This window comes from Cucumis melo, chromosome 2, assembly GCF_025177605.1.
Source record: "Cucumis melo cultivar AY chromosome 2, USDA_Cmelo_AY_1.0, whole genome shotgun sequence".
Classification (NCBI taxonomy): domain Eukaryota; kingdom Viridiplantae; phylum Streptophyta; class Magnoliopsida; order Cucurbitales; family Cucurbitaceae; genus Cucumis; species Cucumis melo.
The window spans coordinates 25963802-26182845 of NC_066858.1; the positions used below are offsets into that span (position 1 = coordinate 25963802).

The 219044-nt window shown below is 36.4% G+C and overlaps 28 protein-coding genes, 1 long non-coding RNA gene and 1 pseudogene across 75 annotated transcripts in view; 15 read left to right on the forward strand and 15 right to left on the reverse strand.

The window, feature by feature from the left end:
* Nucleotides 1-4935: 4935 nt before the first annotated feature.
* Nucleotides 4936-6699, reverse strand: LOC103502295 (bidirectional sugar transporter SWEET12-like). Its single transcript, XM_008466170.3, has 5 exons — nucleotides 6562-6699; nucleotides 6377-6413; nucleotides 6054-6264; nucleotides 5674-5955; nucleotides 4936-5575 (listed from the first exon to the last, which is right to left on the reverse strand). The coding sequence occupies exons 1-5, from the start codon at nucleotides 6614-6616 to the stop codon at nucleotides 5267-5269; spliced, it is 894 nt and encodes a 297-aa protein (XP_008464392.1). The 5' UTR covers nucleotides 6617-6699; the 3' UTR covers nucleotides 4936-5266.
* A 2197-nt stretch (nucleotides 6700-8896) lies between these two features.
* On the reverse strand, nucleotides 8897-10684 carry LOC103502294 (mitochondrial import inner membrane translocase subunit TIM8). The gene is made up of 2 exons (XM_008466169.3): nucleotides 10385-10684; nucleotides 8897-9336 (listed from the first exon to the last, which is right to left on the reverse strand). The coding sequence occupies exons 1-2, from the start codon at nucleotides 10430-10432 to the stop codon at nucleotides 9151-9153; spliced, it is 234 nt and encodes a 77-aa protein (XP_008464391.1). The 5' UTR covers nucleotides 10433-10684; the 3' UTR covers nucleotides 8897-9150.
* Nucleotides 10685-10851: 167 nt separating this feature from the next.
* On the forward strand, nucleotides 10852-14304 carry LOC103502293 (exosome complex component RRP4 homolog). Of its 2 annotated transcripts, none has more exons than XM_051081484.1 (8): nucleotides 10852-11187; nucleotides 12087-12243; nucleotides 12344-12448; nucleotides 12560-12605; nucleotides 12797-12886; nucleotides 13094-13159; nucleotides 13385-13450; nucleotides 13672-14304. In XM_051081484.1, the coding sequence occupies exons 2-8, from the start codon at nucleotides 12089-12091 to the stop codon at nucleotides 14128-14130; spliced, it is 987 nt and encodes a 328-aa protein (XP_050937441.1). In that variant the 5' UTR covers nucleotides 10852-11187; nucleotides 12087-12088; the 3' UTR covers nucleotides 14131-14304. The 2 variants fall into 2 exon arrangements, with proteins under 2 accessions (XP_050937441.1, XP_008464390.2); XM_008466168.3 differs by having other exon boundaries at nucleotides 12344-12445.
* A 1119-nt stretch (nucleotides 14305-15423) lies between these two features.
* On the forward strand, nucleotides 15424-16492 carry LOC103502292 (NAC domain-containing protein 83-like). The gene is made up of 2 exons (XM_008466167.3): nucleotides 15424-15800; nucleotides 15899-16492. Exons 1-2 carry the CDS (start codon nucleotides 15638-15640, stop codon nucleotides 16465-16467), a joined length of 732 nt encoding a protein of 243 aa, XP_008464389.2. The 5' UTR covers nucleotides 15424-15637; the 3' UTR covers nucleotides 16468-16492.
* Nucleotides 16493-18041: 1549 nt separating this feature from the next.
* LOC103502290 (uncharacterized) lies at nucleotides 18042-19650 on the forward strand. The gene is made up of 4 exons (XM_008466165.3): nucleotides 18042-18172; nucleotides 18418-19019; nucleotides 19113-19210; nucleotides 19281-19650. Exons 1-4 carry the CDS (start codon nucleotides 18159-18161, stop codon nucleotides 19458-19460), a joined length of 894 nt encoding a protein of 297 aa, XP_008464387.1. The 5' UTR covers nucleotides 18042-18158; the 3' UTR covers nucleotides 19461-19650.
* LOC103502291 (uncharacterized) lies at nucleotides 19597-26379 on the reverse strand. 2 transcript variants are annotated; one of them, XM_008466166.3, is made up of 3 exons: nucleotides 26067-26379; nucleotides 25775-25985; nucleotides 19597-24571 (listed from the first exon to the last, which is right to left on the reverse strand). In XM_008466166.3, the coding sequence occupies exons 1-3, from the start codon at nucleotides 26229-26231 to the stop codon at nucleotides 19827-19829; spliced, it is 5121 nt and encodes a 1706-aa protein (XP_008464388.2). In that variant the 5' UTR covers nucleotides 26232-26379; the 3' UTR covers nucleotides 19597-19826. The 2 variants fall into 2 exon arrangements, with proteins under 2 accessions (XP_008464388.2, XP_050937443.1); XM_051081486.1 differs by lacking the exons at nucleotides 25775-25985; nucleotides 26067-26379 and adding an exon at nucleotides 24661-24775.
* Nucleotides 26380-28043: 1664 nt separating this feature from the next.
* Nucleotides 28044-31503, reverse strand: LOC103502281 (ubiquitin-conjugating enzyme E2 27). The gene is made up of 5 exons (XM_008466156.3): nucleotides 30987-31503; nucleotides 29171-29219; nucleotides 28750-28909; nucleotides 28540-28629; nucleotides 28044-28399 (listed from the first exon to the last, which is right to left on the reverse strand). The coding sequence occupies exons 1-5, from the start codon at nucleotides 31162-31164 to the stop codon at nucleotides 28292-28294; spliced, it is 585 nt and encodes a 194-aa protein (XP_008464378.1). The 5' UTR covers nucleotides 31165-31503; the 3' UTR covers nucleotides 28044-28291.
* A 5791-nt stretch (nucleotides 31504-37294) lies between these two features.
* On the forward strand, nucleotides 37295-44054 carry LOC103502283 (long chain base biosynthesis protein 2a). The gene is made up of 13 exons (XM_008466158.3): nucleotides 37295-37619; nucleotides 37855-38059; nucleotides 38154-38219; nucleotides 38588-38676; nucleotides 38846-38991; nucleotides 39068-39192; nucleotides 39278-39371; nucleotides 39471-39634; nucleotides 41509-41670; nucleotides 42418-42544; nucleotides 42635-42801; nucleotides 42903-43010; nucleotides 43698-44054. Exons 2-13 carry the CDS (start codon nucleotides 37934-37936, stop codon nucleotides 43794-43796), a joined length of 1473 nt encoding a protein of 490 aa, XP_008464380.1. The 5' UTR covers nucleotides 37295-37619; nucleotides 37855-37933; the 3' UTR covers nucleotides 43797-44054.
* A 330-nt stretch (nucleotides 44055-44384) lies between these two features.
* Nucleotides 44385-46544, reverse strand: LOC103502284 (uncharacterized). The gene has a single exon (XM_008466159.2). It carries the CDS (start codon nucleotides 46272-46274, stop codon nucleotides 45360-45362), a length of 915 nt encoding a protein of 304 aa, XP_008464381.1. The 5' UTR covers nucleotides 46275-46544; the 3' UTR covers nucleotides 44385-45359.
* A 3382-nt stretch (nucleotides 46545-49926) lies between these two features.
* Nucleotides 49927-51770, reverse strand: LOC103502285 (transcription factor bHLH137-like). The gene is made up of 6 exons (XM_008466160.3): nucleotides 51452-51770; nucleotides 51103-51291; nucleotides 50884-50949; nucleotides 50685-50753; nucleotides 50445-50540; nucleotides 49927-50304 (listed from the first exon to the last, which is right to left on the reverse strand). The coding sequence occupies exons 1-6, from the start codon at nucleotides 51656-51658 to the stop codon at nucleotides 50101-50103; spliced, it is 831 nt and encodes a 276-aa protein (XP_008464382.2). The 5' UTR covers nucleotides 51659-51770; the 3' UTR covers nucleotides 49927-50100.
* A 227-nt stretch (nucleotides 51771-51997) lies between these two features.
* Nucleotides 51998-59388, forward strand: LOC103502286 (uncharacterized). 4 transcript variants are annotated; one of them, XR_007819031.1, is made up of 16 exons: nucleotides 51998-52166; nucleotides 52262-52313; nucleotides 52403-52525; nucleotides 52614-52711; nucleotides 53294-53377; nucleotides 53507-53643; nucleotides 53838-53910; nucleotides 54010-54055; nucleotides 54199-54308; nucleotides 54409-54516; nucleotides 54601-54660; nucleotides 55801-55862; nucleotides 56377-56689; nucleotides 56945-58578; nucleotides 58670-58773; nucleotides 58903-59388. XR_007819031.1 is itself a non-coding variant. In XM_051081487.1 (14 exons), exons 1-14 carry the CDS (start codon nucleotides 52077-52079, stop codon nucleotides 57128-57130), a joined length of 1542 nt encoding a protein of 513 aa, XP_050937444.1. In that variant the 5' UTR covers nucleotides 51998-52076; the 3' UTR covers nucleotides 57131-58833. The 4 variants fall into 4 exon arrangements, 1 of the variants encoding a protein (XP_050937444.1); XR_007819032.1 differs by having other exon boundaries at nucleotides 56945-57251; nucleotides 57644-58578; nucleotides 58670-59388; XR_007819030.1 differs by lacking the exon at nucleotides 58670-58773.
* LOC103502287 (mitochondrial phosphate carrier protein 3, mitochondrial-like) lies at nucleotides 57369-59208 on the reverse strand. The gene is made up of 6 exons (XM_008466163.3): nucleotides 58981-59208; nucleotides 58430-58791; nucleotides 58298-58341; nucleotides 57972-58186; nucleotides 57772-57896; nucleotides 57369-57672 (listed from the first exon to the last, which is right to left on the reverse strand). The coding sequence occupies exons 1-6, from the start codon at nucleotides 59206-59208 to the stop codon at nucleotides 57627-57629; spliced, it is 1020 nt and encodes a 339-aa protein (XP_008464385.1). The 3' UTR covers nucleotides 57369-57626.
* A 1180-nt stretch (nucleotides 59389-60568) lies between the features above and the next one.
* LOC127148214 (acyl carrier protein 4, chloroplastic-like) lies at nucleotides 60569-61548 on the forward strand. The gene is made up of 4 exons (XM_051081496.1): nucleotides 60569-60718; nucleotides 60833-60907; nucleotides 60978-61100; nucleotides 61195-61548. The coding sequence occupies exons 1-4, from the start codon at nucleotides 60644-60646 to the stop codon at nucleotides 61321-61323; spliced, it is 402 nt and encodes a 133-aa protein (XP_050937453.1). The 5' UTR covers nucleotides 60569-60643; the 3' UTR covers nucleotides 61324-61548.
* Nucleotides 61549-63033: 1485 nt separating this feature from the next.
* Nucleotides 63034-65673, forward strand: LOC127148213 (serine carboxypeptidase-like 45; annotated as a pseudogene).
* A 284-nt stretch (nucleotides 65674-65957) lies between these two features.
* Nucleotides 65958-77903, reverse strand: LOC103502280 (uncharacterized). 6 transcript variants are annotated; one of them, XM_051081493.1, is made up of 5 exons: nucleotides 77558-77762; nucleotides 66955-67148; nucleotides 66808-66866; nucleotides 66315-66432; nucleotides 65958-66220 (listed from the first exon to the last, which is right to left on the reverse strand). In XM_051081493.1, exons 1-5 carry the CDS (start codon nucleotides 77624-77626, stop codon nucleotides 66142-66144), a joined length of 519 nt encoding a protein of 172 aa, XP_050937450.1. In that variant the 5' UTR covers nucleotides 77627-77762; the 3' UTR covers nucleotides 65958-66141. The 6 variants fall into 6 exon arrangements, with proteins under 6 accessions (XP_050937450.1, XP_050937451.1, XP_008464376.1 ...); XM_051081494.1 differs by having other exon boundaries at nucleotides 66955-67144; nucleotides 77558-77724; XM_008466154.3 differs by lacking the exon at nucleotides 77558-77762 and adding an exon at nucleotides 67267-67612.
* LOC103502279 (uncharacterized) lies at nucleotides 68081-86443 on the reverse strand. Of its 8 annotated transcripts, none has more exons than XR_007819038.1 (4): nucleotides 85991-86440; nucleotides 79264-79452; nucleotides 78723-78910; nucleotides 68081-68321 (listed from the first exon to the last, which is right to left on the reverse strand). XR_007819038.1 is itself a non-coding variant. In XM_051081489.1 (3 exons), exons 1-3 carry the CDS (start codon nucleotides 86240-86242, stop codon nucleotides 68530-68532), a joined length of 531 nt encoding a protein of 176 aa, XP_050937446.1. In that variant the 5' UTR covers nucleotides 86243-86402; the 3' UTR covers nucleotides 68081-68529. The 8 variants fall into 8 exon arrangements, 3 of the variants coding, with proteins under 3 accessions (XP_050937446.1, XP_008464374.2, XP_008464375.2); XR_007819037.1 differs by having other exon boundaries at nucleotides 68081-68325; XR_007819036.1 differs by having other exon boundaries at nucleotides 68081-68369.
* LOC103502288 (acyl carrier protein 4, chloroplastic) lies at nucleotides 70602-71839 on the forward strand. Its single transcript, XM_008466164.3, has 4 exons — nucleotides 70602-71009; nucleotides 71124-71198; nucleotides 71269-71391; nucleotides 71486-71839. Exons 1-4 carry the CDS (start codon nucleotides 70935-70937, stop codon nucleotides 71612-71614), a joined length of 402 nt encoding a protein of 133 aa, XP_008464386.2. The 5' UTR covers nucleotides 70602-70934; the 3' UTR covers nucleotides 71615-71839.
* On the forward strand, nucleotides 73325-75980 carry LOC103502289 (serine carboxypeptidase-like 45). 3 transcript variants are annotated; one of them, XR_007819033.1, is made up of 10 exons: nucleotides 73325-74002; nucleotides 74081-74182; nucleotides 74280-74375; nucleotides 74489-74581; nucleotides 74675-74754; nucleotides 74835-75122; nucleotides 75196-75320; nucleotides 75405-75497; nucleotides 75575-75692; nucleotides 75767-75980. XR_007819033.1 is itself a non-coding variant. In XM_051081488.1 (9 exons), exons 1-8 carry the CDS (start codon nucleotides 73750-73752, stop codon nucleotides 75481-75483), a joined length of 1116 nt encoding a protein of 371 aa, XP_050937445.1. In that variant the 5' UTR covers nucleotides 73325-73749; the 3' UTR covers nucleotides 75484-75497; nucleotides 75629-75964. The 3 variants fall into 3 exon arrangements, 1 of the variants encoding a protein (XP_050937445.1); XR_007819034.1 differs by having other exon boundaries at nucleotides 75629-75692; nucleotides 75767-75964; XM_051081488.1 differs by having other exon boundaries at nucleotides 75629-75964.
* Nucleotides 86444-87581: 1138 nt separating the features above from the next.
* Nucleotides 87582-122146, forward strand: LOC103502276 (dual specificity protein phosphatase PHS1). Of its 19 annotated transcripts, none has more exons than XM_051081504.1 (13): nucleotides 87582-87757; nucleotides 87848-87958; nucleotides 88129-88229; nucleotides 92923-93000; nucleotides 93075-93214; nucleotides 93400-93604; nucleotides 105380-105556; nucleotides 106008-106168; nucleotides 110518-111589; nucleotides 111983-112129; nucleotides 112223-112450; nucleotides 121429-121586; nucleotides 121700-122146. In XM_051081504.1, the coding sequence occupies exons 3-13, from the start codon at nucleotides 88200-88202 to the stop codon at nucleotides 122058-122060; spliced, it is 2757 nt and encodes a 918-aa protein (XP_050937461.1). In that variant the 5' UTR covers nucleotides 87582-87757; nucleotides 87848-87958; nucleotides 88129-88199; the 3' UTR covers nucleotides 122061-122146. The 19 variants fall into 19 exon arrangements, with proteins under 19 accessions (XP_050937461.1, XP_008464368.2, XP_050937459.1 ...); XM_008466146.3 differs by lacking the exons at nucleotides 92923-93000; nucleotides 93075-93214 and adding exons at nucleotides 88307-88384; nucleotides 88459-88598 and having other exon boundaries at nucleotides 88132-88229; XM_051081502.1 differs by lacking the exon at nucleotides 88129-88229 and adding an exon at nucleotides 92745-92845.
* Nucleotides 122147-122463: 317 nt separating this feature from the next.
* LOC103502278 (ATP-dependent Clp protease ATP-binding subunit ClpA homolog CD4B, chloroplastic) lies at nucleotides 122464-132525 on the reverse strand. The gene is made up of 10 exons (XM_008466150.3): nucleotides 132324-132525; nucleotides 131264-131843; nucleotides 130486-130601; nucleotides 130273-130395; nucleotides 129998-130183; nucleotides 128776-128991; nucleotides 126682-126899; nucleotides 124054-124129; nucleotides 123881-123970; nucleotides 122464-123741 (listed from the first exon to the last, which is right to left on the reverse strand). The coding sequence occupies exons 2-10, from the start codon at nucleotides 131829-131831 to the stop codon at nucleotides 122563-122565; spliced, it is 2772 nt and encodes a 923-aa protein (XP_008464372.1). The 5' UTR covers nucleotides 131832-131843; nucleotides 132324-132525; the 3' UTR covers nucleotides 122464-122562.
* Nucleotides 132526-134528: 2003 nt separating this feature from the next.
* Nucleotides 134529-139493, reverse strand: LOC103502275 (auxin response factor 2B). Of its 2 annotated transcripts, none has more exons than XM_008466144.3 (14): nucleotides 139024-139493; nucleotides 138827-138939; nucleotides 138418-138513; nucleotides 138195-138251; nucleotides 137954-138109; nucleotides 137787-137871; nucleotides 137401-137491; nucleotides 137147-137311; nucleotides 136950-137069; nucleotides 136732-136807; nucleotides 135559-136650; nucleotides 135241-135431; nucleotides 134936-135153; nucleotides 134529-134846 (listed from the first exon to the last, which is right to left on the reverse strand). In XM_008466144.3, the coding sequence occupies exons 1-13, from the start codon at nucleotides 139127-139129 to the stop codon at nucleotides 134979-134981; spliced, it is 2523 nt and encodes an 840-aa protein (XP_008464366.2). In that variant the 5' UTR covers nucleotides 139130-139493; the 3' UTR covers nucleotides 134529-134846; nucleotides 134936-134978. The 2 variants fall into 2 exon arrangements, with proteins under 2 accessions (XP_008464366.2, XP_008464365.2); XM_008466143.3 differs by having other exon boundaries at nucleotides 134956-135153; nucleotides 139024-139488.
* A 12341-nt stretch (nucleotides 139494-151834) lies between these two features.
* LOC103502274 (magnesium protoporphyrin IX methyltransferase, chloroplastic) lies at nucleotides 151835-153400 on the forward strand. The gene is made up of 2 exons (XM_008466142.3): nucleotides 151835-152726; nucleotides 152827-153400. The coding sequence occupies exons 1-2, from the start codon at nucleotides 152160-152162 to the stop codon at nucleotides 153208-153210; spliced, it is 951 nt and encodes a 316-aa protein (XP_008464364.2). The 5' UTR covers nucleotides 151835-152159; the 3' UTR covers nucleotides 153211-153400.
* Nucleotides 153401-153712: 312 nt separating this feature from the next.
* On the forward strand, nucleotides 153713-159656 carry LOC103502273 (uncharacterized). 2 transcript variants are annotated; one of them, XM_051081515.1, is made up of 8 exons: nucleotides 153713-154343; nucleotides 154695-154851; nucleotides 154943-155095; nucleotides 155225-155381; nucleotides 155682-155726; nucleotides 157636-157801; nucleotides 157951-158318; nucleotides 158614-159656. In XM_051081515.1, the coding sequence occupies exons 1-8, from the start codon at nucleotides 154146-154148 to the stop codon at nucleotides 158930-158932; spliced, it is 1563 nt and encodes a 520-aa protein (XP_050937472.1). In that variant the 5' UTR covers nucleotides 153713-154145; the 3' UTR covers nucleotides 158933-159656. The 2 variants fall into 2 exon arrangements, with proteins under 2 accessions (XP_050937472.1, XP_008464363.2); XM_008466141.3 differs by having other exon boundaries at nucleotides 153897-154343; nucleotides 157948-158318.
* Nucleotides 159657-161752: 2096 nt separating this feature from the next.
* On the forward strand, nucleotides 161753-162526 carry LOC103502272 (ethylene-responsive transcription factor ERF115). Its single transcript, XM_008466140.3, has one exon. The coding sequence runs from the start codon at nucleotides 161901-161903 to the stop codon at nucleotides 162288-162290; it is 390 nt and encodes a 129-aa protein (XP_008464362.1). The 5' UTR covers nucleotides 161753-161900; the 3' UTR covers nucleotides 162291-162526.
* Nucleotides 162527-165614: 3088 nt separating this feature from the next.
* Nucleotides 165615-168175, reverse strand: LOC103502270 (floricaula/leafy homolog). Its single transcript, XM_008466139.3, has 3 exons — nucleotides 167088-168175; nucleotides 166583-166950; nucleotides 165615-166076 (listed from the first exon to the last, which is right to left on the reverse strand). Exons 1-3 carry the CDS (start codon nucleotides 167518-167520, stop codon nucleotides 165720-165722), a joined length of 1158 nt encoding a protein of 385 aa, XP_008464361.1. The 5' UTR covers nucleotides 167521-168175; the 3' UTR covers nucleotides 165615-165719.
* A 5471-nt stretch (nucleotides 168176-173646) lies between these two features.
* On the forward strand, nucleotides 173647-178813 carry LOC103502269 (probable beta-1,4-xylosyltransferase IRX10L). Of its 7 annotated transcripts, none has more exons than XM_051081472.1 (5): nucleotides 173741-174082; nucleotides 175325-175786; nucleotides 176247-176631; nucleotides 176763-177004; nucleotides 178086-178813. In XM_051081472.1, exons 2-5 carry the CDS (start codon nucleotides 175743-175745, stop codon nucleotides 178597-178599), a joined length of 1185 nt encoding a protein of 394 aa, XP_050937429.1. In that variant the 5' UTR covers nucleotides 173741-174082; nucleotides 175325-175742; the 3' UTR covers nucleotides 178600-178813. The 7 variants fall into 7 exon arrangements, with proteins under 7 accessions (XP_008464358.2, XP_050937429.1, XP_050937430.1 ...); XM_051081473.1 differs by having other exon boundaries at nucleotides 175406-175786; XM_008466136.3 differs by lacking the exon at nucleotides 175325-175786 and having other exon boundaries at nucleotides 173647-174082; nucleotides 176243-176631.
* Nucleotides 178814-180174: 1361 nt separating this feature from the next.
* Nucleotides 180175-183152, reverse strand: LOC103502267 (uncharacterized). Its single transcript, XM_008466135.2, has 4 exons — nucleotides 182755-183152; nucleotides 181861-182119; nucleotides 181427-181621; nucleotides 180175-180860 (listed from the first exon to the last, which is right to left on the reverse strand). The coding sequence occupies exons 1-4, from the start codon at nucleotides 182844-182846 to the stop codon at nucleotides 180465-180467; spliced, it is 942 nt and encodes a 313-aa protein (XP_008464357.2). The 5' UTR covers nucleotides 182847-183152; the 3' UTR covers nucleotides 180175-180464.
* Nucleotides 183153-188887: 5735 nt separating this feature from the next.
* LOC103502266 (ribonuclease TUDOR 1) lies at nucleotides 188888-197539 on the forward strand. Its single transcript, XM_008466134.3, has 17 exons — nucleotides 188888-189142; nucleotides 189656-189836; nucleotides 190176-190250; nucleotides 190373-190486; nucleotides 190573-190677; nucleotides 191769-191975; nucleotides 192084-192299; nucleotides 192366-192473; nucleotides 192848-193018; nucleotides 193158-193355; nucleotides 193432-193782; nucleotides 193893-194126; nucleotides 194198-194386; nucleotides 194453-194530; nucleotides 194610-194804; nucleotides 196297-196674; nucleotides 197082-197539. The coding sequence occupies exons 2-17, from the start codon at nucleotides 189675-189677 to the stop codon at nucleotides 197265-197267; spliced, it is 2967 nt and encodes a 988-aa protein (XP_008464356.2). The 5' UTR covers nucleotides 188888-189142; nucleotides 189656-189674; the 3' UTR covers nucleotides 197268-197539.
* A 6108-nt stretch (nucleotides 197540-203647) lies between these two features.
* Nucleotides 203648-205726, reverse strand: LOC127148315 (uncharacterized). The gene has a single exon (XM_051081803.1). The coding sequence runs from the start codon at nucleotides 205724-205726 to the stop codon at nucleotides 203648-203650; it is 2079 nt and encodes a 692-aa protein (XP_050937760.1).
* An 8689-nt stretch (nucleotides 205727-214415) lies between these two features.
* LOC103502265 (uncharacterized) overlaps nucleotides 214416-219044 on the reverse strand; it is a 6122-nt gene continuing 1493 nt past the window's right edge. Inside the window, exons 2-3 of one of the 2 annotated variants that reach the window (XR_007818910.1) lie at nucleotides 214939-219044; nucleotides 214416-214856 (exon numbers count right to left, since the gene is read on the reverse strand). The exon at nucleotides 214939-219044 is cut by the window's right edge and continues 53 nt beyond it. This is a non-coding gene — a long non-coding RNA (uncharacterized LOC103502265). The other variant, XR_007818909.1, reaches the window with a different exon arrangement.

Consider the following 219044-nt stretch of genomic DNA (forward strand, 5'->3'; position numbering starts at 1 on the left):
GAAAATGACCAACTCCTCTACAAATTTAGGTTCGCATGTCATCTTACAATAATTAGTTAACAAGAAAATTATATTTAATTAATAAAGTATATCAAATTAATTATTCTAGGTAGGTGTTAATATCGATTGGACCCATTCTCTCTAAATTTTTATTTATTTATTTCATATTATACCTATGAAAAGCTTATATATTGTTAACTAAACCAACAAGAATGGTCTATAGATCATAAGTATTGAGTTAATTATTAATTTTAGTGGAATGTGTTAATGAGTTAGGCTCATTTTGACCAAATCACTACAAGAAATCTGGCCTTTAATGTCGGTTTAAAACCGACATTAAAGGCCTTTAATGTCACTTGGCGACCGACATCTTTGCGAGCGTTATTAAAGGGCTTTAATGTCGGTTGGGCTTTAATGTCGGTTTATAACCGACATTAAAGACATCTTTAATGTCGGTTATAAACCGACATTAAAGGCCTTCAATGTCGGTTATAAACCGACATCTTTGAAGGTGTTATTAAAGGCCTTTAATGTCGGTTCATCTTTAATGTCGGTGGATAACCGACATTAAATATATCTTTAATGTCGCTTATGATACATCTTTAATGTCGCTTTTCCACCGACATTAAAGATGTCTTTAATTTTTTTTAACCGACATTAAAGCTGTCTTTAATGTCGTTTTGAAACCGACATTAACGATGTCTTTAATGTCGTTTTTTTCAAATTTATTTTTATTAAATCCTTGCATTATTGTCCATTTTGTATGACACCAAATAGTTAAAAATGAAATCTTTTACTTGTACATATACAAAATGAAATCTTAATAATGTGTACATTTATATACAACTTGGATCCAAACACAGAAATTATGAAGCTTAATTATTACACTGATCATCTTTTGAAAAAAAAGAAAGAAAAAGAATATATTGAGAGAGCAATAACTAAAACTGCAACTAATAGCAAACTAGAACGCTTCACAAATGACTAACTTCAAGATCTTGTCACAAAGATGAGGGTCTGGCTAATTGTACTCACTTGCAACCATTTCTTCTATTGCAGTCATTTGTTTAGTGATAACTCCCTGTAAAAGACATCAAGATGGTTGAATTGATAACTAACAATGTTAAGACCTAGTTGTTAGTAGAAATATCAAAATATCAAAATGAGGATGATATGATAGTTCCAAACAAAGGCAAGATTTTGTTAACTTCCCATGAACAAATTGTTATCAACTTTCTATTCATGCCTGATCGACGATTGACCTCCATTGACCTTTTTGCCCCTTCTTTGATATGTAACTTGAATTGGTAGCCAAACATATTCTACCCGTGGTATATGAATTAATGTAACTATCAAGTAACTACAACTCTACAAGTAACTACAACTCTACAAGAAACTATAATTGGGAATTGAACTCAGACTCAACAACTTCATTGACTTAGAATAAAACATAACAGTAGCAGAAAAATGGGGCCAAGAACCTAAGAAAAGTTCTTGAGAGGTTCTGAACTAAAACTCAGCAAACACGGGCAAAAGCGGTGTTCATGGAAAGTGCTCGTGTATATTAAAAATATTGACATACACATCTATAAACATTATATATATTGAAAATATTAAAATATCACTGGAGGCTACAATCAAAGGTTTTTTATAAGATAAAGGAATAGCTCCAACCAATTCATGACAAAATATACAGAGAATTCAAACGCAGATGTAAATAACTTACTTGAGGATAAAGATCACAAGTTCCCATCTCCTTAACAGCTAAAGGCAATCTCTCTCCATCAGTAACCTATGAAGCAAAAAAAGCACACAACTAAGGCCACACCAGAAACAATTTAATGATCAATAAAAGGTTACAAATAAAACCAGAATGCATAATTCATGAAATCTAAATACCAAGGTATATAAATTTAAAATGAAATAGCAACTTGTCAAAATTGCTACTTTATGGCAGAGCTTGTCGATTTTTAAACAGTGCATGCTTATTTACCTCTCAACCTCTTCTTTATTATTTATAAAATGTGCTATTTATTATTTATATCTTTTCTTGTGCAATCGAGAAGCTAACCAAACAACATAGAGGAAGTACATTCATATCACTGAGTTGTAATTTTCCACAGCCTGCCTGATCGATTCCACCATTGATTTCTTGTGGTCCCTTCCTTTCTTCTTTGTTTTTGATAAAGTAACTGCATTTATCCCACTAACAATTAGTTAAAAGACTCAAAACACTAATCTGCATCGGACTAAGTCTCATATTTTTCCTCTTTCTTTTCAAGTTAAAAACCACACGAGTTTGACACTGAATACTACCACCACAAGTCATTTAACTTCTTCAACTGCCTCATACTTTTCACAAGAAACTGCCTCATACAAATTAACCCATAATATAACTAACTCTTTAACCCATAATCAACAAGAACCTTGAATGAAAAGAACAAAATTTTAGCATCTTCCTACAGCTAAAGCAAGTCATCAAGTTCTCCTAGGTTCACTGCTATTTGGTTTCTGTTTAACAACATTAACCAGCCTACTAAGTATATTTTTTTAGAAATTAATCACAGGAAACAAACACTATAACTTTAGACATGTCCCGTGTGTTGTAAGCAACTCTATATTTGCACATAGATAGAAACTTTCAACTCACCCACCTCCTGGCAACACCTATACTAAAAAGTAAAATTATTCTTCCCTCATATTTGATAACATAAACTATCTTCTAGAGCACACTAAAGCCTCTCCTACCATCAAGGGAAGCAAGCTTGACGCTCACAAAATGTCATATTTGTAATAAGTATTAGTTCAAGAAGTGGATAGCAAATGACCTACTGGCTACTCCTTATCAGGATGCCTCTACAAATTCCTCACTCTTAAAGTATTTGCACATAGCGCAAGGTGAAATCTAAATTCCACTAGCAACAATAAACAAAATTCCGAATCAGATCATCGATGCAAACAAACATATTCAATTTTCAAAAACAAAATACAAAAGAAAATGACCCTAGTCAAACGTGTCCCAAAGTCATAAAAAGCATACTCAAAGTTCTATGTTCACAAGCAACTATCCACTTGTTTAGTTAGAGTATTAAGAAATGAAATAAGAAATGAAATATAATGTATACATAGAATTCTTCAAAAAGTATTCCAAGAGCCTATTACACACACAAATGTATGTCAAAGGAAAGCATTTTAAAATACCTTCAAATTATAAGACATCAATTTTTTTAAATCCATGTTGAACTGTTATATATAAAGAATCCTACTTATTTCTTACTGTACCCCCCAACCAACTTATTTCTTACTGTACCCCCCAACCAACAACTGGAATCTAATAAAAAAAATTTGAAGTTCTAGAACTGTTTAATTTAAGTAACAAATCATTATTTTTTTTGTCAACTCATCCATCATTCAATTGTTTTCTAGTTTTCTAGTGTCTTTTGTACATACCACATATAATATTTTCTTACACTTTAGAAGAAAGAAAGTCAAGAGATACCCACTTGGTGAAAAAAAAAAGAAAAAAAAAAAAAGAACTGAATTCGATCAATGAAAATTATTCAAACACTTACAAAGGAATGAAGTAAAATTTTAGAAAACAAATTTAGTCGTAAATCAAAGAGTATAGTTTAGAACTCCTATCTATATCGACTACATTTCTTAAGCTAAACACCTAAGAAATCATGGAGTTCATAGATCAAACAACTATTCATATATATACAGTCAAATAATCCAACCGTTTTTGTGTTTGAAGATGATCAAAAACTCATGGATATGTTCGGAGAATTACGATTATCATGAAAATTAATAAAAAATAATTAATCTAAATATTGAATTTAGTAGTAGAACCTATTGAGCGGCTTAGAATGGAGGTAATGCTTTGCTCACGGTGTTGAGATTTGCCCAGAATCCGACGAGGTCTTGCCGGTATGGAAGGTACGAACGTCTCCTATCTCCTTCCTTCAACATTCTGTTCCTCATGAAAAACAATTCATGCGCCGATGATGCTTTTTCCAATAGGAAAGTTGGAAAAACAATCGTAAAACGTTGGAAAAACGTTCGTAAAACAATCCATACGAACGTCTCCAATAGGAAAGCTCAGCAGTTGCGTTCAGTTCCATAAAAGAATAAACCTAAAAGAAAGCTCAGCAATTTCCAGAGTTAAGGGAACATATGTATATATTAAACCTAAAAGGATAAAACCACACTCAAGTGCTTTAACATAAAAGAAAATCCCTAACCTCGGATGAAACTATGTTCTCCAATTTTGTACGGAAGAAAAAAAGGGATTGAAGTATTGAAAATGAGATTTCACAGCAAGAACGAGAAGAAAGAACATCGATGAAGTCGTGAAAGAGTGGGAAAAGCTTTTTAGCAGCTAGTGGTCGACGAAAGGGCTAGGAACGGTGGTAGCGAGGGCTGGGCACGAACGCGCAAACGTGAGGAATGAGGACTGTGAACAGACAACGAACGAGCACAATAGTAACAGACGTGGCGATGGCTGGACACAAGGGACGACGATTGTGTGCGCGGTGACTATTCGTCGGAGAAGAGGTTGAAAATGAGATTGAGAAGAGATGGAAGAAATTGATAAGGAGAGGGAAGAAATCGTGTGGCGAGGGATCGTGAGAAATAAAAGAGTAAAGTAAGAGAGAAGGTATTTAAGTTTTTTAAAAATAAAAAAAAATTAACTATACCTTTAATGTCGGTTTTAAACCGACATTAAAGCTCTCTCTTTAATGTCGGTTTTAAACCGACATTAAACATCCGCATTTCAAAAAGCGACATTAAAGCTCCATTTTCATTTTTTCCAACCGACATTAAAGGGCATATTTCTTCTAGTGAATATATACAACAATAACGCAATTAAATATATTATTGAGACAATTATATATTGAATTAGATTAAATATGAAATGAAAGTAATAGAAAATCGATATATATATGATGTGTGGAACATAAATAAATTTTTGTTGGTTTATGATTAAAAAGCATATGTATAATAGTATTATAGAAAACACACAAAGTTAGGTTTAGGTACATTTTATATATAAATATATAAATTGTACATGGATATGGATATGGATATGGATATGGATATGGATATGGATATGGAACCTCTCTCCCCAGTTTAGAAATACATAAATTAAAGTTACTGCAATAACAACAACAACAAGAAGAAGAAGAAGAAGAAAGGAAGACATTATACAATAACACAAGTGATTGCAGGGAGGAGATTGGTGGATGATGATATATGCATGAAAAACTCAAGCCCCACATTTGACCATGGGCGGGGCCATGTTATTGTCCATGCAATATTTGTCATTATTGTTGCATACTGGCGATGCATGGTTGGCGTTGGATTGAGGAGGTGGAGGAACATTAATAACTTGATCTTGATTTTGATGCTCATCGCCCTGATCAGGATTAGTAGTGGTGGTTATTACAATTTGAGTTTCGATATCGGCTTTGTGCTGCGGGAGCTTTTCCTCGTTAGGCAACGGCTTGGCGTTTCGATAGATGGCGTACAGAATCATCTGAGCCATCCCGAATGTGAATCCCAATGTGTTTGGAAGCTGTAATTAATAATCAATATGAAAGGTTATAGGTAGGTAAAGGTATATATATAGATGTAATAATTGAGAATTTAGATTATTATTATTAGTAGTATTACCGCAACGTATAAATCCTTGAGGAACAAACCATAGCAGAGCCACATGACGGCGCTTAGAGTGAGGAAAAAAGAGAGAGAGAAAGGCATGTACTCGACGCTTCTCGTACGGATAACTTTCTTCATGATGCTGAGAGGAGCTGCAAAAACGCTGACGGAAAGACCTCCACAAATGAAACCAATCACGCGGGCTCTGTAAGCCCTCTTCACTAAAAATTGGGTCACTACCAGAATAGAACAAAACCCAACAACGTCCAACAGCAGAACAAACCTCACAGTGAATATCTGCATATATATATATATATATACATGCACTTATAATATTAATATATAAATATATATATAGCGATCAAAGAAATTAAAATTAAAGAAAAAAAACTGACCCGAGCCTTCTTGGGAGCATAGGCAATGTATAAAGCAATGTAAACGGTCTCAATGAAACAGCCAACAGAGTTGATAGTCATAAGAAAGAACTCATCCGCGTTCAGTGTAGAATAGTATATCAATAGCAGAGCACTGAACAACGCAACCACGTACGGAATTGATTGAAATCCTTCCGTTGATTTCTTTCTACACACCCTTATAAATGTAGGCCTGCATCCAATAATAATATATAATATTATTTTTATCTCATCAAAAATCAAACTAATGCCTATTCACTTCCTATACCTAGATATATAATTAGTATATTAATGATTCAACTTACACTGGGGCCAGAAATACGATGAACGAGAAAATGTTACCTACAAAGTTATTCCAATTGAACAATATATTAGTTTTGTACGAACACACACACATAAATATATATATATATATATATGAGAAATCAAAGGGGCAATTAATTAAATTTGAAAGGAGAAAAAATGAAAATATATATATATATATGTATACCTAGAAGACCAAAAGCAAAAATCCAAGGGTTGTGATTCATAAAACTAAGAGCCATTATTGTTATGTTAGTAATTTAAAAGGAGCAAGAAGAGAGAGGTAGAAGGCAGAGGAGTTGAGTTATCTCTCTGTATGCAACCTCAAATCTTGCTGCCATATGAATATGGAGGACGCTTATTTATACTACTCAATGTGATCATATGTGTTATTATGTGCTTTTGCATGAACAACCATTATAATTATGAATAATTAATAATTATTCAAAACCATCGTTACTTTATTATCTTTTAAAAGTGCTTAAACTCCACCTTTTCCATACTACATTTTTATGATATCCTCCGCATTAAAGCCTTCCTACCCAAAATCCACTTCACCTCCCCCCCCCCCCCCCCCTCCAACTTTTTATGTATATTTACATGACAGTACACACACAAATATATATATGTATATATGTTTAGTTTATTCATTTTACAAAAGGAGCCCTTGAAAGGCCCAAAAGCCGGCCCAACTTCGACCACAAAAATGTTCCATGTGCCGTACAATTAAGGTCTTCCAACTTTAATTCATGCAGATGCAGCAATGCAGAAATTTTAAAGATTAAAACATACATGAAATGAAATCCACCCAAGGTTCGTTTTAGATATAATATTAATAGGATATTGAATGGAAAGAAAGAAGAAGGAGGCTTAATTGTTTTTTGGTTTCAGTTATTGCGTTCTATCTTAGAAAGCTTTTGGAACTCACGCGTGTGATACAAAGAATTCAAAGTCTTCTCTGTGCAAGGTGTCACCATGTAAACTGATGAAAACTATATGCATCCAACCTCCACAAACATTAGAATACTACTACTAATAATATGTATAAAAAATGATTCTTTACTTTAATAATTATTTAATAACCTTCTTTCATTAAAAGGAAGAAAGAGAAGAGATATTAATTATAAGTTGATGAGGTTTTGATTAGTCTTGGTTAGCAGGTAAAGAGGGGCTTATTAGTTGGGTTTGCCAGGTGTACAGTTCGGGAACGATTACACCTTTAAAAGATAAGATTTACAATTTGTTTTCTTATGAGATTCGATTTTATAAACATTTAGGCATTATAAAATAATCACCACTAATCACTCAAAATGTTTATAATATAAACAACACCCAGAGATATTCATCAGGTGATTTCGTATGCAACTTTAATGTGGGAGTAGTCCAAATACAGGTAGCTATTAGTGTGTTTTTTTTTTTTTCTTCCAGTAATGGAGTTATTATTATGTTGAAGGTGTAGAAAATAATACCCAACATATTCGCACAAGAACACAACTTGACTCGTTCCTTATTTTCTGTTATGATTCATTTTGATTTGATTTATTCATGTTACATCTAAAAGGTGACACTCCACTCATAAGGTTATCCCAAAAGAAATTAACCACAATAGATAGATATAGTATATATGACTTCCTACTTATAATTAAATGTTGTTATTAATTGTTGGCTTGTGAACACAAAAATGGCTATATTCGGTTTCCGTGTGTGACTAGATAAGAAAGCCCAACATTTAGAATGCTACACAGAAGAGACTCCAAATGGCAGATATGCTCTTGCAAGTAACTCCTTACGCAATTCCTTTAAACTCTTCACATCTAAATGCTAATATCTCTCTTTATTACTTTATATTCATCTCTACTCTTTTCTAACCCCTTCCCCTTTTAGTTTATATTATTTAAACCTCGTCGTGGGTTGGTCTGCTTCTACTAATCAAATTTCAATCTGTCATTATCAGATCAATTGGAAGCTGATATTATAGTGGGGAATTGAGGTAAATTGGAAACGAAGTGGAAAGGCCAATGAAAGATAACTTTTACGGCAAAGAAAATAATATAACGTTTTATCCTTTAATTTTTTTTTTTTTATTATTTAAAAAATTTTAATCAAGCTACAATAATTACACTGTTGACATAACTCATGAATTGTAAAAAGTATGCTCAAACATCGAAAGCTACTTCAATATTCACAGCCCTTCAATTTTATTGGTCTTAAACTATAGCAGCCTTTAAAGAGATAAAGATGGCTGAAAGTCGATGATATTGGTTTTTTAGGCTGTAAGCAAATCTAGGCGTTAAAATGATTCACTTTGTGCAATCGTGACATGTCATCTTATTAAGATTCACGAAGGGAAAAACTATTACATGTAGCCACTTGCATGGAAATTGGAACGCCTGCCGCCTATCTTCAACCACAGATAAGAGAAGTGCTCCACGTTGAGCGACTTCCTCTTGGGATGACAAAGAAGCAGGCCCAGTTTGCGCGAACGAAAGCACATTCCAATTATTCCAAACAACAAATTGATATGCCAAAAGAAACAGAATACCCCTTTTTTTCTCTTTATCCTCCTTAAAAAACAGAATACCCTACTTCGGTTCGTTACTCTTCTCATCAAGATGTAATGTAAAATAATCTGATTTAGGGAATGCAACAACTTCAAAAAAATGAACAGTATTTCCAGAAATTCATAACCTTTTGCCTATCGGTTAGAATTGAACAATAGACCCAAGAAAATACATTGTCTTGTAACTGGAAAAGCAAGCCTCGCGTTGAGATCCTTTTAACTATTTTGAAATCGTTTCATAATGATGATGCTCATGTCCATATAGCGCTGGGCACAGTTGGATAGACAGTTGGATTCACTGGAGCTGAACTTACTCCCTGGTGTTCCAGTGATGCACTTGTCCCAACAGACACTGGTAAGCTTTGCCACCATCTCAGCAACCATAGCTCTTTGCTTCTCTTCCTGTTTAACAAATGACCAAATAATTGACCAATAGCATTAAATTTGTCACACTGCAACAAATAGAAGTCACAAAACAAAGCATCTTCTGTCTAAACTCGACAGGGTGGAAGGTTCAAATCCAAGCAATGAAAAACGACGGAGCGTATGTGATTGAAGAGTAGACAACACACAATGAGTAGTCAACTGATTGCCACCAATGGTTGGTTGGCAAATAAAATTAAACATCTTACATAAACAAAATCATACTTAAAGACATATAACTGTAACCCCCAAGTTCAGACAAACTCTGATATTTTTAAGTGATATGAACCCATGGAATTCCATAGCCTATTATTACTTGCATGGCTGATAAACTCATTGAATACGCTTATCGGAAAAAAATGTTTGTTTCTGTTTTCAAGAAAAAGAAACAGAAAAAAGTCGGAGCATGTATTGTTTCCAGATTTGTATTAATTGATATTCCACACAGCAGTACAATCATCAAGTGACATCTCTGAAGATTTCGGACCAAATTCGAACGGTGATAGAAATATACTTCTCCCATGCACAGGTTGTAGAAAGATGGAGAGCAAATATAATTCATTTCCGATTTAGAGACAAACTCAAATCTGCTGTAGACATAATATTCTATTTTCAAGAGCGCACTATCTGGTGAGCAATGAGTTGTGATGACAGCAAAGCATTTCTTAAGACTTGTCTTTCGACAGGGTCGGTGTGAGCCTCTGTTTCAAGGGCTCTGCTCATAGCTTCTAAAAAATAGTTTTTTGCAAACGGATTAGGTCCTATTAGACACTAAGTAGCAGAGTGGAAAATAATCATGACTGATATCAATTTCACCATCGTCGAATATCCTACAAACTAAATAGGTGATGTATAAAGGCGATAAAAAGCAACCCAATAGCATCTTCATGGGAAAGGAAATTAAAGGTCTGTTTTTTTTCCTAGTTCAAATACCATAAATGACTACCGTCATTTCCTTTTTTTATATTTGTTCCAGCATGAATCATAGCCAAGAAGTGACAATTAAAAATCACGAAAATGGACTCACATTGATAAAATTCATCAGCTCCGGGGAGTTAAGAGACGAGGAATCCATGGGAACTTAGAAAGGTTGATGAGACGTTAAAGCCCGTGAATCTGACCAGCTGTAAGTAGAGACCGACTGCAAAACCCTTACAAAATTTTAACAGAAAAAGTGTAGCTCCGTATGATGGGCGACAAAAGGCAGGCTAAACGAGCTCTTAACAAATGAAGTTCCGTGAAGAGATCAAAGAGTGGCAACGAAGAAGAAACCCAAGGGAGGCAGGGAAGCAATGGGTCAAAGAAAGAAGCGAGGAAAATCTGAAATTGAGTGGGAAGGAAAACCCTAACCCTAATCACGTGACATCAGAAGGAAAGAGGTGTGACCATGGGGGCGCGAGTTAACCTTTAGTGGGCCAAATTGCTTGCATGAGGCCCATTTTTCTTCAAAGGCTGAAAAAGAGGCAGGTGGGATTTGGGCTGGGCTGGGCTGGGCTGGTCCATAATTCGAAATAAGAAAAAGAAAAATCGGGCTAGGTTTGTCTGTGCACTTTAGTTTCAACTTTCAACTTTCAACTTACAACATCACCGAGCGTGGCAATAAGGGAAGAAATTTAATCCTAGCCGCCACCCTAAAATTCTGTTAATTCGACGATACCGTTGGGCCACCACGAATGTCAGCCGCCAACCGCCACTTTCATTGGCAGATATAACGCCATTGACTCCGGGGAGTTACAACACGACAAATTCATCTTTCTTTTGTTTCTTTTTCTTTCAGACATTCTATTGTAGCTCGGTTTCATTCTTTGGTTGAGTAGTTGGAGCCTGGAGGTATGCAGATTCTTGCATTGTTGTTTTAACTTAAATTTTCATTATGAGAATATTTGTATTATTAAAATGCGATTTTGACGCTGATTGAATTTTTTCTCTGGGACTAATTGTTTGATTAAATTTTGTTTTTAAGTTTATTGTGCGTCCAAAATGTGATTTTTTAGTTTTATTATGAGCCTATTGCGTGATTCGATGTTTGTTAATGAACTTTTGAAGTTATAGAATATAATTCTTTTTCTTTGGCTTATTGAAGATTTGAACTTCCTAATCAAATCTTTTAAGTTAAAAGTTTTCTCGAGTTTAGTATGTGTAATGTAACTTGGAGACTTAACTAATTGTGATTTCGACTTTGGAAGCTATTATGTGATTAAAGTACTTTTTAGATGGTTTTTGTGTTAAAGTATGATATTTATGCTATTGAGCCGGTTGAACATTTAAATGTGATTAGAAGATTGATTTTTAGAATTTGATATTGTTCTCTTAGTTGTATTTTATTATTTTCTTAGTCGGAGTTTATGATTACTCAAATGTTTGTTGATGATTCTAGTGATCATCGAATGTTGGAAATTGGATATATATACATCAGCAACACATTATTGTTTAAGCTAATGGTTTCAAATAAATTCATGATAAGTTGCCGTTTGACAAAATTCAAAGTAGATTATGCATAGAATATAAAGATGGAATAAGATCAGTGAAGGAGCATAATCATTCCTTATAAACATGTATGCATTTGTAACCTAAACTCAACAAACGATTATGATACATTGTCCACCACTATTTTATTTTATTTTATCAGATGTCATGTCATTGCAAATATCTTGTTATAGTACTTCTATTTTGGTGTTGTGTATCCTTCAGCACCCGTATATCCTAACCTAGAAATTACCTAAATGCAGATATGAGAGGTCTACAGATTTTCTTGAATCATACCCAACAGACTCGCCTTAAGAATGCCCAAAAAACGCTCGAGTCTCTCTCATCAAAGGCTAATTATGATGCTTCAGTTGCAGTTGGTGATACTGTTCCTTTCAGTTACGAGGATGGCGTTCTCAAGTATATAATTTCTGACTATCCTTATATAATAAAAGTTTGGATTGTTGTGTACTTGCCGGGGGATTATATGCATTGAAGTATAACTGAAATTTGTATGCAGGGGACATGGGACCCTTGACTTGAATGGAGAAGTAGTTACCACTATTTGTGGAGTAGTTGAGCGAGTCAATAAGCTTATCTATGTACGTTCCCTACGTGCCAGGTTGTCCGTGAAATCTTGTAATTTGGTTTATCTGGATGATAGCTTAATGTTTTCCTTTCTTTTTTGTATTGTTATTATATCTTTTCTGATGTAATTGTCTATACTGGATATTAGATATAAACCAGAGATTGGTGATATCGTGGTGGGACGTGTTACAGAGGTAAAGCTAAACGCTTTTTATTAGTTTTTTTAGTTTTATGAAAATATAATATATAGACAATGGTGAGTAAAATAGGCAGGATAATTTTATTTGGGAGTCACGGTTAAGATGTGGTATATAGGAAAAATGTGTTAAGAGTGCTCCCCACCATCCCTTTTTTTTTTCTTATCATTTGATGGGATCTTATTCAGGTTGCTCCAAAACGTTGGAGATTGGATATACATTACAGCCAAGATGCTGTTTTGATGCTTTCTTCGATGAACTTGCCTGATGGTATTCAGGTATTAGAGAATTCCCTTTCGTTATGGAAATAATGGTGCATACCATTGCACAGAGCGTGAATTATTGATGCCTTCTGTTTAACTTTACAGAAAATTTAGCTGAAAAATTGATTCAACTGATCCTCCTCCTCTTCTTCCTTTTTTCTTTTCTAAAGAGTGGTTGCATTTGTTGTAACTATGGATTAATTGTATTATTTTTATTTCTAGAGGAGGCGAACTGCAGTTGATGAACTCAACATGCGGAGTATTTTTGAAGAAAATGATGTTATTTGTGTAAGTTTTATAGTTTTCAATTTTTGAAGAATTAGACTTTTGAACTTCTGAAGCGTTGCCTGAAGATATTTGCCTATTGATCTCTCAATCTCTGTACAATGATTAAAGCCTAAATTTACCCTGCACTAGTCTATAATAAATAAACACCACTCTCAACTCTCATCAGTAATTGTTCCTGCATAATTTTCCATTTTAAAAAAATAACATCACCACGTCCTTTCTCAGGCAGAAGTACGTGGTTTTCAGCATGATGGACTACACCTTCAAGCAAGAAGCCAGAAGTATGGGAAGGTAGAAAATCTCGTTTTTAAGCTCCTACATGTTGATGTAAAGACAGCATCAGTTTTTAAATCAATTTTTTGTGTGACGCACAATATTAGAGGGTACCTATACTGATAGGATACCTTTGATGCACTGGTTATTGGTTATCATGTGTTCCTAACAACTTTTCTGGCATCATCTCATCTTGTTTCTTTATGACTTGTGAATAAAATTTGTGTATTTGTATCCAGCTTGAACGTGGTCAACTTCTAACAGTTTCACCATATCTAGTAAAGAGACGCAAACAACACTTCCATCATTTGGAGCAGTATGGTATTGACTTAATACTCGGATGCAATGGGTTTATCTGGATCGGGAAGCATGTTGATTCTACACAGGACACGATGATAGAAGATCAAGTTAATAAAATTGAACAAAAGGGTTCAAAATTTGAAGGAAACTTTGGCAACCAAATGCACGAAAGAGTACATACTCCATTAGAGACACGACAGAATATATGCAGAACTGCAAATGCTATTCGAGTGTTGTCTATCTTAGGTTTTATAATAACAGTAGAAGTCATAATGGAGACAGTTAGTCTAAGTATTTCTCTGAACATCAATGTACATGAAATGCTCGGTTTGGAGTTCTTTGTCCTTGTGGCAGAAAAAGAGGTTGAACGACGAAGTTGCAGAAAGAAGAGAGGGTGATTTGGTTTTCTGTCAATAATGTGTGTAATTTGAACCACTCCTAATGAAAATTTTGCTACGAACCGTTTGATTTGCAGAGGAATTTAGTACTAGAATATTTTGTAGAATTTTAGATTACGACCACTTGGTCTGTGTACACATCAGTGAAGAATGCAACATTTACTTAATTATTCTGTCTGTAGTATGTGTTTCACAAATGTCTTTGAATTACTTTAGGATTTTTACATATATATATATATATAGATTTATATAGATTAGTACTTCACGTAACATAACTTTATCAAACGTGGTAATGCTGGTAACGGTATCTTGTGATCTTGAGGTGGCCAAAAGAGGACCATCTTCTGATAGTGTTATGGAAAAAAGAAAATGAAGAGAAATCGCTTGCTATTGTCCCCGAAGGGCTGCAAAAAAGTTCACCGGATCAATCTCGAGAATCTGATATTCCTCTAGATTTATATGACATTGCATACAAGAAATTTTGGCACACAAATTCCATGAAAAATGGGCGTAGAAGGTATATATGGAGGTAAAAGTGGGAAATAGACGCTCATTTTTGTGCTGCTGCTCTTGTTCAACTAATAGACATCCTATTTTAAAATGTGTGTTTGATTTTAGTCAAATTTCTGTATTTGATTGAGAGTTGAAAGATATAGAAGACTAAGTACTCTGTTTAGTTAAGTTACTACCACTGTACTTGTATATTGTATTATAGAAATTGGTACAGGAGGAAAAGGCAACATCTTCATGGCGAAGAAAAGTAGAAATGAAAATTGACTTTTATAGGAACCTTTCAATGAAGTATTTTATTTCATTTAATTTGTTTTGTTTTGCTGCTTTTTTCTGTCTGGAAAATTTAAAATAGATGAGGGAAGAAAAGAAACGAAAACTTTGAAGGTGTATCTTACTTTGTGACCTGACTTTTGGGATTGAAAATGCATAATTCATTGTGAAAGAAAGGGAAGGGGGCTGTGTTTGATTTTCTTGCTCATTCACCAAAGTCCCACTCCCACTTAAGAAGAGCTTTATGTGTCATCTTTCCACTCAACCAAATTAGCTTCCCTTCTTCCTTAATTACAATTACAACACCCAACCCCACTCACATCCATTTCTCCAAAAATCCAAAACCAAACCCAACCTTCGAAGAAAACTTACACTAAAAAAAACAACAAAAATGAAAAATTTTGAAGCATAACATCGAGTTGAGTAAAATTCCATTAAGACACTAAGTAGTAATGTTAAAAGATAATAATACTAATAACAATAAAAAGAAGAAGAAGAAGAAGAAACTATGGGTGGTAGTAGTAATTATTAAAGTAAAAGAATGGCGTCCCGTCGACCACCATTTTGGTTATTAAAATGAAAGGGAGAAAGAAAAAGTGTGCTTTATCTCTTTACTCACAATCCTAGTGTTAGTGTTATATGTGTATGTGTATATATATGTGTGTGTGTGTGTGTGTGTGTGAAGAAGAAGTAAGAAATAGGAAATAGGAAATAGGAAATAGGAATGATGAGAAGATTGCCACCTGGGTTTCGGTTTGAGCCAACAGAAGAAGAGCTTGTGTTTGAGTATCTAAAATGCAAGGTCTTTTCCTCGGCCTTGCCTGCTTCTATCATTCCAGAGATCAATGGCGTTTGGAATTTGGATCCTTGGGATATTCCTGCTGCAGGTAAAATTAATTTATGATTTATGAATACTTGAATTTGTATATGGCTTTAATTAATATAATTAAAATTAAAAGATGTATGTTATTGGAATTGGTTGTAGGTGGTGGGGACGAAGAGAAATACTTATTCAGCAAGAAGGAGGCAGGGGAATATAACAATAACAATAATGGAGAAGGAGGAATAATTGGATGGAGTAAGAGTGGATACTGGAAGGCAAGAGGAAGGGAGAAGGAAATAGTAAGCAGTGAGAATGGAGTGGCATTAATGGGTATGAAGAGCACTCTGGATTTCTACACCAACAACATCAGGAAGATGAAGAAGACAGGTTGGGTGATGCATCAGTATCGTCTCATAATACCACATTCTCACTCTTCAACTAACAAATGGGTTCTTTGCCACATCCTTTCTCCTACTAATAAATTATTCGATCATATTATTCACCCCCACCGCCACCGCCGCCGCCTCCGTTATTCTATTTCTTCTACAAAGGATGAGAATGGGGATGATCAGGATGAGCATGATGAGCATGTAAATCACATCACTACTTCCACCGCCTTCTCCGACGACGAACATGATTCTGTTTCCTCCACCGCCTCATCCTCTTCCACTTCCGCCACCTTCACCGATTTCACATCTACAACTACTGCTACTACTACGTTCCACTTATAATTAATTATTCATTATTGTTCCCATATTTCGTCTCTTCTTATAATTATATCATATGCATGCTCAGATATATATATATATATATATATATATATATATATATATATATATATATATATATATATATATATATATATATATATATTCCTTTCCTTTTTCCCATCTTTTCTTTTCTTTCTTCATTTTTAATATCATGTATGTTATTCCTACTACTACATTTAGATTATTATTCAACCCAATACGCATCATTCATTACTAGCGACATGCATATCTTCCACTATACAAATTTCAATCGTCCTCTTAAACGCAATATTATAATTAATACATGTAATACCATACTCATATTAAGTACTACTTCCAATATAGCAATATTTTAGTGGCAACTCTTTGAGATGCAGTGGAGAAGCACCAAATATTTTTCTGTAATTAATAGGGTTGGTCGAACAATATGGAAAATACTCAAATTTTGAGAAAAAATGAAATTTGTCACACACTTTAACTTGTAAAATAAAATAAGGTTTCTCACTCTTTGCACACACTTTCTCCTAGTTTTATCGCTCGAAAATGAATCTCTTCTCTCTCTTTCTTTCATGAGCTTAATTACTCGACCTCTTTGGTCTTGCTTTGCAATGCAAACTAATTAAATAGCAGCAGAAAATAAGAAGAAGAAGAAGAAAAAGAAGAAGAAGAAGAAGAAGAGCGTAGTTGCTTAATTGTGTTGACTCACTAGAGCTAATGCATGGTCTTATCCATGTTGGTCGCATCAAAAGAAATACAAAATTAGGATAATTCTGTAAAAGTGCTTAATGACGAAGTATCAAATTTCTATAATTTTATAAAGGGAGCCAAAAATCATTTTATGCCTTTCATAATGGATCTCTTAAACAATTTGTTCATTGACGTATGAAAAATACTCAAATGCATTCTTAACATCATCTACAAATTATTTAATTAAATTTTGTCATATGGTTAATTTTTTTTTAAATATTTTAACTATTTATTTGATGTAAGATGAAAGGAGATTCACAAAAATAATGCACCTAATTATTAGCGTATGATTTTCAGATATAAACTAAATATTTACATTTCTACTTTATTAGACCTCAAACTCCCTCACATACATAAGTGTTGCAATATCTATCTTTTTTAACTTTCAATAATTATAAATAAATATGGTTCTTGGACCTTTCATTTAAAACACGTCACAATAATAAAATGTTTAGGCGCATTTAATGAATGTGTGTATATATATAGAAATTATTTTAAATCAAGTGTTTATCACTTGGTTTATCATAGTCCATTATTAAGGAAATTGTGATGTTTTACCATATTTTTTAAATATTTTATTTCATTTAAAAATAACTCATATACATATATAAGGACATAAGTCATTTGTAAGAACAGGCGTGAGACAGTTGGAATTTTTGTTTGATATTAGGATGAGAGTTGATGTTGAGAATATGGATACAGGCCGTATGTTTAGGATAAAAATTGGTGGTAAATATTAGGCTATACGTACAATAAATAAATAAATAAATGAACTGTAAGAACAGGTGTGGACAGTTTGGAAATGTTGTATGGCATCTAATTTTGGGATATTGGAATTGAAAAAGGGGAAATGTTGTTGGAATTTCGAGACAGAATGAAAAGATAACAAAGTATGAAGAAGGGAACAGGTCACAGGAGAAGGAGCAATGGAAGAAGAGAGGTGGAGTTTCAAGCCTTTTAGGACTTAGCAAGAGTTTCATACCTTCATTTTCTTTTCATTTTAACTATTCTTAGTGCATCTAAATTTCTACCAATAGAACAGACTGTCACAATACCACATGTCCTTTTCTTGTTTCCAAATCGGTTATGAATTCTCTCTTTCAAATTCTCTGTTTTTTCTCCAACCTTTTTCCGTATCTCATCCTTCAATTTCTTTCTTGTTTTCGTCTGTGGTGTGTAACAAAGGCAAATGGGGTGTGGAAACTCCAAGCTTAATCCAGAAGGAGAGTTGGTTCCTCCAAGGATTCGCCCACTTCTTGTACGAAATAAATTTTTGGAGTTGAGGAAACGTAAAAATGGAACCCATCTTAGAGATGGGGCGTTGTCAAAGAAAGTGCTTCTGAAAGAAGGAGAATCAGAAGAAGAGAACGCTATGTTTGTCGATAACAGACATGAGTGTGGCAGCACAAAATGTTTGGCCTCACAGCAACACACCATCAATAATGCAACCAAGGATGAACATAATTCAGCTTCAACCATTCCCCCATCCAACAACGATGCTAATGCAACAAAAAATGGTGAACAAAGCAACCGCATCTTGGAGGAGGAGCCTCGACCACACATACAATTGAAAACTACCCACCCTGATGACACTCCTGTTCTTGAACTCAAACAAGACAAAACAATGAATGAACATAAATGTATCCAAGAAGGAGATGAAAACAACAAGAAAGAAGGAGAAGATGGGAGGCCTGACAACGAGGAGAATCGAGGAAGCATCATTTGTCCTGGATCTCCCAGCTTCAGATTTTATTTTGTTGAAGAAACACAAGATGACAAAGAAAAAGGTAAGCATGCAGTAACAAAACAAAACTTTCAAGTTAAACTTCGAAATCATCCTATATTATGACCAACACAGTAGCATAGTACATTGTGTGCAGTTGAAATGAAAGATGCAGGTGGTATGGGAGATGTCTCACACAAGAAGTCGCCAAGTCATGACAGCGTTGAGAGCACCACTAGTGCAAAATCTGGCGAGGTCAGTCACCACATCCCCAACTTTAGAAGATTTGATGTTTTGGATATTTGATTTGTTTTCACTTGAACAGGGCCAGGAGAACAAGGTAATAAAGAAAGGGAAAAAAGGAACGACTTTCAATAGAGTCATCAGTAAAAGAAGACCAGTTAGCGTTGGTGTCAAGAATTTGTTGAATGTTAAATCTTGCTATCATTTGAGTTGTTCCGGCAATGACAGAGCAAATCTTCTAGCTAGAAAAGCCGAAGCTTAAGATTTTCCCAGCAATGGAAGGGATAGTTTGTACCCCTCCTATCTCCATCTCAAGGGGTTGGGGAATGGAGGTTTCATGCTGATTTTTTAGGTCATTAGTCCCTCAATGTGATCAAACTCATCATAAATAGCTAGAATTTGTACCTATAATGTAACGATTAATTCATTCATTTCAATACCTTGTTATTCAACTACCATCTCTAACATTGTTATACATCCACTATATATACTCCTATTTAACCATTTTCATTCACCACAAATATTCACAATAAAAAATACACACAAATTCTTCATTTTCTTACCTTCAAAAAACTTCCACACAAAAACACAAGAAAATAAATATATGCAAAATTAAAAGTTCACCTAATTACTTGGATTGCTCACAGAAAGCAGAAGAGAGGAAGTCCTCATCCTCCTCCAAGATTTCGAGATTCTTGGATTTCAGTATGAAACTAACAGCTCCATCATCAAAATTCAACACAAATGCCAACTTGATGAGCTCAGATAATGCACATATATAATCGCCGTACTCCCAAAGAACACCTTCAGATATGACCTCAGAAAAATAAGTCGCATACTCGATCATCTCCTTGTGTCCACCTGACATTACCATTTTCTGAGTGAACAGCTTTGAACTCTCCCTTTCCCAACGTATCAATTGGGTTGCTTTAACGCTGATGACCTTCCCAGAAGTTAGGGATAAACTATAGTTTATCATGACTGGTTCTCCAGTCTCAAGAACTGTAAGATTGAGGAGACATCGAACAATTTCATGCCTCTTCGTTGCTTCAATTTTTTTGCCAGGGTCTGCTAAGAACCCAAGAATGATCCGAATCAGTTCTTTTCCAATTGAAATGTCAATTGGATTCACTGGCTTGAGATTTATTCCATGAACTATTGCTGACTCCACCTTCTGAACAGACTCAGAGATATTTCGAACCCCAATCTTCTTGTAAACTTCCAACAACCTTGTCCGAGACAAGGAATGTGAGCTTGGCTGAGGATACCATACAAATATCGGAAGAGGAGACTTCTGTTCAAATAAATCCTTCAGTTGTAGATCATCGCCAATAAAAACATCGCGCTTATCAAACAAAGAAATTCCATCTGAGCCAGAAATTACAGGCACCTTGACAATGGCATCCTTAAAAGCTTGCTCGGTTTTTGAATTGAAGTGCTTGGTAACATATTTCCAGAACTTACAGCACTTGTCATGGGAAAGTCCATCATGATTGCTTTCCCAACTTTTCCATAGTTTGCAGTAATCGTCAGTGGATGGATTAGATCTTACTTTAAAGGCTTTGGAAAAGAACAAAATTAGATCTTGTTTATAGTATCTCTCAAGAACTGTCAACTGCAAGCCAAAAAGATCCTCCTTGTCAAAAAGTACACATTTTTCTGGGTTGATCCACCGTCCATTAGAATCTTCAACAGGCACCCAAATCCTTGCAGCAGCTTCAGTGTCTGGGTACCAATTGAATGCATTCAAATACGTATATATCCGTACCATAGTGGAGAACTGGTCCTGAGAGTTTAGAAAACTTGAAACTAGTTGACATCCACGTTCCAATTCAACTGTAACCCCTATTTCTTTGAGCTCCCTTTTATACAACTTGATGTCGAATGTGTAGAATTGTTCATCGATGAAAGGCACATCGGTCGGCTTCAGATAAGAATCCCACTCACGAATGAAGAGCAAACTCTCTTTTGGAGACCTGTAACCATTAGAGGTCTTCAACCATTTCCGAGATACCTTTCCAGAGAAATCGTCTGGCAAGGAAGGATTCTTCTCCAGCAAAGTTCGGATGCAGTTCAAAAGTGAATGGATATTTTCAGAAGTAATTTTGGTAGGATCTTGTGGAAGATAAAGCCTGGCAGCAACCATATGAGCACCATCTTTAAAGTCAGTAATAACTCCCATACTCTTCAACTCTTTTTTGTATTCATGAATTTGGCTTCCGTAGTAGTTATTACTATCATCAATAAAAGGTAGAAGAGTAATTGCAGATATGGATTCCCAACTTGGACCATACAATATGCAATCTTTAGGAGACCTATAATCACCGAGTCGAGTCCGCAACCACTTCAACTCATGAATGCACTTCTTAAGATCTGAAGGTAACTTTTTGGTTGAATCTTTAAGCTGTTTGTAGCTTGACAGCAACGATATTGCATTTTCCTTTGTTAGGGACCTCGCAGCCGCTCTTTGCCTGAACACTTCAGAAAATGCCTTGACTGCTTCTTCAAAATCAACCACCACTCCCATGTTTTTCAACTCCTTCTGGAAATCCAAAATGTGGCTTCCATAGAAATCACAATCAACTACTGGAAAACCACTGAAAACCTCTAGAATGCAACCCCATGAAGGATTGGACAAGTAACATTCACCAGGAGCTTTGTAGCCTTGATTTGTCTTGACGCATTTCACCCTTTTGAATGTCTTAACAAGAATATCACCTGATTTGGGTTCCAACATAAGGGAAAGAATCAACAAAAATGTGTCGGCTCCAAGACAAGCTAATTGAGAAGATGGCTTCAAATTGTTCGCAACAAATTGAGAAACTTGGTAGAAGTCAACCACCACACCAAGCAATTTAAGTTCTTCCCTGAACAAAATTATCTCATCGCCATAGTAGACCTGGTCTATAAAAGGGATGTTGCTCAGAAGTGAAGCCGTCGACCATTTCTTAGTGTACAATACTGATCCAACTGGAGAAGTATAACCACGACATGTCTTGAGCCATCTCCCTTCTCTTATGCTTGCAATAAAGCCTTCAACAGGAAATTTATCTTTCAAAAACCGGATGAATTTTAACATGCAGAAGACATTTTCTCTTGTCAAACTTGATAAAGTCGCCACTGACATGAGGTGATTCCCAATATATTTTAAGACTTCATCATACTCAAACATAACACCAACAGTTTTCAGCTCCTGAGAGTAGCCTTTTAACTCATTACCATAGAATCCGTGATCAATCTGGGGGATGTCCACCAGGACTGACCCACTTTGCAAAACAGTTGACCATGACGAGGAGATGTCAAAAGACTGAGATGGTGGTCTATAACTAGAAGATCCGTTCAAAGTAGTTCTTAGCCAGCAACCTTCCTTTATGCATTTCAAAAACATGGGGGGAATAGTAGTTTTCAAGCTACGAATCCAACGCAATAGCAAAACCACATTCTGGACGGTAAGCGGTGAAGAGAAAACAGAAATTTCTATATTAGGTGGAGAAATAGAAGGAATATCTGATGCACGAATATGGATCTTGAGAAAACGTATCAACTGTTCTTCAGTCATTGTTTCACCTGAAAAATAGGCTGGGTAAACGTAAGCAGCTCCCAACTCCACATAACCAAAATTTTGCCAAGGATTTGAATCAAGCAATTGTGCCCATTTGCTACCATCTGCTGGGATGAGAAGCCTCTGCCAAGTCTTTATAACACTACCGTATTTGTCTACTACTGGCATAGCACTAGACAGAGACTGAATCTCCGCATCAGTCAGATAACGCTTTGACGATGAGTGATATAGGAAGTGAAAATAAGTAATTATATCTTTTGGGTTATTCCCAAGAGAATCGACAAGGAGCTTTGCAAATTGAAATGTGGTGATGGTATCAACCTTAACCTGGTCCCGAAGCCATTGCAATAACATGTCTTTATTCCTAGGACATGATCTGATGGATTTATGTGTGCTCTCTGGCATAAAATAACAGTTGGAAACAGATTTGAATTCCATGTTCGACTTACAAAGCCAAGATAGATGAGGGCCATGATGAGCAAGGTACACCCTTCTTCCACCATTCTGCGTGGACGCATTTAAACTGCATAGGGAAACATTCCCATCAAGATTAACATATCTTATAAGTGGCACGTTCTTCATGCTTGAAACATGAAATCTTGAACTCCAATTTTCTGCAACAAATTGTAGGAGCTCTAAATAAAGATCATCTGACACACCCTCCACAATGTTGGTACCCTGCAGGCATTTTGCATACCATTCCTCAACAACTAGTTTCACGTCAAGGAAACTGAGAGCCTGATCGTATTCCTTCGAGTCTAACGAGTAACTTAAGACGTGCTTTCCATGGGATGATAGATTGCGCAAACTCACCCCTTGAGTGTGTGCCTTCATTAAGATATTCCAGAAGGCGGGCATAAGTCTACCCACTTCACGAGGTTTATGGAAGAACCTCTGTTTCAAAAATGAATGACTTGGAACAATATTTTGTTGGAGCAAGTTTTCCTTGATTAAGTCTCTCACCACATTCAACTTATCATAGGAAGAAGAAATGGTGGGCAAGAAGTTGAACATAGGGGCCAAAGAAGACAAAGGAGCTTCATCCGTATTTTTCACCAATGAGACGAAAGCATTGACAAAAGCAGAGGGAACACAGTCGAGAATACCTTGATTCCATTTGTTATCAAGGAGAATAGTTTCTCTGGATGATGATAAAACAAAATCAGACTGAATTATAAAGGGAAAGTTGGTAATCATCTCCGTGGGAAGGAAAGCGTAGACTCCAGGGGACTTAACTCCTCTGTTTAGACGTTGTCCATTTGGAAAAGCTAATATGATAACCAATTCCCCCACTCCCATCCTCCGCTCCACTTTGTTTTCTGGCTTGACTGGAAACTTCTGCTTCCACATGTAATAGGAGCATTGGCTTCCTCCAACACTTTCCTCGGAAGAGAGATGGAGAGTGTAGGACTCAGCATCAATGTTCTTCCTCGAAACAAAGTTTGTCTCACTTGAAATGGAAATTGCATTTACGGTATTGGATTTGGGATCCTCGTTGACTTCCCTCACTGAAAGTTGCTTGATTTTGGAGAGAAATAATAAAACTTCAGGGTGAATGTTTGAAAGCTGCTGCTTCACAGGTTTGATCTTATCAGCCTTCAACGGTAAAACTATAGTGGTAGTTGGGAGTACAGATTGCCGGCCGTAAATTTCCTTGATATTAGAAAGAATTGGATTCTCTTCAACCCACTCAGGAACAACAAACCCAACCCCACAATGTGGACAGGGCTGTTCATTGAACCGTATCTGATATCCATTGCTGAATATGTATGGCTGGGAAGTAATCAGAAAAACACTTTTGAAACCAATTCCTACACACAAAACCAACGAAACCATAATTAATTTCGAAGAATTAAAAGACCAAATGCAATTTGGGAAATAACATCTCAAATTTGTGTACTTCAGGGGAGTTGTAAATTGTTAACACGCCAAACAGGTTTAACTTAGCAATATCAACACATTGAAATATTGAAACTGATGAAGATGTTGAGATCGGAGTTTTACATATATATCGGTAGATAATCAAATAATGAAAGAATTTATAATTTTAAAAAAAAAATCACTTTTTTCTGTTAAATCTCAGGTTCAACCAAGAACTTTCCCTTTAGAGAAAACATCAAATTTCAGGTTTGTGGCTGGTAAGTTAAGTTCTAGTCTAAAAGGTAATTAAAAGTTCTAGTCTAAAAGGTAATTAAAAGTTGCTTGAACTCCTAATAGTCTAATTCTATACATGAACTTAAGAAAATGTCTAATAAGTAGAAATGTTCATGGAATTGAGATACTATTTTAGACCAAATCCAATTATTGAAGTGCTACATCTCTTAAACCTAATACAAACCACGAATCCACTGGGTTTCGAGTTCTTTTAAGTCATTCATTTATTTATTTGAGAAAAAGTAAAATATTAATATCTAAAAACTTAAAAATTATACCAAAACGTAGGTTTCAATTATATTCCTCGTCTTCCAAGTTCCAAACAAATTTCAAAATTAAAGGATAAATAAACAAATAAACAAACAAAATCTAAGGAATAATTGAATTTGGTATGATTTAACCTATCTAAAATAAGTATGGTTTATTATAAAACAAGAAACTGGGATTAAAGTCAATTTAGATTTATAATATATAATATAAAAAAATATTGTAGTAGATATTTATAAAATACAGTAAATTTTCAAATTGAATTATAAATGTTCATCATCGATGCTATACAATCTGAAATTTTTTGATATATTTTAGATATTGTTTTTCAAATGTATTGGAATTAGTGCTAATTTATAAAAAGTAAATACAAACGGAGACGAAGAGTAAAAATATAATATATATAATTAATATTTGAAATGTTAAAAAGTTTATAATCCAAAAAGGGTAAGATTTGGATATATTATTTGTTTTTTTTTCAATGGAAAGTTAGTCATTGGGGTTGAAACAAGATTGAAGCAAAGCATATAATATAATAATATAATAATATAATAATATAATATGGATATAGGGTGTGGAGGCGAGGTATGCACCTTTCTCGCCAATATAACCCCGTTCCCTGTTATTCTTTTTTGTGGAGCGACCGACGCTACAAATGGAGTCGATGTTTTTAGAAGAGAAGCCAATCTCGTTGTTGAAAATCAAAAGTGTGGTACCAGCTCCACTTCCAGTGACGTCTCTAGATGTTATGATGAACTCTAACGACGGTTTTACGGAGGTAGAATACTCGTTATCTTCCGCATTCTGAACACACAAAAAGGGAAAGAAAATCAGATCCAAGTTCTGAATTAATAATGACCATGGAAATTAATTATTTGTAGGCACCTGAATAAGCTCCATGAGAAAGTGAACATCCTTGGTGTAAAGCTCCGCAGAAAGGTTCCTCACAGCCTGATGGAGATCCTCTGTTAAGGGATTTGGAGGTCCTCCTATCGAAAACTTGCTTCGCCTTATTTCTTGAATGTGCTGCTTAGGGGAAAGGGAATCCATCTCAGTATCAATGATGGAACACAGAGCAGAAAACCAGAAGTAGTAGTGCTACTTATAAAACAAAACTACAAAAGCATGTTATGGAAAACTTCGTCGCCAAGTTTATTTTCTTTTTAAATAAATCGTACGGGTTGACGCTGATTGGACCCAAGTGTTGGAAATTAGCGAGAAGATGAATCGCCAAAAAGCAAAAAAAAAAAACAACATTTAAATCTTCTTTTCAAAAATATAATCTAATTAGAAACTGTATCGTACTTAAAAGTCCCCCCACCGCGATTTCCTAATATATATTTAGATTAGATTTTACTGTGTTTTCTTATTAATTTAAAATACTTAAATTTATCTTCTCGAACTTATATTTAAATAACAATTATTGATTGATATTTTATCGCATACACAAATATTTCTACTTGAAAAAACTTTATAAAAAATCACAAATTTAAATTTATTCGGTTGAATAGTAACTCATTTCCACTACTTCCAAGGAAAATTAAGGCCTTCCAATGCTCGAGCAAACGAAAGGGATAACAATAACTCAGTTTTTAAGGGAAAATTTTGGGGAGATAAGATTTACCTTAAAATTTAAAAATATTACATAAAATATTAGCAAGTCTCGATAGCTAACGTGGTAGATATCGATCTCATTCGAAATGAACCCATAAAAAATGAACGACTCTTAAAAAAAGTGCTAGTGTTTTTAGGGCGAAACTAATGTGCACTTTTTCTAACAATTTCCCCCCGCAATTACCCTCTGTTTTCGTGGAGAATACGGTCAAAGCACATGGTAGAAATTTCACAATTTTCTTGCTCTTCCACTAAAATGGGTCAATTATATATTGTAATAAAATGGCCATTTTACCCCATAGATTCATATATTTAGGGCCATTTAAGTGCAATAATTAATCCATTTCTCAAGAGCTAAGCTAAAATTCAAAGGAAAGTATAAATATCGCGTGTACATAATGTTCATCAAACACTATAACCCCAACAAAATCATCCAAAAAACCAACGAAATTAGGTGCAAAGAGACTCGTTAATGATGGTCAGAGGATAGCTCGAGTTCCACCATGAAAGCTTCATTCTAAATAAATAATGAAATCTAGCGACAAGGCAGTGCGTGGACTGCTCTACAACATCGATGACAATGTAAAGAAGGAACTCCAAAAAATACAAACTTGATCATCTGTTCAATAACAAAATGAGAAATCTTGGCAGGTCCACGCAACTTTGTTCAACCTTTTTAATAATTATATATATATATATATATATATATATATATATATATATATATATATATCACAAAATATCAAATTCCCTTGGTATACTTTGTCACAACCCCACTCGTGCCACATTGCGAGGTGAATTCAGAAACTTGGTTTCTTTCTGCTCCATTTTTTCCAACTCCATATTTGTATTTTCACATCCATTCGTACACACCATTCCTTTTTAAGTTTTTCTCAACAATATTTTGTCTACACCATTCCAAAAGGATATAATTATTTCAAAGACCAATTTAAATCTTATAGATCAATTTCTATGTTTTCTTAATTCAACAAATGGATGATTGAAACTTTGAACATCTACTTCAAGGAAGAAAAAACAACTGTCCTAGGTCACTCAAACTAAACTACATTGCGACGGAAGAACAGTTCTCAGTACTATCTGGATGTGTGATTTTCCTGAAAATGGAAGATAATAAATCCAAAAGAAACCCATTACTGCTGAAAATGTCTCACCATCTTTTTTTTTTCAATGATAATATCTTCTGTCTTGAAGCTTAGGGTGCAACTATCATCCATGTACTTCTTCAAATTAAGAAAAGAGTTATGAATTAAAATAAGTGATGTAAACCAAAACTCAACAGAAGACCAGAATTTGAAGCCATATCAGTGAAGAGAAATGGTAGGGGGAATTGATGGGGGCATTAAAAATGGAACATAGCTCCTAGAAACATAAATTAAAATTTTTAAAAAAAAATTAAAAAGGGGCTATAATATAGATACGACCCTTTGGATCAAATATATACTCCTATGTTTGGCGGGTGGCAGAGGAGTGAGACTCTAACCGGAGCAGAGTTTTTCCAAAGCCAAATTTTCATCCCAACCCACAGCTTCCAAACTGCTCCTTACTTGAGCCTCGGGGAATCCCATCTCCATGAGTTTCTGAACCTGCACCATTTCCTTCACATCAATCTTCAGTTAACACACAAACCACAAACGCACGCTTTCATTCGAACTACTCCTCAAACTCGAAACTATATATAATTTATCATGCACACAACATGCAAAACCAAAGTTAAGGCTTTAACCTTTTCTTCCACCCCAAGAGATGACGTCTTGGCAAAAGTTTCTGTCCAATATCGAGCTGTGCCAGCAAAAGTCTGGTAGTCTCTAAGATACTGCAGCAATACATATTGTTAAAATCTTTTTTGATACAATCTAAAGTTGACGTCTTCAATACCAACATCCAAAGACAAAAAGAACGAACATCCATGCATTCAAGATAGAGCTGACAATACCTGTTGTGCCACGACAGCATCTTGAGGATCATCAGGTTGAGGAGCAGACAACAGTGCCTGCACAGAGAGCAGGGCTGTCTTCAACGTAAGTGCGGGGCTCCACTGATCCTTCAAAATGTCCAGGCAAATTGCACCACTTTGACTACTAATATTAGGGTGCCTTCAAAACATAATAGACCAAACTCCATAGTTACACATAACCATATTCACATATGTTGAACTAGGCCAATAACATGAAGTTCCCTTACGGTTAAAATTAATATATATATAAATTATTTGATGGCATCAAAATATACATACACATATGCATCGTAAACACACATGTTCTCTGTAAAGCAACTCCATCAAGTAAACACGAAAGCACTTCATGCACACGTAAGAGATATCAAGATTGTGTAGAAAAAAAGGAGGTCGTCATTACCAGACTTTTGTAGCAAACTGCATTTTGGGAGGCTCAAATGGATACCCATCTGCAAGGGAAAAAGAAAAAAAATCATGTCTAAGATACATGTTAAGGGTTAGACAAGGCAGTGTTTTGAAACTGTGTTTTCGCATGTGGGACTTCAGCAAGTTTCTCACGGTCTTTATATTGATATCTCATGGGTTTACTCAGTCTAAAGCTAACTAATCATTATTCACAAAGGTCATGGTCAAGTTTTGTTGCTATATTAGTACATGTAGATGATATACTACTCACTGAACCATCACCATGAAATTGCTTCAGTCAAAAGTTTCTAGCGCTCTCATTTTCTTCTTAAAGATTTGGGTGATGCTCAATCTTTCTTTAAGCTTGGAATTGTCAAGATCTTCACAAGGATTATTCCTATCTCAACAAAAATATTGCTTGCAGATTGTTGAAGATTCTGATCTTTTGCCTCTAAACCAGTAAGTTCTCCTATAATACCTAATCTAAAATTGACTGCTCAATCGGGTACTCTGTTTCTTCAGACATCTCGCCCAAACATTTCTTCTGCAGTCAATTAACTAAGTCAAATCATTTCCAAGCCTCATACAGATCATTTGATGCCTACACATCACCTTATTTGGTACCCAAACTGAACTACTGGGCGAGGGATCCTCATTAAACCAACAACTAAATTTTGGTTAAAAGCTTTTGTTGACTCTGATTGGAGATCATGTCCTGATACTCAAAGATCTATCACTGATTTTTGCATCTTTTTAGGCAACACAATGGTTGCATGGGAAATACAAAAAACAAGCTACTATTCCGCGCTCTTCAGATGAAGCTGAATAACAAGCATTGGCAAGTGTTTCCCAAAAGCTAACATGGATTGGTAGTCTATTTTCTGATTTGAAGGTCTCTTTTTTAGCTCCAGCTTTGGTGTTTTGTGATAATCAAGTGGTGATAGTCATTGCTTCCAATCCAACGTTTCACGATCAAACAAACCATATCAAAATTGATTGCTACATGGTTCTTTGAAGCTTTTACCGGTTAAATCTTCATCTAAACTCACCGACATTTTCACCGGGGATCTGTCGTCCCTGTTCTTCAAGGTTTTTTGGTCAAGATAAGAGTTTTTAATCTCCATAGTCCATCGAGGATATTATGATAATAAATGTAATTTGTCAATTAATTTTATTTCTTCTACAATTGTTATTTGATTTTTAATTCAGAGCTGTAAGCTTTCTGTTGTATTCAGTTACGCATTATATTACTTAAAGAGGAACTTCCCTTGCCATCAATATAGAAATATTTTCCTCTTTAAACCTTGATAAAACAGGTAAGGATATGTTATACATACTCGAGGAGCATGATAAAATGTCTTGGAAAAGACATGGAGAAATTACAATCTTTTACCATAAAATTTCAACAAAGCAAGGAATGGTTCTTTCCACAAAGCTCTTATTGGAAAATGGTTTTATTCATGCCGTAAATGTGTAACAGGATTGTTAAATAAACAGGTTCAATAAAACTTAAAAAAACTCTCAATCATTAATTGGAAGTTAAGAAATAATGCTCAAGGGCTTGGTTCTACTCAGTTTTTAACAAAACAAAAATTGAGAAAGGATAGGAGAAACTTCAAAGAAAAAAAAGGCTTCTAGCGTGGGCTGTTAACAATTTAAAAGATGTCATGTCATGAAATTATGAATGGAATTTTCAAATGAAAATCCCTCATCCACCGAATCATAGATTGTGTAGCTCTAATGGTTGAAGAAAAGAAGGCAGATATATTAATGATGAGGTAGAAGAAAAGTAAGGAGCAATAGAAGGGGACCTGGCAATGTAATGTCAATTTGGAAAGTGCCACCTTCGTAAGGAGTAGAGATAGGACCAGGAATGGTACCGAGCAAATGGGAAAGACTATCGGATTTGGGGGTGACTCTAATACCAGAAGCCTCAATGTCTTTAGTGCATTCTTGGAGCTCCTTTTGCACCCGAGCGAAGTCTATCATCTTGGTGGATGGTGAGTCAGTGATGATGATCGGATAAATGGGAAGAAGAGAAGGAACCCTAATAGTATGCGTACGAAGGAAGAGGAATACAAAGAAAAACTATGGTAAGGTTGGAGATAGGAGAAGCGAAAACCCTTTCGCTTTCACTCTCTCCCTTCTTTCTTTCTTTCTTGCTTTCTTTCTTTCTGTCTCACAGAATTATGCCTTTCCTACCGACCCCACTACCTCTACCTCTACCTCTACCTCTAACGCTGCTCTCTCTCTCTCTCTCTCTCTCCCAATATTCTCTACATTTATTTTATTTTATTTATTATCTTAATTGTAAAAATAAAAATAATAATAACCCTAAGGAGATGATTAGTAGAAGATTTGTAACAAATATTATTAAAATACAATAATCATCCTATATCTTTAGAGGTGGGCTATTAGTTCCGCCCAAACACCACCTCAAATTTTGTAAAAATTACACCTATCAATTTCTAAAACTGGACCATTTAAACCTCCAAATATTAAAATCAAACCATCCAACTTTTGTTATAGATGTAAAAATCAAATCTAATGCTTGATTTCCATTATTTTTCTTTTTTACATGTTTATGATTTTCCTTTTCTCTACCTCAATATTGACTCTTTTTTTCTTTTGACCTTCTTCCCTTTTTTTGCAATAGAATGTTAATTCGTTAAAATTGAATTTATAAATATGTTTTGAATTGTTGTTTTAAATGATATAATTTAAGTTTGTATATTTTCTAATTGCAAAATCTATTTCATTGTGATTCTAAGAGCTTTTGTGGAAGAAGGGAATAGCTAAGGGTAGAGTCGGAAAGTAGAGCGGAGGCGTTGAGATCCATGTTTTTAACTCCTAAATTTAAATTTTAAAAAAAATTAGGCATTAATAGGATGTAAATTGATTAAAGGATCTCAAGAAGTCCTTGACAAAACGTCTAGAACTTTTATAATCACTTCACAGTTAGCAATTTAACATAGAGTAGCAAGACAAACATGTATAAGATTATCCTAAATTGTCCAAAATGGTTTAAATTTATAAATTTTTAGAGATTGAACATTCATCGTAGTTCGAGAACTTTATTTCTACATTTGAAAGTTTAAAGACACAATTTACCATTCTAAAAGTTAAGTTTGAGAATTTAACTTTTAAAGCATAATATTGAAAGGTGCAATTGTTATTTCCACCCCGTGTTTATGTCGATCGGCCACTTTATTAAAATATTATTACTCGAATACATATCCGCGTTAAAAGAAAATGAAGATACCTAAAGACCCAAAACACCGTAGGGTCTCATACTTGTTTTTTTAGGTTGTAATGTCATATATATATATATATATATATATATATATATATATATATATATATATATATATATATATTGGGAATTTTGAACAAATCCTCTCTATCTATCCATCATCTTCAAGAGTCACGTGATGTGTTTTTGGACATATAATTAAAGAGGTTATCAACTTAATTAATTAGGCATGGGATTAGTAATTGGTGAAAGCCTAATTTCATATGTCATTTGCTACTTCCCAACTAAAATTGGAAACCAATAATTTTCTCGGTTTATATCTCCCCATCACAATGCCCATGTTATGTTGCTGCCTAAATGTGAGTAAGTAGCCAACAAATTTAGATACAACTAAAATTACGATATTATTTTCGCTATTCATTTAGGGTTTTTTTCATCTTCCTTTCACCCGTCATACCTACATTTTCTTTTCTCATATTCCCACGGTCTTATTATTCTCTGACATTTTCTTCTTATTCCCTACTGCATTTTTCTTGGTTCTTCTCCAAGCGACACCAACAGAGATGGGCGAGAGTGACACCAATTGAAATAGACAAGAGCGACTCCGAGAAAGGAGTAAAAATGAATGAAACCAACGAGACTAAACAAGATGGACGAGAACGACAATAATGATACTAAATGAGAGCGATACTAACCAAGCGAGAGTAGCACTAAATGTGTGAGACCGAGAGAGATCAAGGTAGACAAACGAGACGGGAGAGAGTTAGACGAGACTACTTCCCTACATGTATGCGAGTGTATTTTGATAATTCCACTTGAATTTGACATCAACAAATGGTTATTCGTGTTTTTTTTCCCAAATTTTGGGTCATCTTTTTGCAAACTCCTCAATCGACGTTTGTAATATCAACATTTAAGTTAAATGTTAGATTTTCTACTCACATATTGTCAAAAAAAAAAAAAAAAAAAAAAAGAGACACAATTGAAATTCACCAATTAAAAGTTTAGGAAATTTACATATTGTATTGGATCAATTACCGTTTACGACGGTTCCTATTTATTTATCTTACATGCTTCAGCTTCCATCCTGATTTCCACAATTAATTGTTATATTAAAAAAAAAAACAAATTATTCTATTCATTTATTTTGGGGAAAAGTTTGTTCTATGTCTTAGGAATGTTTTTTTGCGGTTGACAAATTCTTAATTCGATTTAAATGCTTACTAATTCGAATTAAATGCTCCTGATTTTATCTTAATGCAATCATTGATTTGAATTACTTTTCTTGTTTAACTTTTTTTAACAGTATCAAAGGGATATGCAAATTTTGAAATTTTCTATTGGTAATCATTTTTGTATAATATTTTCTAAAAAATATGTGGTATGATTTATTTATCTATTTTTAATAATAGGTAGAAAGAAAGATTGAACAGTTCGATACATCATGATATGGTTAATGTAAATTAAATTAGTTCATTATGTTAATGCTATGTTATTGTGGAGGAGGGCAATTAATGAAATTAAGTAAGATTGATGGGTTAGGCGAAGAAAAAGTATGATGTAGAAAATTGGGCATATTTCACTTTTTTATTTACTATTATTAGACATTTAGCGTATAATATCCTATCTTCTTTTCTTGAAAGATGTGGGAATTGTCTCATTAGGTTAGCTATTAGATACATTATACAATCATGGCCAATTCCCCCAAACCCATCAGCAGTGTCCGTCCACGGATGACTTACAAATTGAACAAACAAATAAATAAATAAATAAATAAATAAAATCATCTGATTTTTTTAAAGAGCAATAAAAAGTTAAATCATAATTTGCTTTAAGTCAAATTCGGGTGAACTTACCAAATCAAGTTTTATATAATTGAATCACAAATTGCTTATAAATAGATTAGGAATTTTATTCTGTTAAGTAGGTTTATTTAGATAATAATATTAAAAGTAGTTATTTGGAAGGATAAAATTGTTGAAAATATTTAAAATAATTAATAATAATAATAATTATATCTATTTTTGTTTGGGTAGAATAAGTATAAGAGTATGAGATGGGTGTGGACTCTCACCGGAGCATATATGCGATACGGTTGTAAAAGAATAATTTATAAATTAGCGAAAAAGGAAAGGAAGAAAAGAAAAAAGTAATTAAGTGTGACCGTGTGCGGAGAATGAGGATGATTGGGGGCATGTCATCCAAGTCCACACTCGCACACTGCAGTTGCCAAATGAATAATATGAACGTGGAAGCTGTTTGGTATGGAATTCCTATGCTTCTATTTGACTTTATACCCATCCAAATAGCCTTGGCTTTTCTTGCATGCACTATTAATACCCCTCCCTCTCATCACCCTCTTTTCATTCCCAAATATTATATTCTCTTCTCCATCTTCATCTAATAATTAACAATTCTATTTCTAATTCATCCCATCACATGGCCAATGCCAATGGCAATGATATGGAATTGGAGTCCAAGTCTTGTTCTCATCATCATGATCATCAGCCCATCATCACCAACCTCCATCTTTGTTCCCAGATTATCCTCAGAGTTCTGGTAATCTCCTCCACTTTGGCTGCTACCTGGATCATCCTCACCGCCAAGCAATCCGTTCTCGTCTTTGGTATCCCTTTTGACGCTCGATACAACTACTCCTCAGCTTTCGAGTTCTTTGCTTTTGCTAACGCTATTGCATCTGCCTTCTGTTTTCTCTCCCTCTGCTTTCTAATTTTCTCATCAACTCGTCCAAGCAGCAGCACCCCGCCCAATTTCTACATCCTTTTCTTCTTTCGTCTCCATGACTTGTTGATGATGGGATTGGTGCTCAGCGGTTGCTCTGCTGCCACCGCCATCGGCTACGTGGGCAAGTACGGCAACACCCATGCGGGCTGGTCCCCCATCTGTAACCATTTCCCCTCCTTTTGTAATCGCGTTACTGCTTCCATTGCCATCTCTTATTTATCTGTCATTTGCCTTCTCATACTCACCATCCTTTCTCTCCATATCCACCACTAGTATTTATCACTCCCTAATTATTACATTAGCTTTACTCTATGTTATGTCGTCTCTCTGTATTTGTCCTTTAATTTACCTTCTGTTCCGAAACTGCACTACTGACCTTTTGGTTCTTTAAAAGATTTAGGCATATAATATAACATAAGTACATGTTTTACTTTCCGGGTTTATGCTTTCACTGGTTTCCATTAGTTCGAAGTGGTTTCCTCTTGATCGTATAACAATGCATCAGAGAGGTCCATTGGCTGGGTTTAATATCAATATTATGTGTATTTCATCCCATACATGCTGGAAGTTCCTTACGATGGGCTGTCAATAATCAAACAAACTTAACTTAATTATTGCACAGATCTCCTACTCAACCAAACAGCAACCATGCATGAGGCTTTGAACAAAGAAAAAAAAAACACACAATTGTGTCCAATAATATTATCAAGTCTCCATTATTTAAATTAATTCGTCACACCAACTGAGGTTTAATTCTCTTTGGAGATAGCTACATGGCTCTCCTTATTTGGCTGGATTTGTTCAAATATGCTAATTTGACAGATCATCATGCATCCCCTTCCCATCACAGACAATAACAAGTATATATGGCAAATTTTAAAACGTGACAGTGTTGCTGCCCAATAGATGCACACTCAAATATTTTTTATTAAATTATAATTGAAATAGAAAAATTATTATAAAAGACAAAACTGTTGAGATTATTTACAAAATATAGCAAAATTTTATATTTTATTCATAATACACTAATACACTTCTAAAATTCATAACACACTGATACACTTGTATCTATGTTTATGAATTAGTAAAATTTTAAAAGGTAAGGAATGTGATTTTGTTCGTTCAAACATATCATGACGTTTGACAACAACATTCACAATAATTATGTTTAAAATGAATGAACAAAACACGTATAGAAACTTAGTTAGTCTATAAAATTAAATAAGTTCGCTCGGAGGTAACAACTTTATTTAGTCTGACTACAAAAAGTTTATGTTTAGGCCCTTGTAATAGACTATACAATTAAATACTTTAGTACAATAGGAAGTTCAGACCATAAACTTGAACTTAGAGTGATGGTAATTTAGGGCTTATTTCGTAGAGAATAGGTTAAATGTTTTTAGATTTATTATGTTCAGCGGCATGTGTTTGACAAACAATCTAAATTATGTTTCTGAAAACTATTTTCGTACTATATGATCCAAACATTGCAAATATTGAAAACAATTTTTTAAAAATATTTTTATTGTATCAAAAAATTAACTTTTATATTTAAAAAAAAAAAAAACAAAACTATATTAAATACATATAAAAACATCTAGACATACACCATGGCATGCTACAATTCATTTTTTTAATATAATATATATTGTGTACTTTATTATAAATTATATAACGATACAAAATAATAATTATATAAATTTGTAGGGTAAACTACAAATTTGGAAGGATAGAATTTAGTTGGTTTATAACTAGAATTTGGTCTTTTAGTTTGATAAAATTATAGAAAAAATGTATTGGGGACTATTTGGGGACTATTTTTACGAAGGTTTTCAAAATCGGAAGGACTAACATTCCAATCTAATAAATTTGTTAAACATAAACTATATTTATAAACAAATTAATAATAACTTATAGTCGGTTAAATAAATAAGATTATGTATAATATAAAATAAATTTAAATATTTTTTAAAACTAGAATCAAATTATTAAATCGGACCAAAAAAAAAAAAGAAAAAAGAAACACATATTTAACAACATAATATAGAACTTTGCTTTTATTAGTATATCTAAATTTATGTATTCAACTTTTGTACAACTAATTAACTCAACCCATGTACTCTAAAAGAAAAAATGGTTTTGAAAAGTGAAGGAGAGAGGAAGATGGATATTATCAATAGAGGTGCGTTACATCTATAGCCGAACACCCTCCTTACTCTTACCATTCTCGATATTCCTTTTCCCACCCCCACCACTTTTCTCATTGGCGCTGCCGCCACCAAACGACCGGCACATTTCCTTCTTCTTCACTCTCTCCCTGCAGCAGCTACAAACACCCCCGCCTTCGCTTTTTGCAACCCATTGCCCCCCCCCTGATTGCTCTCTGCAACTTCACGCCGCCACATTTCACCGTAGCGCCTCCATCCCGAAGCTTGCCGGAATCGAAGTACTACTACTACTATTTATTATTATTTTGTTGTTCTTTATTTCAGCGATTCAGCAGATTCTACAATACGACAAATTTGGAATTAGGGCCATTTTAATTTAGAATCCTTCCAAATCTGACCGATTTTGGAATTTTTTTTTTCTGGGATCAAACCAAGATTTAGAATTATAATAGTTTTTAATTTTTCATTCAAAACATCAGAAATTGTTTTGATTTGAAATCTTTTTAAATCCAGGGTTTCAAACGGAGGGTTAGCTTCCGGATCGATCCATTGCCGAAAGAGCATCACAATTTCCCGGCCAATATAGTTCCTAATGATTACCATCCCGTATTTGACCGCCTTGACCACCTATTTTAGCTATGGCCTCCTCTTCGCCTTTGGTCAATTCCGCGATTTTTTCAGAAAAATTTTTGATTGGTGGAACTCTAGCAATCTTCAGGTCTGCAACGCCTTCCGAATTTTCATTTTTCACTTCTCAATGCTTATATGGTCCCTAATTCTGCCATTTTGCACCTCGTGATTCCCTTCCCCAGGGATACGCTCCGATCTGCTTAGGCCTAGAGGATTTTTACATCCGTCGGCTGTATCTTCGCATTCAGGTATCGGATTTAAAGTTGAATTCACTGCCTGTAATGATATTTGTTGTTATTTGTTTAGTTTTTCAATTACAAAACATCCACCCAAACCATATTTCTCTCGCACATTGTTGCTATTAACAATCTTGTTAAAAAGCACTACAGTACATGATATCATGATTATTCTACTCACCGTTCATTGTGATGAGTCGAGGTACGAGCTTATGTACACTGACTGTTGCCTGCCTTTCTACTGCTCATCAGTTTCAACTCCTTCATTTGATAAACTGGAGCTCATTGATTATGATTTCAACTACAATCCAATAATTCTATTCTAGAAAGCAGATACGTCCTCATTTTCTCCTTAACCTTATACATTATTTTCCGGGCAGGACTGTTTTGGACGACCTATAGCAAGTGCACCAGATGCTTGGTTTGATGTGGTTGAGCGTTACTCCAATGATTGTAACAAGACGCTGAAGTTTGTCTCTGATGAATTCCCTCTAGCATGTTCATTTTCCTTTTCCTTTCTGTGATCCTCCCCTGTACTTTCCACACGGGCTGCTATACTCTCTTTTCTACATCTCGTTGGATTTGTGCTATGTGTAGGAATTTGACAATAGTTTCTTCTTTATACATTTATCATGCAGGCGAACCACAAATGTCTCAAGGTGTCTGAACCTGGGATCATACAATTATCTAGGCTTTGCTGCAGCAGATGAGTATTGCACCCCTCGTGTAATTGAATCATTAAAAAGGTTCTCTCCAAGCACCTGTAGTGCTCGTGTTGATGGAGGTAACTAGAACTAATGGACTTTTGCACCATGTTTCTAGTCGCATCTAGGATTACTAAATCACTATTTTGGTCTTAGGAACCACTTCATTGCACGAAGAATTAGAGGTATGCGTGGCTAACTTTGTTGGAAAGCCGTCTGCTCTAGTATTTGGTATGGGCTATGTAACAAACTCTGCCATTCTTCCAGTTCTAATAGGGAAGGTAAACGGATACACACTAATTAAAAATTTGCTCTTGCATGTTCAACAAGAAGTGCTTGAAAATCTGACCATTTGTTCAACTGCAGGGAGGGCTAATTATTAGCGATTCATTGAACCATAATTCAATAGTTAACGGTGCTCGGGGATCAGGTGCTACAATTCGTGTTTTTCAACATAATAGTAAGTGGTATAGAACCTTATTTGTTTCTTCTGACAATTGTAATCTCTGATCATTGTAGGAACCCTAATTTTTTTGATTCCCCTTTCCCTGTTTTTTAGCTCCATCACATTTGGATAAAGTTTTGAGAGAGCAAATTGCTGATGGGCAACCTAGGACACACAGGCCTTGGAAGAAGATAATTGTTGTCGTGGAAGGCATTTACAGCATGGAAGGGGAAATATGCAAACTCCCAGAAATTGTTGCCATTTGCAAGAAATATAAGGTAATTATGCCTGAGTTATTCACTCAGGCCATAAGTGCTGTTCTCTAAACTAAGATCCCCCCATTTCATTAATCCAAGAGGCAAGAACACATTCTTAATTTAAAGATGACCGACTTCTTGAGATGGGAAAAAACAAAAGCCAAGAGAAACATTGGCTATATAGTATATGTGTGTGTGTAACATACGTTTGCAATTGAAATTATTGAAAGTAAAAATGTAGAACAAACACAAATTTACGTGGAAACCTTAGTATAGGGAGAAAAACCACGATGCTGATATTTCTTATTATTTTCTTATGATAATAAAGGTACATAGGAAAAAATATTTATAGGAAACACGAACGTAATTAAAATAATAAAAATTAGAGCAAAGTAAATCTCAACTACATTGGACTTTCAACATGATCCAAGTCCACTATTTTCAATCTCCCCCTCAAGTTGGTACGTAAAAATGAAAAGACCCAACTTGCTAATACATGAATCAAAGTTTTATCTGAGAAGTCCCTTTTTGAGTATATCAACAATCTGTTGGCTCAAAGGTATGTAAGGGATGTGGATGCTACCATTGTCCAATCTCTCTTTGATAAAGTGATTGTCAATCTCCATATGTTTGGTTTTGTCATGTTGGACTTGGTTATTGGCAATGCTAATAGCTCCTTGTTATCGCAATATAGTTTCGTAGGGCACCTCATAGTCCTGACGAGATCAGACAACATCTTCTAGAGCCAGACTTCCTCACAGATTCCTAGACTCAACCCTTTATTCGGCTTCAACGCTGCTTCGAGCCACGACTCCTTGCTTCTTACTTCTTCAAGTAACAAGATTGTCCCACAGAAAGGTGCAATATCCTGAGGTGGGTTTTCTATTAGCGATAGACCTTGCTCAGTTAGAGTTGGTATAGCCTCAATACACCTTATGTTAGTCTTCATGAACCTCAGCTCGTTACCAGGAGTTGCTTTTAAGTACCTCAAATTTTTGTTAACTGCCTCCATGTGGTCTTTCATAAGGAGCTTGCATGAATTGACCGACAATACTCACAACATAGGAGATGTCAGACGTGGTGTGAGACAAGTAAATTAGCTTTTACACAAGACACTGATATTTCTCTTTATCAACAAGAATCTTGTCACCTGAATTTTCGAGTTTGGCATTGAGCTCCATGAGCATATTAGCAGGATGGCCACCTATCATACCTATTTCAACTAATAATCAAGTACGTATTTTCTCTGGGACACGAAGATCCTCTCTAGACCTAGCAACCTCCATCCCAAGGAAGTACTTTAAATTCCCTAAGTCTTTAATTTCAAACTCATCCTCCATCTTCTTTTTTAGTTGGATGATCTCAATGGTGTCATCCTCAGATAGCGCAATGTCATCAACATAGACAATCAATACTACAATTTTCCCAGTCTTAGAGACTTTTGTGAATAAAGTGTGATCCGTGTGCCCTTGATTGTATCCTTGAGACTTGATGAAAGTGGTAAACCTATCAAACCAAGCTCTCGATGACTGTTCCAGCCTGTACAAAAACTTCCAAAGCTTGCAAACTTGATTATCAAACTCAACTTCAAATTTTGGAGAACTCATATACAAATTTACGTGTAAACCCTAGTACAGAAAGAAAAACACGATTGTTGATATTTCTTATTATTTTTCTTTATGATAATAAAGGTACAAAGGGAAAAATATTTATAAGCAACACGAGCCTAATTAAAGTAATAAAAAATTAGTGCAAAGTAAATCTCAACTACCCTTGACTTTCGAACCGAAATTAAATAGGTGACCGGAAGAATGTTGATTTGATGTTGATCACAATGCTCTCATTTACTGATTTAGATCTGTGTTTTTAGCATTCCATTTTTGTCGTTATTTTAGGCCTATGTCTATTTGGATGAGGCTCACAGCATTGGAGCAGTTGGAAAAACAGGAAGAGGTGTTTGTGAACTTTTGGGAGTGGACACTGCTGACGTTGATATCATGATGGGAACTTTTACTAAATCATTTGGATCATGTGGAGGCTATATTGCAGGATCCAAGGTTCGAATTTTCTAATAAATATGCAGATTCTAAGATTTAAAAAATGTCATATGTGATATTGTTAAATGAAACTGGTTGACAAAATAGGTCATGAAGACCCTAGCATTATTTGTTTCATATCTCTAATTCTTAAGTTCATCTCATCATGAATTAGTCTTCTTTTCCCACTAGATTTCTGCCCCACCTAGAGTTTTCAGTTAACCAACTGGGGTTTGTACTATGTTGTATTTTTTTAACTCTAGTTTCTTGGGTGTTTCTTCCAACTAAACTTGTATCAACTTTATAAAGTTTCAGTTTCAAGCTTGAAGCATTCAATGTATGAATTCATTAGATATGGTATTTGTCTAAGAAGCACTGGCTCTTTAGTTTGGCTAGCATGTCTTTGATCCACCTTGGACACTTGGACACTATATTTATTGAGTACGTATTGGACACTTGTTAGTTTAGTAGGTGTTGTTACGTTAGGACAAAAAAGAAGTCAAACATTTGTTAGACGTGCATCAAATATTTATTTATTTAGTATACTAAATAGACGCATACGACGAAAATAAAAAGTTCTGAGAATGAAATACATCCAACTAATTTTTTAAGCATATAAATGCATGAACTCATTGAACTTAATTTTTCTTATAGTATAAAGTGATATATATTTTAGTGAATGTGTCATTGCCAAATTCATATCCTAGATTCTAGAAAAGTGATATACCACCGGGTTCATGTCTATATGTGTTTTTCATGTCATTTCAGGAGCTTATCAAATATCTCAAGTACACATGTCCAGCTCACCTCTATGCTACATCTATATCACCACCAGCTGCTCAGCAAATCATATCTTCCATTAAAGTTATTCTTGGAGAGGATGGATCTAGTAGAGGTTAGAATAGTTTTTGTCCATAGGATCGTCATATTAGAGTGTGCCCATGTTTTCGTATGAACACATTATTTTCTTTTCATTGCTAAACAGGTGCTCAGAAACTTGCCAGGATACGTGAAAACAGTAACTTTTTTAGGTCTGAGCTACAGAAAATGGGATTTGAAGTTCTTGGAGATAACGATTCTCCAGTAATGCCTATAATGCTTTACAACCCTGCAAAAATTCCTGCTTTTTCTAGGGAATGCCTGAATCAGAATGTAAGTCTGCATTATGTGGCTAGCGTGATAGTTCCATCCGTAGTAGTAGTTCTATTCGAAGTTTTCTCAAGGTGAGTGTTACTTTGCTTGTGGTTGGTCAGGTAGCTGTTGTCACTGTTGCTTTTCCAGCTACTCCTCTTCTTCTGGCAAGGGCTCGCATTTGCATATCTGCTTCGCATACAAAGGATGACCTCCTTAAAGCCTTAGAGGTGAGCCTTTACTTTGGTTACCTACTATAGATTTTTACTTTACCGTTTTGCTGTAGTTTTTCTGTTTTTTTCATCTTCTATTTCTTCATCAAACAAAACGCTGGACTTGTACAATTTATTTTACCTACACGTTTTAATGTCACCATTATGGAGAATAAATGAAGACTCAAAATGAAACAATTTACTTGGCTTACTCCAGTTTATTTAGTGAAGAGAACTATTTTGTGGTAAAAAATTAGTGAGAATACTTGCAAAATTACAACAACTAGCCTATTCACTTTTTTAATACAGTTTACAGCTGTCATATAGAATATATTGTTGATGAAACCTATAGTTCTTCAATTGCTTGTTCTGACTGATTATTATCGTTGTTTCTCGGTGGAGAACATTGTCCTCCTGATTCTATTTGATACATTTCACCCTTGGTGGAATTTACGAGTGACAAATACTGGGAAAGTTATTTGTTTTTCTTACACACTTCCCACCAATATGTATATATGTATTTTGATGTATATGATATGAGGGTTCAAAAGTTAAGGCAAAAAGCTAGAAAAGTATGTTCAAAGCCGAAGGAGTGTATAATTGTGTTGTGTCGTGTTGAGTTTTGCGGATCTGAAGTTATGTTGGTCAGTTGAATGTATGAGAGGTTAACATAGATAATAACTGCAGTTGCCCCAATTTTGACAGGTTATCAGTCGAGTTGGTGATTTGGTTGGTATAAAATACTTTCCCGCGGAGGCCCAGAAGCAGCAGTCTGAAAATGATGATCCTCATAAGGAGGATTAGAAAGTAAAGGAAAAGGAGTTGAAAAAGAAATTGTTTCAAATGTGCGTGATGAACGTTGGTAGATGGAGCTTGTTGTGCAGACAGCTCCTCACATACTTGTCAGCGAGGTAGAGACCAATTGGGTTTGTGTGAATACTGGAAAAGTTTCCGAATCTGTATCTCTTGTACTTTAAGTCTGTAGCCATATATGACAGACATGATGCGATCTTCATGAATTTTGGTATAATTAATGCACCGGTGTTATCATTTTAGTAGCCATATTACACCTCCGTTCAATCCACTTACATTTCTGTCTTCCATTTTCCTGTTCCTCCTTTCTTTTTAACAAGTGCGAACGATTTCCATCCTGATCCTGGAATTCTGACGAGCACAGATCATCAATCATTACTTTAGGGCTTAGTATGCCTCCCATCCGCTTCATAAACCACAATTGATCATCCACAGTTTATCAATAATTTCTTTCTTTTAAGGTTCTCATCAGTCACAAAAAATGAAAAATCTCACCAAAAATTCTTTACTGCCGCAGATAATTTTTCTTTTTCATTACATACATATACGCAATATAGAGATTCAATCAATAAGACCAAGTTTGAAAGAACAAAATACGATAAAAATCTGAATTAGAGAGTGCCAAATTATACTCTCCTCTGCTAATTTTGCCAAATACAATAAGACCAAGTTGTATTAACAGAGTGCCAAATTCAATTCCCAACAAAATGCTGAATTAGGGGATCGATTAATTTGGGAGTGCCACATTCCCTCTCCTCTGCTAATTTGGGGGGAATGAGGGAGGAAGACGCGCACAGCGTTTACATACCAAAAAAATACTCAAAAGATTCAACAACTCAAACAAACATCTAGTTACTACAACAATTTGTATTTGGGAAATGAAACTCTCTTCCCAAAGGAGTGGGTTTCAATCTTCAGCAAACTGAAAACTGGCCTGAATCTTCAAAATGAAGTATAGATTGTAGCTCAACTAATTTCTTCGTATCTCTGGGAAATGGAGACTACCTTGGGGACTAGCATTCCTTGGCAAACAAACCCACGAGCGGAGCCACCACATTTAAGACCACAATTACACATCAGCTTCCAGTTCCCAGAGCGGAAAAACTTGGTCAGATGACTAATGTAGTTGTACTATTTTGAAGAGAACACAAAATGCAGAATCTTTCCATGTAAGACCAAGAGACATTACTATGAAATCAGAATGGTCAAACGCTATATTAGAGGCAGTGGAATCAGTTCAGCCGCATCCCAGAATGCGGCAAGAAATGGTTTATTTTTGGTTCTTTTGTATCTTGTAGCAAGCACTATCGGTACTCTTATTTCACCATATAGATTTCACGATGATATGAAAAAAGATTTGTGGGGAAAATTGCAGTATAGAAGAAGATGAAGATGTAAGTTACTAAAATCAGAAATATGAAAGACTGCCAAAAGAACCTACAGTGTCCGATACGAGAAAATGTAGCAGCAAAAATGCTCAAAGATTAATTCAGGCATGCAGCAGCTTACATTGCCATGTCTGAAATTTTGGATACATGTTCTTGAGATCAGAACTCATGAAAATCCCTTCCCTAACTTCTGTATTGCGCAGTACATTTTTCTCCGCGACCCAACTGCACTTATTCCCATATCCTTGAGATCCTCGAGTGTCAACATTGGCAAAACCTCATCGTCCACCTCGTGAATTTCAAAAATTGGAGCATACCGACCCAACCCTAAGCCGTTGAGCCAAACTCTAACCCCATCTTCCCCACACAGCCCTCTCCCACCATTCCCATTCCTATCACCGCTAGTCCCGCACTTCCAATTCCTAGCATCAGTATCTGAAGGCCCTGAAAATTCGAGCCCCTCTTGGTGGTCTCTCCCCTCCGAAACCCTAGACCTTATAGATCTTCTATTCCCCTGATAAAGCATCTCCCTATCATTCCCCTGACCTTCCATCGCCAAATTCTCAAGCGAATGCATTGAACTTTGCTCTTTTAGAGGACTTTCCGAGTTTTCAATGTCGTAATCCCGGTACCCCTCATCCACGTCTTCGCCGGCGCTATACTTTTCATCTGCTTCCCCACCTCCGCCGCCTTCGTCGTGCTTGGAGGATACCCAATTAGTTCTGGCCCTCTTGGTGGCGGCGGAGCCTCTCCGCTTGGAATCCTTTAATCTCCAACTGCCAATTGCAACGGTGTCCAAATTGTTCTCTTTGTCTTCGGCGTCGGCCGAGCTGAAGTTGGTCAAAGGGCGAGTTTTGGAGTTCTTGGCAGTGGCAGCGGAGGAGTCCTTGCGATTATCCAAGGAAAACTTCCAGGGTTTATTGGTGCGGCGGGGGTAGGAATCGTAGGGTTGGTCGCCGCCGATATCCCCCAATCGGACGCTGGGCCTTCGCTGGCGTTTGGATCCAACGGTTTCAGAGGAGACAACGAGAGGGGGAGGGGCGCCGTTGATCTGGGGGTCGGGGGGTTGAATATCAGCCATTAAGATAGAAGTAAGAAGAGGGTGTTAATAAGGGAGGGAGGGAAGGGAAGGGTTGGAGAAAGAAGAATAGAGTAGAAGGGGAAGGAAAGGGGAAGGAAAGGGGAAGGAATAGGAATGGGGAAGAAGGGGAAGGGAAGAAGGAGGGGGGAAATGGTAAAGAAAGAAGGTGCCATCAGCCATGTAAATCCGGGAATTTGCCGCGTGTCTCGTTACCTCCTTCGTGATTGGATTTGGCCCCTTGAGCTTGGGCCTCTCGTACAGGATATCTTCCTCTTCTTGTAATCATGTATCCCCTATAGTAAGTTTTCAACCCTAGTTTTGGACCGTTTTCATCCATTCCCCCAACGCACAAGTACCACTATCTCTTCATTACCTAATTTATCTTGGGCTAAGGGTTAACTCGATTCAAGGCCCAATGCCCAAATCAATGTGAATGTGTTTACTGTTTAGCTTTGATCAAGGTTGAAGTTGAGTCGAACAAACTAGCTAATGGGGCACACCTTGCTCATGGTCGAGCCAACCCTCTAGCACAATGCAAAACCATATAGGTTTCCTTGACTGAAATCAAAGAGAAGAAGATATATCTTATAACTTTGTTCATAGACCCAACTTTGATCCACTTATATCTAGAGAGCATTTCATATTAACAAGATCGAAGATTACTCAAAAGGCTCCATATGACACAAACATGCTTTTGTGACGGTGTTCAATAATAAAAATCACATATCTGTCCCAAATCACTTAGTAACTAACTCATACGAATATGTAGAAGGCTCACTTATACTGCCAGTCCAATGTTATATTCCACATCCCAAATAATGAGAAGGCTTAGAATTGTTGAGAAAGTCCACAGATATATATATATATATATATATATATATATATATATATATATATATATATATATATATATATATATATATATATATATATATATATATATATATATATATATATTCTTTGGAGGTGTGTGGAATGGGGAGAAAGTGGTGTGGTTTGGTTTTGAGTGGATATAGGGCCAGCGAGTCCATGCTGGTTAACTGGGCCAAGAAGTCTGAGTTGGATCCCATTCATATTGCTGAGATAACCAGTTGAATAGTAAATTTATGAAAGATAGTAAGACATCTAATTTATAATGTCATAAATAGTCAGACATATCCTCATTAAAATAATAAACTTTGACGTAATAAATATTCACAAATAGAAAATAATTGGAGACTAGAGGTCAATTTGCCTAAAAGTATCCTGTAAACTCTCGTGCTTTTGCTAAAAAAGGAGAATGATTTTGAGGATAATTTAGAAAAAAAAATATGATAGATTAAAAATTAAAATTGTGAGAGAAGAATTATTAGTGTTGGATAATTGGACTAGATATGATTATGACACATAAATTTAGAAATATTGGTCCAATAAGAAGCTTTTTGGCCACCTGTGAGTGGATGTGTCTGTACATACAGGGATTGGGAAGAGTGGCCCATATGGGCATATGCATATCTAACCACCACGTATTATATCAGCAATGCCAAGTCCAATCGTAATGCATGCAAAAATTAAAGTCAATACGTACAAGAGAAGTTGGCCTTACTGGCTTTGTTAGTTAAGGGCAGGCGAAGTTTCTAGGAATTGGAATAATGAAACGAGACCGTGGTCTCAATTTCACACGTTGCATAGCTAGATTTTTGTGGGAGTAAGTACTGTGTTACATTGCACTCAAAAGAAAAAAAGAAGATAAAAACCTAATCATTTTATGGGGTGCATTAAATGAACGTTGGGTATACGTACACGTTGCTCTGCGCCTCTGCCGCTAGTCTTATAGAGCTGAAATTTAACTCTCAGAAAAGGGAAGTTGATGTGAATGGAGTGGGTTAGATCATGTGAACCACAATGGAGATCATCGAGGAGTCCCCTTTTTTTTTTTTTTTTTTTTTTTGCTTTGTAAGGGGAATATCAATTAAGGGTAGGCGTGGCAAGGGGAATTGGTGTGTAATTTAATGGTGGTGGGAAATTGAATGAAGTTTGAATACACAAGTCTAATCACAGAAAAGGCCAGCTTTTGGGAGAGTTGTCTAATCAGAAAATGCTTTTGCTAAAATTGAAGGAACCCCCGAGAGAGTGGACAGTGTTTTGATAAGTTTTTGGAGGATGATCATGTACCAATTTTTAACAATAAAAATGGGAATGCCAAGTGAAGTTCTACTCCATGCATGGTTTGGGAACACGTGGGTGTGTACGAGTGATCCATCAGCTCAACCTCAACAAAATAAAAAAAGGCATTATCAATTCACTGTTACCACTTACAATTATATATGTGTAGCTAATTTGTCTTTATTGTGTTTCCCTCCTGACATTGGTGGATTAGCCTTCACCCACCGCCTCCATGCCTCGGCTCTATCAATCTCTATTACCTGACAAGAGTACATCAAATGAAACCTAAATATTTTATTATTTGACAAACAAAGGTCCATTATTAAACCACTTTACTATATTTTAAACGAGCCCAATAAATAATGCATGGCTCATTATTATTAACTTTTGTCATCTTCGATTGGTGTTCATCTTTTTGTTTGTCTATGACACATCTTTCCCACACCATGTGCGTGTATATTATGTATGTGTATACATATCATCCTTCTGTTAATGAAGTTCCACGATTAAATCCATGGTTAATGCGAACATATGTCAGTTCGATTTTAGTAACAATAAAAAACAATTCCAGTTGACCAGACATGAACAAAGGCATTAATTAATATTATATACTATTTTAAGTAATATATATATATATATGCAACGTGTTAATACACCCAGAGGCCATACCCAAAACAGTGAATTGTGTTACCCTTAAGGTCATTTCACCTACAGTTTGCACAGTGTCTACTACATTAGATTCATTACTTTTATACCCAAAAAACACAACCACGTTTCTGCCTTCCTTCATCGATGCGCCTTTACGTTACTTAATTATATACATACTGCATATATCATTTTTCTGCTGATTTTGGAATAAGATATAAATTTTGGTGGACTAGAGTACTCTAGAGTCTTTTCTTTTCTTCTCTCTCTTTATCTCCCGGCCAACTCCATTTCATCCCTCTATCTTTTGCTTTCTTCCTTCACTTTTAGAAAACACTTTGTACATCGTCTCAAGAAAACAGTGCATCCCACCAATAAATTCCTAAATATAATCATAGTTGTTATTTCATTTAATTTTTAAGTATATTTTAATTATTTCTGAACAAGAACGATGAGAGTGATGCATAAAAATAGATACATCCTTCTCACTTCTTTTACCTTCTCTATTGCATTTCATTTTCATTGTGAGCTGGTGTGCAATTATAGACGATACACAATATATTTGTTCAATAATTATTATTCACCGTATTCAAATATGCATCTACTATTATCCATCCTTTCCCATTGTTATATTCCTGGACATGACATGAGTAGCCAATTTAAGAGAAGAAAATTGTTGCTAATTAAAACCACCCATATATATAAATGATTTATGATTTGTTTTACAAACGAAAATTAAACTATAGTCTCACAACAGTACTTTATCCTAACTCAACAAAAGTTGGCTTACTATTGCAGAGGTGTACTGTATACCCACTGATTCACGGAGTGATAAAACTTACACATATTCACACAATAATTAATTAATGGGACATATATAAATCAAGTATATATGAATATAAAGATCAAGAGAGTTCAGTAGTTGACATAAATATATATATAGAACCATATCCACTGTTCTCTCTCCACTCAAATTTAATTAATAATTATATATGATGTCTTTGATCTCTTTCTGTTTTGTGTGTAAATAAGGAAATCATGAAAGATGTAGCAGAGAAGTATTCCCATGGTCAATGAAAAGTGGAGATGGATTGATAAAGCTGCTGTTTCCGGGCGTTAAGATCGGGCTGCCACCACCTCCGCTTCCTGTAGCCTGAAATGTGTTGTATATTGGTGCCATATTGTTATATGCCAATTCTGCTTGCTCTGAGTGTGACACCATGCCATTCCCATTCAATATCTGAAGCAACAAATTCAATTCCATTAACTTAGTTTTTCTTCTTCTTCTTCAGGTAACTACTAATTAAATATATATCCGGATCTTTTTAAAATATATAATTGATAAGGAAAAATAATGTAATTGTTTAGAGAGAGCAGCACCTCAGAGGCTGGTGTCCCGACGATCAATACTTCTGGAAAATCCATTCCAAAGTCGTAGAGGACGGGGTGAAGAGAAGCAAGCTTCATGGACAGGAACTAAGTACATACAGGGAGAGTAACTAATGATTAATTTGTGAGGAGGAATAATAACAAAATTGATCAATACCGGCCACTTGAAATAAAAAATAAAATAAAATAAAATGAGTGAAATGGGTGTGATTGGGAATTGGGGTTATGTACCTCAACTTGATTTTGCAGGGACTGAACGTAGTTAATAATTTCATCCAGCATTGAGGCCTTCCCAGTTACCTATATATAATATTGAAATCAATTAGCTATAGGGAGATTGAAAGTTATAATAAAAATGGAATATTACATATTGTTGGCGCGTAAAGAGAGAAGGAGGAAAAATTTAATAGTGGTAGCGCTAGGCGGTTACCTTGTGGCAGCCAGGAACAAGGGTTTGCAAAACCTTCATCCTTTGGCTGATTTTCTGTCTTCTGACCTGACAAATTAAACTCCAATAATGATTTTAGTTTCTAGTAAAAGTACGTACGGGTAGAGATGACAGAGAGAGAGATGAGGAATAAGGTGGAAGGGTGGTGTTTATGTATGGTGATTATATTATATAATATATATTAAATTAAGTTTAATTTACCCTCTCTGCAAGGCTGTGACTGTCTGTGGCCTGGCCCCTCCTTGCTCTCACATGGTCAGCAGGGTCATGTTGAGTTTTGATCGTCATCTTCTTCTTGCAGCCTGATCTTTCTCCTGCTTTTGCTCGGTTGTAACATCGCCTCCTCTTGCACTCGCCCCCCTTACTTCCATTTTGGTCCTCCTCCTCGGCCTATATATATACATATACGTTAATCGAATTACAAACCACATATATAAGGGAGATGAATTAATATTATTAATAAAATTAAAATCTCAACAATAATATATAATTAAAACTGAAAAGGGTTGAATTAATATTATATAAGAGAATAAGAAATAGTAGTACGTACGGAGGGAGGGTGGGAATGGGAAGAAGGCATATATATGTGATGATCAGGCCCGAGAGGGTGGTGGTGTTGGGGAGTTTGATAATTTGAGGAGGAAGCAGGTGCTGATTGGATTTGAGGTGGAAGAAGGTGGTGATCATAATTATGGGGAGTTTGTAAGTTTGGCGCCGTTTCTTCTAGTAATTCCCAACCACACGCATTACTATTCATTTTTGAGCAAAGGCCAGCAAGGGAGTCAAGATTATATATTCTTCTTTTCAGTGTGCGTAATAGCTACAACTACAGCTATATACTACTCTACCCTCCCGACAAACCTCAAACCTCCTCAGCCTGGTTTAATTTATATATATAAGGATATAAACGCCAATCAAAACTCCACTTCTACTACTTACACGTACTCTCTTCAATCATACAAAAACTTTAGGGGGAAATTATTATTATTATTATTACTATTATTTCTTTTGGTCAAAAAGAAAACTATTTGTAGACTAGACTTGCACCTATTAAATACAATTTAGTTTAGGCTTTAGTTAGTCGGCCCAATTGAGGTACAGCCCATCCCCAGTAGAGAATGAAAAGCAGGGAGGCGCGACATTTTTAACTTTAACGACTTCTTCCTCCTGGCTCCATGGCGGTATCGGTATTACTTGGCATGTCTTCTTCCACTTCCAGACCCTATCACCATCTTCACTCACCCCTCTTCCGTTTCGTCCCCAAGGTATTTTTGCTTCTACTTCTATTTCCTAAACTTTCCCCTCCTTACTCTCGTTCCATTCATACACCTTACCCCTGCTTCCCATTACACTGCCACAGGCAGACGCTTATGTCCACCCCAAACCTCCGCCTCTCCCAACCCATTTTCCAGGTTTTTAACTTCTTGACTACCTTCTTCTCCTTTATGATTACGGGAACCCCACGGCCTCTCTTACCTTCTTCTTTCTCTTGTTGCTCAAGAATCCAATGACGATGATTCTAAGCTGCGCAACTGGAAGAGGTTTTCTTCCAACCACCTTGGCATCGCTACTTCCATGATTCCCAAACCTACCAGAAAAGTTCTTAACGGGCTCAAGAAAGCAGGTAAACCTACCTTTGACGCCTTCTTCCTTCACTTTTACTATTATCTAACTTGTGTAGTTAACCATGTCATTATTACTTTTCGTTCTAGGTTATGAAGTGTACCTGGTAGGAGGTTGTGTTCGCGACCTAATATTGGACAGGCCACCAAAGGATTTTGACATAATAACTTCAGCTCAGCTGAAGGAGGTTTGTCTCTACCTATCTCCTCCAAAATGTAAGTATATTACTTACACAGATATCGAGGAAACTTTATTAGCTGACATAAATACGTCTAGTAATGAGGAGAGACATATATACATTTGACAGTAGAGAAGAACAGAAAGGAAACTCCATTTTTAACTGTTAGATTAAAAAATAATACTGTTTGAAATCAGTATTGCGAGTTGATACTACTAACATCGATCCTTACGAGACACTTCTCATTTCAAGTCTGTATGCCGGAATGGATAATTGTGTTTTGCTGTGATCCGTAGAATATGACGAAGGAGATTATTAGTTGGCTATCGAATATATCCTTCATGTTTGGCAAAAATTAGAATGTGAATTACGTTAATCTTCATGGCAAAAGGCCTCGAATATCTTGCAACCTTTTTTTGAGGTCTAAGCTAGATAGATATACGTTGCAAGTTTCAGGTTCAATAGGGACTACTGACGCCGTGAAGCTTCAGTTTTGCCTTTTTTGCTCAATTTTTACTTATAAGTAGTCTATGAATATAATTAAAAGTTTGACCGCTCATTTTAATATATATTGTACCTTACCAATTAAAGGTTTCAAGAATATTTTTATGGTGTGAAATAGTCGGGAGGAGGTTTCCTATCTGCCATGTGCACATCGATGGTACCATTGTTGAGGTTTGATTCTCTTCCTATCAGTAAAATGATTTGACCATATATAGTTGTTTCCGGTGTATATTACATCAATTTGATATTTTATGATTTCATGCTTTTAATATCAATCTTTTACTTTCTTTAAAATATTAGGTATCAAGTTTTAGCACTTCCAGTAAGCCGTTTGATAGACACTTGAACTCTGCTGCTATTGAAAAGTCCATGAACTGTGAAGAGATAGATTTTGTCCGTTGGAAGAACTGCTTGCAACGTGACTTTACCATTAATGGGTGATTTATTAGATCTTACATCTTGAGAATACAAATTCACATCTCTGTGATACAACTTCTAATATTTTTTACATAGTAGTTTTATGGTAAATGAAAATTTAAAATTATTGTGTCCTCCTCCAAGCACACACACAAAAGGAGAAAAAGAAATGGCTTTCACCCTTTGATTCTCAACTAATATTTAACTTTTGCAGGATGATGTATGATCCATACAACAACGTTGTATACGACTACTTGGGAGGAATGGAGGATATAAGACAAGCTAAAGTATGTTTGCATTTCTCTCAAGTTTTTATTTAAATAGCTACCTAAAAGTACACAATATTTTACTGTGAACTAATTTTGTACGACCTTTTGGGGGCAAAGGTACGAACGGTGGTTCCTGCCTGCACTTCCTTTCAAGAGGATTGTGGTGAGTTTTCATTTGCAAACTTTCTTATTGTATGTTGACTATACCATAGACCTGAATGTCTAGGTGAGAAATGCAAGTGAGTTTAAGCAGCACGTGTTTACCAAGACAGTAATAGTCCTAAGTCCTGACTCCTAGTTTGACAGCTCGAATCCTTCGAGCAATCAGAATTGCAGCTCGTTTACAGTTCCACTTTGCAAAGGATATTGCTGGATCTATTAAAAATTTGTCCTGCCTTGTGTCTACTCTCAATAAGGTTTTTACATTATTGTGATATTTCCTTCGTAATGTTTACTTAGCTTTTTTAATATTCTTGAATAATTATTGGAATCAATTTTCTTTCATTAAATTATCAGGCAAGGCTTCAAATGGAAATGAACTATTTGTTGTCTTATGGTTCAGCTGAGGCTTCTTTGAGGTTGTTATGGAAATATGGACTTCTAGAAATACTTCTTCCAATTCAGGTAAGATGACACTCGACTTTTTCCTTAGTTATGGGCCTTATGGCCAATGGGTCACCAAACAAGTGAGAAAGTTCAATATTGTAGGCAGCATATTTTATCCGCAATGGTTTTCGGAGGTCTAACAAGAGGTCGAATATGCTTTTGGTAATTGTCTCTTACCTATTCCTTACTGTTACGGTCTTTCGGTCCTTGTCAGAATTTATTTTTCTTTCAATTTTTTCCTATTAGAAGTGGAAGGCCTAACCTATATTTCACTTGGTAGTACCATGTAAGACACGGTAGTTTGCTGATCTCATGAAACATTGCATGCGATATTTTTGGTATACTGTGTTGAAGAAGAGCTATAAATACATATGCAACGCAACGTGGCTGGCTTTCCACAAATTTTGTTATAAGAACTGTGGACGGAAAAATTAAGGGGCTTTTAGTCCCCAAGTTTTGGAGAACATGAGCATTTGGTCCCTGTGTTTTAAAATTGTACCTTTTTAATCCCATGTTTATAAGAGTAGACCAATTTGGTCTTTGAGTTTTCAAACTGAATTTTTCTAAATAGGTTGAGAAAGTCTCTCAAATAACTGTATACTTTTATTTTAAATGATTACATGACATTTTAAATTAGAATAATTTCTGAAAACATGTCCTTTCTAAATAATTTCTAATAATCACGTTCTCTCTAAAACTATTTTTTTCTAATTTAAATATTAAAATTTTCAAAAATCAAACAAAAAAAATCAAGAACCTTTTAAACCTATTTTTAAAAGCTCGAGGGCTAAGAAATTACATTTAAAAACTCATGGACCAAATAATCCTATTTTTATATACTTTGGGACTAAACAAGTACATTTTTAAATCCCACGGATCAAACACGCATATTATTCAAAGCTTGAGAACTAAAAAGGTGATTTTTCCAAAAGTTAATTATGGTTTGCCCCTTTAAATGGTTAGTTGTACATCATTTACTTTTCGAATAAAAAAGTTGGTGATAGATTTAAACTTTCTGAATTTCTTGGTTTTGTTTTCTCCCCAGTCCTTACTTCCTTGAGTCTTAAATAGCTCAAGAGTAAATCATCTCGAAGGCTTTCGGTTTATTTCTTTTTTCCATGTCCTTTGAAATTATTTGGAGTATACGAAGTATAAATTCCTTGGTGACGTATGCTGAATTTTCACATCAAGTAAAGCCATCAGATTTACCAATTTGATGACTTTCCTACCTGATTATGATTAAGGACACAACTGGTCAATGACAATTACTTGTTATTACTAACCTGGTTAGTACGAATGCAGTCCCTCTTTTCAAGCTTGGACAAACTTTTGGCTCCAAATAGGCCTTGTCACAGTAGTTTATGGTAAGATTGTTATTGATAACCAAAACTACTATTCTACTGTGGCTATGATACTGTCTATAACGAAAGTTACTATTCTACTGTTGCTATGATGCTGTCTATAATTATCGTCAGGGTTCAACATTGTGTCACAGGCTCACAGTGGAGTTTAGACTAGTGGTGTTCTATTCATAAAAATTTGATGTATCAATGTAAGTGAAAACTAGTCGCGTCCTTTCATTTTTTCTAATGAAAGTTAATTCTTATATATATGTAAAAATGTTATTGAAATTGAACCTATATCTCTAAGTTATCTTAAAGGCTAGCTGAACTATTTTTTCTCCTTGAGTTAGTTGAATTTCAAAGCTGCCATTAGGATGATGGTGGAGTTATTGGCAGTGATTAGACATAAGATCTCGGTTTGGGTCTCATTGACTAACGCCGTTTTTAATGATTAGATTGGCCTTATTCACTTGGAGAGTCATTTTTTTGGTTTCTCTCCTGGGGTGAAGCGGTCTCAAACTGTTCTCTCTTACAGGGTTGCAGTATTAGCATTGCATGTTGCCCTGTCTGACCAGCCTAGGAGTCCTTTAGTGGTTGCAACATTTGGCCTTGCAGTCCACAATGGTGGAAATATGATGGAAGCAATCAGCATTGCTAAGAGCATCAATAGAGCACATAATGCAAACTTTTACGAATTGTTAGAACCTCAGAATATGGAGGTTCAAGCTTTGATTGATGAGGTTATGGATCTCACTACATCTGTTAAGGTTGCTCTTCATAAAATGACCGACGAGCATTTTGTGTCTCTAGCCCTGGAATCGTATCCCCAAGCACCAGCCTCGGATCTTGTAATTTTTCTTCCTTTCGATCTCTCTTTTACTTTTCAAGATTGAAAGGTTGTTGCCAATTATCTACCTTTTCTGCTGGAATATAAATTATGAGAAGTTTTTTTTGACATAAGATACAATTTGCCTGTCAAGCAATTTTGCTTGGGGCCTGATATAATTACCTAGTGCATGCGCGTGTGACGGATATTTCTTCTTCTTCTTCTTATTATTTTTATATTTCTTGTGCAATCATATGCTAAATATTTCACTTTGCAGGTTTTTATCCCCTTGGTGGTGTACTTGAAGGTATGCAAAATTTTTGAGTGCGTTGTAGAGGGTGCAGAGAGAGGATTTGTTCCAAAGCGAGGAAAGATTAATTACGAGTGTCTGGCTCTTGGAAACGTGCCAGAACTTCGTCATGTCTTCGCAAGGATTGTGTTCGACACTGTCTATCCTCTTTAATCTCAGCCATACCCATGAATATAGTTTGAAGATAATTAATTACTAAATGGCGATATTTGGGTCCTTTACTCCATGTAACGGACATCTTAAGCTTCAACTACGTTTTGTTTGCTAGCTAGAGGTTAGATTCATTGGATTGTGTATAGAATCTTCTAGAAGTTCAAAAAGTTACCTGGAAATAGTTCGCATATAATCAAGAGATTGTTTTTCATCTAAATGTTGTTGATTCACTCGAGGGTTGATCATCTGAAAAGTGGTATATTATTTTATTCTCTTTTAATCTTTAAGCCTGTATCTAGGAACACAATACAAAAGAGAAAGGAGATATGCAAAAGTCGCAAATGAATGCAGCATATCCTACAGGAAGTGATTCTTTGGCGTCAAAAAACCTCAACTTTTTATGATCCTAAGTAGAATTAGAATAATGTCCAAGTCTTGGTGCTACAACCATCCGCATTTTTTTTGGCAAACATGGGATGCAAACCGTCTAACATCTTTACTTGCTAGCTGCAGGAGCAGGTGTAGCCCCACCTGTTGTTGGCCTACAAGATCGAGCAAATAATATTTATAAAGTATTGAAAAGTTAGATGCCACAGTGGAGCTGAGAAAGGTGCACGAAAGATCAAGTAAAAAATACGTACAGTCCAACGAAAACTTTGAATGCGTCATATATTCCCCATTGAGACCCGGTAAGAGTTCCAATCATAACAATCCGAAGTGGAAGGCCACGAGTGAAAAGACCCCATAAACCTAGCTGCCTGACAGCCTGCAAAATCAAAGTACAGAATCAGAAATCTACATGAAGACGTACATCTTACGTTAGGTTGGGCACCAAACTTACATCCCCAGCAGTTGCACCCTTTGCGTTGTTTAGAAAAGAGACAAGATTGTCAGCTGGGTGTGAGACCACCGCACAAAGGACGCCGGCCACATACCCCCCGGCAAAGCTCACTCCAAGTTGCAGAGATTTGCTACACTGTTCTTTTGGCCTTGGGATCGCATACTTGTATAGCATCTCAACAATTGTTTCGAAAGAAGCAAATTTCATCATAGTATCTGCAAAACCTCACCCAATTTATATCGCTTAAAATTGCTGTCCTGTATTATTTTTCACATTCTCAATACCCTACTTAAGCTTGAACGTGGGATTTTTATGCTTTAACTTACATGGAATCTGACGTCCCCAAAGAGGAACCAGACCTTTGTAGAGCCTGTGAAGAAAGAGAAGCAGAGATTTTGAAGTTATTACTCATTAGGAGGAAGAAAAAAACATATGGTTAACGGTGCATCGTGTCATACCCAAGAGGTCCCTCAGACTTGACAAACTTTGGAAGCCCATCTGACAAACCCCGAGCAAAACCAGGTTGAGTTTGGACACGAACTTTGACGGCCTCCATGGGGCAGAGAGCAATATCCGCAATCACTTCTGCAGATGCTGAGCCAGCAAGGTATATGAAAGTTTTGTACTTGACTGCATTCTCTGCTCCAACCTTATCAGAATAGTACTTCTTGAAGAATTCGTAAAATCCAAACTTGCAGGCACCCTGAGCACTGTAACCAAGCAACGTTGGCACCCATCCCCGGAAGAACCCTTTCACTCCCTGCTCCTTTAGCAGAATTCCAAAACCAGACGAGATATTCTTGTACTTTGCTGGATCGATCTATAATAATAAAAATAATAATTATTATTGCTTTTAAGTGTACATCATAATAATGTTGTTTACATCACAGGATTCTACGCGTAAACCTCATTTTTGTTATCCTTCATTTAGGCATGCAAGGAAAAGGAGTAGTAAAAGAGAGATGATTGTATAAATAAAAGTTGAAGAAACAAGGAATGAGGTCGTTACCTGCATATTGCACTTGACGAGATCGAGGGGGGTGACAGCCATGTGGGTGAGTCCACAGCTCAAAATGCCTCCGGCTGTGCATGCTGCATAGAAGGCTGGTGAATACATCTTTATCTTCTCTTTCGGAGCTTCAATTGGGAAGCTCCTAACCGCTGTTTGTGTTTGAGAATACACAAAGCTTGGCACCTGCACCAGAGATTGTCGTTGCCTATCTTTTGACACACCCATTATTAGTTCTTTATTATTCCTATCCTCCTGATCTTTTCTCTACTGATCTCTTTCACAAAGACACAAGATATGTATATCGAATATGGATCTTACGGCTCCCAAATTGTAGTCTGCGATTATTTTGATTTTAGGGGCACAAAAGAGTTTATATAATCAATGGCAGTGGAAGGTTTTATTTAACGAATTAGTTGAGAATTTCAGAGGCCTTTCCCTGTTTTGCGCCATCTCCATAGGCATTGGGTATTAGGCTTCTGGACATCCCACAATCCTAAACACAAGTACCTTAAATATTGGATTTATACTTTTTAACTTCTTTTTTTCTTTTGTATATATATATGTATAACCTTGGCTGTGCCATGTGGTGATTTCTTAGAAAAAAAGTTTATTCTATTTTTACAAAAAAAAAAAAAAAAAAAAAAAAAAAAAAAAAAAAGAGAAGAGAATCATGAGTCTATACCTACATTATTTTTTATTATTGTATATATGTATATATTCGTATCAAATAAAAAATTTTATATGTAATTCTTTGGAACAAAAAGAGAGCTCGTTAATTATAAAGAAAAGAAAATAAGTACTTCATTTTTATTTATCGCAGATCTTTTTAGTAATTTGGTATTTAATATATTGGTTTTTATTTATATATATATTAGTTATGTATAACTACGACGAGATCAATGGCCATTCACAAACTGTGACACAGATTAATACAATAATCACATCCCAATCCGTAAGTTAAAATATTCTCAATTAATATATACTCAATCGCTAACTAACCCAATCGCATTTGATCAAAGTAAAATCAATTTTAATAATTCTTACTCAATCTCCAATTGATTATTTAATCAATATTTATATAAATAACTAGCCAGTTGTGTATATAAATTTGGACTCTCAATTGTCCGTAAATAACACGTTTGGAATATGGACAAACAAGTGAGGATGCATGCGAAGCAATCAACTTAATTGTGGGTTCTAATGTCATCTTTCACAATATAAAGAGGGTTTAATTTGGATATTTAAGTTTTGTTGGGTCCACTAGATTCTAGTGTTACATTTTCGAGTATGTATATAGTTTGTGGAGCAGACAAAGTTCTGAAGTGGTGAACTACTAACTATTACTTTTTAATCCTTCAGATGTTCATAATTTTTAAAAATAAATTGAATAATGAAACTTGAAAAATGTGTTTATATATATATATATATATATAAGTAAACTGTTCTTAAAAAGTTGGTTGAAATAATTTGGGTAAGGCAATCGGGCATGAAGATAGGAATTGATAAAATGGATAATATGGAGGGAGAAGCAATGTCCACCACTCGTCAAAACCAATAAAACTACTTAATCCAATCCCTTCTTCATCTTCCTATCCTCCATATTTCTGGGGTTTTGAAGTCTATTATACAAACGTAACTACTCCCTCATAATTTAACGGTAATGGCTTCTTTTTCAGCTACTTCCCTCAGATTCTGCATACCTATCAACCAAGCTAACAAGATGAACCACAATCAGGTATTCTTTCTATCCTATCTATCTATTGTATATATTAATTGTGTATACAATTCCGTAGCCTAAAATGATTTTTTATGTATCATTAATTAATTAATTGTATGCTGCTGCTGGCAGCTTCTCAGAAGAAGCTTCCCCGGCCGGGGATTGCTCAGCAATAATAATGCCTTCCACCTTCGTGTCTCTTGTGCGGTAATTTAACTCGAAATGTCTCTAACTAATTTGTGAATTTGAGTTTCAAACTAATTAAGTGTATGAACAGGCAAAACCAGAGACAGTTGACAAAGTGTGTTCAATTGTGAGGAAACAATTGGCCTTGCCTGAAACCTCAGAGCTCACCCCCGAATCTAAGTTCGCGGCTCTTGGTGCTGATTCCCTCGACACAGTACGTCATCTTCCTCTTATCCTTACTTAATTTAACTACCATTCTGTTCATTGCTTGTATATATATGTGTGTGTGTGTGTTGGATTGGCCACAGGTGGAGATTATTATGACACTAGAGGAAGAATTTAGCATCAATATCGAAGAGGATAACGCTCAGAACATAACCACAGTGCAAGAAGCTGCCGATTTGATTGAAGACCTTGTTGTTAAACAGCAATCTTAAAAGACTACATGTAGCTTTGCTTTTAGTATTTGTATTATTCCAAGAGGCAGATGACAAGAGTTTGGTTGGGGATGGGTTGAGCAGGTAGGATTAGAATGTTCTTTTTTTTCCTCAAATGATTTTTTTTAAGCAAATTAATGTGCTTTTCTACTCCATCAACTTGTCAGCTACAAAATTTATAATGTAATATGAATTGTAGTGTTGTGTTGTTTTCTGTTCTCTAAACGAGGAGAGGATCGATCAGTCTATTTCATGGATTCCAGTGGAGACGAAACCACAGTAGACAGTACTATTAACCATTAAATTTCTTTTTTAAAAATAAAGCTGTCGAACTTTTTCCCTCGGAAAGGAAGCAAAAAAAAAACCAATGGAAAGAGACGGGTTTTCAACACTACTTTTATACTAATTATAATTTATGATTAAGTGGGCCCCATCTGAGAACACAAGTAACCCAATTTTATGGAGGGTTTGTTTTTGAAGACCAAAGTAGTTGGGCTCAGGTAAGAAAGGCACTATCACTTCAACACAAGGTGATTATAGATATGAAAACTCAATTTCTAAAGTCCAAATGCCGGGGAAATCAATGTTTTTTTTAAGAAATAAACGCATATAGGTTAAGCGAGTTGCATAATGAGAAGCATGGTTATGAAAATGATAACTGTCATCCCTTTATATTATGGTTTTGTTGCTTTATTTAGATACCGCCATAATTTATACAAAGCAGCCCAACCCCACTGGGTCTGCCCTCACAGCACCTTTTCATCAGTGGCCCAAAGGCCCACACATTGTAACTTGTAAGCTCTCCATCCATATAATCCATACTTCACAAGAGAGAGAAGAAAATCCAAAGATGGTTTCATTTGGATCATTGAGTTCTGATGTTTTATATTTAAGATAATTTCATTTGGATCCTTCAGTTCCTTTGCTTCTTATGCTTAAGAAAAGAAGAAAATGAAAAAGAAAAGAAAAAAAATGCAAACTTTGTAGTCACCTACTTTAAAGTACAAATAAGCATGAAATGAAATTCAGGGAGGGAGAGCAGCAGAGGCCCCATTTACATTAGTACTCATAAACTAAAACCAGGGTTTGACAAGGCGTAATGGGGAACATGTGGTTCAAGCATATGGGTTTGTACTTAATCATGACAATAATTAGTTTAAGGTTGCCTTTTTTGCGTAGGCTCTCATGGGGAAAAAAACTTTCCCAACAAGAAAACACACACACACACAAAAAAAAAAAAAAAAGGTTTTAACAAGTAAAGATAAAAGGTCAGGGTTGCAAGCTGACTTCCATTGAAAACTTCAGGATTATCTTATTTGAAAGACCGACAAAATCCTTTCACAGATTCCGTCACTTATATAACTACATCATGCTTGATTCTAGGACACCATTTTAGCTGTTTTCTGATATAACTTTAGTTTAAACCAGACGTATTCGCTGCTTTGAAATCCTTCACAACCTATCTGGTTGTTGTAGAGAACTGAACTCCTTTGTTTAAAATACTTTGAAATTCGGGATTCAACTTATGACTTGCTGATGCTGTGGACCAGGGCAGGTGTAGAACAGATTGAACTGGAAAAACTAAAATTAACCCCTGAAATTCTATTAAGATTCTTCAAAATCCCCTGAGAATCTGTCAGAAAATCATACCATATTTGAAATCTAATTGAAAGAACTGAAACATGTCTTAAACAACTCTAGAATTGATTTATAAGAAGTAGGAAGTGGTTCTGTAAAACCACTTTACAATGTAATCCTACGCCACACTCTCACCTTCTTTACTCAACAGTAGGAAAAAAATAAAAAAAAAGAATACCAGACACGGGGGAAGATACTTTTTGTTGTTGTCAAGGAACAGAAGATAGGAAACATCATTACAGTACTTTCAGGGATCTGAATTCCCATAAAGCAGCCTTATATTCTATTTGTTTCTTCATTTTCGAAAAAAAAAACAATCTTTTATGTTTTGGGTATCTCAAAATGAATTACATCTATTCTATATCAGGCCTGCCAAGTAAGAAGGCTCAAATATGATGGCCATTTAAATTTAAGATTGTCTGCTTATTTCTCCACTAAGCATTTCACAGACCACTTTCTCTAGGCCCTTGCCTTAGTCGTCTCGCAATATCTAAACCATGCTTTCTTCAACAAGGAAGACCATGGCAATGGCTGCTCTTATTCTTCATCTTTGCATTTACAAGGAGGTCGACTCCTCCCATGATCATTCTGACAAGATTATTAGCCTTCCAGGGCAACCCCCTGTGGGTTTTCATCAGTTTTCAGGTTATCTTCATGTAGATGACCAAAAGCACAGAGCACTGTTTTACTACTTCGTTGAAGCAGAAATTGATCCTGCTTCCAAGCCTTTGGTCCTCTGGCTGAATGGAGGTTCGGTTCACTCTTACATATTACCCCTGATTCGAGGTTCAATGGATATGGAAGACTTTTTTTTGTGATTTTTTGCAGGTCCTGGTTGTTCTTCTCTGGGAGTTGGGGCCTTCTCAGAAAATGGACCATTTAGTCCAAACGGGGAGGTTTTAGTGAAAAATGAACACAGCTGGAACCGAGGTATCTGTTTCGTTATCAATTAGACCATTTTCTTCATAATTCCGGAAATTATATAGCTGCTGATCAGTAAAGGCAAGTTCAAATTCCATAATTTCAGTAGGAAACATGTTGTACTTAGAGACACCCGCAGGAGTTGGGTTCTCTTATGCGAATGATAGCGCTTCTCATGGGACAATGGATGATGAGGCCACAGGTATTCATGCATACCTTCTGTTCAAGGAAGATAGATATTGATTTGGCTTAGAAATTACTGAGAACAGTGCTCATGTTTTCTTAAGTGTCTTTCTACTTGTTAAAACACTTCAGCAAAAGACAATCTCATATTCTTGCGAAGGTGGTTTGATCAGTTCCCTCATTACAAGCATAGAGATCTATTTCTAACGGGAGAGAGTTATGCAGGTACCCACATAAACATCACTTTTATCATCCCCCCCTCTTATAATGGAAAGGAAACCCAGAAAAGAGACCGAATATTTTTCCTAATTATACCAGGTCATTACATTCCTCAGCTGGCAAGGCTTATGACAGAATTGGACAAGAAGGAGAAGTTATTTAATCTGAAGGGAATTGCTGTAAGTTTTGTTTTGTGTGGCGTGAAAAAGAAAAGTGAAAAGTTTTTTATATGTAAAGTAAGGGTGGGTCATAATTGCAGCTAGGGAATCCGGTTCTTGAGTATGCGACAGACTTGAATTCAAGGGCAGAGTTCTTTTGGTCACATGGATTAATATCAGACTCCACTTACACATTCTTCACTGCTACTTGTAACTATTCCCGATATGTTAGTGAGTACTACAGAGATTCAGTCTCAGAGGTTTGTTTGAGGGTGAGGACCCAAGTCAACAAAGAAACCAGTAATTTCGTTGACAAGTATGACGTTACTCTTGATGTCTGTATTCCTTCGGTGCTCTCGCAGTCCAAGTATTTAAGGCCACACCCACAGGTACAAAATACGCCTCTTTTTCAATCAATCAAATAATAAAATGGTGATGTTTAAGGATTACTTAATCTGGCAGCCTGAGGGAGAGAGGATAGATGTTTGCATTGAGGATGAAACCGTTAAATATCTGAACCGAGAGGATGTGAAAAAGGCTCTTCATGCCCGTCTTGTCGGAGTCCACAAGTGGACTGTTTGCAGCGAGTAATCCAACTGTGTATTACATCGTTACTCCATTCTCTCTCATTTTGATTTCTTACTATTATCTGACATGATTGATCACACTAGAGTTCTGGACTATGAGCTTCTCAACCTGGAAATTCCAACCATCTCCATTGTTGGGTCACTTGTCAAAGCGGGAATATGAATCTTAATTTTAAGGTAAGTGGATACAATTTAATCTCAATACTCGATACTATGCCAACGTCCATATTTCATACATCATTTTCTGTTGCCAGTGGGGATCAAGATTCGGTAATTCCATTGATGGGTAGTCGCTTGTTGGTTCATAGGTTGGCAACAGAGCTGGGTCTTAAAACTAGTGTTCCATATGGTGCTTGGTTCCAAGGAAAGCAGGTAACCCTATATTTATCCTTATTTCGGATTCCATAATTCTATTGAGAATTTCTCCCATTGTCGTCTCATCTTAGGTCGCAGGTTGGAGTCAAATTTATGGTAATATCCTTTTTTTTGCAACCATTCGAGGTGCCTCTCATGAAGCCCCATTCTCTCAACCTCAACAGTCACTTATACTATTCAAGTCGTTTCTGGATAACAGGCCTCCACCACAAGTTCTGTGATGTAGATTTAATGTATGAGTGAACACTATACAAGCTTAGCTATGGAAAAACGACCAGTTTGCAATTCACTACTTACTCTAAACTCCGATTCTCTACATAAAATGTTAACAATGCGCTAAATCAGCTGATATTGGAAATCTACAATACCCAAATCACATAAGGTCAAAAGTTCACTTCTCAGATGCCTCGCTGACCATCATTAAAAGCACATTTCCTGGTTCTGTAACTTCAGCAGTTTTACACTACCAAAAAGGAAACAGTAGGAGAGCTTGAATTCTCCTACAATTTAGTACAACGCAGACGGCCATTCCAATGAGTGCAAATACACATAATTAATAGACAATTGGATATATATATTATATATATAATATTGCAAAGCTCAAACAATTTGCCAGGGGTTTAGGATAATGGAAGGAAAAAAATACATATAATATCTAAATCAACATAGAACAGCCCCGAGAAGAAAATGATGAAACAAATGATGTTAATCCCCCGTCATTGAGCAAGCCACTCGATCTAGAAGACGCTATTCAGGTACAAGTATAAACCTACAAGTGCCACGATTCCCAGTGCAGCAGCAATAGGCAGCACCTTCCTATACCGTTCAACGTGATATCAATCGGACTGAATAGACAATCTTTAAAATATATGATTATTTATAAAGATAGTGATGTGATTTTCCGTCTTACCCAATAGCTTCATCTTTTTGGATCTGCGCCTTTCTCGCCTTCCTCAGATCAAATTCGTTATCATTTTTATTCACAGTTTGCTCGTAAGGTCTAAAACGTCGCTTAGGAGCACCACAGACTGCCAAGGCACGATAAGATCTATATTAGATTTCAATTTCTTTGTTGAGTTGGAGCAGAATGTAAGTGATTTGAAGTTGGTTTCAATTCCATGAAGGGAACTGTACGTTCTAGAAGTTGTGTTTTTTAGATTCCCGTTTAAAATAATAGTAGGAACTTAATCGTGTTAAAAATAAAGGCGACCCAACGTTAACAGTAAACTAATTGGTCAGATTGAGTTGAGAATTCTAGAAACTGGTTTGAAGTGGTAGACTTGAGAATTGTACGAAATTAAGTTCGGAAGAAGGTGGGATGATTCATGAATGGACTTACAAACAAGAAATTATAAAAACACTGGTGCATATAGTCCAAGCCTGAGAAGAGGGAAGCAAATTACCAGGACAGAAATACTTATCAGGCAATTTGTCAAAAGGAGTTCTATCGTTGTAAATGTACCTACATATTGGTTGAACAGAGAGGTTTACAGGGATCTAGAAAAAGAAAAATGTAAATGCAGAAAGGAAGGAGAGATAAGGAGTGATACCCGCAATCACGGCAGATATAGGCTTGTTTAGAAGCGACGCGCATGGAGAACTTGGGAGAAGCAGCAGCAACAACAGAGTTTTGCCTCCTTAAAGAAGGAATCTTACGTAAAGGAGAGATGAAGGAAGATTTCAAAGATAAGCGGTTGGAGGCAGAGTCCAAAAACATGGAGTTCCTATCAGTGCCGCCGTCTTCCTTAAATAAATGACAATCAATTATAATTGATTGATAGCAAACATATACATATAAATGAAGGATCGGGAAGTAGAACAAGAGCAATGCAATGGAAGTGGAAGAATGTGAAGGGAAAAACCTGGTTAAGCTTGTAATGTGGCTTCGGTGGTAGGTGGAAACTGAGAGAAGAAGCTGAAACGGAAGCCATTGAAGGGAAGTAAAGCAGAGGGAGTTGAAATGAGAGAGAAGGAAGTGTAGGGCGGCAGAAACTCAGAGAGAACAGGTGAATGAATGAATACTGAATAGTGAATGAAACTGAGTGGCTGACAATCAATCAATCATTTTGATCCAATCCTATCCATCTTCAAACCTACACCGCCATCCATTACCATTTTCGACCACCAACAAATTCATCTCCACCAACAAATTCATCTCGACCAACAAATTCATCTCCCTTTTTTCTTTTTTAAACATAACACCGTGTTCCTCCAGTTTCTAGTTCATGCTGGATTCTATTTTATTGAATTTACCCTTATTTTCTTTCCTAATTTTACCTTTGCGTATTGAGCATAACTCATGCACTTTCGATCAAGTTTTAAAGAATCAATCTAACAAATAACTTGTATAAGTCAAATCCGAATGGGAATTTTTTTTTTATCTCATACTCCCTTATAACTAGATTTTTTCTCCCCAAGATTGGTTCGTGGAAGAGAAATTCTTTAAGCAGCAAAATTTGTTTTAAAAAAAAAAACGTAACAAGAACTCATGAATCCACATTTACGATTAACTGAAGTCAAAAGGAGCTTTAAGATCTCAAAAAAGAGACCAATTTGACAGGGAATTCATTTCATGAGTTAAAATTCCTATGGTCAAATTACGAAATTAACCATAGTTTTTATAAACTAGCTGTTGTGAGTAGAAACAAAGAAATAAAATTTTCCAAATACAACAAATGGTAAAAATATATACATACACCCTCCCTCCATTCTAGAGGTCAAAAATTCAAATTTCTCATTCTAGGTTATCATGTTTACAAAGATACAAATAATAGGACGATCACAACTGGTTTCTGCCGCCAAAAAACCCCTCGTTTAAGGAATTGCATAAACCATCCACCACTATCCAAGCTTTTCCACCACCAATTCGCTATTCAGTCACAAATTTATTACCTACTTTCTCTATCCTGACCCATCACTGCCTGATTGTCCTCCACATAAAATATCAAATAGGAGAAGCATAAACCTACATGATGAATATCAGATCAAGCATAGAAACAAGCTAAGTTCTGAAATGCGTTAACTAACCATCCTTCAAAGCACATTTTCAGGAGTTAGTCCCAAAACACCAGTTCAGAGTGAGTCTGAAAATCTCCAAATCTTGGAGACAGTTCCCTTCTCTAAAGTCACTTGGAAGTGGAACCATGCCTAACACTCTCTTCAGCCCGAGTGAGTGCATTCGACACCACATCAACTGTCCAGTCCTTCAAATCTTCCTGCATGAAACGATTGTCAAAGCAACTACTTTTAATAAATTACCACTCTAGTTGGAACCCCTTCTTTTACTAGGGGAACTTTGGTGTGCTTGTTTTTTTGTATGCCCTTATATACTTCCATTCTTTCTCTTTCTCAATGAAAGTTGTTTTGCTAAAATATATATATATATATATATATATATCACTCATTATCAATCTGCCCCCAAGCCACATACTGACATACCATCACAAATCAGAAATAAGGATGGAAACGGGGAAGCACATTACCATCACAGAGGGATTGGATAAAAGATGAGAAATGTGGAGGCTTTCACATCAATTTCCAAATGAGACCAATGATACAACAGCCTTACCATGTGTAAAGGTTCTCCAGTTCTGATTCTTGCATTTGGACGAGCAAGCTTCGATTCGAATGGAGTCCTTGGTCGAACTTCTCGAATTTCCTCCCACTCCTCACGACTAAGCATCCTCACAGTTCCTTGACCTGGGGGAGCATTCTTTATTTTGCGCTCTATCAACTCTTCAGATCTTGACTCATCATACTAAAGAAAAGGTACACATTAAAAGGGATAAATAGCATTTGCTTGAAATAAACCCAAACCCATTGGGGACTGAACTTATACTATAATCCAGCATGTGTTAAAATAGGATCATAATTTCATTAAAAGGGCTAACAATTTCCTAAAAACATTGCAAATCATTAACTGAAAGAGATGGAAAACGCTACAAGAATCTTACGAGCGCAGGCAAACCTGTGCCATTAATAAAATAGACAGTAAAGCATCTTGACCACATCCACTAAAACATTCTTTCAATTTGTTCTTTTATTTAGAGGTTCTCAATTTCCCCATAGACAATATGAATAGTTGTTTGCAGGTGGCATAAAAATTCTAGTAAACATCTCCATATCAGTTAATTTCCCGGACAAAACGAGAAAAGACAACTTCTCATCACACTAGAATCTAAACACTACTCATTTTGATTTCATGTTTCAAGGCTAAGGAAGAACAGATAAAATTTTAATGTTAAAAGACAAAGCCACAGGGGAGATAAGCCACACAGCCATCGAGGAGTACATTAGACATAGGAAAAAGTTGAAGTCAATCACCATGGGCTGACCTAGAGTTCAATAAGAGCCGTGAAAGGATGTGTATATATATATATATAAATCAATGTTTATACTTTTTAACTTCTTTTTTTCTTTTGTATATATATATGTATAACCTTGGCTGTGCCATGTGGTGATTTCTTAGAAAAAAAGTTTATTCTATTTTTACAAAAAAAAAAAAAAAAAAAAAAAAAAAAAAAAAAAAGAGAAGAGAATCATGAGTCTATACCTACATTATTTTTTATTATTGTATATATGTATATATTCGTATCAAATAAAAAATTTTATATGTAATTCTTTGGAACAAAAAGAGAGCTCGTTAATTATAAAGAAAAGAAAATAAGTACTTCATTTTTATTTATCGCAGATCTTTTTAGTAATTTGGTATTTAATATATTGGTTTTTATTTATATATATATTAGTTATGTATAACTACGACGAGATCAATGGCCATTCACAAACTGTGACACAGATTAATACAATAATCACATCCCAATCCGTAAGTTAAAATATTCTCAATTAATATATACTCAATCGCTAACTAACCCAATCGCATTTGATCAAAGTAAAATCAATTTTAATAATTCTTACTCAATCTCCAATTGATTATTTAATCAATATTTATATAAATAACTAGCCAGTTGTGTATATAAATTTGGACTCTCAATTGTCCGTAAATAACACGTTTGGAATATGGACAAACAAGTGAGGATGCATGCGAAGCAATCAACTTAATTGTGGGTTCTAATGTCATCTTTCACAATATAAAGAGGGTTTAATTTGGATATTTAAGTTTTGTTGGGTCCACTAGATTCTAGTGTTACATTTTCGAGTATGTATATAGTTTGTGGAGCAGACAAAGTTCTGAAGTGGTGAACTACTAACTATTACTTTTTAATCCTTCAGATGTTCATAATTTTTAAAAATAAATTGAATAATGAAACTTGAAAAATGTGTTTATATATATATATATATATATAAGTAAACTGTTCTTAAAAAGTTGGTTGAAATAATTTGGGTAAGGCAATCGGGCATGAAGATAGGAATTGATAAAATGGATAATATGGAGGGAGAAGCAATGTCCACCACTCGTCAAAACCAATAAAACTACTTAATCCAATCCCTTCTTCATCTTCCTATCCTCCATATTTCTGGGGTTTTGAAGTCTATTATACAAACGTAACTACTCCCTCATAATTTAACGGTAATGGCTTCTTTTTCAGCTACTTCCCTCAGATTCTGCATACCTATCAACCAAGCTAACAAGATGAACCACAATCAGGTATTCTTTCTATCCTATCTATCTATTGTATATATTAATTGTGTATACAATTCCGTAGCCTAAAATGATTTTTTATGTATCATTAATTAATTAATTGTATGCTGCTGCTGGCAGCTTCTCAGAAGAAGCTTCCCCGGCCGGGGATTGCTCAGCAATAATAATGCCTTCCACCTTCGTGTCTCTTGTGCGGTAATTTAACTCGAAATGTCTCTAACTAATTTGTGAATTTGAGTTTCAAACTAATTAAGTGTATGAACAGGCAAAACCAGAGACAGTTGACAAAGTGTGTTCAATTGTGAGGAAACAATTGGCCTTGCCTGAAACCTCAGAGCTCACCCCCGAATCTAAGTTCGCGGCTCTTGGTGCTGATTCCCTCGACACAGTACGTCATCTTCCTCTTATCCTTACTTAATTTAACTACCATTCTGTTCATTGCTTGTATATATATGTGTGTGTGTGTGTTGGATTGGCCACAGGTGGAGATTATTATGACACTAGAGGAAGAATTTAGCATCAATATCGAAGAGGATAACGCTCAGAACATAACCACAGTGCAAGAAGCTGCCGATTTGATTGAAGACCTTGTTGTTAAACAGCAATCTTAAAAGACTACATGTAGCTTTGCTTTTAGTATTTGTATTATTCCAAGAGGCAGATGACAAGAGTTTGGTTGGGGATGGGTTGAGCAGGTAGGATTAGAATGTTCTTTTTTTTCCTCAAATGATTTTTTTTAAGCAAATTAATGTGCTTTTCTACTCCATCAACTTGTCAGCTACAAAATTTATAATGTAATATGAATTGTAGTGTTGTGTTGTTTTCTGTTCTCTAAACGAGGAGAGGATCGATCAGTCTATTTCATGGATTCCAGTGGAGACGAAACCACAGTAGACAGTACTATTAACCATTAAATTTCTTTTTTAAAAATAAAGCTGTCGAACTTTTTCCCTCGGAAAGGAAGCAAAAAAAAAACCAATGGAAAGAGACGGGTTTTCAACACTACTTTTATACTAATTATAATTTATGATTAAGTGGGCCCCATCTGAGAACACAAGTAACCCAATTTTATGGAGGGTTTGTTTTTGAAGACCAAAGTAGTTGGGCTCAGGTAAGAAAGGCACTATCACTTCAACACAAGGTGATTATAGATATGAAAACTCAATTTCTAAAGTCCAAATGCCGGGGAAATCAATGTTTTTTTTAAGAAATAAACGCATATAGGTTAAGCGAGTTGCATAATGAGAAGCATGGTTATGAAAATGATAACTGTCATCCCTTTATATTATGGTTTTGTTGCTTTATTTAGATACCGCCATAATTTATACAAAGCAGCCCAACCCCACTGGGTCTGCCCTCACAGCACCTTTTCATCAGTGGCCCAAAGGCCCACACATTGTAACTTGTAAGCTCTCCATCCATATAATCCATACTTCACAAGAGAGAGAAGAAAATCCAAAGATGGTTTCATTTGGATCATTGAGTTCTGATGTTTTATATTTAAGATAATTTCATTTGGATCCTTCAGTTCCTTTGCTTCTTATGCTTAAGAAAAGAAGAAAATGAAAAAGAAAAGAAAAAAAATGCAAACTTTGTAGTCACCTACTTTAAAGTACAAATAAGCATGAAATGAAATTCAGGGAGGGAGAGCAGCAGAGGCCCCATTTACATTAGTACTCATAAACTAAAACCAGGGTTTGACAAGGCGTAATGGGGAACATGTGGTTCAAGCATATGGGTTTGTACTTAATCATGACAATAATTAGTTTAAGGTTGCCTTTTTTGCGTAGGCTCTCATGGGGAAAAAAACTTTCCCAACAAGAAAACACACACACACACAAAAAAAAAAAAAAAAGGTTTTAACAAGTAAAGATAAAAGGTCAGGGTTGCAAGCTGACTTCCATTGAAAACTTCAGGATTATCTTATTTGAAAGACCGACAAAATCCTTTCACAGATTCCGTCACTTATATAACTACATCATGCTTGATTCTAGGACACCATTTTAGCTGTTTTCTGATATAACTTTAGTTTAAACCAGACGTATTCGCTGCTTTGAAATCCTTCACAACCTATCTGGTTGTTGTAGAGAACTGAACTCCTTTGTTTAAAATACTTTGAAATTCGGGATTCAACTTATGACTTGCTGATGCTGTGGACCAGGGCAGGTGTAGAACAGATTGAACTGGAAAAACTAAAATTAACCCCTGAAATTCTATTAAGATTCTTCAAAATCCCCTGAGAATCTGTCAGAAAATCATACCATATTTGAAATCTAATTGAAAGAACTGAAACATGTCTTAAACAACTCTAGAATTGATTTATAAGAAGTAGGAAGTGGTTCTGTAAAACCACTTTACAATGTAATCCTACGCCACACTCTCACCTTCTTTACTCAACAGTAGGAAAAAAATAAAAAAAAAGAATACCAGACACGGGGGAAGATACTTTTTGTTGTTGTCAAGGAACAGAAGATAGGAAACATCATTACAGTACTTTCAGGGATCTGAATTCCCATAAAGCAGCCTTATATTCTATTTGTTTCTTCATTTTCGAAAAAAAAAACAATCTTTTATGTTTTGGGTATCTCAAAATGAATTACATCTATTCTATATCAGGCCTGCCAAGTAAGAAGGCTCAAATATGATGGCCATTTAAATTTAAGATTGTCTGCTTATTTCTCCACTAAGCATTTCACAGACCACTTTCTCTAGGCCCTTGCCTTAGTCGTCTCGCAATATCTAAACCATGCTTTCTTCAACAAGGAAGACCATGGCAATGGCTGCTCTTATTCTTCATCTTTGCATTTACAAGGAGGTCGACTCCTCCCATGATCATTCTGACAAGATTATTAGCCTTCCAGGGCAACCCCCTGTGGGTTTTCATCAGTTTTCAGGTTATCTTCATGTAGATGACCAAAAGCACAGAGCACTGTTTTACTACTTCGTTGAAGCAGAAATTGATCCTGCTTCCAAGCCTTTGGTCCTCTGGCTGAATGGAGGTTCGGTTCACTCTTACATATTACCCCTGATTCGAGGTTCAATGGATATGGAAGACTTTTTTTTGTGATTTTTTGCAGGTCCTGGTTGTTCTTCTCTGGGAGTTGGGGCCTTCTCAGAAAATGGACCATTTAGTCCAAACGGGGAGGTTTTAGTGAAAAATGAACACAGCTGGAACCGAGGTATCTGTTTCGTTATCAATTAGACCATTTTCTTCATAATTCCGGAAATTATATAGCTGCTGATCAGTAAAGGCAAGTTCAAATTCCATAATTTCAGTAGGAAACATGTTGTACTTAGAGACACCCGCAGGAGTTGGGTTCTCTTATGCGAATGATAGCGCTTCTCATGGGACAATGGATGATGAGGCCACAGGTATTCATGCATACCTTCTGTTCAAGGAAGATAGATATTGATTTGGCTTAGAAATTACTGAGAACAGTGCTCATGTTTTCTTAAGTGTCTTTCTACTTGTTAAAACACTTCAGCAAAAGACAATCTCATATTCTTGCGAAGGTGGTTTGATCAGTTCCCTCATTACAAGCATAGAGATCTATTTCTAACGGGAGAGAGTTATGCAGGTACCCACATAAACATCACTTTTATCATCCCCCCCTCTTATAATGGAAAGGAAACCCAGAAAAGAGACCGAATATTTTTCCTAATTATACCAGGTCATTACATTCCTCAGCTGGCAAGGCTTATGACAGAATTGGACAAGAAGGAGAAGTTATTTAATCTGAAGGGAATTGCTGTAAGTTTTGTTTTGTGTGGCGTGAAAAAGAAAAGTGAAAAGTTTTTTATATGTAAAGTAAGGGTGGGTCATAATTGCAGCTAGGGAATCCGGTTCTTGAGTATGCGACAGACTTGAATTCAAGGGCAGAGTTCTTTTGGTCACATGGATTAATATCAGACTCCACTTACACATTCTTCACTGCTACTTGTAACTATTCCCGATATGTTAGTGAGTACTACAGAGATTCAGTCTCAGAGGTTTGTTTGAGGGTGAGGACCCAAGTCAACAAAGAAACCAGTAATTTCGTTGACAAGTATGACGTTACTCTTGATGTCTGTATTCCTTCGGTGCTCTCGCAGTCCAAGTATTTAAGGCCACACCCACAGGTACAAAATACGCCTCTTTTTCAATCAATCAAATAATAAAATGGTGATGTTTAAGGATTACTTAATCTGGCAGCCTGAGGGAGAGAGGATAGATGTTTGCATTGAGGATGAAACCGTTAAATATCTGAACCGAGAGGATGTGAAAAAGGCTCTTCATGCCCGTCTTGTCGGAGTCCACAAGTGGACTGTTTGCAGCGAGTAATCCAACTGTGTATTACATCGTTACTCCATTCTCTCTCATTTTGATTTCTTACTATTATCTGACATGATTGATCACACTAGAGTTCTGGACTATGAGCTTCTCAACCTGGAAATTCCAACCATCTCCATTGTTGGGTCACTTGTCAAAGCGGGAATATGAATCTTAATTTTAAGGTAAGTGGATACAATTTAATCTCAATACTCGATACTATGCCAACGTCCATATTTCATACATCATTTTCTGTTGCCAGTGGGGATCAAGATTCGGTAATTCCATTGATGGGTAGTCGCTTGTTGGTTCATAGGTTGGCAACAGAGCTGGGTCTTAAAACTAGTGTTCCATATGGTGCTTGGTTCCAAGGAAAGCAGGTAACCCTATATTTATCCTTATTTCGGATTCCATAATTCTATTGAGAATTTCTCCCATTGTCGTCTCATCTTAGGTCGCAGGTTGGAGTCAAATTTATGGTAATATCCTTTTTTTTGCAACCATTCGAGGTGCCTCTCATGAAGCCCCATTCTCTCAACCTCAACAGTCACTTATACTATTCAAGTCGTTTCTGGATAACAGGCCTCCACCACAAGTTCTGTGATGTAGATTTAATGTATGAGTGAACACTATACAAGCTTAGCTATGGAAAAACGACCAGTTTGCAATTCACTACTTACTCTAAACTCCGATTCTCTACATAAAATGTTAACAATGCGCTAAATCAGCTGATATTGGAAATCTACAATACCCAAATCACATAAGGTCAAAAGTTCACTTCTCAGATGCCTCGCTGACCATCATTAAAAGCACATTTCCTGGTTCTGTAACTTCAGCAGTTTTACACTACCAAAAAGGAAACAGTAGGAGAGCTTGAATTCTCCTACAATTTAGTACAACGCAGACGGCCATTCCAATGAGTGCAAATACACATAATTAATAGACAATTGGATATATATATTATATATATAATATTGCAAAGCTCAAACAATTTGCCAGGGGTTTAGGATAATGGAAGGAAAAAAATACATATAATATCTAAATCAACATAGAACAGCCCCGAGAAGAAAATGATGAAACAAATGATGTTAATCCCCCGTCATTGAGCAAGCCACTCGATCTAGAAGACGCTATTCAGGTACAAGTATAAACCTACAAGTGCCACGATTCCCAGTGCAGCAGCAATAGGCAGCACCTTCCTATACCGTTCAACGTGATATCAATCGGACTGAATAGACAATCTTTAAAATATATGATTATTTATAAAGATAGTGATGTGATTTTCCGTCTTACCCAATAGCTTCATCTTTTTGGATCTGCGCCTTTCTCGCCTTCCTCAGATCAAATTCGTTATCATTTTTATTCACAGTTTGCTCGTAAGGTCTAAAACGTCGCTTAGGAGCACCACAGACTGCCAAGGCACGATAAGATCTATATTAGATTTCAATTTCTTTGTTGAGTTGGAGCAGAATGTAAGTGATTTGAAGTTGGTTTCAATTCCATGAAGGGAACTGTACGTTCTAGAAGTTGTGTTTTTTAGATTCCCGTTTAAAATAATAGTAGGAACTTAATCGTGTTAAAAATAAAGGCGACCCAACGTTAACAGTAAACTAATTGGTCAGATTGAGTTGAGAATTCTAGAAACTGGTTTGAAGTGGTAGACTTGAGAATTGTACGAAATTAAGTTCGGAAGAAGGTGGGATGATTCATGAATGGACTTACAAACAAGAAATTATAAAAACACTGGTGCATATAGTCCAAGCCTGAGAAGAGGGAAGCAAATTACCAGGACAGAAATACTTATCAGGCAATTTGTCAAAAGGAGTTCTATCGTTGTAAATGTACCTACATATTGGTTGAACAGAGAGGTTTACAGGGATCTAGAAAAAGAAAAATGTAAATGCAGAAAGGAAGGAGAGATAAGGAGTGATACCCGCAATCACGGCAGATATAGGCTTGTTTAGAAGCGACGCGCATGGAGAACTTGGGAGAAGCAGCAGCAACAACAGAGTTTTGCCTCCTTAAAGAAGGAATCTTACGTAAAGGAGAGATGAAGGAAGATTTCAAAGATAAGCGGTTGGAGGCAGAGTCCAAAAACATGGAGTTCCTATCAGTGCCGCCGTCTTCCTTAAATAAATGACAATCAATTATAATTGATTGATAGCAAACATATACATATAAATGAAGGATCGGGAAGTAGAACAAGAGCAATGCAATGGAAGTGGAAGAATGTGAAGGGAAAAACCTGGTTAAGCTTGTAATGTGGCTTCGGTGGTAGGTGGAAACTGAGAGAAGAAGCTGAAACGGAAGCCATTGAAGGGAAGTAAAGCAGAGGGAGTTGAAATGAGAGAGAAGGAAGTGTAGGGCGGCAGAAACTCAGAGAGAACAGGTGAATGAATGAATACTGAATAGTGAATGAAACTGAGTGGCTGACAATCAATCAATCATTTTGATCCAATCCTATCCATCTTCAAACCTACACCGCCATCCATTACCATTTTCGACCACCAACAAATTCATCTCCACCAACAAATTCATCTCGACCAACAAATTCATCTCCCTTTTTTCTTTTTTAAACATAACACCGTGTTCCTCCAGTTTCTAGTTCATGCTGGATTCTATTTTATTGAATTTACCCTTATTTTCTTTCCTAATTTTACCTTTGCGTATTGAGCATAACTCATGCACTTTCGATCAAGTTTTAAAGAATCAATCTAACAAATAACTTGTATAAGTCAAATCCGAATGGGAATTTTTTTTTTATCTCATACTCCCTTATAACTAGATTTTTTCTCCCCAAGATTGGTTCGTGGAAGAGAAATTCTTTAAGCAGCAAAATTTGTTTTAAAAAAAAAAACGTAACAAGAACTCATGAATCCACATTTACGATTAACTGAAGTCAAAAGGAGCTTTAAGATCTCAAAAAAGAGACCAATTTGACAGGGAATTCATTTCATGAGTTAAAATTCCTATGGTCAAATTACGAAATTAACCATAGTTTTTATAAACTAGCTGTTGTGAGTAGAAACAAAGAAATAAAATTTTCCAAATACAACAAATGGTAAAAATATATACATACACCCTCCCTCCATTCTAGAGGTCAAAAATTCAAATTTCTCATTCTAGGTTATCATGTTTACAAAGATACAAATAATAGGACGATCACAACTGGTTTCTGCCGCCAAAAAACCCCTCGTTTAAGGAATTGCATAAACCATCCACCACTATCCAAGCTTTTCCACCACCAATTCGCTATTCAGTCACAAATTTATTACCTACTTTCTCTATCCTGACCCATCACTGCCTGATTGTCCTCCACATAAAATATCAAATAGGAGAAGCATAAACCTACATGATGAATATCAGATCAAGCATAGAAACAAGCTAAGTTCTGAAATGCGTTAACTAACCATCCTTCAAAGCACATTTTCAGGAGTTAGTCCCAAAACACCAGTTCAGAGTGAGTCTGAAAATCTCCAAATCTTGGAGACAGTTCCCTTCTCTAAAGTCACTTGGAAGTGGAACCATGCCTAACACTCTCTTCAGCCCGAGTGAGTGCATTCGACACCACATCAACTGTCCAGTCCTTCAAATCTTCCTGCATGAAACGATTGTCAAAGCAACTACTTTTAATAAATTACCACTCTAGTTGGAACCCCTTCTTTTACTAGGGGAACTTTGGTGTGCTTGTTTTTTTGTATGCCCTTATATACTTCCATTCTTTCTCTTTCTCAATGAAAGTTGTTTTGCTAAAATATATATATATATATATATATATATCACTCATTATCAATCTGCCCCCAAGCCACATACTGACATACCATCACAAATCAGAAATAAGGATGGAAACGGGGAAGCACATTACCATCACAGAGGGATTGGATAAAAGATGAGAAATGTGGAGGCTTTCACATCAATTTCCAAATGAGACCAATGATACAACAGCCTTACCATGTGTAAAGGTTCTCCAGTTCTGATTCTTGCATTTGGACGAGCAAGCTTCGATTCGAATGGAGTCCTTGGTCGAACTTCTCGAATTTCCTCCCACTCCTCACGACTAAGCATCCTCACAGTTCCTTGACCTGGGGGAGCATTCTTTATTTTGCGCTCTATCAACTCTTCAGATCTTGACTCATCATACTAAAGAAAAGGTACACATTAAAAGGGATAAATAGCATTTGCTTGAAATAAACCCAAACCCATTGGGGACTGAACTTATACTATAATCCAGCATGTGTTAAAATAGGATCATAATTTCATTAAAAGGGCTAACAATTTCCTAAAAACATTGCAAATCATTAACTGAAAGAGATGGAAAACGCTACAAGAATCTTACGAGCGCAGGCAAACCTGTGCCATTAATAAAATAGACAGTAAAGCATCTTGACCACATCCACTAAAACATTCTTTCAATTTGTTCTTTTATTTAGAGGTTCTCAATTTCCCCATAGACAATATGAATAGTTGTTTGCAGGTGGCATAAAAATTCTAGTAAACATCTCCATATCAGTTAATTTCCCGGACAAAACGAGAAAAGACAACTTCTCATCACACTAGAATCTAAACACTACTCATTTTGATTTCATGTTTCAAGGCTAAGGAAGAACAGATAAAATTTTAATGTTAAAAGACAAAGCCACAGGGGAGATAAGCCACACAGCCATCGAGGAGTACATTAGACATAGGAAAAAGTTGAAGTCAATCACCATGGGCTGACCTAGAGTTCAATAAGAGCCGTGAAAGGAATAAAGGGCTAGAAGAATGGGTACAAGTTCATAGTTTCCTTGACAACCAAATATAGTAGAGGTAGACAGTGGCATCGTAAGAATACTTGAGCTGCACACAGCGGTCTGCAAGCTGTCTTGGATGCCCTAGATATATAAAATTTAGGAGAGAAAACAATTTTACCACAAACTTAGCAAGTTGTACCAATTTTAACCCTGGACTTGAATGAAATGTAGACTTTGTTAATTTTTCGTTTGAATCACCCGTTAAATTGTGTGATAGACAATTTTTCTTGCTCAAGAAGATGAACATCAATGATCAAACGAATTTGAGACCAAAACAAGGGTTTTCTTTGTCATGGTTGAATGATCCAACAACGAAATCAATGAAAGTTGAAAAGCCAGACAAATCTGCTTTGGATTTTTTAAGATTGCTGAACAGTAAAAAAAAGAAAACACTAGGTTTACATGGAAAACCCAAGAACAAGGAGAAAAACCCACGACAGATAGTCACTTTTTATTATCTTCACATACTGAAAGTTACAAAAGAAGACAACTTTACAGGCTTTAGCAAGCCTTAAAACAGAAAAAGAAATAAACATAGGGTAAAATAAAATACTAAAATACCCTCGAGGCATTAACTATCAACAAATCCTCTTATTTCCAACACTCTCCCTCAAGTTGTGGCATAGATATTAATGAGATCCAATTAGCTAACACACGAGTCAAAGCTTGCCTTGAATAACCCTTTTGTGAGAACATTAGCAACTTGTTGACAAGATGGAATATAAGGAATACTGATACTACCATTATCTAGCTTCTCTTTTACAAAGTGTGTCAACCTCCACACGTTTCGTTCTACCATGCTATACAAGATTATCGGCTATGCCTATAGCACTTTATCATCACAATAGAGCTTCATAGGTAAAAACTCTATCTTGGTGAGGATCGGACAAAACTTTCTTCAACCAGATTTTTTCACATTTTCCCAATCTCATAGCTTTGTATTCAACTTCAGCACTACTTCGAGCAACAACACTTTGCTTCTTACTTCTCCAAGTAAATAGGTTACCCCACACTACGGTACAATACCCAGACATAGATTTTTCTCTCAATAACTAATCCTGCCCAATTAGAGTCGATATAAACCTCAATTCATTTCCTGCCAACTTTCCTAAATATCAAACCTTTACTCGGAGAGCTTCTCAAATATCTCATAATCCGATCCACAACTTCCATATGTTCTTCGTATCTAACAAACAACACTAACAACATAGGAAATATCTTGTCTAGTGTGAGATAAGTAAATCAATTTTCATGTGAGATAAGTAAATCAATTTTCCCATTAGACACTGATACCATTAACAAGAACTTCGTCAACAGAATCTCTCGATTTCACATTGAATTCAATAGGAGTGTTAGTAGGTCTACATCTAGTCATACCTATTTCTTTAAACAGATCAAAAGTGAATTTCCATTGTGAGACAAAGATCCCTTTCCTTCATCTTGCCACCTACATTCCAAGGAAATACTTTACATTCCCTAGATCTTTGATCTCAAACTCATCAGCCATTTTCTTTTTCAGCCTGATGATATCAGTCGTATCACCTCCTAATAAGACAATATCATCTACAGAAACAATTAGAACAACAATTTTCCAAAATACTAACTTTTTTTTGTAAACAACATGTGATTAAAGTGTCCTTCAGTGAAGCCTTGGGACTTAATTAATGTAGTAAACATGTTGAACCACACTCTCGAGGATTGCTTCAAACCATACAAAGACTTCCTGAGTTCACATATATGATGATCAAATTGAGCTCCAAAACTAGGGGGGCTGACATAAACTTCTTATAATTCACCATTCAAAAGTGCATTTTTTATATCAAGTTAATGAGAAGTCGGTCTTTATTAACTACAACAGAAAGTCTCAGAATAATCTATCTCATAAGTTTGAGTGAACTCTTTCACTACAAGTTTAGCCTTCCACCAGTCTAGAGTTCCATCTTATTTATATTTCAGAGTGAATACCCACTTACACCCAACTATTTTATGCCCTTTAGGAAAAGCGTAAAGGTCCCACGTATTATTCTTTTCAATAGCCCTCATTCCTTCTATGACAGTTGTCTTCCACTCAGAAATTTACATAGCCATATGTATGCTTTTCAGTATTGAGTCCTTGAGACATTCAAGAGGAATTTGAAGTTGAAGGACACGAGAAGGCATTCGATTAATAAGATGAGCTGAGAATTGCATCCCCTCATAAGTATGATGGAAGCGAAGTAGACAGCACGAGAGAACGTACAACCTTAAAGAGGTTACAATTTTTCTTTTCAGCCACCCATTATGTTTAGGGGTATAGGCACACGAGCTTTGGTGGACAATGTCTTTAAGATAGAAAGTCTCGAAGGGTATTATTAAGGAACTCGCGACCATTATCACTACGAAGAATTGCAATTTTGGTGTTGAATTGAGTCCCAATAGTAGTGTAAAATTGTTGAAAAATCAGTGAAACCTTGCATTTATTAGTAAGGAGAAAAACCCATGTCAGACGGGTATTATCATCAATAAAGGTCATAAGTCATGTTTCCTTGAAAGGGTATAATACTCGAGGACCCCAAACATCACTATGAATATGAGTGAAGGGTTGAGAATGTTTATAAGGTTGGGACAGAAGTGTGACCTTATGTTGTTTTCCACAAATGCACACATCAAGACATAGAAGAGACGTCAGCTTTATTAATAGATGAGGAAATAAATATTTCATAAGTTGGAAATTTGGGTGACCAAGGCGAAAATGCCACAACATACAATCCTTTTATAAAGTTGAAAAATAAGAAGACGACAAACTAGTCCTATAACAATTCCTATAGGGAGCATCATCGTCAAGGAAGTAGTTCCCTATTGTGCTAGACTGTGCTAATTGTCTTCCCCAAGCTCAAGTTAAAACAAAACATTATCTAGTGAGACGACCACTTAACAATTTTACATTTCTAGTTATCTTACAAATAAATAGTAAATTGTAAGATAATTTTGGGTACATGCAGTTTTTAAAGTTAAACCATCAATGGGATGAATATGACTCTTGCCCGCGATAGGAGTTAAGGACCCATATGCAATTTGAATCTTTTCATTACCAACAATCGGAAGATATGATAGAAAATTATCGTAGGATCGAGACAAATGATCATTAGCTCCTAAATCAAGTATCCATGGTTTCTTATCGTTTACGCTGAGAAGACTTAAGGATTGAGAGGTACCTGATTGAAGAATGGCCCCAAGGGAAAAGACACTAAGGTCACTTTGGCAAGTCATCTGGAGTTATAATGGGGGGCACTCGCCAATTCCCTCATGAGAGCCCAACCTTGGTCAAGCTTGTCATTTGAAGGACATCTTCTTTGATTTAGTGGTCTACCATGTAACTTCCAGCATTGTTCTATCATATGCCAGGATTTTTTGCATTGTACATATCGGGGTCAATTTCTCATTTTGTTTGTCACTATCAGAACTAGATAATTTTGCACTAAAAGCAGCAGAATCAATAGAAGAAACAGTTATGATGTTCATAGCACTGCCTCTGTCTTCCTCTAAACAGGCCTTATAACACACTTCCATAAAAGAAAGTATAGGCCTCTGTCTCGGTATATGGCCTCACACTACATCGAACTTAAAGTTCAAACTAGCTAGGAAATCATAAACACGATCTACTTCCTCAATCTTGGAATATTAGACATCTTCACACGGACAATCTTAGATAATTTCACGATACAAATCCATCGTCCTAGGACAATTTGTTAAACTATGAAGTGACATTCATCGTCCTCTATTTGCACTCATGAGCCTGTTTATGCAGAGTGTAAAGATGAGATGCATTCTGCCTTTTAGAATATATTTCAGAATTGATCCCAAATATCTCGAGGAGTTGCAGCATACAACGATTTCTCTATTTGAGATTCCATACTATTAATCAACGATGATTGAAGCAAGGAGTCTTCTCCTTTCCAAATGCGCTCCTAAGGATCCCTTGGTCTCTCACCAATTAGATACCCAAACTTGGGTATTCCATACTATTAATCAGCGATGATTGAAGCAAGGAGTCTTCTCCTTTCCAAATGCGCTCCTAAGGATCCCTTGGTCAAGGTCTTGGTCTCCCACCAGTTAGATACCCAAACTTGTGATACCCCTCCTCAAGGCCCATTTTAATGAACTGAGACTAGGAGAAACAATTCTGACCATTCAACCTTTCTTCTGCAATTAATCCTGTGGAGTTTCCCAAAAAGCCAAATAAATAGTTTACAATAGTTAAAGTAGGAAAAGAGGTTATCGGATTCTCTTAATACATCGATAGATCAAAAGGAATGTCAAAATTCACTGTATTAGAATATAAGTTAGTGGAAGCACCAAGGCCATCAAGAGCAGCGATTTATTCTCGAAAACTTGTCTGGAAACTAGCCAACTATTGTCGAACCATCATTGGAGATAAACAAACTAAACCTTGATGATAATAACTAGGCAAAGCAATATGAAGAAGAACAGATTGCTACAAGAAGTTTGTTGCCGCGACATACGATTTACCTCTATGGTAGGCGGATGACTCACTAATCTCGGTTTCACGGTGTATGTTTTGGTCAGGGTTTCCATTAAAGAGTTGTGGTGGCGCTAGAGTTGGACGGATATGCAAGGACTAAAGGTAACGATCAACGCTTGGATGGTAGTGGTAGTATCGGCAGCAGTCAGAGGCCGCATCAACGACTGCGGTGGAAGCGAGGCTGGTCCAAAACTAAGGTTATCTTGCATTGGTTCATGTCGATGGTGGTTAGGGTTATGTCACCACACCCTAATAACATATTGAACGGTAAGAAAGATAACACTAACTTTAGATAGAAAACCCTAGAACTAGGAGAAAAAACCATGATAGAGAGTCACTTTTAATTAATTTTACACCCATTGAAAGTTACAAGAGAAGACAAATTTACAAGCTTTAGCAAGCCCTAGAGCAAAAAAATAAATCAACCTAGGGTAAAGTAAAATACTAAAATACCCTCGAGGCAATAAACTATCAACAAAGCCCTTTATTTCCAACAAACAAGAGTAATGTGTAGGCTGTAGGCAAAGAAACAACGTAGGGGTTGGGTCAAGAAATTGCCGAGTGAAATTAAGAGAGTAGTTGAGGAAAAATCTTGAACACATGAGGGACTCAAAGAAGGAAGAAAGATTTCCCGTGGAAACATTTAGTGAGAGAATTGAAAGAGGGATCCAGAGTTGAGAGTTCCAATGCCTCAAAATGAGAAAGAGAATATCCTCCCATGGAAGCAGCAACTCGGATTTTCAAAATTTGAATGCAAACTATCAAACTCCAAGAGTCCAAGAAAATCAGACCTCGGTCAAACTGAAATTCATGAAGAAGAAGACAATCAGAACAAAAACAATAGACTGCGATGTCTATCTAGAAAATAAACAATCAGCACCGCAGTTTTTTTTATCTGGGTTCTACCCTCCAACAATCATCTCACACAGAAATCTGCTTCTTTGATTGTAGAAAACAGGCGAAATGTAAATCAAAACCCCTCTCCAACGAGCTCCTTTCCGTTCCTACAAACTCAACCCGGGTGTAAATGTAACATGAAGAAAAAAGGTCAATCACGTAGTTTTTTTAATGGGGTAGTTCAAGTTGAAAAGGTTAAAATACCAAGAGCCATAACAGAAATTTGCAAAAAAAGAAGTCTTCAAAAAAAAAAAACAAAAGGTCTTGAAGCCCACGATTTAATTGCACGTCATAAATCCAACTCTGTCCACACACCTATGTAAGAGTATACTTCTCTTCCTCAATGATTCCACTAGGTTGGGGAATCTCAAATGATAAAGAAAAAGAAAAAAGAGAGCCTATTCTCATTGAGATGTCTACGCATGTTAACAGAAATGCAGGAAACAGAACCAAATTGAGTAGCGCATACCATCATAAGGAGTTTAGCAAAGAGAGCAATTCCAACAGCAGTGAGAATCATGGGCATAGAAGGAGTGTCGAGGAAGGAATTTGATTCAGGAACGTCCACAATGAACTGGTCCTTCTTCATACTTTTCTTCCTCTTCCTAAATTTCTCCAGCTCTGCGATCTTTCCCCTTAGAACCTCTGATGGACCTTCACGTTGCTTAAGGAGATGCACCTGTCTCCCAATTACACGCAGTCCATGCCCAAATCCTGTCATCTCTAACTGAATATTATTCTAATTTTTTCCCTTGTTTCTTGATGTCCAAAAAGATCCCTTATTAAAAGCGTAGGAAACCCTAGCTTTGGAGAGAGGAGCGAAGGTAATGCAAATTTGAGCTACGTGTCCATGCAAATTTGTGGTACAGTGTCCATTTTATTCCTAAAATTTGAGAATGAAAGCTTTTAATTGTTCGGTTTTGAAATTAACTTCCGTTGGGCATTTGTGGGTGCATACTATAGTATATATAACCATATCCATTTCTAATGACTAGAATAGTAGTTTTTTTTACACCCAAGTCTTGTCAGATCAGTTGTATAGTAAGTATGAACTCGCTCATACACTAAAGAATGTAAAAAGAAAACATAATGTTGTTTTTTTAAGTAGGTCGTGTTTTAAAATTATTTCTCTTCAAAGTTAATTAATTTACAAATATTTTGTTCAACAAACACATGAACCGTTTATCAAGCTATTTTTCGTAAATATTTTTGCCACCCTTAACCACTCATTTGTTTTGTAGATGGTTCATAGTTTCTAGGCGGCTATTGCTGTGGACATCACTCCTCCTACTACTATTACTGTTGTTCTTGTATTTATTTTTTCTTTAAATAAAAGGTAGAACAAGTAGAAGAAAATGAGAGAAGAGAACGATTCAAAAACATATAGGTGTCATAATTTCCATCTAATCCTCATTTCTTCTTCTTCATCTCCTTTTGGTTAAGAACAAGAAAAAAACCAAAAAACAAAATGTGAAAGATGTCCACTGGGAGAGAGCAAGGGGAAAGAGACCGAAATAAATTAATTAGAGTTGGAGAGAGAAGACCATAACCATACATTCGTTTGGAATGAATATTATTATTAGACGACTTGTTTACTATTTTTTCTCAACCTAAAATAATTTAGGTCTAAAACACATATTATTACCACTTTAAGTTAAAATATAACTCAACTACATCTAACCTATAACCGTAATAAATCGTGTTTTATCCCAAAGCCAACTTAGTTTGCTAATCAAAATGTATTATAACATTATTTGTTAATTTAATTGGGGTAAAATATACCAATATTATATTATACTTTTTAGGCAAATGGAGTGTGACGTGGCAAATGACATCATCCTCCCAATCTCCTATCATCTCTCCACTGTGTGAACCTTGCCCCACCCTTCGTATTCTTGCTTCCTCGCCTGAAATTTATCCATGCCTGCTTCTATGACTCAAATGTTGCACTGTAATCTGATCCATTCTTCGATAAAAATAAAAATGTCTTTCGAAGGAGGAACTTCAACACACAATACCCATTTTTTTGTTTAATTTCTCAAGGCCAACGAAGGCCTTTTAAAACTCAACTGCACTTAACAATAACAATAAGAAGAATTGCCGGGAGAAGAATCCAAGAACTGTCCTCTTTCTCTCCGCATCCATTTCTCGTCTTTCACATCTTAAATATCGCACAGAAACCCATCATAAAAAATTTCAAGAGATTTAGGACATCTACTTCAAGTATATTTTGACAGTGAGTTTCACTTAAACTTGTCGTAGATTAATTAAATGGCATCTCAGTCAAAGACCATCACCGTTGATCTTTCCAAATGGGTCATTTCAGATCTAGAAATCGTTGCGGAATGAACAATCCTTCAAATCAGAATTGTGTAAACCCCTCCAGCGTGCCCTTGCTACCAGATCAACAACCACCCCAGAAACAGAAAGCGAAAAGGTACCGCCTGCTCTGCCGCGCCTTTTTTTTTTTTAAAAAAAAAAATCTATTAATTGAAATAAAAAATGGCGAACTCATGATTGAGAAGGAGAGAGAGAAGGAATGGGTAATTTTAAAAAAAAAAAATTTTGCTTCTGCTTTTGCTAATTCCTTTTCCTTTTTTCATCAAGTAGAGAAAGCGAGGGCTGACACCACATACCTGATACCTGATATCAGATACTGTACGCACTCATCAGGTGTTATGGAAAAACACCATCACCTTCAACATCAGGTGCCCCTTTTCTTCCTTTTCTCAACTCCATTCATTATTTTCCTCTTATCTCTGTTTATGTTATGCCGGAATACCAGGAAATCAAGGACCTCGACTTGGATCTCGGACCCGACGAGTCTGACCTTGCCCCTCTCCCTCCCACCGTTACTTCTCGGGTACTCTCTTTCCTTCTTTCTCTTTTTCCCATTTCCACCTGCATTTAACTTCCTTAATGCTCCTTCAAATCCAGGTACTGCACATGTTGGGAGACATCGCAGGTCCCGCTTACAGGTTTTCCCAATGGCTTGAACTCGTCCGTAAACGTAGCGGCAAACATCGCGCTTCTGCCTTCCACAACCGCCCTCATCCATCATTCGACATGCCTTCCGGGTTTGCCCAATTATATGCTATTACCTCCCTTTTTCTTATTCATTTATCAATTACCTCTTTATCTACAATTTCACCCAGGACACGATTTTCAGTTGCCTTCCTACCTTTCAATGCTCTACCTTAATTTCCTTTTATTCTTTTCATTCAAATATTGCGTGGTAACTGAGCACCTGGTTACCATTCAGTGCTGAGGAACTTGTCAATCAATCAATAAATCTTCCAGCTCCCGAGCAATCAACGGAAACAAATCTGTGGGATAGACTTGCTAAAGCTTCAGTGTTGGATATCGAGTCAAGTTCTTTCTCGTGGGATAGGCTTTTATCTCTTCACCGCACCGAACACAGTAGTAGCACCGAACATTCGGAAGATGAGATGAATAAAGCCCTTGAGGTGTGTAAGCTTGGGAATTTTCCTCGGATGACCCATTTCGGGAGATCCAATGAAATCTTGCTCAACTTTGAAAATCCAAGTTTATTTTGACCTTTGTATGTGTCATCATCGGGTGAAATTAGCTAAATTACCATTGAAACAATGTGCAGCCTCCCGATTCTCGCCCAGTGGTCCTTGCTTGAGTGTAAATCAAATAAGCCTGAATCTATTAACTTTTTGTTAGTTAAGATTTGTTATTTATAGGCTAGTTTTCTGTTATAAAGATTTGTTACTTACTATGTAACCATCTATTTTTCCTACAAATAAAGTACATCCTCACATTGAGGGTAGAATATTCCTACAAAAATTTCTGGGCCAAATGGCTATCCAACGTGCTAACCTGGGCACAGCAGAGCAACTTGCTCGAAACCAAGAGACGGAGGAAACCCTGTCCGTGGAAGCTTTCGTGGAAAGAATCGAAAATACACTTCAAGAAGTCTTGCAAAGACTAGAGGCATTGGCACCCTCTCAAGAAGATCAAGAACTTGTTCGTGACTGGGGCCAACGTGGCATCTGTGGTGCTGGAATCATGAAATAAATCATCAAGAAAGGAGATATGATATGCAGGAAAAAAGGAGACCATTTCAAGACTATCAAAATCCTTTTCCAAGAAACCAAGAAATGTATCATCAAGAAAGGAGATATTACATCCAGAACGAAGGAGACCATTTCAAGACTATCAAAATTCTTTTCCAAGAAACCAAGAAATGTATCAAGAGCCTCAAGATTGGAGTTCCTCTGAATATTGAGATTTTTCTTGATTGGTTAAAGAATATATGAATACTTATGAGGTAAAGAAAGTCCATTTAGTAGCGTTGAAGCTGAAGGCTGGAGCATCGGCTTGGTGGGAACAACTTCAGGTTAATAGGCGAAAAAATGGGAAGAGACCCATTGCTTCACGGGAGAAAATGATAACGAAGGCACGTTTCCTTCCTCCCAACTATGAGCAAACTCTTTATAATCAGTATCACAATTGCCGGTGCTGAAATTTCATCGGTTGGATGTAAGAACCAATCTAATGGAGAACGAGCAGCACCTTATTGCACGATTTGTAGGAGGATTGAGGCTGAATTTAGTTCCAAATCGGTTGCAATGCAATCATCTAGGACTCATTAGAACAAAGATCAAGAGAAGGTTAAAACTGATGAGACAAATGGAAAGAAGCAAGCAGAAAATGTCTATCAAAGGCCGAATTTAAGCAAGTGTTTCCGCTGTGGTCAAACTGGCCATCTCTCAAATGCTTGCCCTAAAAGAAAGACAGTGGCTATTCTTGAAGAAGATGAAGATTATGTTGAAGAACAAGAAGAGGATCTCTCTCGAGAAGAACAAATATTAGAACCCGATGATGGAGAAAGGCTATCGTGTGTGTTGCAAAGAGTCTTAATTACTCCAAAAAGTGACACCTCTCACCAACAAAGGCATAGCCTTTTCAAGACCCAATGTACCATCCAAGGCAAAGTGTGTAGTGTGATCATTGACAACGGCAACAGTGAAAATTTTATCTCCAAGAAGCTTGTGGCTGCACTTAAGCTGAAAACGGAGCCTCATTCATGTCCTTACAAGATTGGGTGGATCAAGAAAGGTGGTGATGCCCAAATAAATGAGGTTTGTTTAGTCCCTTTGTCAATTGGAGGGACCTATAAAGATCAGATTGTGTGTGATGTCTTGGATATGGATGTTTGCCATATTTTACTTGGAAGACCATGGCAATACGATATTCAAGCTATTCATAAGGGGGGAGAGAACATATATGAGTTCCAATGGATGAACAAGAAGATTGTGATGCCTCTAAGCAAGAAGAATGAGGAAGGAGTCGATCAAAAGAAGGCTGAAAGTCATCTTTTCATCACTGTAAGTGGAAAAAAATTTCTCATCTTTTCATCACTGTAAGTGGAAAATAATTTCTAGAAACCAGAGAATCTGATATTTTGGGACTTGTTATTGCAGACACTCGTACTACAAAAATTTCCAGCGTGATTCCACCAAAGGTGCAAACCCTATTGAGCCAATTTCAACCTATAATGGAGGAGCCCTCTGAATTTCCTTCTCTTCGAGACATCCAGCGCATTATTGATTTGATACCCAACTCCTCTCTTCCTAACCTTTCTCATTACAAAATGAGTTCTAAGGAGTATGAGTTCTTACACCAGCACATTGAAGATTTGTCCTAAGGAGTATGAGTTCTTACACCAGCACATTGAAGATTTGTTGAAAAAATGGCATATTCAGCCAAGCATTAGCCCTTGTGCCGTACCAGCTTTATTAACTCCAAAGAAGGAGGGCAGCTGGAGGATGTGTGTAGATAGTCGAGCCATCAACAAAATCACGGTCAAATATCGCTTCCCTATTCCAAGAATCAATGATCTCCTTGACCAACTTGGAGGAGCTCTTGTTTTTTCTAAGGTAGACCTAAGAAGTGGATATCATCAAATTAGAATAAGGTCAGGAGATGAGTGGAAGACGGCCTTCAAGACTAATGAGGGGTTATTCGAATGGTTAGTGGTGCCTTTTGGCTTATCAAATGCCCCAAGTACCTTTATGCTTTTGGTTAAGAACAAGAAAAAAACCAAAAAACAAAATGTGAAAGATGTCCACTGGGAGAGAGCAAGGGGAAAGAGACCGAAATAAATTAATTAGAGTTGGAGAGAGAAGACCATAACCATACATTCGTTTGGAATGAATATTATTATTAGACGACTTGTTTACTATTTTTTCTCAACCTAAAATAATTTAGGTCTAAAACACATATTATTACCACTTTAAGTTAAAATATAACTCAACTACATCTAACCTATAACCGTAATAAATCGTGTTTTATCCCAAAGCCAACTTAGTTTGCTAATCAAAATGTATTATAACATTATTTGTTAATTTAATTGGGGTAAAATATACCAATATTATATTATACTTTTTAGGCAAATGGAGTGTGACGTGGCAAATGACATCATCCTCCCAATCTCCTATCATCTCTCCACTGTGTGAACCTTGCCCCACCCTTCGTATTCTTGCTTCCTCGCCTGAAATTTATCCATGCCTGCTTCTATGACTCAAATGTTGCACTGTAATCTGATCCATTCTTCGATAAAAATAAAAATGTCTTTCGAAGGAGGAACTTCAACACACAATACCCATTTTTTTGTTTAATTTCTCAAGGCCAACGAAGGCCTTTTAAAACTCAACTGCACTTAACAATAACAATAAGAAGAATTGCCGGGAGAAGAATCCAAGAACTGTCCTCTTTCTCTCCGCATCCATTTCTCGTCTTTCACATCTTAAATATCGCACAGAAACCCATCATAAAAAATTTCAAGAGATTTAGGACATCTACTTCAAGTATATTTTGACAGTGAGTTTCACTTAAACTTGTCGTAGATTAATTAAATGGCATCTCAGTCAAAGACCATCACCGTTGATCTTTCCAAATGGGTCATTTCAGATCTAGAAATCGTTGCGGAATGAACAATCCTTCAAATCAGAATTGTGTAAACCCCTCCAGCGTGCCCTTGCTACCAGATCAACAACCACCCCAGAAACAGAAAGCGAAAAGGTACCGCCTGCTCTGCCGCGCCTTTTTTTTTTTTAAAAAAAAAAATCTATTAATTGAAATAAAAAATGGCGAACTCATGATTGAGAAGGAGAGAGAGAAGGAATGGGTAATTTTAAAAAAAAAAAATTTTGCTTCTGCTTTTGCTAATTCCTTTTCCTTTTTTCATCAAGTAGAGAAAGCGAGGGCTGACACCACATACCTGATACCTGATATCAGATACTGTACGCACTCATCAGGTGTTATGGAAAAACACCATCACCTTCAACATCAGGTGCCCCTTTTCTTCCTTTTCTCAACTCCATTCATTATTTTCCTCTTATCTCTGTTTATGTTATGCCGGAATACCAGGAAATCAAGGACCTCGACTTGGATCTCGGACCCGACGAGTCTGACCTTGCCCCTCTCCCTCCCACCGTTACTTCTCGGGTACTCTCTTTCCTTCTTTCTCTTTTTCCCATTTCCACCTGCATTTAACTTCCTTAATGCTCCTTCAAATCCAGGTACTGCACATGTTGGGAGACATCGCAGGTCCCGCTTACAGGTTTTCCCAATGGCTTGAACTCGTCCGTAAACGTAGCGGCAAACATCGCGCTTCTGCCTTCCACAACCGCCCTCATCCATCATTCGACATGCCTTCCGGGTTTGCCCAATTATATGCTATTACCTCCCTTTTTCTTATTCATTTATCAATTACCTCTTTATCTACAATTTCACCCAGGACACGATTTTCAGTTGCCTTCCTACCTTTCAATGCTCTACCTTAATTTCCTTTTATTCTTTTCATTCAAATATTGCGTGGTAACTGAGCACCTGGTTACCATTCAGTGCTGAGGAACTTGTCAATCAATCAATAAATCTTCCAGCTCCCGAGCAATCAACGGAAACAAATCTGTGGGATAGACTTGCTAAAGCTTCAGTGTTGGATATCGAGTCAAGTTCTTTCTCGTGGGATAGGCTTTTATCTCTTCACCGCACCGAACACAGTAGTAGCACCGAACATTCGGAAGATGAGATGAATAAAGCCCTTGAGGTGTGTAAGCTTGGGAATTTTCCTCGGATGACCCATTTCGGGAGATCCAATGAAATCTTGCTCAACTTTGAAAATCCAAGTTTATTTTGACCTTTGTATGTGTCATCATCGGGTGAAATTAGCTAAATTACCATTGAAACAATGTGCAGCCTCCCGATTCTCGCCCAGTGGTCCTTGCTTGAGTGTAAATCAAATAAGCCTGAATCTATTAACTTTTTGTTAGTTAAGATTTGTTATTTATAGGCTAGTTTTCTGTTATAAAGATTTGTTACTTACTATGTAACCATCTATTTTTCCTACAAATAAAGTACATCCTCACATTGAGGGTAGAATATTCCTACAAAAATTTCTGGGCCAAATGGCTATCCAACGTGCTAACCTGGGCACAGCAGAGCAACTTGCTCGAAACCAAGAGACGGAGGAAACCCTGTCCGTGGAAGCTTTCGTGGAAAGAATCGAAAATACACTTCAAGAAGTCTTGCAAAGACTAGAGGCATTGGCACCCTCTCAAGAAGATCAAGAACTTGTTCGTGACTGGGGCCAACGTGGCATCTGTGGTGCTGGAATCATGAAATAAATCATCAAGAAAGGAGATATGATATGCAGGAAAAAAGGAGACCATTTCAAGACTATCAAAATCCTTTTCCAAGAAACCAAGAAATGTATCATCAAGAAAGGAGATATTACATCCAGAACGAAGGAGACCATTTCAAGACTATCAAAATTCTTTTCCAAGAAACCAAGAAATGTATCAAGAGCCTCAAGATTGGAGTTCCTCTGAATATTGAGATTTTTCTTGATTGGTTAAAGAATATATGAATACTTATGAGGTAAAGAAAGTCCATTTAGTAGCGTTGAAGCTGAAGGCTGGAGCATCGGCTTGGTGGGAACAACTTCAGGTTAATAGGCGAAAAAATGGGAAGAGACCCATTGCTTCACGGGAGAAAATGATAACGAAGGCACGTTTCCTTCCTCCCAACTATGAGCAAACTCTTTATAATCAGTATCACAATTGCCGGTGCTGAAATTTCATCGGTTGGATGTAAGAACCAATCTAATGGAGAACGAGCAGCACCTTATTGCACGATTTGTAGGAGGATTGAGGCTGAATTTAGTTCCAAATCGGTTGCAATGCAATCATCTAGGACTCATTAGAACAAAGATCAAGAGAAGGTTAAAACTGATGAGACAAATGGAAAGAAGCAAGCAGAAAATGTCTATCAAAGGCCGAATTTAAGCAAGTGTTTCCGCTGTGGTCAAACTGGCCATCTCTCAAATGCTTGCCCTAAAAGAAAGACAGTGGCTATTCTTGAAGAAGATGAAGATTATGTTGAAGAACAAGAAGAGGATCTCTCTCGAGAAGAACAAATATTAGAACCCGATGATGGAGAAAGGCTATCGTGTGTGTTGCAAAGAGTCTTAATTACTCCAAAAAGTGACACCTCTCACCAACAAAGGCATAGCCTTTTCAAGACCCAATGTACCATCCAAGGCAAAGTGTGTAGTGTGATCATTGACAACGGCAACAGTGAAAATTTTATCTCCAAGAAGCTTGTGGCTGCACTTAAGCTGAAAACGGAGCCTCATTCATGTCCTTACAAGATTGGGTGGATCAAGAAAGGTGGTGATGCCCAAATAAATGAGGTTTGTTTAGTCCCTTTGTCAATTGGAGGGACCTATAAAGATCAGATTGTGTGTGATGTCTTGGATATGGATGTTTGCCATATTTTACTTGGAAGACCATGGCAATACGATATTCAAGCTATTCATAAGGGGGGAGAGAACATATATGAGTTCCAATGGATGAACAAGAAGATTGTGATGCCTCTAAGCAAGAAGAATGAGGAAGGAGTCGATCAAAAGAAGGCTGAAAGTCATCTTTTCATCACTGTAAGTGGAAAAAAATTTCTCATCTTTTCATCACTGTAAGTGGAAAATAATTTCTAGAAACCAGAGAATCTGATATTTTGGGACTTGTTATTGCAGACACTCGTACTACAAAAATTTCCAGCGTGATTCCACCAAAGGTGCAAACCCTATTGAGCCAATTTCAACCTATAATGGAGGAGCCCTCTGAATTTCCTTCTCTTCGAGACATCCAGCGCATTATTGATTTGATACCCAACTCCTCTCTTCCTAACCTTTCTCATTACAAAATGAGTTCTAAGGAGTATGAGTTCTTACACCAGCACATTGAAGATTTGTCCTAAGGAGTATGAGTTCTTACACCAGCACATTGAAGATTTGTTGAAAAAATGGCATATTCAGCCAAGCATTAGCCCTTGTGCCGTACCAGCTTTATTAACTCCAAAGAAGGAGGGCAGCTGGAGGATGTGTGTAGATAGTCGAGCCATCAACAAAATCACGGTCAAATATCGCTTCCCTATTCCAAGAATCAATGATCTCCTTGACCAACTTGGAGGAGCTCTTGTTTTTTCTAAGGTAGACCTAAGAAGTGGATATCATCAAATTAGAATAAGGTCAGGAGATGAGTGGAAGACGGCCTTCAAGACTAATGAGGGGTTATTCGAATGGTTAGTGGTGCCTTTTGGCTTATCAAATGCCCCAAGTACCTTTATGCGATTGATGCACCAAGTGTTACATTTATTCTTAAACAAATTTGTGGTAGTCTACTTTGATGATATCTTAATCTATAGCAAGAATGAACAAGACCATATGCAGCATCTAAAGCTAGTTTTTGAAGCCCTTCAAAAGAGTAAGTTCTTCATTAATTTGAAGAAATATATTTTTTGCACGGAAGAAATATCTTTCCTAGGTTTTTATTATATCTGAAAATCAAGTGAAGATGGATGAAAGCAAGGTGGAAGCTGTAACTAAATGGCCGATTCCTAAAACAGTAAAGGAGATTCAAGCTTTTATGGGACTGGCATCTTTTTATAGGAAATTTAGCTCTATAACAGCTCCTATGACTGATTGTTTGAAGAAGGGAGCCTTTTATTGGGGAGAAAAACAGCAGCACAATTTTGACTCCCTCAAAAGAACGCTTGCCAGCCAATCAGTCCTCAAATTATCGGAGTTTTGATAGCCCTTTTGAAGTGGCAGTAGACGCCAGTGGAGTGGGAATTGGTGCTGTCCTTTCCCAAGGGGGTCATCCGATTGAATTCTTTAGTGAAAAATTGAGTTCTTCTAGACAAAACTGGAGCACCTATGAGCAGCAACTTTATGCACTTGTTAGGGCCTTAAAACAGTGGGAGCACTACTTATTATCTAAGGAGTTTGTGCTGCTCACTGATCATTTCTCCTTGAAGTATCTCCATGCCCAAAAAAACATTAACAAGATGCATGCTAGATGGGTATCTTATATCTAAAGATTTGATTTCTTAATCAAGCATCAAGTGGGCAAAGAAAATAGAGTTGTAGATGCCTTAAGCAGAAAAGCTACTCTCCTAACTGTGCTCTCAGTTGAAATTACAGCCTTTAACCATCTTCCAACGCTGTATGAGACTGATGAAGACTTTGATGAGATTTGGAGTCATTGTACTGCTCATATCCATGATAGAGATTATCATTTGGTGGAAGGTTTTCTCTTCAAAGGCAACCAACTATGCATTCCCCATACTTCCTTACGGGAAGCGATCATAAAAGAAGCTCATTCGGGAGGCCTAGCTGGACACTTTAGTCAAGAAAAAACTTTTCAGATTATCATCAAGAGGTTTTATTGGCCTCAAGCTAGACGAGACATTAATAACTTTTTGAAAAGACGTTCTATTTGCCAAAGAGCAAAAGGATCTTCATCTAATGCCGATCTTTACACTCCTCTACCGATTCATAAAAACATATGGGAGGATTTGTCAAATGATTTTGTCGTGGGTTTATCTAAGACTCAAAGGGGCTTCGACTCGGTTATGGTTGTGGTGGACAGATTCAGCAAGATGTCTCATTTCTCGCCTTGTAAAAAAACCACAGATGCAGTGCACATTGCCACTCTCTTATTTAGGGAGATTGTTAGACTACATGGCATCCCAAAAACAATAATTTTTGACCGAGATACTAAATTTCTTAGCCATTTTTGGAAGACATTGTGAAAGAAATTTGACACCACCTTGAAGTTTAGTACCACTGCTCACCCTCAAACGGATGGACAAACTGAGGTAACTAATCGGTCCTTGGGAAATCTAATTCGATGCCTCAGTGGAAACCACCCTAGACAATGGGACATGATTCTCCCACAAGCAGAATTTGCATTTAACAATATGTTGAATAGAACCACGGGCAAATGCCCCTTTGAGATCGTGTACACCAAGGCACCAAGGTTAACATTCGCCTAACTAGCCTACCTAAAGAAGTAGAAATCCAAGAGGAAGCTGAACAGTTAGCTGAAAGAATACAGAAACTTCACACAGAAGTTATTGACCATATCACTAAGACTACTGAGTCCTACAAAGAAGAAAAGAATAAGAAAAGAAGGGAAGTCCATTTCCAAGTTGGAGATCTTGTAATGGCACATTTAAAGAAGAAGAGGTTCCCCGTTAGAACCTATGGAAAGATGAAAGACAAACAGGTTGGCCCATGTAGAATACTTGCTAAATATGAGCCCAATGTTTACAAAATTGACCTACTACACAAATTTAACATCAGTCCAATCTTCAATGTAGCAAACCTTAGAAGCTACAATGCACCGGATGAATTTCAGCTTTCATAGCAAACTCGGGGCAAGTTTGATGTTCGGGGGGTGGAATGATGTAAATCAAATAAGCCTAAATCTACTGAATCTATTGGTTTCTAGTTTTTTGTTATATCTTAACTCTTTTGTTAGTTAAGATTTGTTATTTATCGGCTAGTTTTCTGTTACATCTTAATAGTTAAGATTTGTTACTCACTAATAGACTGTTAGTTACTATGTAACCATCTATTTTCCCTATAAATAAAGTACATCCTCTCACATTGAGGGTAGAATATTCATACAAAAAACAAAAGACTCTTTGGTTCACACCATTGCTCCTTCTCTACACTTCAAAATATTATGTCTTCAATTTTTTAAAATAAGAAAACTTGAGCGGTTTTTCCTTTTTAAAAAAAAAATTTATGAACCTCTTCATTGAATTTGTTTATGGGGACCGAAAGCTACACGAAGATGAACTTTGGGGTAAATCAAAGCAAAAGCTACATGGTCAATAACTTAAAACTTTTGGGTGAATTATAAACGCTGGAACCAAGAGTCTTCTTGAAGAAATTATGGGAAAGACATCACTACGATCCAATACCCATACGATGTCCTCAAGACTTGCGTCTGGATCGGCATAGATTCAGAAGATCGGGACAACTCCTACTTCTTGTCTCTTGCTTGTTGATCCCTTGCTTCTTGCTTTGCCATCTTTCTTGCCGTATATATTGCATACTATTGCATATTTGTTGCAATTCCCCGTAAATTGTCGATGTTGAACAAAGTTGTGCATTGTTCTTTTAGAGATTTCTTCAAGAAGCCTATGCAATGGATTCCTCAAGAAGTCTCTACATCAAGTGGTTCTTTGGAAGATTTCTTTGGGATATTTCTTCAAGAAGACTCTGTAAGGACGCTAAGTCCCAGTTGTGATATCAAGATAAGATAGGTAAGCCAACTGGCCGATTCGAGGGTGTCTAACCCCTCCTTGTCACCGTAGTTACACAGTAACAGTCATTCACAATCTATAACCATATTAGACACTGCCCCTACAATAAGATATATAAATATTAAACATAAAATAAACCTCAACTGTTATTGCCACCTAAACCACAAGCCTAAAATATTAATGATTGAGGTCTAACAATACACCCCTCTCTTTGAAGCCACCCTGCCCTCAAGGTGAAACTTAGCTTCACACTCTGGTTGTCCTTGCCAAGCAATCATGGCCTCCCACTCAACTTCAACCTCATTCCATCGGACCGCTAACACTTCAACCATGGTGACACCCACTTAAAATCATTTGAAACACGTGGCAAAATGCACTGAACGAGTTTGTGGTCCCTAGTAGCCTTCTTAAGTTGTGAAACATGGAAGACTAGGTGAATGGCGGCGTTAGCCGAGAGGCCCGAACGTTGAGTGACAACCCAATGCGCCGAAGGATTTCACAAGGACCACAAGCTTAGGTGTGAGCTTCTCACGACGCTTTGAAGCCAAGGACAATCAACGATAAGGTTGGAGTTCAAGAAAAACATAGTCACCTTCATTAAATTCGAGCTCCCTTCGATTCAAATTCGCAAATTTTTTCATTTAGTTTTGCGCCTGCAATAATTTTTCTTTCAATATCGTCAACAGTAGATTGCGTTCCATCAGTTGTTTGTTCTATCATGCCATTTACCATAATCATTATGTTTTTTCATCGTAATTGTTGAAACCCAACATGGGTGGAGCATCGCCACTGTAAACAACGTTAAAGGTAGTAGCTTGGATTGTCTGTGGAAACGAAACAACTTAGTCACCAATTCACGATCTTGATCTACCCATTTGTTGGGGGATGGTAAGGGGTACTTTGCTTGAGTTGTGTTCCTAGCAAACGAAACAACTTAGTCCAAAAATGATTGATAAAAAATTGTCTTGATCTAATACAGTGGAATTCGGAAACCCATGGTGCTGCACTGCTTCCTTAATAAACGTGGTCACTATTTTCTTGGCGGAGTAAAGATGAGAGATGACAATAAAATGGACATATGCGCTAAGATGATCCACCACCACCAAAATGGCATTAAAGTCGTCGAAGCAAGGTAGCCGCTCCACGAAATCTATAGAGATGTCCTCCCACATTCGTTTAAGGATCAATAAAGGCTGTAACAGACCGCCAAAGATATAGCTTGGGATATATTGCACTGGCATATTGGACATTCCGCTACATATTTCTGAATATTAGATTGTGTTCCTTCCTAAAACAACTCCCTTGTAGTACGCTTGCATGTACGAAAAAACCCAAAGTCGCCACCCGTAATTGAGTCTGAAACATGTGCATAATAGTAGGAATCGGTGAAAAAGATTTGCGCAAGACTAGACGGTTTTTATAAAACAAATTCCCATTCAATAGAGAATAATTGGGTATGCTATCAACGTCCTCAACTAACGACGAACTAACTCATGTAATTTTCGAGTTTGCTAAAACCTCTTGTTGGACCCAACCACATCAATCGTGAGGGGCATATAAATCGCATTTAGGTGCACCATGGGTGGCATTTGGGAGAGCGCGTCTGCCATCTTTTTTTGCGGATCCAACACGTATTGGATGTCAAAGTCATAACCCAATAATTTGGTGAGTCAATGAGGATGTTTGGTTGAAACCACTCCCTGTTCTAAAAATGTCTCAAAGCTTGTTGATCGATATAAATGGAAAAATGGTAGCCTAATAGATAATGCTGCCCTTTTTTAACTACCAACACCATGGCCATTAATTCTATTTCATAGGTTGATTTCGCTCGAGCTCTTCTAGATAACACTTGACTGAAAAACACTACGGGTCAATTATTTTGGGAGAGAACTGCCCTTATGCCAGTATTGAGGCGTCAGTTTGTATCACAAATGGTATTGAAAAATCTGGTAGAGCCAGTACTAGCAAAGTTATCATGGCATTCTTCAACTTTTCTAAAGCATTGGCGACGCTTGGGTTCCACCTAAGAGCGTTCTTTTTGGTCGGGGCTTGAAAGGGAGCACAAATTTTCCTGTAATCTTCAACAAAATGATGATAGTAGCTTGTCAACCCGAGCTAACCCCTTAATACCTTCACAATTGTGGGAATCAACCATTCCTTCATAGCTCTAATTTTCTCATCGTTTGCCTCAACACCATTTTCAAAATCCAATGTCCTAAGTACTGAATTTGTTCACGACAAAGCTGACATTTTTTTAAATTTGCATACAGGTGATGCATCCTCAAAACCCTCATGACCCTAAGTAGGCCAAATTTGTCCGCATATCAGGGCTGTAAACTAGAATATCATAAAAAGGCACAAGAACATATTTACGAAGGAGTGAATGAAAAACCTGATTCATGAGGGGACTAAACTGTTGTCTGTGCATTTGTGAGACCGAAAGGCATCAACAGGAACTCATGATGCCCTTCGTAAGTCCAAAAGGCGGTTTTTGCCACGTCCTTTTCACATACTTGTATCTAATGGTAGTCTGACTTCAAATCTAATTTCGAGAAAACCTTTGCCGCACGCAACTCATTTAACAATTCTTCAAAATCGGAAATTTTTTGGGCACAGTGGACGTCTTTAAGTCATGATAGTCCACACAAAATCTCCAATTTCTATCCTTTTTTTACTAAAATCATTCCGCTAGCAAATGGATTCACTCTTGGTTTGATTATGCCCGGGCGCAACATTTCATCAATCAATCGCTCAATCTCTTCCTTATGTGTGTCAGGGTACTTAAAAGGGCATACATTCACTGACCCATTATCTTGCTTAAGTTGGATCATGTGGTCAACTTTTCGCGTTGAGGGTAAATTGTCAGGCTTGTTAAACTCATCCTCATATTTCGCCAACAAGTGGTCATTATTTGGGTTACTAGTGTCTATATCAATGTTAGACTCTGCAACCTTTGTTCCTTGAACTCTATTAGAAAGCCCTGATCCTTCTCCACCCACATTTTTGAAAGCATTTTCAATGACATTTCCATGCGTGCTAGCTGGGTCACCATGTAACACAACCCTAGAGGATCCACTGTTGAATGTCATACCGAGTGTGAACACCTTCCAATCAGCTGTCATTGATTCCTTGTTTTATGAGCCATGCATCCCTAGCACCAAATCAACGTTCCTCAACTCTTTAGGGAGGAAATCTTCCAGAATCATCTCCTCCATTAAACTTACCACCATTGACTTACAGATTCCCTTTCCTTTAGTCACTTCCCCTAAAGCCCATAACCGCACCATAAAACGTGGTTTCCGTCATTGATAGTTTTAGTTGCTCCACTAATAGGTGAGATGAAGTTGTGGGTCACTATACTATCAACCATTATCATTAAGTCTTGCTCACTGATGAATCCCTTGAACTTCATCGTTTCTGGTGTTGTCAACCCAACCACTAAGTTGAGTGATAACTCTGCGCATGGTACCACCTCCACTTCCCCTTTGGCCAACCCCAAAATTTCTTCCTCCCTCAGCCACATATTCTCAGCCATTTTGTTGGAAAACACCAAAAGTCAAAGCTCTTTGTCATTGCAGCAATGACCAAGGCCATATTTCTCGTCACCATGGCAGCAAAGCCCTTTATCCCTTCTTGCTTGCATTTCAGAATTTGTCTAAGGATATATTTCTTGTTTCAGAATTTGTCTAGGGCTATATTTCTCATCACATCGCCTATGTGAATTTTCCTTTCGATTTGATAGAAGTCTTTCAGGCAAGGTGAGAGTACCGCCAACAGGTCATCATTATCCCTACTCACAGGCTTAGCATCAAATGTTGGCTTAATTTTCACTTCAGACTTGCCATTGTTCCGTGGGGCTTGTTTGGCGCCTCTTCTAAAGTATCCTCTACTAATTGGGCCACACACATCATCTCTTCCAGCCCATCTGGCCTGAAACAAGCCATCTCAGCCATAATTATGGGTTCATCCCATTTGAGAAGGTTTCTCTCCAAAACTTCATTGGAGAGGTGTGGTACCAAAGTTGATAACTCCTCGAATTTCTGCCAATATTTGGAAACTGTCCTGTGCTAATTTGTTCTTAGAAATCTTGCACATAGGGTGCCATCCCTAACCAGACGAAAGCATAAAAAACTTCTTCCTCAAATCTCCCCTTGAACTTTCATCTTTGCCCACCGATACCGGTGGAGTGCTTGCCCTTCGAAACTCACCACTACCACTGGAAGCTTCTCAGTCTTTTAACAAATTGTGGAGTTGGAAATACCTCTCAGCCCTATAGAGCCACCCATCTAGGTCTTCTTCGTTGAAAAATAGGCTTCTCGACCTTCTTAAACTTACTTCTGCCCCCATCTCCATCTGCAAACTTCTGCCATGAGAGTTCACATTCTTCCATCCCCTCATCCTTCTGGCCTTTGAGCCACCCATTCCTTGCTCTTGAACTTTTTTCTTCCCTGAGGCGACCTCTGTGGAAGTCGTTCTCTCCCTCCCTCCCTGGAGAATCAACTTCTCCACTAGAAGCTTCAACATTTTCTGTACCTTTTTCATTTCCACTGATATAACTTCCACCCTTCTCTTCAACACAGGTAGCCTTTGCAGTTCCTTCCTTATTCTGCCCATTTCTATCTCTGCTGCGATCAAGCGTTCCTCTATTTGTTTCTGCGTCATTTTCAATCACCTTCCCGAGATGTTAAGATTGCTATGATACCACTTGTAGGGACCCTAACTTGCACTTGTGATATTAAGATAGATAATAAGAGAGATTACAAGCCGACCTACTGATTAGAGAGCGCCTGGCCCTTCCTTGTCTCCGTAGTTACACAATAATAGTCATTCATAAAATACACCATACCCCCCACCACCAGACATATAAATATTAAACATAAAATAAACCCCAATGATCACTGCCACCCAAACCACAATCCCAAAACATACATTATGATAACGACCCATTAGTTACTAGGCTCACTACCATCAATTCTCCCTACTTATGTAAGTATACACTATTGGGGGCTTAACAGACTTTTCATTGGAGATTCCTTTAAGCACTATGAAGATGAATGAGAGCTTTACAATTATGAGCAAGAAGCAAGGAGGAGAAAGAAGAAAGCCATGCGACAATGACTCAACCAGAAGAAGAGAGAAAAAGAATCAGAAATGAAAGTTGGAGTTAGTAGCGAGTAGCAAGAGCTGAGTGTTTAGTGTCGGGGGCATCAAGCATGCTTTGTAGGGTTCTTATGGTAATTTGACCATGTGATGATACAAGAAAAGGTTTTTTTTTTTAAAAAAGAAACCCTTAGCTTTTGAGGGTTTTTTTTTTTTTTGATATTTGGGCCCCTAAAAAGCATCCATACAAAAATCCTTGGGATCTTTTGCGTTTATGCTACCACGTGATCTTTCAAGTTTTCTGTGTTCGATTAGCAACAGTTTTCCATGGGATTATCTTAGACTTTATTGTTGTTGTTGTTATATATTTTTGTTGTAAAAGTATTGTCTGCTTACTATTTCAAGAGTTAGGATGTCTTGTTTTCTAGAATAAATGATTTTATTTTTCTTGCCAAAGTCATGAATTTGTAAGCATCGTTATTGCTGCAGATGTTGGTGTTGACTTTTACTGATTAATTTACTACAATTCTTAAAAACAGTTTTGAAATAGCTTTCCGTGCAAACTCTATGCTTTTCTTTCTTTTTTCTTTAGGCAATGTACGAAGTGAGAGTCAACAATCTATGTATTTCTGTAATCTAGTTTTTCCTGCACTGCTCTTTACCAGCATACGTTAACTTCAGTTACTAGGCTATTTAAATTAGACAGATATAACATTCCTTTCTTGATGTTTGTGACAATGATTTTGATACCAACTTCTCTTTCGTCCTTATTGTCTTCTCTGCATATCAAATAAATTCAAAATGTCTCTCCTGTCATAGGAGCTTTCGTTTATGAATAGAATAGTATTTCTCATTTATGTTTTATCTAGTACATCTTCTGTGTGGTTTAGTCTTATAATTGGGATATGAAGTTTTGTTGCTAAGGGATGTCAACCTAGTTGAGATGTTCGGGTGCACCTTTTGATCCCTTAGCTTTTCGTTCTTTATGCTTCTTTATTACTCTCAATGTTATACCTTTTGTACTTTGAGATTTTATTATTAATAAAGAAGTTTGTCTCATTTTCAAAAAAATATATATAATACCTAAAAAATTATCTGCATATAGGTCACTGTAAATTCTGGTGGAGTCGTTTTCTTTGCACTCTTCAATCAGCTTGGATATGATGACAATCTTCCAAAGGAAGCAGCTGCTGTGATAAAGATATCCTCTTCAAGAATGGCCACACAATCTGAACGCCTTGGCTATGAATTTGCCAAGTGGCTTGGGGTTCAAACTCCACAGGTTCTCTTCGTTGTCTGTGATTTCTATGTTTTCTGGGATTTATCCTGTGCTGTTTGGAGTTGCTTCCTCACAGAGTTCAGCTTGAACTTAGCTAGAAATAGTGGTTACATAGAGATGATTTGGCAGTTGCTTTTCAACCGTCCTTTTCATGAGGGAGGATGGTTTTTCTGGCAAATTGGGGTGTGTGCTACTCTTTGGAGTCTTTAGAGCGGGGGGGGGGGGGGGGGGGGGGGGGAGAATAAGAGTGCCTTTAGAGTCTTGATAGGTCTTGTTAAGTGTGTCTCTGTGGGCTTTGATGCCTAAGGTATTTTGTAACTATGCATTGGGTCTTATAGTTCTTGATTAGAGGCCCTCTCCACTATTTTTTTTTTCTTTTATTAAGAAAAAACTTTGTTCTGCATTTTCCTGTCAGATATCTTTATCCAATCACCTATCCTTTTGGGAACTGCAGGCTAGAGTTATTCATAATTCCAGCACGGAATGGCTCCAGATAAAAGAAGCTGCTGAGAAAGCACGAGATATCGCCTGTTTGGAGGGTGATGAGGTTGGTGAAATGACATGTTCTGAACTACTGGAAGCACTTGAATTTAGCAGATGTCTTTTTCTAATGAGGTGCAATTTTAAACTGTTCTTTCAGCTTTGGTTTATAGTGCACGATGGAAGTAGGGGCTAAGATACTGTGCCTGTTTACATCACTTCGTTCCATTCTGAGTTTCAGTGAGTTTTATTTCGCTGGACTAATTACCTAACATACCCATGGATTTTGGTTACTCTTATTTGGGGGTGTTAGGTAGACGGTGTTACCTTTCTATTTAAAGTGTTGTGGAGGTTATCGAGTCATTTTTCAAAGTATTAGAACATGTCGAGGACTGTTTTTCTTTATACATTACTTTCTTGTGAGGATAGATAATCCCGCTTACAAACTAGTTTAATTATATGTAAAACCATGATAAATGATAGGTAATTACAGCCTTTTGATGATTATTATTTATTAATGATTGGAAGGCCCTCCTCGACCTATCTTTTGGGGATAGCCTCAACCCTGCCTCTTGGTCGTTTGGGTTCTTTTGGCATATATCTTTTGTTGTTTCTTATTAAAAAGAAAAAAAAGAAAGAAATGTTTGGTATACTAAGTTTCTTTGTCCATGTTTGCTTTCCCTTTCTTTTTGAAAGTATTTTCCCTTTGTAATCATTTCTGATTTTTGATAAAACGTTATTTTGGAACTCATAGGACAGCCTATTACTTTTAAAGATCATTCAAACTTTTGTTCTAGGAGAGCGCTATTTTGTATACGAAGAGTCTAAGAACATATGCTAATCAGCTTGGTCAACGGGCAACGTGATCTCTAAGGTTCTGAATGTGAGGTTGAAGAAAGCTTTCGGTTTGATGGTATCTTTAAACCAACTTTTGACTTACAAAAGATATCCTAATTTTCCTTTGTTATTTTGCTAAATGCTCCTTGTATAATTCTCTTGTACTTTGAGTATTAGTCTCATTTATTATTATCAATAAAGAGGCTCGTCCCCATTTAAAAAAAGAAACAAGATTCTTTCAAGAATATCCTAAATGAAACAAGTATTCCCAAGAATCAAACAATCCCAATAGATATTACAGCAGAAGCTGTAAAGGAAATGCACAAACTTAAGAAATAGTAGTAGACTTTTAAGGGAAAGGGATCTGATTCGAGATGGTTGAACTGGATTAAAAGCTATATTTCAGCACAATGTTTGCTTTTTTATGTAAAATTCAGAGGTAGAATCTTGGTTTCTAGAAACTTGAACCAAGTAAACTCTCTTTTTCCTTTTTTTTTTTTTTTTTTTCTAAAAGGAGATAGGTCTCTTTATTAGTGAAAATCTCAAGGTACAATTGTACAAGAGATATTTACAATAAGAATAAACAAAGAGACATGGGATTAGGGATACACCTGAGCATCTCAACTAGGTTGACACTTGAAAAAATGCCTCTCCTTTATTGCCTTTTCTCTCTGGAGATGTATTAAGCAAATTGCTTAATCATAGTGTCCAAACTCTAGAATGGTCTTATGGAGAGAAGGCTCTAGACTTAGATTGATGAAAGTTTTTTTCACCTACAATCTGTAGAGTAACCATCTTACTTTGTGATGATAGAAATTGATAATTTCTATATTGACATGAGATTTTTTTTTTTTTTTTTTGAGAGAGAAATTAGTGGCCTTCAGTGGCATCATGATCCAGGAAGAGTAAAAGAAATTGAACTTCTACTGACAAAGATTTAAAGATAGGGTTGACGTTTCAAGGCATTTTTTGGGGAAAGCTCTTATATGTTGGAAATATTTGAAATTTGGGATAAACTTTGTTTTGGAAGGACAAATAGATAACCAACTACCAAGGAGAAATCCCCTCATGTTGTTATTATAGGAGAATTCTTATAAAAAAAAGGTTGTTGGAGGACAATGAGATGTTTTATGACCTTATTTGAACAAAATTTGTTCTATAGGGGTTTTCATCAGTCTAGTTTTGGCTAGAATTGACACCCACCACCAATATGTCAGTTTTGGTCAGTTGGTTCCTAACAATTTTTAAGAGGTTGGCGGTGCCAATTGAACATCCCCACAGCCAATTGGTCATTTTTAGTTAGTATTTTGTCTCTGACAAACTGAACAAAGAAAGAAGGAAGAAAAGAAAGCAAACAAAGGATGGAATATAAACCATTGGAACGTCTTCTAAGGAAAACGATTTCTAATGCCAAAAGCAGTCATATCAAATTTGGAACAACGTCTAAGGAACTTCTTTTGGGAGGGGCATAAGGGCAGCAAATTAAACCACCTTGTTAAATGGGAAGCAATCAACAGATTTCCTTTGGATGACAGTCTCGGCCTAGGAGGATTCAAATAAAAAATTTGGCTCTTTTAGCTAAATAGGGATGGAGATTCATTGAAGAAACAAACTCCTTATGGTGCAAGGTAGTCAAGAGCATTCATGGCAACGATTCTTTTAATTGGCACACTGCTGGAAAAGAAGGTAAATGTCTGAGAAGTCCTTGGATTAGTATCTGCAGATCTTGGTTAAAAGTAAAGGTTTTGGCCCCATGTAGATTGGAAAACGGAAGAAGGAGAGTCTTCGGCTTGTCCCTTGGGAGAGTGAGGTTCCTCTTAAAACATTCTTCGCATGATTTTTTAGAAGAGCCACACTTAAGAAAGAGAGAGAATAGGAACTTTAGTTTTGAAAGGAATAAGAAAGAGGAAGTTGAAGACACTTTTAATGAAGAACCAGAAAAATCTGGCTGTCTTCTTTTACAACTGGAAAGTCCCCTCAACTAGACAGCAGCCTTCTTTTTGGTGATCCTCTTTCCTCCAATCCTATGAACAAAATGTTAAAATTTGAAATTATTTCAGCTGCTATTTTCCAAAATAAAGACATTGTGATTCCATGGCTGCTCCTCCTTCCAACTCTTCATCTTCAGTTCCCATCTCCTCTTCATCTATTTTCTCCTCTTCATCTATTTTTTCCTCGTCAAGATCAGGCTCCAGCGGAAATTTGAAAAGAAATAATTTTGCTAAGATCTTCCCACATTACCTCAAGACATTTCCGAAGTATTTTATCCGGAAGAGAAAATAAAAAAGATTATGGCAAAACATTCCTCAAAAGTCCAGATTTTAGATGATCAAGTACCCGTTTTACTCGAGGAAAATAGTGTGCATTCTCTTTCATCAGCTTTTTCTAGCAGCTCCAAGTTGTTTGTAGAGGCTAATCCTGATTTATTGGAAGTTAGTTGCACCCAAATTCAATCCCCAACCCGTTCTTCTAAGTTATTTTATTATCATTCTTACTCTACCCAGTTTAAGTACTCTAAGTTCTCTTTGCTTAACTTCAAGGTAAAAGTTTTTAAGGGATCTCCAAGCAAAACCTCTCTTAATCAATCCAACAAGAAGAGCCTTTTTTCGACTCCCCTTTCAGCATTAGTAGTGAGGAATTGGAGCATTTGGATAGGTCAACCGAACTTGAAAGTCATAAACATTTCGAGACTCTAGAAACAGATTTCAATGCCCTTTTTCAATGCAAGGAAGAGCCAAAATCTGCAAATTTGCCTTCTGCTACTCGTTCTTGTCCCCGATCTTGCAAAATACCAGATCATTTAAAATCAATAGTTGTTGGGAAATTATTCTAATTTGATTTTTCAGCTCTCCTCAATGTTAGACCAAATTCAGTCTTTCTTGGATTTCCCTTCATATGGGTAGCAAGTAAATCCTTCACACCGATGTTGAATAGTGGAAGTATTTTTCGAGCTTTCTCTGAATTCTAGATTAATTTGGATAGGCAGTTTTGAGACAGCTAGTTGCATCTTCTTGCAAGTTTTTAGTTTCAAATTAGTTCTTTATGAGAGGAATTTGCATTGTGCTTTGTATTTAGATTTCTTCAGATATGGTTTTGTTTAGCTTGATCACTTCTATTTGGAATTTTCTTTTTAGCTTTTGTTGTAGCTGCAAACTGCATTTTTCATTTCTCTTGATATTAGTATAATATTCTTGTACTTTGAGCTTAAGGCTCTTTTATTAATTATAATTTAAGAGGCTTGTATCTGTTTAAAAAATAATACATTTAAAAAAGAGGGTCATTTCTGTTAAAAAAAAAACATTTTATTGCATTTAAATATTTAATATTCACTAAAAGTATGCTTCCGTGTCTTATGGATAGAAATTTCTGCAGGAAGCATGAAAAAATGATGTGTTGTTTTCAATAGTACTTTATTAAGTTATTTGTAAGTTTCTTTTGGAAAGTGATGGTAGTGCTAAAGGGGGTGTCAACTTAGTTGAGATGCCTGGGTGCACCTCCTGCTCCATAGCTTTATGCTTGTTGTTTCTGTTGTACTTTGAGCATTAGTCTCATATCATTATCTTGATGAAGAGGTTTGTTTCTTTTTTTAAAGAGAATAGTACTTTTGTTTCCCTTCTTCACAAAAGCACATGCCTATATTTGTGCAGCTATGTGCATGGATCTCCATTGTTAGAAAGCTCGAGTGCATTTGAATCACGAGAAATTGCTGAAAAATTAGCTGCTGCAATTGGAAGGATCTTATTGTTGGACCTTGTCATTAGAAATGAAGATAGGCTCCCTTGTCGTCTTCTTCGTTGGCGTGGAAATTCGGCCAATTTGCTCTTGGCTGATCGAATGACGTGTGCAAATATGAACACATTTGAGGAAGCCTTTGATTCTGCTATTAAGCGATACAAACCAAAAGTCATTACAACGCTTCAAAAGGAAAGAAGGGCAACTTTAGTGGACAATAGATCAAGTTCTAATTCAGGGTTGGTTTCAGAGATCCCTGAACTTTGTGATGTTGTTGAATCCCCAAAATCTAGTAACCTAAGTGTAAAAAGTCAAATATCAGATGACACAATGCCTTGTGATTTTAATATTGTGGCTATTGACTCTGGTGTTCCCCGTCGTCCTCCTGCTGGAAAACGTGCTAATGACCAATCAATTTACCCAAAATTAGTTGAGTTGTTACTTAATAGTTCTGAGTTCTCCTCTAATCTATTACAGGACATTACAGGAGGGAAATTAGGGTTCCCTTCATCAACCAATGCCAACTCCACTTGTGGCATGCAACCCTCAGAAATGAGTTATATTGTCCATGAATTTCGATGTGGGTTTCGTGCTGCTCTTAGGGATTTACAAGGATTTCACATATTTTTGCTTACACTCCACCAAAAGTTAGACAACTCATTACGAGCGTTCATGAACATAATAAATAAATTTCCCCTTGGGGAATCTGACAAAGAGGATACAGGAATTCCTGAGTCCCATTTGCAGGGTTCTACCACCCTTCATTGTTTATCTCCTCGTGGTAAAGAACGAGCATCGAGTGATGGTAATATGGATGTTACAGAGTCAGCTCCAAGATCATCATCGTCAGGAAATAAAGAAAGCTCAGACACATGTTCTCCCTTATCACGAGATAGCTCACAAGGAAAGTTATACAAGGGAAGTGGAGAGCCCATCCATAGCCTTCGTTTGACTGCAAAGCTCCGGGACTTCCATAAATTTGCCAAGGTAAACTTTGTAAATTAATTGATTGCTCTCTCTTCTAGTTATTGACAGAATTTTGCACGTCATTCATCTATGATCAACTGAGAAAAGCAATTGCTTTTCATGAAAATACTTAAACTTGTTGAGACTCTTATGTTTTTTCTAATGTTCGTGCTTGAATACATGGTTTTTCTACTTTCTCTAGCTTTTATACTCACTCTATCTTGTGGGTTGTGAGGAATTAAAAAATTATGTCGGTTCATTTATGAGGCTAATTGTTTTTTTATATATTGTATTATTCATGTACATGACTACAAACATGGTGGATCATCAAATCAACAGAGAACTCTGTTGATTATGTTCAAATTCACGACCATCATCAACATAAATGTGATTTTTCAAGTCCTCTCTGCATAGGTTGATGCTGAATCAAATAAAGAATTGGATATGTGGAATGAAGTGCTTAAGAATGAAGCTGTTAAACTCTGCCAGGAGAACAAATTTAATACTGGGTTTTTTGAGGGCAGCGACAGTCATGGAGTTGTTGATGCTTATGAATTGAAGGTAAAATATCCATTCCACACAATTTGATATCTAATTTGTATTTGAGATCCAATCAGCCAAATGCCTTCCTCCTTTGATTGATTTATATTTCAGGTGAGACTTGAGCACATTCTTGAAAGGATTGCATTGATATCCGAGGCTGCAAATACAGAACGGCCTTCTTCAGTTACACCTGCCTTGTTTATAGGCGGTGCCTTGGCTGCAAGATCTGTTTACACTCTTCAGCATTTAGGAGTTACTCATATTTTATGTCTCTGCTCAAATGAAATTGGCCAGTCAGATTCGCAGTTTCCTGATCTATTTGAATACAAAAATTTTTCTGTAAGTGCTTTTTTCCTGCCATATCTAACTTTGTTTCTGATTATTCTTCTCCTATCCTTCCGGCCAGTAAGTTGTTAGACCTCTTATTAAGCATGTGTATAGTAGAAGGAAGAAATAGATTTTTGGTTAATAATTAGCACGTGGGATTTAAATAGGTTAGTGGCGGGAAATTAGTTTAGTGACAGTTGTCTTTTTGGGCGGGAACATTGTATAAAAGAATTTACCAATTTGTTTGGAGTTCCAACATTTTGGTATCAGAGCCAAAGATTCGAAATACAGAGGAAGTATGGTACAGACTCGGATTGAAGAGCGATTGGAATGTATTGATCAAGAAATTGCCGGAATGAAGAAGGAACTGAGCAAGTGCCGGCGATCGAGGTGAGTTTGAACGAAATTGCGAAGAGTATGGAATTAATGCGACTTCAGTCCGAAAAACAGCAGCAATTACTGTTTACGATTGTTGAGACAAATTCGAGGGAGAGATCGACGATGAGCCGACTGGAAACAGAATCAGCCGCGAAGGAGTTCGAAAAGATGAAAGGAAAGGAAGACGATGCATCCTCCAGTAAAGCGAATGATTCGGACCGAAATTTCGGAGCCGATAAACATGATCGAAGGGGCGACGGCGACGACGGTCTTTCCAATCGAAACAAATTCAAGAAGATTGAGATGCCGGTTTTTACGGGAGAGGATCCGGACTCTTGGCTATTTCGAGCAGAGAGGTATTTTCAAATCCATAAGCTAACTGATTCTGAAAAAATGTTAGTATCTACGGTTAGTTTCGATGGACCGGCATTAAACGGGTTTAAATCACAAGAAGAGAGAGATAAGTTCACTAGTTGGTCGAATATGAAAGAGAGATTGCTAGTTCGTTTTCGATCTAACAAGGATGGAACAATTTCTGGACAGTTTTTGAGAATTAAACAAGAAGGTAACGTGGAGGAGTATATAAATTTGTTTGATAAAATGGTAGCACCGGTGAATGATTTACCAGAACGTGTAATTCAAGACACGTTTATGAATGGGTTATTACCGTGGGTGAGGTCTGAAGTATTTTTCTGCCGTCCGAAAAGCTTGGCTGAAATGATGGAAGTAGCCCAGATGGTCGAAAACAGAGAGATAGCAAGGACTGAAGCTAAAATGAGTGGATACTCAGGGGGTAAGATAGCAGGGCATAATAGTGTTGTTGGTAAAACAACTACTGGAGGTGTAGCAGGGGACAATAAGAATAACACTGTTTTTCCCATACGTACTATTACACTAAGAAGTTCTGTTCCGAATGAAAACCGAAGGGAAGAGACATATAAAAGATTACCTGATGCTGAGTTTCAGGCCAGAAAAGAGAAGGGATTATGTTTCCGTTGTAATGAGAAATATTCTGCAGATCATAAATGTAGACTAAGAGAACAACGAGAGTTGAGAATGTTTGTTGTGACGGCAGAAAGAGATGAATATGAAATTGTTGAAGAAGAAAATGAAAGAAAAGAATTGGGCTGCATAGAGCTCAAAGAAGATATTACTACTGTGGTTGAATTATCAATCAACTCAGTAGTAGGATTAAATGATTCGGGAACTATGAAAGTGAGAGGCAAATTATTTGGCGAGGAAGTGATAATCTTGATCGATTGTGGTGCGACACACAATTTTGTGTCAGAAAAATTAGTGAAGAAATTAACCTTACCCATCAAAGAAACGTCTCACTACGGAGTGATCTTAGGATCTGGGGCTGCTGTACAGGGTAAGGGAATTTGTGAAAAATTGGAAGTGCAGCTGAGTAGTTGGAAAATAGTAGAGGATTTCCTTCCATTGGAACTTGGTGGAGTTGATGTTATTTTGGGAATGCAATGGTTATATTCCTTGGGAGTAACTACAGTAGATTGGAAAAATCTGTCATTGACTTTCATGGATTCTTGATAGAATGTAGATCATTGCAAGTGAAGGCTTTAGAAGGTGATGAATACTGTTTGTTAAATGCAGAAGCTGTGAGCGATGCTATGAGCGATGGACACATCAGTACAGTAATCAAACAGTTTCCAGATGTTTTTGAGTGGCCGGAGAAATTACCACCTCGAAGAGAGATAGAACATCATATTCATATGAAGGAGGGAACCAATCCAATTAATGTGCGGCCGTATCGATATGGTTTTCATCAAAAAGAGGAGATGGAGAAACTAGTAAAAGAAATGTTGAATTCAGGAGTAATAAGGCCGAGCACTAGCCCATATTCTAGTCCTATATTACTGGTTAAAAAAAAAGATGGAAGCTGGCGATTTTGTGTGGATTATAGAGCAGTCAATAATGCCACAATTCCGGATAAGTTTCCAATTTCGATGGTAGAAGAATTATTTGATGAACTTTGTGGAGCAACCTTGTTTTCCAAGATTGATTTGAAGTCCGGGTATCATCAAATCAGGATGGCCGATGAGGATGTTGAGAAAATGGCTTTTCGAACACACGAAGGCCATTATGAATTCTTAGTAATGCCCTTCGGGTTGACTAATGCACCAGCCACTTTTCAAGCATTGATGAATAATATATTCAAGCCGTTCCTCAGGAAGTTTGTGTTGGTTTTCTTTGATGATATATTGGTTTATAGTAGAAGTGAGGAAGAACATGTATTACACATGAAAAAAGTGCTGTCAGTTCTAAGGCAGCATGAGTTATATGCTAACCAGAAGAAGTGTCACTTTGCACAGAGAAAAATTGAATATTTGGGTCATGTGATTTCAGGGGAAGGAGTGGCAATGGATCCAGAGAAGATTAGGTCTATATCCAATTGGCCACAACCTACAAATGTAAAGGAGATCCGAGGATTTTTGGGCCTAACAGGATACTATCGACGCTTTGTACGCAATTATGGGACTATTGCTGCCCCATTAACTCAGCAGTTAAAGAAGGGAGGATTTCATTGGAATGAGGAAGCCACTCTAGCTTTCGAACGGCTGAAATCTGCAATGATAACACTGCCGGTATTAGCTTTACCCGATTTTTCTAAGCAATTTGAAATAGAAGCTGATGCTTCGGGGTATGGGGTTGGAGCTGTTCTGGTCCAAAACAGAAGACCAATAGCATTTTACAGTCATACATTAGCATTGAGGGATCGAGCCCGACCAGTGTATGAAAGGGAGCTCATGGCTGTTGTATTGGCGGTTCAAAGATGGCGGCCCTATTTGTTGATAGGGAAATTCAAGGTGAAAACAGATCAGAAAGCACTTAAATTTTTACTTGATCAGAGAATTATACAGCCACAGTACCAAAAATGGATAGCTAAACTTTTAGGCTATTCATTTGAAGTAGTTTACAAACCGGGAGTTGATAATGGAGCAGCAGATGCTTTATCCAGAAAACCTGATGAGGTGCAACTGTTTGGACTGTCTATTCCAATTACTGTTGTCTTAGATGTAATCAAAAAGGAGGTGTTTCAAGATCCAAAATATGAGAAGATTATAAAGTAGATTGAGCAAGGGGAGGAATTGACTGAGAATAACTACTCAATGCAGAGAGGCTTGCTGATGTATAAGAACCGACTGGTAATTTTAAAACAATCTTCTTTAATACCAGTAATTCTAGATACTTTCCATAATTCTGCAGTTGGGGGTCATTTTGGTTTTTTAAGAACTTATAAAAGAGTAGCAGCTGAATTGTATTGGGAGGTAATGAAGGCTGATATTAAAAAACACTGTGAAAAGTGTTTAATATGTCAAAGGAGTAAGTCTTTGGCTCTGTCACCAGCTGGTTTGTTACTTCCATTGGAAATTCCTCAAGCTATATGGAGTGATATTTCAATGGATTTTGTGGAAGGTCTACCAAAATCAAGTGGATTTGAAGTAATTTTGGTTGTGGTAGACAGATTAAGTAAATATGGACATTTTCTGCCCCTGAAACATCCGTATACCGCTAAATCAGTGGCTGAGTTATTCGTTAAGGAGGTAGTAAGATTGCACGGATTTCCGCTATCCATTGTTTCGGATAGAGACAAGATTTTTCTTAGCCAATTCTGGTCTGAAACGTTTCGTTTATCAGGCACAAAATTGAATAAGAGCACCGCTTATCATCCTCAATCGGATGGCCAAACTGAGGTTGTCAACAGAGGAGTAGAAACTTATTTGAGGTGCTTTTGTAATGAAAAACCTAAAGAATGGTCTAAATGGCTGCCTTGGACAGAATACTGGTACAATACTACCTTTCAGCGCTCCATTGGAATGACTCCATTTCAGGTAGTTTATGGTAGACAGCCTCCTACAATTTTGTCTTATGGAAGTTCACTGTTTAAGAATTCTACTGTTGAAGAAATGTTGCAAGAAAGAGATCTTGTTCTGGTCTCTTTGCGTGAGCATTTACGGTTGGCACAAGAACAAATGAAGCTGTATGCAGATCGTAAAACAAGAGCTGTAGAATATTCTGTGGGAGAATATGTGTTCTTACGTATTCATCCCTATCGCCAGCTGACAGTGCGTAGTAGGCGAAATGAAAAACTTGCTCCTCGTTTCTTTGGACCATATAAAATTGTAGAGAGGATTGGGCCAGTAGCTTATCGGTTACAGCTGCCAGAAAGTTCTAAAATTCATCCCGTATTTCATGTGTCACAGTTGAGGAAAATGGTGGGACAACATGAGGATTCTCAACCAACTATTCAGTTTGTTGATGAGAATTATGTGTGGAAATCTGATCTGGAAGAAGCTATTGAATATCGTAAGACAGTGGCTGGACAGTGGGAAGTCTTAGTGTGTTGGAAAGGGTTACCTAAGCATGAAGCTTCTTGGGAATCTTATGATGAGATGCAGATTAAGTACCCAGCTTTTCACCTTGAGGACAAGGTGAATTTAAAAGGGGGAAGTATTGTTAAACCTCTTATTAAGCATGTGTATAGTAGAAGGAAGAAATAGATTTTTGGTTAATAATTAGCACGTGGGATTTAAATAGGTTAGTGGCGGGAAATTAGTTTAGTGACAGTTGTCTTTTTGGGCGGGAACATTGTATAAAAGACAGTTGTCTTTTGGCTGGAGGGTTATGTCATGTTTTGTGAAATTAGACAACATGTTCTGAATTCTTCTGGTAGAGAGAAGAACAGAATTTATCTTGTAACCTAGGATTGTAATTCCTACAATTCTATAGATTGTTCAGAAAGTAAATCAATAAAGAAAGAATTTACCAATTTGTTTGGAGTTCCAACATAAGTCTTACATTAGGGAAGGGTAAAATAGAAAGAAGAAAAATAAGTGTTTCAGTTTCTTTATTCTCTTCTTTAAGAGTCAATATACTCTTAAAGCTCCTCTTTATTTCTTATTTTAATGGACATTATATGAACTTCTATCTACTCGTTTGACCTACCCCTACAATTAGGGCTGTGTTTGTCCTAATTTTTGCTCATGTTTTAACATGAACAGTACTGTGTTGGGTTGCAAAGGATTCAATTTTGCTTGGTTATTATGCAAAACCAGTCCTGAACCGATCATTTTAAGGAATAAAACATGAAACCAAGCTGAATCAATTAGTGTAGTAAAACCACTGCTGATCAAACCGTAAGACATGTGGTTCCCTCGGTTCAATGTTTGGTCAACCAATAATCAGGGAGAGCGCAGGTAACAAACTGGTTTGAGTTGCAGAAAAAATTCAGTACAAAAGTATCAATCCATAAACAAAGGTCGAAGAAGAACAGGATAGAAGTAATAATCAAATTTTGATATATTTATATTTAATTAACTTTGTATCGTGGTGTCGTATGTGTACCGTGGAGCAAAGTCAAATTGTCAATGCACTAGGTAGTTGCGGGTAGTGGGCCAGAGGGGGTGTTTGGGGTAAGGAGTGAGTTATTGCAGTCCTAGGTTATTATAGTTGAGTTATAATAGTTTGTGCTGGGTGTAGATTATTTTAGTTTGTGTTATAATAGTATATGTTTGTGCCGTAGATTATTTTAGTTTGAGAAGAAAATAGTAAACACTGTAGCAAATAATAAAAGAATAATGAATGTTAAATAGTAAAAACTATAGCAAATTGAGAGTTTTGAAACAGTGTTTACTGTAACTAATTGAAGATTTTTAAATAGTATTTGTTGTAGCTAGAGGTGATTACTATAGTCTTGCATAATAATCCCTCCAAACAGCCCCTTAAGAAAAAATTGAATCGGACCGCTTGGTTGTTTCATCCGCTCACCACCTCTGATGTAAAAAGAATAGGGGTTAATTGAGTAATTAGTTAATATTCTAGATTAATTCTCTGGTTACCCACTTAATAAAACTCTATATATGTGTGTGTGTCTTCTCCTCTTGTATAAAGCAAATTATACATTCTAATTAAAGATTCTCAATCTTGATTCTGGAGGATTACTGCCTAAGGTTATTTAGGCTACGTAAACCTCTCTAACCGAAGCTAGCCATGTTTCGTTGGCTTCCATGCATCTCATTTGCAAGAGTTCGAGAATGGATTGGTTTCATATATGGAAGAAAAACAATGGAACCACGGTTGAAAATTTTTCAAATAGAAAATCTTGAAGATAAAATTTAAGAAAGATTGAGGCTCATTCAAGTTGGTGGGATTGCCTTCTTGTACAAGCACGGGGTTAAGCAGGAAGTGTAAAACTCGAATTAGATCTTGGAAATAATAGGCAAAAATAGATGCTAATCATCAGCTTTTTTTCCTTTCCCTCCTCCCTCTTTGATAAAATGGAACTACCTCAATCACGTTTGAGAACTCCCCTTATCCTAGGTGAACCCCCTCAACAATAATAAGAATAATCCCGATTAGACATTTAGTTAACAACCCCAAGAAAGCTAAACAGATCTAGCTTGGAAAGATTGATCAAAGATCAAGAAGAAAGGAGAACTTGTTCCTAATTTCAAGATTTCGAACTCTTCACAATCTAATTGATCAAACTAGATTGAAAGTCCTAAGCATGCATTCTAACACAAGAATACAAAAGAAAGCATAAAGCTTGAGAGAAAACACTCTATGGGAAAATGTCATTCAAATTCAAGTTGTGTTTCAAATGTGGAAACTACAACCTATTTATACTAGTTTCAAATGTGATACGAAAGGACACAACATTTAATTTTATGCCCTTTCAACTACTCTAATAAATGAAAGTACATTCCATTAAATAGGTACATATTAAAGATGTGAATGAACCTAAAATGCATTAAAAATGTGAATGAATCTAGAAATGTATTAAAGATGTGAATGAATCTTAATTTCTAGATTCATTATGACCCTTGAGTGTCCAAGTGACTCTTGAAGTTCCAACTCTTTATTGAAGACCGAAAATCTAGCTTGTAAACAAACATTTAATCCATCTTGAAGTCTTTTAGCTCTAGCTTTTGTCATTGAGCCTTGAGTCATGATGATTGACTCTTGATTGATTTGACTTTGAATGTTCTCCCATGAATTTCCAGCATGTGTTTCATTTTCCTCTTCACTGTTCAACATCTCCTCCCTCCTCCCTCCTCCCTCCTCCCTCCTCCTCTTCTCTTCCTATTGATTAGAAGGATCCAGCAGCCTCATCCCATTTGAATCATAAAAAGCTTGTGTCAGCACCTTTCCTAAATCTAGAAAGTCGAGCCATTATTTTGCCCCGTGGGCTTTCGATTTTGTTTTGTAAGGAGGAAGGAATTTTTTCTCTTTTGAATTTCAGATTCAATTGAGGTGACTATGGGGCCGGTAAGCTCTCTCAAATGAACTAAGGCCTAAGCTTTCACATGAAGATGTTGATTTGGAAAATAGTTTCAAGTGAAGTAAAATCCAATGAAGAAATCAATATTCTAATTGTCGAGGCAAAAATCAATTAATCGACCAAGAACGACACACCAATTGCATTGGAAATCGATTACCACAGCATTAAAGAACTTAAAGCAATTGAAGAAAATGAAATTCTTGAAGAGTTCTCTTTAGAAACTAATTCTTGTGTGATTAATCCTATGAATACAGTTTCGAAGGAGCTTGAAGGAAACATCTTTTTTCGAGTTCACGGCCGATGATGAGGTTCATCTTTTGGTGGCAATATTTGACTTTATTGTCTCGAATTTATCCCTTTAATCATAATATTTTTGTTCAAAATGTAGGTGGTTGGTTTTGGTCAATGCTCTGTTCAAGTTTATTTCATTTCTTGCTTCACAATTTTTTTTCACATTTTTTTTTTAAAACTCAAGGACGAGTTTTCTTTTTGGAGGGGTAGAATGTAAGAAGAATAGGGGTTAATTGTGTAATTAATTAATATTCTAGACTAATTCCCATGTTATTAACACTTGTAACAAAACTCTATAAGTAGGAGTCTCTTCTTGTATGGAGCACATTATCCACTCTTATAAAAGATTCATAATCTTGATTCTTAGAGGATTACTCCCAGTGGTTACTTAGGCTATATCCACGTCTCAAATCGAAGCTGACGCGTGTTTCTAGTAAAAATCTTGATTCTAGATTAATTCCAATGTTACCCACATTTTCAGTTCCGAGAAGAGGGTTGATCTCTTGGCTGGAAATTTCAAAATGAGCTTTATTGTTTTCCAAGATCATATCTGGCATTTGCTCATCAGAAAGAATGTGCAAAGTATTGACTACTGGACTGTCTTCAATCTGCCATTTGCCCCTGGGACTAATGTGAGGGTCTTATGGACCTTTATAGAACATGCATGGGGCAGCCATAGAAAAAGCTACCGTTTTCATCTTTGACTCGAGCCACAACTAGAAGTTCCTCTTTGTTCCTCATTCTAATGAAGACAGTATATCAGCAATCTGTCTACTTATTTAGTATAGTTTAGCCTTGTGATGGTCCATGTATACCTTTCAATTTTCACAATTGCCATCCGCGTAAAATTTTAGATGCATTGAAATAGAAATGGTCGATTGCGTGTATGCTTGTTGGTTGTAATAAAGTGACTTTGTCAATGTAATTTTAACATTAGATAAGTTTTAAAGAAGAATGTTCTTTTTCTTTTAATTTACGATAAACATTTTATCTGTCAAATGTCTGTTGTGTTCTTAAACAGATAAGTGATGATGAAGACTCAAACATCAGCAGTATCTTTGAAGAAGCTTCTGATTTTGTTGACGGCGTTGAGGGAAAGGGTGGGAAGGTCCTAGTTCATTGTTTTGAAGGGAAAAGCAGGAGTGCCACATTGGTTCTTGCTTACTTGATGCTCAGAAAGTAAGTTCAATTGCGATATATTTATTTGCTTAATTTAGCACCACCGCCCCATCCCATCACCGAATTCCAATTAGTGGGTACTAACGATATATATTACTATTCCACGGTTGCAGGAAATACACACTGTTAAAAGCATGGAATGCTTTGAAACGGGTTCACCGTCGAGCTCAGCCTAATGATGGGTTTGCTAAAACATTATTAGAATTAGATCGAAGGATACACGGAAAGGTTTCCATGGAGTGGCAATCACGAAAACCAACCATGAAAGTTTGCCCAATTTGTGGGAAAAATGCTGGACTGAGCAGTAGCTCACTGAAGCTACATCTGCAGAAATCACACAAGAAGTTATCATCTGGGAGCGTAGACAGCGCAATGACCATGGAAATACAGAAAGCATTGACAGCTCTAAGAATCAGTCGTGGAGGAAGTGTTAGCCCAACCCAGAGGCAATCTCTTCTCATCTTGGATGAATAGGCAATATGCTATTAATGCACTTATTTTACTCTTCACTACAGCACCAACTGTTACAATGTTTGGCCAATTCTACTCACTTGGTGGTTGACTTGTTTTTGTTTACTTCCAACTTACACACTTGGTAGATGACTTGTTTTTTTTTTTTTTTTTACTTCCAACTTATACTCCATTCTGTCTCTAAATTTAAGTGATTTACAGGATAATACTCAGATTTTTATGGTGTCAAATATTACTGACCGAAATAATATTTAAACCAGTTCAAACAAAATTTTCATTGTAGATTCTTTTGTTTTCTTCTGAATATTCCAGCTAGAGTGAACAGGAGCAATAAACATAAATCAGCTATACAACCAAATCGACAATTGGCAAGGATCCACCGACAAAGCAAATTACAATACATTAATTCTCGAGTGTACAGCCTACTAATTTAAATAAGATGAAGTTGGAAATACATTTTATGAGCTAGTAAGAATGTTATCTCTACGTAATAAAATGGAGTAGTTTACACGGGGATGGCATCTGGCAAGGATTCGGGAGCACCACTGCTGCCGTTGAGTACTGTAACGTTTCCATCCGAATCAACATCCACGATGACCGAGTCACCCTCCTTGATCTCCCTTGCCAGCATCTTTTCTGCCATGCTGTCCTCCAAAAGTCTCATTATTGCCCTTCTCAAAGGTCTCGCACCGTAGCTTGGGTTATATCCTTCCTCCACTACCCTATCTCTAAATCTCTCTGTCACTTGAAGGTCAATTTCTTTCGCTTTTAACCTATCAAACACCTCCTTTAGCATTATATCCGCAATCTCCTTCACTTCCAATTTTGTGAGCTGACGGAAGACAATCATCTCATCCAACCTATTCAAGAACTCCGGCCTGAAGTATTGTTTCAGTTCCTCTGTCACCAAGCTCTTGATTCGGTTATAACTACTATCCTTCTCGTCATAATCAAGGTCGAACCCTATTCTCCGACCTCCCTTCTCTATAACACTGCTTCCCACATTTGATGTCATTATCAGAAGTGTATTTTTGAAGTCTACAGTCCTGCCCTTGCTATCTGTCAATCTTCCATCCTCTAAAATTTGAAGCATCATGTTGAATACATCAGGATGAGCCTTCTCGATCTCATCAAAGAGCACTACTGTGTATGGACGACGTCGAACAGCCTCTGTCAATTGACCACCTTCCGTGTAACCAACATAACCAGGAGGGGAACCAATGAGCTTGGAAACTGTATGCCTTTCCATAAATTCACTCATATCAAGGCGAATCATTGCTTCTTCAGACCCAAAATAGTATGCAGCCAATGCTTTCGCTAACTCAGATTTACCAACACCAGTTGGACCAGAAAATATAAAGCTAGCAATTGGACGATTGGGATTCTTCAAACCAACACGAGCTCGGCGTATGGCACGACTGATGGCTTTAACTGCTTCATCTTGACCAATAACCCTCTTATGGAGGGTCTCTTCCATTTTGAGGAGGCGATCAGATTCGTCGGTAGATACTTTCTCAACAGGAATGCCAGTCCAGGAGGAAACAATATGCTGAATATCAACTTCAGTCACAACAGGGCCTACATCTCCTGCCTCGCTTTCAGCCTTGCTCATCTCCTTGCCCTTATCTACTAGAGCAGAGATCTTAGTCTTAAGTTCCATTTCTCTATCACGCAATTCCCCAGCCTGTTTTAAGTTCACTTAGTTTCATTTGCTAGAGCTGTATCAACTAATGAAATGGCATGACAAGACTAAAAATTTAACCATCATGCAGTTCCAGTCTTTCAGCAAACTAACCCAAATGTTGAAACAATAAATAATTTACCTTCTCAAAGTCTTGACTGCGAACTGCTTCATTCTTCTCCTTTGTGATCTGCCTCAGCTCTTTCTCAAGCTCCCGTGCTTCCTCGGGTAGCTGTAAATAACATTAAAAAAGTAGAATAATCACGAAGAGGCAAAGAGAAGGGTGGTGAGGTTGCAAGGATGAGGAGAACATACTTGAGCATGACGAAGGCGAACTCGAGAACCTGCTTCATCAACCAAGTCAATTGCCTTATCAGGCAAGAATCGATCACTGAAATTTACAATTATCAGACAATACCCTCATACCAATTACGAAAAGCAAATATAATACAAACTAATTAGATCAGACAATAGAGATGAAAAGGCAGTCTATCAACTAAACAGGTCAACATAATCATAATGGAAAGACATGTCAAGGAAATAGTTGTGACACTCATCCTACTCTACAAATAGACTAAAATACGGACTTGAATATTATAAAATCTTTATCCAACCAAAACATCAGTCAATAATTAGGAGGTAGAACAAGTCAACGTTAAAACATCATAACATAATTTTCAAGGCATTATCTTTTATAAGGAAGGAATTACTGGGTACAAAAAGCCGATGGTGAAAGAAATGAGCCTTAACGAGGTAAGGTACATTATATAGAAAACCCTCGTAGTTTAAAGAATGCTACCTGATGAAAATTTAGAACTTAACAAGCATTGTGATACTGGTTTGATTTTGTTGGATTGGAATCCATCTGTATTAAGTTCTTGGACTTCATTATTTTTCAACATTCTTATTCCTTCATTTTCCTCAATAAACACTCACTTTCTTCTTTCTCTCTTCTTTTTTTTTTTTTTTTTCCAAAGGATATTACACACTTTTCATGAAGAGAACGAAAAGAGACTAATACTAATGAAAAGAGACTAATACTCCAAAATACAAATGTAAACAAAGAATGAAAAAAGAATAGAACAAATCCACACAACAATTACAGAAGAAACATAGGGAACAAATAAGAGAACGATAAATGATCAATAAGGAACAATAGAATTCTCCAATTAATATCTTAAACAGACAACCCCTTGAATCCTTTGGTAACAGAACACCAAGAGGAAGACTTCAAAGAGCTGATTCAAAATTTGCAAAAGCTTCCCCTAAAAAATAGGTTGATTTCTTTCCGTCAATAATTTAAAGACAATGGATTTAACTGAGACTGTAGAACAAAAGCTTCTAGGTTCTAGGCCACAAAGAATCTGCCTAACATTATCACAATTTATCCGTGAGAACCCACCAGAGACCTATTAGGATCCTTCAAGAACACTTAAAAGAACAATTAAATATGAAATATATACTAAAAGATCATAGGAACAAGAAACAAAGTAACCCTAGCCTTTTCGAGAGGGCTAGACTCTCCCAAGGTTCCCTTACAAGGAAATCTTTCTACAGAATTCTTCCTCTCCCTAACTCCTCTCCCTACTATTTGTAACAAAAAGACCTAACTTACTAACTACTAATATGCCCCCACTAATAACCATCTTCATTTTCTACTAATAATCCACTATTTTCCTATCAGGGTCCTTAAAAAACCAAGGATGGAGAATAATTCGTGAGAACCCAACACCATCGAGAGTGAAACAATTAAAGAAAATCTGGTTGAGACAATTGCCCAACACAAAGGCATAAGATATTGCAAAGCTTTTTCTACAAAATTTCATAAGAATTGATGGTTTCTAGTCCCAAAAAAAGAAAACTTAACAAACATTTGGTGCGTACAAAGGGCAGGGGCGTAGTCAACGCAAGCTGATAACTTGCACTTACTAAGAATTTCTCGTTAAAGACCAACAATTGCAATGATCCATCCCCATCACGATGAAATTTCGAAGATTACCCGAGTATATCAGCTATATTACAAGGCTATAGACCCATTGAGTACATCAATGTGCCAATTTATAGCCCACAGGCCTGGGTAATCTTTGAAATTTCATCATGATAGGAATAGATCATTGCAATTGTTGGTCTTCAATGAGGGATTCTTAGTAAGCGCGAGTCATCAGCTTGCGTTGATTCGTCCCCGCCCTTTGTACACACCGCCCATTGCTTCTACCAATTGAATGGTTTAGTGAAGTGTTCAAATCGCGGCGACGTAGGAGGTTTGCTGTCCGCAACATCGCAAGAAGTCCACTGAACCTTATCATTAAGAGGAAGGAGAAGTTTTAACAAGGTTTTCATAGGTGAATCTGCAGAAAGATCATTGTCAATGCAACGAACGTGTTTAAAAACAAATTGTCCGTGTCAGGGGTAGGGGGAAGCATGCTCTTCGCCTGCCCTTTGAACCACTAAAGAAAACTGGTGTATGCAAGCTAACTGTTTTCCCCCTTTGTGATCTAAGTCCTTTAGATGGGTTCAAGAGAGAAGAAAGAAGAGGGGTAAAAAATTGCAACAGGTGGCTAAGCAGTCACCACCATCCTGATTCACACTGACCTCACTTTGAAAACCACGTCCCAGGGTCCCATAATGCTTCCCCCAAAACAAGAGATACGGGAAGGCATAGCTCCATGAGCACTCTATAAATTACTAAGCTCAGTGAACCGCACAGCCACAAAAGGAATTGAAAAAAATAAAAAACTTTGCTCCTTATCCTTAATTCCAAAAATTGATATTCGAACAGGACGTGTGGTTTTCTTCTTTGCACATGCAAAAGAATGAACCACATTACTGAAATTGTTGGTCAAGAAGATAAGTAATTAAGAAAATTTTCATTTTGATATTTCATCAGCACTATCACCCTTTTACAACAGAAAGTACTTCGAGATGAACCAACCAATAACATACCTGATGTACTGGTATGACAGCTGCGCAGCAGCTACTAATGCTTCGTCCGTGTAACGAAGTTTGTGGTGAATTTCATAGCGTTCCCTAAGGCCTTTCAAAATCTGTATGGTTTCATCCACAGATGGCTCCGGCACTTTGACTGGCTGAAATCTCCTTTCTAAGGCTGGGTCTTTCTCAATGTGCTTCCTGTATTCATCCAATGTCGTGGCTCCAATGCACTGTAAAAATAGGGAACCAGATAATCAGCTCTGAGAGTCAAGAAATAAGAGGTCCAACTCCAAATAAAACGTTCTAGGACTTGCATAGATTGAAAACAACTAGCCGACAATTCTTAGGAAACTCAAATACATAAAGATTTATAATCCTATATTTAGCAACTGTTGTGCTTCTTGTCATAATGGGTGTCCCTCTTTCTTTCTTTTTAACTTTTTAAGAAAATGATACAAAACTTTCCAATTAAGGAAATGAAAGAAACTAAAGCTCTGGGATATAAAAGAGTACAAGAAACAAACATAACAAAGACAAAGAAAAACAAGAATCTTAAACTAACAAGAAATTTAAGAGGACACAATTATAAAAAGAAAATAATAATGAAAGCAGGTCAATTGCAGTAGATAACTTGAATGATTTTTTAAAAATCTTTGAAGCTTCTTGGAGAGAAAACACTATGAAGAAGACTTGAACCGAGCCGAATCAAAAAGAAACAATAAGGTTGAGAAGAATGCTAAAAGATGCAGACTTTTTTTTTTTCATCCAAATCTCAGAAAGCAAGGCCTTGACCGCAGTAAGCATCAGTAAATAAGATTGTGAGTTCCAAATAGTTCGACAAAGAAGCTGGTGGGCATTCCACTTCCACGAGTCAGAGATCACCCATTAAAGATTAAAGGCATCGAAAAGCAAAAACCAACAATACTGAGAGAAAGCACATTCAAAGAGAATATGGATAAGAGATGCCCTTGCCATGTAACACAAAAGACAAACTGATGGCAAAATAAAACTGGGCGAAGAAGAATAGAGATAAGAACAAGGTCATTAGTGCTGAACTAAGATAGCGGACATGTACCCTTAATAGCACCAGACTCCAGTTCTTACATTCGTAGAATAGGCACTTTCAAAGCTCCTTACTATTTTCTTAGAAAGCTCCTCCTTGTGCATCTAGTTTGCAGCAGCTGAGAGCGAAAGAAAGTCAAGTTTTTCGGTGGTCCTTTGCATACAGATCCCAGAAGCTTAAATGTTAAAACTCATATCCAACTTCCAAGGAAAAATCAAAGCCAAGCACTTCTCCACTTGGATTACTGTTTTTGCGCATCGATATTTTTCGGCGTATATATAGAAGCTGAAATACTCAAGTTAAGACTTCCAAACAAAAATTGAAATAGACCTTCTCCCCTCAGGTTAATGATTTACTTTTCGAAGTTGAGTTTTTTCAACGGATCCTTGCATTGAAAAGTTTAAATACTAGATCTCTAAGAAAATTGATGTTGGTCTTTTCTCCCCTCAGGTTACCACTTTCGCTCTCCGAGTTGAGTATTTTCTGTGGTCCCATGCATACAGAAGCCTGAACACTCAAGATAGACTCCTAAAGAAGAATCAAAGTTGGGCTCGTCCCCTCAGGGTTACCATTTTCCTTTCCTCATGGAGAGAGCCATGATCATCATTTCATACACTGTCATTTTACCTCTACCAGTTGGTTTCCATTGATGTGCACTTCTGCTTCATCAATCACATTAAAGATTGGTTATCAATCACATTGAAGATTGGTTATTTGAAACTCTATCACATAGTGGTTGAAAGAAAACGTTAGAGATATTTAGAAGTGTGGCACTAGAGCTTTTTTTGTGGGCCACTTGGTTGTAAAGAAACCAGAGACTTTTTCACAATAAAGAGAAAACCATAGATATTTTTTGTGATATTGATATTGTTCAAACCACATTTCGGGGAGTCCTTCCAAATAACCGTTTGATAATTATACAATGTTAACCTAGAGAGGAAAGTATTCATGCAATATCTTTCTTTGGTGGGAATGTTTCTTATCACAAAATCAAAGAGAAAATAAATTAAATTATAGTATCTCAACGAAATGCGAAGGATTACCTGCAGTTCACCTCTTGCGAGGGCAGGTTTCAATATATTTGCTGCATCAATGGCTCCTTCTGCGGCCCCTGCTCCAATTAATGTGTGCACCTCATCAATAAAAAGGATAATCTCATCACTTTGTTTAATTTCCTCCATCAGTTTCTTTAATCTTTCCTCAAATTCTCCACGATATTTTGTGCCAGCAACAAGAAGGCCCATATCCAGGGTTATAACCTACACAACAGAAATTTTTTAACAAATACTTCAACAAGTTATTTCCAAACATAATGAAGAAAAATAGCTTACTGGTTCAAAAAAATGTTCAAACCAGGTTTAACAAACACAATTCAATCCGTCCAGCAGTCCCTTGATTTGTCTCAAGAGAACATTTGTCAGAGCTTGCTGACTTGTATCAAAAAAAAACATTTTCATTTCAAGTTAGGCCACCAAGATGGCCTATAGAACCTCTTGTATTGGCAAACAACAAAGAGATTAACCACCATTATGGTATTTGCACAATAGTTACATAAATCTAGATGTCCCAATCACAAACAAATGGAGGTCATGCACAAGTTCTCTCCAGTTTATCAGAATCTAGGATGAGTTTAGTGTTTACAAATGACCAAAGGATCCGTACAGTTTGTTAGAATCAAGTTAGTTTCCTAAATATGCATCCCTAAACAAAAGTTACCAAGTTACCAAAACCACAAGCTTAAAACAGTTCAATGACAAAATCAAACAGGAAAGTACATGGAAGAAATTACACAAATTCAAGTTCGTAGACATGATTTGCATTTTTCCCAGTTCCACTTAATGCATAATAATTACTATAGATATGATTCCACGTAGATCTTCCTCTTCCGTGTTTTCTTAGAAAAAGAAAAGACACTTTCAGTTGAAAAGGTGAACAAGTACAAAACTGTGGGAAGCTGAAGAAGCTCATTAAAAGGTGCTCCAATTAGGCACTAGTGAAGAAAAAAACAAAAGCAGAACCATGGGAAAAGAGAGAATACGCCAGTGGAGAGCTCACAGAATGAATCATATCACACACCCCAACCATTCTCCAGCATTATTATCAAAAAGTATTATAGTTCATTTCTTTCCAAATTTCCAAGAAAACACAGGGTTGGAAGCCAAAAAACCACTGCTTTATTAATTAGGACATCAGATTAAATGTTCAATGCACATTCTGTTATGGTTGAAAAAACGGACCCTGTTATGGTTGAAAAAGAACTCTAACCTTCTTTCCTTCAATTGTTTCAGGGACATCCCCATTAGCAATCCTTTGCGCTAGACCTTCTGCAATAGCAGTTTTCCCAACACCAGGCTCGCCAATGAGGCAAGGATTATTTTTTGTCCGCCGACCCAAAATCTGGGTTACACGTTCTATTTGCTGCTGCCTTCCAACAACAGGATCTAATTTACCCTGGAGAGGCAAGTAATTGACATTAGGATTTAGAACCCATGTTTCATTACGACAAACAACTCCTAATCAAAAGTCACTGTGGAATTAACCTCTTCAGCCAGCTTAGTTAAATTTGTGCCATACTCTTCCAGGGTTGGCATCTTGTTCCCACTGCTTCCTCCTCCAACACCAGCACCAACAGCCTCAGTGCTCTCACCAACCATTCGAATAACCTGTTCACTCAAATTATAGAACATTAAGTTAAAAATAAAGAGTTTACCTGGAGTAAGTAAACTAAATTAGTGTCAAAGTAAACTTCATGCCTGAGTGCGAATGTTACTAGGATCAGCACCTAGGTTCTCCAGAACACGAGCTGCAACACCCTCACCTTCACGAAGTAGTCCCAGAAGCAAGTGCTCTGACCCAATATAATTGTGGCCTAGAAGTGCAGTAAAAAAAGTTCCATGCAAGATTAGTAGTCAATACAATGTTAAGAAGTCTAACGGCATATATAAGACAGGAACCAACTAATGAAACATGGACCTAACTATCTATAGACACATCCTGAACTATTGACTATGAGCCAAAGAAAATTCTTCCAGTGCAAGAAAAAGTAGTAAAAAATAAAAATACAAATTAAAGAGTGAAATATTTAAAATTTCAAGCTAGAAGAAAAACTGAATACTTCAATGAAATGCTAGCCAAGTACTAAATCAGTTACATGGCTCAAATGAAGCTTTACATAGACACACACACTACTAACGCTGCGGCTATTACATGGAGAGACTGCGCTCCACATTAGAGCTCCAGGAGACAACAATAACTCTCTTATAAAGCATTCTAGACTTGAAGCCAAATCTTGAGTCTCCCACCAAAGACTCAAGCACTTGCTTGCCACACAGCTGGCCATGGGGTGTGAAGTTCGTGTTAAATGAAGAACCAAAATACAAACATGCATAACAACAATAAATAAATAAATAAGAAAATTGAAATTGACAACTATTCGGAGAGAAATCAAATTGGCATGCTGTCCTGTTTAGTTCCTTTTCTTTTTCTTTTTTTAACCCGAGGAGGCAGGAGGGGATGGGAAAGAGATGTTACCTAGTTGGCGAGCTTCCTCGAGAGAAAGTTCCAAAACACGCTTTGCACGAGGAGTGAATGGAATTTCTACAGCAACGAAGCCACTGCCCCTACCAATTATCTTCTCCACCTCCACGCGCGCATCTTTAAGATTAATTCCCATGGATTTAAGAACCTTAGCAGCGATACCAGTGCCTTCGCCAATAAGACCTAAAAGTATCTGCTCCGTGCCAACAAAATTGTGACCAAGCCGCCTCGCTTCCTCCTGGGCAAGCATGATGACTTTAATTGCCTTTTCTGTAAACCGCTCAAACATAGCCCTTGGAACACATCTGCTAGCCTTTCGTCGCCTCGAAGAGATTGTAATGGCCATCTTGGAATGAAAATCTTGGCCACTTCTCAACATGTTATCCAAAGAATTAAATCCTCTGAGTCCAGAGAAATTTCTTATTCTCAAGCCAGGTGAATGTGCGGTGGCCATCATTTTAACAGCCCGTTTTACACTTGCTGACCCCCTAGATGTAAGGCCATTCTTTCTCCCACCGACCAAACCAGGAATATTTGTCGACTGAACCAGAACTCTAGCCATGATATCCACAGCCTGTCAGCGTGTAAAGAAAAATATGTTAATGGAGAATCTCAAAGGAGGTGTTGCTGGTGCTGCTAACCAGAACATAATCCATTAAATTTGAAACTAAAAAAAAAATAAAAATAAACATAAAAATACTCGATTTTGACATTAAAGGGAACCAAAACATTAAAGAAACTGGAGATAAAGAGTGGACACGAACAGAATCTTAAAGGCTATAAAAGTGAGTAGAGTTTTATGAATTAGGGCTTCTAAAGGTTGTTGTGATAAGACATAGGGGCGGGTATATGATCTTATGAATCTATGAACGGAACCAGGATGGACGCAAGCAAGGGGAAACCCGGTTGCCATAAACTTAAATAAGTGGATTCAATGGGGAAGAAGCGAAAAAACAACACAATCGAGATAAAGGAAATGGTGAGGGGAAAGGGTAAAGGTTAAGAAATTTAAGTAAAAAGAAAGACAGCGCATAGGGAGAGGAGAGAGAAAAACCTTGATACTGATAAGGCGTTCGGTGGAAATGGAAGGGCGGAGAAGATGAGACTGAGAGGAAGGGCCTCTCCTCTTCTATTTGTTATTATTATGACGACGATGATGATGGTGATGATGATGGTGATGAGTAGTTTCTTTGATAAGTCGGCTTCCGCTCTAACATATATAAAATACAAAGATGTGGTGTGCCTATCTCGTGTCCACAAATATTACAAGTCATTTTTCAACACTCCACTCCATTTTTTCCAAATATTACAAATATCTCTTTTATATTTCTCTACCTATTAATTACCATTTTTCTTTTCAACTTCTACTTCAACATTAAATTTTAAAAAGATCTCTCCTAACGTATGATGTTGTGGTATTCAAATATTGATGTTTGTCCTTTCGAGGGTTGTAACATGTGTTAATGTTAAGAAAAAAAAAATCAAACATAAGCATTCTAACGACCTACACTTGAATGTATATTCATTCATACCTTCAACCAATGACTTTAGTCATCTAAATAGGATGGTACATATATATATGTAAGTTGTAATTATTGTGATGCTTATATGTATATAAAACCATTGGTCTTATTCATGATCAAAAGCAAGCTATTATGTGCATATAAGAGTAGAGGTTGTCATGCGTCGAATGGTCCGTTTGGTAAAAAAATGGTTGAACGCGTTGAGTGGTTCATGTTCAAGTCAATCACCGAGCAAATGGTATTAAACGAGGGTCTGTTATAGGGATGTCAATGATGAAGTACTCATCACAATGGTCCTTCCGTTGAGGAAGTTCAATATCCATGTGTTATGGTTAAGTAGTGGCTAATACGACTATTGTGTTGTTTAACATTACGTGAGACATTAAGACGCTTCTCAAAATAAGAAAGTCATTATTGTATGTAATTGTATTCCCAAATGTATTTCTAAATTTTTGTCACTCACTAAGCTATTAGCTTATGTTTTAAGTTTTCCCTCTCCAAGATAGCAAAGAAGTGTCATTAGGAGAGACAAGAGAAGGCGACTACTAAATACTTGATTGTCACATAGTGGTTAGCAGCTTAAGTTTTGTAATATTTTAAATTATAAGTTGTATGCTTGCGTTGTAGTAAGTTGTTAATATAAAATTACTAGCTTTTACATCACTCGATGGCCTACAACATAGTAGAAGCTTTCACTTGCATAACCACACCTAAGGTTCAAGTTGAGTTTTAAAATGTACCAAGGTATTCTGGCATTTCACCTTGAATTGTCAGTTCTTCCAAGCCATGTCCACACTCAATACATTGATGGAGCGTTCCGAGAGAGGGCATGACAGAAATCGTCAAGTTAACTATTATCACAATGGACAAGACATTTGATTTGGTGCACTTGTTAGAATTTTAAACCTTTTCTTTATTGTTCTCACGTATTTATAATCTCAACGATTTGATATTCAGTCGCTTAAAAGTCTTCCTCTATGGACCCTATGAGCTTTCGCTAAGTTCCTTTGAACTCCATTAAGCTAACCTCATAGATCCATCAAACTCTCTCTAGCTTGTTTAGGCTCTTTTAGTTTTTTTACTAGGCTAAAATTTCACAAAACTAGTAAACAACAAAATTCCTTTTAAACAAAGTTTTCGGTGCAAACTAAGTAACTAGTAAATAGGTGAATTTGGAGTTTGATTGCTAATAAAAGCAATAGATGAAAATACGGATCAAAGCTCACATTTCAACCTCCAAATAATATGTTTTGACTATACGATTGCATGACAAAAGCATCAACCTATGAACCAATAACCACTCCTATTTAATATTCCTTTTGAAAACTTAGTTTATATGCTTAAATATTTGCTGTGTCATTTGTGACTCCTTAGTAATTTAGACGAAGAAGAAATATGATAAGAACATTGGAAACATCATTCACGTCTACCCAAGCGTAAGCAAACAAAGCATAAAACGTGTACGACACAAATTTTCTCGGTTTCATTTTTATTAAAGTCAAAAACCGTGGCCTTCTACACAAAGTAATTCCTGCCCCCTGGACCACCCTCATAGCAAAAGTAGTAATAAAACTCTTTGTAGTTTCAAACATTATGCTGTCAATGAATATGAAAAAAAAATCATATTTTACTGCTTTTCAACAGATTAGCTGCTCGGCCCTTTTTTTAACACATTCCCATGAGTGTGAGAGTGTTCTCTTCTTTTGCCTATTCTGCCTAGCAAACATTTCTAAATATAAATCGATAGGGGGTCAGCGTTTTATTGCAGATACCGGCTGACCAGCCAAACTAGTAAACGAACCCAAATGAATTTAGATTCACTACATTCCTTGAGTTACAACAAGAGCCTATATACAAGGTGGAATTATGGTTTGGAAACTCAAGCCGGCCCAGCCATCATCCGTAGACACACGGGCATATACATATTTTTACGTATAACAGTGGACATGTCCAAAATTCAATACATCATTTCTACCATCTACCTTTAACTTAAGGCCGCAACCTTGGCCACGCTGCATTACTCTGCTGAACTCCTTCCGTACCGCACCAAAATCCTGGTACAAAACAAGATTCTTTCATTTCCAGACATCGTAGCATAGGCAAAGAATAAAACCAAATATGGCAAGTTTTTACTAATTAGCACCTCGATATTTCATATCTCACCTATACCCCACAAAAGCAAAAACCTAAGAACTCTCGGGTGCTGACATCGAAGGAACTGCCTGACTTTTGGTCTCTTTTGCCTCTTCCCCTTCAACAGAGGGATTTTCATCGCCTTTTAAATTTAGGGATCCTGGATTCATCTTCTGGACTTCTTCTCTTGTATAGATAAAAATCTTCCGAACCATACCACAAAACTCCCTGATTAAAGCCAACCCACAAGTTATTCAAATTTTTGATTCCACAAAGACAAGACACAACAGATGGATGTATGATTAGAGTCCTTACCGCCAAGGATCGTCTCCAACAAGCATCATGTCACCTTCATCATCCGTATATACAATAAGCCAATTCTTTTTGGGAGCCAGCAGCTCACCACCAAATTCAAACAGTTGGTCCAATTCAGCAACCAATTCATCGTAATTGTTGAACCTGCTAAGATCAACTGACCTTCCAAGTGCAATCCCCTGCTTGTGGACCTGGAACCAACAGAAAAATTATTATACCTGCTCAGATCCATCCCTCAAACTAATAAACATGTTAAAGGAGTGTGTATGTTTCGTTTCTTTTTTTTTTTCTTTTAGGGGGGGTGTAAAAGCAAGCAACCTTCGTACAACTCCTTGCTGAAGTACCCTGTGATTTGCATGTTTGCTGCAACTTATCGGCCTCACTGATGGCAACTGACTTATCAGCCAACTTTGAACCCCTAGGTAGTTCAGACTTCAGGCCAGACTCGATGGAATGGATTTGATGTACATTGGGATGCATCACATCTGCCTCGTTCATCATGTTTCTGTTCAATCCTACAGGGTCTGGAATAGCAGGATTTTTAACGAGGGAAATACCGAAAAGCTTACAATTCCCATCATTGGGTTTCAGTATATCTTGGTTCTGAAATAACATAGGTTTTGACATCAGTTCACTTGAATGAATTGGATAGTCAAAATGAGATGAAGGTGGAGGCATCAGCCAGTTTCCATGAGGCTGTTCAGTTCTAGGACAATGGGATATGGAATGATCGCCAAATCCATTGAAGGTAGCATTTCCTCTCACTTGATAAGATAAGTCACCAGCCCGAATATGACCCTTCTGACTGGAGTCAACCAGGTTGAGCGAGAGACCAGAAGGCAAGACAGACCATGAGCTACCACCAAGGAAGCTAAATTTTCCATCTTGTTCCATGGCATGCTTTCTGATTGAATTAGCAGTGACTACTGCAGAATCTCCCATGGCAGCACGAACACCAAGAGAAGAATCCATATCAGCTCCAAAACCTGACAGTAGATCTGCGTAGGTTGGCTCACTCCTTCCTGGAGGTATCCAGCTATCTGCTCCATGTTTCTTAGATGTAGAAACCACATCAACTTTCTCGTCATCTAGTGAAGGAGGCCACATAACAGATTTTTCGGCCACATCTGGATCACTGCCATCGATAAAATTGCCTCTCAAGGTCGAGAATTCTTGACCTTGCAAGACCCTTGTAAACGCACTGGCTGGTGAAGGGTCTACAGTCACTCTTGATGAGCCTTCTCGTGTAAGAACAGAGGAATCAGGGGATGTAGATACCATGTTCGATCGAGGCCTTTTAGGTCTAGTCATAGGAAGGGGATTCAGTGCAGGAGGAGCAAGGGCCGGCTCAATTTTCCACGGTGAGACTTTCTCCGGACGAGAAATAGTAGAAGTCTCATCCCATCTCACCTAGAAGAAAGTAAAAATGGTTGCTTAAAAATTCGCAAAAGAAAAAAAAACAAGGTTATACATGTCTTGCAAACATACTACCTTCAGGCATCTCCACTTGGAATCTTTCCACCTTTTGGGATCAGCATCTTCACATCCAATGATAGTACCAGTGAACCTAGAGCGTTGGAATTAGGATAATACATAAGTTTCCATTGAGAAACTAATCAAGAAAGAGAGAACCAAGAAGAAAGAAAAGGAAGGACTGGTAGATATTTAGAAGGTATAATCCTGTCGATACCAATTCTATGGGCACATACCTCTGTTCAGGAGCCTCTTCACCTTCAAATCTCATTTTAAACCGCATTCCTATGGTGTAGCTCTTCTTGATAGACTCCATATACTGGTCATATGGAACAATGAATTCAGAAGGGCTAGTCCTGAACAAACATTATGAGCAATTAGGCTTTGCCTTTAAGAGTTAACTAAACATACATGATATGGAAATGCGCATTACCTAGGCTTATAGTAGACAGTGAACATTGTGCCTGTAGAAATAGCATGCCAAGCAGTTGCAAGCACACCAAGATGCATGCTATGGCTAGATATGACCGATGATGGAACATTGCCATGTTGTCTCATTGCACGTCTCACACCAACGCGCAGCTCTCCATTCTCACCCCTATTTCAGCAAATATGATGATGGCTCCAATTAGACCAAAAGATAATCAAATAAAATAATTGAAAGGTAAAAAAATCTTTAATGAAGACCTCAAGAATATAAAAGCATCTCCTGCAACCAGTCTTTTTGAGCTCACGAAGACACTCCAACCACTCTGAAGCAAATGCCTTCGTGGTTGCCCTGACATTCCAAAAAAGCTTAAATGTTAGCAAAAAGAAAGACCGTTAAAAAAATCAAGAAAATTAACTGAACATGGGTGATCGCCAAAATATAATCCCCTGTCATCTAATCAGCACATTTGGCAACAAAGCTTTAGATTCGAGATACTGTTCCCAGATTGGTAGACAAGAAGCTGACTTCGTGTTACATATTAAAACAAGAGGTTATGTATGTTAACCTGTTTTATTGATAAAACAAACTGTATTGTAACAACAACCCCTCAGTTGAGGTCAATTCAAATTAAATAATTCATTACCTCGAAATATATGACGGAAACGCCATTCGTTTCCATGCAAATCCTTTGCAACCAACTCCTGGGTAGGAGGCTGTCGTGACATGTCCTAGCAAAATCAACTCCATAACATTCAGTTTTGATATTTAAGAAAGATGCCGAAACTCATACAATAATACAAATGTACTAACCAGTGGTGGAAGACATTCGTCAGCATGGCGTCTCAAGACTGAAAACCCCCCATGAGTACTAGTGTCAGAAGCAGTCAGAGTCTTGCAAAAAGAATGCACGTGAAATCTCCGCGGGGGAGGAGGTGGGGGTTCCTTGTCTACAGCATGCTCATCTTGCTGTAATTAACAAACACATCAGGTCGTCAAGATCATTGCAACACAACATAACATTGTAAACTGCAAGACAAAGAAGGGAACTTACATTAGCCTCTGGAAGCAAAGTGATCTGTGCAAATACCTCATCGGTTTCTGGTTCGGCCTGCAATTCACGAATATAGGATTCTCACATCAATAACAAAGTAAAACTACCTGGTACAAAACTCCCAGCCGGCAACCCTCGCAGATGTTTATTAAAAGGGAAGAATATATAGAAACGGAAAGCCCCCCAGTTTGGTAGTTACGTCCAAGAATTAGACCAGCGATACCTTTAAGTGCACATTAATAACGCGGCAGAGGATCTTTGATGGAAGGTTATAAACAGGCATCTGTTGGTCCGCCACTTGACTAGTTGATGCTTCCACCTTGATCCAGGAACCAAACAGATAATAATCATCAGTAAAATTGACTAGAAAGCGATATTAGAAACCAGGAAGATAGACGGTTTGACAAACCGGGGGGGGGGGGGGGGGGGGGGTGTTCCATGAACCCCATAAATCTGAGGTGAAAATAGAGCCGGGGCTTTTCATAAAAGAATGTTCCAAGGTAGGGAAAGAGGAGAAAAAATAATGGAACACAGGCAAATGACAGAGTATTAGATGGTACCCCAAAAAAATCGAGAGAATTAGGAGAGAGGGTTTATATTGTGATAAAATTAGAAAGAAGTGAAGGAAAAACCTGTTCGATATGGCCCTGAGGGAAGTAGAAGACGCGCTCGTTTTCACGAGGAACAGAAACGAGAGGACCAGCACAAGCATTCCAGAGCTCGGTGTAGAGAGCGATATCAGCATCTGTAGAGGGGGAGAGGAGAGGTGAGTAAGAGAAAGAAGAAAGAGTAGGAGAAGAAAAAAAAGGTGAGTAGGAGATAGGAATACCCCTGGGAGAGAGAGCGTTGGGTGGATCGGAGGTGTCTTTGGTAGAATCGGCATGGTCGTTGAAGGAGGCGGAATTGGGGTTGATCGAAACCTCGGAGGAGGCCATTCTAGGGAATCTGAAGACAGATCTCGGAGGTAGGTAGGGAATTGGTAAGTGTCATGCAAAAGCGGGAAAGAAGAGAAGGAAGGTGGAAAACCCTAGGTAGTAAGGTGGAAAGATGAGAGAATCCCCATGAGAGAGAGAGAGTTAAAAGGGTAATCGGATAGAAGGAAACTCTAGGTTGTGGGTGGGGATACGGTGGCCATCTGCAACTGGGCTCAGCATGAACTTGGGATTTCTCTCTACAACTGTCTGAAACAGTAGTAGGATTGAATATGGATGGAATTTGGAGGGTGAATTGGGTAAGAAGAGGCAGAGAGGAGTGGGGTGAATTGGAAAAGAAATGGGTGAAGGAAGGAAGGAGAGAGAAGGAAAGGCAATAATTTTGAAGGAGAGAGACGGCGTTAGGAGGTGTCGGCGTGTGATAGGGTAACGGCGTTGTAAGAGAAAATAGTAATTACGATAGAATAGAAACGTGGGAATGGGTTTGTCGTGGTATCTACAGGCAACGTTGGATTGGATGCTTAACATGTGTCACTCCCTTACTTCAACTACCCCTCCCCTTTTCACGCTAACCTTACTTAACTAAACTCCTCTCTCTCTCTCTCTCTTGTTTTTTGGGGACAAAGGCATTACCATAGTCAAGGAATACGAATGTGGGCTGCCTCTATCTTTAAAACATCGTTTTGGAATTAAAAATTAAAATCTCTATATATAGAGAGAGAGATCGTCTGAATATAATATAATATAATCTGCTATGTTTAATGTTTATCAAACAGTTGAATAAAAAGTCTTTTTTTTTTTTACTCTGAAAAAAAAGTTCTTTTCGTACAAATAAAAATGAGTATAATTGAGCTTGTACTACTGATGGAGGCTGGATTTCTCCCCCCTCCCCCACAAAAGAAACTGACCTAATGGTATGACTAATTCATTATTAAACTTGCAAATAAACAATAATTGCAAGGGTAAAAGTAAAACTCCCCCCGCGGCCCGCACTTATAGCAAAGATAGAGAAGAGAGTTAAATATTTGAGGGTCACGTGTCAATCTGGAGAGTGGGACCCAGGTGTGTTGGGTAATGTAAGAGCTGGTGTGCTTTGTATGGCCTAAAGCAACAAAATAGAGTTGGAATCTTTGTCCCCCCTTCACTTCTTCTTTCTTTCTTTCTTTCTTTCTTTCTTTTTTTTAATAATTAATAATAACAATAATTTGTAGCCTCTTTTTCGCAACCATCTGTTTCTTTGTAATGGTAATTCATGAAGACAAGATAAATTAAATTTGTAATACAAAGAATGGGGTAAATGTAATTTAGTTTGAATTGAATGGAATGAGGATAGAGGATGTAGGGGACTAAAGAAAGAGAGGGGGGCTGTGAGCCTGTGGCTGTGCACATAAAGGGAGAAGCATAGGAGAGGAGGGAGGGCCCTTTGCCTTGAAGAAGGAAAAGGAAGGGGTCACGAGCTGAAACAACAAAGTAAGCGTACGGACGACTGCTCAATTGAGGATGACCATCATCATCATCATGCCTTGGGAGGGGTCCACCTCACCCATCAGTCTTCTACATATATATCTTCTTCTTTTTTTGAAATAAAGAAACTTCATCAATGTTATTATTTCACAAACACCACATCCTAAACCTAAGCTTTATTAATAGATGTACATTTCACTTCATTCTAATTATAACTTTTTTAAAAATCCCAACACCATGACTTATGCAAAAGAGAAGCTAAGTGGAGTAGGTAGTAACAAAACACACAAGCATATGCTTAACAAACAAGACCTTAGTTAGTTAGTTATTGAATTAGGGTGAGCTGTGACCGTGAGCTTCCCAATAACAACAAATATAACACAATTAAGTGGGCCCTGCCTCCTCTCTCCTTAACACTGCTATTTTGACTCCCAAACCACTTACATGTCAGTAAGTCACAATTCCACAACCCTCTCTTGGCCTCTTTTGCTTTGCTTTCTTCTCTTTTATATTAGGTAGATGGATATTAGATTTCGGATGTCCAAACCCATAAACCCTCTCTCTCTCTCTCTCTTCTATCATCTATGCGTCAGGCTAATAAAAGCTTCCCGGCACAGGCTTCAATTGGGCCTAGTGTAATGGAGATGCAGTTGATTAGTGTGGCGAAATTCACGGAATTCAAATCCAAAATTCAATTCAGTTTACCAACTTTATACAAAAAAAGATTCTTTAAGCATCAACCAATAGACCACCAACACGTGCTCCCACTCACCCATCCTAGTTAGCCTTTGGAGCCTACTCAACTGTGGAACTTTTTAATTCGCTGTTACAATTTTTTTCTCTTTTTTTCTATTGCCCATTTCTTTCTTTCTTTCTTTAATTCCTTTCTTTCAGAAGAAATGGCCACATATAGGGGCAGGGAACACGTTGCATTTGGCTTTGGCTGGTACCCTACAGCCGCCCACCCCAACCAAGACCAACACATGTATCGTGAATCCCTTCCCCCACCTCACCTCTGAAATCTTTCCTTTTTTTTAACAAAAAAAAAAAAAAAAATCACTAAAGAAAGTAAAATGGGTGAGGTCAAAGCTGGAGGTCCACCCTCTTGTTAAGAAAAGCAACCATTGTCTACTTTTCAACAAAAATATATTCTAAACAAATGAGTCAACCATGACTACAAATTAATCCTTCTCGTTCCCCTAGAGAAAACGAAATAAAGTTGAATAATGAAGAAAGGGTTCTGACAAAGCTTGGTTGGACCAGGGACCTTGTTTTAATGTACCACGTAATTACACATTCCATTTCCATTTTCCACCACACTTGTTAGAAAACCATCATATTCATATTTGAAAATATAGCCTACCTCTGTTTGATATTTCAACCTCACTCTTACTTTATAAGAAACAAAACACACCAAAAGAAATAGCTTTGTCCAACCCGCCCTGTTTCATCTGCCATCCCCTGCCTCGCAAGTTTTACTGATTTATGATTTTCACAGCTAAACATTCCTCTTTTATTTACACAATATCAATGGATATCTCCCTTCCAACCACACACTTTGTGACTTGGACCAAACATAAAACTTACTTTCCCTATAAGAAAACCAACCACAACTCAACTATTTCCTAATACTAAACTAAACAAACAGAGCAGAAAACACAACTCCCCGTAAATTTAAATTTCAACTTCGGAGGTTAAACCATCCTTTTCAATATCATATTATAGAGAGGGGAAGATATTACATATATATATATACCCCACGTGTGAAATGATTGTATTGTCGATCACAATCATGGCTCCTTACCATACTCACATTTTACCCTTTCTGTGGCTCTAATAACACCTCTTTTGCCAACATCCAGCCATCTCCCTGTACTTCTTTCATCTTACATACCAGTAATACTATCATTTTTATGGACAAATAATAAGAAGAAAAAGGGCCTCTTATTGCATTGAACAATCTTAATTGTGAAATCTACAACACGCATAATGCAGTAACTGTTGATTAGAGCCTCAATTCAACAATCTTAGTTGATCCACCTCGTCTGCCGTTCTATCTACCAACCACATTACTATTAATTTCTGACTCTTTTCTTTATCCACAGAAAAAGAGGGAAAGAAACTTACTTTTCCCGTTGCTAAAATGACCAAACATTTCTCGTTCCGCTTCCCCACACAACATTCATCTCATCTTACTGTACTAACAAAATTACTATTATTTACAGCAAAATGACTTGCAGCGAAAAAAATGCTCCTCTCTGTGTGATGTGGAATGATGACAAATATAATGTTCATGTTCATTTGTCTCGAACCTTAATAACCAGGTGGGTCACTCTTTCAACCATAAATATCAAAACATAATTATGATAGGATGGCATGGACCCCTCCCCATTTTCAGGCTTCAGCATGGCCAATGGACATTCTAACACAATACCAACAGTCGTATCTTTAATTCATATGTCGCACACCTTACTCGTGCACATGGGAAACACGTTCCCACAAAACTCTACTTCCCTGCCTTTTCCTTCCTAAAACCCAGAACCTACTACTTAGCGCCAACTTTATTTGCTCACTTCCATGCCCTTGCGCACCATCTATTTTTATACTAGTAATATATTACATTAGTCGGTCATTAATTAATTCACCCTGCTACTGCTACTACTGCTGCACTGCTATGCTAGATAACTACTATAACTTAACATCTAACAATGAAATAGACTCGTTCAACACCCGACAATCCACAAAATATCGATCAGTCTTATCACAACAAAGAAAAGAGAGTTTCATGCTTGATACACTTAAGTTATGGTTATGGCCCCTTGATAGCGCAATACACTCTGAGCCTTCCTACCACCAAACTTTGCATTTACACCATCACCTTATCATCCCAACTATCTATACGTCCAACAACTCCTGACTTGTTCCTTTAACACACATCAACCCTGCTTATATATCCTCCACATTTAATGTCATCATTGTTGTTTCTCTTATTAACTACTAATCTACATATACATACCACAAAGGATCAACACATATGACCAATCGACTCCCAAACCATCCCCATAAGTAGAAGTAGTAAAACGCGAACCCATTAGTTTTGCATAGCTATCAGAGTTTAAAGTTGGGGGATCATAATTTACTTTAGGATTGGCCCACAAGCTAAGTGGATTGCAGCAAATAAATTAAAATGAACTCTCTTGGGATTATTTTGTTATGTTCTTTCCTTGGTACTCACACGACATGAAAGATTATTTAAGATATTTGAACCGAAAAGGAAACAGTTCAAGAGCCAAGACTCAAGTAGAGGAAATGTGTTTTGAGAAGAAAAAGGTATCAAATTAATAAACAATTAAAAGCAACGGAGAAAGGAAGCATAAGTTATACTATATATATTAACTAGAACGGGCTAATGGGGAGGGAGATAAATGTAGAGGGATCCATATATATATATATTAATTTGCAAATTAGGAAAGTCATAGAGCTGCCTTACCATGTTTAAAGGATTTATAATTTCCAATCTCCCATTTGGATGAACAAGCAAGATTTGGATTCCAATAGTGTCCTCTGTATAAGCAACGCCCCTCCTCCTCAACCTAGTGGAGGATTCTCGTTTTTTACTCTAGACATATATCCTGACTCGTCATACTGCCAACAAAAGAAACTGTCTAAACAATTTCATGGTAATAAGAAGAGTAAAAAGCGTTCCTCCATATTGATATAAAAGCAATCTATTAGCGGTTGAGCGTTGTTTTCTCAACGTGGGAATGGGATTATAATTTGATCCCCAAGGATTTGCAGTTCCCCAAAACAACGAAACAAGATGCAAGTTTCATTTATTTCTATCCAGTCTGTGAATATTTCCTCAAGCCCGTATTATTGACAGAATTTGCTATTGCATTAAAAGATGTAAGTACTATTTGCTTTTTGTTTCCGATTTTAGACCAAGAACGATCAAATGCTGTTTTATTTTATTTATGGAAAGGAGGCCGTGTTTAATATAGCAGAATATGAATATTGAATGGAGTGACTTTCGTTGAAGGGTGTTTTCAAAAATATAACAAACCCCCAAGTTCTGAAAAAAGACAAAAAAAGTTTCACAAAAATACAAAAAATGTTCCGTCAACCACAAGAAGAAGCTTAATATATTATATTTGGTATACAATCGTTTAGATTTGGTATACGATCATCTATATTTTGGCTACCTAAAAGTATATGATATTTTGAATTCAAAATTTGTTACACGATATGGTTAGCCTAATCTAAATGAGGTAAAAAAGAGGAAAAGAAAAAAAAAACGATGAAAAATAATAATAAAAAAAAGACGATGGAAAAAAATCAGATTTGGGTAAAAATCTAAACGACATGTAAAAAAAATAGGAAAAGAAGAAAGACGACATAAAAAATCGTGAAATGAAGGAGGACAATAGAAAAAATTGCATGGAATAAGTGAAGAAAGACGAAAAAACAAACTTCAAATATTTAAAAAAAATGGCTAACTTTGTTGTACGGTTAGTTTAGGGGGTCATTTGACCCAAGGGTTATGGTTGGGTTAACCCAACCCTTGTTTGGAATAAGGACCAAGGATTATCATAACTATTGTCTTACGTCTCTCTCATTCCTCTTAAACCCTCCTCTGCCATAATCATACCTATTTAATTACCCATAATTTTACTATTTCATTTATTTTTTAAATTTTACTATTTTATTTATTAAATGTCATTTGTTTTAATTAATTTAACGATCTTACAAAAATATTGTTTTTAAATTTATTTTATTTATGAAATTATTTTTAATTAAATATTAATTGTGATTAGTTGATGCATTTAGTCTTCATATTTAACTTTTTTTTAAAAAAAATATTATTTCATGTCTTTTATTTGTTTTTCACCTTTTCAAATATTTTATTTTAAAACTAATCTATCTATATCTAAACTATTTCTTATAAATTTAAGTTAAACAACAGTGAGTTAGGTCGGTTAGTTCAAGAGGATGTGTTGAGTTCCCTTCTATATCAGAGCTTATGTAGAGAACTCTTCACTTGTGACTTAAACAACAATAACTCATAAAAAAGAAGAGAGTTATATCTGTTAGGTATGAACGTGTTGAGTTTCTTCCGTAGCTTGTGTAGGAAATTCTTCGCTTTTGGTCTAAACAACAATAACTCATAAAAAACAAGAGAGTTAAGTTGGTTAGATCAAAATGCGTTGAGTTCCTTCAGGATTAGAGCTTGTGTAGGGAACTCTTTACTTTTGACCTAAACAACAATAATAACTCATAAAAAATAAGAGAGTTATGTCAACTAGATCATAATGTGTTGAGTTCATTTAGTATTAAAACTTGTTTAGGGAACTTTTCACTTTTGACCTAAACAACACTAACTCGTAAAAAACAAGAGAGTTATGTTGGTTAGGTCTGAAAGTGTTGAGTTCCTTCAGTATTAGAACTTGTGTAAGGACTCTTCACTTTAGGCTTAAACAAAAATAACTCATAAAAAACAATAGAGTTATGTTGGTTAGGTCTGAATGTATTGAGTTCATCGGTATTAGAACTTGTGTAGGGAACCCTCACTTTTGGCCTAAACAACAATAACTCATAAAAAACAAGAGACTTTAGTCAGTTAGGTCCGAATGTGTTGACTTCCTCCAGTATCAAAACTTGTGTAGAGAACTCTTCACTTTTGGCATAGACAACAATAACTCATAAAAAACAAAAGAATTAAGTCAGTTAGGTCAAAATGAGTTCCTTTAGTATTATAACTTGTGTAGGAAACTCTTCACTTTTGGTCTTAACAAAACCAGACTTGCCTAGTTCTTAAAGTTCTTTATCTTGCATCGAGTTGATCGAGAACTTAGAAAATAGGAGAAATCCTTCCCGATCCACATGCGGAAAAAACAAGTCTAAGTCGTTTTTAACTCCTTTTAAGCATGTCTAGAGTTGGAGTAGCAAAACTTGAGTGCATACTAAACATGTTTTCGCCATGCAGTTGTAGTTAAAACTTGTTTCCAACTTATAGCTAGCTTTTTTGAATGACTAAATGAAACTTAGAATAACTTTAGATTGGTTGTTGAGGCATAGAGTTAGGCTTACTTAGTTGGCTTGTTAAGAAGGCATCAAAGTTATACTTGTATGATTGTTTTAGATCTTGCACTTAAGTTTGTTGTGTGCTTCCTTTGCATGTTGCTTGACTGTATGTTTTAGATTTTTCTTTACTCGGGACGACCAAAGCTTAAGTGGGGGGTTTGAACGTACTTGAAGCATGCTAATTTTGGAGTTTGAATGTAAATCTTGTTTTGTTATAATGTCTTGTTTTTCCATGAGGAATCGAGTTTAATTCAACTTTTGGGAGAACTTTTGGATGACGATAGCCAATTGCTAATTTCATTAATTAAGATATTGAAATTTCCTTTTATGATTAGGATCAAGTTAATTGGAGAATTTTTAGTGTCAGCTAGAGAGTACTTTGTTTGGCTAAAATCTCCAGGTAAGAGATTCTCCTACTATACCTTCAAACTGAATTTAAGAGACCACATGTGATTATGATTATGCATTGATGATAGTTAAAATGCATAACTTGATGCTATTGATAATGATTGTCATTATATTGATTGATGATAATGATTAATATTATGTTAATGACTGGTAGTATGTTGATGATGATGACTGTTGATGTTGATGTTGATGTTAATGCATGATATATTAATCACATGATTAAGAACGTTAAGATTAATATTCATGTCTTGTTTATGATGTTTATGATATGCTACATGTTATGGATGAGTATTCTGTTAACTTTGTCTATTAAAGTCGTACCCACATGGGTGTCCCTCAGAATCACTACCTTTTTATGACTGTGTAGTCCGATAGAATCACCAGTTCAATATGACATAGACATGATTACGAGTGATTTGACGGAATCACTCACAGCCCAATTGTCTTAGTGTTTCCTTTGGGTACACTAAAGATCAGTTTGTCTTAGGTGTTCCCTTGGGTTCACCGAAGACCATAGATGTTCCTACGAGATTACAGATTGTACGTGTTCGGAAACGTGCTAGTTCACGGGTACTTCTTTACAGGACTCTAATGAGAAGTTAACAGATACCTAGCGGGACTAGTAGTGGGTCTCTTACTGAATATATGTTTATACTCACTCTTTCTATGTTTAATATTTCAGGCAAAGGTATAGGTACAGGAAAACTGGCGAGCGACAAAAAAGGACCCGTAACATGTCATATGGGGACTCAGTTTTGCTTCCACATTTATGTATTAGTATTCTGTTTTTAATGAAAACTTAGTCTTCCTCTTTTAAAAAAAGTGTCTCTTATTATTGTCTCTTTTTAGTAATGACCTCAGCTTAGTATAAAGAGTTAGGTTGTTACACATTGAGAATAATAAAGAAGCATAAAGCAAAAGTCCTAGGGGATCAGAATGTGCACCGAGATATCTCAACTAGGTTAACACTCCCTTAGCACCGAAACAACCCCATAGCTAAGCATGAACAAAGAAAGAAATTAAAAATAGAAAGTACGAACTATGAAAGTCCAGAAAATTAACATAGGAAGAGACTAGGAAATAAGACTAAAAATATGATGTAAAGATAGAAACAAAACTACAACTGCTGAGTGGTACAAAATTGAGGCTAGAAACAACGTTGGATGAAAATTAAGAGGCTGTTTGGGGGAGAAAATCTGCCTAGTTGAGATAAATATCTTGCATTGAGTAATTCCCAAACTTCTTGTTTAAGGAAACCCAAAGCACTTTTTTTCGGAGAGAGAAGGACTTCTGAACAAACTTTTATTTTTCATGGAAAATCCTCTGATTTCTTTCGAACCACAGTTCGAAGAGGATAGGTTTTAGCAAATTTAACCATAATAGTCTTGGCTTCTTGAAGAGCAGAAGACCCTCTAGAAGCTGAACAATCGAAGAGCGAAGAGAGCCATAAAAAACCCAAACAATGTTGAAGATGGAGAAAAATCTATCCTAGCAAAATGGGGAGAAACGACAAAATAAGAACATATGAGTTGAAGTCTCATTTGCATTCAAATAGAGGGGGCAAACTGAGGGAAGAAAGCACTTGATAGGGGCCTTCTTTTGAAGTATATCGGCACTATTAAGGGACCCAAAAATCATTACTCAAATCGGAATATTAACTCTTCGAGAGCTGGAAGACTTCCATAAGGCTTTAAATAAACGATTATCCATTGGTCGAGCTGAATGCAAATTGAGAGATTTAACCGTAAAACAACCATGGGGTCAATAGACCAAACCTTGTGATATTCTAAATCAAGAACTTGTTCACCTCAGAGAAGGGAGAGTAATGATTCAAATTCGACAATTTCAGTATAATCTTTTAAACTTCTTCTAAATGGTAGGGACTAAGAGAGGGTCGCAAAATCCCAATGATTGGCAACTGAGCATGGTGAAAGTAGGTCTACTCTGTAAAGTAAGGTAAAAAGGCCTTTGAGTGGTGAGGTTGCAACCCAAATGTCTAAAAAAAAACTTGTTCTACTACCATTACCAAGTTTAGTTAATGTAGAGATTCCACCGACCTCCACACCTTCGAGATGCTAATCCATGGGCTCCTTAAACTATTTCTAGACTTTCCCAATATGAACCAATCAAAAGGCTCTTTATCGTGGATGCTACAAATAATTTTCCTCCAAAAGGCATAATCTTCCATAGCAAATCTCTAGCCCCATTTAGCTAGCAAGGTAGAATTGAGAGTTTTGAGGCCTCCAAGGCCTCGAACCCTTTAACGGAAGAGAAACCAAGTTCCATTTGACAAGGTTAAGCTTGCTATCAGAATAACCTTCCGAAAAGAAATTTCTTGTCATTTTTTTCCAAGGAAACGACCACATTTTGAGGGATAGAGAACCTGGATAGATAATAAGTTGGGAGGCTTGCCAAGACTATATTGCACAAAATTTTCCTTCCTCTTTTAGAGATATTAATGTGCTTCCATCTGTTTAGTTTCTTATGAATAAGATCGATAACCAGTTGCCAGAAATGACACCGAGGATAGCCTCCTAAAGGAGACCTAAGTATACAATAGGTAAATTGTCTGTCTTGCAGTCAATATGGTCAACAATTTGTAGTAGGATGTCCTCGGATATATTAACTCCACTGAGAGCTGATTTTTTCCAACTTACTTCCTTCCCCGAACACCATTCAAAGAGTCTAATAGCTTTCTTAAGCTTGAGAAGTATTTGATCATCAAATTTATAGAAGAGAAGAGTATCATCAGCAAATTGCAGCAAGGGGAGGTGTATAAAATCCTTGCCCACAAGGAAGCCCTCATACCGACCACTAAGGTGAAGCTTGTTGATGATGGCTGCTAAAACCTCACTTACAAGGAGAAAAAGGAAGGGAGAAAGGGATTCCCTTGACGAATACCTCTTGAAGCAGTTATACGGCCCCTTGGCCTACCATTGATGAAGATGGAGAAATTAGGATTCGACAAACAGTCCATCATTCATGATGTCCATTTGGGGAGAATTTTTTCAGAATTAGAACCTTTTCTAAAAATCCCCAATCAACATGGTCAAAAGCTTTTTCAAGATCCAACCTTTTTTCTTTTTGGCTTTGTAATCCTCCACTGCCTTATTTGCAATCAAGATAGGATCAAGAATCTGCGTTCCTTCAATTCAAGCACTTTGGAAAGGGCTGATGATGGTGTCCATTACATATTTTAATCTTTTTGCAAGGATTTTTGCAATCACCTTGTAAAAAAGAGTTGTAAGACTAATTGGACAAAAGTTCTTCATAACTGAAGCTTTCTCTTTTTTCTAAACAAGGCATAAGAAATTTTCTTGAACACAAGCGTTTAGCCTTCCATCTCTGTGAAAATCATCCAACAAGGACTTGAAGGAGTCCTTGAAATTGGCCCAATGTTTACTTTAATTTTTCAAGATTTTTTATACACGATCTTTTATTTTTTTTACAGGATTGTTTACTTTTTTAAACGATAGTTTACATTTGGTTACTCCAATCTAAATTATTTTTTTTCAAGATTCTTTATACACGATCTTTTAGATTTTGCTATTTTTTGTACACAGTTTAGACAGTCGTTTAGATTTGGTTACCCAAATGAAAAACGCGTAAAAAATAAAAAAGAAGAAAGACGATGGAAAGTAATTGTGAAAAAAAGAATATGAAAAGTAGAAAGACGATGGAAAGAAATCAAAATGAAAAAAGAAGAGAAAAAGAAGAAAAACGATGGAAAGATCAAATGACGTAAATAAAGAATTGAAAAATAAGAAAGATGATGGAAAGAAATCGGAGAAAAGAAAAAGAGGGAAGAAGAAAGGCGAAATTGCAGTGGAAGAACGGAGAAGACGAAATAGAGGAGGAAAGATGGATGGGCAAACCTAGAATATTTAAAAAATTGCATGGGCTTTGTTACACGAGTCATAAATAGTTTGACGTTTTGTTACATTTATAATAGTTTCCCTATAAAAAATTCAAAAATATTTTTAATAATTCAATTTTTACACAAAATTTCTTAACTATCAAAATAAAAACCAAAAGTTTAAGTTATAATTATAATTTTAAATTTTCGTGGATTCAATATGGATAGAATGAGTGAATTGATATTTCTACTATGTTATAGAAAAATCAACGAATCACAAGAAACAAACAACAACAAAAAATGATACTACCTTTTTAAACTTTTTGTTTTTATATGCTAATTTAAAATTATCTTTTTAAACTTTTTGTTTTTTATAATTTTCCAAAAATATCAATTGAAATCGAAATATCTGTCAAATTAAGGTTTCGATATATCAATCAACATTGATACGTTCAATTTTGATAAAAACATAAAATTACACAAAATCTCACGAAAGTTAAAAAAAATTATCCTAAAACATACTAAACACAATAATTAGGCAAATGAACGTATTTGTTTTTTTTTTTACAAATAGATCCATCAGAATATCATTATCTTTTAATAGTCAAATACATTTTTTTTTTATTTGTGTTAATTACAATAATAACTATTAAGATTGGTTGTGTTCATAATCTGTGTGTTACTAATTAAATAAATTTTAAACTATGGTTTTAACTTAAAATTTCGATTTTAATTTTAGCTGATAAGAAAATTGATACAAAATTTAGATCATTGAGAGATTTTATTATTTTTTTCTTAGTTTAAAAATATTTTTAAAATTTTAGTTTAAGAATATTTTTGAAACAAGACTTCTTCCTAACGTTAAAAGGTATTTTTAAATCCATTTTAAAAATCGAAGGCCATTTTTGCAACTTTTAAAAATTGGGAGGTATTTTGCTGCGAGGCATTTTCTGGTTAATTTAGCCTATATTTTTTTCCCAAATTACAAAGTTAATTTGTAGTTTGCATAATTTAGCCCACATTTCTTTTTTTTTTTTTTTTTTTTGGCGAGGTTGAGCCACCGTGAGCGTGGGACCCAGGGGAATCGGGGAAAGATAATCTGCAAAGAGGTGTGTGGATTAGCTTGGGGTTGCGCCTTAGCCACTCCTCATCACAGTTTACACGCAGCCTCACATACTTCCTCCCCTGCCACCGCCGCTCGGAAGGAGCAGTTATTCGGTAACCATGTCTCACTCTGCATCTCGATATCTCACACTTTGCTTCCACCCCGATTCTACCTCAAATTCTAGATTCTTCTTATCTCCAACACCTATCAAGCTCATTAAATTTTCAAGAACGCTCAATCTTAATGTCTCTGCTGTAGCTACTGAACTTCCCATCGTCGACGGAGCAACAATTGCAGCCATCGGCGGCGGTTCGGTTGCCGCGCTGGCTGCCGTTCTATCTCTGACCGATCCGGAGAGACGCCGCCGCCTGCAGGCCGAAGAGGTGGGTGGTGGCGACAAGGATGTGGTGAAGGAATACTTTAACAATTCGGGGTTTCAGAGGTGGAAGAAAATCTATGGAGAGACGGATGATGTGAACCGGGTGCAGCGAGACATTAGGTTGGGTCACTCCAAGACGGTGGAGAATGTGATGGCGATGTTGAAAGATGAGGGCCCACTGAGAGGAGTAACAGTGTGCGATGCCGGCTGTGGAACCGGTAGCTTATCTATTCCCCTAGCCAAGGAAGGTGCGAAAGTCTTCGCTAGCGATATTTCTGCTGCTATGGTCGCGGAGGCCGAAAAGAAGGTGCGCACTTCCTTTCTCTCAGTCATACTCATAATACTAATGTATTGATTTGATTGAATTGTATATGATGTGGATCCAAATATTGGGCATGTGATTCCAGGCAAAAGAAGAGGTTAAGGGAGGCGTGATGCCAAAATTTGAAGTGAAAGATTTGGAGAGCTTGGAAGGGAAATACGATACGGTGGTATGTCTAGATGTTTTAATACACTACCCCCAGAACAAGGCAGACGGAATGATTGCGCACCTTGCATCCCTAGCTGAAAAGCGTTTAATCATAAGCTTTGCGCCAAAAACATTTTACTACGATTTGTTGAAGAGGGTGGGAGAGTTGTTCCCCGGACCTTCAAAGGCAACTAGGGCATATTTGCACTCTGAGGCTGACGTCGAAACTGCATTGCGGAGGGTTGGCTGGAAAATAAGGAAGAGAGGTCTAATCTCTACACAGTTTTACTTTGCCACATTGGTTGAGGCAGTTCCTGCTTGACAATTCACACCTGTCTTCCGTTGCATTTCATTTCACTTTTGACTCTTCCTCCACCCGCCCTCCTTCTTTATGCCAATGTTTTTACTTACAATGCTTCCTAAATAGAGTGTCAACATTATCTTATGTATGCTAATGGATTCCACTTTATATTAATCTAAACTCCGATGCTTAAGTTCTCTTTTTTAAGAAAGAGGATTACGAGCCAAAACATTACCTTGAGGAGGTTGGACCTGGACCTAGTGGGAAACATTCTACCGTTTTTCATTTCAATTTCTTTTTTACGTATTCCACAAAATTAACCAATCCATTTCTTCTTTTTCAAATGGGCAAAAGGCAAAATCTGGTGGAAACCCACTCCACAACCACGTAATTCTAGGCCGATTTCTTCGGCATTAATCTTGGGCCTGAAGTTTAAGAGAGTAAAATGGGCCAACAACATTAAACATGCGTGCCCCCTCTTAACCTACCTTTTGGCTTATTTACCCCTATTTTTACCTTGTAATCACAACTAAGCATTCATTCTTTTTTTCATTTTCTACTCGAATCATCCTCAATTCCATTGTAACTATGTAAAAATTAATATAGATTTTCTCAAATTTCTTTCAAGAATGACTATCTTTCTTGTTTAATTCTTTGGGATACATTGAAATCTATAGGCAAATAAGGTAATTTTGTTATTTAGTAATAAATTAGTTTGTATAAATCGGTAAAAATTGTAGTTTGAACTGAAAATAATATCTTCTCTATATTTATAAGAAAAAATAGTGCAAAAAAATTGACACGATATAAGAAAACTCATATTTATCATTTGGAGTATAATAATCTACCCCCACGACAAAGATTATAATACTAAAAAAATTAAATACAATTAAATACGGAAATAATATAGAAGGGGTGGCGGGAAACGAGTAGGGCTAACAGACAGAGGAATAGCGATGACCCAGCCGGTGAGGAAACCCAAAGCGGAGGAACTTTGCTTTGCCCATTCGCCTGAAATCATTACGGAAGAACTAACTCCAGATGAATGCAATAGCACCGTCGAAGACCAAGAGGCGGCACTCATTGCTCTAGTCGAGCATCGTACTCGTGAAGTCCACCATCTCCAGCAGCGTATTTCCTACTACACTCGTCAGGTTTTCACTTCTCGTTTCTCTACCTTTCCCTATCAATTCTCCTAGTCCTATTACTCTTCATCTTTTTAATTAATTATTAATATTGTACCTGACCGGCAACAATGTCAACTCCCACACACTACCTCGTCTCTTATCACCGCATTTCTTTCAATCTATGCTGGACTGGTTCCTTTTTATCAACCACGTATTAGAAGTGTTATATCGTATTTGTGCGTTCCTATTACTTTCTTGAAGTCAGGAATCGCATATCTTTTACTTTTAGGGCACATCGAACAAGCTTTCTTGTCAGGTCTTGAGAAATATTTTGAAAAAAGTAGTATCACTTCATATGTACTTGCAAAACTTCTGCAGCTAGAGGAAGCAGAGAAGCGGTTACAGGAATCTCAATCTTTGTTGGCCCGCTCTCACGGTCCGCGTTATACTTTGCCATCAAGAAGTTCTCAGGATCGTGGATTCGAATGTGTGGAGGCTGAGCCTAGATCAACGACTCCTATTCATGGCAATGGGGGTTGTTATATACTCTGCTAGTTAGTTTACACTGTCTTCTACTATTGCTACTTTTCTAACAATCTCTGATGTCCTAATTTGAATACTGTCAGGTTTGGAAGCAAAACCACTTCTTGGTTCTAGTCACAACCCTTCAATTCCCAATCGCTCTAATCTTGCCACAACAGGTGAACAAGAAAAACCTCGTATGGTCACTATTGGGAGAGTTGTTGATGATCAGAGTGATGGGAAAAGAAGAAAGTTTGGTAACGCTTTAACCCTCTGTTTAAGTGCTATTGTTTTTCATGACACTTCATTAGTTTTAGATGATGTACTATACTACAACTCAGGTCCTCCCATGTTTGCACTCATGATGTCTGCATTGTGTATTTCAGAACAAAAAGATCACAAGGAACTGATTTCATTAGTACGCAGTAGCTCTTCCTCATTGACTGCCCAACCAGATGCTAGTTATTATTTTACTAGTCAGCACAAGAGAAAACTGAGAAGCCTTGCTCCAGGTCCAGTCAATGACCAACTTTTTGTTACTAGGTAAACGATAGTTATATTTAACGTCATATAAATGTAGAACATCTGAAAAAATGCACAGAATACAAATGAACATATATATAACAGAACAGGAATATATATGTATATAACACAAAATATTATGTATGGCCCAAGTTCGGGAAGTATTTCCTAATGTCATCTTATGGCATTTCTATCAACATATTAATTGGTTTTTTTTTTTCTCTTGTTAAGAAGCCCCTGCTATTTCTATATGTATAATGTAGAAGATGGTACACAGTTACCAAACAATCTAACAAGTGCTTGATGTTGGGACTTGCGTAGTGCTTTGGATGGAATGATCAACCTGTGGCAAATTCAGTCAAAGGGGTAAGTCTTGCTCCATTACTTTCATACTTGTGTTTATCTTAATCCAAACGGAATATTGTGACTATAAAAACCTCTGTTTTAATCTTCAAACATAGCAATATAGCTTTCCTTTATAGAATATTAGAATTTAATTTTGAAATATGTGAATGCTCAAATATTTTAAATGTTTTATTTTACAATATTTGTTAATTAATTATGGTTATTTAGATTGGACAGGAAGTAATGGGAAATCTTAGTCCATGTTTTTTACAAGATAGGTTAAACCGATTGACTGTGCCCTTGAGTTTTAAACAATTGGTTAACTGTTACAACTCTAATATTATGGAAAAGTACATGTTTGGTTCTCCGGTTCTTACGGTATGACTAATTTCTGTTAATGATATTAGTTATTAAGGAAAAAGGTAATGGAAATATGCTATAAATAAAAAAAACCGGGCTGAAGAGAAAGAATGACTCTCCTCTCTCCTCCCTAACCACACTCCGGCTCCCTTTTTCTCCTCCAACATTTGTCATCCTTCTTCTCTGGTAAGTTTCCTAGAGCCCGAATCTTCTTGTCCATCCCTTTTTTAGTAGCAGTCTGGTTTTGGTGAAAAGGAAAGTAGAAAGATGCAAAGTAGTGAATGTCCCTTACTGTATTTGGTTCGACAAAGATTACTTCCATATAGAAGACGTGGAAGCTCGAAAGATCTTGTCATTATCAGACACTCAATTTAGATGGTTCTTGAAGGAAATTTCTGAATTCTTGCGTGGCCCCGAGAATGGTTTTCTTCTTCGAAATGGTTTCGATGATTTTGGAAGTACAAGACTCTTAAAATTTAGGTCAAAAGTAGGTTGGGTTATAAGGTGTGTAGCTTGGAAGAGGAACAAAAATTTATCCTTCATCCGTATTTGTTCGGGTGTCTCTCGACAAGGTTGGAATTCCTTTCACAAAATGTTGGAAAGATTCTTGACGAAGCACTATTATTCGAGTTGGTACAGAAATCATCTCCAGACCTTCTTGCAGCCTCCTTTCGAGCCATTAAGAAGCAAGTTATGCTGAAAAGGTGATGCTTAATAGACCCCCTGTTCAAGAATTGGTAAAACGAAGCATTTCTTCCCCTGTTCTGACCTCAAATTTTTCAGAATGCAACTCGGCATTGGATCATTAAAAATCCAGAAGTTTTAAAAGAAGGCTTCAATAATCTATGGATTTTTTCAAGATTATTTGCATTTGATGATTGGAAGGAAATTAGAAAAACCTTGGAAGATCTTTTTCAATCAAAGATAATCATATGGGTGGCAAGTAAATCCTCTGGATTATGGATTATTTTGGTTAGACAGTTTCGAGGCAGCGGGTTGCATCTTCTTGAGAGTTTTTAGTTTCAATTTAGTTCTTTATGAGAGGTTTTTGCACTATGATTTGTATTTAGATTTATTTGGATATGGTTTTGTTTAGCTTGATCTCTTCTATGTTTAGCTTGAATTTGTTTTGTAGTTTTTTTGTAGAGGTAGTTTGAATTTTCTCTTTTCTCTTGCTCTTAGTATAATACTCTTGTACTTTGAGCTAAAGGCTCTTTTATTAATAATAATTTAAGTGGCTTGTCTCCTTTTCAAAAAAAAAAAGAAATAATGTCGGTCCTTTTTAGAATAATATAGTTGATAAATATAATATGATGGGTTTTGATCACATTTTATTTAATTAGGATAAAATACCTTCTTAGTCCTTTGAGGTTTGGACAACAGGTCAGTTTAGTCTATAGATTTCAAAATCGTACTATCAACTATCAAATCCTCGATGTTTATGAAATTGTTCATTTAGTCCATATATTACTAGTGTGATGTTTCTTTTGGTGGTTTTTTAGATACAAAGCCCACATTGGAGTTTAAGGTTATTTTATTGTCCCCTGCTTCTCTCGTTTTCATTTTTCAGGTCTTTTGCTTCTCTTCTTTGTGCTACAAACTGTATGTCTCAAAAGCAGAGGAGATGGCCTGAAGGTATAGCTTGGCACCCGGGTGGAAACAACCTATTTTCTGTGTACAACGCTGATGGTGGAGATTCTCAAATATCAATCCTGAACTTCAATAGGACTAAAGAGGTAAGTTGTGTGCTGATTATTCTATTTCATGCTTGGTTCCATGTGATACAAATTATTAGCGCTACAAAGTACGACATATCTTCAAAACATTTTATTCTATAACACATAAGAGTTTGAGGCTTTTCTATGCTTATACCTATTGACAGAAGGCCAATGTTACTTTCTTAGAGGATAAGCCTCATGTTAAAGGCATTATCAACGACATTAGTTTCTTGCCTTGGGATTCTGTTCCGTTCATTACTGGTGGCAGTGATCACGCCGTCGTTCTATGGAATATGAAAGATAAATATAACACATGGAAACCAGAGCTGTTGCACAGGAATCTGCACTCTTCTGCTGTCATGGGTGTCTCTGGGATGCAGATGAAGCAAATCGTACTTTCTGCAGGTGCAGACAAGAGATTCCTTGGTTTTGATGTTCAAGTAGGAAATATACTCTTCAAGCATCAACTAGAGAGTAAATGTATGAGTGTGTTGCCTAATCCATGTGACTTTAACCTGTTCGCGGTCCAAACAGGGTGAGAAGCACCTTATTTAAAATAAGATTTTTAGTCATCGTTTTCTGCAATGGTCTTCAATATTTAGAAGTATGTACGTTGCTTTTTTCTGAATGTGCTTTCTAAATGCAAATACATTTTCAATTAACTTGATTTCCAAAGGAGAAACAATAGGAATTGACACGCCACAATGAAGTACTTTCCCTAAATGGAACTTGTTTTTAAATGCATAGATTTGGACCCCTGGAGGGTCTGCTTATGTATGAGACGTTGGCCTGTAAAACATTCAAGGGTGCTTTTACTGTCTTATGTGCAGGAGTCCAGGAAATCAACTTAGATTATTTGACATTAGATTGGAACAGAAAGAAGTCCATAGTTTTGGGTGGAAGCAAGAAAACAGTGAATCTCAATCAGCTTTGATAAAGCAGTCATGGTCACCAAATGGATTATACTTAACGTCTGGTTCATCCGATCCTGTAATTCATGTTTTTGACATCAGGTATAATTCTCACATGCCATCTCAATCACTTAAAGCTCATCAGAAGCGCGTTTTCAAAGCTGTTTGGCTCCGTTCTCTTCCTTTTCTTGTTTCCATTTCATCTGATTTGAACATTGGACTGCACAAAATGGTCTAGATATTCCATGTGCAAGTTATTAATGCTGCATGCTAACTGCTATAAGAGGGTCATATCACGTTGATTGCCGTTTTTGCACGTTCCCTAAACAAATTATCAAGAGGTGATTTAGATACAGTGTAGCAAAGAATAGAAGCAATAAATGGGCTTGAGTTAGCTGTCTGAAGGAGTGCAGTGCATAGCAACGTGGTTGTGAAGACTTGATGAAGCTTTGGCTTGTGACTTGGTAAGTTTGTGGGAATATATGTAGAAAATTTGTTGATTTTGTTGCCCTACATGTATTTCAAATGAATTGCAAACGGATATAGATGTTTCACTTTCTTAGAGGGCTGGGGTGCCTTCCTGCTATTTAAAACTTTTGTAGCACGATCTGACTAGTTGCTAGTGAAGGAGAAAATTTCCAAATTCTAAGAGGGATCCAATCACTTATTTGTGCTGTCTTCGCCATTCCAGTTAAGTGAAAAGAATGAGCAGTTGTCCGATGGTGCTCTAAGTTAAAAACTTGCGTTTTGCAGTAATGGTTCATACCAATGCTGTGGATATGTCCATTCAATGGTTGGTGTTTTTTCCACAGGAATAAAAGTTTACTCGACTGATTATTGGCTTAGATGTGCCAGTAACCCTTTTCTATTCCGCGGAATATTAATTAGTGATGCCATGTCTTCTATTCTTATATTCGATAAAAGAATTGAAAGGAATATTAGAGAGATTTCTTCTTTTCGTATCTTGTTGCGTTGTAACTTTGTTTATGGATTCGGTGATAACTAGACTTGTCTGAATCAGTAAGGTTATAGTTTGGGGACAACTAAGTTCTCTTAGTTAAAAAGGTGTGATTCTAAACTCTTGTTGGTTGAGTACTGAGGTTATAATGCGCTAAGACCTTGCTTGAATGGCAATAACATTATCTTTTCTTCTTTATTTTGTAATGAATTAATTAATTATTATATTTAGTTTAAAGTACTCTTTTAGTCCTTTATGGATGGTTCAATTTTAATCCTTAGACTTTAAAATGTTCACATTTAGTTTCTCAGTATCAATAAAGCTTAAAAATGGACCGAGTTAGTATGACCTTTAAAAGGAAAAAGAAAAGAAAAAGAAAAAGGAAAAATATCTTCTCGGCAGATTTCCCACCCTCCCTTCTCCCCTTCTTTAAGTCTCTCCCCCCTCTGTTTTCCTTTAATCTTCTCTCCCTCAGCTTTTTGTCTCTCTAATCGCCATTTGAACTTGCTATCTACTAATGGATCTCTGTGAAGCTCATAGAATGGCAAAGAACCAAATTCTAATCCATTCAACAACAACAAACTTCTCTGGATCGGCTTAAAATGCTCTCATTCTAAATGAGAGAGAAGTTAAAGAAGGGGAGAAAGGAGGGTGAGAGAAATCCGGAGAGATGTTATTTCTCTTTTCTTTTTGGAAACAATGCTTTTATGGTTAATCAGTTTTTAATGTTTAAAATTTGACCATTTTAGTTTGGAGTATTTAAAAATAGGTCTAAAAGTTTGCTCTGCCTAATGAACTCTTCAAATTTAAAGAAAAAACTTGCAAAATGATGATGTGACATGATAACGTGGAAAATAAATGTGATTTTAATATTTTTCTCCTCCCCTCTATAATAAGCTACTAGAAATTTTTTAGAAATAACGTATTTTTAGTTTTATATTTCAAAAGTAGCATAGTTTTAAAAATCTTGTAATTTTATTTTTGTCGAGGTCAATCTAGAATCTACTTTGAGATTCTCCTTAAATTTTAAGAAACTATTTGAAGGAAATTTCTCGGTCTCTCTTGATCGAGTGTATCACTAAGCGTTTTTTTTTAATTTGAAAATAAAGACAAAGAAGGCCAAACAATATCACTTTGGATATTATAATAATTTTTGCCTACAATAATTTTAGCAGTTTTATCATCTACAATAGTTTCTTACATTCTATCTATAATAAAAAAAATTATATATATATATATACACATACACATATATGAATATTTGTAAGATCATTTTCAAATATAACAAAATTAATTGAATACAAGTATCTAACCTAGATATATAATATAATATTTTACTATATTTTGTAAATATTTTCAACAATAATTCTCTTATTTCTAAATTATTTTCTATCATTGCTAATATAGAAATAAAATTAAATAAAATTTTATTTTTTTTATTGCAATTTTACTTTGAATTGTGCATGAATAAGTATGTCCGATGTATTTTATATTTGGTATCACTCAATTGGTATGATTTAGTTTTGGTATATCTGTCAACTCGTATACTGGTATGGAATTGGAAACTATGTGCAACTGAATATGGGCTTGCGTAATTATGGAAGTTGTTTTTTGTTTGTTTTTGTTATGATTTTTTCCCCATTTGAATAGTTATTTATATGTTTTGATTTTTCATTAGTCTTATATTTTTCTATGGTGGCATATGATTTTTTTAATCTATATATCTTAATCACATATTAATTCTTCTGTCAACTAACATAATTAATTATAACTTCATAAATTTTTCGGTTCAACTATATGTCAAACACTAACACATGAAATCTATCAAAATTTTGTCGTTATATGTATAAGATAAATTGGATGATCACTCGAAAATTGTTTATGTTTCACCATCTCAAAAAGAAACAAATGTTACTAATGCTAAAAATAGTTAATTAATAATAAAATATTTTGTAAAATAAACCATCCAAACACACATAACAAGTTTCCTTCTTCTTCTTTTTTTTTTTTTTTTTTTCCTTTTAAATTTATTATTTTAATAAATGAGAAAGCCATAACAAAATCTATATATATAGAGAGAGGATAGATTGGTAAGGGAAAAGAGGCACCCCGGAGAAGGTGTAACAAGGAAAGGAAAAAAATAAAAGTGGATCCGAGGCGAGGGAAGAGGGCACTTTGTTCCGATGAATCGGAGGAAGAAAATCCGTTCCCGATCTACTCAGCTAGATCTGAACATGACACGTCGGCCATGGTATCTGCGTTAACTCAAGTGATAACGAGTGGGAGTGGTAGTGGGAGTGGGAGTAGCAGAAGCCTATCAGTAGTAGAAGAACCTGCAGCATCAGTGCGGGGAGATAATGAAGAAGGAGTGAAAAGGGAAAGCCGACATTATCGAGGAGTAAGACAGAGACCGTGGGGAAAATGGGCTGCTGAGATTCGTGATCCAAAAAAGGCAGCAAGAGTGTGGTTGGGCACCTTCGACACTGCCGAGGCTGCGGCACTCGCTTACGATGAAGCTGCCCTCAGATTTAAGGGCACAAAAGCGAAGCTTAACTTCCCTGAGAGACTTACCACCCCACCATCATACTCCTATGCCCCCTATCATCATCAGGATGATCACCAAGACCACCGCTTTTAGTTTAATTTACATCAACGAATCTCCACTTAATCTTGTTTTTAATTCACTTACCTAGCTAGCTGCCACTATCTTTAATTTTGATCTTTTACTTTTCACGTTCTATATTTTGATTTTGCTCAGCAACTACTTTATAAAATTATGATTATAATGTATATCCCAGCTGTAACGTTCACATTAAGGCGTTTTGCATACTTATACGTCCCCAGCTTGCTAAATAATATACTACACATGTCTCATATCCAATTACATTATATTACTTTTATATACTCTACAGATCGAGTATCTTCATGAATTAGGCTAATTGCATGCGCATGCAAGTTTGATTATATTACTCACACTTTATCTGATATATATAGAGTTATAATACTCAAACACATATATAATAGAAGTGGATGCCGAGGCACCTCTCTCACGGAATAATTAATCGAACTCTTCCTAATTCTTATGGGTAATTGATTAGGAAGTGAATGGGAGGTGGTGCGTGCGGGCCGGTGGTTCCAACTCCAATGATAAAGAGTCATCGAATTCGGCTTGATAATTAATGATGACAACGCGGTTTACTTTGATCTTAACCGCCGCTTTCAGACCCAACTTTAATCCCTTTTCCCTTTTGTCTTTCTTCCATGCACACCCCTGCACTACATATATAATCGATCATTAAGTTGCTTCATACCAACTTTGCAATACTGACCAAATACATGTGGAAGTTAGGTAAATGAGATGCTGACACGGATTGGTAGCTACCATTGTGTATCTAATTTAAACGCATGGTGCCTTTTTATTTGCTTCAAAATTTAAAATAAAAAGGCGTCCGACACAAATGGTGTTTAATTTCTGGACTCGGGTCTTTCGGCTCCTCCCCTTAATTGTCAACGTTTACGGCCCCATACGACTTTTCACATATATATCTCTTCGCACTTTCAAACTAGCTTCAAACCAAAACAAAGAAACAAAGAAATTTTATAAAAGAGAGAATATATATATATATATAGATACATACACCTATATATATATATACATACATACCTATCTATCTATATATATATATATATATATATATATATATATATATATATATATACCTATATATATACACATACCTATATATATTGTATTAAAGTTTTATAAAAAAGAAAAGATAATATTATTTTATTCTCTCAGCATTTCTAAGTTGGTTATTTTTTAACGTGGAAGCTCCCTTTTAAACTAGTTTGATCAATGTGTTTGGGTACTTAGGTGCCATGCTTATATCTTCACATGTGCGCCGCCATCAGTTGTTCGGGTGAAGAGAGGCAAAATGATATATTTACTTTTACTAAAAATTTCTTTTAATTTTCTAAAATGTTTTTTTAATTGTGATTAACGTTTTAGTTAATTATGAAACGTTTTATTACCATTAAGAATTAAGTGTGATTAACGTTTATTATCGTTTCAACGCCATTAATCCAACAATTTTCTCCTTAATAAACTTTTTACCGTTTTTAGGCTGTTGGCTATCTATCCTCCACTATATATACCTCGGTTTTCCTCTTATTTCTACACACACAAATAATTGCTATCGTCTTTTCATTCTTATTTCTGTCATACCAAAAGTTTGTCGAGCTATTCATACCGTCTGTCATTTTGAGTGATTTTGATTCCGGTTGGTTTTATGCAAAAGCAATTGAAGAAGAGGTTGTTTTATCCTGAGGATGACGAAACATTATTCTGTTTGCACGATCTAGAGCAAAACCATGAAAAGTCTTAAAGAATGTTATGCGACTCAATCGTCTACTAACTTTGTTTATGTTTTGCAGTTTCCATTCTCGTACAGATCTGTCTTGCCCTTGCTGTTCTGTTTTTTCTGTGTGCCAGTTTGCCAGATTTGAATGAGTCGTATGTTGAAGACTGAAGTGCTATTTGAAAGTTTTAGGTTTTGAATTCAATTTTTTGTTTGATTTTTAGATTAAAATCTTACCAAATGTAACGAAGAATCAAGATTCAAACCAATTTTATTGCAGCAGAATTCAAATCTTATTATAAAATTGTAATAGTTTGAAATAGAATGTTGGAGAAATTTTGCGCAATTTGTTTTAAAAATTACTATATCATTAATTAATTCTTCCAGAATGCTACTGATTGGAATTACCCAAACAAGAGTATTTTAGAATATACAAAAAAGAAACAAAGAAATTGCTATATTTCCAAATTGTTTTAAAAAAGTTGCTATAACCTTGAAGGGTCACTCATTATAAAAACTTTATTTTCTCGCAACAATATTTGGTATGCATATTAGAATATTATGGCAAAAGATTAGATATCAATTATATTAGAAATGAAAAAGAGGAAAGAGGAAAGAGGAAAAATTAAATCAATAAAATTAATAACATTTGAATCGACTTAGTAACGGTCTTAAAAGAAAATTCAAGTTTTCCTTCTATATTAATTGTATAATAGTATATTTCATAATATTACTCTTCAATTATTTGTCTAAATTTCGGTTAAAAAATGAATGAATGAAAAATTGGAGAAAATTGTATTATATTTATCATTATCTCAAAATGTTGCTATATCATTGATTAGAAAAATATTTTACTCGTTGCAACACCAGACTAAAAGCTCACAAAACCCAAAGCTCATATAATAATCTTAACCCCAAGACCTTGGCTCACATGTAATATTAATATATTGGATCATTGCAATGATAGCACTTGGCTAGATCGAATGTAATACAAAAAGTAAACCTTATTTGATTACATATAGGGCCCACTTCCAAGTCTTTAATAAAAAATTATAGTCTGATTGAGGATTGAAAGTTTGTCAATACATTGGAGTTGAAATTGTTTGAGGATTGAAGGGTTGGCATTATGATTACAGTTGAAAATTACATAAAATATAGTTACCAAATGACAAAAGAAAAGATAAGAGAACATGAGGTTCATAAAATATTTGAAATAAAAAACAATTTAATTATATTTGTAACTGAGATTCGTTTGGATTGATCCATTTAATAAAATTAAATTTCGATTATACAATGTTTTATTATAGATTAATAATTGAAGCTGCAAATAAATTATCAAAGAATTATAAATATAACAATTTAAATGTTTTGTAATTAAGATTCATTACAATTTTCTATCAACAAGATAAAATTATAATTACATCAATATTTATGCATATTGGTAGGTGTGGGCTAAGTTCAACGGGACAATTGAGTTTTTTTTTTTTTTTTTTCTGAAAAAATGACGACAGACTTCTAGGTATTATTTCTTAGCCGAAATTTAAGTTAAATTTTATGGAGAGGCAGCATGGGATCTACACATTATTAAATTATATATGAATATATGATCTGAAAAGAGAAGGTAGCATTGCATTCCATATTCGAACAAGGGCCTAGTTTCCTTCACAGTGGCAAGCTATCATCTCTCGATTTTTTACAAGAGAATGAAATTAAAAGGGCAAGTGAGCGGAGGCAGTGGAGGTCGAGGCTGTGGAACCATTGCGCTCTGCGTGGCAGAGTTGGCGGAGTTTGGTAGGCACATACCAGATGGCAAGGCGTGGATGTGCATTGAAAATGGCATCGATGTCCCAACCTTGGGTACCTGCTATGGTCACCAGAGGCTTATAGCATGCCTGTCGCCAAGCTCCCACATTTTCGCCCCTCTCTTTGAAAACACTCCTCAATGCGTTTGACGCCTCCTCGTCCAGACAATGTAGCGCATAACAATGCACGTAGTGTCTCATTTTTGGCTTGTTTATGTAACTTGCACCCGCCTTCTTTGCATATCTAAACACCTGGTTCGTCACCTGCCGGATCGTATACACACAACCCAAGATTTACAATTTAACAAACTATTCAAAACTTCAAAACGAAATACCAACGCAGATTATTATCATCATCATCATCACTGTCCTTGTCCTTTAATTAACCACTATCCAATCGCCATCTTTGACTGCCCCCTCAGTATCATACAGTACGAAATCATCACAGAAGATAATTGCAGTCCACGTTTTGACACACTCACCTCTCCCCTTCACTGCGCATCACTTGTCACGCTTTTTACTTTTTGTTTAGACCATACGGGCCCCCTCCTTCACTTCCCTCCATTCCTCCATTGTATTGCCCATTTACATTATAGCTCATTAAAATCCCATAAGCCAAAATGATATTTATTTAAGAATAGGCTATTTAGAATTAGAGTAACGACCAAAATCATGTTTTGAACCGCAGATAGGGTGAGGTGCTTAAGTTGATGATGGCAAGGAAAGGAAAGGCAGTCCCCCAAATAGAGGGGAAAAAAAAAAAAGAATACCTTAGTGGGGCATTTTTCTCCTCTTTCCTTGGCAATGTTCTGGACTTGGATCAAAAATTCACGACACTGTTCATAGAGGTGAAAAAGATAGTCGAGGCCGTTTTTCTTTCCTCGTGCAACCTCCCCTGGCTCGGTTACGATGAATGGATGCTCCCGCTGTCTCTCGCTGACTTCCATATTCTCCTCCTCGTCCCCAGCTCCTTCGTTTTCATCGTTATCCTCCTCCAAAGCTATCACCTGCTTCTTTTTTGATCCATTTCTCCTCCGCTGCTTCTTCCTCATCTCAGCGGCTGCAACTGCCTCCCACGCTCCTCCTCCTCCGCTCCCCACCGCCTCTTTCTCCTGCTGCACCGGCTCTTCCGATAGCCCTGTTATTATTATTACACGTCTAGTAATGCTTTATCACATAAATGCTTCCATGTATTAAAATGTTCAAAGCGAAAAAGAAGAGGAGAGCCAAGCAATCCAGATATAGAAAAGGAGGGGGAAATTAGACGTATCTGACCTTCCTGAGAGAGGGCATCGAGAACGACGTTAGTAGTGGTGTCATTGGACAAGAGGTGACGGCGTCTGGAGGATTCGATCTCGTCATCTAGACGTCTGCGTTCGGCTCGTACAGCAGCCTTAATTCCGTACCTTTCACCCACCAGAAGGTCCCAGCGGAAAATGTGAGAGAGGCTGTTCATCATGTCCTCCAACTCTTCGTCTTTCATGTCCACGAGGGTGCTGACGGTGAATCCGAGTTCTGCAATTTTAGAGGCGGTGTAGTACCTTATTCCGTAAGCCTGAAACAAATCCTCCAGGCCTCCCAATCCCAACTCTCTCGGCCGCAGCGAGTAGGGGGGCAGTGGTGCTGGGAGGGGTGCGCCGCTGCCGCCTGCCACCATTTCTCGAGGCTCCCATTTGAACAAAGTGGCGGAGAGGGTTTCTGGATCCATTTGAGGAATTGGATATGTAGTGCTGGTGCTATGTGTTTGTGTTTGTGTATGCGTAGGGTACGCAACTAGAAACAACGCAACCTGTCGCTCTTTTTCCGACCTTCCTTTGCTTCGGTCTGCGGTCGCAAATCTCAGGAGACAAGAGGCCACAGAGAGAAAGAAAACAAGAGCAAGGGGTGGTTGGGAAGAGATCTGTTGCACCCTATAAAGGCAACCCTTCACCAAATTACGGGAAATGCCCTCACCTCAGCCTCATAGTCTTGTCCACAGAAACTTGGCAACTTTCTTCAACAGCGTTTGCGTAACTAACTAGGTGGTGCTGGCTCAGCGGATGTCAATACAAAATATGGGCAGTAAAGCCTGCAGGGTGGTGACTCTCTTCAAGTACCAACTTAACCCTATCCCTATCACGAGCTTGCTTAGTTAATGCATGTTTTGAATCCAATTGAGAGACCACCAGTACTTATTTAATCACTAATTATACATATAGTTCTTAACTCCACCCGGACCCATCTTCATCTGCTTAGTGCGGAAGGGTCATCTTGGTCATTTGCTTGAATGGGTTTGGAATTTCAAGCAATAAAAAGAAAAATACAATTTTGCAAAGAGGAGAAAGTACAGAGGCAGAGGGTTCAGCGAAGTCAGTGATTTTGCCTTTAGCCAAGCGGCTGCACTTGCTCCAGTCCAGACCTCACTGAAAAGGCTGATCCTTTTGTACTTTGACACAGACTAATTTAATCCCCTCACCCTCAAGACTCCCCACCCACAACCTCAACAGCTAGTCCCTTTCCAATTCTTTTCATTACGCATACACTTCCACCTTATCCCTTTATTTCGGATTTATCCCCTCTTCTACTTTACTCCCACTCACTCGAATTGAAATCAATTTAACCGTTAGCCTTTCTACCTTTAAATTCAATTTTCATAAATTAAAATTGATTTTAAATCAGTAATGACATATTTTAGAGTAATTTTTAATTAGTTAAAATTACTTTCATCACTTTAAAGTTATTTTTAATTGATTTTGAAAGATTAAAAACATGTTCGATTTCAAACACAACAAAAATATCTTTTAACAGTTCAACCTAACAACTTTGAAATAACCCTGGCTGATGGTTATTGCCCAAGGTAAGGCCTAAAGCCCATAGGTTGGTGGGAGGAGCTATAAGTTAGTATACATTCAAAAAAGAAAATGTGAATGTCCAAGTTCAAGTTGACCAAACAAGCCAATGGATATGCATTGGTCGGAGAAAAATCAAGCTAGGATTGAATAGTTACGTGACGAAAACAAATCTCAACATGCTATATTCTACTTAAAGAAACTATACAAATTTTGTTAGGGAGGCAAAAAATGTCACACTATACCCAAATTACTCTACCCGAACCTAGGATGACAACAGTAGACCCCATGCGTGCAATGAAGTCTACCATTAAAATTCTTCAAAATTTAATTAGAATGATATATCTTACTGATTCGACCAAGCACTTCAACGCACGACCCAAAGTTTGTATGTGTACTACAGTGGGTCCCAAATATCTATATTGTATGTATGTTCGATGATCTTAAGTTTGAATTATTATTAATAAATGTGCAATTGATTAAATCTGTAAGTAATGTGTCTTAATTCAAGTTAAGTTCAAGGAGAATATGACGATGTGCTCCGCTGCAATAGACTGAATCGAAGTAGATTGGTTAGTTTCTAGTTAATTCAAATTTTGCTAGTTTTGTGGTCAACCATATTAAAAAACTGAATTGCTCGTTCCATAGTTTAAAAGACTAAGAAAAAACAAATAGAATAGAATTTAATATATCTATCTATATATATTTTTTTATTATAATGATACCTACAACGGGCTTTTTCTTTATGGTGGATAAGAAAATAATTGTTGGGTTCATTTGATAAATTGCCGAAATATAATATTGATTTTAAAAAATGTTCAAAACTATTTAAGTTCTGAAAAATGACCAAAGGACTGAATCTACCGCTTTTAAAATCTATAGATAGACAGATTTACCATTCCACTAGAATTTCTATGATTATGGTGTATTTAAAAACAAATCTACTGAACAAAAGGAATATCTAATTGTAAATCTAAACTACAAAAACCAAAAACATAGGAAAATATATCTAAAGTTAGTTTAACCAACTAAAAAAATAAAGTTGCGATTCATGACACCATCCAAAGAAAATACTTGGATTAATAAAAACCATACCAATATTGTTCTTAGTTCAAAGCTAAATTTATATTCACATGTGAGCAAGAAGCACATGGTAGGCATTATTGAATACAGTTCGCCCTATGCTACTACTGTGTGTTGTTGGATGTGTGAGTTCTCCCACATTCAAGTTAGACGGTTGAAGCTATTGGTGTTGAACTTGGATTTGCTTGGATGTTGGTGGTGTGAGTACGATCCACTTCAGTAGTCTAAGTGTTAGGTATGTCGTTCGACATTCATAATTAAAGAACAAGTCAAGCTAATGTGGTTTTTTAAGGAATAATGGCTTAGTTGGGGTTTTCTAAGGAATAATGAATTAGTCGTGGTTTTTTAAAGGATAATAGCCCAACGGAAAAATTAACGGAACCTAAACTTAATTTAATTTGGGAAATTAAAAATACTAATACATCGAAAAAATGCATAAACTAATTTTCTATGGCTAAGCATACTTTCAAAACGCCAAGTACTACTAGTTGGAAACCCTGCTATTATTGAGAATGAGATTTTGGTTAGTGGGAACCAAAATTAGAATGTAAATTGAGAGAATACTTAAATGAATTTTTCCAGAAAAAACAATATTCATCTTCCTTATTGTACTTGAAGAAGAGGGAGTTAAGAGATTTTGGCATAGAGGCAAGAACCACTCATGTTTTCTATTACTTTAATTTAATTTAATATAAATTAAATTAATATAAAAATTAATTAAATTACATTTAATTAATATTTCATTTAAATCATATTTAAATGAATATCACTCCCATAACATATAGTTTACATTTAATTAAATCAAATTAAACTAAACTATTAATTAATTCTCCAATTAATTAATTTCTAAATTAAATATCTTAGATTTAATTTAATTCAAATTTCAAATATAAATTTCTCTCATAACCTATAGTTTTAATGTATATCATATACACATTAAATTTTAACCTATAGTTTTAATATAAATCTAATTCACATTAAATTAATATTTGAACTCATTCAAATACTTTATTCTCTTTAAAGTTAATTTTGAATCATATCTAAAATAAACTTTATATTATAATGTATCACCATACATTATATTAATTTTCAAAGTAAATTTGAACATTTTAAATTATAGTCAATATATTTAAACTTCATTACCCTTTATGAGTTAGGGAGGGAACTTAATGGACCTATAGATCAAAAACTACAATGATATGAGATTAATTGGCTAAACTCATTAACCTCCGTAATTAATATTCGTTAATTGTATATATACTCCACTAAAGACTCACAGCTAAACTCTTCTCATTGTAGATATATTTTCTATGTACACGAATATAGACCAATAATGGTAAGTTAGTTATTTGCAAGTATTCGTAACACCAATCGGGTTAAATTACTTTTTAACCCCTAAGTTACTTATAGTCATTGTACAACCTGTTTATGGTCCAACCAATAAATAGAAAACCACTCTCGTGCTATAGAGAGGGTATGACCCTTTGTTCAAGTCTCGAAAACACCATTTAATGGAACACTCATCTACTTACCCTAAAGTTAGGATGAGTGAATTCCGTATTGTGTGATTATATTTTCAACTCCTGGTCTTGCCCCAGAATGATAAGCATATTAAGTCGGTAATCTGACCACTCTTACCCGTACACATCAAAGGACAACCCCTCGTGAACAGTAGTTCATAATCCACCCAGGAATAAGGCTAAGCTACTTAGGTCATCCCGATGAAATAAAAACCTAACTAGTTAACAAAGTTATATCTAGTAGCTACTCTTTTGTAGTACGATCTTATGCAAACTCATTGTATAAGATACTCTCACTTGCATGTCACCTACACGAACGTGTTGGATCATTGCATTTGTATCAAAGATAAAGTGAGTCGTATCTATAGACCCTTTAAACTGTATCTCGAACATTGATCCATATATGTCTTTACATATTGTTCAAGACTCATCAAACAACTTATGATATTAGTTTATTGAATTTAGGTTATTAAGACAAAACTAATAATATAATCAATAATGCTTTATTAAAATTATAATAATAACACTTTATTAATAACAGACAATGAGTTATATTTACTATCTACGAGTTTCAGAACATAACACCCAACACAATTTTTGGCGTATGACTCCTAGTGTGACTCATTACTAGACGAGTGCCTAAAGAAAAATGTGTTGGTGAACTCTATGCGTTTGACATTGTATTCCCCAAAATGTTTCTTAAAATATGTCACTCACTAACCATTTGACTTATGTTTTAAGTTTTTCCTCCCCAAGTAGCTAAGAGTTTCAAGTGTTCTACAAGGTTGTTGTTGCTGCTGACTTAACACACTGCATCCTCATTTCTAGAGCTGCACTATTATACTGAAGTTAGTTAAATGTTTTTTTAGTTAATATGTATGTTTTATAAACGATATCATTTCCAATAAAGTCGAGTTTGGCTTGATATGATTCTTGTCACATTGCTGTAACGTATCACTACAAGAGAAATCTGGATCTCCTAACACCGATTTACAAAGTCGAGAAAGATCACGTTGGGAGATATAAGACATCTCTTGACACACCCGTTTCAAGAGGAGAGATGTGAGAGAACTTCCGACACATTACTTAATGCGTCAGGAGATGGAGGGGAACTGTCGACGCACTGTTGAGCGACGTCGAGAATTATTCTTTAAAATCCCAGGAACGTCAAATATTCTCTCTCTTCTTTTTTTTCTTCTCTTTTTTGCTTAGACGTCTCTCTTCCTTCCCTTTTCTTTTCTTCTATTCTTCCTTCTCCTTCTCTTTTCTTTTCTCTTCTTCCTTCTCCTTCCCCTTTTAACCCTTGTTTGTCTTTGTTTGATATCTCTTTCTTTACAAATTTGAGAAGAAAGGGAAAAAGGACACTGCGTGCTATTGTTAAGGATGTCGTAGTGATCATTGATTGTGCAAACCGTGACGGCTAACCAGGTCAAGTGAGTAGATTTTTTTTTTGTTTTTTTATTTTTCATTTAACTCTGTATTGTTTGTTCTTTATTTTATGATTTTATGATGAATCTGCAATTTGGTTCATATTTTGTTCTGCTATGCTTCCGCTTACAGGAAAAAAATGATAAGGTCAATTCAGTTTTTGCAATTTTTAACTTTGAATGAATTTTTTGAAAGTAATACTAATTTCGATTTTTCTTTTGTAATTGGGCTCTTCCTCGATACATAATACCTTCCATTTAATAATGGAAGGTATATTTTTTTAAAATATAGGATCTCCCAACGTCATAATCCTGTGTGTCGGGAGATCCACTCCCGACACATTTTGTCCGACTCCTATCTTGACGAGTGTTTATGCATCAGGAGATCATTTTCTGATGCTTTTTCGATTGGGAGATCCTTTTCCGACGCTTTTTCATTTATCTCTTGACGATTTTGTACGTCGGGAGATACCCTTTTCTTGTAGTGCATGCTAAAATATTGTCTCGTGGCTTTTGTTGTATCACATACTAAGATTAAGCGGGCTAAGAAATTAGGCATTGTTCGCATTCCTCTTGAGAATGCTGATTCCGCTTAGGTCACATTTCCCTTGAGTTTGCAAGGGCAAGCTTGGGTGGGCGTGTGACAGACACAATAACTAATATAAACCTATAATTAATTTTTTGGAGTTTCAACATAGAAGGCCTGATAAAAGAGCTATACTACGTTATGGACATTTCATTTTTTATAAAAAAAATGCCAATTAAATTTTATTTTTCCATTAATATCAATAAGGGAGACGTGAGAAATAAGGGAGACGAACAATCACTCAAATTTGAGAGAATACGAGAGAAGAGAAGAGAAGAGAAGAGAAGAGAAGAGAAAGAGTTTGAGAGTTTGAACAATCTTATTTTAAATAAGGGTAATTATGGCATTTCAAATTGCAAAAAAACATTTTAGCATATCAGTCATAGAAAAGTTTTTGAAATTTATCGGGGTAAGTTAGAGATTTCACATGTTTATTTCTCCAAACTATTCTTTTTAAGTTTTGATTTAAAAAAGTTCTTTAATGCACCCAAATGTATCTTATTTCTTTTTTCTTTTTTATTTTTTGCAATTTCCCATCTAATTTCTCCAACCAGCCTGCCCTCACAGTTCACAAGAATCGTTCTTCATCAGCTCCATCTTCTTCTTCTGGGATTTCCTCGTCTGATAGCCATCTTTTAAACGAAATAAAACAATACATATTCCTTTAGTATACATTTGTCCATTTTTGCCATTTAGATTTTATTGGGTGTTCCTTTAGAAATGAATAGTCTAAGCTGGGCTATCTTCGTTCCTCTGTTTGCTGCCTTCTTGATCACAACTGATGCAATCGTGCGGGAAAGGAGTCAACGCACAGAACGAATTTCAGGTAGGATTTTATAACTTTTGCTTTTACAAATTTTCACTCTATATTTTACGGCTTCGTTTGGTTCTATTTTTTGTATTTGTTGTCTTTCTTTCTGATCTGCAGTTCTAATTCATTTCTTGTGGTTTCTTCTTGTGTTTTTGCGGTATTAACCTTTGATTCGTTAATTTGTTATAGATCAACCAATTTCTCCCTGACATGATAGCCAATACCCTATTTCCTTGGCTTTATTTGCGACTTACATGTTTCTGGATATTTTAACGGGTTCTTGTCCTTATCTGGCTAGGTTTCTAGATATCCTTGTTTAAAAGGATAGATAGCGTGGTTGTGCATAAGTAATTGATCTGGGTTGAATTTCCGCTGAGGAATAAGAGTCATAAACTTGGAAAAAACTCCATATAATTGAGTAGACACTCAAGAAGATAAAAGAATTTCACCTGATGGTCTGGCAACTTTCGCGCTAACTGGCCTTGATGTCCAAGCCTCCATCTCTTCGTAATTTTCTTCTTATTTTGTCAAGGCATATGCCTTATTCACTATTCCGCCTTTTGGTCTCCTTAATGAGGAGACTATTGTCCTTGAGCTTGTTGTAAGGAATGTAGAGGTTTTTTGTTGTTGTTGTTGTTTTTATTTCTACAGGATGTTAGATAATATGATATTAAATTTGTCTTCATTTAGTATATGATCCCAGTCAGTTCAGTATATAAATTGGCTTCCAGCCTTTGTTTATTCATTATTCTAAAGATTGTCTTTGAATTCATGGAGCATTATACCACTATCTCTTGAGCATTAGTCTCTTCTTAGTATCTTTTTAGTGTATTGAATGAAAAGTTTCATTTCTGTTAAAAAAAAACTCAATGCTGTTTCCCTAACTGGTGGGACTTTTTGTGTAGTGCTTTTGAGCTGTTTATTTGGCTCCCTTAATGAATTGATGTTTGGTTGGTATAAGCCCTCAACGGCTGGAGGTTAAATAAGAAGATGAAGACTCTTTGGGGCTCTACAGTTTGAGCCCGTTTGTGGGGTGGAAAGAAATTAACATTTTTTCTAGATAATTCTTCTAAATTAGATATTTTCTGTGGTAATGTGCATCTTTTAGCCTCTTGGTGGTGCCATAGCAGCAACAAATTCTTTTCTAACTTCCCATTTCTTTGATTCTTCTTGGCTGGAAATGGTATGTACATAGTTTTTTGAGTGGTGGCAATCTCTTCCCATGTCCTTGGGGTTGTTGCCTTTTTCTCTATGCAGTACACTCTCAGGTTTCATATGAATAAGAAAAAAGAATTTAACAAATACAAAGCTTAACAGCTCTAAGCCTTTAACAACCAGCGGAGGGTGAGCTGCGCCCTAGGTTGAGGTGAGGGGTCGGACTCAGCAGTAGATGTTCGTATGAGTTCCTACAAAGGCAGCATCAGTTCAGCAGAGGCCCAGGCAAAGTTGTTACAGACTTGCAGGGAGTATAACATTTAATAGCTTATAAGAATACTAAATAACAGCACACTGTTAGCTCACCGATGACCTGTCTACGCTTAATGTGACATAAGGGAAGTACAAATCTGATTGGTTTCAACCTTCAATTTTATTTATCAACAGAACAAGGGATGTTTTGAGAGCTCCCTATCTCTCCAATTCTCCAGAGAGAACAATTACAAAGATCAATTTTCAGATGCCTCTCCCTTACAATCATACCTCTTATATATGCCCCCTCACGTAAGATCCCTCACCTTACCCTAACTTGCATCATTGTCCGGAGCCCACATACAAATAACTAACATCTTCCCTAGACATGCTCACCTCCCTTCCTCATATGCTTCCTCACATAAACCTTAGTGATATGGGGCCTAACAAAATCATACTATGTGCTGGTCTTGGCTGCCTAGATCTCAAGATGTCAACGTCATTCCTTTGTATTCTTGAAATTACTAACTACTTTCTGTGTTATAGCTTCCTCACATTAACCTTAGTGGTATGGGGCCTATCAAAATCATACTGTGTGTTGGTCTTAGCTGCCTAGATCCCAAGATGTCAATGTCATTCATTTGTATTCTTGAAATTAACAACTACTTTCTGTGGTGGAATTGATCTGTAAAGACTATTAATCCGTCTCGGAGGTTTTTACTTGCCATGAAAGTTTTTAAGTTACTACGCTTGTTTACACTGATGTAGGCAGTGCTGGTGATGTTTTGGAGGATAATCCCGTGGGAAGGTTGAAGGTGTTTGTCTATGAGCTTCCTAGTAAATACAACAAGAAAATTCTCCAGAAAGATCCTAGATGTCTTAATCACATGTTTGCAGCCGAGATCTTTATGCATCGCTTTCTCTTAACTAGTCCTGTTCGAACCCTTAATCCTGAAGAAGCTGACTGGTTTTATACTCCAGTTTATACAACTTGCGACCTTACTCCAAATGGTCTCCCTTTGCCATTTAAGTCCCCTCGAATGATGAGAAGTGCCATACAACTTATTTCTTCAAACTGGCCTTACTGGAACCGGACGGAAGGGGCTGATCACTTTTTTGTCGTGCCCCACGATTTTGGGGCTTGCTTTCACTATCAAGTAAGCCAATACTTTTCACTGTTATTTCCTCCTTTTCTTACTTTCCATCTTTGTTATATAACTATTTCCCATTAAATTATCTTTTTGGTGTTCGTTTTGTTTTTTTTGACATATTAGACTCTCCCTTGCAGGAAGAGAAGGCAATTGAAAGAGGAATCCTTCCTTTGCTACAACGTGCTACTTTGGTTCAGACTTTTGGACAACGAAATCATGTTTGCTTGAAGGAGGGATCAATTACAATTCCTCCTTATGCTCCTCCTCAAAAAATGCACGCCCACCTCATTCCTGAAAAAACTCCTAGGTCCATCTTTGTTTACTTTCGTGGACTATTCTATGATGTTGGGAATGATCCTGAAGGTGGTTATTACGCAAGGTATTACGGATAATCTTGCTTCTTTTTTTTTCAAGTGTCCAAGTCAACTTATGTGCACCTCAACCAATCCCATGGGACAACCTATCTGACCCAACTCGTAGGAAATTAATTCCTAGGTAGACGACCACCATGGATTGAACCCGTAACTTCTTAGTTAGTTATTTAAACTATGATAATTTTGCCTTTTAAAATGAATGCGCTGGATATTAGATAAGGTAGCTTAGGTGTCTGTTGGGAAGTCACAGGTTAAAGCATTTTTCTGTTTTATAACATCAAAAGTTCTTTTGATGTAAAGTTCTTGTTTGGTAATTTGTAAATATCGTTGTTAGGACGAACACTAGCAGAAAATAAAAGTGATCTTTTGCTATTTTCTTGTGTTTTCTTTCCTGTTTTTGTTATTTTATTATTTATTGCCACAAAAACCAGTTATTTGATGTTTGTCTTCGTAAGTTTTATAACCGATTGTTGTAGCAAAAAAAAAGTAGTTTTTTTTTAAGAAGAGAAATATATTTATATACTTTCTTGGTTGATTGTTTAGTTTTTATTCTTTATCTTTCAAAAATAACCAATAACAATAGAATATAATTTTACAAGATTAGTCTGTAAAACTGTATCTAAAAAATACACCCAAGTAGAATAGTTCCTTAATCTAAAAAACAGTTCTCTAATCTATCTATAAAGCACCATTTTTGGTATCCTAATCCTTTAATTGCTTGTTTGTTTGTTTTTTATTTTCTTCCTTCTTTTCTTGAACATTTAATACTTGAAGGAAGTCTAAGAGTTAAAAAAAAAAAACATGAAGACACTAGATATATTTCTGTTAAAAATGTACTAGAAATGTGGTCTTAATTTATTTGAGCATAAATGGACTGGTAGATACTACGAGTTGCCAAAATTACAATATAGAACATAGAAATGGTGGATGCTTTATCATCTAAATGACCTGAAATGCAATCTCTTCCGTCTCAGAGATTCAGATTGAGTCAATAACTACACAAATTTTACTTAAAAAGATGGAATAGAAGCAGATTCCATGGTATGTTACTAATCCTGGCCCCAACTTTATTTTGTAATCTAACAGAGGTGCAAGAGCTGCTGTGTGGGAGAACTTCAAGGATAATCCTCTTTTTGATATATCAACGGAGCATCCAACTACTTACTATGAGGACATGCAGCGAGCTGTGTTTTGTCTTTGCCCGCTTGGATGGGCTCCTTGGAGCCCTCGATTGGTCGAGGCTGTGATATTTGGTTGCATCCCTGTTATCATAGCGGACGACATTGTTCTGCCCTTTGCAGATGCAATTCCTTGGGAAGAAATTGGGGTGTTTTTAGACGAGAAAGATGTTGCTAACTTGGACACGATATTAACGTCCATCCCACTTGAAATGATACTGAGAAAGCAGAGACTATTAGCAAATCCTTCCATGAAACAAGCAATGCTATTTCCACAGCCTGCTCAACCTGGAGATGCTTTTCACCAGGTCCTGAATGGACTTGCCCGTAAGTTGCCTCACGACAGGAGTGTCTACCTTAAGGCCGGTGAGAAGATTCTAAATTGGACCGCAGGTCCGGTGGGTGATTTGAAGCCCTGGTAAAGTTTCAGTAAAAGCGTTTTTTTTTTCTCCACTCTATGGGTGAGGTGGGGGTTCAAACCTCTGCCTCGAGGTTTATAGTAAAAAGATAGACATTTTTTTACATCTATAGTGTAAATTTAGTATAATATTACACGTTTTTGCTACATTTGTAGTTATCTTGCTAAGTTCTGAGGAGGTTATAATTGCATCAAGATTAATTTCCAAGCTTCTTTAAGATATCAGCTATCGCCAAAGTCTAAAAACCAATTGCTGTCATCTACTTTTTCTGCTGCATCCAAACCCACGTTATTCCTACCCCCAATTGCAACGGTAACATCTTAAAAGTAAAAAGTAATTAATGATATACCAACATTTTAGAGTACTTATGTACCAACCTTTTCGAATAATGGTAAATGTAACAAAATTTTCTAAGCTTTTATTCATTTTGTTTTTATTTTCAATTAAACCCTTACAGTTACGTATTCTTGCAAGCAGTTTCTTTTTGTTCTTTTTCTCCTCTTCTTCACTATCCCCTTTTTGCTTTTCTCTCGTTCTTAGGCTTTGAAGCTTGGTTGTGAGACCAAGTTATAAATCAATATGGTCTCATGCTAGTTTATACAAATAATTAGAGAACAATATTGTATGATATTATTAGATAATGAAGAAGAAAATTTGAATTTTCTTCAAGACCATAAAGGAGAGGATTCAAACCTTTTTAATTTTATTAATTTAATTTTTTTCTCTCATTTATAACTTCAAAAGTTCTAATATGAAAAAGAAAAAAGAACTAAAATAGGTGAAGCAAATTTGAAAATATTTTAGATATGAAAAGGCTTATGAATGGATTTTAAGGATCTGATTAAATACTCCAAATCTACAAATCAAGCAAATTTATAATCACTAAAAAAATTAACAAATTAATTAGTGATAAAAGTCTATAATTAATAAATTATGTTCTATCGTTAATAAGTTCATTTTTTTCCAAACTCTGTTTTTAAAGTAGTAACAATAATCTAATTTTTATTTTCTCAGCTCTTTCGCATGCCCAAGCAATGAGTTCAATCCCTAATCCTTTGGTTCTTGAACACCCACCTCAACCTCCCCTAAAATTGAGCTGAATATCAACTTTCCCCTTTTTGGATAAACTACCAAACTGACTAATAACAAACTTAATATAAACTAACTACCATAATTAACAGCATATTTTATCTGATACAGATGGATGTTTAAGAAAATTCAGTCCATTTATGAGAACTAAATTGTAACTATTTAAATCACATTCCTGAGTTGAAATCAGGTTATTAACCTAAATATCATCCTCCAAACCAAATCGAATGCGATTAACAAAGCAGTTTGATCAAAACCAAATCAAACTGTCATGCACAAGGCTGAAGTTCCTATTAAACTAAATAAAAAAAAAATGGGGTAACCGTATTATCTTGCGGCTTCTACTTCATTTAGAAAGTCGATCCCTTATACAAAAAATTTTACCTTGGTCAAGATATGCATAATCCCAAAATAGAGGCCGCGGCGACCTGCATATTCAGCAGTATTCCATATATGTTCTTTGAAACAAGAGAACCATTTTGATCGCACTTCTATGAAATTAAGTAGCTCATTCCACATGATTTGAAGTTTCCTAGCCATCCATACATATATCTGCTCTAACCCCACTTTTGATAGAACTATTGCTTGAAAGCTAAAACTAAATACCAATTGAGGGATGAGATTCGAGAATGGAAGTGCTTGACAAGATTTCATTTAAATAAAATCTATGGCTGTTTAACTTTTCAGTCCCCACTTCCGCGACACAGTTTCTAGCTCTCAAAGCACAAAACAATTACACAAACTCCAAAATTCCTGGATTATTGATCTTCATCCTGCTCTCAGAAGCTTATCTCCCGTCGCTCTGCAAAAAATTTACCTGTCACTGCCTGATCTGGAAGTAAGGCAAGCCAGACGCCAGTGTCAGCCCCTTCCTCTGCTGAAATATTCCCAGCGAATCCTGTCATAGCAGTTTTCACCCAACCAGGGCAATAGCAGTTCACATAAATCTTATGACCCTCGGGTCGTTCGGTGAATTTTTTGGCCATTAACCTGGTGTATGCATTCACTGCAAGTTTTGATACAGAGTAGTCAGTTGACAACTGAGGCCACCCGCCAGTTTCCCAACTTCCATCTTCTACTTGTTGCAAAAAAGTAGACACAATCCTATCAATTACTTCTTCTGTGAGTGTATCCAAATTGCTTAGTAGTTCTCTAAACTCTACATTTTCCACTCTCTGTAATGAAACAACAAAATAATATAGAAGAAAATGCGAGATCAGCATTATAAAAATTCTAAAAACATATAAATTGTGGTCACTGCCAATTGAAAATTCATTAGCAGACACCCCCCACAACTAAACCATACTCGAATAAATATCACTGGGCGCTCATTAGTTCACATAAAAGAGAATAAATTCTACGTATGCATAAATTCCATCAGCGCCTAATGCCCCCCTTCATGTTTTTTAATTAAAAAAAAAATCACAAGGAAACTGCAAATGCTCATTCCCCTCCATGATCACTTACATCCCACAGAAGAGCTCTAATTTCTTATATTTTCGTAATTTGTGTTTTCATTTTAAAAAACTGTATGCATTTTCAAATAATCTTTTATCTGAAATACGTATAGCTTGTGCTTTTGCCCATGAATATTAATAGTTGCACAAAACAAGATACAATTACTCAGACCTAATTACAATACCAGCCCCAGCATTTCTTCATCTCCACTTGATCCATGAAATAGAGAAGACAAATAGAGAAGAAAAGAATTTTGAGAAAGGCAGTAAGAACTTCAACTTACATTCCGTCTGCCGTTCAGCTTGCCCAACCTTGAGCTGACATTAACAATGCGAGCACCAGCAGACGAAGGTTTCATCAAGGGGATCATAGCTTGTATCATATTTTTGGTGCCATAATAGTTAGTTGCAATAACCATCTGAGCAAACTCTACAGAATTACTAGACCCAAGATTGAAATTGACTCCAGCATTATTTATCTGCGGACATAGTTGCACGTAGATGGGGAATTTGGAAGTTATGTCATCTAAATCATCATCAACAATAATTCTTAATTCTTAAAAGATTTCAAGCACTGTTGCTTTTTTCTGAAGTAAGTGTTTAGTTAGAATTCTACATGTTGCTCGTGAAAGTTGGAACAGACTTTGGAAAATCAAAGCGGTCTCCTTTCTAGCCAATAAGACCAATATAAAGAAAAGTTCAAAGTAAGATAACTTGCCAGAATATCCAAACCACCATAGTTTTGTAGCAGCCAATCAGCAAATTGTTTGATGGATAAAGCATCCAAGACATCCAATTGATGAAAGGCAACATTCAGGCCACCTTCCTGTAAAACTTTAGCTGCTTCAAGGCCAACACAAACATCTCTTGAAGTCAAGATCACGGTCATTCCATGCATTGCAAATTGCCTTGAAATCTCAAATCCAATTCCTCTGTTACCACCAGTAACCACTGCAATGGTTTCTGTAGACCACCACCTGTAGAGGGACACAGAAACATAAAAAGTGGGCGTTGTTCAGAAAAAAAAAATGCTAAAAAGAAACCAAATCAGACAGATGAAGAGTGATACAAGTACAACATCATTTAGTAATGACGCTATCTGAATGCGTGACTGAAGTTTTAAAAAAAAACGCAAGAATGAAACTAGAACATGGTTTCTGTGAAGAATTTATCAGGAAATGGATAAAGAATTGTGATATCTTGCACGAAACAATACAGAGAAAGGAATATCTGCTACATGTAAAAGACTAACAGAAATATTAGAGAACCTAAATGAAGATGTTTTTTGTACAATGAGAATAGCATCTTCCGGAGTAAAAAAAAAAAAGTAAGGCAGTGAGAAGTAAATTCTGGATTAACAAACTATAATTTCATCTGGCACAAATGATGTAAGCTGAGGTAATTTAATCCGTACACTAATTGTGATAATACGCTTTGATCTCAAAGCCGAAGAGATTGAATTTAGTTGGGTACAATATACGATACAAATAATAAATAGTAAATAGGTGAGCTGAAATGGGTATCCAATAAATCGTGGTTCAGTTGTGAACAAACGAAAAAAGAATGGTAGATGCTAAAAGGACAAGGTCTGTGAGTTGTGATGCATCCAGACCTCTGGTGATCGGAGTAAGGAATGGTCCTGAGAAGGGATATTTCTTGCATTCTCTTTTCCCTTCGTTCCTTAGCTCTTTCCTTCTTGCCCATTTCCGTTTGTCTGAAACTTCCGATTAAAAACAAAATAGAAGAAGGAATCTACCGTTAGCTGGTTAGGGTTAGAGGCGGGAGAAGGAGGAGAGTTAATTTCGACGATGACCCTTCTATATCTGCCTATTCGTTCTTCATTACTAGCAAGGGGGATCCGAGGAATGCCATCTAAACGATTAACATCTAAAAACAGGGAAATCATAAGCCACAAAAACAGGGAAAACATAAACAAGAAACGACCACCATAGCTTTGTCCATAATTTGGGTCAAACCCCCTTAATTCTCGGAAACTAGCCAACTGATTCTAATTTACAACCAAGGTGTAAATGGATTGGGATGGACCGGGTTAGTAAATTACTTTTTTGGATCAATTTGAATTTTCGGGTCAATTTCTGGGTTAGGTTGTCTATTTATTTTATTTTATTTTTATATATTATTTATTAATTTAAAATACTTAAATTTGTCGACCATAAATTTTAATAATTAAAATTTTATAAAACTAAAATGTTATAACTATTACAAACTTTAATAAAATTTCATATTAGTATTAAATTATTATATCTATAAGTTATAATATATATTTTAATAATAGGATATTTTTCATAAATATAACAAATTGATAATATATTTACGACTGCAACAAATTAGGCGAATGTTGGTCAAATATTACAGGTTTGTCCCTTTTTATGGTCTTTCTTCCATTATTTGTGTACGAAGAATCCTAACCAAAATCGTTTAGATTGGAGTAGTCAAATGTAAACGATCGATACATAAATCGTAACGATGGTGTGCAAAAAAATCTTTAAAAAATTGTTTAGTCATATTTAAATTATCGTGTACGAAATAATCTTGAAAAAATAAATGATTGTGTAAACAAATATAAACAATCCTGTACCAAATTTAAACGTTGTGTACCAAATATATTATTTGTGGTTGACGTACATTTTTTATATTTTCCATTATGGGCCTGGCTTTTTCCGTTTTTTAAATTGTGTTCTGTGTAAATATTTTGTCGTTATATTTTTTAAAATACCCCTTCCTTAATAATATTAGAAATTTAGATTGGATTGGGTCAACTTGAATCCAAGTCAATCCTTATAATTTATTATTCAGGTTCTAGGGCTATTTGAACACTCCTATCACAAGCTCTGTATATATTGCCAATGATTTTGAACTTAGATGACTATTTTACATTTTAGTCCCCTTAATTTGATTGAACCATTAATTGACACTATTTATATTTGGTTACATGTTAATTATCTTTAATGAATAAAATAAGTATTGAACCATTCAAACCTAAAACTCCCTTATTTCTTGAAAAATTGACAAAATTAACAATATTTTAGTTTTACATTTAAAAAATAGTATAATTTTGGAAAATTTGTGATTTTGTTTTTCGGTCGAAATCGACCTCGAGATTCTTACCAAATTTTTTAAAAACTATTTCAATGAAATTTTTTAAAAACTATTTCAATGAAATTTTTTAGTTTCTCTCGACCAAGTGCGTCACTGAGATAGTAAGTTTTTTTATTAAAAAATAAGTGATATATAAAATGACCAAAATACCCCTAAAATACAAATCATTTGATATTCTCACAAAATATGCTAAGCCCTCAATACTTTTCTCATTTCGGTCGAGCACTAGGTGAGAACACTCCTAAAATCTTTCGAATTTTTCTAATTATTGCTTCCCCAACTTTGAAGAAGCCATCCTCGAACTCAAATTGGTCAAGTTGAGTTACTTTGTTTTTAGCTTTTTAGTCTATGTAAAAAGCTTTTTTAGCGTGAACTCATTTGAACAATCTCGACCTTTTTTACCTTATGAATTAACCTAAAAGTTATATATTCATTCGAATAAATAAAAGTGACATAATAATATATTTTTACCTTATGACTAATTGCTGTGTGATTTCTTTTCATGAATTGAATTATGGAGAAAAAAAAACAAACATTTTGCACATAAATTAGAAACATAGATATTTTTCAAAGAGTTAAAGAAGTATTTAATTAACAAAAAAAAATTAAACAAATTAAACATGCAAATGAATACAATAAGAATACATACAACAAAATTAAATTATGAAAAGAGGGGGAAAAAGCTCTTTCCCAGTCTCTTTTAACTTCTCTTAAATCCACTCATGAATTCCACTAAGTTATCTAAGCTCTTTTCATGAATACATTTAGCTCTATTCTAGTCTCTTTCAACTCCAAGTTTCTTAGGACTCTCCTAAGCTCTTTTCTAGGTTTCTATGAATTTACTCTTTTTGGGTATGTTTGGGATGAGCTTTAGGGAAAAATGATTAGGAAATTGACTCAAACCGTGTTTGAACCAAGAGTTATGATAAATGGAGATTAGGATTATCCTAATCCCCAATTAACCATATCTTCTCTTCTTTTTTCATTTCTTACAACCCTACATTACCCTACCTAAATAACCTAATCTAAATTCTATTATTGTTTTTTAAATTACTACAATTATAATTCTTCCCCCAAACATATAATATTATAACCCTACTATCATAATCCCACCCCCAAACACATACTATCATAACACTACCTTTCATGTCTTCCACCAAACACATATTACCATACCACTACAAAAAATAACATTTCCCCCAAACACATATTATTATAACACTAGGATTATCATAATCCTATGATTATTATAATCTTTTTCCTCCATAACTCTTTCCCTCCCCCAAACACACCCTTTTAGTTTATCTCGAGTCCATTGAGCTATTTAAGCTCTTCACCATAGAGTGTTCCTCTTGAGCTCTCTCTTAGGCTCATCTGAGCTCCTTTGAGCCTACTTCATGAGTCCCATTGATCTCTTTCTAAGCTCTTTATGCTTTTCTCATATGCTCCTCTTGGGCTCTCTTGTACACCTTTAAGTTTCTTTTTTGTTCTCTCCTAGGCATTTCATAGCTCCTTTTAAGCTCTCTCATAAGTTGTCTTACACTTTCTTAAGATCCTCTTAAGCACTCCCATAGGCTTATTTGAGCACCTCTTAGATCCCTATTCAACTCCTTCTAGACTCCTCTTAGGCTCTTTTTAAGTTCCTCTAAGCTTACCTCATAGGTCCCACCGAGCTCTTTTTAAGCTCTCTTAGGCTGTCCCATGAGCTCTCTCCTAGGCTTCTTTTGAACTCTCTTATAGGCTCATATAAGCTTCCCCCATGGGTTCTCCTGAGCTCTTTCTAAGCTCTCTTGGGTTCTCCCATGAGTAGCAGTGTGTTGAAAAAATTAACTCGAGTACCCCAACCCAAATCATTACCTTAACTTTGAGAAATTTTTGGTTTGATATGGGTTGAGATTCTGAAGAATCGACAAGTTTAGTTCGGTTCACAAGTTCATAAAAGTAAATTTTTTGTTCTACGGAATCAAATCAATTTTAAATATAATAAATGTATATACTAGATTTGAGGGTTTTCTTTTTTCATTCCACCTTTTCAATGCCACAACCCCTTCACTTCTCTTTCGTTTTTAATTTTTTGCCCATTGACGTCTCTCTTTCATTTTCTATCTCTCACTTTTGACATTCTGTCTTTTTTTGTATCTCACACCTTCTTTTGTTGAGGATCGGTCTTTCTCTTACGTACATTCACTAGCCCTGCCTCTTCTCTCTCGATTTTGGTGTCACTATGTAGTCAATCATTGCTCTGTCTCGACGATGTCTTTTGATTGCAAGATAACCATCATCTTGCTTGTTCAATTTTAGTCGAAGGCACATCTCTTTACTAAAAGATCAGATACAACCTAGTAATATGAGGGTTGGGTTAGGTTGCTCACTCTATCTAGGTTAGTTGCATTGAAGAAGTAATCAAATCAAAAATTCGAGTTGGTCCAAAAAGTTGCTCTAACCCAACCCAACCTGACTTGTGTACAACCCTACCCATGAGCTTTTTTGAGTAACCAAAAATTCACCCATGAGAAAAACACATTTATAGAATTTCCCTTGCGTAATATATTTTTGTTATATTTCATTATTTTACTTTTATATGATGGGCATGACTACAAATTGCTATAGCCAAAATATGTGGTCCAAACAACCTTAAAAGAGTTTTACAAAATATATAATGTCCAACCAACCTTAAAAAAGTCGTCATTAATAGACTTGTAATGAACACATGTGAAATTTATAATAACACGATTTTATAATTGATAATCACTAATAAATGATCCAAAAGATAGTAATATATCATTAGTAGATTATGCAATTATGTTTTAGTCCTTTTGTAAGTATCGTATTAGTTTTATATATTGCGATCCGACTACGTCATCCTTGCTTGTCTTGAATGCTTCTAGAAGTGAGCCATCGAAAAGGGAGGTGCACCTTATTGCTATAGATGACAACTTTTAATTTGTTAAGCATTTCTTAGCCATACTTTCATATCCTCAAGATTCCTATCATTTGAATGTGATATCGATTCATTAATGTCCACCTTCTAAATTTATGAGCCTATAAATTTCCTCCACAACAAGGGAGATGGAGAATCATTAACCTCCATTCCCAACCTTTATTTATAGTTAGGGAAGATTGGACAAAATGCCATTGTAATTTACATTTGGGGTAAAAAATACATCTAAACATTCAAAATTTTCATAAATATCATTAACTTAAAAAAAATTTTAAAAAATATATTTACAATTAGTGTTTTGTTTTCAAGTACTCTTGACCTTTAAAAAGATAAACCCTTAAACTTGAAAACAGTTTAAATATCATGAACATCAATATCTTGTTGCATAAATATCTATAAGCTCACAGTAACTTTACTTAAAAAAAAATAATAAAAATAAAAAACGATCTTACACTTGATCTACCTTATGGTTAGATCATACGTTAGTAGTTGAGTTTGTGTTAATAGGCAAACACATTTTTAATGTATCTTTGGGATTGGTTTTAAAATTAAAATCATTTTTTGTCATAAGAGAAATTGTAATATTTGAGCATAACAAATTGTTTTTATTTTTTGAAAAAAAAACCCTATTTATAATCACTCTGTAACACATTGTAGGTCACAACAATGGATAAATTATTTAATTTTGTTTTTTTTTGTGCAATTTCATACGATAAATATTGGTTTGGAATGATTAACAACATGTTTTAGAACTATTTTAAATTATGAAAAACGCTCCTTAACTTTGTGGGTCTGTAAAGAATATCCTAACTTTCAAAAGTAAAAAAAATGTACTTAAACTTTTGAAAAACATTCAAAAATACCCTTACCATTAGTTTTGGATGACAATGGTTAAAGTTTTGTTTAAAAAATATGTGAACTATTAAAAATTTTCATAAATACCCCTCAACTTAGAAAAAAAGAAATTATTATTAATCCAACTTTTACATCAAATTTCTTAGTACTCAAAGTAAAAACCAAAATTTGAAGTAAAACCATAGTTTAAATTTACAATCATGTGTCGATATTTTCAAAGTTTCATGAGTTTGATATTGAATGGATATTTTAAACCTTGAATAAAACATAAAATTCCACAAAAAAATACAAAACAATTCTTTTTCCTTGCAACATACACAAAAATATTTAGTCAAATAATAATAGTCTTACACTCATCGATCTATCAAACTACACTGTCTAATAATAGTCAAATACATTTATTTATTAGACAATTAGTTGTATGTTAATTACAAAACAAATTGTTGAGATTAAAATAAACTTGGATCAACGAGAATATTTGTTAATAATCAAATAAAATTAAAAACTTAAAATTTTGTTAGGTAAAAAAATTGAAATAAAATTTGGATCAATAAGAATATTTTTAATTTTTTTTAGATTTCGATTTTCACCCAGAATTAACTATAATGATAATGATACATCCAAAATGGTGTTTTTGATCTTTTTAAAGTTTAAAAACATTTTTGAAATTTTGAAAAGTTTTGTGCCATTTTTTTTTAATTTAACCTTTATTTTATTAAAACCTGTGGTTTATTTTTTTAACCAAACATAGAATCTCCATCCATCACATATCTGGTATAGAAAGTAATTATACCTAAAACAGGGGGCAGCAACATGGCGCTCTCAAGTTCGATTTCATGGTCCCCTTGCATATAAATTCCTCATCTCTCGCTTAATCTGTCTCTCGATCCGCCGCCCGTCGCCTATCGTCGAAAGAAAAAGAAAAAACGAAAAAAATTCAATCTTGGCTTCGGTCCGTTCCCTGTTTCCATTGCTTTCATCCTTCAATCTTATCAATTATTCAAAAAATTCAAGGTGACAGTCGCTTGGTATCGTTATTTCTGTAGATCCAAGGGGGCAGGGTTCCGATCCGATTTAAATAAACGTATGTAATTGTATAGCTATGAACATTTGTGCTTTTCATGTTTCATGATCGAGATCTTCTGGTTCTGCTGTTTAGAATTGATGATTTTATGCTCTATCTTCTAGAACATCTTTCTTTTTGCCAACGTAATCATCCTGAACTATTTATTTTTTTAATTTACATTTGCAATTCATTGGATCGTCGGGTAGATCTGATCTACAAACGTTATTTGCGGTGCTACAATTCAATCCATCGCGTTGTTGTGATCATGCATGTCGAAATGGATTGGTCATTCTTTCATGTCTGAGATCTCATTGTTTTGTAATAATTATTTGATTTGATGTCGACGTTTGATCTTCTCATTGTCATTTCAATCATAGTGATTCTCTCCCGGGTTTGGCTTGCATAAAGCATCAGGCCCTTTTTTCCTTTTAATTTTGAAATATTGTGGTGGGGATCCGCCAAAAATAACCGCGTTTTTCCTAGCATAATAACTCCTGAATTTGTCTCTAATTTCTTACTTTTGGTGGGTAGATTGATCTTAGCTGTTGAGATGGCATCATCAACAGCTGGGGCGACCACGGGATGGTATAGAGGCAGGGTGAAAGCCGTTCCTTCAGGGGACTGCTTGGTAATTACGGCCATGGCTAGCAGCAAACCGGGACCCCCTCCTGAGAAGACCATTACTTTATCTTCTCTGATCGCTCCAAGATTGGTAAGCGAATCAGCGCTATTTCCTTTCTTCTTTTTCTAGAGTGAATCATTTGTCTTATCGAGTTCTCTCTCTCACCATTTGCTGCTTCCAAAGTCTCTTCTTCGTGTGTGCATGAAGGCTTGTTGTATCATATATGTACAAGTACACATGTATATAGAAAATTTTAGTTTGATTTTGGAGGTTTATAATTTTAAAGGGTTAGGGAGATGAGTAATAGCTAACGACGACCACCTTTTTCTTGTTGTTTTAATTTATTTTAGTAGCTGCAAAGTTATATTATGTTGTACAAATAAATGCTAACGATGTGCTATTTTGCTTTGGATGCTTGGACATTTGCAGGCTCGAAGAGGTGGTGTTGATGAGCCATTTGCATGGGATAGTAGAGAATATTTGCGAAAACTATGCATAGGAAAGGTTATTCTAAAACGATTTCAGTCTTTTTCCAATTATTGCATGGACTGTATTATATGTTGCACATTATTTTGTCGAGAAGATGCTTTGTCTTGTAGGGGTGTAACTGTACATGTTTCCTGTAGGAGGTTGCATTTAGAGTAGACTATACTGTGCCATCCATTGGTCGAGAGTTCGGTTCAGTTTTTCTTTGTGACAAGAATATTGCAGCTCTTGTTGTTTCTGAAGGCTGGGCAAAGGTTATGTGCTTTTTGACTCTGTGCTTAAGTTGTCCATTTTTGTTATCTGGATTTTTTCCTTGGTATTATTGAAATTTTATATGCAGGTAAGGGAGCAAGGTCAGCAGAAGGGTGAAGTGAGTCCTTACCTTGCAGAGCTACTGCGTCTTGAAGACCAAGCTAAGCAACAAGGTCTTGGCCGTTGGAGCAAGGTTACTATTTGGATGCTTGGGTTCACACTCACTAATATGATTTGTTTTCTAAGTACTAATCCACATTAAATAAATAATTCGTTACCTCCAAGTCCTTTTTGAGTACATAATTAATATCCTTGATGATAAATCTTGTTTGTTACAACTTTTGGTGAATTTTAATAATAAAACATTGACTAAGGAAGGTTATGAAGTACATTTCACTTTATCGTATCCAGAATTGAAGAATAATTTTTCTTGATCTTCGTCAACAAATTCTTTATATTTAAATATTTCTTGCCACCGTTTGATTGGCTTGGAATTTTTTTTAGTAGTCCTTTAATACATCCGTCTCATAAGCAATCTGAGCATCTTTGAGGACGCAGGGAGGATGTATTGGAATTTTGCTCGTTTTGATCCTATTTTTTCCTGTTAACTTTGTTTTGCTCTTTCTCTATAATTATAAATGACAGGAGCCGTTTCTTAGAGTTATTGTTTGTTGTTATTTTTTGGGTTTAGAGTGCTTGCATCTCTTGTTGGCGAGTTTTCTTTCTTTCTTTGCACTTCAATTCCTCCTAATCGAAGCAGTTATCTGTGGTGTTGAACTATGAAGTATTGAAGAGTATTAAACTAAACAATACATGCACGAAGAGATGGTAAATTGTCTTGCAAAATATTTAATTTTTGTTTGTAGAAGATATTGATTATATTTTTTTGGTTCATCTTGTCCTGATAAGTTTCTGAAGCAAGCAATCGAAAGGGGCTGTTCAATATCAGCTCTAGTTTCATGTGGATAAATATAATTTTAAATGAGTGGTATGAACTGGTTATTTCTTATGGCTCTTAGATCTTTTCCTTTCTACTCAGGTTCAATTTTTGGATTTCAATTTTTCGTTCGTGGAGTTTCATCAATCCTCCACTCTTAATTTTGAATTCTTCACGTGTTAAAATGTTAACCATCAATCAAAAAATAGTTACAATTTCTTGATCTGTGATCTTCATGCAGTGTTCAATGTCTAAGCTAGCATGTCTTGCAGTCTTATATCTTGCCGAAGATATTTGTATGATAGTATAAAATACGAGATTTATGTAACTCTTGTTGGTTTCTTTAGGTTCCTGGTGCCAGTGAGGCATCAATTAGAAACTTACCACCCTCGGCCATTGGTGATCCCAGCAACTTGGATGCCATGGGATTGTTAGCTGTTAACAAAGGAAAGCCAATGGAGGGAATTGTTGAGCAGGTTCGAGATGGCAGTACTGTTCGGGTTTACTTGCTTCCAGAGTTTCAGTTTGTTCAGGTGTTCGTTGCTGGAATCCAGGTATTCATTAAATATTATGAGCAACAGGCTAATGAGGAGGAAGTTTTCTCGAGTTCAGAGCAAATCATTTCAAGGGTAATATATTCATTTTATTTTTACTTTTCTTAGGCCCCATCTATGGGGAGAAGGGCTCCTCCTGACACTGTTGCTGAAACGGACAATTCATCTAATGACCATAATGGTGAGGTTTCAGCTGAACCAAGAGCTACTTTAACTTCTGCACAAAGGCTTGCAGTCTCTTCTACATCATCTGGTGAAGTTGCTCCTGAAACGTTTGGAGTAGAAGCCAAACATTTTACAGAGATTCGTGTTCTGAATAGAGATGTAAGTCATCTGATGCTGATTGATATATTATTCTTTCAATTGGTCTGATTCAGGATGGATTTTCAGGTCCGGATTGTCCTGGAAGGAGTTGACAAATTTAGCAATTTGATTGGGTCAGTGTACTATTCTGATGGGGAAACAGCGAAAGATCTGGCATTGGAGCTGATAGAAAATGTAAGCCATTTTGTATCTTTTTGGGGTATCTTAACCGTACACATTTGTGCAATTCTTATTCGATATACTCCTGCTAACATCTAGTTCGTTTGTTTTGTTCCATGTTTAGCTAATTGCTTGGTTTTCTGCTTTTCTTATGTGATTCAGAGTAGTATGACATTTCAGTCTACTGTTCTTGTGGTATTTTATTATGTATTTCTGTACTTCTGTTGCTATTTGAAATTTGTACTTTCGAGGTTTTTTGTCCCTTTTTTATCTCAGCTACTGCATAGTTCTCTTTTGTTCGTTTCTTTGTGATTCAGAGTAATATAACAGCTACTGCATGTGTCTTTGAAAATATCCGAAGGAGTACTTCATCCCTACATTAAATGCAGGGCTTAGCTAAATATGTTGAGTGGAGTGCAAATATGATGGAAGAAGATGCCAAGCGACGGCTGAAGACTGCAGAGCTTCAGGCGAAGAAAACCCGGCTAAGATTATGGGCTAACTATGTACCTCCACCAACGAATTCAAAGGCAATTCATGATCAGAATTTCATGGGGAAGGTAATAATTTGTCAACCAGTCTTAATATAGATTAAGTTGCTGTTTTTGTTATATTATTGTTTCTTACCTTTTTTTTTTTTTTTTTTTATTATTATTGTTATTGTTATTTTTCTCTATCATCTTAACTTGGGGTTTGCAGGTGGTAGAAGTTGTAAGCGGTGACTGCATTATTGTGGCTGATGACTCAGTTCCATATGGAAGTCCACTTGCAGAGAGGCGTGTCAACTTATCAAGTATTAGGTGCCCAAAAATGGGCAATCCTCGTAGGGATGAGAAACCTGCTCCTTATGCCCGTGAAGCAAAAGAGTTCTTAAGAACCCGCCTTATTGGTCGACAAGTATGATATTAGTTACTAATCTGTACCTGGTGATTCTGGAGTGAAGTTTAATTTGAGATGGCAATTCTATTTGTAGGTTAAAGTCCAAATGGAGTATTCTAGGAAAGTCAGCATGGTGGATGGACCTGCAACTGCTCCTCCAGATTCTAGAGTGATGGATTTTGGATCTGTCTTCCTATTGTCTTCTACTAAGGGTGAGGGCGAGGACACTTCTGCTAAAAACAGCAGTGACCAACAAGCTGGAGTGAATGTTGGTGAGCTAGTGGTATCACGTGGTTTTGGCACTGTGATTAGGCATCGTGATTTTGAGGAGAGATCAAACTACTATGATGCACTTCTTGCGGCTGAATCACGTGCTATTGCTGGAAAGAAGGGAATTCATTCTGCCAAGGATCCTCCTGTCATGCATGTAACAGACCTTTTGACAGTAAGAAACTTTACCATCCACTATGCTAAATTTCTTATATCCTTCCAGTGTTAATAATGACATTTTTTACCTTATTGAATGAATTCAAAGTATCATGTGTTTGTCTCCAGGCACCAGCTAAAAAGTCTCGAGACTTTTTGCCATTCCTACACCGGAGTGGGAGGAGGATTCCAGCTGTTGTTGAGTATGTTCTCAGTGGTCACCGTTTCAAATTGTTGATTCCAAAGGAGACATGTAGCATTGCTTTCGCTTTCTCGGGTGTGAGATGTCCTGGCCGCGATGAGCCATATTCAGATGAAGCAATTGCCCTAATGCGTCGAAAGATAATGCAGAGAGATGTGGAGGTATTTTCCCTTTCCAATATTTTGGTAGATTCTTCTGATGCTATTGATCTAAGAATGGTTCATTTGCATAGATTGAAGTGGAAACTGTTGATAGAACGGGAACCTTCTTGGGATCCCTATGGGAAGCAAGGACCAACATGGCAGTGGTTCTAGTTGAGGCTGGCTTGGCAAAGATCCAAACTTCCTTCAGTAGTGATAGAATACCTGATGCTCACCTTCTTGAACAAGCTGAAAGATCTGCTAAGCGTCAGAAACTCAAGGTTAGACATTGAAAAAGATGATTGAGTCATGTCTGTATAAAATAATGCTGATTTGAGTTTTTGCAGATTTGGGAGAACTATGTTGAAGGGGAGGAAGTGTCCAATGGTGCAGCTGTTGAAAGCAAACAGAAAGAAGTGCTCAAGGTTTGCAGCTTGGATGTGGATGTTTCCGAGGAACTTTTTCTTTTTGCTGTTTGCTAACCTTTTCTATTGTCACACTCAGGTAATTGTCACCGAGGTTTTGGGTGGTGGCAAGTTTTATGTCCAGACAATTGGGGACCAAAAAGCCACTTCTCTACAGCAGCAACTTGCAGCTTTGAATCTTCAAGAAGTCCCTTTAATTGGTGCTTTTAGTCCTAAAAAAGGTGATATCGTCCTTGCTCAATTTAGTGCTGACAACTCGTGGAACAGGGCAATGGTGAGTGTTTGGAATATGCCTTCTTTTAAAATCCAATATGAACTTTCCTTACATTCAAAAATCCGATGTCAAATTTCTTTACATTCATACTTCTGCAAGGTAGTCTTACGGAATAATAGTTGTTAACATTAGAAATGGAGCAAACGAATTCATTTGTTGATTGTGTTCAAAATATGATTTATGATTGTATATAGAAGATATCAAACATCGTCCTAGTATCTTATCTGAAGGTAACTTGGTTTCTGTAGTTGGTCTGAGTTCTGGGTGTAGAAGACTGCTTTGCCTTTTGGGGTTTTTATACCAACTATTTTCAACTTAGTTTTGTTTGTTGTTCCTTTGATGAACAAAAACAATGTGTTCTATGGAATTGGACGTCAAAACTTTAGTTGCTGACTTTTCTCCGGTGTCCCAAGAGATTTAGGAAATGCAAGGTTTTGCTGAATGACCTCTTGGGATGTTGGGAAGGCTAATTTTAGAAGATCGTTGTCCACTTGTCCTGTGCTTGCCTAATTAGGGCCTGTATTTGGGATTGGTGTTTGAGTTTTTAGATCAAGGGTTTTAATTATAAACACTTTTATAAAAGTGTTTAATTATACATCATTTCATAGTTTGGTTTCATTTTCAAAAATTAATTTAATGAATGTTTTCTTTTGAGAAAATAACGTTTGTTGATTAGGGTGTTACATCAACATGTGACAAAATAAGTTCTGAAAGAAAAAAAATTATTAGGAAGAAAAAATTGCAGTCTTAGGGACTATTAGGAAAAAAAAAACTGAATACAAGAGACACAAAGTAGATAAAGAGAGAATGAAGTGGGAACAACATATATACAAAAAATTGGATAGAACAATAAGTAGAGAAAGATACACGAAAATCTAGACACAGAAAAATGGTTAGGTATTAGTTTTTGATAGAGAGAAGTTAGAAGGGACTGAATTTTAGTTAGAGAGAAAAACTTGATACAGAACATATGGGAATCACTTCACACTAGGAGGGTACCAAAGTGACTCCATTTTCCTTCCTTGCATTTTGAAATAGAAAAAGCAATCTTGGCACAGAAAAATGGTTACATATAAGTTTTAGATAGAGAAAGAAGTTAGAAGGATAGAGAAAGAAGTTAGAAGGGACAAATTTTAGATAGAGAGAACTTGATACAAAGCATTTGGGAATCACCTCACACCACAAAGTACTAAAGTGATTCCATTTTCCTTGCATCTTGAAATAAAAAAGGCGATCTTGAAGTGATTATCTTGGAATCACTCTCAGACATGTCAATTACTGATTAGAACATGAACAAGTGAATGCTATTTTCCAGTTAGATTGTACTTACAATTTAAAGGTTGATACTTCTAGTTCTAATTTACTTGTATAAAGTTCGTTAAATGGAATTAGTTCTCTGTGGCTTATTGAGGTTATATTATAATTATCACGGGTGAATAATTTCTTTCAGTCTTTGACTCCTATCTTCTTTTTTGTTCTCGCTTGTTGGTAGATCATCAATACACCTCGAGGGGCTGTCGAGTCCCTGAAAGATATGTTTGAAGTGTTCTATATAGATTTTGGAAATCAAGAGGCTGTTCCTTACAGTCGGCTCCGGCCGGTTGATCCTTCTATGTCTTCTGCCTCTGGTCTTGCTCAGCTGTGTAGTCTTGCTCACATCAAGGTTCCTAATCTGGATGAGGATTTTGGTCAAGAAGCAGCTGAGTATCTGAGTGATTACATGCTTAATGGTGCAACGGAATTCATGGCCACAATTGAAGAAAAGGATACTTCTGGGGGAAAAGTTAAAGGGCAGGGAACTGGGAATATTCTTATTGTGACCCTTGTTGCCGTTGGTTCAGAGCTTAGTTTAAATGCGTTGATGCTTCAGGTTCGAATAATTTCCCTTTTTCTCACTTTGATTTGATTTCCTGTTATATTTCATTTCAATTGTCAGTTATAATTCTTTTCCAATAGAGATTGAGATATTTGCAATCTTTTCACTTTCATTATCTGAATCATCTATCCTGATTGCAGTAAAAAATTAGAGAATACTAAGAAAAACGGAGTATTTGGGAAACGCAAAATATGCGTTTTTAATACAGATATTTGAGAGGAATTGTCCACCAAGCAATTCATCAATTATTTTGTTCGAAGGACTGTAATCCTAATACGAATGAGGATGAGTTTTATTATTTTGGATTTCCTTGGAGTTCGATTAAAATGGGAATTTATTGATGTTGTGTGGTCTAACGTTCACTATTGCTTATACGTTTTCGTGCCATGTGGGATTTTCAGGAAGGACTTGCTAGACTAGAGAAAAGGAAAAAGTGGGAATCCAAGGAGAGACAAGTTGCCTTTGGAAGTTTAGAAGTATACCAAGAGGAAGCACGGACAGATCGGCGAGGGATGTGGCAATATGGAGACATTCAGTCTGATGAAGAGGACGCCGGTCCTGTGAGAAAAGCTGGTGGCCGGCGTTGAAAGCATATATGCTCCCTTCGTAAAAGATTAACAACTTTATTAGTCTAAGCTTAATTAATGCTATAGTGATAATCACGTTTTTCCAGTACGAGAACAGAAGTGTTGCTGCGTAATGACCATGTGAAGTTTTGTCCTGTGCTATTTTTTTTTTTTTTTTTTTTTTTTTTTTATATATTTTATTCTGTTTTTATTTTTATATATTGGATGATGAGACTCTTTGAAAAATAAAAATAATAATTCGAGACGTTACAACAAGGCAATGATTTTCTGTATTTTCTTGTGAAACAGTGTATCATTTGTCCTTGCAGATTTTGACTTCCACATCTGATAAAGATGCTGTTCCTTAACGTTCTCTTTTCAGTTTACTTTTGTCCCCTGGGATTTGATAGGAATAAGGGATAACTTTTGTTTTCTTCCTGTTGAAACCCTCTCTTATTGTTTACCTATTGTCGTACCGAGGCAGTACATCGGGACAATTAAAGGGAGATGGGAAGGTTGTGTTATGATGCCTTATCCATGATCACAAAAGAGAGGAGGGTTGAGCTTTCTTCCAGTAGCTTTAGAATTAGATGCACGTTGATATGAAATATAAGCATGTTAGTTTCAAGTCGATCAGAGATCCAATGGATGCTTAGTTATCTATATTGGTATCAAATTTATAGTTTGTGCACGGAGTCTGTGATTGAATTGAAGGCTCCACAAGTGCATCAAGAGTGTCGCCATGGAAGGGTTGCTTGTATTTGTTAATCAGTTTTGGACATGTTGAAGTCAAACTATTTGAGACTTTAGAGTGGCCCTTTAGTGGGGTCGGCCCTTTCGTAATTGAAGCTTGGATGATGTCTACTTCCATTTGAGCTATCATTATTAAAGTTGTTGCGCACCCCAATTTCCAATGTGCTTGACTCTTTGGCTTTTGGATAGGTCTCTGAATGCGCGATGAACAATTATTAACAAGCTACTAAATTTACCGTATAATTTTATCTCTTTTAATATAATCCTGTCTTATTTAATAGCTCTGGTACATAAATGTAAGTTAATCTCATTAGTCTCGTTAAAATGGAGTTAACAATACCAATACATGGCCAATGTATGGCTAAGAACCATGCATAAATTCTTTCATACGACACAAATTTGCATGGCCATGCAAAGTTGCTTACTCACGTGAAGGCCTATATTTTGTCGTGCAACAATATCTTGAATTAAATGGGCTAAAGTCCATTTGGAGATTCACTTCGAAGGTTTGCCGACCCCCTTTTCCCTTCTGCCCATCTTTTATCTTGGGAGGTCGGCAAATCATCTTTTAACTAGTTTGTCAACCCCGCCCTTTTATTGTCATTACTTTTTAATGTTTATTTTATACATAACCCTTGCTCTCCAATAGTTAAAACCATGCAAAAGCTTTAAAGGTTTGGCCACACATTGTTTTTAACTTAAATCCGACGAGTTTCACTAGGTTCGTTCTTTGAGCTTTATGGTGTTAATCCTTATTGGGCCTAGGCAAAAGTGAGTTTACACACTACTCACATTTGACGTTATTTTGGTTTTAATTAACCATTTGGTTTTACCCTCTACAGGCTCCGCTGCATGCTTGAGGTCTATTGTCGTTGCACACCGTCTCAGGTTCAACAGGGTAATCTTGGTACAAGGTGCGGCAAAAAACCCCCTTGGTTACCTTAAGAACTTTGATAGTTGATTAAAGGAAAACAACAGTGCTCTCTATATGAAACTGCTGAGCCTACTAATTAATACTGGATTTTTTTTGTTAGGTTTAGTGTTTATAAAATATTTTTTGGTGGTCGGGAAAGATTCAATACTCTAACCCTCCTCCATCGACTTTTTCAATAATGAAAATTAGATAGTGAGAAAGAGATAAAGAAAACTCCACTAGAAGCCTAAAGAAGCAGGCATAATAAAAATGTAAAGTCGTCAGTCATCATGATGTATATCTTGAGTAAGTAGAGAAATGCATATAACCCTGTAAATCGACCGTGGATAGAAAAGAAAAATGATCATCTCTTTATGTACTAAAGCTAAAAATAACATGGATTAAATCCAAGAAACTAAAGTTGGTGAGCTTCTGAACAGAAAAGTGGGAAACTGCGGGCAACCTTATAGAAGGAACCTTGATAGACAAATGAGATGTAGAGGGAGAGGAGGAGAAACAGTGAAGGAGAGTTCTAGCGGATAAGGAGGAAATTCGTAGGGTTTTCCAAGAACAGCAAGCCGCCATATTCCCTTCTATTGGTTTCAAACTTTCTATTCTCGGCCTAAGAAGTGGTGTGAAGCCAGAAAATCCCGTCTCTAACTACTCGCGTCACCTGCCGATCCCATCTAATATGAACAACAAAAACATATATGCAACTTAACAAATTTAGAATCTAATCAGTGGGCCAAAACTACTCACAACAACATTTTATAGTTTAAACAGGTTACTAAAACAAATCCTTGTTTAGAGGTTAAGACCAAACACTATTAATTACAAACCAACTCTATGAAACCCAAGGAACATGAACAACCTGACTATGACATGCTCAAACTTTGACCTATAAATATATTTACAAGACAGTTCCAACTTGAACTACTAACCACTAGGTGGACAAAAAATCTAATGACAAAACTGGCACAATAGAATAGCGATTGCAAGTCAAGCTCAAGGATCACGATCTCTACCTGGAAGGTGAAAAATATTCGAAAATGGTGAGCTAAAACACCTAGTGAGTGACTTTTTGAAAACATTGGTTTAGTAAATCATGATTCAAGTGATACAATCAACAGTTATTAACTTGAAAGACCATATTAAACAAAACGTATAAAGAGAAACTCTAATAAAGCTATCTTGTTGATTAAAACAGTTCTTTGTTCCTTCTACACCTTGAATAAGCTCGGTCACGTTAGTTTGACAACTCAATACTACCGTGTTTGATAAACTCGACCATGATATTATCATGCCTGAACTCGGTCAAGATGGCAGAGTTAAATTGATACTATCCTGCCTAAACTCGGTGGTAGTTGGCTATGTGGTCAGCAAAGCTTCATACACCTGATACTCCATACACATTAACCATAGATAAGACGATGTAAAGAATGAATATGGTTTAAAGAAAAACTCTTAGTATTTAAAACTTCTTAAAACCAATCACTCAAATCTCTTTAAGAAATAACAATCAAAACTTGACACATGCTTTTGGATCTAGCGTTTGAAATAAACACATGCTTACTTATAAATCTCTTTCAGAACTCTTTCTCATAAGTCATGCTTGGAAATAGTCTATAAATTGAAAAACCAATAACTCAAATCTCTTTAAGAAATAACAGTCAAAACTAACTATTCTTGAAACTTAGTGTTAAGACACTACCTCGTTCCTTTTCTTTTACTTTCCAAAACCAGATTACAGCACAAAAATCAAGTAATAAAACACTTCAAAGGTTAAGGACAATAGCCTCTCCAAGGCTTGACAGAACAAAACCAGCTGGTGAAACAAATCACACATAAAATTTAACAACAATGAACACAGACAAAAACCAGAACGCCCTCAATCCTTCCTTTTTCTCCTCTACAACCTAAGGCTATTTAAGCACACAAAATAACGGTAACCTGGTGTCACCCCTCCCCTCTCTGGAGGTGGCTGCTCCTGCCCTATCTGCTCAAAAACATTCGTACCCCTCTCTGCCCTCCTGTTCCCTTTTTATTGCCCACGACTAACTAACTGTGGGTCCCACTTTCTGGTCCCCATCCTCCTTGCTTTCTTCCCCTTCAACACGTGTTACCTCTGGGTTGGTCTCATGGCCATGATCCTCCTTGCCACTTGTCTCTCTTTCATTGGCTTCATGTTTCTTCTTATTTTTCCTATGGTATGTAAATAGGATTGGTGGCCTAGCATCACTCTCCTCTTCCAAATCCACCTTGTCCTCAAGGTGAAAATCTGGAAACTGATATTTCATGTCAGTGCAGCTTTCCCATGTTGCCTCGTGTGGGGGCAATCCCTTCCAACTGATCAGGGCTTCCCACTCCTTCGTTGCTGGATTCTTGCGATAGCTATATACCTCTTCCGGTCGTGTAATCCATTCATGGTTTGCATTCATATACGGATTCAGTGGTTGTACAGTCTCTCCTCTTCCTACAGCTTTCTTCAATTGTGATACATGGAACACGGGGTGAATAGCAGCAGCTGCGGGGAGTTCTAGTTTATATGCTACCTTTCCGATCCTTTCTAAGACTCGATAAGGCCCGAAATACTTTGGTGATAGCTTTTCATTTCTTTTCTTTCTGAGGGAGGTCTGCCTGTAAGGCCGCAGTTTGAGGAATACCAGATCCCCTTCCTGGAACTCTACTTCTCGTCTCTTATTATCGGCGTGTTTCTTCATCCTTTCTTGGGCTAGTTTCAAGTGCTCCTTCAGGGCTCCCAATGTTATATCTCTGTCTTTCAGCTGCTGGTCTAGTGTTGAATTAGGTGTCTCCATATCCCCATAGTAAATCAAGGGAGGAGGTAGGCGTCCATACACAGCTTGAAAAGGAGTAATTCCAATGGAACTATGATAGGTTGTATTATACCAATATTCTGCCCAATGTAACCATTGGCTCCACTCGTTTGGTTTTTCCCCACAAAAACACCTCAGATATGTTTCAATGCTCTTATTCACCACCTCGGTCTGACCATCTGATTGGGGGTGATAGGAAGAGCTCCGGTTCAGCTTAGTTCCCGCCAAGCGGAAGAGTTCCTTCCAGAAATGGCTTAAGAAAACCTTGTCCCTGTCAGACACTATCGATCTTGGATATCCGTGAAGCCTGACCACCTCCTTAACAAATGTTTCAGCCACCATCTGGGCCGAAAACGGATGCTTAAGCAACAGAAAATGCCCATATTTACTCAGCCTATCTACCACCACGAATATCACATCCCAACCCTTGGATTTTGGCAGTCCTTCTATGAAATCCATGGATATATCACTCCATATTGCGTCTGGAATCTCTAAGGGCATCAGTAACCCTGCTGGAGATAAAGCCGATGACTTATTACGCTGGCAGATTGCACATTCTTCACAGTACCGCATGATGTCCTTCATTCCTTTCCAGTAGATCTCTCCAGTCAACCGTTTATAGGTTCTTAAGAATCCTGAGTGCCCTCTGAACACAGAGTCATGGTATGTGTGTAGTATCGTAGGTAGCAATGTAGACTTGCTTGGAATCACCAACCGGCCCTTAAACTTCAACACCCCTTGATGCAGGGTGTAATGGGGTATCTCCATCCCTTCTTCGATTAGTCGGGTGATTTCTTGCAGCGCGGGGTCAAGTCTTGTTTCTTCCTTAATAATTTCCACGTCTATCATCGGGGGAGCTGTAATTTGATTCAGGTGTACTGCTGGAGCTATCCTGGATAACGCGTCGGCTGCTTTATTTTCCAGCCCTGGTTGGTAAACCACTTCAAATGAATACCCCAGGAGCTTCGCTACCCACTTCTGATATTGAGGCTGCACAACCCGTTGTTCCAATAAGAACTTAAGTGACCTTTGGTCTGTTTTCACTGTGAATTTCCTCCCTAGTAAGTAAGGTCTCCATCTTTGGACTGCAAGAACTACGGCAAGTAATTCTCTTTCGTATACTGGTCGTGCTCTGTCCCGCATACTTAGGGTCTTACTTAAATAAGCCACTGGCTTCCGGCATTGAGTCAGCACAGCCCCTACTCCAACTCCCGAAGCATCTGATTCAATTTCGAAAGGTAGGTTGAAATCTGGCATGGTGAGCACAGGGAGAGTCATCATGGCCTTTTTCAGCTTGCTAAAAGCGCCCTCGGCTTCCGCATCCCATTTGTACGCTCCCTTCTTAAGTAGCTGAGTGAGTGGTGCTGCTATTGCTCCATAGTTCTTGACAGAACGCCTGTAATAGCCAGTCAGGCCAAGGAAGCCTCTAACTTCCCTCACATTGGATGGAGTTGGCCAGTCACTCACTGCCTTTATCTTTTCTGGATCTGCTTCCAAGCCCTGTTCCGAGATGAAGTGTCCCAAGTAACTAATCCGTGGTTTGGCGAAACTGCACTTCTCCATATTCACATATAACTCCCTGTCTTGTAGTAGTCCTAACACCACTTCTAAGTGTTGAACATGTTCGTCCATCCCTCGGCTGTAGATTAGGATATCATCAAAAAATACCAGCACAAACCTTCTTAAGTATGGCTTGAACACTTGGTTCATGAGCGCCTGGAATGTAGAGGGGGCATTCGTCAATCCGAACGGCATTACCAAGAACTCATAGTGCCCCTCGTGAGTTCTGAACGCAGTCTTCTCGATATCTTCAGGGCACATCCTAATTTGGTGATATCCGGCTTTGAGGTCTAACTTGGAGAATACGCTAGCCCCCTTCAGTTCGTCAAATAATTCTTCTATCACTGGTATGGGGAACTTGTCTGGTATCTGACATTGTTCAGCGCCCGATAATCTACGCAGAACCTCCAACTCCCGTCTTTCTTCCTCACTAACAGTACAGGACTGGAGTATGGACTCTTACTCGGCCGTATGATCCCTGAAGATAGCATCTCATCCACCAATCTCTCCATTTCTTCCTTCTGATGATGCGCGTATCGATATGGCCGTACGTTCACTGGGTCAGTCCCACTCTTCAGGTATATGTGGTGTTCAATGCTGCGCTGGGGTGGAAGGGTCGCGGGCCATTCAAACACGCGGGCAAATTGCTTGAGCAGGGTCGCTATTGGTTCCGCGTTGACCTTTCCCTGCTCCTGATCCTGTTCATCTTCCAACTTCCCGCATTCTAATGTCCTGCATTCTACTAGGAATCCCTGATCGTCAACTCCCCACGTTCTCACTAGATTCTTCAGACTTACCCTCGTTTTGATCAAACTTGGATCCCCTCGTATCACAACCTTCCTCCCCTGGTGATGAAAAGTAAGCACTAACCTCTTCCAGTCGACTTCGGTCACCCCAAGAGAATGAAGCCACTGCATTCCTAGGATCATGTCAACTCCCCCCAACTGCAGTGGTAGGAAGCTATCGGTCACCTTCCAGCCATCCAATTGCACTTCAACATTTCGGCACATCCCCTTACCTTTGACTGCTGTTCCTGAGCCCAGGATTACTCCATAGTTTGGGGTCTCCTGCAATGTCAATCCTAACCTGGTCACCAAGTCCTCTGCGATGAAGTTGTGGGTCGCCCCACAATCAATCAAGATCACCACTTCTTCTTCTCCCACCTTTCCTTTTACTTTCATGGTTCCCGGATTGTTCAGTCCCACCACTGAGTTGATCGACAGTTCAATGTTTAAATTCTCCACGTTCTGCACTTCTACTGGTTTCATCTCAGTTTCGGCATCAAAAAACTCTTCCTCCACAATCTCCAGTTCCTCCCCTCCTTCTTTGACTACCAGCATTCGTAGCTCCTTATGCTCCTTTGACTTGAACCGATGCCCTACGAAATACTTCTCCCCACAGCGAAAACATAACCCCTTTTCCCTTCGAGCTTGGAACTCGGCATCAGATAATCGTTTCGTGGGCCCTTCCCGACGGTTGTCTCCCGTACCCACCTCTCTCAGTGTTATCGTTCTCATTGGCCAACTTCCACTGACCGTTCCTTCCTTCGTGGTTGCTGCGATGGGGCTCCTAGCCTGCTGTTGTTTATGGCCGGTTTTGCTGTCATAGGCGCTGACCAGCCCGCATTCCCTTCGGACCAGCTCTCTATTTTCTATCTTCAAGGCCAACTTCATCATTTGGGCCAGCCCAATGGGCTCCAGGGTTTCTACCTCCGACTTCAACCATGGATTTAACCCATTCATGAATGTTTCCTCTAGCACCACCGTAGGCAGGGAAGCCACCGGTGCCAGTAGTTTATCGAAACGGTTCTGGTACTCCTCGACAGTGGACTCCTGCTTGATCGTTAAGAATCGGCCCACCAGTGTACCTTCCCTGGTCGCGCGGAACCTCACCAGCATTTTAAGTTTCAAGTCATCCCAACCGGTGAAAGCTTCCCTCTCTTCTTGTGATCGGTACCAGTCCAACGCCGGCCCATCGAAACTGATCACTGCCACGGTAAGTTTCTCTGAATCCGTCAAGTTATGTATCTTGAAGTATCGGTCTGCTCGGAACAGCCACGAGTCGGGGTCGGTCCCGTCGAAGACTGGCATTTCAACTTTCTTAAATTTGCTCCGATCCACTGATCGCTCCTCCTCTGTTTTTACTTCTAACTTCGGTTCTTCGGCAGTCGCTGGATATATTGCTTCGGCCATGGTGACCTTGCTCGTGGACCCTTCTTCGGTCCTTCGTCCAGGAGAATCATCCTTAACGATTCCCTCAATATACTTCAGTATCACTTGCTGCTGCTGCGCCTGCTTATCGATTTGAGAGTTCATTTCCGCGATGCTTTTGGCTAGTAATGCTATGTTCTCCTTGATCATCGGCAGCCTTTTCATTTCCATCTCAACCGTCTCCAACCGTTCATCTGTTGCCTTCGTCATTGCCATGATCTGCCCAGGTATGATGCTCTGATACCACAAATGTTAAGACACTACCTCGTTCCTTTTCTTTTACTTTCCAAAACCAGATTACAGCACAAAAATCAAGTAATAAAACACTTCAAAGGTTAAGGACAATAGCCTCTCCAAGGCTTGACAGAACAAAACCAGCTGGTGAAACAAATCACACATAAAATTTAACAACAATGAACACAGACAAAAACCAGAACGCCCTCAATCCTTCCTTTTTCTCCTCTACAACCTAAGGCTATTTAAGCACACAAAATAACGGTAACCTGGTGTCACCCCTCCCCTCTCTGGAGGTGGCTGCTCCTGCCCTATCTGCTCAAAAACATTCGTACCCCTCTCTGCCCTCCTGTTCCCTTTTTATTGCCCACGACTAACTAACTGTGGGTCCCACTTTCTGGTCCCCATCCTCCTTGCTTTCTTCCCCTTCAACACGTGTTACCTCTGGGTTGGTCTCATGGCCATGATCCTCCTTGCCACTTGTCTCTCTTTCATTGGCTTCATGTTTCTTCTTATTTTTCCTATGGTATGTAAATAGGATTGGTGGCCTAGCACATAGCTTTTGGGTCTAGCGTTTGAAATAAACACATGTTTACTTATAAATCTCTTTCATAATTCTTTCTCTTAAGTCATGCTTGGAAATAGTCTATAAATCATTCTTTCATATACTCATACTTCTAAACATTCATTTTGAATTTATACTTAAACTCAGGCTTCCAAATCATTTATTAATCAATAAACAATAATCATTCAGAAATCTCAAACACACTTAGAAATATTTAGCTTTGAACTCATGTTCATAAATAAACTTTGGAAATCATTTTGTATGCATATGTCACACAAAAGGTAACTAGATTCTTGACTCATAAACTTGTCCAATTTCTTCTTCTCTTGAAATAATGCCATTTATAAATTAACCTAATGACATTAGAAAAAATCCGAACATTGCAAAAAAAAAAGGCAAAAATATCACATACAGCTCAAAATTGCCCATTTGGCATGGCTGGTGCGCTAAGAATGGGTGGCAAGGGGTTTCGCACGTGGGCAGGGCTTAATCCAAACTTTTTATCCTACATTGATGTCCACGGCAAATCACCCCATCCCTAAAATAAAAACTTTGCTAATCGCCTCTTAAGGCCACTATCTCAACACTTAGTCGAAGTTGACAATCCGTATCGAAACAATGACATGAGTTCTTTAATCTGAAACTTGTATTCTAATGCCACACTTCAATAAAGAACGCTTATATCCTACCTTTTTTTTTTGTCGTCTACAATCATCCATGTGCCTTTTTCCAATTTCATTTGTATAGACAAACTTTTTTTTCCCATATTCATGTCCATCGAAAATCACATCATCCTTTAAATAAATCTTCATCCATTTGGCTAATCTCTCTCTTAGTTCACTATCTTAACACTTAATCCAATTTGATAATCATCTCTCGATAAAAATGGAAAGAGTTCTTTAATCCAAAACTCTTATATCCTAACTTTTCTTTTTGTTCTGTCTACAGTCCTCCATGTACATTTTTCTAATGTCATTTGTTTAGCTAAAGGTTTTGTCCTTTATCCATATCCTCGGTAAATCATCTCATAGGCTAATGTCACTCTTAGTTCACTATCTCAACACTTGATCCAATTTAACAATCATTTCTTCGAACAATGACAAAAGTTATTTAATCTCAAACTTAAAGTCCAATACCATACTTCAATCCAAAACTCTCATATCCTAATATTTTTTTTGTGCAATCTATATTCCACCCCGTGTCTTTTTCCAATTTCATTTGTATAACCAAATGTTTTTTCCTATATCCATGTCCACAGCAAATCACCTCGTCCTTCAAATATAAACTTAATTCATCTGGCAACTCTCAATTCTAGTGCACTATTCTAACACTTCATCCAATATGACCATCCTTTCTCCAAACAATGCTAGGGGTGTTCAAAAAACACCGTAACCCGACCAACCCAGACTACCCAACCCAAACCGTAAGGGTTGGGTTGGGTTAAATTATGTTTTGGGTTGGGTTGGGTTAAAAAATTGAAAAAGAAAAAATATGGGCCGGGTTACCGGGTTGGGAAATTAAGGGCCGGGTTGACCCAACCCAACCCGGTTTAGGGGTATATATATATAAAAAAAAAAACCTAAATTAACATTTCCATTTCCATTTCAGCGTTCCATTTCGTTTCGCCCCATCCCCTTTAGCCGTCAGATGGGTTCTTCATCTTGTTTAGTCCAAGGTTTGTTCATTGTTCCCATCTGACATAACTTTCATTTTTTTTTTCTAATTGTTTTTTTTCTTTGAAAAATACTGCCGGAGATATTAATGATTTTGAGCAATATTTTGTTCAAACCTCATTGTGTATTATTATTATTATTTTCAGCTTATTAATTCTAATCACACATAGAAAAATAATAGAAATAAAGATTTTCATGTGATGAATTAGATCCAAAACATCCTTTGTAGATGATTTTATTTGAGGGGTGGCTTATGACTTATGAGAGTACTGTGTGGAATTGAATATTTAGAAGTGTTTATAAAATAGGGGTTTGGGGAGTAAGAAGATTTACATGTGCACTGTTTCTTTGACTCTTTTAAATTAAAGAGTAAGATTTTGGGTTAATTGGTATATAGTCCAAAGTCCCATTCTTGTATTGTTACATTGCTGTTTGTTGCTGAGTGATATAAATTTGCATCTCGGAAACACTAATTTTGGTCACCTTCACATCATTATTAAATTAACTAAAGTACTGTATTTTATCAATTGGAGAGGTGCCAAAAGATTGTGTGTCATTATAAATTCATCCAAAAATTACGGCTTTAGTTGGATAGTTATACAATCATGTAAGTTTTAAGTTCTAATGCTTATATAAATTTGAGTAGTCATTTTGGTCAATGGTTATACAATCCAAAAATTACTGCACATTGTGGACACCAATGGAATTTTTTTTATTGAACTTTGAACATTTTAATGTATTTTTAATGGACATTATTTAATTTTGAACTTTTGAATATATTTTTCAATTTGAATGGACATTATTAGACATTATTGACATTCCTATTTTATGTGATTATTACTTTTTATATCAATTTGAAATTTGAATGTATTTTTAAATTTTAATGGACATTGATATTTTGTGTGATTAATTTTTTTAATGATTTTGAACTTTTAAATGAATATTATTGTAGATTTCGAATTTTTTGGGTTGGGTTGGGTTGACCCTTAGTATTGAATCAATAGGGTTCAATTTTTCCCAACCCGGTCACTTAGGGTTGGTCCACATTTTTTCTCCAACCCGGCTTTACACCCCTAAACAATGCTAAGAGCTTTTCATCCAAAACTTGTACTCCGATGCCATACTCCCATCTAAACTCTCATATCTTAACTTTTTTTTTTGGCCGTCTATAGTCCTCTATGTGTCTTTTTCCAATTTCATTTGTATAGCCAAACTTTTTATCCACATTGATATCCACAACAAATCACTTAATCCCTCAAATAAAAAATTAATCTAAATGCTAATCTCACTCTTAAGGCTACTATCTCAACACTTAATCCAAGTTGGACAATCCTCATTGAAACAATGACAAGAGTTCTTTAATACGAAACTTGTATTCCAATGCCACACTTCAATCAAGAACACTCATATCCTAACTTTTTTTTTTTGTCGTCTACGGTCCTCCATTTACCTTTTTCCAATTTCATTTGTATAGACAAACTTCTTTTCCTGTATTTATGTCTATTGAAAATCACCTCATCTTTTTAATAAAAACTTCATCCATTTGGCTATTCTCATTCTTAGTTCACTATTTCAACACTTAATTCTATTTGATAATCATTTCTTGATAACAATGACAAGAGTTCTTTAATCCAAAACTTGCAGTCCAATGCCACACTTCCATCATAAACTCTTATATCTTAACTTTTCTTTTCGTGCCGTCTACAATGCTCCATGTGTCTTCTTCCAATATCATTTGTTTAGCCAAAGGTTTTCTCTTATATCCATGTGCTCGACAAATCATCTCATCCGTCAGATAAAACTTAATCCAGTATGCTAATGTCACTCTTAGTTCAATATCTCAACACTTGATCCAATTTGATAATCATTTTTTCCAACAATGACAAAACCTATTTAATCCTAAACCTAAAGTCCAATACCATACTTCAATCTAAAACTCTCATATCTTATTTCCTTTTGTGCAATCTATAGTCCTCAATGTGTCTTTTTCCAATGTTACTTGTTTAGCCAAATGTTTTTTCCCATATCCATGTCCATGAAAAACCACTTCCTCCCTCAAATAAAAACTTAATCCAGTAGGTTAATGTCACTTTTAGTGCACTATCTAACATTTGATCAAATTTGATAATCCTTTATTCAAACAATGTCAAGAGTTAATTAATCCAAAACTTATAGACCAATGCCACACTTCCATCCCAAAGTCTCATATCTTAACATTTCTTTTCGAGTCGTCTACCATGTCTTTTTCCAACTACATTTGTATAGCCAAACTTTTAATCCTACATTGATGTCCATAGCAAATTACATTCCTGAAATAAAAACTTAATCCAAATGCTAATCTCACTCTTAAGGCCACCATCTCAACAATTAATCGAAGATGACAATCCCCATCTAAACAATGGAAGATTTCTTTACTTCGAAACTTGTAGTCCAATGTCATACTTCAATTCAAAAGTATCATATCCTAACTTTATTTTTGGTGTCGTTTATAGTCTTCCATTAGCCTTTTTCCAATTTCATTTGGCCAAACTTTTTATCCTATGTTGATGTCCACGAAAAATCACCTCATCTCTCAAATAAAAACTTAATCCAAATGCTAATTTCACTTTTAAAGCCACTATCTCAACACTAAATCCAAGTTGACAATCCTCATCTAAACAATGACAAGAGTTCTACAATCTAAAACTTGTAGTCCACCACACCTTAATCCAAAACTCTCATATCCTAACTTTCTTTTGTGTCGTCTATAGTCCTCCATTAGCCTTTTTTTCAATTTCATTTGGTAAAACTTTTTATCCTACATTGATGTCCAGGACAAATCATCTCATCTCTCAAATAAAAACTTAATCCAAATGCTAATCTCAATCTTAAGGTGATTATCTCAACATTTGAGTTGACAATTCTCATCTAAACAATAGCAAGTGTCCTTCGATCTGAAACTTCTAGTCCAATGTCATACTTTAATCCAAACTCTCGTATTCTTTTTTTTTTGTGTCGTCTATAGTCCTCCATTTACTTTTTTCCAATTTCATTTGTATAGCCAAACTTTCTTTCTTACATTCATGTCCATTGAAAATCACCTCATCTTTTAAATAAAAACTTCGTCCATTTGGCTAATGTCACTCTTAGTTCTCCATCTCATCACATGATCTAATTTAATAATCATTTCTATTAACAATGACAATAGTTATTTAATCCTAAACTTGAATTACAATGTGACACTTCAATGCTAAAACTCTTATATCCTAGCTTTTCTTTTTGGCCAACGTGTATGCACGACTTCCATAAATTCATCAACAATAAATAGATACTCTTCTCCCTCCAATCTAGGTTGTCAAAGTCCTAATCTGCCATACTAGATCATGTGACGTGACAATCTATGAAACATTAGAAGAAATAATGCAGACTCAATGTTTAAAAAACCATCTCGAGCACATGCCTAAGTGTTAAGTACAGGTCTGGCACCTCAAGATGAGGCGTATAAAATATGATGTGCATAAAAAAATAAAAAGGACTTTTCCTCCTTTATTAATAATTTAAATCAAAATTTCTTAAGCCTAAATGCAAATTCTTTGAATTTAGGGTTTTCCTTCATAATTCCACCTCAACTATACTTTCCCTTCCCTTCTATACGCAGTCCTCTTATATATTGCCTCTCACCATAAAAGAAAAAGAAAAAGGTGAGCCTATAGCTTTAAAAAAACACTATATAGACCATTTAACAAATTGCAAGCAAATGGACACCAAATAGCGTACGAATTGAAAAAGGAAAACATGAACCTTAGAAGACACCCCATAACTAAGGCCCACTTGTTTTTTGTTTTTTCTTCCTAAGAAATTACTTTTTCCATCTTTTTTAACTAAACAATTGAGTTTTGAGCCAAATTGTAAAAACAAGTTTTTAAAGACTTTATTTTCTTTTAATTTTTTTTAGATATAGCTTGATTTTTCAAAACTAGAAAAAACAAAAATCAATAGGTGGAAGTAGTGTTTATAAGCTTAAATGTCAAAAATCATAAACTAAAAACTAAGTGGTTATCAAACAACTTAAGAAACATAAGATAAATATAATAAAAAGAAGTTCCTAGTAAATCAAACTATTTTTTGTTTTTTTTTTCTGGATAAGAAACAATTTCATTGATAAGTGGAAATTCCAAAGAGTAAAGAAAAATCACCATGAAATACAAGATGAGCCAATGGACAACCGAATTAGATGAAAAAATACAAATAGACCAAGGGGGAGGTGGGCGACCAAAAAGGATAGAAAAACATAAAAACGTAAAATGGTTGACAATGCAAAAAACTTACAATTAAGGGGAAAACTAAACAAAACAACTATGCAATGAAAATCAAACCAATGCACCCTAAAAGCAGGAACCATAAACCCAAATATGTGGAGGTCCCATATTTAAACAATTTGGAAGTTTCAAATTTTCTTTGAGAGAAACAAAGGATATCACACTTTGGAACTTTCTAAAAACATACAACCAGTACCCGGCCCCATAAATCTGCAAATCTTGGTATTACTCCAAGTCTTTGCATATTCTATAGGGAGACGTCAAGTTTCTTACCTGACAAGGCTAGAGGAGGACCTAAACAAGTAAAAGGACGAAATGAAGCAAGCTCAAGCAACAAATTTTCTGTTAAGTAAACATAAATATTAACTAGGGGCTTAAATAAAATATTTCACCACCACCACCACCACAACAACAACAACAAAAAGCCCAGATATATCACCATTGTACAACAGAAACAGAGCAATATAAGCACAACACATTAGAAGGAAAATATGGAGATAAAAGACATGAAGGTTTCTCTTTCACTTACAAAGACGATCATTAAGTAACTTCTCGTTGTTAGCACCAATATCTAGCATTATTTGCTCCTTGGTTTAGAGTTCGACTCTGTATTATGGCTATCCTCACTAAGAAAAAAACCAACAACAAAGAACATTTGATGAAACAAAGGAAATACATTAGAGAAATTCAAAACTAGAAATGCTCGGTCTTTTATGAGAAAAAAAGCTACTTCTTTGCTTAGAGAGGGGTCAATGCCGACTTGATCCTTTACAAGCTCAACGCTCTCCCTTCATCAAATGGTTGTTTATCCAACTTGGTTTCAATCAGTTGTGGCTATTGTTTTAATTGTTTATAGGATCGCCTGCATTCAGATTGCTTTATCTTCTCATGTTGGGGTACCTCTAATCATGCTACTTTTGGGATAAATTTCTAAAGGAAATTTGGTTAGTTTTGGTGTGCCGCGTTTAGCATTGACATGTACATGTGATTTTAAGCAAGAACCAGGAGAGTGAGTTTTAGTGTGCCGCGTTTAGAATTCACCGTTATCTTTTTCCCTTTCCAGCAAGTATTCCTGATAGTGGGGGTAACCCTCAAGTCTGCAGTCTTTTCTTCATGATATTTGTAGCAGACCTAAGAATACTAATTGTTAGAATTAGTAGGTTTTTCTTCCGGTTCTCGGGTTTCCACGTAAGCCTCGTGTTGGTGTTAATTGCTTTCAATACTAATATCATTTAATGGTGACATTTTTTTAACAACTTTTCTTAACCCCACTTTCTTGAAAAATTATATGAGGCCTTGGATTGAATGGCTCATTTTTTGGAGGAGGGATCAACTATGGAAGATGGATGAAAAGAGTGAAGCGAAGTGGGGATGGGGTTGGAAAGGTAATTTTCCATATCGACATTAAAATTTCATTGGCACAATGGCTAGAACACTTAACGTCAGGGCAAAAACTATCTTTAGTTTGTTGTTGGTTCTATGGGTTGCAAAATGCTTTGTGTTCATCAAAGGTGCAGAAGAGGTTGGGTTCTCCCTTAACAACAAGAATTTTAATAATCTATATTTAAGCATGTTTGTGGTTTAATTTTTTGAATTTTGTTTGAAACACGAACTCCATAGCAGTCACTAAATTAAACTACACATAATTTTTTGGGTAGACTACAATTATTGGTCTCTAAGGTTTGAAGTTCAAAATTGAACGATCAAGTCCACAACAATTAAAAAATGCTTAATTTCAAGCTATCTCTTAATGGGGTCATTAACTTGAGAATTTTCAAGGGATCAAGATAGAAGTATATGCATGTTATTTAGATAAATAATATGGCAAAATACACTTTTGATCCCTTGGTTTGGAGAAGGGTTAGAGAAGATAAATATTTTATTTTATTTTATTTAAATTATAATTATTATAATAACTTATTTTTATTTTAAAAATGCTATGCCAGGAAACTGTTAATTCTTTTACAAACTCTGTTATTAAGGGACCAAAATTAAGCAATTTTCAAATGTTGGAGACTCGATTGTTCAAGTTTGAAACGAAGGGATTAATTTGACTCAAATCTCAAATCACATAGATCAAAAGTGTAATCTATCCTTTTTTTCTTTCTTTAAAGACAAATAGAACTCTATAATTTGCAATAGCAGCATTATATAATTTAATCTTTTACAATAATTAACTTAAGTATACGTTTATAGTTATTTTAAGTGATAACATTACAATAGGCTGCAATTGCAAACCGTTGAGGTATTATTTATCTTCAAAATAAAAAAATGAAAATCTACTCTAACCTATTAAACCTCTCGTTACCGTATACCGCATATCATTGATCAGTCCAAGAATGGATCAGATATTAAAGGTATAAATGTACGGACAAAAACAAAAACAGGCTCAGACGAGCCACATTCATAAACAAGCTCAAATATTAAAAGAAAAAGCATACTATTTGAGGGTTTATGCCAGCAGCAGCAACATACATATCCAGCTTTCCTACAGGTATTCCTATTCCCTGAACTCCAAGGTCACTGAGGCCAAGAATACGACTTCCATATGTCAGGACAATCATGTCAATCTGCAGTTGGAAGAGGAAAATACAATGAACTTCAAAAATATATGTTAGAGATATATAATCAAATTTTCCTTCAACTACCAACTTAAACTTTTGGGTGAATTGGTGATTTAATATGGTATCGGAGTAGATGGTCCAGGAAGGTCCTGTGTACAAGCCCTTGCATTGTTGTTTTCTCTCCAATTAAAATTAATTTCCGCTTGTTGGGTCGTTCAAATATTTCAGCCCACAAGTGACAACATTGGTTTCCACTTGTTGGACCTTTCAAATATTTCAAGCTCACAGGTGAGAGGAAGTGTTAGTAATATATAATTAAATTTGCCTTCAACCACCAACTTAAGCTTTTGGGTGAATTGGTGGTTTAATAATATATATATATATATAAAACATAACATTCATCAAATTGCTGAAAGAAAGAATATTTGTTATGCTAGGTATATAATTCATAAAATAATAGACCGTTATCTCAATGTACAAATTGTGTGAAGCTAAGGTCTCTTAAAGTATAAGATTTTCATTAACCATTAATCCAGGAAATAAATGAAGCATCAAGCTTGTGTAATAAACTGAACTAGGTCCTCAATATGTAACACAAATTACACAAAAATCTAGGGAGGGCAATATGATTTAGATACTTAAAACACTTGGGGTTTGAGAGAGAATCAAAATAACTTATTCCATTCACTAAAGAAATATATATACAAGATAGAATGGTGACCAAAGAAGGATAGTGTAGAAAAAACCAAAAAAAGGAAAATATAACAAGGATATTTACAATAATAGAATTATAACACTCCCCTTTAAGTTAGAGCATACATGTTAATCATGCCTAACTTGTTACATAGATAATCTATATGTGCTCCATTCAATGCTTTCATGAAGATATCTCCTAATTGTTCTCCGGTCTTCACATATCCTGTAGATACCAAAACTTGAATTTTATCATGTACAAAATGACAATGAACTTCAATATGTTTAGTCCTCTCATAGAACACCGGATTAGATGCAATATCAAGTGCTTGATTATCACACCACAATTTTGTTGGTGTGGTGATTTCAAATCCCAACTCAACAATAAGTTGAGATATCCAAATCAATTCACACAGACTGTGCAATTGCTCTATTTTTGATTCTGCACATGCACGTGACACCACATTTTGCTTCTTACTTTTCCAATTCATCAAATTGCCACCAACAAAAACACAATATCCTGAAGTAGATTTTCTGTCTTCTTTAGTCCATCCAAAGATTTACAAAGGCGAGACGCCTTTCCATTCTCCCCCGAGCAACAAACCCTAGTGGTTGCTCCATATACACCCCTTATTGAGGATCACCATGAAGAAATGCACTTTAATATCAAACCGATGTAAAGGCCAGTGGTTGATTGAAGTTGATGAAATAAACAACCTCACAAATGCCATTTTTTGCTAATGTGCATAGTTAATGCCACATGTTTGTGCATAGCCTTTCACTACAAGGTGTGCTTTTAATCGAGTGACAAAACCATCAGAATTAGCTTTAATTGTAACCACCCATTTGCAGTGATAGACTTCTTTCTTGCAGGGAGAGGAACTAAATCTCAAGTACAATTATCATCTAAAGGAGTCATCTCCTCCACCATTGCAACACACCAACGAAGATGAGACTAGGCTTTCATGACACAGATTCTAATGATGCAATGAAAGAACATGTAGAAGACGACTAATGGTTATATGAAACAAAAGTGGAAATAAGATGAGCACACTTAAGTTTACCTTTACGAAGAGCAATAGGAAAATCATCACTCATTTTTGGATCCAATGACGAAGAAGCCTCTAATATAGGGCATGTAATTGGAGGAGACGAAGAAGCTTTAAGGGTAGGGCATGGAACTGAACGAGGTTGTCGTCGATCATAGACTTTAGTGAGGGGTGGACAAATAGAAGTAAACACATGTGAAGATGACTCACAAAGAGGATTAGAAGGGGAAATAACATTGTAGACAAAGAAATCATCATTCGACTCTTGATGCTCACCCAACTCGTATTTGAAGAGAAAGAAGGTGAGGAATAAAAGGAGAAATGTTCAAAGAATGTGACATTAGAAGCGACGAGATATGTATTTAAACTGAAACAATAACACTGATAATCTTTCTGAACATGAAAATAACCGAGAAGATACATTTTAAGGTCTTTGGATCCAACTTTGCATGTTGAGGCCAAACATCCTGAACAAAGCAAGTACAACCTAATATTTTAGGTGGAGTACGAAACAAATGTTGTTTGAGGCATAAGATACGGAAAGGTATCTCAGCCTTAAAAACGAAAGAGGGAAAGCAACCCAAAAATAGTATGTACTAAAACGGGGGGGGGGGGGGGGGGGTAATCCAATATTAAAATATAAAATAGAGAGAGAATCCTTTCAAAATGGATTTGGGGATATCAAAGGGAAAGGTGATTGATGCCAAATATGAGTCCATCTACAAGTTCCCTTAACCTAGAAAAACCACTCAACGATGAGCAAAAGATCTCTGGAAGACCATATTGCAATACCACCCCATCAACCTTGACAGAATGAGCCACACTGTTGCAAATGGTAAGGATTTATCATTGTGGAAAAATGTTTGGCTGGAGATGCTCTCTTTCGTGAAAGGTTTCCTCTTATTTTAAACTCTCTGTCCAAAGATGGAGCCATTTCAGACACTTGAAGTGTTGAAACACTTGCTAGAACCAACAACTTACAAGAAATTTGAGAGGATTGAAAATTTTGCCTCCACTACATGAGGGTTTGCTAGATATATTGGGAATTGACATGTGTGATATATGCATCCTTTGGTGGGCTCATGACACTTCTAAGGAACTCAAAGATTTACCTTGCATACACTTCAGGCAGTGATCCTTCTAAAAAGGAAAAGAAGCTTCCCTTTGTTAGATTTCATGTTCCTCTTTGGACTTTGATTTTAAAGAACATTTGTAATTATTCAATAAGTTCTATTTTGCTCTTTGGAGCCCCTTCTTTTAGTCAGACTCCCTTTCTTGTAGGCTTGATTTTCTGTATGCCCTTTTATTCTTTCATTTTTACCCAATGAAAGTTCTTTAAAAAAAATTGAGTGTAAAGAAGCTCTTATGGGACATTTTGTTAGAGCTTTCTGCTGGACTACTTGGCTTGAACAAAATAGAAGACCTTCCAAGAAAAGGAGCTTACCTATTCTAGATTTTGTGAAGCTATAGCTAGTTTGTTATGGTATGGAGCAAATCTTGTCCTGTTTTTCACAGTACAGTGTCTTATTCCTATCATGCAATATGTTTAAAATCCTCCATTTCGCCAATGAAACAATGCCATCTGGTTGGCCATGAGTATTTCTCTCCAGCGACCGATATGATTCCACTAGCAAATTGAACAAAAACATGCAAGAGACATTCAAAGAAATGATCTTATCCCTAATGCTCCTAAGGATTGAAACTCTCCTACAATACTAAAAGAAATCTGTATTCAACACCAGACTTGTGACTACAAGAACTTTCTTAGAATAGAAACAAATTTCTTTGGCTAATGAAATAAAATAAACTCTTTGGAATCACAAGACCAAAAGGTGAATAACATAAAATATCTCCAATTGGATATCAAAGAATCAAAGAATTCAACTTCTTTTGTAATTATACTACTTCAACAAATTGCAATTAACTCAACTTGAAGTGGCTTTCTGTAACTATGAGAGGAGCAATAAAATAGAGTGGCACTAATCAAGATAAAGGTTTCTTTAAATTTTTTTTTTAATTACATGGGGAATAACCTACCATTAAGTGTTGCAAACGAACCAACAAAGTTGCATTCAACGAACTAGAAAAATAATAGCCAAATAAAAAATTAAACAGCTAAACTACTGGCAGTTAACATTTAACAGCTACCATAGCAACTAAATAATAACCTAGGAAACAATGTGTAACTAGACTAACGATGAAATAAAGTTAAAATGCAAATCTTTCATTATAGAAAATCCACTAATGTATTTCTATTTAAGGGGATTCATACTAAATCTTTTTTTTTTTTTTTTTTGAAAAGGAGAAGAACTTCTGTATTTCTATTATTAATAAACTCGAAGGGATTCATACTAAATCATTACGATGCTAGACAAGCAATGAAATTTCAAGATCAGGCATAAACTTACTGAAACGAGTATATTGTTGCTCAAATTATATTACTCATGGAGGA

Bases quoted from the DNA above. Each gene is read 5' to 3' on its own strand.
- LOC103502295 (XM_008466170.3), bottom strand. From the start codon at position 6,616: ATGGCTCTTAGTTTTATGAATCACAACCCTTGGATTTTTGCTTTTGGT. The intron at 6,414-6,561 runs GTATACATATAT...ATAACTTTGTAG, and splicing joins TTTTGCTTTTGGTCTTCTAG to GTAACATTTTCTCGTTCATC. The intron at 5,956-6,053 runs GTCAGTTTTTTT...ATATATATGCAG, and splicing joins ATGCTCCCAAGAAGGCTCGG to ATATTCACTGTGAGGTTTGT.
- LOC103502294 (XM_008466169.3), bottom strand. From the start codon at position 10,432: ATGGATTCCTCGTCTCTTAACTCCCCGGAGCTGATGAATTTTATCAAT. The intron at 9,337-10,384 runs GTGAGTCCATTT...TTTGTTAAACAG, and splicing joins AGCTGATGAATTTTATCAAT to GAAGAGAAGCAAAGAGCTAT.
- LOC103502293 (XM_051081484.1), top strand. From the start codon at position 12,089: ATGAGAGGTCTACAGATTTTCTTGAATCATACCCAACAGACTCGCCTT. The intron at 12,606-12,796 runs GTAAAGCTAAAC...GATCTTATTCAG, and splicing joins TGGTGGGACGTGTTACAGAG to GTTGCTCCAAAACGTTGGAG. The intron at 13,160-13,384 runs GTAAGTTTTATA...GTCCTTTCTCAG, and splicing joins AAGAAAATGATGTTATTTGT to GCAGAAGTACGTGGTTTTCA.
- LOC103502292 (XM_008466167.3), top strand. From the start codon at position 15,638: ATGATGAGAAGATTGCCACCTGGGTTTCGGTTTGAGCCAACAGAAGAA. The intron at 15,801-15,898 runs GTAAAATTAATT...AATTGGTTGTAG, and splicing joins TTGGGATATTCCTGCTGCAG to GTGGTGGGGACGAAGAGAAA.
- LOC103502290 (XM_008466165.3), top strand. The intron at 19,020-19,112 runs GTAAGCATGCAG...CATTGTGTGCAG, and splicing joins ACAAGATGACAAAGAAAAAG to TTGAAATGAAAGATGCAGGT. The intron at 19,211-19,280 runs GTCAGTCACCAC...TCACTTGAACAG, and splicing joins CTAGTGCAAAATCTGGCGAG to GGCCAGGAGAACAAGGTAAT.
- LOC103502291 (XM_008466166.3), bottom strand. From the start codon at position 26,231: ATGGATTCCCTTTCCCCTAAGCAGCACATTCAAGAAATAAGGCGAAGC. The intron at 25,986-26,066 runs GTGCCTACAAAT...TTGTGTGTTCAG, and splicing joins TTCTCATGGAGCTTATTCAG to AATGCGGAAGATAACGAGTA. The intron at 24,572-25,774 runs GTGCATACCTCG...TTTTGTGTGTAG, and splicing joins GGGTTATATTGGCGAGAAAG to GAATTGGTTTCAAAAGTGTT.
- LOC103502281 (XM_008466156.3), bottom strand. From the start codon at position 31,164: ATGATAGACTTCGCTCGGGTGCAAAAGGAGCTCCAAGAATGCACTAAA. The intron at 28,910-29,170 runs GTAATGACGACC...TATGTTTTGAAG, and splicing joins CAGTTTGCTACAAAAGTCTG to GCACCCTAATATTAGTAGTC. The intron at 28,400-28,539 runs GTTAAAGCCTTA...GAAATGGTGCAG, and splicing joins CTCTTGGGGTGGAAGAAAAG to GTTCAGAAACTCATGGAGAT.
- LOC103502283 (XM_008466158.3), top strand. From the start codon at position 37,934: ATGATTACCATCCCGTATTTGACCGCCTTGACCACCTATTTTAGCTAT. The intron at 38,677-38,845 runs GTTTGTCTCTGA...TTTATCATGCAG, and splicing joins GATTGTAACAAGACGCTGAA to GCGAACCACAAATGTCTCAA. The intron at 39,372-39,470 runs GTAAGTGGTATA...CCTGTTTTTTAG, and splicing joins TCGTGTTTTTCAACATAATA to CTCCATCACATTTGGATAAA.
- LOC103502284 (XM_008466159.2), bottom strand. From the start codon at position 46,274: ATGGCTGATATTCAACCCCCCGACCCCCAGATCAACGGCGCCCCTCCC.
- LOC103502285 (XM_008466160.3), bottom strand. From the start codon at position 51,658: ATGAATAGTAATGCGTGTGGTTGGGAATTACTAGAAGAAACGGCGCCA. The intron at 50,754-50,883 runs GTAACCGCCTAG...TATTATATATAG, and splicing joins TTGTTCCTGGCTGCCACAAG to GTAACTGGGAAGGCCTCAAT. The intron at 50,305-50,444 runs GTGCTGCTCTCT...TTGTTGCTTCAG, and splicing joins TCGGGACACCAGCCTCTGAG to ATATTGAATGGGAATGGCAT.
- LOC103502286 (XM_051081487.1), top strand. From the start codon at position 52,077: ATGGCGGTATCGGTATTACTTGGCATGTCTTCTTCCACTTCCAGACCC. The intron at 52,526-52,613 runs GTAAACCTACCT...TTTTCGTTCTAG, and splicing joins TAACGGGCTCAAGAAAGCAG to GTTATGAAGTGTACCTGGTA. The intron at 53,644-53,837 runs GTGATTTATTAG...TAACTTTTGCAG, and splicing joins CGTGACTTTACCATTAATGG to GATGATGTATGATCCATACA.
- LOC103502287 (XM_008466163.3), bottom strand. From the start codon at position 59,208: ATGGGTGTGTCAAAAGATAGGCAACGACAATCTCTGGTGCAGGTGCCA. The intron at 58,342-58,429 runs GTATGACACGAT...CTTTCTTCACAG, and splicing joins AAGTCTGAGGGACCTCTTGG to GCTCTACAAAGGTCTGGTTC. The intron at 57,897-57,971 runs GTAAGTTTGGTG...TTGATTTTGCAG, and splicing joins AGGGTGCAACTGCTGGGGAT to GCTGTCAGGCAGCTAGGTTT.
- LOC127148214 (XM_051081496.1), top strand. From the start codon at position 60,644: ATGGCTTCTTTTTCAGCTACTTCCCTCAGATTCTGCATACCTATCAAC. The intron at 60,908-60,977 runs GTAATTTAACTC...GTGTATGAACAG, and splicing joins ACCTTCGTGTCTCTTGTGCG to GCAAAACCAGAGACAGTTGA. The intron at 61,101-61,194 runs GTACGTCATCTT...GATTGGCCACAG, and splicing joins GTGCTGATTCCCTCGACACA to GTGGAGATTATTATGACACT.
- LOC103502288 (XM_008466164.3), top strand. From the start codon at position 70,935: ATGGCTTCTTTTTCAGCTACTTCCCTCAGATTCTGCATACCTATCAAC. The intron at 71,199-71,268 runs GTAATTTAACTC...GTGTATGAACAG, and splicing joins ACCTTCGTGTCTCTTGTGCG to GCAAAACCAGAGACAGTTGA. The intron at 71,392-71,485 runs GTACGTCATCTT...GATTGGCCACAG, and splicing joins GTGCTGATTCCCTCGACACA to GTGGAGATTATTATGACACT.
- LOC103502289 (XM_051081488.1), top strand. From the start codon at position 73,750: ATGCTTTCTTCAACAAGGAAGACCATGGCAATGGCTGCTCTTATTCTT. The intron at 74,755-74,834 runs GTAAGTTTTGTT...TCATAATTGCAG, and splicing joins TTAATCTGAAGGGAATTGCT to CTAGGGAATCCGGTTCTTGA. The intron at 75,123-75,195 runs GTACAAAATACG...TTAATCTGGCAG, and splicing joins ATTTAAGGCCACACCCACAG to CCTGAGGGAGAGAGGATAGA.
- LOC103502280 (XM_051081493.1), bottom strand. From the start codon at position 77,626: ATGGCTTCCGTTTCAGCTTCTTCTCTCAGTTTCCACCTACCACCGAAG. The intron at 66,433-66,807 runs GTAATTTGCTTC...GTGCCTTGGCAG, and splicing joins TGATAAGTATTTCTGTCCTG to TCTGTGGTGCTCCTAAGCGA. The intron at 66,221-66,314 runs GTAAGACGGAAA...TGAACGGTATAG, and splicing joins CAAAAAGATGAAGCTATTGG to GAAGGTGCTGCCTATTGCTG.
- LOC103502279 (XM_051081489.1), bottom strand. From the start codon at position 86,242: ATGACAGGATTTGGGCATGGACTGCGTGTAATTGGGAGACAGGTGCAT. The intron at 69,162-85,990 runs GTATGCGCTACT...CCTTTTCTTTAG, and splicing joins TTGCTAAACTCCTTATGATG to TATGATGAGTCAAGATCTGA. The intron at 68,620-68,972 runs GTAAGGCTGTTG...CGTTTCATGCAG, and splicing joins CTGGAGAACCTTTACACATG to GAAGATTTGAAGGACTGGAC.
- LOC103502276 (XM_008466147.3), top strand. From the start codon at position 88,200: ATGGAAAAACACCATCACCTTCAACATCAG. The intron at 106,169-110,517 runs GTGCAATTTTAA...ATATTTGTGCAG, and splicing joins AGATGTCTTTTTCTAATGAG to CTATGTGCATGGATCTCCAT. The intron at 112,130-112,222 runs GTAAAATATCCA...TTTATATTTCAG, and splicing joins TTGATGCTTATGAATTGAAG to GTGAGACTTGAGCACATTCT.
- LOC103502278 (XM_008466150.3), bottom strand. From the start codon at position 131,831: ATGGCTAGAGTTCTGGTTCAGTCGACAAATATTCCTGGTTTGGTCGGT. The intron at 130,396-130,485 runs GCATGAAGTTTA...TTGAGTGAACAG, and splicing joins CTAGTAACATTCGCACTCAG to GTTATTCGAATGGTTGGTGA. The intron at 126,900-128,775 runs GTAATCCTTCGC...CTATTTTTACAG, and splicing joins TCGCAAGAGGTGAACTGCAG to TGCATTGGAGCCACGACATT.
- LOC103502275 (XM_008466144.3), bottom strand. From the start codon at position 139,129: ATGGCCTCCTCCGAGGTTTCGATCAACCCCAATTCCGCCTCCTTCAAC. The intron at 137,492-137,786 runs GTAATGAATTAT...TTGGAATGTCAG, and splicing joins TTTCCGTCATATATTTCGAG to GGCAACCACGAAGGCATTTG. The intron at 137,312-137,400 runs GTCTTCATTAAA...TTGCTGAAATAG, and splicing joins GATGCTTTTATATTCTTGAG to GGGTGAGAATGGAGAGCTGC.
- LOC103502274 (XM_008466142.3), top strand. From the start codon at position 152,160: ATGTCTCACTCTGCATCTCGATATCTCACACTTTGCTTCCACCCCGAT. The intron at 152,727-152,826 runs GTGCGCACTTCC...ATGTGATTCCAG, and splicing joins TCGCGGAGGCCGAAAAGAAG to GCAAAAGAAGAGGTTAAGGG.
- LOC103502273 (XM_008466141.3), top strand. From the start codon at position 154,146: ATGACCCAGCCGGTGAGGAAACCCAAAGCGGAGGAACTTTGCTTTGCC. The intron at 154,344-154,694 runs GTTTTCACTTCT...AAACTTCTGCAG, and splicing joins TTTCCTACTACACTCGTCAG to CTAGAGGAAGCAGAGAAGCG. The intron at 155,096-155,224 runs GTAACGCTTTAA...TGTGTATTTCAG, and splicing joins TGGGAAAAGAAGAAAGTTTG to AACAAAAAGATCACAAGGAA.
- LOC103502272 (XM_008466140.3), top strand. From the start codon at position 161,901: ATGGTATCTGCGTTAACTCAAGTGATAACGAGTGGGAGTGGTAGTGGG.
- LOC103502270 (XM_008466139.3), bottom strand. From the start codon at position 167,520: ATGGATCCAGAAACCCTCTCCGCCACTTTGTTCAAATGGGAGCCTCGA. The intron at 166,951-167,087 runs GTCAGATACGTC...TAATAATAACAG, and splicing joins CGATGCCCTCTCTCAGGAAG to GGCTATCGGAAGAGCCGGTG. The intron at 166,077-166,582 runs GTATTCTTTTTT...ACGATCCGGCAG, and splicing joins GAGAAAAATGCCCCACTAAG to GTGACGAACCAGGTGTTTAG.
- LOC103502269 (XM_008466136.3), top strand. From the start codon at position 173,977: ATGAATAGTCTAAGCTGGGCTATCTTCGTTCCTCTGTTTGCTGCCTTC. The intron at 174,083-176,242 runs GTAGGATTTTAT...ACACTGATGTAG, and splicing joins ACGCACAGAACGAATTTCAG to GCAGTGCTGGTGATGTTTTG. The intron at 177,005-178,085 runs GTATTACGGATA...GTAATCTAACAG, and splicing joins GAAGGTGGTTATTACGCAAG to AGGTGCAAGAGCTGCTGTGT.
- LOC103502267 (XM_008466135.2), bottom strand. From the start codon at position 182,846: ATGGGCAAGAAGGAAAGAGCTAAGGAACGAAGGGAAAAGAGAATGCAA. The intron at 182,120-182,754 runs GTCTGGATGCAT...GTCCCTCTACAG, and splicing joins CCTTACTCCGATCACCAGAG to GTGGTGGTCTACAGAAACCA. The intron at 180,861-181,426 runs GTAAGTTGAAGT...GTTTCATTACAG, and splicing joins AGCTGAACGGCAGACGGAAT to AGAGTGGAAAATGTAGAGTT.
- LOC103502266 (XM_008466134.3), top strand. From the start codon at position 189,675: ATGGCATCATCAACAGCTGGGGCGACCACGGGATGGTATAGAGGCAGG. The intron at 192,474-192,847 runs GTAAGCCATTTT...CATTAAATGCAG, and splicing joins CATTGGAGCTGATAGAAAAT to GGCTTAGCTAAATATGTTGA. The intron at 196,675-197,081 runs GTTCGAATAATT...TGGGATTTTCAG, and splicing joins TAAATGCGTTGATGCTTCAG to GAAGGACTTGCTAGACTAGA.
- LOC127148315 (XM_051081803.1), bottom strand. From the start codon at position 205,726: ATGACGAAGGCAACAGATGAACGGTTGGAGACGGTTGAGATGGAAATG.